General features: G+C 43.1%; 5 protein-coding genes and 6 long non-coding RNA genes across 29 annotated transcripts in view; 7 read left to right on the top strand and 4 right to left on the bottom strand.

Moving 5' to 3' along the window:
- Positions 1 to 200: 200 nt before the first annotated feature.
- Positions 201 to 15,232, top strand: LOC135299610 (furin-like protease 2). Its single transcript, XM_064418915.1, has 9 exons — positions 201 to 338; positions 3,254 to 3,808; positions 5,123 to 5,258; positions 7,184 to 7,272; positions 8,888 to 8,951; positions 9,331 to 9,419; positions 10,967 to 11,079; positions 11,517 to 11,673; positions 13,698 to 15,232. Exons 1-9 carry the CDS (start codon positions 284 to 286, stop codon positions 13,844 to 13,846), a joined length of 1,407 nt encoding a protein of 468 aa, XP_064274985.1. The 5' UTR covers positions 201 to 283; the 3' UTR covers positions 13,847 to 15,232.
- Positions 15,233 to 16,157: 925 nt separating this feature from the next.
- On the bottom strand, positions 16,158 to 116,877 carry NSD2 (nuclear receptor binding SET domain protein 2). 5 transcript variants are annotated; one of them, XM_064418905.1, is made up of 25 exons: positions 116,761 to 116,877; positions 115,817 to 115,951; positions 75,855 to 76,480; positions 60,502 to 60,667; positions 56,769 to 56,935; positions 55,880 to 56,371; positions 51,494 to 51,638; positions 50,395 to 50,472; positions 48,839 to 48,957; positions 46,664 to 46,768; positions 45,390 to 45,471; positions 44,308 to 44,432; positions 31,517 to 31,648; positions 30,373 to 30,496; positions 29,184 to 29,384; positions 28,332 to 28,511; positions 27,080 to 27,236; positions 26,134 to 26,339; positions 25,563 to 25,666; positions 25,079 to 25,348; positions 24,867 to 24,983; positions 22,853 to 22,994; positions 22,116 to 22,222; positions 20,708 to 20,912; positions 16,158 to 19,794 (listed from the first exon to the last, which is right to left on the bottom strand). In XM_064418905.1, exons 3-25 carry the CDS (start codon positions 76,449 to 76,451, stop codon positions 19,529 to 19,531), a joined length of 4,287 nt encoding a protein of 1,428 aa, XP_064274975.1. In that variant the 5' UTR covers positions 76,452 to 76,480; positions 115,817 to 115,951; positions 116,761 to 116,877; the 3' UTR covers positions 16,158 to 19,528. The 5 variants fall into 5 exon arrangements, with proteins under 5 accessions (XP_064274975.1, XP_064274974.1, XP_064274977.1 ...); XM_064418904.1 differs by lacking the exons at positions 115,817 to 115,951; positions 116,761 to 116,877 and adding an exon at positions 90,381 to 90,538; XM_064418907.1 differs by lacking the exons at positions 115,817 to 115,951; positions 116,761 to 116,877 and adding an exon at positions 90,381 to 90,507 and having other exon boundaries at positions 75,855 to 76,477.
- LOC135299611 (uncharacterized) lies at positions 90,818 to 102,613 on the top strand. The gene is made up of 3 exons (XR_010361573.1): positions 90,818 to 91,227; positions 91,344 to 91,422; positions 99,602 to 102,613. It is a non-coding gene; the product is annotated as an uncharacterized LOC135299611 (long non-coding RNA).
- Positions 116,799 to 145,450, top strand: LETM1 (leucine zipper and EF-hand containing transmembrane protein 1). 4 transcript variants are annotated; one of them, XM_064418911.1, is made up of 14 exons: positions 116,799 to 116,998; positions 120,942 to 120,999; positions 124,156 to 124,612; positions 129,126 to 129,269; positions 129,981 to 130,118; positions 133,075 to 133,278; positions 133,727 to 133,846; positions 134,897 to 135,028; positions 135,636 to 135,806; positions 136,408 to 136,563; positions 137,288 to 137,422; positions 137,981 to 138,168; positions 140,063 to 140,201; positions 141,533 to 145,450. In XM_064418911.1, the coding sequence occupies exons 1-14, from the start codon at positions 116,920 to 116,922 to the stop codon at positions 141,680 to 141,682; spliced, it is 2,271 nt and encodes a 756-aa protein (XP_064274981.1). In that variant the 5' UTR covers positions 116,799 to 116,919; the 3' UTR covers positions 141,683 to 145,450. The 4 variants fall into 4 exon arrangements, with proteins under 4 accessions (XP_064274981.1, XP_064274983.1, XP_064274980.1 ...); XM_064418913.1 differs by lacking the exon at positions 116,799 to 116,998 and adding an exon at positions 117,316 to 117,600; XM_064418910.1 differs by lacking the exon at positions 116,799 to 116,998 and adding an exon at positions 117,637 to 117,700.
- A 9,216-nt stretch (positions 145,451 to 154,666) lies between these two features.
- Positions 154,667 to 178,568, bottom strand: LOC135299613 (uncharacterized). The gene is made up of 5 exons (XR_010361574.1): positions 178,377 to 178,568; positions 176,253 to 176,383; positions 165,948 to 170,647; positions 162,959 to 165,789; positions 154,667 to 161,573 (listed from the first exon to the last, which is right to left on the bottom strand). It is a non-coding gene; the product is annotated as an uncharacterized LOC135299613 (long non-coding RNA).
- LOC135299612 (coiled-coil domain-containing protein 42-like) lies at positions 170,928 to 176,427 on the top strand. Of its 4 annotated transcripts, none has more exons than XM_064418916.1 (7): positions 170,931 to 172,063; positions 172,397 to 172,502; positions 172,626 to 172,730; positions 173,248 to 173,445; positions 174,196 to 174,417; positions 174,677 to 174,835; positions 175,242 to 176,427. In XM_064418916.1, the coding sequence occupies exons 1-7, from the start codon at positions 171,987 to 171,989 to the stop codon at positions 175,347 to 175,349; spliced, it is 975 nt and encodes a 324-aa protein (XP_064274986.1). In that variant the 5' UTR covers positions 170,931 to 171,986; the 3' UTR covers positions 175,350 to 176,427. The 4 variants fall into 4 exon arrangements, with proteins under 4 accessions (XP_064274988.1, XP_064274986.1, XP_064274987.1 ...); XM_064418917.1 differs by having other exon boundaries at positions 170,933 to 172,063; positions 175,148 to 176,427; XM_064418919.1 differs by having other exon boundaries at positions 170,935 to 172,063; positions 172,443 to 172,502.
- A 27,967-nt stretch (positions 178,569 to 206,535) lies between the features above and the next one.
- Positions 206,536 to 207,759, bottom strand: LOC135299617 (uncharacterized). Its single transcript, XR_010361584.1, has 2 exons — positions 207,673 to 207,759; positions 206,536 to 207,130 (listed from the first exon to the last, which is right to left on the bottom strand). It is a non-coding gene; the product is annotated as an uncharacterized LOC135299617 (long non-coding RNA).
- A 73-nt stretch (positions 207,760 to 207,832) lies between these two features.
- On the top strand, positions 207,833 to 220,291 carry LOC135299615 (uncharacterized). Of its 8 annotated transcripts, none has more exons than XR_010361580.1 (6): positions 207,833 to 208,078; positions 213,521 to 213,635; positions 215,031 to 215,166; positions 215,869 to 217,567; positions 217,937 to 217,978; positions 219,773 to 220,291. It is a non-coding gene; the product is annotated as an uncharacterized LOC135299615 (long non-coding RNA). The 8 variants fall into 8 exon arrangements; XR_010361579.1 differs by lacking the exon at positions 219,773 to 220,291 and adding an exon at positions 218,245 to 219,695; XR_010361577.1 differs by lacking the exon at positions 217,937 to 217,978.
- An 86-nt stretch (positions 220,292 to 220,377) lies between these two features.
- On the bottom strand, positions 220,378 to 276,093 carry FGFR3 (fibroblast growth factor receptor 3). Of its 2 annotated transcripts, none has more exons than XM_064418921.1 (18): positions 275,958 to 276,093; positions 275,534 to 275,765; positions 254,429 to 254,692; positions 250,043 to 250,096; positions 244,027 to 244,196; positions 239,286 to 239,409; positions 238,675 to 238,865; positions 234,008 to 234,152; positions 231,264 to 231,451; positions 230,256 to 230,401; positions 230,042 to 230,163; positions 228,767 to 228,877; positions 228,422 to 228,612; positions 227,630 to 227,752; positions 225,961 to 226,031; positions 224,409 to 224,546; positions 223,583 to 223,688; positions 220,378 to 223,495 (listed from the first exon to the last, which is right to left on the bottom strand). In XM_064418921.1, the coding sequence occupies exons 2-18, from the start codon at positions 275,712 to 275,714 to the stop codon at positions 223,331 to 223,333; spliced, it is 2,490 nt and encodes an 829-aa protein (XP_064274991.1). In that variant the 5' UTR covers positions 275,715 to 275,765; positions 275,958 to 276,093; the 3' UTR covers positions 220,378 to 223,330. The 2 variants fall into 2 exon arrangements, with proteins under 2 accessions (XP_064274991.1, XP_064274990.1); XM_064418920.1 differs by having other exon boundaries at positions 230,256 to 230,404.
- Positions 239,405 to 242,183, top strand: LOC135299616 (uncharacterized). The gene is made up of 3 exons (XR_010361583.1): positions 239,405 to 239,546; positions 240,847 to 241,083; positions 241,874 to 242,183. It is a non-coding gene; the product is annotated as an uncharacterized LOC135299616 (long non-coding RNA).
- Positions 276,094 to 286,623: 10,530 nt separating the features above from the next.
- Positions 286,624 to 287,405, top strand: part of LOC135299618 (uncharacterized) — a 2,472-nt gene continuing 1,690 nt past the window's right edge. Inside the window, exon 1 of the long non-coding RNA XR_010361585.1 lies at positions 286,624 to 287,405. This exon is cut by the window's right edge and continues 153 nt beyond it. This is a non-coding gene — a long non-coding RNA (uncharacterized LOC135299618).

Genomic DNA, 287,405 nt, shown 5'->3' on the forward strand with positions numbered 1-287,405 from the left:
ACACCTCACACGGATTTCTGCAGCTCTGGGAGGGCAGATCTGCTCCTCTGGGTGCCTGCTGGGTGCTCTGCTCTGAGGAAACTGTATGGTCTCAGACCTGTTGCAGTCTCCGAATATAAAGCGAATATAAACCCCCCTTTGTTGGGGAGAGGTTGACTTGACTGAGCCACATGATGAGTCAGGTGACAAAATTGGGCACCAAAGCGGAGGAGAATGAGCAGCTGGGTGAGGGCATTAGCTGCTGATCTTGCCTCTTGACAGGCTGCGTTACTCCTCAGGGAAAATGAGTGCCTGGCTGTGTCCTCTGCTGTGGAGCTTAACCATGGTGTGCTTAACAGGTAAGGACACAGATTCTCTTCACTGGTTGAAAAGAGGGGGGTGAAGCCATAGTGGGACTGTGAGAGCCCTGGGCCTCACCGTGGGATGAGGCTGTGGGAAGGAGGGAAGTGTTGAAACACAGGCAGTGTTTCAGGGATGCATGAGGTAAATACAAAAATTTGCTTTTACAGGAAGAAAATTAAAAAAAAATAAACAGAGCTGTATTACTCTGCATAGTGAGGATTTGCAGAGGCTTTATCTTAAACCCCAAGGAGCAGGATGCCTGTTGGTAGGCTGGGAAAGATCAGCTCTCTATCCTTCCCTGACTTGCTCAAGGCTCCTGTTTGTACCAGGGCGTCACATGCAAAATAACACATCCTTCAAGTTCCCCTGGAGATACTTCAGGTGATTCACAGTGCTCCTTAAAAAAAAACAACGAAAAAAGGCTCTAGAAACCAAAATTGCTGTTCCGTGACATAAACAGTGTAAGTGCAGAGGAGAAAATGCTTTGTCTGATGAAGCTGAGGTTGTTTGAGTACTGATTTTTCACGGCTGTGACTGACTAGAACTGGTAAAATACATAAACACTTAAGTAGTGCTCAAAAAAATTTTTTTTCAGCCTTCTGACTTCTATTTTTTTTCCTCTAGAAGTTGTTTAAATTATTAAGAAGTACTGGCTACCAAAGGTTATTGATGGCTACTGAAGTGTTGTGAACAACTTTGCTACTTTTGGTAACATGTTGTGGAAAGCTACTTTCCATTTTTAAAATTTCCTCTTAAGGGCACCACCATTTGACATTAAATCCGAGCAACCAATGAAACATATTCAACTAAAAAACCCCAACAAACAGCAAAATTCATCCAGCCCAAGTTGCTGAAACCTCTGCAGTGTCTCTGGCTGGCAGGGCTGTGCTGTTGGGGTCAGGAGGGAGCTGTGGGAGGTCAGACTTTGATCTCAGAGGTCCTTCTGAAAGGTTTTTTCTGGGAATTTGACATTGCCCTTACCTTACTGCAAGTGTTTATGTTAGGATTAGTTTAATGGCTCTCAGGACTGACTCAGTTTGTTGCCAGAGGTGAGGAAAAAGCAAGCAGACTGGCTTCAACCCCTGAGGCAGGGGAGTCAGATGAGGGGAATTGTGCATCTTGGTTCTGGGTGGAGGCTTGGCCACAGCAGCAGTGTCTTGTGTGGGCACTGTGGAGCTGCTCTCCCTGCCTTGGATCAATGCTGGCACCTCTGGCCTTTGAATTAGAGCCAGGGGCAAACCAGTGTGTTACAAAATGATCACTGATAGATTTGGTGTCTCTGTTTTAGGGCCACAGCAAGAAAATGAGATATAGTTCAGTTGGTACTGAAGATTATTGGCACAGTGCTAATAATGCCAAGGTTGTGGGTTTGATCCACCTTGGGCCATTGTCTTTAAGAGCTGGAGTCCATGATCCTCTGGGTCCCTTCCAACTCAGACTGTTCTGTAAATTCTTTAAAACCTGAGCAGCAGCCCAGATGGCTGGGTGCTCATCTGCTGTACTCTGTAGTTACACCAAGATGGATTTTGGCACAAAGCAGGCAGTCAACAACAGGAGGGAGCACTCCCAGCAAACTGTCTTCATGTGACCACGATCTTATAAAGACTCTTTTATCCACTGTCCTGATCCTGGTGCAGAACTTTAACTGGAGCTGCCATCAGCTTGGGCTGCGTGTTGATGTTTGTACCATGGTAGTGCTGAGCTCTGGTGCCCATAGTGCCTGGCCTGGCATGGTGGGTACAAAATTAAGAGAGAAATTAAAGGCTGGGGCTGAATCAGGGCTGGGGGAAAGGCTGCAGGGATGTGGGTCTGACACCTGACAGCTTGTGCTGTCACCCATCTTGTCACCCTGCCCGTGTCCTTCCTCACCTACATCCCACTGTCGGGTGTCAGCTGCACTCTTTGACCTCCTGGAAAACCATAAACCAGTTTCTTAGGCATCCTTGTGTTTTCTGTGCCACTGGGCATGGATTGGCAAGGGGGCTTAGCAGGTGTGTGCTGCTTGAGAGAGCATTTACACCCCACAGTATCAGCTCCAGTTGCTACTGATGCTGTATAAGGTTGGGTGTTTTCAGAAGTTGCAGTAAATATTGAGGAAATCCCTGCCCTGAGTTCCTGAACCCAGCTGGTGGCACAGCTGCTGGGGCAGGAGCTGCCTGTTTTGGTTTTGCTTTTCTTCCTTTGCTTAGTACCACACTGCTAAATTAACAATAACCTGCTGCTTTCCATGCTCAGTTTCATGGGTGTCTCCTCTGTTAGAAACTGGAGGACATCACCCATGCTGTGCCAAGGGATGTCTCTTCCATCAGCAGTTGATGTTTCAGTCCATCATGTATCACAGCAAAACAACCTGAGCTGCAGCAATGCCTCCTTTCTCTACAGATTTCAGCAATCCTCACTCTGATGAGGGATTTCAGAATTAAAGCAAGTCTTGGCCCACAGGTTCCCTTCATGGTTACTGGAAGTACCACCAGAGCAGTTTAAAAGAGCCCTGAGCCCATGTCTTTTCTTGGCTGATGTGTTTAAGGGAGATGGGATAAAGCAGTCAGCTACTTGACAAGCATCTTAAATCAGATTGTCATGAGATCTCAGAGTAAACAGTCTCAAGGAGCTAACAAAACTCGCTGTTTCAGGCAATTCTCACACCCGTAAGTCAGACCTCCCAGACACTGGCATTTACTTATTTGTGGCCTCATGAACCCACTAATTTATTTCCTTGGTAAGTCTCTCGTGCCAGACATGCTCAGATGCTGCCTCAGATCCTTGCTCTGTAGTGGAACACAGCAGAGGGGAGTTTCTGGATATCAAACAAGAACACATGGTTTAAGCAGTTGATAAAGACCTAAATGAGAGGCCAATATTAAAGAGATAACAATAATTCAACTACTAATTATGTTTTTTCTTCTCTTAGGTATTGCTTTAGGCCAGACAGCCAGCACTGAGGTCTCCATCACATCAACCCCAGCACCTCCCAGTGCAACCAGCACTGAGGTCCCAGTTGCATCCACCCCAGCACCTCCCAGTGCATCAACCCCAGTACCTCCCAGTGCAACCAGCACTGAGGTTCCCATTGCATCCACCCCAGCACCTCCCAGTGCAACCCCTGCTACCGCCTCTGCTCCTCCAGCTGCTCCTGCAACACTCTCAGCTGCACTGACACCAACCACTGCAAGCCCTGCTGCACCCACAGCAGCTCCATCTGCTGATCCAAGCACAACAACCCCTGCCCAGACTCTGCCCTCCAGCACGGGGACTGTCCCCACCTCTGGCAGCAGGGCCACCTCTCCAGCATCTTCAGCACTGACAGCCACAGCCAGCAGTGCCCCAGCGTCCCCTCCAGGGGTGACCACATCCCCTGGGCTGCCGTCGTCAGCTCTGCCCCCCAGCACCCCCCAGCCCTCCAACTGCAGCAGAGTGAATGTGACAGCCTGTGCCCCCTGCCCCCCAGGGACTGTCCCCACACAAGGTAAGGTTGCTGCTGTGTTAGAGGAAATGGGATTTGTCAGGGCAGGTGAAGCCAGCACTTGTTCTTGTGTTGGAAGCTTGGACAGGCAGCAGGAGAGGGACTTAATTCATTTCACCCTCCTGAAATCAGAGGCTTGGTCTTCCCTGGCCTTGTGCTGTGTTTTGGTCTTTCTGAGGCTTCCCCAGTGGGGTGACAAAGTAGTCGGATTGTGGCACAAAGTGTAACATGAGTGCAGTTTGATTTATTGGCAGAACATCATTTTGGGCTCCAGGGCCAAATACGAGATCTATTTCCAGCTGTCTTGAATGTTTGAAATAGAATCTCAGTTATAGAGACAGCCTTTTTCCATGGCCTTGAGAAGATCCTTGATCAACCTCTGTTGTGGTCAGCAGTACATAATATAACCTTTCCCAGAAGTTATTTGTTGTAACATGGTTAGGTTCTGATTTCAAACACCACCACCCCACCCCACAAAAAAAAAAAAAAAAAAAAAAAAAAACAAAACAAAAAAAAAACAACAAAAAAACCACCAGCAACAACAACAACAAACCTAAAAAACCAAAAACAAAAAACCTCAAAAAAGAAAATAATTCTTCAAAATACAAGCCACATACTTTTTGCTTATTCCCTGCACTGCAGAGCACTTTTTAAAAGCAGCTCTGATGCTTTAGAGTGAATCTGCAGAGGACAGGGGTTATCTCCCACCTCTGTTTTATGCAGGATCTTCTTTGACAGGGCCTTTTCCTTTTGCCTGTGTTGGTGGTGCAGCTGCAGTAAAACCAGCCAATTCCTCTGTGTGTCTGGGACTGATTTTGTGGAGAAGAGAGGGGTAAAACTTGCCTGCTGGGAATGCCATGGTACCCATCCTCAAAGAAAAGCTGTTGCTGCTTAAGGCAGATCCTTGACTCTGGGGCTTTACTCATCAGTTCTGCTTCCTACAAGCTTAAATTATCAGTAATCTAAATAAGTATATTGGTTTCTTTTTTTGTGTGTCTTTTTTTGTGTGTTGGAGGGAAGACAAGAAAATTTTTCCTGGCCCCTCAAATTAAAGAAGGAAAAAGCAGTCAGCTTCATTACTGGAGATCCACACTGATAGCCTTGACTTCTTAGATCATCTTGTGGCTGTTCTGCAGCTTGCTAACAGTGGGCAGCAGCATAATTAGCATGAATATTGCAGTTTCTACCCTCTATGAGAGCCTGCCAGAGGAACTGCATCCCAAAGCTTCTGCCTTTGTGGCAGTGACCTGTCCTGGCAGACACAGGGGTTTCAGTCCAGTCTTGCAATCCTGATCCTGACTTTCTGTCCCGATTTAGGCACCTTGAGCTGCTCGTGCTGCGCGGGGGGCGCGTGCATCGGCCCCGGTGCCTGCAGCCCCTGCCCTGCAGGCCACTACCAGCCCCAAGGTGGGCAACCATCCTGCCTGCCCTGCCCACAGGGCTCCTACACCAGGTGAGTGACTGAGCCCCTAGCATGGGGGCTGGGTGATAAACCACAAAACACTTCCCAGACAGAAAAATCTCTTCCTTTGAGCTGTAGGAAAAGTGCTGCCAGGGCTGTTTCTCAGAGGCTAAATTCTCCTCATCAGGACAGCTGGTGTGGATCTGCTTGTGCTGAGGGCTGCCCCTCTGTGGGCTTCCCTTTTTTACCCTCATGCCTTTTGTCTGCACGGAGGGAACATGTTTTATGGTGGGAAGACACTTGGCAGTGAGATGTGGGTTCATCTCCACAGCTTTTCTCTAGGATATGTCTGACAAACAGGCTCCATCTCCCTGCTTTGCCCAATTACTTTCTCAATCCCTGTTTTCTTGTCCCTGAGGCATCTCGTTACATTTGAGTTGCTGGCATTTAAAGCAATACCCTCAACTGACAGAGTGTGGAAAAGCTGACAAGACAACCCAGCCAGGAGCCCAGTCTTGCAATTCCAGCAGGCTGCCCAGTCCAGGGATGCTGTACGAGTGTCCTCTGGCTGTGGGGACATGTGCATGTGCCACTCTCTCCACTCCTGTCAGATTTTCTCTTGCTGTATCCATGTCTGCAAGCAGTGAGCTGTGTCCTTTGTGGGGTGACAAGGACAGGAAGGGTGGCAAGAGCCTCCCAGGACTGTGTCCATTGCAGAGCAGCTCCCTGTGGATCAGTCCTGGGCTGTAGGAAGGGTGACCTGACTGTGCAGTTTGTTTGCAGCAGCCCCTGAGTCTGAGGTGCCAGCAGGATCTTCCTCTGTGCTCCCCTCCATGCTCTGCCCTTGCAGTTTGTGCTGTGAGGACCTGCCTTAAAAATGTTCCCCCAAATTGCTTTAAAAATCAGCCAGGAGCTGTCTCCAGGGCTCACAGAGCTGCTGCTCTGGGCATGTGGGAGAGGGTCATGGCCAGAGAGGGTCAGGCAGTAGGTGGTGTGTGCCAGAGCAGGGACCAAAAGTGGGGGATCTGGAGGGGACTTGGGGTGCAGTGTGTGCATGGCCATCTCCTGGTGGCTGCCTGGGCCTCAGGGCTTCCACAGACCATTGAACATTTCTGTGGTGTTTGGAGAATTTGGCCTTCCTGCAGCTTTGAGAGGCTCTGGCTGACCCAGGCCCTGTGTTGGTTTGTTTTCAGCAAAGCATTTACTATGTTTCCAGTTGGTTTGGGGGGTTTTGGATTGTGGTTTTGGTTTTTTTGGTTTGTTGTTTGTTTGTTTGGGGTTTTTTTTTTGTTTGGTTGGGTTTTTCCTGCAAATCTCATGCAGCCCTGCAGTTTCCGAAGGAATTAAAGAGCATGTCCTTGTTTTCCTCCAAAGCATCTCTGAGTCCATTATCAAATTCCTTTGATAAGGAATTGAGGGGGATTTGGCTCTGTTAGTGATGAATGTAAAATCTTCCTCTTTCCTGCCTTTGCCTCATTTCCTCCCCCTCCTCCTGGAGGTCTGACATATTGCCTCCCTTTTTCCACAGTCCCTTGCTATTTAAGGTCAGGGCTCTCACAGGTCACTGCCTGTGGTTTAGGTCCTTTTTTTAGCTCCTTTTGAAATCCCTGATGGATGCTGAACAGCAAACACCTTCCCTATTCCATTTGCAAGAGTGGATTTAAGAGTCTTGACTTAAGCAAAAGGTTTTAAGTCTGACCACAGCATATTCTTAAAGACCTTCAATTCAGATGGTCCCTTTCCGTATTGCCCACAGCCACAGGGCATTTCTAATGTTAATAATACAGAAAACTTTAGGTTTTAGTAGACCTTTAAAATTTAGGTGAGTTCAAGCCAATTTTTTTTTGCCTGAACTCCTTTTTCATAATTTCTCTATTTCTAGAGCAGTCAGTGTCATGTTCTTTTCTCTCTTCTCCAAGTGGATGGAGGCTTGGGTGACCTAAAATTGTGTCCCACTCTGCTCTCTTCCCTCCCAGCTTCCCAAGGAGCACTGTGTGTCTTCCCTGCCCACCAGGACATTTTGCTAATGAGTCTGGGGCTGCAGCCTGCAGAGCCTGTGAGCGAGGTAGGCTTTGGTCTGTGTTCAACCCAAATGCATTTTCATCACATGATGCTTTTTCCCAGGGGCAGATGCAATTACCAGGTAACTTAAAAGCACTGAAGGGTAAACAGGCTAAAAATAGCCCAGCAGATCTCTTCCCTATTCTGTTGTTATTAAAATGAAAAGAGCAGATCTCAGCCATGCTTGTTTTTGCAACAAGTTAATGCTAACTCTGCAATGAAAGTCAGGAAAAAACTTCTATGAAATTCCATTTTAGCACAAGGGGGGAGGGTTGTCAGGAAACAAAATATTTTCTATTTCTGATAGCAAAACTGAGTCTAAACCATCTTTGTTTTCAAAGTCTGACTATTAAGTGTAATACTCTCCTTATTTTCCACACATTAAAACTGGGGTTTTAAAAAGGAGCTGCTTTGCACCTGGCTAATGCCACTCCAGCCTGGTACAATGTGTTTGTAGATGGGCTAACAGCATGTGCAGAACAGAACAGCACTTGCTTGTGCAAAGCCCTAATTAACACATGCAATGCAGCAGCTCCACTGCACCCAAAAGGGGGTCTTGCTTGAACATGCACAACTGTTCCTTTGGAAATCCACCCACCGAGCTGCTGGGCTGTACCTGAACCTTGAGTTTGGGAGGAGCAAAATCTGACTGGTGACAGCAATGGGGTCTGCCCCTCCCTTTACCCAGCAGATTTAAACACTGTGTTAGACAACAGGGGGGTCTGTGGGGTTGGCCCCTAAATCCTGCAAGTGTAAATGTAAAAAGTTCCTTTTTTCCTTGCAGGGAGAGGGGAGGTGTTAGGTTTCATCCTGCTGTGCCACAGCTTCTGCTGCCTGGTGCAAATCCAGGTGTGAGGCAGATCTTAACCCACACCATATCCAGCTCCTCTCTGAACCTTAACTCTGTCCCATGTGGGCAGTGACCACGTTGTGCATCATCAGACACCTCCAAACCCACATGAGTTCCCAAGTGCTGCTCTCTCAGTTTTCCTGTTGTGTGGTGGGACTCACAAGTTGGGTCCTGCTGGCCCCTGGGCACTTTGGGGCACTTCACTCCTTTCTGTGCTTTGGGAAGGGTCTGTACGTGTCCTCCTGCCCATCCTGGTGCAGGAAGGGCACCTTGGCTGGTGGGTCTTGTGTCCTTCCTTCTGCAGGGAAGAAGATGCATCCCAGACTTCCTGGGATGGAGGCAGGCCTGGAAGGGCTGGGGTGACCAGAGAGGTTCCCCCTGGCCAGAGACCTGCTCCATCCAGCTGAATAACTTGGGAGTTGGCACTGGAATCACCTGTTCCAGCTTCATTCCAGTTCAGCCTGTGGTGCTGGGGAGGGTGACAGGTTTCTCTGTCTCCTTGGCGTGGTTTTGAGTGATGTAAGATTCACCAGGGGAATCTGCCAGAGCCCTCCGTGCATCCCTCAACATGGCACAGGGCAGCAGGGAATTTCCATTGCTCTTTCAGAGCTTTTGACAAATACATAACCCCAAAAGCCCTGAAATGCCACCTGAAGCCTGTTGTGGGGAGTTGTTTGGTTGCTTGTAAAATGGACATGAGCACATTCACAACAATGTGGGGCAGAGGTGTGGAGACAGGATCCTGAACCCTTTTTCTTCTCTTTTTCAGGCTATTTTAGCTCCAAGCAAAATGCAGCTTTTTGTCTGCCTTGCCAGCCAGGATCATTTTGCAAGTAAGGAGCCTCTTGGGGTGCAGGAGCTCAGATGGAAAGGGAGGGGAGGTTTCCCTTTAGCCACTGAGCTGGAACCACCAGTGTAGTGCCCAAAGACAAGTCACCTGCCACTTCAGGCGTAGTTTGGGGCTGCAAGCAACCTGGTCAAGTGTCCCTGACCATGGCATGGGTGTTGGGGTGAGATGATCTTTAAGGTCCCTTCCAACCAGACCATTCTGTGGTTCTGTGTGAGAAACTGCACTGGAGACAGACAGTCAGACAGACAGAGAAACAGCAGAGGTTCCTGGAGACTCCAGGTTGTAAGAGCTGGCTTTGGTGGGCTGGGCTGGTCTTGGAAGTGCTCATCCTACAGCGTGTCCTGCCTCCTCTCCCCTGCCAGCACCACCAGCTGCTCGGCCTGTCTGTCCTGCCCCGGGGGACAGGAGGCTCCTCGGGAGGCGTCAGAGGGGTGCGAGTCCTGCCCGCCAGGTGAGAGGGGAGGCTGTGCCCGAGGGCAGGCTGTGCCCGAGGGGAGGCTGTGCCCGAGGGGAGGCTGTGCCCCAGGGGAAGCTGTGCCCGAGGGCAGGCTGTGCCCATGGGGGAGGCTGTGCCTGAGGGCAGGCTGTGCCCGAGGGCAGGCTGTGCCCATGGGGGAGGCTGTGCCCGAGGGGAGGCTGTGCCCGAGGGGAGGCTGTGCCCCAGGGGAAGCTGTGCCCGAGGGCAGGCTGTGCCCATGGGGAGGCTGTGCCCGAGGGCAGGCTGTGCCCATGGGGGAGGCTGTGCCCGAGGGCAGGCTGTGCCTGAGGGGAGGTTGTGCTGAGGAGTGGCTGTGCCAGGCTGGAAGGCTGTGCCCGAGGGGAGGCTGTGCCCGAGGGGAGGCTGTGCCCGAGGGGAGGCTGTGCCCATGGGGAGGCTGTGCCCGAGGGCAGGCTGTGCCTGAGGGGAGGCTGTGCTGAGGAGAGGCTGTGCCAGGCTGGAAGGCTGTGCCGAGGAGAGGCTGTGCCCATGGGGGAGGCTGTGCCCGAGGGGAGGCTGTGCCCGGCTGGGAGCACAGCTCCAGCTCCAGCGGCTCATTGAAGACCCATCTCAGCTGACCTTGCAGGTGCCCTGCAGGCAGAGCTGAGCCCTGGCAGTGAGGGATGGTGCCGGTGGTTTGACCGGTGCTGGTGGAGGCTGTGCCTGTGCCTGTGCCAGGCTGGTTAATGCCTTGGATGTGTGCTGGTCCCTGGCATGCCCGGGAGCCCGAATCCACAGCTGGGTAACAAAACAGCTCCCGCAAAAAGCATCTTTGCCGGTGGTGGTGACTTTGCTGAGGAAAGCCCGGCCGTGCTGTCAGAGATGGATTTTCTGCGGGGGCAGCCTGGGGCAGAGGGACACGGGGAGGGGACGTGAGGGACACGGGGAGGGGATGTGAGGGACACGGCCGTGCTCCCTCCTGTGCTGGCTGAAACACCGCCAGGCTGCCGGCAGGGCTGGGCAGGGCACTCCTGCCATGGCAGGGGCCAGCCTCCGGTCCGGACACAGCCCCAGGGTGTCTCACAGCCAAGCTGCATCTTAAACACGCAGGAAAGTGTTTTACCACTGTGAGATTTGGAACTGCTGTGACCTGTCTCTCCTACAAAGCTTGGGAAACTGAGCGGTGCTTTGAAGTCTGCTCAGCAAGTTTCAAAGAGCTGGAAAAGGTGTTTGAATCCAGAATTGGAGAGGATGAAACACTGCTGACCTCCAGCTCCCATCTTCCCTACATTAAAGCCAGAACTCACTGCTAACCCCCTCTCCTCTACTCCTACTCACACTACTCTGTTTGCCAAGGTCTGACCCCAAATATTCTTTAGTCTCTCTGTCCCTGTTTGTTCTGTTCTGACCACCTGTTTGCCACCCAACCAGGACCAAAGTCCAGGCTCAGCTTTTGTTATGCACATGAGCACTTAATGCTCTTTCTCCCCGTGGCTTTGAAAGCTGATTCATCCATATGCAATTGCAAAGGTCCTGGGGTTTAGTTTCAAATCTTAATATTGTGCTTATTTGCTGTTTAGGTACATTCAAAGGTCCCAGTGACAACAGATGCAAGGCCTGCAGGACAGGAGAGTACCAACTACAGCGGGGCAAGGAGAGCTGTGACCTGTGCCCAGAAAACCACTACTGCCCTGTGAGTGCCCAGCAGCTGGGGACAGCCTGTGCCAGCCAGAGCTGTCCCGACAAGCTAAATACACTTCAATTAACACTTTCTTTTTTCTTGTAACCTGAGCTTCTTTTCTCTTAAACATAGACAGGGCTCTGATGGAAGGAGATGATTAAAATTAAGACTCCAGGAGTGTGGCTTTGTGCCTGGAGCTGCCTGCTCTGTGTGGGCCATGAGGGGATGGTGTGTGCATTAATGAGGGGGTTTGGGGTACAGACTTGCTCTGCAACAACACCTTCTGCTCTTCCCCACACTCTAATACTGCAGGGCAGACGAGGCTGAATTTAATGATAGCATGCTCATTCCTTTAATTATTTTTCCTCCTAATGCTGAAATGTCACCTCCCTTTGCCCTGGTTACCTTCTGCAGTTTGCTGGTGCTGAGTTACTTGTTCTCTTGGGCAGAGCCCAGATGTGAACCCAGTGAAGTGCCCTCCCGATGCCTTCTGCCCCCGGGGCAGCGTGGAGCCCACCTACTGCATGGAGCTCTTCCTGTACAAGGCAGGGGACTCCTGCCGGCTGACCCCTGCCACGGTCATTGTCCTGGCCACCTTCTCAGCAGGTCAGTCTGGGTCCTCTCTGTGCTCTCGTGTTAAACCCAGCATTCTCTGGGTGGTGTGTTCTGTGTTTCTGGAAAGCTGGATTTCTAATGAAAGTCCTTCTGGCTGCTTTCAGTGCCAGTGCCAGTCCTGTCCCTTGCTCTGAAGGAAGGTGGCACAGTGCTGAATGCTTGTTGTTTGTCCCTGGGAAGCAGGGGTCTGTATGGACCCTCAAACAGGGATTCCTTGGCTGCACCAAAGTAGGAAAAAGTACCATTTCCTTTTGGTATGAGACTTGGTTTCCTGAAAGCATTCCTGCCTTAAGTCATGCCACAGCACCCAGCAGAATGGGGAGCTGCTGGCTCATACAGTGCTGGTTGCATTGATGCCGAATGTTCCTTGTATCCAAGAGTCAGGACCTGCTGAGTGTGGGGAGCATCCCTCCAGATGGCACCTGCTGTGAATTAGCTCACTCGGGCAAGCTAATGAGTGGATGAACTTTTCAACTGGGAAGCTGCACCATGAAGAATCATTCCAAAACAATGAATATGCATTTTTAGTCTTAGGAAAGGGAAAAATAGAGTTCTCTCGATTTTAATCAAAGTTGGGGGGAGGTTTAATCAGAGTTATGATGAAAATGAGCAACTATTAGTGCTGTGGATTGCAAGAAGGGCAGATGAGGAAGCTGGGAGGAGGAATCTGTCTTCTGTGCCCAGAGAGATGAAGAGAAATTCCTAAGTGCCACTTACAGTACCAGAGATGAAAATCTTGTGTCAAGAGAGCCAAGTCGTAGAGCTGAGTAAGCCACCAGAGGATAAAGAATATCCAACAAGCCTCATATTCACAGCTTCTGTGTTTCAAGTGTATTTTATGTGCTTCCTGAAGACCCATTCTCCACTTGGCTGTGTTGTTAAAAAGAGAGAGAGATTCAATGCATGTGTTACAAGACACACAGCAAAGCTGCTTCTCCAACAAGAAAGCAGTGTTCTCATCACACTTGGCAGCTGAGGAAGGGACAAGGACAGCAGGGTCTGCAGGAGCTCCAGCAGCACCCTCTGAGTGCTGGAGTGCCTGGGGGGAGCAGATGAGAGTTGTTCTCACAAGCTGTGGCTTGGAGCCATGAGAAAGGTCCTCCACTGACCCCTATCCCCTCATGCCAGGCTGTTGTCCAAAAATCTGCCAAAGCAGATGCCATCTGAAGCGAGCATTAATTTGAAAAAGTAGATTAAACTGAAGTACATGAAAAGACTGCCCAGAGAGGGACAATGGCCCATTAACCAGCATTTGTGATAAACAAGTCCCAGGGTCAGGGAACAGCATTCCTGCCTCTCCCAGAGCTTGCCGCAGAGAGGGGGAAAGGAAACAGCCCACGCAGGAACCCTCGAGTTTTTCACGGCTTGTCTCACAAATCAAGTGTTTACCATGAGGCTGTCTGCTCACACAACTGAAATTTGGGTGTATTTGTCTGGCCATATTGCATCACAGAGGCAGATTTGTGCTCTGCTGTTCAGATTCATTTTCTCTGATGATGCTTCTGCCAGAAAAAAATGAACAGAATGTCACACTACTTGAGATTTGCCAATTACTTCCATGTCTATGCCCAATCCAAAAGTAATTTTTCCTGACAGCCCTGATCTCAGTCTAGACTCAGAGTTAATCTAGCTTAGTTGCTTCTTGTGCTTCAGTGTGAGTGCTGCACACAGCAAACTAATTTCTCAACAAGATCCTTTTGGTGGGGTCTGCAGTGAATAAGATGCCAAGTGGAAAACAGTTCCAGAGAGTAAATGGGAGTGGGAAAGCAAGTTACTGAATTATTTTGTCAAAACTTGTCGTTATTCCTTGCAGAGTTAAGCTGAACTGCTGACGCTGTTATTATTGTTAGTGGAACCTTTTTTTCCCCCTCTTTTTGGAGACAGACAGAACACGTAGGAGGAAAAAAACCCTTATTTTACCAGAAGAGAATACCTGAGCTGAGAAGCTTTGGAGCAAACATCACCTGACACTTTACCTTCCCATCAGTGAATAACTACCATTCTTTTCTTTCCAGGTGGGATCCTTGTTGTCTTTCTAATAATCCTGAGAAGGCGGCAGGAGCACGGCAAGAACGCCCTGAAGTGGCTGCTGCTGCCCCGGGGCTCAGGACCCGCCTCCTACGGGGGCACAGAACACACAGAGCCTGTCTATGCTGGCTGGTAGCCCTGGCCATGGCCTGCAGCCTCTCCTTCCCCTGGGGCAACGCAGATGTGGCTCTGGGCAAGGTGTTTAACCATCAGCAACCTACTTCTGTATAGCTAAAAATCAGTGCTGGGGAATAAAAGTCAGTTTTTGAGTTGTGGCTCCTTGTGCAAACCAGCCCAGCTGCCTGCTCTGCTGCCCTGGGCTGATGGGAAAAGTCTTCCCCTTCCAATTCCTGGCTTCCTTCACAAGTAAATACTTTTCTCCTTTCTTCAGGGGGAAAAAACCTTCCAAACAGCAACCAGCAACCTATCTATTTCTCCATTTTAATAATCAGCTCAACAGAGTGAGGAGTGACTGCTCCAGTTATTGAGATCCCTTTGATACAACACTAATTTCCACCCAAGCACAAACTAACATACCTCCTTTTAATAATATGCAATTTTTTGTTTTTCATTCTCAAAATTTTAGCATAAGCACAAGTCAAAGATCCTAAAGCTCTGCCCTTCCTTTCAGCTGTGGGCAAATGTACAACTAAAGTAATGGTTGATTTCTGGAAAAATGTTCCTTTTATTTCCTGCTGCCAGGTGGTGCTTCAGAGTGGAGGTCCAAAGGAGCAGCATGGTGCAGGCACAGAAGATGCCTTGTCCCTTTCTGCATGCTGAGGAGAGGGGCTGTAGGGGACCCACTGCCCAAATGCCCGGGCAAAGTTCTGTCCCTGATCCTGGACACTGGTTTGTACCTGTTTGCTGTGGCACTCCAAGCCCTGTTCTGTGCACCCAGCCCAGTTTAACCATCTGGTAAAACTAATGTGATTTGTATTTTCCAGAGATTATTCCTGTGTGTGGCTGGTTGACTCTTAACTTGTTGTTTGCTCTGTGTCCCCTATTATATTTTTTCTCTGGGAAATGCTTAGCCAGCATCCCAGGCAGTCAGAAATGCCCAGAAAAAGTTCAACATTACCTGTACTGGAGCCAGTGTCAATTGCTCCATGAAACCAGTCCCTCTGGCCTCTTAACCTTCCCACCTTGTTTTCATTTTCCTTCTACAGTGACATTCCCACACAGATGCTGTGTAAACCCAGCCCAGCCAGCTGTGACCCTATGTGTCACTGCTGTGCTTCACCAGCTCTCAATGGCCAGTAAAAATAATATCTCTGTCAAAAGATCCACGATTTGAAATGGCTCTGCACAGAGGTGGTAGCAGGTGTTACTTCTCACTTAACCTTGCAGCAGCAGAGATGGCTGAAGGAACCCAGCTGTGGGGGGTTAAGTGGTTCCTGCCCTCAGCTGCTCATTCCCCTCTCCCCAGGGAAGGTGTTAAAAGTGTTTAAAAAAGTTTATAAAATCTATCAGTTCTCTGATCTGTCTCAGCTCTATCAGGTGAGTAACTGGCTGCAAGAGTGGTACACCAGCCATTGTGGGCAGACAGGGTGCCAGAGCAGCTGAGGCTGCCTCATCCCTGGCAGTGTTCAAGGCCAGGCTGGATGGGACTTGGAGCAGCCTGGCCTGGGGAAGGTGTCCCTGCCCATGGCAGGGGGTGAGAGAGTCTTTAAGGTCTCTTCCATCCCAAACCATTCTGTGATTTTATTCTGGATCAGCAGCAAGAGGGATGGTTCCTACAGCCCTGACCACTGCCCAGCATGGGCAGAGCTCCATGCAGCCTCTCCCACTGCTGGTTTAGGAGACATGGAGCTTCTCTCTGGCCCAAGGCTGTGCTTTTCCTCAGCAGCAGAGGGACACAATCCTGATGCACAGCACCAGGTGACCTCAGCAGTACTATCAGCCACCAGCATCAAAGCAGATCACTGAAATGCTTTTTTAAAAATTGTAGCTGCTATCACACGTGGGAGACTCCACAGGTGAAGCCAAACCAGACCCAAAAAAACTGTGTGAAAAAGCCAGAGTCAAACTCAGACCTGACCAAGCAGGACCAGCATTTGTGACAGCAAAAGGACCCCGAGGGAGCAGTGCTGGCTGGGCTGGGGAGCCCCAGCTCAGTGTCACAAAAACCTGTAAAATCATGAGCAACAGAGAGCAGCAGTGGAAAAACTGGACTGCAAGAAATGTCAGCAGTTCTGTGATAAGCAAGAGTGTGAAAACAAGCCACAGCACAATCATTATCACCTCTGTGGAAGTGCAAAACCAGTATTTCCAGGGCATCTCTTAGGAAGGCCTGGAGTGTAAGTTTTCCCTGTGAGAGAACAAAGCCCTGTTCCCTCACTGCCAAACCATGCTTGCTCAGTATGTATCAATTCCACTTTTTTCTTAGAAGAAAAAAAAAGGTGCCAAAGTAAGTATATAGAGCTGTTTTACAAAAGAGACTTAGCAACTTCTTAAATAACTAGGAATAAAATTCAACATTTAATAAGACATTGAAGTTTCTCAAGCAGTCAGACATGGAATAACGAGACTCAACAATGTGGAAAAATCCCATTAATACGTCTTTCAAGATATTTTGCTTTTCCAAGTAATTAAAATAAAAAACCTCCTAAAACCTGACCATGAACACAAAGCTATTGAACAAAACAGACATTTACTCTGATTATTTTTCCTAGGCTGTATGAAATTACATCTAACATACTCAACTGAAAATTGTTTCCATGCTTGCTCATGTGATAAAAGAACAACAAATTCTGAAATTGGCTGTCATGTATCAGCTTTTTGCTAGAAAAGGAAAGACATTTTGCTACTTTGATGGGCAAGACACAAAGAACATCATTTAAGGCCACATAATATGCCACAGTTAATGTTGTTTAGATTAATTTATAACAGAAAATCCTTCAAGTTGCTGAATGCTAAAAAGTATTGAGTTGCATCATGAGAAAGCTCAAGTCTTAAGGATTGTTTTACCTTGTATTTGAACAGTGGGAGAAAGAAAACAATGTCATAACTTTTCTTCTGCCTTCTTTTTTTAAACAAAGCTTCAGCCTGTTTCCCCAGGCTGCAGAGCAAGGTACAGAAGCCTTCATTACAATGCACCTAAACCCCACCTGTCCTGGTACAGAAACCAAAATTCTCCCATATCACCACCTGAGTGCCTGAGCTGAGCTCGCAGGGTCCCGTGGCCAGTGAGTACCAAGGGAGAGAGAATCTGATCCACACTCATCCTCAGGATCAGCCTCCAGCCGTGCCCAGCAGGAGGAAGGAATTCCCAGGAACTCCCAAGTGACTCCTGGGCTCAGCGATGCAGAGCTCCAAGGGCCCAGAGCAGCACAGAGCAGGGAGAGGTAGAAGGAAGCAGGAGGTCAAACAGCCCCTGGCTCAGATCTGTTTGTGGGAACAGAGTCTCTCTGTCCCCACAGACAGACACAAGGGGTGGCTGTCCTGCATGCTGCTCTGCTGGATGTGCTTGTGAGCTCCCAGGGGTGCAGCAGAGCCTGGCAGCACAGACTGTGCCTTCTGGAATGGGGGGTCTGCCTCTTAGGACCTGGGGCATCACTGTTCCAGAGTGACAGAGCTGTTACACATGAAGAGGAAAAAGCAACAAAACAACTTAAAAAAATTAACAAATTATGAAAGCAATGGAATGTAAAGGAAAAAATTTATAATAACTTATTTAAAGGTATTATCACAAAGCCTTCCTTACATGGTATAGTATTCAAAGACTGGTCCCAATGACATCAAATTCCTTCATTTTGTTTAAAAGCAATGAGGAAAATATTTCTGCTTTACTACCTGACCTCATTTTCCTTCCCTTGAAACCCAATATTAAAGAAACAACCATAATATCAATTTTTTGGTTTTGATTTTATGCACAGGACTGTTCTTCAGCCCCATGGCGGAGGAAAAGTTTCCCTAAAAATCAATTAAAGAATCTTGAATTTTAACTCGAGTGCAAGGCTTGGCATAGCATTTTAAAAAATGCAAACATGTAACAATTCCCCTGATTTTGAACTCTGCTATTTCTTCAAAATTATTTGAAAACAAAAAAAATTAACCTTCCAACAGTGTTTATAAAAACTGATTCAAAAAACAAAGCATTTTGGTCACAAAACAGAAACCAAAGTGTTCAGCATAGGGCAATGCAACATTTATAACTTCTTTCAATTAATATCTTCTAATAAAACCAAACTTTTTACATGTTGGGAATAAATGGGGGTTTTGGCAATTCCATGGACTAAATCAAATCCTGAAGAAATACACCTTGGGGGAAAAAACCATACACTTCCATGATACAGCAAGGCTTCATTTTCAAAAGGGCTACACAGAGTTCCTGCACTATGAGGGGCAAACTAAGCTAGAACATACACAAATGGCTCAGTGACATGGAGGTGCTCATGGAGGGAGGGTCACAATGGCAAAAACCAAAACGTGCTTGGAACGCTGCCTGAGCACACACCAAGGATGTGCACTGGGAAGAAAACTGGCAGAGATGCTTTTCTTTACTGTTTTTTCCTAGTTCTAGTATTATTTCTGTCAATACTAAGTGTTGTATGGTCACCTCACTGTGAGTTAGTGAGGACCCAGTGCTAATGGGGGCCAGGAATTCAAAACAGCTTTGCTGACACAGCACAGTGGTGACAGGATAGTCAAGAGCAGAGCTCCTAAAAAGGTAACCAAAAAAAAATCAGTCTGTCAAGTAGCCAGTTTTATACAAACTTTATGCAAAGGAACAGAGTAAGGCTAAATTTCACATCAAAATTCTTACATGCTGCTTCAAAAATCTATTTCACTTTTAGTTGTTTTGAATTTACTTTTTGCACTTCCATCAAGTTTCACTTTCTGTTTCATTCATGGGGGTGGTTTTGCTCCTTGCATTATCACAAAGTTGAAATGCTTGGACTCCAAGCATTCCAAAGAAAAGTTTGCTTTTTCATTTTACTTGCCATTGAGGAAAAAAAAAAAACCCAAGTAATTTTTTCCAAGTATTAGCTTTTTAAAGATTTCTTTTTCTTAAAACACAAAAATCCTAATGTATTGGGACTAGATTGCAAGACAATATCCCTTTAAGCCCGGACCTGTACAGCTCTTCAAGATCAAATAACCTCATATGTTGCTGGGATAAAATACAGGAAAAAACAGTATAGAAAAAAATCTCTTACAAAGTCAGATTTCTCCTCTCTGGTACAGGGTGTGCCTTTCCCACCATGCATCACATTTCTTGGTGGAAGAATATTTATGATCATGATTGCTTAAGAATAATTTTTGAAGAGCACAAACCAATTGCTGTGCGTGTGGCTGTAGTGAGGGACACACCTGGGCCATGGCTGGCATTCAAGCACTTGCTCAAAAACACACAAGGCAAGCAAATCTCATTGGGACCACAGACCAAGCCATTTCTTACTCAAAAGGACTTGAGAACTAACAACTTCTTTCAAGGATATACTATTTTAAACATCTGTTGGTTGACAAATACTATCTCAAAAAACTATGTTTACGCCTACCTGGTTTGATTTTAACCTACCTCCAACCTGCAAGTATTTTGGAGGGAACATTTTACATTCGTAACAATTCAAGTGTAACTGTAATGCTGAGTAATAAGTTTGGTTTGTCCTGAAGTTTGCTGAACTATGCAGTTCGTTATCAGTGCAGAAGCAGCAGAAGACTGCTGTGGTTGGCTCAGTGGATTTATAAAAAACAAAACAAAAAAATCCCCCCCCATTGTAACCTTTACAGAATATACGTAAAATTGTGTCCTTCCCTGGTCATATTCACAACTTATCTACAAGATAGTGTTAGCAGTAGAAACTGCAGTCCATGACTATTTGCATTCAGCTCTCATCCATCTGTTCCTCTTTCTCCTGGGCTTGAACTTGTTCAGTTTTTTGCGGGGTTTCTCAGTCTTCTGAGTTTCAACAGAATCCACCCCGAGAACATGTTCAGAGCAGCATAACTGTCCATTCAACGTGGAATTTAGCACTGTCCTGTCTTGGTGCTCCTTGCAGAAAGAGTTTGGGCAGAAGTGGCAGAAAGAAACAGAAGGTTTGCCACAAACATCACAGTGGTGCCAAGGACACTCCCACTTCCCTGCAATCAAAACCAAAGAGCCCATTAGGGGGGAGTATGAGATGAGGCATCATCTCCTCAAGGAGTTTTGTGTTGTAGCAGCTGAACAAAGCACAGCTTTCCTGACAAAGCAAATGACAGCAACTACCGGGGCTGATCTCAACACCCAGAATGCCACATCATACTTCTAGAGCTCAGGTGGCAGCTGCAAGGAGCAGACTTGACACACTCTCATTCAAACACAGCAGTCAGCTCCAGCTAGAAGAAATGACTCAGGCTTCACTCAATAGCATTTTACAGAACTTGCAGGCTGGCAGAGCATCCAAACATCTGGTCAGCTGCTGCCCCCTCTTCCTGCAGTCCCCTGTCTGTAGCCAGTCTTGCTCAGGAATGACTGGTGTGCTTCACTTACAGCTGCTCTTTAGCCCCAGCATACTTTACCAGTCCTTGTTTTACTTGTTTCTGGGATAACAGGCATTGCCTGCTTCCCCTCCTCATATCTCACCTGACATGGCTGACTGGAACCAGGTAACTCCTGTGATATCTGGAACTGCAACCTGATGTCTGCTGCTCTTAAATTCCCTACTTGCCTTCTTTCAGAAGCTGCTGCTGTTCCTCTGGCTTGAACTCAAAGGGCTTCATGTATTTCTTAGATAAAATCAACCTTCCTGTGGCAGGGCCATGGTGCTCCTACCAGGTGATGTGCTCAATTACCTACATCTGTAAAAGAAATGCCTCATTTTGCCAGAGAGGCAGGAGAAGGCCACCATTTTGTCTTCAAATCCAAGAGGAGCTGCTCCCACATGATGCACAAATTAAATTCCTGCCATGCAAACCCAGTGTTTTCAGGATGACACCCCTGAACAGGTTTCAGTGCAATAACTGAGCTACCTGCACAAGTTATTTTTAAAGTTTAAGACATGGGCTGACTCACCAAAAGGACGTTTCACCAAACCAAGGCAGGAGAGATGATAAGCTTTAGTACAAGATTTCCTGTCACACAACACCAGCTGGCCTCCATCACCACAACGGAAACAATCATCTTCAGATTCTTTCTTCCCTTCATTTTTCGTTCTGCGTCTCCGTGTTCTCTTTTTGGTCTTTTTGCCTTTTTCTTCTGAGGCATTAGTGGAAGAATTCTAAAAGAGTAAGATATAAATCTGTAAATGCCAGTTTTGCAAAGGAAAAATGTTACACAACCTTGCCAAGCTGTTGGCAGACTGTGCACACAGCCAAGAACCTGACTTGGGGCAGACCTGCCCAGTGCTACTGATCTGTGCTGACAAAAAACCTACACTGACCCTTGAGAAAAGTCATCCTGAAACCAGATCTTCTCCCTACAGGACCTTCCTATTGAAAAAAACCCTTCATTTTTGTGTCACTGGTAAAAGGTCTTCCAATTTCCAGTCTAACCTACTTGTGGCTAATTTATCCTCATTATGTACTTGTACCACCAATCACTTCAACATCCATTTTTCTCTTCTAGTTGTGAATACTCACGCTGGAATCACTAAAACCTGCCCTCATTTTTCTTTGAGGAACAGGAAGTGTAGTTAATGAGAGAAAGAATATACCAAATCTGATTTCAATTCTGTGCTGCATGCACAGAAGCAGCTTTCAAGTGCTACCTGCACTTTAACTCTCCTTCACCAAATCATATAAAATTTTGGATGATTTTTCAACATCTCTACCATCATCCCCTCCCTCTCACCCCAATAATCACTATCTACTTTCTTTAAAATTAGCCCGTTCTATCTACCAATGCAGACAATTCCATACAACTAAACTGTAACACTGAATTTCTTTATGGGTGTCTGTGTAAATGTTCACAGGCTTATGTGAAACCTCATTTAAGTCCATCTCTTAACAAAAACCAGCTGTGTGGGGTCTGAAGACTCCCAGTCCACTCTCTGAAGTGGCTGGTACTGAGCAGTGTGAAGGACCAGAGGAAAGAGCAGCTTTTCAACATCCACATGTGGTACTTGTGCCTTTCCCCACACTCCTATGCCAGCCCTTCAGGAAGCTCCATCAACTTCTGCTGGATTACTGGTTTCAAACTAACCTGGACAGGAATCATACAGATCATTTCTTGATATACTTTGGTATCTTTTTTTCCACATTCAAAACTCACAGTTTTTATTCTTCAGCTCAACAATTTTTTTTAAATGAACTTAGCAAAATAATCATACTGTAAAGTTTAAATGAGGAAATATGAACTAGAATGTCAGAATAATCTCACTGACCACAGTAAGGCACATTCTTAGTCAGTCTGAAGCTTCTACAACCCTTCCCCTGACAAGACAGTCAAAATCTCTTGACGTATTACTTGATATATTACTTGCCTTTGGTCTGTCCCCAAGAAATCCACTGCAGTTTGGGGCACCACATTTGCAGACTGTTTTTTCATTGCCCAGACAGTCAAGGTTGTAATTAAAAGTCAGCTCCGTCCCTGAGTGCAAACAGGACAAGGTAACAAATTTTAGCAAAATTATTGCAAAGAAATACAGCTGTTGCTATCTTTCTGCTGGTTTGGGACTTGCTTGTTGATGTATTGTCATTGGATGTTCCCTCTCTTTACTGCTTACAAGCACTGACAATAATTAACTAGATGCCCATATATCACAATGTCTTATGCAATTACATTTTACAATAAATTTGACTTCATGAAACTGTGCTTGTGTCTGACCTTCACATATATTATATCCATCCATCTATCCAGCTAGATATAGCTACAGATAGATAGGTATGTGTGTACACAAACCAGAAAACAGATACTTCTAAACAGCCTCCTACATCCACTCCTTAAGCTTATTATGTTCTTGTTGTGCATTTGAGAGCTCCAAACAAAGCTGCTAAGGATACTAGCCCTAGAAGCAAGGAACAAAAAGCAGCCACTTAAAAAACACTAAAAGTCTGAAAGATTTTTAGTGATCACAAAGCACCACAAAGCATCTCCTCTGTGTGCTGAGTCCTCTACAAGAATATTTGCACTGAATCATGAACCACGACTGTCCCAGCAATAAATGCACAACAGGTTTAACTGAGAGAATGCGAGCAAAGGCAGCCTGAGCTGATGTACCTGCAGGAATGTCACACACAGCAAAGAGCCCCACACGAGTGTCTCCATTCACTGTCCACTTCAGGGTTTCACAATTTGGTTGGCAGCTGTGATTCATGAACCGGGAATAGTTTCCTTTGGGGCCAGCATCAATAATACGGTCCTGGAGAACAAACCAGCAACAAATTGAAGGGTTTTTCTCTCCTCCCTCACAAAAAAATACAAAAATCATGCATAACTGATGTCAATAGCTGCATTCAGAACTGACATGGTGTTGCTGCCAGAGCACACAAGCCAACTGCTGGTGCGTGTTGTATTGGAAACTGTAGTGTCCACATGGCCTGGAATGGGACACTCCCAAAGCAATACTCATGCTCTAGCTCACGTTTTCCCAGCACCCATCACAGCCACAGGGCAGGATAATTGTGCTTGTGAGCATTATGGTGGGCATGTTAAGGAACCCCCTTCCCCAGGAAGCTTCAAAACTCAGTCCTTTACCATTTACTTTGCATTCATGGAGCTGTGAGGCATTTGCAAGTACAGTACTTTATGGCATTTACCAAATGCATGAATACTTCCAGAGATTACCAGTTTCTCACCAGATTTCTTTCCCTAAATCATCCTAGTTTAAATGAAAACTAGCTCTTGGTAAGCTAAAAACATCCCTTTCTTACAAACAATTGCTCTTCAATTTCTACCTCCACCAAATATACCAGACATTAACAAAATAAAACAAAGCTTGAAATTGCCAAAACTGTTTTCATTGCAGAGCTGCTTTAGAAGGCTTTGCTTATTTATGAAGTATTATTACAGTTTCCTGCTAGCTCATTTTTATAATGCCATGTGTGACTGTCATGCCTGTGTGCACACTCTTCACTGCACGGGCAGCTCAGCCTCCTAATGGCACTGGCAGTTCAGACAAGACAGACCCACAATGAGCATTTATTAATGACAGTAGGAGTCAAATACATGTTCAGTTCAGATATCTAACACACTGATGTTGTATGTCAATCTAGCAGAGGAGTGAGAAACTTGAAGTGTTCAGAGAAATGTGGCTTCACCATTCTGTGGTGGTAACTCCTGTGCAGAACTCCTCAGTTACAGGACTCATGGAAACAGTAGCTGTGGAAATACAGAGCAAGAGCCTTGGGAAGAAGAATGGTGGTTGGGACTGAAAAAAACGCAGGACTGGCAGCCAGCTCTTGTTTTTCTCCTAACTAGCTGTCTGGGGACTGAAGCAATATAATATAGATAATCTTTAGCTCCTGCTGTCCAGGTTCTTCACTTTCTCCTTCTCCTGAGGAAGGAAATACTCAGAGGTGTGCACAGAGGCACAGGTGCTGAATTATTCTGGTGTGTTAATTAATCTGCTGCAATAATTTGCTATGAATAAATTTGTGGAGGGTTGGCTGGCTACTTACAGAGAGTGCTTTCAGAAAAGAGTTTCTACAAAAGCACAAGCCTGGTTTTGCCATGAACAATGCAAGGGACAGATGGCTACAAAAAAGATTAAATGCCCTTTACAGGACACAGCCTCACAATTCTATTCCACATTCTCTCAAGTGTGAATTTTATTTTCTGTTATTGAAATTTTAGTAAAAGGATTGCTAACAGCAATTCCTTCCACTGTATCACTACTGTTTCCCCAAACTTCATTTTAAGACTGGGCAGGTAAGTACTTTATACTTACAGGTACAGGTAAGTACTGTACTTCATTTACTTCATTTCAAGCAACAAAGTACAACCTATAGACCTTAATATGTAATTTATTACTTAGCACAGAACTAAGATTCATGATGTACATATAGAATGGAGAGAGCAGGCAGAGAAGATGCAACGCTGTGAGTATGTGAAACTGCAGAATGTCAAAGGTAGCAGAGTGCCCTGCCAAGGTGATCAATAGAAGAAGAGATCAAAATGAGGCTGTAAGTAAATAATGTCAAAGGTATCAGAGTACCCTGCCAAGGTGATCAACAGAAGAAGAAATCAAAATAAGTTGTAAGTAAATAAAGGCAAAAACCATCAAATAACCTACCTTATCAATTGTAAGCATATAGAAGTGGGTGATATCATTTTCATGTGCATATTTGATTCTTGCCATACACTCCTCTTCATCAATCAGCTCTCCCACATACTCATTCACAAACTCCCCCTGAAAGACACCAAGTATCACTAGTGAAGTATATCCCAAACCCACCCGCAGCATGGCAGGTCACCGACTCTCTGCTGGGTAAGAACAATTCCCACCTTTTTGATGTCCCTCTTGGCTACCAGCCCCCAGCCTTTGCCATCAGTTTTGATGATCTTTGTCTCGGGGTACTGGCGCTTGGTGAAGCACTGGTTCTGGCAGCGCTCTCCTGCTGGGCACACCTGTGGGTGGCACTCGTACATCAGCATCCGATTGAGGCACTCGGAGTCAAAGCCACACGGGTTCTCATCCGTGGGCTTGCAGTTGCACTTGGGAATCTCAGATATGTCAGCAGTGTATATCTGCACTTTACCACAAGGTTTATTCACCTGAAATATACATTGAAATAGAGCAGATACGACTTTAGAACAGTTTGTTTTATTGCAAGAGTTATACGGTGGTTGCTAATTTGGTTTTGCACCACCCCAACAAAGCAAAATTTCACCATCTCATGACTGTAAAAGCACAGTTACCATCATTACAACCTGACCCTATGTCACTGCTCAGCTCAAACCTTTGAGTACCCATTTCCTCCAACTTTACCTTAATGTGTTTGTATGGTGGGGGTTTACGTTCACTCTCCTGGGTTTCTTTGGCTTCTCGCTGTAGTTTTATTTCTCGAAATCGAGTTTCGGCTTCTTGCAAAGCTGAAAAAGATTGCAGAATCAACAGAAATGCCAGAAAGAGGATTACCTCCCCCCAAACTCACTTGCTCATTCCCATGTGTGTTAAAACAAAGCACTGTCCTAGTCCCATCATTTAATTTTCTTGTAATCAATGCTTCTGAAGTCTTACTGTTCTTAACAGAGGTATTAATTCCACTCTTTCAGTCTCCCAGTCTGAGGGAGTCTCAAAGAGTCTACTCTCTTAGTCCCCTTTTTTTAGCTTTCCAGAAAGTAAAAATTATCAGATAAAATTTCAGTTAGATGCCAGTCTTTTACAAGACATTAAAATAATGTTTTCATGCGAAGACAATAATAGTGACTGTTGCCCAGGGCACCACAAATTTCTTTAATTCAATATTGTAAAACAAAATTTCAAAACCAAGGCTATGTGTGAAGAAAGCAAAGCATGCATATCCCAGGATTATTTTTGTTTACTTTTAGCTGTGTACCATTTTTGAAGACTTTTCCAATTCCTTTGATCCCTTGGTATCTACTCCCTCTGTCTCCCTCCATGTAAGGGAACACCCGTGCTTGGTGCGTCCAATAGTAATCCTTAGAACCAAAGAAAAACACAGGAAATTCTCCGATTTCATGCTTCATTTTCTGGATATTTGGGGGAACGTTTTTCGGATGGCAAACTTCTGCAGGCCACCATCTAGCACAGAAGTACAAATAAAAAAATACAGCATTTTAGTCAAGCTCTTTCTGCAAGAGACAGTTTAACAAAATCACTTGAAACAGCAGTAACTGATTATTATTTCCAAGATCCAAGAGGATTTAAAATCCTTTCGTTCCCTCTCAGTAGAGAGTGAGAGAAGACTAGAAAAGGAAATCCTGACACTCAGATCTGTGGGACTTCACCTGCCTGCAAAGTAAGCACACACATAGGACTCCTTATGTCTCAGTAGCAAAACCATCATCTTTACAAGACCTGCAAATATTGTAATTGTCAAAGATCAAGAGAAGGTTGATAACACCTATCAATGTTTCAAGGATTACCCCCAGTCACCTCTATCTCACTCAAATCTCATCCAAGTGTGAAACACCAACAACCTGAGTAACCGATGTCCCAGCCTGAGAGGGAATAATTTAGCCAATTACCAGTTACACCAATTTATTATTGGCAGAGATCTCTGACACAAACAGGGGTTGAAGGCTCCTACACTGGAGGCAGAAGTCAGAAGACTCAAGGAGTCCTGTATGGGTAATGCCTTGGCCAGGAGCAACAGCAAAGCTGCAAGACTTTGAACCTGCAGCTTGCAAGGAGGTGAGGTCCTTAGTTCAGAGAGAGTCAGAAATCAGTGTGCAGCAAGGCTGGCCTACAGGAGCAACCACTGTATGATCCTTAGTTAAACATGCCAGTACTGTAAAACAACACAAATTCCTTCATCAGACCTGTAATTTCCCAGTTTAACCCAAATAATATCCTGGAAATGGAGCTTCTTGCCCGCCCTGCAGTCATTGCAGTACCAGCTCCCATCTGGCATTTCAATGTTTAAGCAGTCAGGGTGAAATGCTGCTGGGCAGGACTCGCAGCACAGCAAACTTCCACCTGCACAGACACAGAAAAAGGAGAAAAAGTTGGAAAACAGCAAGATCAAAGCTTAAGTTTTGCTTTCCAGACAGCTTAGAAATGATACACATGTGGTAGGTTCAATTAGAAAATAAATGCTTAAAACATGCTGACCCTCAGCAACAAATGCACACATCACTTAGTTGGGTACAGCAGCCAAAAGGTCCTGACTAATCTGAATGCCTGGCAGACTCAGGTTAGTAACACATGCAAAATAACAAGCAAGCTGGTGATAAAAATGCCAGAATAATGCACAAATTATAATTACTTTGCTGTACTTTAATAACTACAATATGTTTAACATAGTTTTAATATATATTAACATTTCTGTGTAAGAAAAATTGTAACCACAACCGAGTTCTCTTATGATTTTGGGGTTTATTTTTCCTCCCTCAGGGGGCAGAAGGAACAAGGCTGTTAGTTTGTTCCATGAATTATCAAATGGAAAGTTGGCTGCATCTTAAAAGCTACTATGCTGCATGTTAATTTGTTAACAAATCAGGTAAAGTTTTACTGCTACAAGTTTAATCAGCACTATACATTTTGTGGTTGTCAATAAGGAACAGATTTATTGTACAAAATAAAACAAAACACCCTTAATTAGTGGCAAACCCAGCAACAACTAATACTGATTCAATTTGCAGTCTGCTGCTAAACTAAAAGCAACTCTTAAAATATTTATGGTGTAATATTACATATTAGCAATAAAGAAACACAAAAGCTTTAGTGCATTGAACACAGGGGAAAGAACAGAAAAATACTCATTAGTAAAGAGTAAAGAATTAACCAAGCTTCTGGTTGTTGCATAAAGTCCAAATAAAAACATTCTTTAATAAATTATTTTGGAAAAAAAGGGGATATTTAAAATCCTGAAGCAGCATAAGCCAACTTCACACTATAGAATAACCTAACAAAGCCTAACTTAACATGCCACATTTCTAACGATGTGCTATGGATAGAGTAGAAAACAACACTTGAGCTGAGGAATAAAACGCTTTTGAGGAATAAACGCTTTTGAGGAATAAAATGCCTTTGGCTTTCCCTTGTGAAGGAGCTCCCTCCCCAGCCGTTCACCTTTGGAGCACACGAAGCACCAGCTGACGTTGACGTGGGCGTGGTGGCTCTTGCCCTTGGTGGCAGTGAAGTGGTTGGTGCACACGATGCTGTTGGAGGCGATGACGGCGCAGCCGGCGGCGATGCAGACGTCCCCGGCGTGGTACGCCACGGGGCAGCGCACGCAGCGCATCATCTTCCCTGCAAGGCACCAACTCCAGGTCACCCCGGGGCACGGCTGGCGTGTGCCACAGCACAGCACTGCTGAGGTGCTCCGGGACAAAACTGACTCGTCATTTTGGCAAAAAAAGAGGTGCTGAGACTCTCACACACAACCCCAGCCGTTGTGTTTGCAACGCCTGCGTATCTACAACAATACTGAATTTATAAAGGTTTTTTTTTTTACATCCAATTTAAAGCTTTAATTATGCACATCAGGGCAGACATGAGTCTTCCTGAGTCATGTAATTTTGTCTGCAAATGTTGCCCAAAGCTAAAAACCTGCACAGAATCAAAATGTCTCCATGTTCATCAAGCCCTGCTGCAGGGTTTGTACATTCTCAGGTCCTGCCCTCACTGCTTTTCCTCTCTCCCCATCACCTATACATTCCAGATTTCATTCTCTCTTGAGAAGGAAACATGGTTAACTATGGTTAACTGAAAACTAGTTAAAAAAAGAGCACAAACAAGATAAATACTAAAGCTGACTAAAACTTACTCTATTACACCTTTTTTAAAATTCTGAATGAATTGATAGTCCAATTTATGCCTAACAAAACTGCAGCTAGCAGCTCTCAAATGGACACATTCTTTACCTTAACACACCACAAATAAAATGAAATAATCAGCCATAAAAACATAAAATGAAACTACCTTTTGAAATTCGTGGATGTGAGGGGTTACTAACATGACAACTGAGGCAGCTGTGGAGAGGACATCGAAATCCTCTGTTCTCGAACACAGTGAGATGGAATTTTTTCACACAAGCTTCGTGGTAGAATTTGCCACAGTGAGACACAACACAGCGTTTCACATCAGCCTTTCTCTCCTTACACACGAAACAGGTGTGCACACCTAGTGGCAAAATGATAAACAGAATGTCATATCCAAACACATGAATTTTAAACACCTCTCTCATGCGTTTATGTTATGCGTGAGGGAATTGCTTTTGTGGTGTGCAGGAGGTTTTTTTCAACAAATCAATTGCATTACTTGATGCAGTAATCTATTCACTTTAGCTCTTTAGTATTAAATACTGATCTGCTCAGATACAAATAAAATAAAGCAAACCCATTTGCAGTTGAAGTGTACACAACAACACCCAAAGCCTCACCAATCTGATTTTCTGTTCTTATTTATAAGCCTCAGTATGCCAAGACAAGTAGGAATTTTTAGCTTTCAAATTTTTTTAAGCCAATGGAATAAGATGATGGTCTTGTCTGTGGTCCTCTGAAATTTGAAGCAGGACCACAAACCAAAGACCTTCTAATCTCTTTTCTTTATTTTGAAGCAGCAGTTCCAACAAGGTTTACTGCATGTACTGAAATGAGCTTATGAGCAAGAACACAAATCTTATGTAAAGTTTTGAGATTAAGAACTTCCAAGCAGTTATTACAGGATTAATAGCAAATTAAATTAATAGCAATAAGGTGGTCTTTTAACAGGAAAAGCAAAAGACTGATACAGACACACAAAGAACTGAAAAAGAACTTAAAACATTTCACTTGCTGCTCTTTTTTCTACAAGTTCTTAAGTTATTGTGACAGACTTTAAACCTCATCTCTAATTTTACTCAGAAAGCAAATAATCTGCAGTCATTAAGGCAATGGAATTCTGATTAAATTAGCCATGTTGCAAGAGAGTTCTCACTGAAAACAGGGCAAACTCTGTAAAACATGGCACACTTAGTGGTACACTACGGACTCCCACCCTGTCACATCCCAAAGGATAAGCAAGGGGTCTCTGAGGATACATACTCTGTCCAGGAGGATGTTCTAGAACAATATATGGGAAAACTATAACTTTCTTTTTTTATATAATTAATAGAAAGGGACAAACTTGCCTGATGTACATTCACTACAAATGAATTTTCCTGCTGGTCTTCCAGAGAGCCCAAGGCAGCTTACATGAAAAGCTCGATAGCAAAGTCCTTCACACAGCAGGAGATCACCTGTTTTTTCACACAGCTTTTACAACACAAAGGCATTGAATGTTAAAGAAAAGTTCATATGTGGAAAAACACTGTTTTCTTTATTCCTTTTCATATACTGCTCCTCAAAATATCTTTTCCCATTGTTGAAATCAAATTTAACAAGTGAAAGATAATTTTACAAGCATCGTCACATGCCCTGGTTTCAAGTTGAAACAGGTAACAGAATCATTAAACCACTAGAAATATCCCTCTCAGACCATGGTTCAGAAAAAAGGAATAGAAAAAAAAGCTGTAAGAAATATTCCCTGAGCACACTGATGCACTGAGTAGGGTTAAAAAGCATCCTTCCTTTCCTTTTCCTTGGCAAAAGGGAATCAGTCCAGTTGGCACAATGATACCTCCATGTCTCAGTGGTTAGCAGTGACACGTGCATAACTAAAAATGAACCCAACAACAGTGCTGGCAGAATTGAAGGATTAACCAACATTTATAGACAAATACAACCTCATTCCCACTGTGTACAAAAATGGAAATGTAACTGCTTGCCCAGTCTCACAGAAACAAATTTGATCTGGATTGTGTTATCATTTCATAGCCCAAGAGCCCTTCTAGGACAGTTTGAGGAAAAGCTTCTGCTTTCAGTGGCTTCCTGCCCACACACCACAGCAGGGCAGTGCTGCCATCTCTGCTGCACACAGAGCACAAACCCCACTGGGCTGGGCTTGCTCCTCTGTGCTAACAGAGAAACCAGCAGCTCTTCTGCATCATCTGCCCAGTCACCTGGCAACACTCATGTGCTTCTTCTGAGCTACAAATTATGCTTATCTTACAGAGCTGGGAACTCAAGCAGAAAGGCTAAGTCATTTACTGGAGGTCAAGAAAAAAAATAATTAGGTATTAAGAATCCATTTACTGCCATGGCAACCTCATCACTAACAGACATCTCAGACACACATGATAAACCTGTTTCTGGCCTCATATTGTCATTTTCATATTTAAAAATACCTTCTCTAAGGAAAAGCTCGGGAAACACAGCCCAGCTAACGTCTCTCACCTGACACACATATTCTTTTTTTGTTCCCACTCCTCTCTCAGATTTTTTGGATGATATAGACACTTCAGTCTGAGTCTCATCAGCACTTTCATAGGGGGACTCTGAGCGCTCATCTCCTTGGCCATCAGAGATCTGAAGATTAAACACAGGTGTTAGAGAAAGCAGGCACAGATGGGCAGTTCAGCACAGCATCAGAACTGGTGGAAGCACACACACTGCAACTCAGACTAGCAGGTTTAGGCACGCTCTTCTGGTTTTGTTTCCCCCACCTTCAAAAAAACCACCTTGATTAAAACCAGAATATGCATTTGTGGAAGTCTCATCAAAAGGATTATACAACAATCCCCCTCACCAGCAAGTTTACAGCAGCCAAAACAGAACACCAAAACTTTGCAATATGGCATTTTATTTATACTCAGTTCTATAATACAGTTAGCAAGAAGTGCCTAGCCATAACACAGGGATATCATCAAATCCCTTGAATAAAGTCTGAGCATGTGATTTATGAGAGAGCAACAGTCAATTTTTAAAAAGAAACTTGGTAAACTCCAAGCTGCATATAAAAGTCTCTGACCCAAATATTCTCCAAGAAGTGTGCACAGCATACAGAAGAGAGGAAGAAAAGAACAAGCAGCTGTCAATATGTTTAAGGAAAATTACAGTCAACAATAAACTCAAAATGCTACAGAAGATAGCCTTGTTATGGATAAACCTCATATAATAGATCTAGATGCAATAAATATGGGGTGTTATTAAAAATAGTTGTAATTTACTTTTAAAAAACCCATTCTAAGTAACATATTTAAAAGAAAATACAGGGTAGTTTTCAGTTCAATAGAATTTAAGGAGGTTAACAGAAAACCAAGTCATTTGTCTCATCTCACATTACACCAGAAGATGCAGAATTTCATGCTGTTGCCCCCAGATGATACTCAGTGAGTTGTGCCTCAGTGAAGTACATTCTCCAGGAGAGGATCACAATTTGGAATTGCAAAAGGAAGCCTTCATTTCTCTCTGAGCTCATTCCAATGGTTATTCACACATACCATCAAAAGTACTGCCTCCTGTCCCTTCTGGGCTGTCTAACTGCAGCTCACAGTTGATGATGCCTTCTCCAGGCACTTCAGCTACATTAAAACTCCCTTGGAAGCAGACATTTTCCTCCTGTGGAAGCATGCTGCAATTAAGCCTGTTTCAATCCTTTTTATTCCACCCTCTAATTTTCTCCCTAGGGGACTTTTCCCAGCATCTAGAGCATTTTAGTGGGGTTTCTCTAAACCTTTTCTGTGCTTTAAAAAGGTTGTTGAAAAATCAAGCATGAGAACTGGAGGCAATAACCCATTACAAGCCTTGTAAGTACCGTGGTCCAAAGCAAGCCAACACGACACCACTCTTCTCCACTTCTGTTGTGCTGTGCAAGAATCTCCCCAAGTCTCTTCAATACAGCACTGAAAGTCACTCTAAATTGCTGTGCTTTCTAAATTGTGTTTAAGAGATCATTTTTGCAAACAGCCATTTGTCAGGACACAGACACCCCACTTTATATGAAGAATTTACTCTCTGTTTTCAGACACAGAATCTCATATTTATCTACAGTAAAACACCTTTTTCTAAAAATGGCCCAGCTACATGCTGGAGACAGCTACATGCAACCTCCTAATCAACCAATCCATGTAATGTGCAGATTTATTAGAGATTATTATGTTGAAATCAGAAAGAAAAAATGTAAGATCAAAGCAGGCCTAGATTTAGTTTTTATAAAATCCCTTTAGAAACACTGGTTTTGAGTGATTAATTCTCACTGCTGCTGCCAGCTAACTTGCATTCCTCCATTTAATATTTACTTTCCTTGATCATGTCTAAAAATATTTTATAAATTGGATCAGGCTGACAGTTTTTGGTTGGTTGGTGGGTTTTCCCCCCCACATTACTTGCAAGAGTATAAATTCATTTCCTCTGTGCAAATTCATACTTTCATTTCACCTATGAAAATTTCTACAACTGGAGTAATTTGGAGATTCTGCCAGACAATTTCATAAGTGGTTAAAAGAAACTGCAGGTAAAATCATTGCTTTGTTCAGGCACCAGGAAATCTCTGTCTCCTGGAAGGAGCTGTGAAATAGTGAACTGCAAAATTCTTGCTGGGAAGGGGCAGATAAAGGAAGGCAGTGTGGGAGCATGGCAAAAACACAAACCCAATTTCCCTTCTGGTTTAAGTAAACTTACACACATGCTCATTTCTCTTTAAACTATTCCCACAGAAACACTAATTAGTGGCACACTGCACTAACATTTTTAGTAGCTCATTACGTTCTTGTTTGAACTAGCCAGAATTAGTCATGGCTAGAAAAGAAAAAAGGAAAAATCAGCTGGAAGGTCTTAGATCCGCATTTCTTTCCCACTTAAAAACAAAACAGAACAAAGCAAAGCAAAACCAGCAGTCTTGCTGTCACCTGACAATGGCTTCCCACCTTTTCCCCACAAAATACCTAAACCCAGAGAAAACCCATTTGTGCAGCACCCCTCGAGTTAACAGAGCCTTCCCAGCAGCAAGAGCCATAGAGCCTGGCCCTGGAGGAAGGTGCTCCTCTTCCCCCAGCTCACTGCTTTTTAAAACAGAGCAGAGAAGCACAACATTCCCAGTGACAGATATATTCGGTTAAGAGAACGAGTCAAAGCAATGTTTCCCAAGATTTTCCTTGGTTTATACACTCTGTTCAACTGAAGGATGCAGACCTCTGTATGGAAAGGGAACCCTATTGGCAGAAGGCAATTAAAAAAAAATAATTTCTGAAAAATCTGCCTAGATAAGGGCGACAAAATCCCAGCCTTTGTGAATCTCAGGCTGACATCAGTTTTCCTACAGAACGGAGATTTTACCGCCTCAGAATGGATGCATCAGCCCTTTATTTAAATTAAATGGTTACTGAGCCAAAAAAAGGAACACTGCTGGCAAGAACAAACCTGACATCACAAATGCAACCACAAAAGCCAAATTCCATCAGCCCATTTCAAGAGAAAACTTGGCAATTTACATCTACCTACAGATTACTGCCAGGTTTCAAGCACACAAATACCAACACATGGAGCACGAACAAAATACCCTCAGTTCATCAACTGAATGGCTGCCAGGCTGAGAGTATCTTTCAAAATCTCCCCTTTACAGCTGTCAGGAGTCTCACACACTTTACAAATCAGATGCTCTATTAAGCACCAGTTTTGTGTTGCACAGACAGGAGCAGATACCTGCTGATGGCTGTCCCAGCTCCTGGCAGTCCCTCCATGCACAGCAGCTCAGGGATCCACCCCTGGGGCCTGGGTGCACCTCTCCACCCCTGCCACCATGAACAAAGGTTTAACCATCCTCTCCAACACAGCTCACACACACTTCACTAGCAGATTGCACAGCTTGGGGCCCTAACGAAGGGGAAGGGTAGCAGATTTCCTGTCCTAAGAAAGGGATGCATTTCTTTAGGATGATTTATTTGGACCCCTATTTGTATCTTGCAGAAGGTGACACACTGTCTACCACATATCTTTGAGGAAAGCTCCCCCTATAAAAAGAACTGGAATTCAACACCTCAGCTCCTCCAGTTATCCCAGAACAGCCAATGGGAATATCAGGGAAGGAAAAGAGCATCCATTCCTTGAGGCTGTGGAGAGGAGGCTGAGCCAACCCTTCATCCAGTGTTTCTCAGAAATGACTTAGAACCCAAGAGAGGAAGAGCATGAGGTGGCTGGGAAAAATGTACTTGTACCCCCAGCAAGCTGTAGCAGCCCTAAGGTTCTGATTCATCTGGGGGACACCGAGTTTTGCAATTAAAATACGTGCAGATTGAAACAGTCACTAAGGAAAGATGATTTACAAGAAGATTGCTAGAAATCAGCTCATGCTGACGTGACACAGCCTCTGCAATGAAACATAACACTTCTGTGGAAGTTTTTAACAGTTCACACACCACAGCCCAAAACACAGCCTTCAATACAAATCTGGACAGGTTCGGGGGCCTTCTTACTTGTTAAATTACAAATATACATCTTTCCCTTGTAATCATACCAAAGCTTGTCTCGTCCTTATTTTTGTAATGTAATCCTCCTAGCAAAGAAAACTGTAAATTATTAACTCTTCTGAAATTCAGGCCAGGGCTCAAAGTAATCAACCTTTAGATTAATGGCAAAACCTGTTAATTGGCAATTTGTAGCTATTTTATTCTGCTTTACATATGGAGTCATTTCTTGTTTCTCATAAAGGCAAAGGACTGTTTCAAAAAGCATAAATTTCGGTGGAAAAAAGCCAAGGCTGTTCACTTCAGAATTTTAGCAAGTGCCAAGTTTCTGCACTGAAATTGTGCCTGACCTCTGCCATCACCTCCTCTTCAGCAGTTACTGCTGCTGTGACATGGAGGACACCCTTCCTCTGCTGAAGAGAGGATCAGTGCAAGCTCCATCAGCCCTCACACACTGCCCATCAGCCAGGCTTCCCTTCCCTTCCCGAGCATCAACATCATTTTGTGAGGACTCGCCTGCAGAGGCTTTCACACTTCACTGCCTGAACACTGAGCAAGAGTGGTATTTCAGAAATCAAATGCAGCTCCTTCTGCTGGAGACTCTGCACCTGCATACTCAAGTGAGAAAAAGGGAGGAAAACAGCCTAAAAACCAATTCAAGCTTTTCATGTGGGGCAGGCCAGAACTGACGTCAGGGGTTGGTGAGGTTCCAAATACCTTTACTACTCTCAGAAATGACCAATTTCCCATCAGGCTCCCCAGGTTTCCTACATGTCTCAGCCATTATTCACTACTTACACATATAAAACTCAAAAGGGAACATGTAGGGACACATTACTGCATTTTTCCAAGTTCCCCATAGCTTTATTATTGAAAGAATACTTAACTACTGAGTCAAACTGGGACAAAGTTTTGGCATCTCTGTAAGTGCTTTGTGTTTAGTATTGTATTTTTACCCTTCAAAAGACAGAAATTGTAGCAATGGGTCATTAAACAATTGGGCTTACTCATCTCGAGATATTTTGAGCATACATTTTATACTACTACTGTATTTTTGGAACAGTTACTCAGGCCCACAACGCTACAGGGATCAGCATATAAAGACTTCAAATCCCCCAAAGTATTTTTAATTTTCTTTTGAACTATATACTAAAATTCCCTGTTCACAATAACCAAAAGAAGTGCTTAAGGGATTCTTTCAGACAATCATCAACCTATTTTTAGAAAGACTATGTAACAATGCTTGTAGAAACCATCTTCAGCATGAATTCAGAACTGAATGAACATGCTCTGCATACTGCAATATTTGATGTACAAAGCCAGATTACATCAGCAAGCACTGCTGAACACTGGGTAACTGTTTAATTGCTAAATATAAGGGTGATATTTACTTTTTCTTCCTGCTTCCTGGACTACTTTTGCCTGTTATGTGCAAAAGGGACCTACACGTGCATACAGATGCAAGGACTGTTGGTGGAATAATGGAGTTTCCTTGGCGTGATTATATTGAGTAAATAAGTGTTTGGTTTTCACAGAGGTTGCCAAGCAGGCTTAGAGGAGGAAATGTGTGCAACTCTACACAGTAGTTACAACAAGAAAACACACTAGAGCATTGAGAGGAATTAAAATGAGTCAGCTATGTGCATTTTCTGAGTTTATATGTTTATATTCTTAATTTTGTCTTTTGTCTGAAGCACTCTAAAATAATTAAAGGGGGACAGGCAGGAAGTCAATTTGACAGAAGACTCTATACACAGATTTTGTGTACAAAATCACTCCTCAGTGTTTTCCTCCTGCAAGACTTCCTCCAGCTGTAACACGAGTCCTGCAGCTGCAGGACTGAGCCCGAGTTAACTGCACAGCTCACTGCACCACCAATTAAAGGTGCAAGGACGAGCACTGACACAGGCAAACATTTCTCACAGCACATCCAAACACTGAACCCAGGTCTACTACAGTTTTTAAACTGTAGATCATTTTTTAGAATGAACCAGGTAGCTGATTCCAGGCTCAGCCACACACCTCGGCAGAAATGCAAGGCAATTCTTCATTCCCTCTGGCTTTTTACAAAGAAGAGTTAAATGCTAGCTGGTATGTACACTCAGCCTGCATATTTCTAGAACCACGTGGGTGAACTTTGCAAATGGCATTGTTCCTTTCATATCTGGGTGGCTGAAATGTCACTTATTAAAATAAAAAAAAAAAGGCAGTGACATATTCTGGCATCCAATCATATTGATACATGATATAAGCTGTGGAAGGATAGACTGGAATTTAAAAATTCAAATCATAGCGTGGTTCAAAGAAGCAGATGAAGTCAAATACTGATGTAGACATTTGCTCCACCCACTTGAATAAATTTTTTTTTTCTCCACATCAAATTGTCTCCTTCCTTTCAGACAGCTCCAAAATCAGACAAAATACCAGAGCCAGCAAAATCACTGCTCTGTAATTTCAAAGAAAAAAAGGTTCAGAAATTCTAGGTCTGAACATAAAGTGTCTGTACTCATGCAGTCTGGAGCCTGGGAATTTAAGAAGTTATTACAATAAGAACAAAAAATTGCAAGCACTCTGCTTGATCAGCTGGTGACCTGGCTATTAAATGTGCATTTTGTTTTAGATTTAGGATTAAGTCTTCATTTTCAACAGCTGATCTAAGAAGTATCCTTGCTGGCTCAGTGTTATCCTAGGAGATGGGGAGGGGGTCATGGTGTGTCTTTTTTTCTTCCCTTGAAGTACTTCCTGGCTAAAGGCTGTCCTAAAGGACCAGCATCAATATTTGCTAAGGCAAAAACTTCTCATGGAGCAGAATCAAACCCCAAATACTATTCACTGTGTGTTGGCAATTGCAGACTGAACATCAGCACTCCTGTGCTCATCAGCTTCCCTGGGACTTCCCCTCTCCTAGATCCAGTTCACACAATGTTTTCCTGCCGTGCTTGAAGGCTCAAAACCAATTTGGAAATTTAGATTGAAGAAATTGTTAACATTTGAGCATCTATGGTGCCTACACTGGAACAGGCTCCAACAGTTGCTACTCCATCAGTCACACACCTCTTTAGACTTTTCCAGCTACCAAAGCACAATTTCTGTTCAAAAAAAATTTCTTCTTCAAAAAAATCACTTGATCAATTCACTCTGTCTAATAAAAGCCTTTCTTGAATTACTCACATATGCTTGTGTAACAGCCTTCTTAGGCATTAAGAATACAAGCTTTGGTCTTAGTCATTCAAGACAATGATGTTCTTCTGTCACATTCTCTTTAAGCAGTAACAAAAACAACTAAAGGGCAAAATTTTGATATCCAAAGAAGGCAACCCCTCCCACTTCCCACTGGTTTACTTGAGCATCACTTGCTTTATAATGCAGGCTGTAGGACATCAAAAGGAAGCACGCCCCACTATGTACACTTATCTTAAAGCTAGGGGTATATAAAATGAAAACAAAGCATGGCAGGAAATGATTTCCTCCTGCTTGCCTGGCAGGCAAGTCTCCTCCAGGGCAGGAGCAGCAGGACCCATGAAAGAAAGGGCCCACAAAGGGTGACCTGCACCTTTTACAGGGATGTCTTAAGCAACATCCTCTCTCAGGTCACCTGCTGTGATACATATCACAAACATATGATATTAACATATCATATACAAAAGATACACAGCATCTTTTCACAGGCAATTAAAGAGGCATGTCTTCATGAGTTCTGAATGCTGTTGCCCACTAAGTTTCACTTTCCTGAACACTCAGGACACTGCTACAATCTCAGACTTCCTGACAAGACTTCAGAGTCGGTGATTTCTACACCACAGACACCCAGGGGAAGTGGGCTGGGCTGGCTGAGAGCTCTCTCTACAAACTTGGAGGATGCATGTTCTGATAAATAAACTCTTCCATCTTTCCAACAGATAAAGCCCAACTGAATATTTTTTTCTTATTAACAAAATCTGAGCATCTAGAGGGTTGGGTTTGTTTTGTTATTTTTTTTACTCTAAGAACAACTTATGTAAGAGTAAGTCAATAAGCAACATACAAACAGGTCAGGCTGTATTCAAAAGACAATCTATCGTGCACCCACACAGAGACAGAAAAACTGACAGAGCCAATTGAGTTACAGTTAACATTTCCTTTATTTCATATAAGAATTCCTGAACTGAATGAAGAGTGATATTTTGGCCCATACTGCTAGACTAGATAAATTCTTTAAGTATGCGGTGCCACAGTGTACACAGTACTATAATAGCAAAAAAAAGACAGCCTGGGACAAGTTTCATTTTTATTATTAGCAGGAGTTAGACGTTTCAGATAAGGATATTATGCATTTCTGAATTTGCCTGGAAAGTTAATTAAAACTATGAGAACATTTTAAAACAGTATAAAATTGCCTACAGATACTCAAGATACTTTGGTAGGGGATGCAGAATAAAAACCTACATCATGTAAACATTCAGTTAACAGATTCTCTGCACTCTGAAGCCTAAGTAACACACAAGAGGAGAATAAGTACACAAGAAACTTAATTTTCTACACAGAATGTGCTGTCAAAGAACAAAAGTGAAGCTTTGAACTTTTTTCCACGTGAAAATAGAACCATTGTAACAAAACTGTATGGTCTGGTGGGTGATGCAGGTCATGTAAAATGTTAGAGGCTTTAGCAGAGGTTTAGCAAGGAACAAGTTCAACTACTTGCAGTGTTCCATAAAAATGTACCCCTGACTGCTTACTGGGGAAAAAAAATCATAGGTATACAGAAACAAACACAGGAACCAACTGTCTGCTAAGTCACAGGATGTAAGGTGGCACTATATATTAAGTTATCCTTAAGCAATGTTTAGAAGAGAGAATTATATTTGCAGGAAGCTTGAATGAAATGCTAGAAGCACAGTGATTTTGTTTAACAACCTGCAAGGTCAACAGCAACTGCTTTTTCCTTAGATCAGTAGTTTGTTTAAAATAACATGAATTCCCTTCTTCCTTCCTGTTCTTAGGATCAAAAAGTCAGTTATTTTCACCTTCAGCAGGAGTTTTTAGTTGCATATTCTAGGACTACTGGACTACAGGGTTGATAAATGGAGCTGATGTACTTTTTGAGTTGCAAGCTGTGCATGTCTCAGGACTGCCTCCTCAAGCAAACACCTTACCTTTCAAGAGCTGGACATGTTTTCTCCTTTGTGTATACATGCTAATGCCCATTAAAAATGCAGATAAATGAAATCTGTCTCAAATCAGTAATGGGGAAAAAAAAAATCCACTGTTTAATATGAAGAAAACGAGCATTAAGGCTTGCATTATTATAATTTGCATTGTTAGGCCTTGGAAACACAAGAATTTGTAGCTATAACCAGGAAGTGAGCTTGTTTTGACACTGGGTGTTACAGAAGGAAGAAAGAATTCCTCTAAAGAAGATGTGATGAAATTAAAATAAAAGCACCTCTTCAAATCTTTCCCAGGCTTCTTTAAGCTGCCATCTGCTGGCCAGCTCAGACTTGAGGGTGTGATGAACGACAGGCTGGCTAACTTAGAGCATTACATGTGCTTTATTTTGTCCTCTCTTAGAAAAAATTACACTTTCTTTGACAAAGTTTGCAAGCAGTACCTACGGTCTGCACAATACTTTGACACTTATCTGCTGTCAACAAATTCATCCAGTTTAATGAAGGCAGACAATAATCACAAAAATTGATAGAAAAGCTAAAGCAGCTATGTTTCATGCAAACACACAAAGTGTGCCAATAATCCAGCAGTAATGGTAATGTAAAATCTTTTTTATTTATTAAAAAAATACTGATTACACTCTTACTGGCACCTACTACATTACTGGGGGGTGGAGGGCCAAGGTAAAAAAACAAATTAAAATACACCATCTGCATCTCTTGTCACAAATATGTGCTTTTGGATGCTTACAACAAGTCTTACAAAGCCAGTAAAAAACTACTCCGAGCTTTTGCAGACTCAAAACTGTTGAGTATCTTTTTTACATCTGGCCCTACCACTTTCTCATTAAGAATTATATTTCAACAAAATCATATTTCACATAAGTGACTTGAGTCAAGTGCCTAGAAGTAAAATTATTTTGTTTCAAAATTAAATGCAGGTATGAAATTCATTTATTCCTGTATAAACACTTCACTGCTTCTGTCCACCCCTCTTAAAACACCTTCAAAGCCCAATTTTTTGAAGGGAGTGAACCTTTAATCTCTAATATGTCATATCTACAAATCTTCCACACTCCCATTCTTATTTCCCTCCCAAAGTAATTTATCAACTGAAAATTTGGCCTTGCCTGATTTTATAGTATTCAAATAAACCCCATTTAAAAAATATCCCCTAATAACAACAAAAAGCATTCAAAATATTTTTCTAAATGTCAAATAAGATGCATCTTTCAAACAAGAAAGAACTGAGCACATCTTTCCGAGAACCTGGTTGTAAAGGACAAACATTTAAGGGGTGTGTAGCTAACAACAGTTTTTGACAAGTAACAGTCACATCCAGGTTCCATTCTGGAACAAACTGTTCACAAAGAGTATGGGAGAAAAAGAAAGGAGAAGAGAAAAAAAAAGACCAGAATCCTCATATATACACCTTGTGGAGATGTATGTGCTTGTAGAATACACAGAATTTTTCCTACACTTGTTAAGAGAGCACCTAAACCAACCCTCAGAAGTATTACAGTGAACACAGAAATGTGAAAGTTAATCATTAAATCTATTTGAAGTTGAGAAGAATTACATCCTACTCAATTAGCTGTGCAAGGCTTTCACCATTACCTGACTGTGTTTATTTTTAAAAACCTTTCCCTTAATACTGGGAAAGTTTCTCTCCAGATGAATGCTCTCAGGACACACACATATTTAGCTGTTTAGACAAGTGCTAAATAAAAACATAAAAGGGGGACAAGTTTTTAAGAGCCACCCACACAAGCCAGAATTTCTGTCTTTCCTTGTTTCGTAGAGCAGGTCAATATTAATTTCTGAAACACGTGCCTGACATTTTTGTTTTATTTAACAGCAAAAATATATCTAATATAGGAAACAAACTGGGCCCAATCCTTAGCTGGTCCAAGTTAGGTCAGTGTAGCTTTAACCAACCCAAGGATTTAGTCCATTAATGTACTTCCCCCAAAATTATTGAACAAGGTGTGTTTTCTGTTATGCTGTTTGGGACTTTTATTTTAACCCTTTGAAAACAATTCACTTTCTAGTTTGTGTATCTGTGTTCTGTGAGCAGTGTATGAAGGTAATTTTCTCAGGTCTTTTACTGTTTAGCAGTAGCTGAGTAAATGAGTGCTAAGTTTTAGAATTTCCATCTCAGGCATATGTAAGATAAAACCATATCCTTTCTTACATATGAACCATTATGTTATACCCCAAAATCCTACAAAAAAGAGTCTTTTGTTAGGAAAGACTTCTGGATAATTCATTTTATAATCATAATCTCGAGAAAGAGAAGAATCTGTCTCCTAAGGGCACAATATTTAGGGATGCATATTTTGAGCCAAATCCCCCCAGATTTTTCCTTAAACTAGTCTGGTTGAATAGAGAGTCCCAAACAGACAATTACACAGCAAGTCCCACCAGCAAAGCCAATCCAGCAGAAGCTGGTAAGCCAAAAGATGGGAGTCTCTCAACTGAGAAAACAAAGTAACTATTACTTTATTTGGCTGCTGCTATGGACATTATTTCCTGTGGGACCTCTCCTTTGCTTGTTTTATTGGGGTACAGGAGGGAGTATTTATTGAGGTTTTTTAGTTAAAATGTTTTTCCAGTTACAGTTAAGATATACAGCCATTAACATGCAATCTTTTTTCCCCTACCCCAAGGTAAACTGTTTACTGAACATTGCCTAGATATTTTAACTGCATTCATTACAGCACCTCATGCATTTGTTAGGGGAGATGAGAATCTCTAGGAGAGCTGGAAGCCCTATTCCCTTGTTAGCAGGCAAGTATTTTCTCTACAGTTTTTGTAACACAGACTGGGTGAAGCTGTTTGTCTATGGATATTTTACTAAATCCTACCAACTACAGATCCAAACCCACCTGCAAAACAGCATGCATACTTCACCCTCATGCTGCCACTCTTTGGCTGACTGGTTTTAACAGTGTAGATGACTTGGGGAATGGTTTAATGGATTGTATGAATACACTTCTGGTACATACATTTCATTTATTGTATGTCAACTGAGAAGAATTACAGTTCCAAATATGCAGAGCTAAGACTATGATTAGTAAGTATCAAAAAGATACATCCTTCACTGCCTCTTTAACTCTACTGGGTTGGAGCTATTTGCATCACAGAGAAATAGCACTAAAACAGCCTGAAAACTAATTTCAGTTAAAAGGGGCTCTGCTCAGGAGACTGTCCAGTTCTAGATCAAACAGAGGATTAGGAAATTTGCTTTGATATAAAAGCTATGGCAACATGACAATATTGAGTTACATAATGTAACTAATGTAGTACACTTACATAAAAATCTGTAGAAGAAAATACAGAACACACTGGCATATTACTTTGCCTCTAATAGAAGGTTACAATTCTAAAACGTTGTTGGTAAATACATTAAAAACCACAATAATATCTTGACGTCCCCAAAAGAGACGTTTGTGTTACAATAAATGATTTGCAATGCACACGGTAACAGGTTTCACAGAGGCCAAAACTGTAACTTGTCTAGAGCACCAACGTTAGAGAATTCGCCTTTGATTTTTGCCTTTTTTTTTTTTTAAACAAGATTCACACCTGATAATTTCTGTAATTAAATGGCTGTGTGCAAACACCACTTTTTTTTTACCTCATTCTCAGTTAAGGAAGCTGAAGGAGATGAACTCTTGCTAAAAGCAAGAGTTGAAGATTCTGCTGCTGAAGCCCGATTTCGCTTCTTCAGAGGTTTACATGCATCAGACAGATTTTTCGTTGCTGTAAAATAATTTTGGTTTACAAAGTGAAGTTTGGAACTTTAAAATGTTATCTCCCTGAAGCCATTTAAAACATTCCTTCAGATACAGGAAGGAACTATTTAGGTACATCTTCTGGGCACCTACACAGGACTGAGCGAACATGAAGCTTCTGAAGCCATGTATTGTGGCTTGATTTTAAAAATAAAGGTTTCTATTAATCCAATATGTGCTAAGCATTGTTTTCCCAATTTTTTATAGTCTCATTTCAATTAAAATCAAAGTATCTTGTGACTTAAGACCTCTTTAAAGCAGAGGTAACAGTTATATGAGAAGGCCTACGTGAGCTCATCACAATCTGAGTACCACTAACACTTTGTTAAGAGAAAATTAATATACAGGAGCCAAGTACCACACATTAGCCATGGCACATCACCACTTCTACACCATGCAGGACTTGCTGGAGCTCGCTTGTCTTCGGCAAATCACTGTAACACCTGCAGAGACATGCTCTGGTAGCAGTTACCTTCACCTTGAGCATCGTTAACAAGTCTGACTTTGGTGTTTTGATCCAAGGCTCTACAGAATTCCCTCTCGTGCTCCACACTGCCTCCCATCAAGCACCATGTGGAAGGACTAAAACCCCAAATTACCTGATGACACTGATTGGGCCAGTGCAGGGGGCAAAGGGGAGCAGCAGGGTTTGCTCCCTGCTCGCCAAGACTTGGGGCACCAGCTTTAACCTGGTGCCATCCCACGGGGAGCTTGTGAACTGCTGCTCCCGGTCAGCAGTGCACAATTCCAGCCCAGGATGGAGCTGCAGGAGGGCAGTGAAGGAACAGGGCTCCCCCCCAGCTGTGGCACAGCCTCACACTGCTCGCTGAGTCAGCAGGATTTAGCCAGCTGCCTCAGACAACCTGGGCATTTTAAAAGTATTTAATTGAAAAAGTTACATTAAAACTTATTCTGACCACATTACCTGACTGGTTCTTTTGTGAAGAGGAGGTTTCTGTGACCTTAGAAGAGTTTGTTTTTGCTGTTTTGTCATTGCTTGTCTCCCTCTGTCACAAAAAAAAATATGAAAAAATAAAAAAACTCCTAATTTATGAGTGGTTGGATACAACTGGCAATTAGTTCTGGATTTATGTTATTAAAAAGAAAGTGTCTTTACAAGTATCTGAATGGTACTGTAGTTAAACTAGCCCCACTTAAGCGAATTTTAAAACTCATTTACAGCACAGGGTACACACCCATAAACAAATAAGAAATATTAAAGAACACAGTACTTCAGCATCCCACTTATCCATCCCAAATTCAGCATATCAAAAGGGGGAATGCTAAACACAAAACTTGTAAATTATGCTTACTACTCTTTGTACAAACTGGTCAAATTAAAACCTTTAAAGGTAAATTGCAGAATTAGTATAGAAATTTGAGAGTAGACCCTGTGCAGAAATCTAAGTCTCAGAGAGGCTTGCTTCCAACTCCACAACTTATAGCAGTGCCATTTTTAAAATTACTATGGTTAAGATTGTTTCAGCATTTCCAGAATAAAACCACTATTTTCAAGGGAGAATGAACAGCACCTAAATTTGCTCCAGATTGAGAATTCATTATTAAAAGTTTAGGCCAAAAACAGGGGAAGATTTTATCAAATCTTTGTCAAAATTAAGACATTGCTCCTTACACATGCCACTATTTTTTTCCATTTCTTATGTTACAAATTCATTCAAATCACTAAAACTGTAGCCTAGAATACTTAACCCTGTCATGCTCACCTGGTTAATCTATTGAATAGAAAGCTTTACACACATTTCCAATGCTTTACATGCTTCTTCACAGTCTGCATCTGACAATCAGTTTTACCAAAGACGTGCAGGTGAACACCTGGAAGGCCAGGGAACTGATTTCCTTTGTAAAAATAAACACAACTGGCTGCAGATGTGCCATGCTGTGCTTTTACTGAGCTCTAAGCTGCCCTAGCACCAATGCCACCAGAGCTCCCAGGATGGGTTTGCAAAGATTACTGTTACACTTCTGGGCAGAAATGAAAGGAAAGAGGTGTCAGGAGGATGTGCCAGACTCTTTAATGTGGTGCCCAGTGACACAACAAGGAATAATGGCCACAAACTAAACCACACAAAGTCCCACCTCAGCACGAGGGAGATTTCTTTACTTTGGGGTGGCAGAGCATTGGAACAGTTGGCCACAGAGGTCGTGGAGTCTCCATCTCTGGAGACATTCCAAACCCACCTGGACACATTCCTGTGTAACCTGCTCTAGATGACCCTGTCTTGGCAGGGGGATTGGACTGGATGATTTCCAGAGGCCCCTTCCAATCCTAAGGATTCTGTGATTCTGTGAAAATGTACAGGATAGTTCATTCTTAAATTTCAAGCACACTTTACAGAACCCCCATTTTGTTAAAGTGCATTTTATATACATCAAAGCAACAACAAACAAATTAGTTTTTCAAAACTTCCATATGGGTACTTATGGCTTGGTTACTTTATGTGAAAACATTCTGATTTTGTAAATAAGAATTAAGGACAAAGGAAGAGTATAACCCACAACTCTAGTGCAAGAAGCAAAATGTCATGAAATCAAAGCTCCTCCTACCCAAAATGACTGCACCTAAAGCCTGCAGGTAAACTGGGAATAGCAGAAAGAAGGTGTATGGTTAGTGTTTGCTTTTTTGAATCATTACATAGATATTTTCACTGTCATTCACTGAATGTTCTATTAAGCAGCAGCATATACAGCTGAGAGTGCCTTTGGATTGTGAAGGCAGGGATAAGACTATGAGAGAATTCCTAAAACAAACTGCAAACCAGATCTGACCTTTCTGTGGAGCACAACCCTGCTATATGCATTTAGTTTCCAAACCACCTAATATTTACACACATCAAACCCCTTGGAAGCAGTTCTGATAAGCTGACCAGAGATAACAACATTTTTAAAATGCACATTATAAAGTCAGTGCTATTCACAGCCATTAATGCCATGAATATTATGGGGATCATTCATCTGATTTAGTTATTCATTTTCCTGCTGGTATATTCACATGTGTGTCACAGCACCCAAGATACCAGAACCTCTCATGCATGAACTATACTGCAACCACCTTTTATCCCACTTCTGAGAATGCAGGCTAATTGTAGGGTGCAAATGCTGGTGGGACAGGAAAGTACCTTTAGAACAGTCAAAACAAGGACTTTATAGGAGGAATTAATTATAATAAGTAAACTTCATTATTCCATGCACCTAGTGTATTATAGTATATTCAAATAAATTAGGCAAGTTTTAAAAAGATTTGAAAAACTGCTCCTAGAAGTCACATGAATATGCAATGACTAACCCATTCCAGCAAGAAGTGCAAAAACCAGTTTTGGCCCTTCTTTCTCCAGAGGTAACAACATTAACAATTATCTCTGTCCCTTGATAATCAGCTCATTAAGCCCATCTGAAAATCTTTTTATATTAAACTCAAAGACAAGAAGTTGTCTTAATATCTACAATATTAACAGAAGTAGCAAAATAACCAGCCCACCAAACAAACTGACACCTACAAATAAGACCTCCACAACTCATTAAAAAAAAATAAATGTACTACCTTTCCTTCTATGAGGTTGTTTCATTTGACTGCTGTACACCACTGAATTTCTGAACTTAGGTCTATGGTACTCACACTTCAGTATGACACTGCAATAAAACACCTGAACACATGTGTGAGCTAGGCCTTCCTCACAAGTAAAACCCATGAAATTCACTGCTCTACATGCATGACTAAATCAACCTGTGCCTGAGCCCCCACAAGGTTTGTGCTGTGTCTGCACACATAGTGACCTATGTAAGGAAAATTCTCATTCTCACAAGCAAGATAACCAGAAAAGGAGCCTGAAATTTGTGTGATAAATATACTTTTACTGCAGAAATATAAATTTATTGCAGTCTCCTAACCCAAGAAAAGGTTCAGCATTCCACTCTAAAGTGTCCTATAGCCTTCCTGTTTGTGGAAGTAGTTCTTCTGTTTTGCTTTACCTGCTTTCCTCTCTTCTGACTTTTGTCTAAAATAACTATTGGCTAAAGATATTTCTTTTATATTCTGATAAAACTAACTCCAAATCAGGAGGAAAGAAAAATAACTACAGAGCATAACAACACAGAGAGGTCATGCCTCCCTCTGCACATTCCTTTGGGAAACAATTTAAGTAGCAAGTGCAACTTGTCCTACCTCCATCCTCAGAACCAAAGGAAAAAATCCCACAGTGGTAAGCTGACATGGATCTCTGAATATTGACAACAGTTTGGTATGATATATAGGCATTTCTTTTTAAATCCTGAAAATGGAAATGCTGACAAACTTAACTACAGCAATGTGACTGGTGCTGCTATAAATCAACCCCAACAAACCAACGACATAATTACCTTCCGATTATTCTGTTTATCCATCCTGAGTCTTTTCCTAGGTGCTTCCTGAACTTCAAAATCTTCTGTAGGCTCCTTTGTCCTCTTTTTTTGGTTTCTTTTATTTCCATGTAAATTACCTTGGGATGGGGGATGGGGGAAACTCACATGAAAAATAATCTAAAACCCACTTTGAAATTATTTGAACTGATCTAGTTATTTAAGGTACTTTTCTTTCAGTCATTATTTTTAAAACATGGTTAAACATTAACACAGTTTGATGACCTCTTAATGCTTAGGGTCTGGTTTCTGGTGCTGAAGACTAACTCTAGAACAAATCTAAATCAACTGCTTCATACTCAAGTTATTTTGCAAAGATAAGTCTACCTATGCAAGCACTAGTTTAAGATCTCAATGTTACTGCCCAACATTTATTTCATATATCAGGCTGCATGTGATTGAGCTGTACAGCTTCTAACTCTCCTGCCACTTTATAACAGTGTCTTTCTACTAAAATTACTTTCTAAGTCTCCTCCTTAAGCCTACTTTAAGTGGTGACATCTATTAAAGGGACTCTGAAAAAGACAAGATATCACCAACTGTAATTAAGAGATTAATTCTCTTTCTGCTATGGCAATTCCAGACTCTAACAAGCTGATTGTATTTTACACGAGACCAAAAGAACCCTTGCCTTTATGAACCAGAATCCTATGAACAGAACCACATTGGCCATTTTAGACCACAAAGTTATTTATGTATTTAGATGGTTGTTCACTGTAAAGTTCAAGCAGCTGCTAAATACAAAAGGTCAGTGAGTAATCTACATAGCCCTGCCACAGGTTCCACTACTGTCTGCACCTCAAAAAGATAGATGAGGGTTTGGGAAGTGGTCTGTTTCATCAAGATAAAATGATAACATAATTAGACTCTCCAGTACTCTCTAGTTTATGAAGCTACAGAGTATTATTAGCATGAAAATTTCAAGCTCCAGGGGCACAAATATGTTAACTGAAAATTGCCCTACAGCTACAAGCATTCTATTCCAGTAGGAACAAATGTCTGTAAATATTAAAAACATAGCAACTTGAAAATATGGAACATTTTCAAATTAATGTTCTTATCTAAACAATCTAGGACATATTCTATGATCCAACTGAATCCACAAAGCAGACTGAAGTGGCTCCAGGAGAACCTGCTACTTACAAAAAGCCAGCAAAAGAAATCCCACAACATTCTTCCAAGTTTAAGATAAGAGGATTTGAGATGGGGAACAAGTGAACTGACATATTTTCATCTGCAGGTAACTATAAATGTACACAATATATGTACTAGAAACACCTGGTACAGGTACAATTTCAATTACATTTCTTGCAATATGACACTGAGGAAGGTGAACAAAATTCAGCACTACAGTGTTAAGATATTTAATTTGGGATCCATTAAAGTTCTAACGTCAAGGAAGACAACATCTGAGATAAAATAAAGAGATTATGATACGTGGGCGATTACATAAAAAAATACACTCAACAGCTACTTATAATGATGAGCTATTTGCACAGAACACAAATTTCAATTACTTCTGGATCTTGATCTCCTTTTAGGTGAGTCTTGAAACACTTTACGTTTGGCCTCTCCAATATTCTTCAATGATGAACCTTGAGAGATACAGAACGTGTTTTTTTTTTAAACTGATATCCAAATATTTAACACTTAAAATTTAAAGTTAAAAACTTTTCAATTTTCCACAAAATGATGTTATTTCACACACACACACAGTTAACAAAACTGACTGCCATTTTTATACAAGTTTTTCCAAGTCTCACAAACTTTCAAACACTCCCTCTCATTCTTGTCATTGCCCAAAGCAGCACCTGTTGGCTTCTAATACTTCCATATAAGTCTTCTTACAGTGCTATAAAGCTATTTAAATTTGAAAAATAATAGCTAGTTAAATTTGATAAAGTTCATGCAAATGGCAAACTATCTTCTTCCTCCTCCTTTCTCAAGTAAGCAACTCCAAACCCCCTCAAATATTTTGGAAAACAATCAAGACTGTTCATCTAAAACAAACACCAGAAAAAAGCAACAAAAATACAAGGAGAAAAAAAAATAAAGTATTTGCAAACTTGCACAAAGTCCTAAAAACTTTGAGTAGCACAATAAAATGCCAAATGGCTGAAGGGTACAGAATAAAGTCTGGAATAGTTCTTCCTGAGATGATGATGATGTGAAGTAATACACTTTAGGCATATATGAAGAAAAGGTGTAGCACTGATTATATTTTTTAAACCGTTTCTAACTGTCCTATAAAAACAACATCTCAAATTTTACTAGCAGTTAACTCTTCATCTTCCCTTCCCACCATCCACTTGTAACAAGCAGTGGATGCAATGGCAGCTGCTTATGGGCAGAAGAAGAATGAGAAATCAGCAATGTCTAAACAGCAGAAGGTTTACACAGAACAACTTTTCAGAACAATGAGCAAGAAATGTAGACTTCATGGGTTGCGTTTATTGGAACCATTGGCATTCCTTTGCTATTGGCACAAACACCAAGAATTAAAACTGGAAAACAGGGAAAGCTGTTTTCCCTACAGGGTCTCAAATATGTGCTTAGTTTAACGCCACTATGTATATCAAATTTAGTTAGAGTACACTAGCACAGTTTTACGTTTACCAGAGTCTTCTTCAGATTTGGGAGAGGTCACTATGGCAAACTTTGTGTTATAGCGAGCTTTCTGTTTTTCACTAAGCATGTTCCACTGCGATTCCAGCAGCTCTTCAATCTCCTCACTCGAAGCATCTGGATGTTCAGCAACCACCTATACATGCAGAAATAGGGTTGAATTAAAAAAAAGTGACCACTGGAAAGAAAGGTGTACACACTTCCATCACTTTGGAAAACTGGATGCAAACAATATCTAATATTCCTGCTGTAGACAGAACTAGAATAAAACCTACTGTATCCAGTTCTGCTTTGAATAGCCACTTCTCTCTCTGTCTTTAAAAAAAAATTGACTAGGTTATTCAGAAGTATTAACACTAATTTTGGAAGTATCTATTTGCCTTTTACCATTCAAAAAATGGAGCAAGTGGAGTAAGTATAAACCTTGTCCTGTGGGCATTCAAAAAAACGTGTATTGTATGCTCAATGAAGTTTAAATATAGATCCACAAATGACAGGCAAGCAATACTGAAATATACCTTTGCCTAGAAAGAAATCCATCAATTCAGATCAAAACACATTAATCATGGAACTCAGTACACCTAACTCAGCAGAGATTTACATAAGTTAGCATCTGCTGCAACATTTTCCTGTATTGATTCATCATTTTTGTATTATGCATATGAACACTAGGAATGCACAAGCTGTGCATCTTTTTTAATGTTATAAGCAGGACACATAATATCCATCAATATGGAGTTTAATAGAGTTTCTGGAGGTATATTCAACAAAAAAAAAAAATCCAGTACTAAAAAGAAAGAAAAAAAATCCTCCCAAACTCCTTCAGTATACCCCTACTTCTGCTTAAGGAAAATCAGATTTGATTAATCATACAAGTCAAAAAACTGTATGCTTGTGCAGAAATGAATCAGTACATTTAAAAACAATCCTTCACATCTCATTACCCAGCATTCTACAGAATCCTACCTAAGTGATGCAACTGATACCCCAAAAACACAGAGCAAATTAAACACTAAGTCAAGAAAGCAAATACAGAAATTTTTCTGGTAAGGTGAAATGATTAGACCTAATTTCTTAGAATTTAGGGTCTAAAAACTACATTTCCTGTTATCAAACAGGATGTAAGTGTGACTGTTGCTTTTCCAGGTGTTAAAATAGTTGCAGCACCTTCCTTTCACTGGTCAGTGTCTAGTATGGAAATCCATGCTTAATTTTTCTCCTAGTAGAGTAGTAAGAATTGTCTTGTAGTAAGAATTTCTATCTGGCATAATCCATCTGCATAAGGCTTGAGGAGTACAACTACCTTCGAAAGCCTCTACTCAATTTTGATTAAAATCCAACAACTGGATTCACATTATTGAAAGGGAGGAACATAAACCCACAAGATACCCCCTTCCACAAACCTCACTTCTTCAGGATATGAAATTAGCATCAATTTTTACTGTTGTCACAAATGTACAGGTCATTGTGCCCAATGAGGGCACAGAGCCATTTAATTCTCCAAGAAATAACTAGATATATTCAGAGAAATGAGATACACATGAACATTACCTCCAGTCTCAACAAAATAAGAATAAGAATAACTTTCAGCTGACTAGCAGTACTGTGGAATGACAAGGAAAAGACACTCAGAATTCTTAAGGGTGAAGGGACCCTTGCAAATAAGACCTCCAAGAAAAATAAATGCTCAGTAGTCTTCTCCAAAGTCTCCATGTTAGTGAAACTATTCCTTAATTTTCCTCACAGCAGACTCAAGGCCCAAATCAATTAATGTAAACAGTGTAGCTCTCTGCCTCCCACCTGAATGATACCTTTATCTCCAGTCAGATGCTTCCTTCCAAGGCTTACTAGCCTTGTATTTTTCACAGGGGAAGCACACAATACAATAGTACAAAATACATCTTTACACCTTTGCTTAACAGCACAAAGTACTTAATACATCACTACAACCACAAAAGCATTCCAAGCTTTCAGCACCTCCCTCAGGGATGTGGGAAGTGTGTCTATTAAATCATTAAAAACATTCTCCAGCAGTTAAATAATAATAAAATCAAACCAAGATACGAATCTCACTACCACACAGCCCAGGCTCCAAGCAAGACACAGCAGAAATGGCTCTACTTTTAAGAGAGCTTGGTATGATTAGAGGACCTCCAGAGGAGTCCTCAGCCACCCCTTCACTTCCATCCCTTCCCAAGATTGAGGACAGAGAGCCTCTTGTAAGTCTGTAAGGTTCCTTTTTTCTCAGTTTCTACATGCAAACACTAAGAAAGCCATACACTAAACTCTCCAATGCCACCAGTACAAGCAGCTCAAAACCAGGTTTGTTTTTTAGCCAGCATTATCCCTCTTGCTAAAACACCAGAACTTCTACAACACAACAAAACAAACTCTGGGTGAAAGTCATGCAGGTTGAACCAGATAAGCCTAACAGAAGGGGACACTCCAAATCCTAGATTAGAATTTCCACCTTCCACCACTGGCATGAACTTGCCATTTTAAAAGCAACATGAAAGCAAAAAGCATAAATATCTAAGTTGGTGTTTCCTCACTTTGCCAGTCAAATTCCAATCAAGACAGGTTCTTCTGATGATCAGTTAGAGGTATCTGCAGCTTTCACAACCTAGTTCTGTTCTACCCACAGAAGTGTTTCTGTACCTGTTAGAGTGGATCACACATTCAGGCAGATTTGAGTTTTTATGACAGATCTTATTAAAAGATATTCTAGGCAGAAATGGTAGGACGCCCTCTTTCTAAAAATACGTAATATTTTTTAACTTACTTCCTTCTGCTTAACTTTGTGCAACATTAGCCACTATCATCAGCGAGAATTTCAAGTTTAAGAAAGTTTTTCAATTTCCTGAAATGACACTGAAGAAAAAGGACTTCCTCAATTTCACATATTCTAATGGTCTTCATATTTTCTATCTATTAATTTGAGAATTACAGCATAACCACAGTAGGGAACAAAGCCTGATAACTGGCACAGAAAATAGAAATACCAGAGACTCAGCACATCTCTTCTCTGCAAGGTGTGTTTGGCTAAGAGTCCATAAAGCCAGCCATCATAATCTCATTTCTTCCAGAGAAACAACTGTACATCCCTCAGTATTGCAAAAGACTTCTTGCTACATACATTGAAGGACAAGGAAATTCCCTCTTGCAATGTCACTTACAGAAAAACTGTGAATAGAACTCATGTGTCTCCAACACGAGACAGATGATTTACCCACACAGCTTTTCATAATTAATATGTCCAAATCTGTATTTAATAGTCTGGCTACAAAACCATTTCCTTTCCAGAGCCAGGAAACTGCAATGCTCTTCTCAACTAACCAAAGACACCAAAAGGTTTATGTAACACTGTGCTCATTTTAATTCTCAATATTAGCTTAAGCTTCAAGGATCTAGTAAGATCCCAAGTTGAACCACAACTAATTGACTTCCATGCGACAATCTGCTTTCCAATATTTCTTTATAAAGTTTGCACCTATTAATTCTTTTCTAATACAAATATGCTATAATGAAGTCAACCATTCAGTAGCTAAAGTATGACAAAGTCAGCACTAACTTCCTGATCCTTCTGTGAACAATATGTAATAGTACAATAAAACATAAGATATCACACTAGCTTCGGATTGTGGAACAGTACTGTAAATGGAGCAAAAGGTTGTGAGGAAGAAAAATTATAAATCCTGATTTTAAAGTAATGAGCTACACCAGCAGTAGTGCTTTTACACTTCTAGGTCTTCCTAAAAAGTGTTGATAATAAGATATTTATTTATTCTACCTTGTATTGGAGTATAAGTGCCTCAAGAGGACCTGGTTTCTGTCCCAGATGATTGCACACACTGACAGTGATTTTTACAAGCTTTGGTAAGCAGATTCTTTTGAAGCTCAGCAAAATGTTCTGGGTAAGTAAATTCAGTTTTGAGGTGTTCAAAGATAAGGGAACACACAGTATCAACTGAGCCATGTCCTCAGAAAGAATGTAAAAGCTATTTACAAGCAGATTGCCATGAAGAGCATAATCTCTGCTATATTCGCCCGAGCATATTATGTATGTATATGTATTACACTGTACATACACTGAAGACAAAATATGGCTATACAAAGTACTACTGGTTTACGTGGGAAGATACAAACACAGCTTTTGCCTGAAATACAAAAGCAGTTATCACTATCTTGTTTATATTGCTCACATTCCCTTCTTTCTCCATTTCTGTCTAGAATAAGATTTGATGCAGGGATACCTTGTGAAACCCAGAATATTATGGATTGTGCAGTAATAACTAATTTTTGTTTACTAAAGTAGTTTCTCCACATACAGAAATGAGAAGAGGCAATCAACAATAATAACAGCTAAAAGAGACTAACCTCATCTCTGTACTTCTGACAAAAGACCAAAAACTGAGATACTGCATCGCCCTTTCTGCTTCGCGGAGTAGATGCTGGAGTTTTCTTTCTATTGAGAGGGGAGCCTATCCCTCTTTTGGATTCTGCCTGTTCAGATGACTTTTGAGGAGTAGTATTCTTGTCCTCCAACTGACTGCTCTCTTGCATATCATCAGCAGCAGACAGTTTTGATGTCCTTCTCCTCCTCTTGCTAGGAATGCCAGACTCCTTCATTGATTTCAGATTTGGAGTGCTTTCTTCATGTGAGTAGGACGACTCATCCATCTCCTCCAAGGGTTCCACGGCAATGCCAACCTCCTTTGCCACTCGAGGATTCAGGTGGGGTCTGTCCCTGACATAGATGAAGGTGTACTTGGCCTTACGCTCCTCCACTGGCATTCCCACTGCTTCACTGGCTTGCTTCACACCCATCTCCCACTGCGGCCGCAGCTTCCCCGACACCGGCTTTAGCATCTGCAACAGGAGACAGCCCCGTGAGCACTCTGCACACTTGGGATTTCAAAATGCTGCCATTAACATCAAACAACCCCACGAGACTAATTGTCATGCAGGTCTGTAATTGAGAGTTCAAATGGAGCTGTGTTTGATACTACTGTACCACAGATGAATCCATGACAAAGCAGAAGAGTACTCATGTTTACTAAGTAACAAACAATAAATCTCCCCATCCTTTGCATCTATAAATGACATTTAAGACTGAAAGCTCCTCTAAAACAAGCCATCTTAAAGCTTTTTATAATACCTATTTGTATCTATTACACCCTTTTAATAATACCTATTTATATCTGTTACATCTCTGTAATGCTAAAATAAAAAGCTTCAAATCTTGCCTGATTTGGTAACCTCTTACCTTTATTTTCTCTGATTTAGTGAGGGCTTGTCTTGCACTTTCTTGGCATAATTGTTCAAACTGGTCTTTTTCTTTGAAGGGCACCAGGCTCTTCTCAAATATCCAGGCTCGCTCTGGGGCATCTCCAAAAAACTGAACGTGATATTGACGAAAACTCTTCTTCTGTCCTGAAAATTTAAAAAAAAAAAAAAAAAGTGTATTTATAGACATACACTCTGGTAAGCCCCTGCAGACTTGAAGTGTGTAAGCTGCTGCAGTTGCCATAACAAAAGCACAGAAAAACTGGATAACTTTTCAAAAACCCACTTGAACCAGCCTGAAAGTCTCTGAGATATAATTTATGAAGTCTGACCCAAAAGCTCAACAGTTTAATTCCCAGCAAGAACATGCTTGGCTAAATTAACGCGAGGTTACAATCACCTGCCAGTTTTCCACGTGTATGAATTTTACATGTAGGTCTGGGTGTTTCTGAAAATGAATTTATCCTTCAATTCTCAATGAACACTGAGGAAGTTCCACAGCTTGGAGAGCTTGTGCACTCAGCCTCCTCTCTGTCTCCTGAAGTTTATTTTTTGATATTCTTAAACAGAGACACATATTTCATCTGGTTTCAACCCTTGCAATGAAAACTTCATATTAATCAAGATTTTTCAGGAATCAAAGAAATCATTAAAGGATTTGGCTGGCAGAAGGGAGAATGGAATGATAAGAGTACAATTTAGTATCTAAATAAGAAACACTTTTTTCTTCTACAACTAAAAATATTCCCTTTTTTCCCCTAGAAAAATAAGAGGAACATTGTCTCACTGTGGTATGATACAGGCATACAACTTTTCCCTTCCAAAGGTCTCAGCTATTCTACAGAGAAGGGGGGAGAAACCACTTTCAAAACTCATCCAAAGGTTCATAGTTAACAATGAATTTCTAAAAGGCAAAGGTAAGAGATCACACTTAAGATGTCCTCTAACACCTTGTTGATTAGAACTTGTAGGTTTGCTAAGTGTTCAAATTGTGGTCTTGTTTAAAAATAGAAAAGGTTTTAACCTGCACTTCTGTGTTTGCAAATTCAATCCTGCTGGATCAAATATGCTGCCTACAGTACCTGTGGTTCCTCCAGTGTCACCACACCAGTGTGTGCAACACACAGACTGGGCAGCAGACAAACTCAGGGAAGGATGGACACCCAGTAGGTACAAATAACATCCACAATTCTGTGCTACTGGGGACTTCAAACCAGGTCTAGATTCCATCAGGAATTCCATTATTCGTACACTGCATGTCTTCAGGCTTAGTCACCAAAGAGATCTAGTGGATTGCTTCACAGTCTATTTTTGGGGTTTCTAGAGCTAGAAAGAACTCTCTTTTCATGATGATTCAGCCAAGGTTATTTTTATAGGGGATTAATCTTGTAAAATATGGCATCTGGAAGGGTAATATGAAATCAACCTAATTAATGGTATGGGCAAAAATTTGAATATATACATGTAATGTTTTATAACAATTACAAACTTACACTATATATAAAACCATCTATGAGAACTACAAGAACTATAACGACTCATCTGAGATCAGACATGAGGATCCAGAGGAAGGGCAGAGGGAAAGTCTTGGCATTGTAACCATCACACATCCAATCAGTAGTCTAACATATTTTCCAGTGTTGTGTAGTCAGGAACAATTCTCTTGCACAGCAATTACTTTGTGCTCATCAAGAAAATGTTTAAGTAGTGACTGCAGAGCTCTTATGACTTAATCTGTCTATTTTACCAGGATGCCCTGGCTGCATACAGAGGTGCCACAGCCTAGATTTCCAACCTCCTGTAAAGATCTGCCATGAGCCCATTTGCCAAGCAGGCAGGCACTGTGCTCCTTTTGCACTGTAATGCTGGGCAGCTGTAATTGCCTAATTAAGGAGATTAAGTAATAGTGCCTACCACTAGAGTCACAGAACCCACTGGTGAATCTTCAGGTATCCTCTGAGAGTTTAATTTTACCAATGCTCCTGGATAAAATAGTGGCACAATCATTAATGGCTGTTACATAGGGAAACTTAATTTTTAGCCCACAGAATCCTGAAGCAAGTAATTGTTGGCAGTTTGGGAGAGTGTTCTGGGAACCCACCACTTCCCTGGTGCTTCTCTGTATCTGAGCATCTGTGGTTGACCACAGCCAGAGACAGCATATTCAGTGAGATGGAGCTTTAGCCAGACCCAGCACAGACTTTCTTACACAAAAATGTACTTCCCACAAGTTGAAAGTTATTCGTTTTTATGAAGCTTAATCAGCTTGAATGATCAAATCAAGTAGCAACATACAGAAATTCAGAGTGCTTACAAACACTTGATCCTAAGCCTAGAAATGAGAAATACAGAGACATAGCTCAGTGTTTCTACTGCTCCCTGATAAAAGACCTTTTCTTTTTGCAAGAAGAGACTTCTGATAGTGCCTAAATAATAGAGAGTAGGTGGAAGGTAAGACTGAAAATACCTACTGATAGAAATACACACATCAGAATGCATTTAGTAGTCAGGATGGCTGCTCAGACTCTGACTAAACTCCTCAAGGAAAAGGCAGGCCCAAACCCACTGCAGAGCAAACATGAGAAATCACCATCATTCCCATTACTTCAAAGAGAGGGAAATGAACATTACAAAGTAGGTGGGCCCTTCCTTCTGTTTGTGCTCCACAGGCTGCATTCAGACATTTGGTACTGGGTTTTCCTGGGTCTGTTTCTATATTTTCTGATAAAGATGCACCACGAAGATTCTGGATAATGAACATAAACCTTGCTCCTTTCAAGGAACAAAGCAATTGTTAGGAACAAATACACAGCTCTACTACTCTCAAAATCCATCTCTTTATGTCAAAATAGATCTAATAATCCAGAGACTAAAAATGAAAGGGACTGCCTGATCCAAACTCTGAAAGACTGCTTACAAGGAAAATTTGTCTGAGAAGTCTATAAAAACCATTCTAAAAATTGTATTATGAATGCTTGAAAAGGTTCTCAAGAAGCCATTTAGTTTACTACCAATTTTGAATCTAGCTATAATTCTAGAGATATTAATTCAATTTGTTCTTAAGAACCTCCTATGAATGAGATCAGACCATTTCTCTGGGCAATCCACTCCAATGCTTCACTGCTTTCAGCCCTTCCAACTCTTTCTTAATGTGTAGTCTAAATATTTATTACTACTAAAGCATCAAAAGTTTCAGGTAACAGAAAAGAGAACAAAGGTGCAAATGAGATTAAGAAATTGTACAGATTCATACCTAAAAATTTCATTAACACTTGGTAGTTTTTGCATTTAAAATCAACCAATATTGTCTGTAGACATCATTACTGACTCCATGAATCAGAGAAAATTTAGCTGCCTGAATTATGGATTGCTTTTAGTAAATCACAGTCATCAGTAATATTTAATTCCCATCAGCTTAAATCAAATTTTTACCCTGTATCAATTTACCAAGCATTTCCACAGAAACAATAAAAAACTCTGTTAGGTTTGGGTTTTTTCCTTTTTTTAAGAAGACTCCACACAGTTTGACAGCTTACAACTTTGGTATCTTTCAGAGAACACTTGAGTGAAAAGACAGCTATATGCTCAAGAATAGCATTTACATGATTTTAACATTCCTGCTGACAACAAGTTGCTGATCAACTGCACAGATGAAGAACAGAATTCTTCCAAAGCAATCATTTTGTACACCTGAAGAAATCTGAACGACATACCTTTTAGTTTAGTGTAGGCATGGAGAACAGGATCAGCAGAAACCATACATGGCCACCATGGGAAACCAGACACTTTTGACCACACTAGATCTCCTATATTATACTTCAACAGATGGACTTTTTCCTCTTTGATGGTACTTTGAGTTTGATCTCTCTTAGAAGAAGCCTTAAAAAGAAAAAAAGAAAAGCCAACCTGATCATCATCTTTTGTTCAGATATGCACCAGTGGTAATAGAAGGAGGAAAATAATAAATAGTTCATAAGAATAAAATGCTGTCATGTTTGCTAGTAAACAATAATTGCATTTAATGTGTAATGAAAACTTTAAACTTTAAGCCATAGTTTTGGTTCTGTAACAGTGAAAAAAATCCACATTCCAGTTACGGTTTTCTTTTTAATTAGAAATATTGGAAGTAAGCTATGGTTTGCCTTGATCTTTTCAAGTAACTTCTGAGAGACCATCAGGAAGGCTTAATTTGATTTCAAATACATTACCTGAGCACTGGATGTAGATGTGGAAAAATCAACCTCCCTCTGTATTGAATATTATTGATCAAGTTAAGTGCTATACACACAAATGTAATATTAGATTCAAAAAAAATCAAAAAACCAAAACCAAACAAAACCCCCAGACTAGAACAGATTGAAATACTGTCTTTATGTCTGAAGAGAAACTACAAAAATAACCAGTTTTAAAACACCAAGTCCTCCATCTTTCAGCTGTTTTTTCACATACGGAGAACTTGTAACATGAACCATTCCCCACATACTTTTGTGAGATTTTTTTCTGTTCCAGTTCTAACAGTAAAAGTTTGTGAGTGCTCCATTGATGCTGTAAAGCTATTTTAGCTATTGGAAAACAATTACACAACTATTTCCACTTCAAGGGATAGGTTTAGCTACAAGGGTGCTTCATGCTCCCCTATGATAGACACATTTTTACTACATCATAACAAAGTTCAGCAACACAGACATCTCTTCACCAACTAAAACCTTTCACAGCGTTAGCTGTATTTTGTCTCTTTGGCTTCATCTGTTCTATTTGATATAAATAGAGTGCACCTTTATCCAGGTAAGCACTAACTCTGTAAAAAAGCACAGAAGGTATCCCATCACAGACCTATCACATATTTTACAAAATCACATATTTTGAATCTCCTTTTTAATTTTCTAGTACTGAATTTATATGCAACATTTATCATTCATCTTTTATAATACCAGCTCATCATGCAGAAGGCAGTTAAAATTACTTAAAAGTGGCAAGAGGAAAGAAAGAAGACAGTTAAGAAAGCAGAAATCTAGAATTTAGAATCAAGTACTTGAAGCATTTATGCTGAATCAGAGTAGGCCACTTTACCTTGTATATATTTTCAAATCCAGAAAATACTCTCATAAATAATTACACATTATATTCCAAACACAAATAACTAAAATCTCTGATGTGCTGCAACTGCATAGAGATTTATTTGCAACTCAGACATAGAGAGGTACATCCAGTCAAAACCCCTAAAACTCAAAGTACTCAGAAATCCATTTCTCAAAGCTTTTAAATCTCTGCTTGGAAAACATACATGAAGCCATGTCCTCTGATTGCTAGGGACAATTACTCATCCAGTGATTCAGCTTTTCTGATGAATTCAGACTTTGTTCATGTGACTCCAGCCAGAGCTACATTCCCATGTCTCACGGTTTTTGGCTCTCTGAGGATTCTCTAAGAGTGGCTGAAAACCCCTCCTGCGAGCTTGCCTCAAGTTCAGCACTCTCAACAGACCTAGAAGGTTCCAAGCAGATGTGAAAAATCAAATGCTCTTTCTAGCAGTTAAACGTGATGTGAAAAGTTATGCTTAAAAGCCAAAAATTAAGAAGTCCATATGTCAGGGGCAGGTCTGGAAAAACATTAATCCTTACACAACAAACCAACTTCAGCATTTCAGCTGAAGAGGTAAGGATGGAATTTTTTTTTTTTCAATGAATCAACTTTTCAGAAATGTGAAAGTTACTCAGGAGTCTGAAACTCATTTTTAATTTATGACTCCCTGTATTCTTCAGAAAGTGCAACTAAGCTACAAAGATTTATGACTCTAGTCTGAGAGGGAGCTGGCTGGAATAATGAAAAGGCTCTAGCAGTGCTTCTAACTGCAGCATAATATAACAGGGGTGGCAGTACAGGGATGAATATCACATTCCAATGTGTCTACAAGTGCTTCACAAAATTTTAGAAATGCCCAGAATTCTTTTAGTATACTGGATCATGATAAAAAACTTGAAAATGAGAGGCTCTGACAAAACCTGCAAGGTTTATCTGTGGTGGGCTTGATGTACTTATGTTTTTTTCTATTGATAAAACATTCATACTTTAAAAGAATGGCAAAATACAGCACAGCATTCGATATCCATGGAGCTCTCATACGAGACTTTTAAGAAGTCTGCAGAAAATATCACCACTTGCTCACTTTCATTTCACTTTCCCACACCATTCTGGTTTAGTTTGATTTTCTGATTCTGGGAATTGCTCTGATGTATTCCATAGGCATCTCAACAGTAAACAATGAGGTGCAGTTCCTGGCATGCACTTTGGACATGCAGCTGTAGAACACCAACAGTTTATTCAATACTCTCTCTCAGAAAGATTTTTGCAAACCAAATGCAGACACATGTATAGATTTTACTTCAGCATTCACGTAGGTCTATTTTAATTATTAATGCGATGGGGGAAAGAAATTATTTCTAAACAAATCTGCCACCCAATCCCCTCAGGGTATCTCTCTTCTCATACACTGAGGACTGAAGCTCCTTTACAAGACACTTGTATTCTCTGCATTTTTAAAGAACAGGAGATCACTGTCATGTTACAAAGTGGTATAGAAGAAAAGTAATTTGGCTTGCAGTTTCTTTTTCCTCCCAAAGGAAACAGAAATTGTTTAGGGAAGTCTGAACTCATAACAATATATGGTCAGAGAACACAGGGGATCTGAGTGCACCCATGAAGATGGAGAGGCAGGACTAGAAGCACCAGAAGTCCTGTGGGCTGGGTGAATGCAGGGAAGAAGAATGCAGGGAACATCTCCTCCTGCCAGCCTGACCAATTCCTCCTGTGATGATACTTAAGCAAACAAATTAAGATGGGAAACTCCTGGTTTAGAACACAACTGTAAAGAAAGTTTGATTTTGTGAGATCTTCCCTATTTCAAAATGCCTTCCCCTCAAATTTTTGCTCCTTTGTGTCTTTTTCATGACTTCTTTATTCTTGAAATTGTTCTCACTTGTAATTAGATCTCTTACCCATTAATGTCAACAGGCTTCCTGTGCTGCAGAGAGCACAGAACACTCCCTGGTTCTGTCACTGCTAAGTCTGGAGTGCCCTGCATATGCCCCATCCCATTACCTTTAACTGCAGTTTTGCCAGAATTAAAACCATTTAATTGCAGAACTTCCTTCACCTCTCCATCCTTTTAATTATAGGCAAGCTCTGCAGCCTGACAAATTCCCAAACTTTAAACCAGTTACACTAAACATCAGAAGAAAACAGCTTGGGATCAGAGTACTTTTCTACTTTAAGGAATTTGAGGATTTTGTTCCCCTTTCCAACAAGAGACTGCAGAGAATTTACAAAGATGGGCAGTGCTGAGGTGGAGGTGATGACTCCTACACAGACTAATCCTGACACTGGCTACACGAACCATTCCACTGGCTTTGCACACTCAGGATGGCAGGCACTGAAATTCCTGACTTTCTGGAGTCATGAAACAACTGCTTGGAAAGGCAGCTAGATGGATTTCAAGTATATTTTGTCCAGGAGGATGTGGAGTCTGAAAATGGAGTAATTCCTTTACAGCAACTGAGTTTTCCCTTGAGAAATTATGACTAGAGGAGAAGCAGCATCCTCAAAAACTCATGTGGGTCAGCAGCTGCAATAGGCTGAGAAGGACTGAAAAATAAAACAAAAATTTAACATGCCTTTCCTCTTTCTTTAACATATGACAGATTTGTTTGTCATTCCCTCAGCACTTTCACAGGCAATGAGTGACAGGCAGATTGACAAGAATTCACAACACTGCTGTCAGCATTCTACCAGCCCAAAGAAATGGCTTGGCCATAGAAAACACTAGTATTTAATTAACTTTGGCTGCATTTGCTCCAAAAAATCCAATCAACTTCCATTTAGTTCTAACCTGCCTGAATATGATGAGACAAAAACACACCATGAATAATAGGTCATTTCAAAGCTTAAAAGTATCTTAAAATGACTAAAATCAAACTCATTTACGGAAAGCATCTTTACTGCATGGAAAGCTTTAGGTTTGTTTGTAGACTCTGCTAGGAAAACACCATGATGAGTGTTTAGTAAACAAGGGAAAAAGGTTTCTCCTTTCACCTAGAAGGGTTATTAGGTGGTGTCAGATTGATATTACTTTATCCCTTTTAAAAGCACTCGGTCGTGTTTTGTGTTTACTTCAGCTATTTTGTGTGTATATGTTCATGTGCACACATATGCAAGGAATTATAACCCTTCAAAATTATTGTAAATTACCTTGAACATCAAAGAACTATATAAACTTGAAAAGCTATAGAAATCATTAAAAAGCTACAGAAATCATAAAAAAGCTATAGAAATCATTAAATAAGCCATAGAAATGATAAAAAATTCCTCTGCTAATTGTCACAAAGGGATTATACAAAGAACAATGTTGAGAACTGGTGAAGTTCTCAACTCTTCACGACATCCTAAGAATTTAATATTGGACAAAAAAGTACAAACCATTAAGACAAGTGAAGACAGTAAATGCTCTTTTCTGTGTAATGTAACTAGGAAGTACATATTGAACAGCTTAAGCTGCAGATATCTGGTATTTCCGTTTTCGTTTTCAATTCAGTTTCACTCTGTAGCAAAGAACTTCCACTTTCACTATAGCAGAAGGCCCTGCTGCAAACACAGACTGCTGGAGGTCCAGCTGCTGGCCAGGATAAAACAAAGCTCCTCACATTACAAAGAAACCAAACCAAAATAATCAAGGGCCCTAAATACAATATACACAATTAAAATGAATTTTTGAATTGAAGTTAGAGCACACAAACTCACGCAAACCTATTTTTTTCCTATGGAAAAAGATAAGATTTGTTATGGAAAAAGCTAAGATTGGTTGCTGACCAAATCCACATAATTTTTCTCTTCCCACTATCTATTTGTGCTGTGCTTTGTCAGCTAAAACTCCTATTGATTCCCATAGACCTGTGTAATGAAAATAAAAGTGAAAATATTTTGTTTTGTCTTCCCTGTCTATCAGCACAGATAGAGAACTAAGGAAATGGTAGTAGAAAAAACTTCATTCCTTTCAGAGATTCAGGAGAGGTGGCTGGTGTGTCTGGAGAAGAAGGGAGCAACAGAACAGAAAATATTATTTTTGTAATATTTTACTGCTTGCATTCTCCAATGACTAAGGACATTATAATCTAAAAACCCAAAAGTAACAGGACAGCAGCCCCTGTTGCTGTCCTTCCTTCCTCAAAAAAACCACCATAACAAATGTTATGTTCTTAATAACAAATATTTATGTTCTTAGAAAAGCTCTTGTTTTGTGAAAAATTCAGGAATTTCATGTGCCAAAAGACAAATCCACATTCAGTCTTCAGCCCAAGGCAGCCAGGGATGCAGGTACTGTCCCCAAGAATGACACCCTGTCATCCCACAGGGAAATGGCTGCTTCTCACTCTGTGAATGGTGACAAAAATCTCATCAACTCAAACCACTTCAAACCCCAAAACTACAACTACAGCTGATCAAAAGCAACGCAAACTCCTCTCTATGTACTATTGCTTCAAATAAAAAATGTTGCAACTTAAGTCTCATTTTATGGGATTCTGCCTATAAAAAGGATACTGCCTATACAGTATCCTCACAACCCCCACTGACTAAGTGGTTTAACATTTTTTTAAAAGACTATAATTCACACATTATAGTGAATCTGTTTATCCCCAAAGGGCCTGAGAGGCCCTATGTTTATTCAAGTATCTCCCACATTCTAGGATGTAGGGGAGTATATTCAGATAGCAAATAACAAGTAACTGAATATATTAAGAATAAAACTAAAGTATTTTTCACTTGTTATATTCTGTTCATTATGAAATGGGAGAATGCTGTGCAATTACATATTTGCAAACCACTGCCTACAGAGAATGTTTCAGGCAGAAGACTTAGAGTAAACCAGAACCTCACAATATTAAGATTAAGGAAAAATGTGGAATTATTACTACAAATGTGGAATTACTACAAAATGGAGAAGGATGAGGAAACAAAGAAAGAAGCAGTGAACAGGCAAAATTTTATGTTCCATCTTCAGTAAAACAGAAGAGGACACTACAACAGAGCATTCAAAAGTCTGCAGCTCCCAAAAGGCCACTGCATCCATATCTGCACAATTAAATCTGCAGCAACCTCATAAAATATACAGTGAGGTAAAGACTACTGAAGGGGAGAGGACATGAAATGTCTACATCAGAACAGAAAAGCAAACAGACTCTATTCTGAATTGGCTTGTTAAGTTTTTGGCTTGTTAAGTTATACCAAACTATAGAGTTAACTAAAATCTTCCAAATTCAATTTTGAGAGCAATTACATTAAATGTATTTCATCAAGTTATCCTTCTTCCATTACTAACCACTTACCTAATTTCTTCTATCTCTAAAAGGGGGTCAAATCTGACAATGTGAAAAATTATGTTTGCAGAAGACAGTGTATTTTTATTTTCCTGCCACAACCCAGATTATTTTTTTCCTCTCAACATACTTAGAGAGTAAAGCTATAAAATAATGTCAAAAAATGCTGAAGAAAATCACTGCAGATCTGAAAACTCTTCTGTGCTGGCTGAGGCTGTTTGAACCACATATTAAGTTTTATCACAATGGGTTTTTTTTCTTCCATTTCCTCCCACAAACTCATCTAAAGCAGTTAGTGAACAGCAGGCTGAGTATCACCATGCAGGACCCTTCTCTCCAGGAGGGAAAGTAAACAAAAGACAATAAAATTCATTGAAGTTTAGACAGGGATTCAGAATGTAAGTTGTGGATTTTAAAACAAAACAGAAGTTCAGATTTGTCTTTCAAATCAAGCAATAAACTCCTGGTTCCATTTCAATTCTTTCCTTTCTGGCTTTGGTTCCCTCATTAACAAGTCTCTAGCAGATAAGAAAATTCCATTTAAAAGGAAATCTGTCTACTCAAATCAATCTTCCTTTACCCAAACACTATATAAGCAAGTATTTCAGACATAAACTTAACGCGATATTTTAGTAACTTGGACACAACTCTCCTTTCAGAGTAAAGAGCTGAAGAGAAACAGACTCAATCACTCATGGATTCAGTAAAACGTGAGATCTGGAGCACTTCCCAACCCTCAGTCTTTCTTAAAAATATGGAGACTAGTTTCTTTCAGCTGTTTTACTGAATTTCTGCTTTTTCATTTAGATGACCTCCTAAATTTTAAGTTACTGGCTTATTAATGAAAGGTTCCCTGTTTCAGAAATTTAAACTAGATAATGTTTGATCATAATGAATACACCCACCTTTTATACTTAATATTAGAAAAAGATTTCTGCCCATACCCTGTGTATCTAACCTTCACCCACCCTCAGGGGTTTAAACTTTTGATGTGGCATCTGGGTAAGACAGCGTGGATACAAGATGCTACAGAAGTCTGTAAAAACATAACTGTAGAGCCACGAGGAATTTTGGCATGAGAAATGATTATTTCTGAACAATTTCCACATGAACTTCACACAGGATAAGAGAATGAAAACTAAATCATCCCAGCATACCTACAGATTTTCAGAATGCCATATCCATATGTAGCTTGTTATCTGCATGTACCATGTTTCACATTCTTCAAGATCAGAATCTGTAACAGGACCTTATCTTTAGCACTCTTCTACACCCTCACAGTTTTCCCAAGACACTTTCTGAACAGGTATCCTCCTCTTGGCAGCTCAAAGACATCCAGGACAGCACGGGTACATGTTCTGAATCCTAATATTGTCAGAAAACTGAAAAACCCAAGTCCAGACAGCACTGCCAAAAGGCCACTAGATTTACAGGACACTTTTCTGGTGAAGGCAGAGACTTATCTCTACCTTTTCTGTTTTAACAAGAACACTTCTGACGGCAGCTGGCTAAGCTTAAACAGAATAATTATTTGCCATAAAAGGGCTCTGTTAGCTCACTAATACTTTGATATAGTCCAATTACTACTTTGCTTTAGAGATCAGACTTTAAAATTAATTCCCATACCTAAAGGCAAGCATGAGAAGTTCCACAGGTTCTGCTGTTACATTCACCTAGCAGGTCCTCCTCTTCTGCAGATAAAATGCCAAATCAGTGGTTAAAAAACTGAGACAGGTGGGGGAAGACAACCAAGAAACTCCTGAACAGACATTACCTTAACTTGGCAATGCTGAAGCTTATTTCTGAAACATTCCGTATTTCCAGCAATAAAAATGTACAGAAAACCTGGGAAACCCCAACCCCATATGAATATTAAAATAGGACAATCTTTGCAGTGCAAAATTATGATGCATATAACCAAAGTGCTGTCAATTCCAGGAGAATAAAATCCCAACTTGTTTCACTTAATCACAAGCATCTACAACATACACTCAAGTTGACATTTATTTACCAAGCAAACAAAACAGCAAAATATAAACAAAATCAAGATTTTCTAGCATTAATTGCTAGGAGGTCCCTTCGTCACACAATCACAGCAGGGCTTGTTTAACAAAGATATAAGCAAGATTCAGTTTGCCCTCTTCCAGTGAGCTTTCAAAATAGTAATTTTTAAAAACAGTCCTTCTGAGAAGGGAATTAATTAATTAATTTCTGATTATTGACTACATACAGTTTTAGCTACTACTGTTTTATGATGCATGGGAGCACAACTCCTGTAGGTACTTCAGGTGTTCACAAAAAGCAAAAATATAAGTTATCCCAGTTGGATCTCTTTATTTATAATAGAAAGATGATGAAAGATGGTAATAGACAAACATAAAATTAGTGTCTGTGGACAAAGACCTCTTTTGGAGAACCTAAAGTTCATTTGCCCTACATGAAATCCACCCTAAAAAAAAGAAACTTGTAAAGGAGGCTGAACCCACTGCTCCAAGACAGATCAAAATATTTTGCTTTTGCTACTTTGCCTGAGGGTTACTACAAAATATCTTTCTTTATTGACAGAAGGGGGCTATAAGGGCCAGAAATTACATCTGGTATAAATCACTAATGTTTCCCAAATATCTGCCTGTAAATCCATCCAAGTAACACAACCCTGAATTGCAGATCTCACTCCTTGCTACATGTGAGACTTAGACATGCATTATTTTGGTTAAGCAGAACACTGAGCAGAGCAACAGAAAGGCTTTGCCATATCTTGGACAAAAAAAAAACCCAACCCAAAACAGTGAAACAAGCAGCAAATTCCTTGTCAAACCAGCCTATAGTGGTCAATACAGGAGGAGGAAAAGGAAAAGCTGAGATTTTAAATCATTTAAATCGTGACATTACCTGTTTAACAACTGACAATAAATCTGGTCAGTTTATAAAACCAGAAACTGCCATTAATCTCTCAACACCATCTGCTGCTGACATGTAAAGGGAAGTCAGTTCTTCCAACGATGGCTTACTCACCACTTTACTTCATCTGTCATGTCCACCATAATGCCCAAAAGACCAAAATAAAATAGGAAAAGCTCTGGAATGCACGAACCAATGATAAATATGAAAAAATGCAAGACATGCTGACATTGTTGGAATTTGACTTAGCTACATCTGGTCAGCTCTTTTCTACAGAAACCTGGCTCAGGGTTCAGAAGCAGTCAGGAATCAATCATATGCTAAATATTATTTACAATGAAAAATAATGAAATTGAGAACAATATAGAAAATCATTAACATGCCACTGTATGCATTCACAAGACATTTATATTCTGAATGTCCTCTACTGTTCTGGTTCCTTATTCTAAAATAACCACAAGACAGCAGAACCCAAAGGGCAGCACAGTGCAGAAACAGGATTAACACAAAGCAGCATTCTGGAATTGCTTCTAAAATATGTGGAACAACACACTAGTACTGGACAAGCTGAAATTAAAAATTCATCAGGTTTGTGAGAAATCTACACAATGACCAGAAGTCCATGATCATAATAATATTTCTATTATTATGGCAGAATCTAGCAAAACAAGTAGGTAGCAAATTGAAAAGGTGAAAGAGCTGCTTTAGTGCCCTGTTACTTCACATACTGGATGCAAAAAGCTCAAAAAGAACCCGAGGTCTCCTTCCATGAATTCAGCCATCTACAGCCTTTAAATATAAAGTCACCAGCTTCAGAAACCTCTGAGTCAGTAACTGCTGGAGGCTGAGTATATCCAAAAGGAGCATCACTCTGTGATTTGTGATTTCTGTACTCTCCATTATGCCTCCTCCACTGAACCCTACCCCGAGCTGAGGTGCTGAATTAAATGGCTCCTTGATCCAACTTGATAGTGCTATTCTTACACAGTATTTTTGTCAACACTTCAAGATATTACTTCATACTCAATTTGGATTCTCCCACCAATGTGTTTACGAAGAGAGAGGACAAAAAATGTATTTAGGGAACACTTATTGGGACAACAGTTTTACGTAAAAAATGCACTTAAATCAGCCAGAAGAAAAGGAAGTCTGGCATGGAAAGCCTGAACAAATACTTAGGTTTTCTGCAATTAATTTTGTAGCCACTCTCGAGAATACTCACAGCTTCTAATCTCCCCTCAAACCAGTATAGTGCTGTATGCTTTTTAAAGAACAAGTGGTTCTTTAAGATACTTTTCCAATGAGGCATTAAGAAAAAACAATTTAAAGTACTGAAGTAACAATTACTGCTGCACATCATGAGCTGCTTAGCACTAGCAAGTTCTCAGGGCTCAGCTAAACTTAATCCTTTACTAATGGCTAATGCAAAACAGTATTTCAGAAACTCTTCCAAAAAGGGAAAGAAGTTATTTCTCTTGTTCCTGAAGGGATCACCCAGAAGAGATTTTTAGGATTAGTCCTTCTCCTTTGGGATCCTGGTGACATCAGCCAGACAGCCTGTGTAATCACTCGCTGAAGACAGGATCTGATACCTCAAGACAGTATTAAAAAGGAAAATATAACTGGGTTAATTTTATCCTACAACTACAGATCCTGACTCTGACTCCTGAGGCAGCTTAGCTGCACATTTTGTGACAAGTACAGTAACTGTAATTTATCAGGAATTCCTAACAACTGATGATAAGAAACAATCAAGTCCTTCCCCTGAAAACATATACTTATTTTAGTTGCTTTTCTTTTTATTTTTGAAATTAAGACAAAATGAGCAATCTTGGGATCTGTCTGTACCATCTGCAATGGGATAATAAACATTCAATGAACTCCATTCTCCAATATTACAAAAGGAACTTGTTGCTTTATGCTGGTCTCTACTGATTAGATGCAAACACCAGAGAAATATCATCACCTCCAGTGGTCCCCAGCTTCCTGTATTTAGTTACACAGACACTATTAGAAGATCATCCTCAGACTGTTTCAGCTCTACCCTTACTGGGTTTTTAAATCTCTGCCAGTATGTAGATATTGGATATAATGGAGCTAGCCAGAAAGTTTTTCTCTGCGAAGGTGAAATGGCAACATAAACATATGACAGGGACTAGTGGAATTTCTCCAGCAATTTGCAATTTCCCCCCATGTAGCTACTGCAAGGTCATTACAGGCCATATCCTGCAGAGAGAGAGTAAAAACCTGCCAAGTTTCTGGTCTAATACTAGAAGAGAACTACAAGAAAAGTGGATAGGAAGCTATGTAGAAGGTATCGTTTTTGGACCATGTACATGTATTACACAGCTGGAAACCTTAAACTAGCAAGTGGAGCAGAGTGTGGACTTCCAGGTTTGTTCTGGACATAGTGCTGCTGCTTTTGTGAGCTACTGCACCCGTGCTGGGAAGCCAGGCCAGGAAGCCCAGCCAAAAGGGCAAAGTGCCACATGTAAGCCCATCCCAGCTTCTGCAGAACGAGCTCAGATGTGCCAGGATCACAGACTGGGCTGCTCCCACGGCCAGGGAGCATAGACCTACCCTGGGACCCCCAGCATGGGAGCTGCAGAGTACACATATGTACTCTCTGTTTCCTGTACAGAAACTCTGCATTGCTCTGGGGATCATGCTTGGATTACTTCATATTAATACATGAAATAAACCTCAGCCGTCCTCCTCCAAACAGCATTGCTTCACTTCTAACACAAGCAATGAGTAAGAAAATCTCATTCCTCACTGGTAGTGAAAACAGTGACTTGAAAAGCAGTTCAGGACAAATCCCAGTCCCAGGGCACCCTGGCACATGAGCAGCTCAGGAGCCCACGAGTCTGGCACTGATTCAAACCTCTAACATGTGATACCCACCACCCATAACACACAACATCCAGGGGTGCACTGCCTGGCTTTAAAGCTGTGAAACCTCATCAGGAGAGGCATGGATTTTAGAAGGGTGAAAAGAGGGAGGGGAGGAAGAGAGAGTCACTAGTTGTCCCACTTCATCTCCTTTTCCCCAGGAAAATGAAAGCATTACAGCTGTTCCTCAGAGGCCTGGAAAAGCTGGTGGTTATCAACAGAAATCTAACTCACATCAGAGCTGGGCAGATCACATTTATTCCCAGCTGAAAACTAACTCGCAGACAATGTTTTAAATAGTCTTCATTTCTGTTAACAAAAAATGCCCAAACAACAAGAACACCCAACAGCAGAGCACTGGAACATTTGTTACATGATATGCCCCTCACCTCAGTGCAATAGTAATCTGCTGTGCCCATCAGACAGAGATATAATTACCCTGCACAAAAGGCAGCATTTGAAACATGGTGATTTTTGCTGAATAAAAAGAGTAAGAGGCTGGACAACAAGAAATTGAGAGAGAAACCAGATGAAAAATAAAACCAGACAAACAGGTTCTGCATTAACTTGTAACCTACAATAAACAGGTATCTGAGCGCAAAATTAATCAGCTTTTACTCTAAGGATATTTACCTAATTTCCACTTTGCAGCCACAATCAGCTACATAAAACCACAGTATGATGCACTAGCATTAAGGCTTTGGATGCTGGCCATGAAGTTTCAGGCTAGAGCCTGAAACCAAAGAGCACCGATACCAAGACATTACAGTTATCACCACAGAAAATACATGTATGTCACAAGCCTGACAACTATACGTGGACAAACGTGAAAAATCTCCTTTACATGTTCCCTCATATTTGTTTTTCCTTATTTTAAACCTGCACAGTTGCAAACCCTACCTGTGACAAGAAGAAAAGCCCCAGTTTTTTTACAATTGAGGACTTATATAATAACATCTTGCAACCTTTAAATGCTTCTTTGCATTTGCTTTTGACCTTTGTACTTTGAAGTGCACTATGCTAGATAAAAAAAAAAAAGCCAGAAGTGTGACCCTCTGTTTCAACCTCTCTGAAAAGAGCAGGGCTGCAATATTGCAAGGGCTGAGATGAAGCAGGTAGTTTGGGTAGTTTTGTAGCTCGGGTTTGGCACAGGAGCAAATAACCCCATCACTCAGCAGCCACTGAGCCCCAACCACTCTGGGAAACAGTGTTCCAGTGCTTTTCTCCTGATCATTTCTGCCCAAAAGACAACGCCAAGAAACCAGACAAACCTTTCTTTTCATTTTAAATGAACTGTGCACCAGGAAAAATTAAAGGCTGCTCTCAATGGACAACCAGTGTAAAACAAACTGCATAGGTGGACATATTAAATATCACCTCCTCTTCCTGAAAAAAAAACAAAATAAAAAACCCACACAAATATGCCTCAGTTGTCAATGCTATTAAACATGCCACCTTTTAGTCCAATTTATCCTTATTAACCATGAGCTGGACAAAGAATTACTCAAAATATTGACTCTGCCCATTCCTTTTACTTCTGAGTAACGATTCAGGAAAGTCTGAACCAGTTAGCATTAAAACATTCTCCTTAACAAAACCAAGGAAAACAAATTCTTGAACAACATTCCTCAAAATATGAGTATTGATAATTTTAGTATAAATTACACATTCAAACCATAAACAAACGATAAATATTTCTGATACCTAGAAACACATTTACACAGTTCTGGGAACTCATTTATTATTTAGTTTTATTGAAAAGAACTGTAAATAAAATCAGCAATACAGCAACTCTGTTTCTTCTCTGTATGTGCGACCTTGGAAGAAGGTAACAATCAACAGGGCTGTGTTAATGGCAGGACTGGATGGTCTTAGAGGTATTTTTCAGCCCACAATTCCCTGATTAACTGCAGCTGACAGAAAACCATAACATACGTTCTGTGTTTAAGGTGTGCAAAACCAGGACCATTTAACAATCCAAAGCATTCATTAACATTCACTATTGTTATACAATACCATTCTGAATTATTCACTGAGAAATTTAATACACATAGAAGTATCCCGGCTATGTAGGGCTTTTCCTCAGAGATAAAGTTATTGCAAACCACATTCCTTTAAATGGAGTCTAGCAATAAAAGCTAAATAAAGGGGGAAAAGGGTTCCCAGCAGCATTCTTATTTACAGCTTGGTAAGGCAAATGAAAAAAAGCTTAAACATTTCTGCCAGTGTTTAAAAGAAGTAAAAAACCAAAGAGCTTGACCACAAAATTAATGACACCAAATACAATATCTAGATATTTTCATTTAAAACAAGTCACTGGGTTACAGCAAGCAAAACCAGCTCTTTTCAGGCAACAAATAGGCATAGGGACTACATTCCAATTGCCAAAACCTGATGGCAAAGAGGCCAGCTGACCACTGAGTACATTTTTCTTTTAATTCAGAACCAGAAATAGAGAAAAAGGGAGGTTTGTTTTTTTTTTCCCCTGAAACACCTGCTTATTAAGAAGCCAGAATACCTCATTCTCCAGGAGTTAAAGACCATCTCTAAATGCAGAGGCCTCCTCAGCTCCCTTGCTCAGGTGCACATCCTGACTAGGTCTCGGCTACACGTCTAGAGGGAGTTTCTGTTTCATACATCACATACTTCCACATGCCCTGATTTGCTCTGGAGACTCACTTTACTGATATGGAAACTGAATTTATGGGGTATTCCTATCCTGGGGAAGAAACAGGTACCAGAACTGGAGTGCATCTGTTCTTTTTTTGAGACAAAGGGAGGCATAGAAAATTACTCCCCCTGTTTGTGAGGCATCTACTAAATGCCTGAAGATGAGCATAGAAACACTGAAATTCCTGTATGATTAACAAACCTCACAAAATCCAGAAAACAAAAAAAAGTACTACCTTCTTTTCAGTGGTGCTTGAAGTCTTTGACACTAATGCTGTTTCAACAAGACCCTGCTCAAGTAAGGAGTCATATTTTATGCTTCTTTTTCTGCTTCTCCTCTCCTTGTTTGCTGGCTTCTGTTCATTTTCCTCTGACTGAGACACATCTGCACCATTGTCCCCGCAAATGGAGGACTCGAAAAGAGGCTTCCCATTCATGTAGGTTTTAGTGATTTTCAGCTTTATTTCTGGAGAGCCATTCTTGATAGGAGTAGTGTTGGGAGGTGTTCCAACTCCCTTTATTTCCTGAGGTTCAAAGCGCAGCTTGGCATCTTGGGCCCCGGACTCGCCATTAAACACCCGAGAGGTCAGGTCTTTCAATTTATCAGCTGGAATAAATGGAAGAGTCTCATGGCCATTATATTTTTGCATGACACCTTCCTGTAGAGTGGCAGAAAGTTGTGCTTTGCCCAAGTAGACAGAACATTCACGATTCACTTCACAATTCTGAGGTTTCCCATTGGTATTTCCAAGGATCTCTGGTACCTGCTTCATTTTGATGCAGTTAATTTTTTGTGTTAACAGTTGAGAACTTCTTTTGATGCTAAAGTCCATTCAGCCCAGGTGTTTCCAGTCTTACACTGCTATATTAAGACAAAAAGACAAAAAATATTTTTAAGAAGAAATGTCAAAAGCTATTAAATATTCAGGAAGACGTCAGCACTAATATAAAACTCAACGTATTTCATTAGAGTTTTACTAAAAAAAGCTTTGTTTACAATCTTCAGAGGCAAAATGCCTCAATATCTGTTAATATGCATTACAAAAAAAATTCCAAGAAAAACAGATCTATGAATCATCAATTCTATTAAATCGAAAGTGGAATGCAAAATCACAGCTTTCATTTTAACCATTTGTTAACCATTTACAGCATGAGTGTTGCCTACAACAACTACACAAAGGTACTGCTATATAAAACAAGTAAGAGGTTAGACCGAAGATAATATCATTATTAACAACATAAACCAGATGAGTTTACCTCCAGGAGGCTGTGCCAGCATGGAAACTCCACAGGCTGTGTTCCTGTAGCACCTACACTATGGACAGCAGCATCACAAACTTCCCTTCCTCACTCTCCAAACCTCAACCAGCCATCAAAACACACCCCCTGCAGAAACACCACAGCTCAGAGAGTCTCCAGACATCTCCCAAAGCATTCTGGCTGTAAGAATGAATAAAGAGTGAGCCTTTTGGGCCAGGAACACCAGCCCACTGGGAAACAGCTAATCCTTCAGGCTGGTGACCATACTGGACAAAATTTAAATTATCACAGCAACTCCTGGAATTTCAGACTTTTCATGGCAACAATATCACCTAACACCCACTTTTCATACAGAAATCTGCAAACATGCAACAAGCTAAAACTGCACTATTTTTAGGCCCTAAACAGGTTCTCCAAGGATTCTAAAAGCTAACCCTGCTTATTTCAACATTATACCACTTTTGCAAATAAATCAATCTGGCAGAATGACTCCTTTGTGCTCCTAAACCAGGCAAGATGATGGTTTCAATTTTTAAAATTCACATGCATAGATTCTTCATATTAGTGGGTCCAGTATATACACGATATAGAAAAATACACCATCATAAATATTATGAAAACTCAGCAAAATAATCATCATATCCATGCTCAAGGTAACCAGTTTCATATATGATTAAGGCCAAGGGCTGTCACATCGAATCAAAATTTCATCAAATCTAGTCTCATGTGCTTCCAAAAAAGTGCAGCAAAAACCATGATGAATAACTACTGAATTGTCAGTTGCTATGGGAGAAATCACTTCTGAATCTCACCTTGTTTATTAATGCACGTGGTTATAATGCTTACAACTGGCATATTCCTCCAACTTGCATTTTTGATAGCTCTACATCAGGAGTAGCAATGCAAACATGTTCATAACTGAGCACTGCTGTAGCCTGCCAAAGCTTCTTAAGGATGTCAAGCCTGAATTCAAAGCAGCTGACAAACATGATACCTTTTCATTTACAAAGATACCGAAAAAAATTGAAAAATCATAACTCCATCACTCCTTAGCAAATGCTCCAATCTCCCTAACATGTTGCTCTAAAATATCTACAAGATAAAAGGCTGTCTTTCCACACAAGCTGTGTAGACTCATTTGAGAGATGAAAACCGTTCTTGCTCCAGGAACAAACAGCAGTCTGAAAATCTGGCATTAAACAAGGCAAGGACAGCAAGTGTACCTGAACTCCAAGTGAATCTGCAAGAGAAAAAAATTCTAATCTTTCTTTAGCCAGATCAAGTCTGAATTACCAATAAAATCTCTGATAAAATGAGCAGAAAGCAGCTGTCTATATTAACTTTTCTTAAGAGGAATTAGAGATGAAAGGAAACTGAAAACTCAACCAGAACAGAATAAATGACTAAACCTAAAGGGAACTGATATCCTTTCACAGCACATTCTCCGAAAATATGGACATGAGGCAAATTCTCCAACCCAATTAATAACACGAAATAAGTGTTTCAAGCTGTGATTCAGCAGATTTAACTGAAATCACATTTCTCTTAAGAAACAACTAGTGACAAATTCTATAAACCTCCGGGCAAAATGCAAACCTGCTGGGAAGCATGTCCCGCAGCTAGAGCGCAAAATCCCTTAGAAAAACCTCCAAAACCAAGAACAAGACAACCAAACCACCGGACTGCTGCTGAACCTGCGCCTCCTTGGCAGGGGTCCTGCCGGAGCCAAGCGGAGGTTGGATTTGGGAAGCTCCGAGCTCGCCCCGGGGCAGAGCGCGGCTCCGCGCGGCCGCAGCGCCCTCCGGTGGGCGCGGCGCGGCCCTTCCCGCCCACGGAAGGTTTCGGGATGGCTCCCTCAGCTGCTGGTCACGGCACCGATGGGCTTCGGCATCGGGCCAGCCGCATCTCCTAACCCGCAGGTTGTTCCGTGCTGCTGAATTATAATTCTCACTCTCACCACATAAGTCTTGGAGCTACAAAGCCGTCCAGCTTGAGGCACGCCTCCAAAGAAGCAGTAAATAATCCAGTGAGGTTGTTACTGGTGCACCCGGTCCCAGGACAATGATGAATTAGAATGGGTATCTTAAGAACGTCAAAACAAAAATTGCCATAGTCACGGAATAACTTAGGCTGGAAGGGATTTCCTCGGATCATCTATTCTGACCCCTAGATCAAACTTCTCAAGGCCTTGTCTGAACAATGACCCACAGATAAACAAGTTAAAATCTGTGGCTTAAAAAAATCAAGTTATTCTCTTTCTAGCTAATAAACCTAACAGCACACACTCCATATCACAAAAACAAAACAAACCAAGCAAAAAAAACCCCAAACCAACCAAAACACCAAAAAAAACAGAAAAAGAAACCAAAACAAAAAGACTCTGAACTTTTAGCAGTTACCTTGATTTCCCCAATCCACCTGAAGATGCACAGATTTCAAGAACTTCAGTGAGTGAAGGTTCAGTTAATGATTCTCACAAACACAGGTCACTAAAAACAGCTGAAAGCACTGAAAAAGGCTCCTCAAATCACTGGAGCCTAGAGACAACAAATCCAGGAGTAATACTGGTAAAAGGAGGAAGTTAATGTACCCACAACAATTGTAAATGAGAAAATGAAGATAAAGGCAGTAATTTGAAACTGTGAGGTATCAGGACCAGGAGATACAGATTATAAAACATGGGAAATAGACCAAGTTTGTACAAAGATTTAATGGAACCAAATGAGGAGAGGCTTAAAGTAAGAGGCAGAATAATGGGCTAAGATAACAGATGTGAGTACCTAACACAAAATATAATCCCATGGGGAGATGAGACATGTAGACAGCAATTTGCAGGTTAGTCACCATCTCTAGGACAACCAGTGGGATGGAAATTAGTGATACACATCTCAGTCCTCCTTGCAAAAAATAAGCTACATTGTGGGGTCTGGGTAAAAGAAAGAAAATCTACACATGGGAATAACAAAGGGTTTCAGGAAAGAAGATAAAAATTTAAGCCAGGTACGTTTTGCACCACCTTTACTACACAAAACTTCACAGTAACACTGTAAGAAGAAAAAGGACCAGGCCTTTGTGAGAGGAGGGGAACGAGCAGGAAAGAAGGGACAAGGAGAAAATAACGACCAACCAAGCAGGGCTGCTGTGAGTTTGGAATTAATGCAGGGAGATCTAGAAGACAAGACATGAAGGAATGAAATGAAATAGACAGATCACAGACAAGATCTGGTTGATTCAAGTTGTAAGAGTAAGGAACTGAAGCAGCTGAGCATACAATTAGATTTGGTATCTAAAATCAAGTGCACTCCTGCTGGACCACAGCATCACACAGAAGCAAAAGCAATCCCTTATCTCTTTCTAGATGATTCTAGAAACTTATTGAAAAGGAAGGTGGGGGGAGGGCAGGGAAAGGAAGGGGACAAAAGCAGCACATGCTAGCAGGAGCTAATGAGCTTAAGCCAGTATCGTGCCATACTGAATGTCTGGTGACCCAACAAGTACCATTTTCACTAACAAAAGGGAAAAAACCATTATAACCAGGAGTCTGCTGAACAAACATGATGTTTTGGCTTGTGAACAAATAGCTTTCAGTATGGAAAAGAAGATCTCTTATCAGATGAGGTCTCTAGAATTTTTAATCAACGACAACTGGATAATCCTTGCGGTGGCTTCGTACACATTTTCATACTAAAAAACCAGGTTCTATATAAGGCAAACTATCTTGCAGACATTTTAAATCATGCATTAATTACTTGAAAGTTCATCATCTGACAGGAGCCATGAGTCAAATGCAGTTAGTGTGCATGTCAGATTCCTCCTTCACTGTCCAAGCCACTATCATTTATGTGATATTTATTGGCCATTTCTTCCACATCTGCTGTAATTTCAGAGATGCTTTTCTGGTGTGTCAGAAAGAATGGAGTACTCCATTCCTTTCAATTCTGCCAAAGGGAGGGAACTGAGTAAGTAACCACCAACGAGCATCTCTATTAAATATCACTTTTATTTTGTCTAAGGGTTTTCTTACTCTGGTGAATTACTTGGGGCAGGCACAGGGCGGTGGGGGAAAGAAGAGGAGGATGACACACCTCAATACAAACTCACACTAAAAGAACTTTATCCACAAAAGCTATTTTTATTACCTACAAATCAGGCTTTCAGCTGGCCCTAAAAAGCTAGTAGATGGCTGCTGCTTTTTTGTGTTAAGAGTGCTTTCTGGTGTTCTCCATTGTCTCATCAATTTTAAGACAAAAGGTTGTTTTCCAGATCAGAATGAGAGAAAATACTTAACGAGATTCAGAAGGTTACAACACTTTTTTTGCTAATACATTTGAAAACCTAAGTATGCTTACTCATATTATCTCGTATAAAACCCTAAAATATCAAATAGGAGTAGATGAGTATTTACTGTTGTGTAGTACAACTGTTCTTCACTGCATTAAAACAATGAAAAATGACTACAGGATCTAAACAGAATTTTATTTTAGAAGAAAACACAACTAAAAATTGCATTGCAAGATTGGCCAAAAGGTGTCACAAACCAGTTCTAGCCAGAAAATTCAAAAGCATCATCTCTCATGAAGAAAACCTTTACTGTAGCAGCTGAGATAGAATTGAAAATAGGAAAATTTTTTTAAAGCATTTGTCCAAAGAAGACGATTTTTAATGTAAAAGCACCTGAAGTAAATACTTCATTAATCTTGCAGTAGATATAACTAGAAAAAGTACATTTTGAAAACTCTGTGAAAAAAGTTAGTGTACTTACAGTTGCACTTACTACCCAATATTACTTGCCACCAAATATTTTTAGGGGAAAAAGAAAGTATCCATCTTTTAAAATTTGTTTTGGATTTGCTTTTTTTCCCCGATGGATAAAATCTCTGAACTTCAATGTCACAGCCTATTTTCATGAACCAAAAGAAGTATTTACTGCCTTCTTATCAAGACAATAGGTAATACCAACGTGTACATTTAACAACTGTAGAATGGAAAGCAATTTCTTCCCTTTAGATGCCACTTGCTACTGCAGAAAGCAAGCTCACAAAATGGATGGACTTGCTTTCTTGTTCTTCCTTGGGAAAAGCTTTTGCAACCAACCCTTTTATGCGGACAAGGCTAGAAGATTCGGCAAGAGGATTCCTCTCCATGAGTTCCTTTTCTTAAAATCCCATAAATACTTTTTTCCACTGCTGCAGAAATTTAATGTTGTCAGCTCCACTCATGCTGCTGGAGGTGGGTAAAGCAATGAGATACATTTGAGTAAAATCAAATTCTTCTAAGGTGTTGTAATTCTGTCTGAAGAGAGACTACACATACCACTGTGGTGGGACCACAGATCAAACAGAAAAGAATGGCTTCTCCTGTGCACATGAGCAGAGAGGAGCACTGGTGCCTAAAGTGGTAGAAACTAGTGAATATACCACCAGTATTTGATAAATACAAAGGCAGCCCCCAAACCTGAGACTTTTCTGTGTCCTGGAGAGCTCCAATGGGAATGGTCCCTCTCTAGCAAAACAAGACTCAACAATTCAGTTCTTCCTCAGTTTAGTTCTTTGCTCACCAATGAAATGATGTCTCTCCTTGTCTTTCAAGCAGGTCAGAGTTGTGCATCTAAATAGCTTGGGAACAAAGAACCAAACACAATCACACACAATCTCAAACAGCACAGCACTTCAGTGCAGAGTTCCTTTTATACTGCTTTTTCACCTGGTCTAACACTACTTTAATTTCCCTTTTTTAATCCCATTGCCTTTTTTTGTCAGCATCCCACCTCTATTCCTTGCACCACACTTTCAGGATCTGAAAGGCTTACATAACATTCACTGCAGCAGATAAACACACTATAATCTGCTTCCTCCTCACTGTGGCCAGTGATCCTGCTCTTATTCCCATATGTAGTTGTGACAGCATTGCAACTGCCTGAAGCTTCACCAAGAGAATCACGAAAATTTCTGACTGCGCAAATTCTGAGGGAATTCAAGGAAGGGAAGTTCAAACCTGGGGTGACACCACTAAATGTTATAGGCAATGAATTAAGATGCAGTGCTAACAAGATGTTATCTGCTACACCTCTACAGAAATCAGGGTTTGCCAGACCTGACCAGACAGCAGCTAACTCTAATCCAGAGCTACAATCATTTTGCCTAGACCCTGACAAGTCTGCTATCTTTGTCTATCACAGCATTAAAACCTGCTCATCCAAGTGGGTGCATTTAAATGCCAGAAGCACACTTGGTGCATTGGAATCATTCTAGGAAGTGGCAGTGACACTGGAGATATGTGAGGCTTTGCCAACACGATGAAGGCCCAGCTGTATGTACACAGAGAGGGCACAAAAATCCTGGAGCAGCACTTGGCCACATCCTCTGTTTTTTACAGAAGCAGCAACACATCGCACTCATAGTGCACCTCTCTGATGTGGACAGGTAATGTGTACAAACAGCTGATTTCTTTCACCCAGTACATTCAGCTTCACATCTCACAGCATTAGGTAAAGATCTGGAGGGTAAAGGTCACAGGTAATTAATCCTGACTCCTGGCACTACAGAATTTACCTTACAGATATGAACCATTCACTTAAAACTGCACATACCCACATCTGAATGGAACTGACTATAATGTGATCCTGGCCATACTGTGCTAATTCTGATCTACTTCACACAGACCATAACCATTTACATGCAACTACATTAATAATTCTATCAACATATTACCTTGAGGCAAAACACACGCACAGAGGGAACTGGCAGATGTATGCCAGGAGCACTCAAGCAAGGCCTGAGACTTCAGACATTAGAAACTCTTCAAACAAATCCAAATACTTCCTATGAAGTGGCCTTTCTGGTTTGGACATAACTTGAAGTATTTCCCTGTGCTGGAGCTTTACCATGCTCCTGCCAAAATGCATTACCATCATTCTCAAGGTTCTTAATTCCTTTTTTATTTCTTTTGCTACATCTACATCAAAAATCTCTCAGAAAGTGATTAGTGTAACTGTTAGAGGTAAAAGGTCTGGAATTTGAGTTTTAAGTTTCTCTAGATATAGTGTACCTTATCCATTCCACTTGTAAGACAGAAAAATAAAACACTTCTCTGTCTAATAAACCAATTCCTTCCTGTCCACTTTCCAAAACTTCTGTGTAGAGAGGTTTGCAGTGGGTATCTCCTGCAATTTTTTTGCTTTCCTTTCAGCACAGTACTAGCTTTGTGCATTACTTCACTGTCTTATCAAATTTAGTTCTTTGGACAAATTGTGTTGTACATACTTCTCATGGGAAAATCTAGTTCTGACTGTAGAAATAAGTAGTGTTAAGCAATTGTAGCTCCTCTCCCTATTTGCAGAGTTTCTGCAGGCTCAGCTATCACTACCATTTTGAGCCAGGCTTTCACCTGATGAATAGATATTCCACATGTACTTTCAGCTACACATTTTATGGCTGGAACTTGGTTTTTGCACTACTGCTGAATTTCAGTCACATTCCACATTTAATCCCAGCATTTGTTTCTAGTTTGTTCAGGAGTGCTACTATAAACCAGCTTCTGAGTCTGCATTTTGCACTCACAGAAAAATCACATTAATTTCATTCTGAAGTGTTTGATTGAAAATTGTTGCCAACCACTCCATATAGGGAAATGATCCATATTCACATCTTTCACCCTACACTGTTCTACAAGGTTCATACTTTGGCTTAAATCCCTCTGCCTTTATTATCAGACTGGAATCTAGTCATTCTTTACTACAGAGATAACTCCCCAGTTTAGATGTTTCAGAGTGCCAGTGCAGTCAGGATCTTTGCTTCAATGAAATCCCACCAAGGCTGGCAAGTTCCACAATTCATTTATCTGATATGTGATCTTGGGAACCTCAGCTCCAGAGACTAACCATGCCACAGCATGAACATTTACACTTCTGCTTATTAGAATAAATAAATATGTGGAATGGCTCCCAAACACCATCACAGAAGGCTGCATTACTACATATTCTTTCTAATGCTTCTTTTATTCTTCAATCAGTAGCTTTTCAAAATATTTCAAATTCCATTTAAATCACATCTCTAATGAGATCTTCCCTAACCTCAGTCTTTTCTCTTAAAGATATTTTTGTCACAGTATATCTCATCTTCTGCTCCTTTGTGTATCTCTTGTTTACTATGGCAGAACTCAGAGAACAGAACTCACTCCTAAATGTTATGATCTTTGACTTTGGCAAAGAAAACATGGAATTCTGATCTTAGCCCTCAAGGCCAAGTACGTTTGAAGATGATTTGTATACCTTGAGTTTGGCTCAGCTGGTTGGAGCATGGTGTTAATAAGCCAATATTGTGGGTTCAGGCCCTGTACAGATCACTCACTCCAGTGCTGGACTCAATGGTCCTTGGGGCTCCCTTCCAACTCAGGACACTCTATGATTCTGTATAAAACACATTTTTAACGTCTATTTTAGCATGGATGTGAGATAATAATATTTCAGTATTTTGTATAAGGCACAAGCCAAGGAGATGTCACAAAGACAGTTCAATGGTGATCTCTGTCAGCCAAAAGAACAAGACATCCTTGTGCTCCTCCAAAGAGACACAGAAAACCAACAGAAGCCTTCACAGACAGCAGAGGAAAAATGGTAAAGCTTCTATGAAAATGAAGTTCAATAGTACATCATGCTGCAGTTTTCCAGTTATTTGCCACCTAGGTATCCTTACCCCAAATAGTTCCAATTTGTGCTGGGGAGCTGAATATCAAAGTTCAAAAGAAGATCAAATTGCTGTCTTTCACAAAGAGGAAACAGGACAAGCTAAAAGGATGGGAACAGAACTAGAAACAGAGCCATCACCTGTTGAGCAATCCTTGCAATTTAAAACATGCTGTAAGTCTCATATATTTTACTAGTTTCACAATAAGTCATATACAGAACCTGCATCAGTGGTGCCCCAGGGCAGTCATTTTGCCCAACATATGAAAACTGTGAAATACATTAAGTTAGTACTTCACTTTTCCATACTCACTAAGTACAATCTGATTGCTGTGAAACATTCAAATACATTTTCAAGCACCTACTTTCCAGGTAGCTCAGCACATCATGGTACCCTAAGAACAACTTCCATGCAATAGTATTATTCCTTAACATTAGCAAGGATAGTACAAATCCTGCTTTTGGTTCAAGAATGATTCACAGGTATTTGTTTATTGCACACAATATGCAGTTTCAAAAATTCAGTTTATGTTATAATCTACTGTATGCTTTGGACAGAAGTTGCTTAATGAATGTACAAGGGAGTCAATAGATTATCTGGTGCTAAAGTTTAGAGCTGCTTGTCAGGAAGGTTGATGCACAGTCCATCATGGAATACTTATCATCACAAGGTATTAATATATATTAGTTTATATTCCTGTTTGCCATGAACTTTGAGTATTTCTGTAGCTTGCTATTCAACCAAAAGGGCACCAGAAAGGACTGTGGTCTACATCTTCCTTCTACAGATTCCAAAAACTTCTCTTCCTGCTGATGCTAGAAAATATAAATTACCTATTAGAGATGTTGCCAAACTTGATAAGAGCGTTAAAAATAACACCTGATGTAACATTTTACTAATTTCTGTCACTGACAGGAAAAAGGCAAATACATTTATACAGCTACCTCCAATGACTTCAGGTCATAGAGAAGCCAATTTGAAGGTGCAATGAAGGCAGAGTATTTAGGTAGTTTCTCTCTTTTCCTTCAAAAATGTTCTCAGAATCAAAACCTTCCAAGTGACCATTAACTGTACAACATATCTGACCGACCCATTTAAACAACTACGTGAATTTACAACCAGCAGGGTGACTACTGGCACATCAACAAGGCTGTCCTTACCCATCCCCTTTCTCCCAAGTTCTCTGCGATTATGCCCCAAAGGAAATGTGGACTCACACATCAAGCTCTGATGAGAAATTATTTTCTAACTTCACTTCACCACCTGAGCACTTATCCTGGTGCCACGCTCCATCTCACCTCTCATTTACATCACCAAGATTCTAGTACATCCTTGGTGAAGACACTTCTCAAAGCTACAGCCTAACTGGAAAGGGATGTTCCCTACAAACATGGGACTTACTGACCCACTTGAGATGGGGCTCTGAGCAACCTGCTCTAGGTGAAAGGTGTCTCTGCCCATGGCAGCGGGGTGGAACTAGATGATCTTTAAGGTTCTTTCCCACCCAAAGCATTCTCTGATTCTATGATCTCCATTCTTCCGTCATCCCAAGGCTGGATTTGATAATTACACCAGATCTATCACATCTACTCAACCATAAGGCCACTTCAATTGTCTTTGCAGATAAGTAGTGAAAGAGCTCAAACACAGTACTAAAACATGCAGCCATCATCTATGGCATTATTATTAGTCCCACCCAAGCAGTTCTTCACTCATGCCTGATTACTGACTGTTAGGGAATCTGTTGTTTTCACCAATACCACTTAATGGATGCTTCTCACTGTGCAGCACACTGCTCTTGAGGAGAGGTTTAATTTTTTTTCCCAGAAAAGGCCTGGCCCTTTACCTTGCTCTATGCAGGAAATACATGCAATTTTCATGCATTAAACCATCTTCTATGCTTAAAACCTAGGAAATGTCATGTGGTTATATAAGCAGGAATGACCAGCAGTGACCAAACTGCTGCAAAATTTCTGTTTGTATCTTCTACTCATCACACACCAGATCCTTGACACAGGAATCCGAGCAGAGCAGGTGAACATTTATGCACATGGAGCCCCAATGCAGTCAATAGGCTTTGATCGACCACAAGGAAACACTCACATTTATCAGGCTGCAGAAACAAGACCTCGCTGGGGAAATGTACTGACACCGGTGGAACAAAAAGCAGGCTCAGTGCAACAGTGAGAGGTGAAAGGGCCACAAACAACAGGACACTGAAAAACAATCTCCTCCTGCCACTGCTTTGCTGCTTTATTAGTGCAGTGTTTTGGACACAAACTCACATATATGCATATATCCATCACCCAAACACTAGAAAGCAACAGTCATTTTTGATTCCAGTCTAAACCCAAGCAGGGTTGGTTTTGCTGTAATATCCAGTCTATGACATGCAGGCAGTAATTTACATGCTATAATCTCACCTGCAAAACTACCACTGGCTTCAGAAAAGGCATGTAGGCCTACAGACAGTGAAACACTTTTTTTATTCTTACCAGCTATTTCTTGGATTCATATTGAACTAAAAAGAAATATATTTTATTTTTATTTTCCATCTTCTAAACTACTTTAAATCTAGACCCTTAAAGTATAATGACCTAGTTCCTTCTGACATTTTCAAATAATATTTGATAAAGTAGTAGGTTTTACTGTACTTTTAATACCTGGATTTTTCCAAGCATGTATGAGGGTGGATAGTCCTATAACCTTCACACCGTCTCCAGTAATATTTAGAGTCTATTCACATGCTGAAAAAAACTGTCAGATTTTCTGATGGTTTCATACTAGACAACAATCCCTGCATGATTTAATATATGGGATATAGACAGTTACTGAAGCAACCAAAAATTGCATACAGTTTAAGTACTGAGCCCTGAATGGCCCTGCAAAACAGTCAAATAATCCACAGTCAAATTCACCACACTGTGAAACTGAGGAGTTTATTAACGTTGATATGCTGCATTTCCCAAGCCAAATTCCCACAGCAAACAAGCAAATAATAGCTTCAGAAATAAGTTTGCAGATATTCTACTAACATACGAACATTTCAGTGAAGAATCAATTTATTCTTGCAGCTGAAGCCACACTTTCCATGTGTAAGGAATGTTAGTAACCTTAAATATATATATATATTTATATGTGTGTCTGCTTAAGACACTAGCAAAGACTCTTAGCAAAATCTATTACAAACTTCACTGCCACCCCAGTGTTTACCTTCCTTGGATGTATGCAAAGGCTAAAAGCCAAACATATCTTCCTTTTTCTTTTTTTTTTTAAAGCAGACCTATTTAGCTTACTCAGTGTGGGGTGCACTAGCTCCTAAATTTAACAATCATTATAAACCAATTTTAATGTAAATGCCAATAAGAAAATACTCATGCACACAAAGTACACGGGCAATGACTGATACCAGCCTCTTGCTTGCCTTATGTCTGTTAGCAAGAAGCCCATTTTCTCTGAAATGTATTTAAATATGGTGTTTACTGGCTCTGTACTTCTACTAGTGTTTACTCCTCCTTACAGCCGACATATTTAAAAAAAAAAAAAACAAAACCAAAAAGCAAGTATAAATACGTTCAAGAAGTATGGCAAATTCCCTTCTCCACCCCCAGAGCGGTAAAGCCACAGCAGATGAGCTGTAACTATGGCCTTGGGAATACAAGTTCCCCAGGCTCTTTTACCACACAAATATCAATTCAAGTTACAAGAGCCCTGTCCTCTTGTACTTAATGAATATCGAGCCAACGAGCCCGCACGCCTTCGCAGGAATGTTTTCTTTCCATTTTCCTAACAAGGCTCTCCTCCCATACCGGTCCAGGATGGACCGCAGAAGGGTGTAAGTGGAAGGATCATCACACCAGTGTTTGGTGGAGGAATAAATCAAACATGGCTTCCCCCTCCATACATTTCCAGAGTTACATTCACTCCTGCTGCCGTACAATCTCAGTCCTACCCGGCGGGAAGGGGCAGGAGCAGCCTCCACCTCCCCACACCCTCACCGCCACGGGGGGGGACATTTGCAGCCTCGTTACCCCTTAATGGGGCTGCTTAAAGCCTGGGGAGGCTTTTTTCCCCCCTTCCCATCGGCCGTGTCCCCCCGCTCCGGTTTTCTTTCAGATTTGCACTGATTGATCCCCCGTTCCCCGGGGAGGGAGGTGGGACGGGTGGGCACCTCTCCTTTACCCCTTTATGCTGCCCCCGACCTCCCGCAGCGCCGAGGAGGAGGCGGCCGGGGGGAAAGGATGAAGCTGCAACAGCCGGGACTCCGGCTCGGCATCGCTCCTTTCCGCTCCTCCGCCACCCAAGAGTCAGGCCCAGCCAGCGGCACAAATCCTGCGGCAGCCTCGGGGGGGGACGAGGGGCAGGCGGGGGGACCCGCGGCCCCGCAGCGGGGGCCAGGTAGCGGGGGGAGGAGGGGGAGCGAACAAAAAAGCCCTCCTCCGGGGAAGGGGGAAAGGGGAGCCGCGGGCTGCCCGGGCAGATGGAGACGGTAAGTTTGAGGGGAGCGGAGCCTCGGGAGGGGGAGTCCCCGGGAGAAGCGCCGGGGCGGGAGCGGGGGGCGCGGATGCCCCGCCACGGAACCCCCCGTCTCCCACGCCGCCTCCGCTGCATTTCTGCCGGGCAGGGCTCGCGGTCCCGGCCCGGGAGAGCGGCTCCCGGTGCCCACGGCGAGGCGCGCGGCCGGGCGGCAGCATCCCCGCGGGCGGGCGAGCCTCGCCGCCGCCGCTCCCGCCTCCCGCCCGGGGCCTGCGGGAACGTGCCCCGGGTGCCTCCTCCCTTCCCGCGGGGGAGAGCGAGCCGCGCTGCCGGCCTACCGACCTGTGCCCTAGCGCATCCTTCTCCCCGGGAAGCCGGGCGAGGCGGCGGCGGTATCTCGGTGCCGGGGAGCGGCGGGAGCCGAGGCGACACAGCGGCGGCGGCGGCGGCTCCGGCGGGTCCTGCGCGGCGGCCCCGCCCCCTCCTCCGGCCAGAACCAGCGCGAAAAATCGGCGGCGCTGATTGGCCGCCGCCGCCGCGCGGCCCCCGGAGCGGCCGTTTCAAATCCCCCCGCGCGGAGCCGCCCGCACGCGCGGCCGCCGGGAGCGGCGGGGCCGGGAGCGGGGCCGGGAGCGGGGCCGGGAGCGGGGCCGGGAGCGGGGCCGCCCGGCTGAGAGCGGGAGGCCGGGCCGGCTGCCCGGGGAGGGAAGGCCACGGGGCGAGGTGGGGCCAGGCCCGCTCGGGGGAGCCCGGCTCGCCGCCCCCAGGTGGGTGAGAGCGCGCCCAGAGCCCGCCCACCCCGGTGGGAAACGCTTTTTTAAAACATCTTTTTGTTGTTGTTATTATTGATCTTCCCTGCGGTACGGGGATGTGGCAGTGAGCCGTCCCCAGGTGCGCAAGAGCGGGTTAAACCCACCAACCCCCCCTCCTGAAAGGGAATATACAGAGGTGGGCGATAAACGTTTAGTTTTAAATATCTTTACATTATTATTTCTCTCCTCCCGGCCGGCTGAAAAGTGCTCTCCTCGCTGCTGGCCTCAGCCACCGTACACGTGCGCTTTCTGCAAATCCTGATTTAAGCCAAATGTTTTGACTTTCCGTACAACTGCACACAATTTGGAGGCTGTCGAATGGTTGTAAGAGCCGAAGTGTGCCTGGCTGCGAATTATCCGGGCTGTCTCTTCTGGAAGTACGGCCTGGGTCACTTTTTTTTTTTAAGCTTGCATCAAAATAAGTACATGTGCTTGTAATTTGCCAATTGAAAACACAGCTTTTTTTTTTCTTCTTCTTATTATTTTTTTTTAGGTTAAATCGTTAAATAGCCGTCATGTTACAATAGGAACAAATATTCTCATGAACCGTTGCACCGGATAATGTACAGCAGGTAATGGGCAGGTTTTTCAAGCTTTCAATGGTTTAATAAAGGATTTATGGAGCTGTGTTTGTGCACAAGGCAGAGAATGGAGTTCCTCGGTGCTATGGATACTGTATTAACCTGGTAGCTAACGACCTATCGCAACTCCTGCCAAAGGTAAACAGATGATAATTGAGGGAGGGAAACACACCAGCATCATACTTCGTGGATAATGGTGAAATTAGGCCATCTGTTGCAGAAAGGCTCAGACTGTTTATTTTTTTTTTTTTTTACGTGATCCTTAATTTACTTTCATATGTTGAAGTTTGTTGATGTTTTTAGGTGAGTGTTTAATGGTGGCTGCATAGCAGTTAGCAGTTGAACAATGCAAATTTAGTGCTAAGTACTTAGTAATGAAAATCTTAATCGTTAGCTGATTAAAACTTTAAGCTGAATGTGGCTGGAGGAGATCAGTCTGCAGTGATAAAGGTACCTCAGCTTGTTTTACAGCCTTTCTGTGAGAAAGAAAATACGCTATCTTTAAGGTGTTAGACAAACAAGATTTAGTTTCTGAATGTCAGTGTTTACAGCACTAAAGAGAAAGATAAAGTGCCATTACATTTTAAAGTAGCTAATTTGGATTAAGAGTCGTGACAGTTTTATCCAGCTTCCTTTCTAAAGTTCAGTTAAATGCAGTCACAGAAAAACTTAAGATCCTTTCTAATGAAAAATAGAGAGACTGGTATCAATACAAATAAATAAGACTATTTGAATCCTGTTGTTTACATAAGGGAATGTAGAGGCTTGCTTTTCTTCATAGTTAAACAATAAATCTAACATGCTGAAAGTACAAAGCATGCCATGTGTTCAGGGGTGTTTTCTGCTCCTCCCCAAAAACCCCCAACTTCAATAAAAAACATTATTATCAATAATTTGCGTGATACAAATGCTTTATCTGCGTTCTCTTAGAAATAAATTTTTGTGCAGGCCTGATGATATGAATTTATCTTTATGTATGACTTAGCAAAGAAACAAATTTTCATTTTGTACCTATCACTCATGCATAATATCCTACAGATAACACAGTTCCTGTGTTTGCCTTCTGTGTCAGTTCTTTAAGGTGTAAGTGGAAGGATTTTGTTATCATGGTCAAGGTGACAAGTCTTCCTTAGTCCTTACAATTCCTGTAGATCTCTGGCCTTGTGTGTGAGATCAAGATTTGCAGTCATGTAATTACCTCCTGATAAACCCACCACGCAGATTTCCAGAAAAACTCATGCTGGGAGCTAACACCTTTAACTGGAATACCATCAGTTTATATTGTAGGTAGACACTGGTGCAAACTTGCACAATGTCTTGACCCTTTAAATAAAAATTTGCTTGCAGGTTTTTTAATTTTGAAAACAACTGGCCATTTCCTTGAGCTCTATTGTGGTAATAAAGATACCTCATTTTTCCACTGTGGTACACAAAGAGCTGGTCCTTTGCAAGGGGGTATAGATATATAACACTTCTGAAAACTGAGTTCAAAAAAGCTTTAACTTCTCAAGGTGTAAATGCATATGCAGTGCAGAATAAGGTTGTGCTGACAAATCACAGGCACGCTGCATTACACTTGAGAAATAGCTTTGAAGGAGTTGAAGGAAATGTCCTCTAATCAGTTTCTAGTAGTCACAATTTTCCAGGCTGAACCTTTTGGAGATTTTGTTCTTTCATTATATTTCCTTGTGATTTTAAATTAGCCAATATCTTGTAGCAGTTTTGGTTTCAATGGCCTATTCAAGAAATACCAAAGATGCACAACTAGAGCAAATAAAAGTATTCATATATTAGTGACTCCTGTTTCATTTGGTCTAAAATTTTTATTGCTTTTATTGCTTACTTTCAACTTTTATTATATATTGTGTTAAACAGTATCACAATTCATATCACAATTAATATCCTCTTTCAACTCAAAGACATTTAAATAAATGTAGTGGTAGCATGCTGTCCTAGGAATATTTAAGTATTTTGAAGATTATCAATTAGTTACTAGGCCGAAAGATCATTTGCAATTCAAGTACTTTTTCCAGATCACTTATTCAGCAGTAACTGAACTGAGTGCCCCTGGCTTTAGGCATGTGCTGGAATTCTGAAGGTGAAGGAAGTTTTGTTTTGTTGCTGCAGCAGGGACAGTGAGTGCCAGACAAGCCAAGGCCTTGCTGCAGTTGCACTGTGTGACACAGAGGTCAGAACTGGCAGCGAGTGGCGTTACTCAGTGCAGCAGTGCAGAGCTCCCTTCTTGGAGAGCTGGGTCAGTGCTGTTGACAGGGGATGGGGCACATTTTGGGGTACTTGTTGCCCTTAGAAGCGATGGGGACCAGCAGTCCCTGTGCTGAAGCTTTGCCATTGCCCTGGCAAAGGCAAATAGCAAAGACAGTGCAGCTCATGAGCACCTTTAATCTCACAGATCTCCGTGGCAGGAGCCATCTATGTTTCTCTCCTATATGGATGCTATGGACTGCTTTCGAAATTCCTTTCTTATACCTATTTTTATTTTTGTTTTAGGATGTTATATAGCAATCTGTCTAATATGTATTTTCCTGCATGCAGATTATCTTGATGGCAATGTTAACTCAAAGTAGGGTAAAAGCGAAGTTACATGAGTGTCATCCATGTGTTAATCAGATATTCCCAAATTAGCAGAGCAGCACAGCATGTTTGCAGTGTTTATTGTACTAAGATGTTGAATGAGTACTGTAATAGGCCATATAGAACCTACAGATGTAGTTTTTTTCTTGTTTCACAGACTTTTCAACGTATTAGGGGTGAACACTGAAGACATTAACAGTTCAAACCATGAATACACTGGTAAAGTTAATGCTGCCCATTGTTCTGTTTTGATGTAGCACTGATGCAGCGACACCTGCTCAGTGTTATCCCAACTATCACCATGACACTTTCATGCTGGCAACTGGCAGCCCATCACCTTTGGCCAGCAGTCCATGTTTTTCTTTGGATTAACAGAGAGTTAATTGTTGTTTTCAACCTGTCTGAATCTAGCTATGTTAAATATAGCTAGACATGGACACTGATCTTCAGCATGTCAGTCTGTATCATCACAACTGTGAAGAAAAATCTTTATCAGCATGTATGTGTTTATGTCTTTGACCATGCAGCACATTGCATGCTGTTTAATATGGACAAGCTGCTGATCTAGAATTAAGAAACAATGAAATGTGAAATTTAAAATCAGTGTTTCATAGTATTTTATATCAATTGTAGCACATTCATTGTGTAATGATAGTAGTAAACGTATTCTAGAGAACTTGGACATATATTTGCTAATTAATTTGAATGAAAATTCATTGAAAATGGTTACTTGAAAAATTTGATACGTATTAGAATCACTTTCAAATTATCTTGAAAATGAGAAGGTACAAGCTTTTCAGACTTTGTGTAACCCCATATAAAAATGGAGTAATGGTATTTTTTAATAGCAAATTGATTCCTTGGGAAAAAGAAAATAATCTACTTTGAGAATTTGAAACAGAATTACACTCTGTCCAAATGAGGGACATCTTAAGTGCAGCTACAGTTTATGGCTTAAACACTGATCAGAGTAAAATATGATTACCTGATGAAAAAACACAGTTAAATGTAAATCTTCATACTACAAGTTACATCAGCCTGTTTACCAGGTATGTTTTCAGATAGGAAAAGAATGGAGTAAATGTCACTTTTGTTGCAAATACTTATTTGTGTTGAGCAGAAGAAGGGAAGTGTAATTGAGGGAGCAAAAGAAAGAGGAAAGTTGAACACATGAGGGAGTGAGATACATCTTCAGGGCAAGACAGAGGCCACGAGAAAGGAAAATTGAGGAGCATGTCCCTGCTGTTTTCCAGTGTTGGGATGATAAAAACCAGCTGTATACCAGTTCTCAGCAGCTAACGTGCTTCAGCTTAGTATAAGTAACTTCAGTGAATCAATAAATTTATCTATAGAAGTTATATGTCTCTAATTATCTTCCCCATCAGCATGACTTAATTTAAACATTGCTGACATTCAGAATAAAATAAATCTAATCTATGTAGAAACACACAGCTTGAGGATTCAAAACATATTAACTCTGCTATCTATTGATAGCATAGTATTACTGTTTTTAAATATAAACTTAATCTCACTTAGAAGTATAAATTTCAAAATACATTTATAATCAGAATTAATGTTTAACACAACAGAGCAAAAATATAGTTGTTTGCAATATGTTTGGCATGTGTTTTTAGATCTTACAGAGTTAAGCTTTAGTCTTAACAATCTAAGTCTTAGCTTTCGAGGACCTGTAACGTAGATTTGAATGTTAAATTCTTCTGCATTTCAAATTTCTGATTTCTCTTTACTCTTCATGTAATTATTGGTCAATAATCACAATGTGGTAAGTTATATAGCAATGGAAACCTTGAAGAGTAGGGTTTTTTTTCATTTTGGCAGAGAAGGATGTATTGATATTTCCACTCTCTCCTGGGGCCAAAAAATAAAGTTTGTTAAAGGTTGAATAGGCCAGATAGATAATGCTACTACTGTTTTCAGCAGATGCTAATGCCGTGTTTTATTTTTCATATGTATTAATCTTTGCTGCCTCACTACAGAGTGGTGAGGGTAACTATGTCAGTCCTAAAGGGTAATTTCATTCTTTTTTAAGGCATGTCATTATTCTGTTAACAGTAATTGCTCTTTTTTGAATGATTAATTTGATCACATGAACTGTTTCTAATTACATTGGTGACTGGCAATTTCCTGTACTGAGAAACTGTAGTTGTGATCATATCCTATTTACTCTGTGTATATGCCTTGAGGAAAATGCTCACTGGCAGGCATTTTCAGAAATTGCCACTAATTTCAAGAACTGTTTGGAGACTTTATATAAGATGCTTAGCACTTGTTTTACATTGGTGTTGAGCATGTGCAAAAGTATGTGACAAACGAGGGCTGAAACAACTGGATGTGAGGGCAGGATGAGCAGGTTTGCAGATGCAGGGCTATCTGCTCACCTGTGCTGTCACTGCTGTGAAAACTGAAAGGAGTGGGATGTGGTTTTGCACATTTTACAATGTTCTTACACTCAAGCTGGATGTGCTCATGCTGTAAGCTCTGTTTGTGCTTCAGTTACTGTTAATGAGCCAGAGCGTGCAGTGCCAGGCAGTGCAGCACTGAGGCTCCGGCTCAGGGAGCCCCTGGCAGGGAGCAGGGGCTGCTGGGCTGGGCTGGGCTGCCTGCAGGAGTCACACTGTGTGCAGTGACACAGCTCAGCCCTGTCTGCAGGAGTCAGTCACACTGTGTGCAGTGACACAGCTCAGCCCTGTCTGCAGGAGTCACACTGTGTGCAGTGACACAGCTCAGCCCTGTCTGCAGGAGTCAGTCACACTGTGTGCAGTGACACAGCTCAGCCCTGTCTGCAGGAGTCACACTGTGTGCAGTGACACAGCTCAGCCCTCTCTGCAGGAGTCAGTCACACTGTGTGCAGTGACACAGCTCAGCCCTGTCTGCAGGAGTCAGTCACACTGTGTGCAGTGACACTGCTCAGCCCTCTCTGCAGGAGTCACACTGTGTGCAGTGACACAGCTCAGCCCTGTCTGCAGGAGTCAGTCACACTGTGTGCAGTGACACTGCTCAGCCCTGTCTGCAGGAGTCAGTCACACTGTGTGCAGTGACACAGCTCAGCCCTGTCTGCAGGAGTCAGTCACACTGTGTGCAGTGACACAGCTCAGCCCTGTCTGCAGGAGTCAGTCACACTGTGTGCAGTGACACAGCTCAGCCCTGCCTGCAGGAGTCAGTCACACTGTGTGCAGTGACACAGCTCAGCCCTGCCTGCAGGAGTCAGTCACACTGTGTGCAGTGACACAGCTCAGCCCTGTCTGCAGGAGTCAGTCACACTGTGTGCAGTGACACAGCTCAGCCCTGTCTGCAGGAGTCAGTCACACTGTGTGCAGTGACACAGCTCAGCCCTGTCTGCAGGAGTCAGTCACACTGTGTGCAGTGACACAGCTCAGCCCTGTCTGCAGGAGTCAGTCACACTGTGTGCAGTGACACAGCTCAGCCCTGCCTGCAGGAGTCAGTCACACTGTGTGCAGTGACACAGCTCAGCCCTGTCTGCAGGAGTCAGTCACACTGTGTGCAGTGACTGCAGCTCTGCCCTGCCTGCAGGAGTCAGTCACACTGTGTGCAGTGACACAGCTCAGCCCTGTCTGCAGGAGTCAGTCACACTGTGTGCAGTGACTGCAGCTCTGCCCTGCCTGCAGGAGTCAGTCACACTGTGTGCAGTGACACAGCTCAGCCCTGTCTGCAGGAGTCAGTCACACTGTGTGCAGTGACACAGCTCAGCCCTGCCTGCAGGAGTCAGTCACACTGTGTGCAGTGACACAGCTCAGCCCTGTCTGCAGGAGTCAGTCACACTGTGTGCAGTGACTGCAGCTCTGCCCTGCCTGCAGGAGTCAGTCACACTGTGTGCAGTGACACAGCTCAGCCCTGTCTGCAGGAGTCAGTCACACTGTGTGCAGTGACACAGCTCTGCCCTGTCTGCAGGAGTCAGTCACACTGTGTGCAGTGACACAGCTCAGCCCTGTCTGCAGGAGTCACACTGTGTGCAGTGACACAGCTCAGCCCTGTCTGCAGGAGTCAGTCACACTGTGTGCAGTGACACAGCTCTGCCCTGTCTGCAGGAGTCAGTCACACTGTGTGCAGTGACACAGCTCAGCCCTCTCTGCAGGAGTCAGTCACACTGTGTGCAGTGACTGCAGCTCAGCTCTGCACCCAACACTGGCCCCAGTGCCAAATCTGCATCCAGTTTACAAATAGCAGAAAAACATCAGGTTGTCTCAGCTGCATTTACAGCAGCTGAATTAAACTGTGATTCAAGTGAAGAATGTACCCAGCAGAGAAGAAAGGTGCTGGGCGTGGCCAGGGTGTAGGTTCAGCCTGCATGAAGATTCACCCACTCTCTGTTGTCTCACGCTGAAGCTGGGCATGGTTGTAGTACCACTGTGCTAAGAATAGCATCATTCCCATGGACACAAACCACTGGGACTTGAACACTCCCCTTTTGCAATTGCTACAGCAACTGGGCATGTAGTGCTTGCTGAAGGGCTGGTGTTACATGCATCTTTTGGTCTGAGCTGGTTCTTCAGTGCTGTTTGCACTGGTTCCACAGGATGTGATAGGCACTTAAATGGCATTCAGAATCAAAGTATCTGTGATTCAAAGCCCCAACTTCTGTCTCACCCCAAAAGGACCCCTAGAAGAGATATTTTTGCCTCTTAGTAAAAGTACACCGCTGATAACGTTGCCAAGAGCTGCAGTACCAGGATCCTGAAACTGAGCATTCTCTCTGGTAATCTGACATTCAAAGGAACACATTCAAGGCCTTCAAAGTGCAACCAAGTGCTGTGCCACAACACACCATCTTAAATGTACATTCTACATGTGTTCCTTACTTCACCTATGCTTGTAAAACTGCTGCATTTGACTTGTATTGGAATGACTCTGGCAAATAGCTGTACTTATCAATTAGTAGTCTGCAGCCCCAGTAATTTATGCTCTAACACAGCTGCAATGCCCAGTGCCTGTGAGGACTCTGGTCCAGTGCACTGCAGACCTGCAGGAACAAAGAGCTGCAAGCCTTTTTTATGTGCTCCCTGATGTGCCTGTAACCTGTCCTGAAGGATTTTTACAGGCAGGCAGCCTGTAGGCCTGATATGGATATGTCCCTCACAGTAAATTGAAGAACTTCATCAGATGTTCACTGGCTCAGAGTGGGACCTGTGATCCCTGCCCACTACACACAGGCTGTCTCTCCAGCTGCATATTGCCCTTCCTGATTGCCTTTGCCACCTCTAAGGCTGGGCCAAATATCTGTTTGTGAATCTGCTCAGGCACTCCTGCAGTTCTCAGCCAGGTGTGCAAAGGTAAACTGTCACAGACATATTTTATGAAAAATCCTTTTGCCAGAATCTTTTCTCCTGAGAAGCTGGGAAGCTTCAGCTTCTCCGTGTTTTGCTGCTTTGGAATGTGATTTGGAGAATTGTTTACCCAGCATGTGAAATTGTTTTTACTTGATGACCAATGACAGCCACCTGTGTCAAGGCTGTGAGCAGTCACAAGATTTTATTATCATTCCTTTCTATTCTTTTCTAGCTTTCTGATGGATCTTTTTTCTCTATTCTTTTTACCACAGTAAACCAGCTCCCTTCATGAGTGGATCATGAGTCCTGCTTTGAGCCAGAGCTTCTGTTGCTCAGCTACAATCCATTGTCTGCCTTCATCTGCCTGGTACCATCCTAATACATGATGAGGCATGTGCTCAGAATTTGCCACTTTGCTGACTGTATGAACAGAAACAGAAATCTGAAGGATGCTTTGGAGATGCTTTTTACAATGTAATATAAACACAGTGAGTGGGCCTCTTCAGAAGTCTGTGGATGTGCCCACACTTGGACAGTTGCTGGGCCTAGCTGATTCAGGGAAGAACATAAAGAAGTCATTGATTCAATGGGAAACATTTACCCAAGAGTTGTGTTCAAACAGCTTAGGTCTCAGAATGGAATTCCACATTGATAATTTTCAATATTAATTTAAAAACTTACTTTGGCATCTGAGAATTACTTTCTAGGTTGGTTTAAATAACCAGTTATCATATTTGTTAATTTTCTTTCTATGGCATTGTAGGCAAATTAATTGTATGTTAAGTCTGGAATAATTTTGAAGATTTAATTTATGACCCAACTATACTTGCCCTTTAAAAAGTCCAAAGGGCAGAGACTTACAAGCCTTACATGTTCATATGGAACCAGCAGAGAAGGCCTCAGCATGTGGGTGTCCTGTAAGCAATACTGAAATATAAATGTTAAATTATAATATCTTCTGAAGGTAAGAGCTGTGGTTTTTGCAAACCTTTTGCACACTTATGTGTGAATGCCAGGCAGACAAGCACTCTGGAGTTTGAAAGATGACCCCTTTTGAACTATAAGCATCCCATCTCAGTATGATTCCTGGGGAGAAAATCTTGTTGCAAGGCTCTGGATTTATGCAGGCCCTGTGGAGTTCACTGGTGGGTTTATTTGGCAGGTGGGCCTTATTAACCTGCCAGCAAGGGACTGCTTGACCTGCTCAGGTCTGTGGAGCTTGTAAATAAAGATTCTGTCAGGGAAGAGAGATTCTCTTGTGCTTCAGACTATTTATATCTCTGCTAACTGTGGCTGTTAAAGCTTATAAAGAAACAGAAGGTCTGGGATGTGAGACAGAAAACCCTGAGGGAGTTTTACGTGTTGTGTTTGGATTGCTGTGTTAATATCCTAAAATAAACACAGCATGCCAGAAAATGGGGAATATTTTTATTGTAATTATTATTAACTCAAAGACATAAATTATTAGTTATTGAATGGAGCATGGCTGAGCTTGGCTGTAGGGGACAATAAAATAACCTCTTAATTTAACACTAGCAGCTATTGGCAATCAATGGGAACCAGACATTTAATCAGCTTCATTTCCCTCTTTTTTGCTATCTATTTTTTTCTCTTTTTTTTTGCAGTTTTCAAGTTAAATAATTACTAGTATTTACATTTTTTACAGCTCAGGTTAGTAATTAATACAATAAAGTTTACAATAAATTGTAATCATAATAAAACTATGATAGACTATCCATTAATTGAATAATTTTAATTGGACAGAAATATTATATTGAAAGGTGTATTGTATTACAGATTGAAAAAAAAACCCTTTAATAAGTCTTCTTGTCTGTCTAGTGCAGGTCTGATTACAGGGTCCTCTCTAACTCTGCAATATGTAATTTTTAATAGGTGTATCTTATTCAGTGAAAGGACTATGCTATTTTATTTCTATTCCTTATAATGTAAGAAAATATTTTTCTTTTACTCAGAAGCTACCAGTTTGGACTAGCTGAACAATCTTTTTGGGAAAGGTTTCCTTCTGTTTCAGCAGACCTACTCAGACACCCAAGTGCTACTGCAGATCAAATGACAGCGAGTTCAGCGTCCGCCAGAGCTGAGCTTTTGAGTCTGTATTCCTTGTTCATTCATTCAAAAGGCAATTTTGGAATATTTCTGTCCTGAATGGACTCAACAAATGTTTTTTGACCTCAGTCAGGTTGGACTGATCTGGTACTTAGGCATTTTGTTTTAAAATATTCTATATTAACAGCCACCAGTTTATAGAGAATCTGTTGAATTTACAATTGCAATCATAGTGTCTGCAAAAGTATTTCACTCTAGAGCTGCTGCAGTGGCCCAGGAGAGCTTGCTGGTGAGGAAGGACAAGTAGGGTATTACTGCTGCTGCACACTCAGTGGAGAATGGCTTCCAAATTTTTCCAGTCACCAAAACTTTACAAGTGGAAGCTGCTTGGGAGAAACATGAAGACAGGCCCTTTGTTCTTTTCTTCCACCTCCTTTCCAGTGGGCATCTACTTGGTGAGCTGGATGCCCTGGCTCCCAGCCCTGCTGTGCACCTGTTCCAGGGGGATTAGGCACTGGTGACAGCCCATACCCAGAATTTCCTCCACAGATGGCATTACCCTTCAACAAGTGAGTCACAACCATTTGACTTGGAGCTTTTTATAGTTGTTGTTGAGGGTAATGATAATCATCCTAATAAAGTAGTTCTTAACCTCTCATACTGAATAGTTTGCCATTGGTTGAAGAAGATACCAAGCTGCCCTTCACTCCCATCCCTATCAGCTTTACCAGCACTGGCAAAACACTGTTAAGCTTTTACAATCATCTGTCATTACAGTGGGAAGTGAGTGTTGTCTGGTGGATGAGATACCAGGCTGAGGGCAGAATTGACTCCGCTAATTAATTCACCAGTGGGAAATCTAAGACTGTATTACTTCCTCTGCTATTTTGATTTTCCTAATGATAAATACATTCATTTGAGAATTCAATAAACAGCTCATGCTGAAAATCAAGTATGCCAGGATTGGTTTGCAGAACTGGGCTTTATGTTAAGTTTTCTAGTCCAAAGAATCAAATATTATCTGTATTGTATTCCTACATGTTAACGTGCTAATTGATTACAGAAATAATATTAATTTTTTTTTCTCTTTTGTCTGCCACTTACAAGGATTTATGTCATTCTAGTAGAACAGAGTTTTTGATATAAATACTTTATTGTCTTACTTTGAAAATTGTCCATATATAGTTTAGGGAATAAAGGTCCTAAATATTATTCCACCCAAGCCTCTCTTTTTTCTTTTTATTATTTTCTCTTCTCTTTTTTTATCTCCTCATTTTCCCTTCTTTTTTTTCCTCCTTTTTTTTCCTCCCTTTCTGCAAGCACATAAAAAGAATCAGGCACTTCCTGATATCCCTAAGCACAAATTTAGTTCCTGGTATAGCAACTCTAACGTATTCAGGAAGGAAGGAATAATCTTTCTGAGGCTGTAGTGCTTTTACAGTGGCTGCAGTAGCTGTCGCTCAGATTGTAGCTCCATACTGGAGGAATTGTGTAATGTTTGATCTTTGGCAGTAATAAGGAACAGGCCCATTCATAGGTGAGAATAATATGCATTGTGCAGTACAGTGAAGCAGACAATGTTCCTGCACAGAGGAGACTACCATCTGGTAGAATAAAACCATGCATACTAGCCACAAAATTCACTGAATAATAATTTTTTTTTCTAAAATAAATCCCTCCTTTCCTGTCTAGGACAAAGTAAGACTGATTAGGTACCACTTGTAAAAGGTGAATTTTATGAAAGAAGAGGATGTAAGTGCTCTAGAGGAGAAGGATTTGCAGGAGAAGCATGATAAGATAAAGATTTGTGTAAAATAGGACTGGGAAATGGCTAAGTGGGAACTGTGAGCTGAGTGTGTGGGAGGAAAGGAGGCAAGCATTCATTTCACCAAACATTAAGAACAGAAAAAAGGCACGGGTGGAGGGCAGATTTCTTTTTGTTAGTCTACTTTTAATTGACCTGTTGATTTTAGATCCTGCAGGGCATTAAGATTGTGTTCAGTGGGCTTTTAATGTACATTTATCAACCAGCTTGTTGTGAATTGTTTCTATCTGCTCTTTTTTCTAACTACTCTACCTCACTAAAAAAATCCAAGTGACAACCAGCCTGATTCATCTTTCAATTTAAGAAGATTCTACTTGATTTAGATCCAGCTGCTTTGCTTTAAAGATACCAGCTGTTCATTTTAAGCAGCACACTGAAGGGCTGCTCCAGCTTTCACCTGTGAGCAGTCAGGTCCAACATGCCCTCACACCCTTACAAGCCTTCTCCTTGCTCCCATGGCAGCAGATGTGAGGACAGAACAGCACGGAGTGGGTTACACTGTCGGTGTGGGAGGGAAACAGCTGCCTGGTAAAGCAGCTTTTTGTGGAGTATATCAAGTTCTGGCCCTGTTTTGCCATAAATTAGCTGGTTTAATAAACATTCCCTGCAGCCTTTAGTAAACAGACTGTTTCATGCTTGAACTTAGTAACATGCTCTTATCTTTGCTATAAAATGTATATAATCAGGAGAGATTTCCGAGTGACAGAGTGGATTTGTGAAAACATCCGCATAATGTTTTTCCACTTGCTTTCAGCTCCGTTCATGGATTTGCTGGCAGAGACAATGTTTGGAGTAAAGTCACATGATCAATCTGCATTTTCTTGCAGTCTTCCTGGGCTTTTCAACCATTCTTTTCCATGCCAGGTATTCTGTTATCTATAGATCCAGGCTCCTTCTTTTAAGGGTAATAAATCAAAATTATACAGTGTTTAGGATTTCAGTCAGAGAGATTATGTCAGAATTAGAACATTCCTGAGTGAAGGTCATATAAATCAATCCTTCAGTTATTCCATTTTCAGTTTCATTGTAATGAACAGTCCCTTGCTTGCAGTGAGAAGGCTTATGGTGCTGGAATACTGATAAGATGCTACTGCATTGTGAGTACATTTTCAACTACTGGATGAAATCTGCAATGCGATATATGACATACATGCAAGGGTCTCAGCTGAAAAGCCTTGAAATTGTCAAATTATAGCATTCTAGGGATGAGACTGGTTTGCAAAATCACTGAATCCTCTTTATAGCAGAAAAAAATTTAATGTGCAAAGTAATAACAGAGGACTTGTAGTAGAAATGTAAAAGCAAACCATACCACTCTTTCAAGCTATCATGTTAAACAGGTTAATGGTATATTCTTCTGCATGCTTAACACAGGGGTGTGATTTTTACCTGGGTAGTAATGCACAACAACTAACATCACTTTTCCTACTAAAAATACTTGACAAATGATGTTGCTTGTAATAACATAATGTCGCTAAGTAGCCATTTTAATTGCTTGCAAAATTGTAATACTGAGAAGAAACTTGGCATTGGGATCAGACTGATGGGATTTGGTGTATGCTGCCAATTATTCAGGTTATTGTCGAAATTCCTTGATCAAACATACACCCTATATGTACTTCCTAATGTATATATTGAACAGGACAGTATAAAGCAAATGCTACTCTTTGAACACACTCCCACTCACTTTACCCTGGGGAAATTGCTAAAACATGCATATCTCTATTTATTTACTATACACAGCCCTCCACTGACATGCCAATATTCCAGGGCCTGTATGTTCCAGTCTGTTTGCTCCCTTCCCTTTGAGCAGCTCTGCACTCCCACCAGCTTCCCCCTGGGTTAGACATATTTGGTTAGCACTCAGCCCTGATTTCCATGTGGCTTCCTCCAGTTCCTGTGCACCCCTGCCCTGTGCAGAAGTGCAGCTGGAGGCCACAGGGAGGATGAGGAGGAGGAGCTCTCCAGGGTTCTGCTCAACCTGAGGTGCAAGGATCTGGGGAGAAGTTCCTCAAACCTGGCCTTCAATCCAGCAGCTTGAGTAAGCTTGTAGTAACCCCCAATAGTATCACATTGGTAAAGGCTCTACCTTGTAAGGTTAAAAATGGACAAGGGAATTTTGACAACTCCTTGTTTACCTGCCTGCATTGTGATGTTCTGGGTAGTGCCGAGTGTGGAGATTGCAGTCCTCCTCCACTTGGTGTTTCTGAAGGGATGGCAGACCAAGGGAAGTGGGAAGGATGGCTGTGGAGGAGGTGACAGACTTCCAGGAGCAATGATGAAACTGTGAACTCACCAGAAGGGGGCCTGCAGCTGATGGATTCAATTTCTGAGGATCCATTCAGGATCATCTATCATGCTGGGAATTGCAGGTAGCCCTGAAGCAATGTGAAACATAGCTTTTAAACAAAAATTTAACAGGAATTCTTAAGGAGGTGCCTTCAACGTTATCTTTCTGGTTTTCCTGGAAATCTAACAGCATCACCTTTTTATTGGCAGCTTCAGCAGGGACATTTTAAAGAGTTGGCTTCTCTGTGCTACCTGATGGATTAACCTGGACTTGGGCTACACAGGGAAAATATCTGCACAGTTTTTAGCTTGCACCGAGCCTGCTGTTCCTGATTGTAGGAACTGAGGGAGGACAAGCTTAGGACAAAGCACAAGGACCACAAAGGCCAGTGATAACCATGTGAAAAACAGAGGAGCCAGAAGGAATAGGGAAGAGATAAAAGGGCACAATAAGAAATGCACTGGGATATTATGCAGCTCTTCAGGAAACAATCATAGGTTGTTAGGGAGGAACATTAGGGAGGAACAAATCTTTCCATAATACCAGACTTGATCAAAACCAGCCTGAATGTGAGTGTGGCTACCTGAGCATGGCTTGTGGGTGCCTCTGCAGAGCAGAGGCTCGAAGGCAGGTTTGCCACCAGCACACGAGCTGGGACACAGCGATGCACAGGTAACCTTGGTGACAGAGGCAGGACTGAAACAGCAATTCACAGCTCCCAGCTCTGTGCTCAGACCCCCAGACTCTGCTCTGCGTGTGTTTATCAGCAGCAATGAAATACAAGTCACTGCTGCAGGCAGCAATGCTCTATGCTCACCCTATTCCTCATACTCCTTCCTTAAACACTCATTTCTGACTATGACCAGAGATTGGATAAAGGGACTCACAGGCCTTTGGTTTGGCCCTGTGTAGTCATTCTAGTTTCCATGATGCCAAATGAAGCCTTCATCCAACCTAAATAAAGAACAGGATGTGGCACTGTTAGTTTCTTTGTTTACAGTGTCTTAATAAATTCTAGAACAAATGTACTCAATTTGGATGCAAAATAACATTCTCTTACTGTTTGAAAGCTGATAGTCATTGAATTCTTTTTGTCAGTGCAAGGAAAGCTGTGGAGACAAAACCTGTAAATTTCTTCTGCAGTACCTCTTCCCTGCCTCCACATCCTGCCTCAGCACTGTCTGCAATTCTTACCTTCAGCAGGTTTATGAAATGTCTCAGCTGAATAAAATTATATTGTAACTGATATAGGAGCAGGATTGGAATTCATTTCATCTTTATTACAGTGAAATGAAATTAGTTATATTGACAACTCAGTTATGAAGGGAGCAAAAGCTACAATATTTTTTATACCCATGTTAGTAAAATAACTTGATAATCCTGATATGCTGTGTAGAACAATTATTTTTGTATGATGCTGTTTCACAAAATAATGTCAATATATGGATTGCATAGGTGTTGCTGGGCACAGAATTTGCTCACAAGAAATAATATGTGATCTTGCTTTGCTTCAGTAAAATTCCAGTTTATTTTCATTTTATTCATTCGCTTTGTGATACCTAAGTTTGCCATAATAAAGGCTCTTGGGGTTCTAATTAGTGATTTTTTTCACCGTTTACCACAGTGAATTGAGAAAAGGTCAGTGCCTCCAGGAACCTGGAAAATACTTGGATTGAGCACATTGTCTTTCCTGTTGGTTTATTTAGATAATTCAAAGTTTTAAACAGAAAGGTAACATATAATGATTGAATGACTTCTACCACTGGAGGAATATATTATCAAAGCCTGTCCTAAAAATTTCTTTCAACCAGATCTGTCATTTTTCATTTGGACAATATTGACTTGTTCATCTTTTTGTTTGAAATGTGCTTTACCACACACACACACACACACACAAGAAACCCCACAGCAGTCAGAGAAAGGAGATACCTTTGAGAATCATCCCTAATATATTTCCATTAATCTAAATGCAGTAACAGCCATAGTATCCAGCCTATATGCTCTGCAAGGAGAGAAATACAGTTCCATACACAAAAGGCATGGTCTGGTTAAATCAATTTCTATAGCATCTTGTCTCCACATATTTCAGAGCACTATCCTTCTCAATTAACGTCAGCTCTGCTCTGGGAATACTCTTTGGTAGTTAACTGTTGCTGTTAGAGAGCTAACTTCAGATTGAACACAGCTGGCTTATGTATTTTGCTGTTAATAGTTGTGGTAATGGAACAACAAATTCAAGGAGAGCAAACTACTAAGCAGAATGCAGAAGATTTTCAACCCAAATAAATCAACTTTAAGGATAAGAAAACCCAAATGTAAATTTCTTTTGACTTTCTCCTGATTTAAAAAAAAATTATAAACTTAAGGTAGGTCTTATGGTTTTTCCCAGATTTCTAAGCCTTTGGCATATTGGGGGTTGCATACATGCCTATGTGCAAACACCACTAATCTCTAGAATATTTCATTTTAAATTCATTCTTTGGCGGTTCTTTACTTTCATTTCCATTTCCATCAAAGTCAAACAGAAACCTCTCAAACAGCCCAACTCCTCACAGAGCACAAGAATGGAGAAGGAGCAGATACAAAGTTCAGGGAGGGTATGAAGAAAACACGTAATGCACGTGTGAGATCACAGATGAAAGAAGAAGAAAGCCAGATGAAGAAAGGAGATGAAGGAAGGCAAGTGCAAGGCAGATTTTTAACACATCTCAGCCTTGCTGTGGCTTTTATGGGTAGTTAATTACCCACTAGAGGGAGATCGACTGTAACTTGTTGCCAGGTGGATTATGGCAGAAGGTGGACTTGGTAAAGTGCAAAGGGGAAACCCTGTGGTAAGAAAGCAAGAGAAGCTAGAAGCTCCTTTCCTTGGTGGAGTTTCGTTCTGTGTAAGTTACCAAGCGGCCTGAGATCTCTTCCCTTTCTGACCTGGCTTTCATTATATTTCTACACAAAAATCCCCGCCTTTATTAAGCTGTTTGTTCTGTTGGTGAGAGGAACACGTGGAGTTTAAGGGTGGCAGAAACAGTGCAGTCCTTGTTAGGACTACACTGCCATAGGCCCCCAGCATGGGGTGAGCCATGCACAACTCAGTCAAGAGCCTGAGACCCCCTGACAGTGACCCTTTGGTCCACCTCAAACACCTCCATGGTTCCAGGTTAGGACTTGCATCTCACAGCTTTTATTAGCTGCCCATGGGTAATCATTTATGGTCTCTTACTCTCACCTCGATTTCTGCAGAACAGAGGAAGCTTTTAACATTCAAAGCAGGCTTAGGCATGTCCTTTCCTCAAGGGAAACCGAGAAAGGAAGTAGTAATGGATGCTTAGAATTGGAAACAGATTATAGGAAAAGTAGCTCCTACCCATTTGTGTCATTCATGCTTCTGAGAATCGGTAATTTAGGGATTTCCTAATTTCCAAAGAGGACACTGCAGCTAGACAAGCATGTGTCAGGGACTTCATTAAGCCTAGCTCCCCTGAGTGTATCTATTTCCTTGTTGAGCCTATTAATTTATATTTTGAGACCATCCTGTGGCAATGAGTTTATATGAAAATATATTGCCTTCTGTTTTTTTTTAAACCCTGCTGCCAGATAAACTGGTTTAATTAATATGGCATTATGAGCAGCAATAATAAACATTTTTTATTAACTTTCCTCCTACTTTCATTATTTTCCAGACCTCTATATGTCCCCTTCCTGTTGCAGGACAGAATTCCACCCCACTCTGGCTCCACTGATACTAGGATTTTTGAGTAATATGAAAGCTTTTCAGAGTTAAGCTATTAGCAGTGAAAATGGTCTTAACCCTAACCTTGCCTTTCTGCATAAGAACTGTTGGATACAGAAGAACATAATGTGAATTTGGAAAATATGCATAATTATTTCCACACAGGAAGCTTGCAGTTGATAGTTTGGTGTCACAGACAGAAATGACTTGTCTAACATGCCATGAACTAAGTAAGAGCAAAACACTTATCTAATGCCTGTGAACCCTCAGGGTCAAATATAGTCTCTGCTACCATGTGCAATGCCAGAAAAGTTTGCTGACAAACACCAGCCATCAAAAACACTTCTTCCTCACAAACTCCATGTCATAGTTTCTGAAGTGGCCTATGGTTACATCCTGCCTACCTTCAAATTCCCTCAAAAATACTACAGGGGGTTCTGGGTACTACTGGTTCAATAACCCTGGTTTAATTATTAAAAGCATGGCATGACTTCATTTATCAGTGGCCTGATATGATCCTTAAACAAATCAGGTTAAGTAAATGTAAAGCAATGAATTTGCAAAATCCAAATATAAGCAACACATTCCCATTGCTTATCCAAAGCAATCCACAGAAAAGCAATAGGGTATACAGGACATTTGCAGACCTAGCAGAGCAGCTGGCTGTGCTCTGTAAGAAAACTAGGCACAGGTGCTGGGATTGTGCCCAGGGCCCTGATTCCCAGCTGGCATGCTGAGATGTCTGTTCCCTGGGAGGAGAGGCCTCGCAGAGGGGAGAAGGTTGTTCCCTTGGCACAACAGGGAAGCTCTGCTGGCTAAGCCAGATTTTTGTTGATATCAGTTGGGCATATTCCTTTTTCAGCTGTTGGATTAGTGTTTAGAAAAGAAAATGATTGTTGTGTGTCATATAGGAATGAAGTGAAGCTTGCCACCCTGACTGATGAGCAGGCTGCATGGCTCACTTTTACCTGCTGCACAGCTTAGTCCCAAGGAGCTCCCCTCACCCTATCCAGCTGATGAACTCCTAGATATTTGCAGACCCCCACAAAACCTTCAGTTTGTACACAAAATTCCCTCTTGAAATTGCTTTGAGAGGAGAGCTCCTGCTCTGGGGGACTTTACTTTCTCTGGATACTGATCAAATCCAGTGGCAAAGCTCTTTTACATCAACTTGGTATTTTCTTACACACACGACTTGCTAGCCACGCTTTGTACACACATGCAACAGGATTAAAGCATATAATGTGTTACTGAGAAAATACCTAATTGCTTGAAGGTAACAGGATGTTTGGGGGTGAATGCCTCCCAAGTCTGTCTCTAGGGGATACTATAATAATAATAAAGTGAATAGAGGCCTAAGACAGGCAGGAGAGAGGTTGCTGATTACATGGGAAAGCCCAGACAAAGCGTCTTCTGTTTCTGGTGCCTGAAATTCAGCCACACAAAAAAAGGCAGGATACTGGCAAAGCACCACTGAGATGTACTTGTGCTGATGGATCTTTGTTGTTTTTCTATAGCTTCACATCACATTTTAACAGGTATTTCCCCTCAAGATTATCATGTAGCTACAAATCAAGTGTTGTCAACAGAGCTGCCACTTCACTTGACTTGGAGGTTACTATTCTTTCTGTTTCACAAAAACAAAGATTAAAATGTTAACTTTTATGATGCCATCTGGCAAGAAACAGGATTTGATGTTCAAGTACATAACTGCTGTGTGAATGTCTCTGATAGCAAAGGGACATGGCATGCATTTGCATGTGTAGAATTGGGGCCCAACAGCTTAGGTCCTGCTGAGGTCAAGGCACAGAGATCCAGACAAACACTGATTTGGGAAATTTACAGTATAGAGGATGGTTGTAGAAAGGGAAAGTGCACTGACCATTCCAAAGGAACCAACTCCTTTTTTAAATCTCTTAATCTGCTTTTCATTATCTCTGTGGGGAGGCCTCTTGAGAAAAGCAGCTCTTTGACTTGAATGAAGGAGGGGCTGTGGGCTTGCATGCTGGAATGGGGAGGTCATTGTACGGCAGCTTGGAAGATAGGAGTGTCAGTCGGGTCAAGGAGAACAGGATGAAAAAGTGTGAGATCTGTGTTACAGGCTTGGTCTGGATTATGAAAGGTAGAAGGTTTAAAGCTGAAAGGTAAATAAGAGAGAGTGAATTCAAAGGTGGGAAAGACACATTCCGGTAGGGTTATTCAGGCTGACTGTAAGGGAAAGTATGAGCCAGGCCTGATAAGATCATCAGCAAAACCAGCAAGAAAGAGCTAATGACAGCAGAGGCCTGAGGGGGCTAAATTCTACACAGGAATTTTAAGCATCAGGCAAATGAACATATCCATCTTCAGTATTTTTCATTTGCTCTTTTAACAGAAATGCTTAGCTCTGCTCACCTCCTCTGAGGCAGAGAAAGCACCAATATGCCTGGGGGATGATGGGACAATGTTGCATTTTGCCTGCATCAAGTCATGTACAGCTGTGTGCATGTGCTGGCTGTAACCTGCTCCCTTCCAAACCAGCACTTACCATAAAGACCCTCAGCCTCACAAAATTCCTAAAGAAAGTTACATTGCTGCCATTAAAATGGCCCTAGGAAGTAGCACCTTTTTCTCCTTTTTAGAATACAAAGGTAAAAATTCTCCTAAAATGGTGTTTCTTTAATGGACACAAACTGAAAGGTATCTGTTTTGCAGGGACCTCCAGTCTTTCCAGTACTCCTATAACACTGCTTGATTTCACCAGGAATTTAGTGATATACAAGAAGTGCAGGAACGGGTCTACAAAATCTGGGATGGGGTGGAGGACAGCCTCCCCAGTCACTTGCATTTCTTCTCTTGCTTCTTGATGGGTGCATAAAAGCAGTGGTGGCAGATTTAGGGCTTTTATTGACAATAACACAACATTTGGTGTTTTCTTAAAGACCTAACTCTGAGAGGCAGATAATGACATAAGATTGTTGGCTTTCTGTGTTCCTGATTACAGACAGGAACTTGCAAACTCTACAGCCTAAAAAATCCTGGAGACCAAGAATAACTCTAAATGCATAGTTTTAAAGCCTGTCATTCATAAAATCAAACTGATTCATTTGGAGGCACAACAGGTTACTTAAATACAGCACTGATGATTTTGCAGTAAAACCTCTTTCTCATATCAGCTGGAGCCAACAGGTGTGTTTGTAACACTAGAGACTCCTTTTTTCCCCTCCCTCTGTATTTCTCAAAGACTAAATCAATTTGCTTTTGATAGCTACATTCACCTTTTTTTTTTTTTGTTGGGCACATAGCCTGAACACTCCCTGCCTCCCTCTGCTTGATCCTGCCTTGGCCAGAACCTTGTGGCTTTCTCCCCATGTGTTCCTCCACTGCCCCAATCTCACTTTGTGCAGCTTGTCCCGTTTCACATAAGCTCCATCTGCTGGGAAAAGGGAGAACCTCGGTGGTTTTCATTCTGAACTGCAAATGCTTTTCCCTCAATTTGGAAAGATTTTCAAAATTACCTGTTTCTGCTCCCCCAGCTGTGCTCTTGCCCACCTGCATGCCAAATTTAACTAATGACAACCTAATATGTTATTTATACGGCATTTTGTGTTGCTAATTTGTGTCAAGCCTAAGCAATCCTTTAAAATACCACTTTTTGACTTGAATTTGAGCAGGTAGTTAATTATCCTTGGATGGGGAAAGACTGCAGCACGTTATTGCCATCCAGGCACTCTCTATGTGGCTTTTCAGGGCAGTGTTTGAAGAGGCACCCAGGGTAGCCTGTTTCTGTGCTAATGTGTAGCCAGTGCTGCTTGTTTTTGGCACATTTACAGACAGGAATGAACTTGTGACCTGGATGTACATACAGCAAATCTGTAATCCAGCCACCACTTGAACTTTTACCTTTGGGTGTAACATTGACAGAGCAACAGGCTTCAGTATCCCATGAATCTCCTAAAAATCCCTGATAATGAATGGAAGTATTTTCTTTAAAAAACTACTAATAATATGTTGGCTTTCTCCCTGGAGTAGAAACTTAATGCAACTTGCTACACAGTAATGTCTTTTTTCCCCCCCTTTCTTCACATTTACGCTGAACACTGGTGAATAAAGATGAGGTTAATCCCTTATTGTTAAACCTATTCAAGAAGACAACCTGGGGGTTGCCATGGAAACAGATTCTACAGCCTAAAAGCAAAATTCTGCTCTGAAGGACTGTCTCTGGACCTGTAGTGATACGCAGCTTATTGAGTCACACTGTGTACACAAACACGATGTTGCAGCAGTGAAATGGCAAAGGTGCCTCCCAGCTCATCAGATGTTAATTACGCCCCCGCCTCCTCCCACTCACAGCCCAGAGCATCGAGCGCTGCACCCCCTCCCCCCTGGATCCCATCTCCCGGCCCTTCCTGCCAGCTCCGCTTGTCCTCAGGGCGCACTGGGGAACAGCCCTGGGGAACAGCCCGTGCCCGTGGCTCCGGCAGGACTGTCACAGATTTGGCACTGTCACACAGCCCCTGTCACAAGCTACAGGGCACCTCGAGTCGGGGGAGCTGCTATCCATCCTCAAAAACATCTACAGGATCTAGGAGAGCTTCCTGGGCCGTCTCTTCAGGGAAGGGGTGACAAACTTACAGTTCTCTTCCTTGGTCATATAAACATTTGCCCCTCAATTTCTAAACTTTCTCAGTAAGAATTATAAAAATTCATCTGCTCCTTTGTCATGTCTGTGCAGGCAATGCAGAGCCCTAGGGTTGTTCTGTGCTTTTATAGGTCTTGTGCATCATACCTCTTTCAGACAAGGGAAACAGTCCTGCCTTTGTGATATCACTGGGCTCTGCTCATACAGCAAAAAAATACATATTTCTGTACTCACACAGCCTATAAAAATCATCAAAATTTCATTTTATTTGGAGGTTGTTTTGAATTGGCTTAGACAATGCCTACCTTGCTTTTGCTCCTATTTAATATCCTATTTAATAACATGAAATACGAATCTTAGTTTTGTTCAAATATTACATTTATTTGAATGATTCTCAGAAACCCTATTACATCCGTCTAGAAAGATGGCTTTGTATTTCTTCCTTTTAGTCTCTCTCATCCTATTCCTGCTGGAAAACTGATTTTTCAGCAAGATGGCTGACAACTTTTCCAGACAACATGGTTGCTTTAAGAACCAGGTCTAAAATGGCTGTGTAGCAGTTGATTTTTTTTTTTTAACAAAATCCCCAAACCCTAGTAACTATGTGGTATCATGTTTTATTCTGGGGCTAAGTGTTTTCTCTGTGAGCTCATGGCTGTTGCTCTGGCTGGAGTAGAAGATGTTTTTCTTTAAAACAAAACCTGACTCCTGTGGAAGGCCTGTGTGCCACCTACAGTCACTCAGTGTTGTCCTGTGGGAGCAATTTGTATAAATACTTGAAAAATTTTAATTCTTAGTCTTTCCTTAAGCATTACTTCACAATGCTTGGTAAATGAACACAATCAATTACTATTTTTAAACTGTATATATCTATTTAGGAAATTTTCACAGAGTGTATAATCAATCCTTTTCATATACAGTAGCAAACCCTGTAACTTCCAGGTATAAACAAATCTGGAACAAAAGACTGTACAAAAACATAACGAATTCAGCTCTGAAAAGGCCCATGCATCTACATTGTCTGCCACCCTGAATACTAATGAATTTAATGAAACTATTGAAAGGCTGGTTACTTGTCTGCATAAATGTATTGAGACCTCTGTAATCATCTGTTTGCTGTCTGAAACCTCTTGTCAATAGTTTAATGACTTCAGAGCATATTATTCTTCTTGTATAGGCTTCATATAATGTTTCTACATAATTAAGCAGCTTTGTTAGAGGAACTGCCATTAGTTGCCCCATTTCATTTGGTTTTGTTATCAGCCAACCAGAAAGAATAAAAGAATAACAAGAGAAAGATACAAACGCAGTCTAGTGAGACATGTGTAGATTTGGAAGATGTTGTTTGGTTGGTTTTTTTTACGCCATTAACATAAAGCACTATTGTCAAGTTGCACATTTTAAACAATTTTAACCATTTAAATGCAGTACATATTTAAATACTTGTGAAAAAACACAGCTGGCTAAATATCTTGCAGTGCATTTGGGAGTCTAACATTTTAAAAGCAGCTCTAATAAGTATATAAGTAGTAATAACAATTTGTTAATTATCACTGAACATAAACAACACTAGCATTTCTATAGCCATAGTGAGAAAAGTGTTGTGATTTTTTTTAATATTCAGATAATTGCATAGTCTATCTTCACGAATACTTTTGAATTTAAAATATAAGTAATATAAATTTCATCTACTTTTTTTTGTACTTCGAAGAAACCCTGAGCATCTTCTTTATATATATAAAAGAGCCCTATAAAATTACCAACTAATTTCCTGCATTTGCCTAGTCCTGAGCATGAACAGATTAACTGCAAACTCGCTTTTTATTGCTATGAGACACTCTTTTCAGTCATGTTTTGGGTCAAACCTGAACGCTTATGTATAAGGTTAGGTAACGTGTATTTTCTTTGGGGTTGAGGCAGGTGTAGAGGTGACCAAGTGCCTGGTGTTGTGAGTTACCTGTGAGGCAGGAGAGGTCTGATGCCACAGCTCCCTCGTCCCCCTGGAGCCCTGTCCTTGGGGCAGCCATCTTGTTGGCAGGGCTGGCAGCCATCTTGTCCACAGGCAGTCCCAGCAGTTTTCCCCCCATTTTTTCTGGAACAAGGAAGGCACGAACACCCAAACCTCACGTACACAAGTTTGTTAAATGTCACTGTTCTCGGATTAAATTATAATTTTTGCAGTTTGAGTCTTGTTATTCACTACAAATGCCAATTTGGTTAAAAATAAAGTACCACATAATACCACATTAACTGAGTACTGAAATATTTGATAAGAGATCCTACTGCTGGCAAGGACTCGAGTAGCACATGGAAAATATCATACTGCTTGTAGTCCAACTATTAACCAGAACTAGTGTGGAACATTTGACAAACGACCGATTTATGTGCTATTTCCTATCAAAACCACCACAGCTCCACCAGAAAGCCATTTTTTCTGTCACACCCCGAGATCCACAAGCAACACACGTGTGTGTGCAGCAGAACGCCCGCCGCCAACCCCGGCGTGCGGGACCACGGCCGCACCCACCGCAGGATCACGGGCCGTCAGGGCTGGAAGGGACCTCTGGGCATCACCCGATGCAACCCCAGCCAAAGAGGAAAGCACCGTGCGCTGCCGGAGCGCTGTACTTTGTGCCGGGGTTATGTGTGGCCACGGCGCTCCGGGCCGCTCCGTGAGGCACCGGCGCCCGCCCTTCACAGCGGGCGCGGCCTGTGGCCTTCCCGGCGTGACGGGGACCGTGGGCTGCGGGCGAGCCACGCTCGGGGAAAGAAACCCGGGCACTGGGACAGCCCCCGGTACCCATCGCAGTTGTTGCCGGTCCCCCCAGGCGGCTGTGGGGAAGCACCGCAGCCGCGCCCGCCCCTCGGTGACGCCATCCCCGCCGCCACCGCCGCTCTCACCGTGCGCTCCGGACTACGGCTCCCGACGTGCCCGGCGCCGCGGGGCGGTGCCGGGGAAACGCGGCTCCCGGGCGCTGCTGGGCGTGTGGGGATCGCCGCGGCCCGGGCGGTGGGACAGGAGCGGGGCCGGAGCCGCCCGCCCGCCCGCCGAGCGCCGCTATGGCGTCCATGCTGCTGCAGAGCTGCGGGCGGCGCGCCTGCCGCCTGCCCCGAGCGCTGCGCCGCCCGCCACGGCCCGGTGAGACTCCCCGCGGGCCGGCCCCGGTCCGCCGGGCCTGGCCGGGAGGGAGCGGGGAGGGAGAGCGGCCGGAGGCGTCTGGGGGCTCCGGGCGTGGGCGGAGAGGCGCTGCGGGAGGGAAGGGCCGCGGCCGAGTCCCCGCCGCTGTGTCCGCCGGGGCTGGCGCTGCTCCCGGCCCGGCCCACGCTCGGCGGCTGCTGCGGCCTCTTGGCATGTGCTTCCGCGGCAGCGTGGTTGCAGGGGATGATTTACCCTGAGGGCAGTGGGACACGCGTGTCTCCTAAAAGCCGGCTGGTCGGGGAAGGGAAAAGCGCGTGTTTTTTGTTAAAGTGCAGGAACGCGTTACTACGTCTCGGTTCTGCCTGCCTTGCTCTCGGCGGGGCTTGGGTGTGAAGTGGGGTTGTCACTAGTCATGTGCTTCTTTTTATGAAAGCACAAGGAGATGTTTTCTTAGTCTGTGTTAGGGACGAAAGTGGCTTTGAAAGCTTAGGAAAACAAAAAGGAAGTGCGTTATGTGATACTGATTAATAATGAAGATAATTTGGCAGTTTAAATATCTCTGGTTGGTGAAGCTTTGTGGCGTGAAACTGATAACTTGTGAGGTACGAAAGGCCTGTGGCTGCTCTTTACATCCTGAGCTGGAATGGCAGGGCATGAGCTGGGAATTGCCTGTCTCTGATACAGAGCCTGAGCTGGAATGGGGTGAGCAGGGAGTTGCCTGTCTCTGATACAGAGCCTGAGCTGGAATGGGGTGAGCAGGGAGTTGCCTGTCTCTGACACAGGGCCTGAGCTGGAATGGGGTGAGCAAGGACTTGCCTGTCACTGACACAGAGCCCCAGCTTGTCATGGGAGTGCTGTCACTGAGAGCAGGGCAGCTGCACGCTCACATCCAGGCAGACCTGATGAGCTGCAGGGATGCTTGTTCATTGCTAAGAACAGCTGTCCTCTTGGTTACCAATAGTCACTCAAGTGTGGTATCTTCCTCTGGCTGATGGGTTTTTTGAGCTACTATTGTAGAGTCATTTATTTAGGTTAAGCCTGGACAGTGTCCTGAACAAAAAGCTGGGGTACCCTAACTACTCAGTTTATTTAAAATGGGGAAAAGGCACATCCATGTACCTTCAAATTAGATGGGAGCTTTGATTGTTCTTGTGGCATAGCATAAAAAGTGCTGCTAATGATCGCTGCAATTTTGGTTGTTATAAACCTTAGACAACCTAAGCTGAAATGCTGTGATAGAATCAGATAATTGATGTGCTGTGGTGCACTCTGGTTATGATACAATACTTTTATTTGGGGTGTTAATCTGTTGTTAATCTATTATTAACACATTCTTGTATGCTGTATTTTTTTTCTGTATTGTTTTGCTTTACTTAGCTCATCTTCTTTGCTTTACGTGTAAGTAGTCTAAGATTAAGTTAAAGCTAAGTGCTTCTAAGAATCCTAAACGTTATTCCTGTGAAGATCAGACTGTTAAGTACTGCAAGCTTACACTTCTCTAGGGACTTACTTCATGATAGCATTTTATTTTTAAAAATTCTAAACATAGTAACAGTATTGCTATTCTACATTAAAAACTTTAGGTTTGATGCTTCATTAAATTGAAGTATAAAGTTTCTGTGACTACTTTTCCATGAGGAACATGTTAACATACAGCTTTTCTGGCACTACTGCCCTTCTTTCTTACTGAGCCAGTTCTTAAATGAGCAGTGTTAAGTATGGTTAAGCAACATTCATGTCGTTCAGATGCTTTTGGATGTCTGTATTATCCCAGAAGCAAGGATTATGGACTTTGCCCCTTTTTTAAGGAAGTATATCTTTTTATTTCAGGGCTGGTTTACTCCTAGGTACATAGTTATAAGAGAAACTGCAAAACCTAAATAGCTCTAGTCAGAACTGGCAGAGTTGGAATTAACATTTTCTGTTAGCCTGTTCACACTCTGAACGTGCTGTACAACAAGAAGCTTAGCATGTTTTCTTATGGTAACCTCGGAATTTTGTTCTTTGACCCCTTCCTTAACATTTAATGAACCTGGTTGGAATGAAGGTAAGTGAAGTGAAAGTGTCTTGCTGCTATGGAGTTTTATCTGAGAAACTCCAGGCCAGTTTTGAGTCCCAGATCATCCCTCCTAGTTCTAGGGGCACTGTCCATAGCAGGCAATGTCCTCTCCTGGCAGGACCCTTGCTTTAGGCACCTAGGGCTTTGTGGGCCTCCTGGCACTCGGTGGAGACAGATTACTGTGCTGTGACTTATCCCTCCAGACACTGAGTACTTCTCTGCTTTGCTCAGCTGCTCCTTGAGGTCAGGGATGTCCTTCTGGGCTGGCCTCTCGGGTTAAGTAATTTAGCCACTGTTCTCTCTGTAAATGTTGGAGAGTATCACAATGTCTTCTCAGGGCTTGCATTTTGAGCCAGAAATAGACAGTTTTTCCCTGGCTCTACTTGCCATGGCAGTGAGTGTTAGACTTTGATACAACTTGATGTGGGTAAATCCTTTGACTTGATAATGCCACAGCTTCTATTGTAATTTCTTCAGAGCCCACTTAGCATGGGACATCCTTTGATTACCAAGTTTTCCTCAGATAAGTTCACTTATCTTCTATACCTTCCGATTGTTCTGTCTGATTTTGGCAACATCTCTTTCCCCTGATAATTAGGGTATTTTGTTGGGGAGGGCTTTTGGCCATCAGCATTGGGAGCTGTGTTTTCTCAGACACAGTTGTCTACTTTAGATTCTGTCATAGGCCGTATCTTGGCTTTGGTGGTGGGAAAGGGGACCATGGACCTCTCAAATGACCTTTGTATCCTGCTGTCTCTTGGGATTGACCAGAAGTGGTAGGCTCCAGATGGGAGAAGCAAACCACAGTGTGCCTTCTCTATCCAGCCTTTCAATTTTATTTTGGTTACAGTGAATTCTGAAAAGATTGGCGAAAAAGTCAACACATTTGAAGTCTTGCTTGTATGATTTTTTCTTATGATCTGTCCAAAAGTCTTTTTGCTCTTGGCTGTAGCTACCTATTGAGTTAGTGTAGCAAGGTGTTAATACAAGATTTATTTTTTTAAAGTTGCTTTAGGAAGGTTAATTCCTTTCTGGTGGGATCAGGGATTTCAGTGATTGTAGATTAGTAGCATTTTATGTTGTTGATGCTTCTTCTGTGGTTCTAAGACTTTCAGACATGGCCCTTTACTGAAGCATGTGACTTGGATAATTTATGATTTGTTGATCTTCTCAGTTTATTTCCAGAATGGATGCTGTCTGTGTTCCTGGATAGAGGTGCTCCTATGCAGGTGTCAGCCCTTCTTTTGGACTTTATTAGGACTGATTCTGAGGTTGTCTGTCAATAAAAAGAATGTTGAGGGATACAGTGTTTTCTGGAAAGTTAACTTTTCACATGCTTTGGGTCAGGCTCTGACCCCTCCCTTCAGGACAATTTGTATCCTTTGCAGAGAGGTCATGGGGTAGAGCTATTTTTACCAGGCGCTAATCAAAGTGGGCAGCAATGAATTGAAATGGTGTTGTGGTTCCACCTCTCTAGTGAAGTCTCTTAAGGTTCCTGCTTGTGTTTTATTTGTTTTGCTTAAAACAAAATGCAATTTTAATCCTAAACACTTGGCAGGGGCTCCATTTGGATCATCTGATACTATGTTGTCATAGAGCTGTTAAAAAATTACATTTGCTTTCAGTGAATTTCCTCTGCAATATAGTTTCTTGCCTGAGGGACTTGGAAACCTGTCTTCAGACAGTTGAACAGGAGCAAACCAACCTCACACATCCACAGAGTTCAACTCTACATGTTAAACAACATCTTTTTTTGTGCTTTCAAAAGCAGTCATTTCTATGTAAAGATCAATCTTTTCACTCATGTATTTGTGTGCAGTTCACTACATGGATAAATGTCTTCCTGAATTTCAGAATTGGTGCTAATTATTGGTATTTTTCTAGGTAACTTGGGAGATCGGGCATGTCTTAGCTGCACATCCCTGAGGCTGGCAAACAAAATGTGAGTCAATATGAATGTCTATGTTTAAACCTACATTCTATGACAGTATACTAACTGATAGTTCAGAAAAACAAAGTGCTGAAATGTTAACTCCAGTTTGTGTTAATGACAGATTAAAGGAAGTCTGAGTATTACCTGCTTCACCTGATTGGTTGTGTGTGGGAGAAAGAAAGTGAAATCTTCCCCTTTTTTTCCCACTTCCTCCCTTTTTGTTTCACTTCTGATGTGAAAGCAGTAGAATATTAAAGTCTGTTGGGTGATTCCAGGTGTCATAATGGGATCTGATGAGCTCCTCTCATACTTTCTCCATGGAGTTCCATAGAGTAAACATTCAGTTGCAGCCAGCTGAAAATCACAGTTGACAAATAAGAGTGTAGAGCATCTGAGTGGGATCTCTGTTAAACCAAAGAAAGGAGTTTATTGTATGTTGCAGCCTTGGGTGATAGTGTCCTCTTCTGAAAACAAATCCAGCTGTTGTGTGCCCTTATGGAACTGAAGGAGTTGAATGTTGGCAGAATCCATTCTCTGTTCCTGACTTGGCTCACAAGGCATACTTGTAGATAAGAATTTCCTAATGCCTTTCCTTGGAATGTTAAAATATGGGTTCTGTAGTTCATTTATAAACTAACTGCTCAGGATACAGGGACTATTCTGATTTCCTGAATTTTTATTTTAAGCTAAGGATGTGTCTCTAGACACAACCCTCTAATACAAAACAAACCAATTATTTTTTAGACATGTTAGTTCCATATCACTTGCTGTAGAATTAATGATGATTAATTTTTTAAAAATACATAAAACCTTTTAAATATCTATTTTTAGTATGTTAGTGTATATGACCTCTCTCGAGAAGCTGGAAAATTATGGTTTTAAACCTGTTAGGCTGGCCAACCATTCCTATGAAGACAGACTGAGAAAGTTGGGGTTCTTCAGTGTGGAGAAGAGAAGGCTCCAGAGAAGCCTTCCAGTACCTAAAGGGGTTACAAGGGAGCTGGAGAGGACTTTTGTCAATGGAATGGAGTGACAAGATGAGGGGGAATAGCTTGAAAATGAGAGAAAGTAGGTTTATATTCATATAAGGAAGAAATTCTTTGCTCTGTGCTAGTGAGGCACTGAAACAGGTTGCCCAGAGAATTTGTGGATGCTCCATCCCTGGAAGTGTTCAAGACCAGGCTGGATGAGGCTCTGAGCAGCCTGGTCTAGTGGAAGGTGTCCCTGCCTGTGGCAGGGGGCTTGGAGCTGTGTGGTCATTTGGTCCCTTCCAACCCAAAACTGATGATTCTGTGATGAAATGAGCAGCAGAATATTGGGACAAAAAATCTTTTTCTATTGAGAAGATTTGGGGTGGGGTTTTTTGTTTGTTTTGGTTTAGTTTTTTTTTTTTTTTTTTGTTTTGTTTTTGTTTTTGTTTTTTTTTCCCCTAACCAAAGCTGCTATTAATATACTGTTGTCACTTAAAATATAACAAACTAATGCCCACACCCCACATGACCCAGATCTGAATGCAGAGGACTCTAGTGATAAGTCCTGAGGACAGGTGGGACAGGAATTGTGTGTCTGACATCCTTCTTATAAAAGTGTGTTCAGAGAGGCACATTTCTTGCAATATTTTTATTCCCTGCAGACTCAGAAGCAGTTCTGCTCTCAGAGCTTTCTTCCTCTCTGCATGCAGAAGAGTGTCAATGTATGTAGGTGGAACTTGGCTTGTAGGCCTGGAGCTCAGCTTTTGGTAAATGCCTTATAGTCAGGGTGGATTGATTTATGCAGGTGTTTTGATCTGGTTTTGAATATGTAGCTTATTTTCCTAAAGTAATTAAGCTGTAATTCTTATTAGTTAATATCTGTGCAAATGTGAAGTTTTCTAGGTAGCCAAGAGACTGTTTTGTGTAAATGTATATGTTCCAGCAGTTGTCTGACCACTGAATGTTCAGATGCTGAAACTTCAGTTTAAACTAGAGAATAGTGTGTCTTTAAAAAGTAAAAATTTAGTTGTTTTTTTTTTTTTTTGTACAAAGCTCTATTTGAATAACATTGGGTAGACAGAAGTAAATTAAAGTAAATTAAAACTCATTTGAGTGTGTAAAAATTAAGTTTAAAAAGTGTTTCTGTCTGAAAATTGAGTGAGTAAGGCTAGCACTTTTAAGTGTATGATAAACATTTTTTTCCTTAAAATGTTACTAAGACCTGTAAAGCCACTTGCACCTATTTTCTGTTCCTTGACTGAAGACAAAAACACATTCTGATTTTGCTTTGGTGGTACACTAGCTCCAGGAAGAAAACACCTCAGTCAGTTCTCTCTATAGATGTCTTACTGCTGGTATTTCAGTTTGAGGGACACTAATGGAACACATTTATATGAAATATTTTATCTACTATTTCATTTTTGTCCCATCTTTTATTAAAAGCATATACAATCCTACTTGCATATAATGAGTGGTTCTTCTGTGTATATAAGGAATATCAGTGGTGTTTGAGCAGTGCTCCACTGCTAACTTCAGTTTGCATTTAATTAAAGAAAAAATAGTTTTGCATTTAATTAAAGAAAAGAACAAAGTTCTGTACAAGTAGAAGAGTGTTGGTTCTCTCTGTCCCAGCTCAGTACCGTGATAGAAGTTTTTGCAAAAGGTTCTGCTGAGTAAGGAAAACTGGATGCATGGAGATAGTAAGAGAGGAACTCTGATGAGATTGGATTCCTCTGGTACTAATTCTCTGACTCAGCACCTATCCCAAGTATACATCTTACTTTTTTTTTTGGCTCGAGTGCTTTGCACAAACAGGAGAAGTAATAGACAGGACTTCACATTACTTATAAATTTACATATTACTTTTCAAGTCTAGCTGTCTAAATGGAAAGCACACGTGGGGGCTGCTCTTTATTTAATTGGAGTAAAATAAACTACCTTTTCAAAGTCGTATAATGGAAAATTCCCTGCAGGTTAAATTTTTTTTTTTGTCATGAAGTAAAGCCAAATGTTCTTTTCATGTATAGACATTGGTTTTAATAATAAAAAATCATTTTTTCCCTTAAATATGCAGTAGATATTTCTTAAATTTTGTGGTTTTTAAATACAAATATATATATATACGTGTGCAAATATATATCTAGAAATAGCTGATGATCTGTTGCTAATTCTTGAATGCTTTTTTCTTTTGAAGGACTGTACACTTTAAATATTGCACTAGTGTCCCTCCTGTTTACGCCTACTCCAAAAAAGCTCACTATTGTTGTTGGACTAAAGGATCTGAGCAAATACACTTCACTCTCACGAGCTCTTCTGGCTCATGGACGCCACTAGCAACCGTGGGTGTTTTAGGTCCCCAGTATCTTCCAGTTAGGTGGTGGCATTCTTCACGTCCCCTTCAAGATGACTCCATAGTCGAAAAGTCACTCAAGTCCTTAAAGGACAAAAACAAGAAGCTGGAAGAAGGAGGTCCTGTATATAGTCCAACAGAAGTGGAAGTTGTAAAAAAATCTCTTGGGCAGAGGATTGTGGATGAACTGAAGCACTATTACCACGGGTTTCGATTGCTGTGGATTGACACCAAAATAGCAGCGAGGATGCTCTGGAGGATCCTGCACGGGAACACTTTGTCTCGTCGGGAGCGGAGACAGGTACTGGGCAAAGACCACTTTCCTCTGGGTGTCCTCAGGGATTGCTCTGTTTGTTAGAACTGAGTTACTTCTTTTTGTTGTCTTCTGTTCCTAGAATTAAAATTCCTCGGTGTGTTTCCTTCCTCTTCACTATGTGGACACTAAAATTTTTGGGTATCACCCCAAAACTTTTTTCCGATGTTCCCCATTATTGAAGATAAATTTATTATTTTCTTGTTGGAAGAGCAGAGGATTCTTCTGTTTTGTCACATGGGCAGCAAGTGGGGTTTGTTCTCAAGTTTCCAGCCATGTGCCATATACAGTAATTTTCTCTGCTTTTTCACTCCAACAGTGGGAAACACTGCTAGTAAAATTGTATCTGTGCCAGTTCAGTTCCCGTTTGTTGCTTAATGGGGTTCTTTTGAATGGGATAAAAGCTGCAGGCTGAAATGCATGATTGATGATGTATTATCTCAGTTAGAAATATATCTGAAATAATTTTAGCCTAGATATATTTCCTTTATTTATGGCATTTTGCTTATATTTATGAAACTAAAAATGCAACTGATAATTTTAAAGAAAAGGGGAATGGAATCTGGAGTGAAAAATGTGAGTGCTTTCAAATTTGGATAATATTTCAATAGTAATTTCAGGTTTTGGATGAAATAGGCATATTTAATTAGAATGAAAAGTTATATGGGTATTTAAAAACATTGGATGTGAGTTCATATATGAAAAGACTGCAAAATATTAAGCTGGTATCATTAATTTTGTTGGGTATTTTTAAGAATACATTGATATTCAACTTCAGTTCATTGGCAAAATATCAAACATGCTGATTTGACAGTTCTCATTTTACTGTTTTTAAGGACAAGCTGTTTAAGCAGTTTATAGAGATGAAAAATTCAACTCTGTCTTCGTGCCTTTATTAAAACAAAAGCATTTCAGCTGTTGCTGGAAAGATATTTAGAAGAAAAGCTGGGAGCAGAAGGTGTGTGTGCTCTGGGGCAGGAGTGCACAGTGCTGCCTGTGGGCAGTGTGGCTCTCTGCAGTTTGGACACCTGCACACACAATGTGCTGAGTTCACATCTCTGCCCTCAAAACTTCCAGTAAATGATCAAAAATACAAGTATCTGCTCATTGTTTTTATAATTTCCTGATAAAAGTTGGTCACATTTGAACAATTTGGTGTGTAATTAGAACCCATCACCTATCACGTCTTAAATGCAGTATGAAAATTCTTCCTAAATTTACAAAGTTAGCCAAGTAGCAAAAATTGTTACAGGCACGTGTAGCAGTTTCTGTCTCTGGGTGGGTGTGGTTTCCTGGCAGACTCCTCTGCTCCATGGTCTCAGCATCTTCAGGCTCCTTTAGTTCTGCCGGGTTCCTTGGCTGCTACAAGAGAATGCTTGGCAGCTGATCCAGCAATAAATAAAGCAGTCTCTGCTGACGTGAGAGGGGATTATGGAGTACCAGAAAGAGTAACTGAGGATAGGGGAAGGTGAGGACTGCAGGACTTGTTGAAGTAGCAGTTCTGGCTTGTGCTGGTTTATTGAGAGCTTTGGGGAATTTGAAAAGCCAAGCGAGACAAATTAATTCATGGTTTAAAACAGAATGGGAAATTCTCCAGGGGGAAGATTGGAGCCATTGATTTTCCTGCCTCTTTCATGTTTACTGAGCCATACTTCTGAGAAATTATATGAACAGCAGTAATTTTCCATCAATTGGTGGATTTATTAATTTGATTACCTTTTGATTTGTTATCTAGTGATGATAGAGCTGTCTTGCTCATGTTTAAGTATTGATCTGGCATATGGCCTTCCTAGATTTGTTTTTTTTGTGCAAATGTTCATTTCCAGTATTAATTCTCTTTTTAAATGAAATGGCCATTTGTTTGCAGATATAAATTGGTGTTTACATTGGTGGAGCCTGTCTCTTATCTAATGATGTATGTATGTGTTTATATGCATGCAAATCCAGTGTAGGAGATGTAGAGAAAATAATTTTAATAACTACAGTAATATTAGTTTCTTAATCTAGGTTTTGTGTTTTCTGTATTTGGAGGAAGAGGACATTGTGTCTCTGGAGTTGAGGGCTTGTTAGGCTCAGAACCCGGGGTCACTGAAAAGCAAACCAGGCTGCAGCTGAAAAAAACCCTTTTGGAGTTTTTTTAAATCTTATTTCAAGTTTGTTTCAACACAACTAATTTTTTTTTTATCAGTTCAACCGTAAATTGTAGTATACTGACTGATTTAACAAAGTGTTAACATTTTGGTGCTGGATTACCTCCTGAACTTTAAAAAATATAAAATAAAAATTGATGTATATACTGCTTTAAAAGTATTAAGCTGCACATGAGCTGACAGTCCCCGAGAAATCTTATCTTCGTGCAGACTGACAAATGAGTTATTTCTGCCTGCCCTTTCCTTCCTCTTTGGAGGCAATAATGGAAAGATATCCTAGTAATCTGACCACATGAACAAGCAATTGCAGCATGGCTAATGCAAAGGGACCTCTTGCTTATGTGAACTAAAACTTAATTCCAAAATTCTGCTGCTACAACTGCTGGCAGGGTTTGGATTCAGCAGGGTCACATATCAACACTTAGGAGAGAATGCAGGAAGAGGTAAAACATGGTACTGACTTTAAAAAAAGCAAAAACCAAACTGCTCTAATGCTGGCTCCTGCAGCAGGGTGGTTCAGGATGTGGCAGTGAGGTGGCAAACACAATGGAGTTTGTGGCAAGTCCACCAGCTTTACAAACTCTTCCCTGCAGAGGAGGGAAGAGTGGAACACCCAGCTGTAGCAGCAGATACAGGGTAGCCACAAGGTTCTGGTGCTGTGCTGCCAAATCCTGTGTGTGTAATGGTACACCATTGTACTGGGTTCCTGCATAAAGCTGTTTTCCTTGAGTTAGCCCAGGTGCAGTTCCATGATTTGTGAAAGCTGATCCAGGACAGTGCTGCTGTGAAAAGCTTGGTGTTTAAATCAAGTTTTCCCACCCCAACCTTACTTGGTTTGTACTGATCCTTTTTTCCCTGTCTGGATATGTATTTATGGATGAGTTTTAGCACCTTCATGGCTCCTTTTACCTCGTTTCAGGTTAGCATTAAGTTGGCTTAATCCTGTGGTAAAACTGCTTCCCTGGATGTGGATGTTGTAGAAATACTTACATGCACTGTCTGAGAATATAGACTAGGGAAAAATAGGAACTCTGTACTCTATAGACATTTTGGAGGTTTTTTTTAGGGAAAATGTACTTTTATTCTGAGTTTTAAAATTTTCCTCCAAACTTTCTTACTTTTTTTGTTTTTTAACTCCATGGTAGTCATTTGCCTTCTATTGTTGGAATGAATGGAAAAATCCTTGAGCCTCAAAACAATGGACCAAAGCATCCCTTCTGGGAAACTCAATTTTTTTTATGTACAAAGAAAAATGCCAGACTTTGAATCTGTAGAGCATGTGCTTTCCACATACTCTTAAGTGCTTCTGATTTTAGTGCTGGTTTTATGGTAAGAAAATTCTGAATGAAGTTTTACAGGTTTTGTATTCTAGCAAATCCTGAGGACATGGGATCTGTGCTGGTTGTTGCTGCTGTTCCCCTTGATTGCCATGAACTGTGGAGAGAGGCTGGAGTGGGCAGCATGGTTTACTTTTGTATTTTCATTTACGCTGCCAGTTTTTGCCACTTAAAGTTGTGTTTGTCAAATCTTGATGTGGAACAACAGTGGAATAACAGAATGTACCTCTGATTTAGGAGCTGATGGGATTCCCAACAACCAGTGTTTTCCTTTCTAAAAGGAGGTAGAGTCAAGCAAGATCTTCTCTCCCCAATATAAACTGAGTTATGAAGCTTTCAACAATTACTGAAAGATTTAATAATAGACTGTACAGCCTAATATATATATTTGTGAGTGTACAGAAATCACAAAGACAGTATTTATTTCATGCAGTTCAAGATTCAGTAATGAATGCTGCCTGCTTCAGAGGATTACTGCTCTGGAAATGCAGTGGTTTAAAAAAAAAAAATCTACCAAGCTGGGCTCATTACCCTGGATTTAAATGTACATTACAATTGTTATAAGGGAGAAGGGGGAGGGATCTTTCATTTTATTCTTGATTACTTATTCCATAGTAGCTCATGCATGTAAGAAGTGGTGGAGCACAAATAAAGATGCATAAAAGAAGTTAAGCAGCTTTAATGACAACAAATGACCACCTCCTGTTTTCAGGTGCTTTTAAGAGGTTTAAATGAGATACTTGTTCAATAATCCTATTGAGACACAGTGAGGCTTTTGAAATACTTTCTATAGTGTTGAAAACTGGTGAAACTTTAGCACTCTCTAGTATGTAGCAACTTGACAAAAAACACTAAAAACTGACTTTGTCACATCCTTTTATTGTGTAATTTTAAAATTTCTTCATAGCAAATATATATATATGTGAGCCTAAGTGACAATTAGATGATCAAATCAAGTATTTTTAAAATAACTATTTAAATATTAGCTTATTGATATATTTTTTTCCCTTCCAGTTTCTTCGAATATGTGCTGATCTTTTTCGCCTGGTCCCTTTCTTGGTTTTTCTTGTTGTCCCATTTATGGAATTTTTACTTCCAGTAGCTCTTAAGTTGTTCCCTAATATGCTTCCCTCTACATTTGAGACAAAGTCTAAAAAGGTAAGCAGTTCTGAATTTATAATCCAATGATATTTTTTTAAAAATTAGAAATTTCTTGGTAAAAAAATTAAAACATGTTTAATAATGTTAGATTTTTTTTTTCCACTACTGGGGTAATGCTTTTTAATCTTTCTTATTTTGAAGGTCTTGCTTTTGAACATATAGTAACAAAAACAAATAATAATTTTGAACCAGTGCTGTCCTGGTTTTAATATGTGCAGGTGCCAAGCTATCAGGGTTGAAAGCCTCTCTTGTCTTTTCTGCTATCCTCATTTCCATTTTCTATGACTCCTACAAAAGGGAAATAAAGCTATTTTATTTTTTTTGGTTGTATTAAAATAGACATTGTAACATTTGTAGTCTTAAACCTTGATTCAAGGTTTTTCCTATGTATACTTAATATTTAAAATAGCTTCTCATGCTTTTTTAAATTTAAACTTTATTTCTACTAGTCATATTTTCTCTGAATTGTTAGAGCTTTGTAAAAACCACCAAAAGAGCCCCACAAGTTTTTGCTTTCAGGGCACACAGTGAGCTCTTCAGCTTGTTCAGTGTGATTTGGGGATCTTTGGGAAGAGTGAATGCCCCTTTGGAATGTGTATTATAGCAGAAGTCCAGAATTACTCCACATAACTTGTCAGGGGGCAGAAGTGATGTTTAGTCCATGTGTTTCTGGCAGGAACTTTTAAAAACAAATATTTTTTTTAACAGGAGGAAAGATTGAAGAAAGAATTGAGAGTAAAGCTTGAATTGGCTAAATTCCTTCAAGACACCATTGAGGAGATGGCCTTAAAAAATAAAGCAGCCAAGGGAAATGTTACAAAAGATTTTTCAACATTCTTTCAAAAGGTAAAAAATTTGGAAAATATGTTTTCTCTTCCTACATATAAAAAACTTCAGGTTTTTTTTGTCTGTGGTAATCATCACATCACTTTATTTTTTTGGACTTGAAAAAACAGAATGTAGTAGTTTTCTTAGGATAAATTTCTTTTTTGTAAGTGTGATGAAGTTTTCCTGTTATTAACTTTGGTGTTCTAGCTGGTGCTTTTGCTCTCTAATTCTAGAAGCACAATATTTCTGCTCATTTCTTTCTTGTTCACTTATTTGTTAATAAGTTAACTCTAACATGAAACATGGTGTACCCAGTGGTTACTCATGTGGGTTTTGACCTCTTTTTTTTTAACAAGGGGTATGAAAACTGGGAGAGGACTTTTTTCCTAATGAAGTGATTGAAACTTAATGGGGGAAAAAGTAAATTTTTTTTGGTCAAATTTAATTCTGCTTGTAAAAATAATTTTTAAGTGCATGGTTGCTATACTGACTAGAGTGTGGTATAATCTGAGGTTTAGTTAGAATGTGGTTGCTGTGCAAAATTTTTCTATTTAGTTGCTGACAGAGAGATTTAAGTCTCAGACATCTGCCTCCTACATTAATGGCCTTTAGGTTTCCCAGCATTTCTTTTACCAAACTGTAGGTGAGAACAAGGTACTCCCTGGAGAGATGAAAAATGCATTCTTAAGTCTTCTCAGCACAGTCCTTATCTCTGATTTTTCTTAATTGTGGGGCTGTTGAATAAGAGGTGGAGCCAACAGCATCTCCAAGTGCTTTGTTGAGAGGAAGGCAGTGGGCCCCTCCTTTGGAGAGAGTGTGCATTTGCACAGAAAAAGGCACATAAGCCCAGGGGTTTCAGACATGAACTTTACAACCCCTGCCAAATAGCTTAAGATTTTCCTGCACGTCAGGGCTAAGAATAAAATGTGGGGTGATAAGATGATGTTGATAGTGTCACACAGATCACCTCACATAATCATAGTGGCAAATTTTGCCAGTCATTAACTTCTTGCAAAGTCCCTACTACGTCGAAGCCTCTCTGCAGTCGTCTGTTTCTGTTCTTTTGAATCTGCACAACATTGTAAGTGGTTAGTTATAGCAGTTAGTGGCTGAGGCACTGCCCCTGCAGGCTCTGGGAACTTGCCCACTCATGCCTCATGTTCAGAACATTTAATTTTCTTCTGGAAGAACTGCTACTGAGAATTTACATTTGGCCGTTAATTTTCATGGAAATAAATGATGTTTCACTCCACATTTGCTGGAGGAAGTCCCAAGTTCCTCTGATGACTAAAAAAGAAGTTTCAAGCCCTGCATTTCATCTGTGTGGGTGTACTTTTTACAGCTTTATATTTCTCATTTGTGCCACAGAGACAAACTTCATTGATCTCATTTCACTGTACCGGATAAGAAATGTCAGAGCAAGAAGCAGCTTCAATGTTTTTCACCTTTTTGCTATTCTTTCACAGTGGCTTCTGTGGTGAAGTATTTGATCCTGCAAGAACCATTGATTGCAGGCTTAATATGTCTGCTGTATAATTCCAGAATTTGTCTCTGTTGCTTTGTAGCTAGTGATGTACTAGAAAGCTCCAGTTTGTACTTTCAAGAAATACATGCTTGTCTCTGTCAAAATTCATCTTTAAACAAGGGAGAAAATACTTCCTGTGTTTTTGAAGTGCCATTTTTGGCTCCTGTGGCAAAGGCACTGGTGAAGTGGAACAACAAGGCCTTTGACCTTTCTTTCTTCAAGATGGTTTCTCTGCTACAAAAGTATTCTGGAGGTTAATGGGCTCAAGGCCATCTCATCTCCTAATTTGTACCTTTTTCTGTACTCACTAGCTGTTCACTAAAATATTTGAGTTTGCAGGTAAAATAGGTAGGCATGATAAATCAGGCAGTACAGCTAATGTTAGGTTTTCAAACTGTACTTGATGTAACCTAGTTTTATATTTTCTTTACAGGAGTTATAAAAAAGTAGAAGTATTGGGAAAAGTTTTTTTTATATCCATGATTAGACTGAAATGTTAAGACTGGGAGTATGTAATTGTAAGTTTTGTAGATTTTTGATGTAGTGATGACACTAATAAGCTTTTGATGGCATACTTGAAATAGAAAAATCAACATCTATACAGGTGATAATGCTTTACTGTGACATGATGGGACTAGGGAATTTTTCTCCTATTTCTTTGAACTGTTATTTCAGCTTCCAATAATTGAATTTAATGACTGAGAAGTCATTGGTAGCACATCACTGAAGAGCTTAACTTTGCATTTGTACAAGCAGTTACATAGAACCTGCCATCACAAAGGATGCAGAATCCTTTCCCAAACAGTACTTTATGCTTTGAATAACTTCAAGTACAAAAATATTTGCACTGAGGTGCTGCAGAACATCTAGGAAGTGAAAGCCAGAGCATTGTAACAAATGAAGAGAATTAGGTAGTTAAGTGTCTAAATCTATGTTTCATGGGGACACCAGTGTTCCAAAATTTTTGCTATTGGGTGAACTTCTTAGTTTATTTTTCCATCTTTATCTGATGTGTTTCTGTGTTTAGTAAATATGGTAGCAGAACAAATATCTGCCAGTGTGACTCCTGTAGCAACTATTTATTAACTCAAAGGTGTGTATACTTATTTATTTATTTATTTATTTATTGAGGTATCTCATGGCAGTGCAATTCAGCTAGATCTGCTCCTTAGTGTACAGGTGCTTCCAGTTTTTGTTTTGTTAATTTTATCCTAAGTATGCAGTGATGTTGGAAACTGTCAGAACTATCAATTCTTTTCCCTAAGTAAGTAAGCAAGTAAGTTGTTTGTTTTTTTACAAACTTCTTTCATTCCTTCCTTATGTGCTATTTCTTACGCCAAAACTGTTGCAAAGTGCTTAACAAACGAGGAGAATGTTTTTATTCAAAATAATGCCCTACTATAACATTTCCTTTGAAAAGCTTTGTGTGTGTTTGTTTTTTTCTCCCAGATCAGGGAAACTGGTGAAAGACCCAGTAATGAGGAGATCCTAAGGTTCTCTAAACTGTTTGAAGATGAGTTGACACTGGACAATCTGACCAGGCCTCAGCTGGTGGCACTTTGTAAATTGTTGGAACTTCAGTCAATTGGGACAAATAACTTTCTCCGCTTCCAGCTGACAATGAGGTTGAGGAGCATAAAAGCAGATGACAAGGTGAGTCATTCTGAGTAGGCACTGGGTAATAATTTTGACACATAACAGTAATGAGTGTGTGTGGATATATGTATGTTTGTTTTTCTAGGCATTTTCCTTTTTTGTTTTGTCTTGTTTGAGAACTTTGAACAAAAAGGCTTGAAGAGCTTAAAATCAGGAGCATCCTTATTTGTTAAGAAAAAAATGATCTTTTTTTAACCTACCATTAATTGAAATGAAAATAATTATATTCCAAATTAAAACATTCCTGTGAAACTATAATTTTAAGGGAGCTGGTTGAAGTGTCAGCTTAGGGGTTGGCTGTCCATGCTGGAGCTGGGGGAGCAGCTGAGGCTGTTTTGTGTTAGCACAGCAGCCTCTAGTGGCTGTTGTAACACGTGGCTGTGCAGTGCTGATGGTGCCTCTGTTTTGAGCTCTAACACGGTCACATTTCCTTTGCATTGTGCAGATGATTGCTGAAGAGGGAGTTGATACCCTGACTGTTAAAGAACTGCAGGCAGCTTGTCGTGCCCGAGGCATGAGAGCTCTTGGTGTGACAGAGGAGCGTCTCAAGGAGCAGCTTAAACAGGTATGGTTTTGCACAGACCTAATTCCAGTTGTTAGCTCTGATGCTCTGTTTTTTTGTTCTGATTCTGAGAAGTCATTTTGATTCTGTTCTCATTAAAGGCTTGGTTAAAAGAGTCTTCTTAATAAGCTTTTGTCACCTGTACTTTGTAAGTATATAGTAGCTGTGGGTTACTGCCTTTTGACCATGATGTTTTGATGATGCAGATAGATACTTTAAATTTAACATATCTGAAATATGTTTGTAATTTTGAAAGTTTGTAATGTCAGTTATTATCTTGCTCAAAGGGAGTTTCCACCTAGTAGATCAGTTGTCTCTTGGTGTTGCCTGGTTTAGAGGAAGGTCTGTTGGAACATGTCTAGAGGAGGCCACTAAGTTGATTACAGCAGCCTGGAGCATCTCTGTCATGAAGGTGGGCTGAGGGAGTTAGGGTTGTTCAGCCTGGAGAAGAGAAAGCTCCAGGGACACCTTTATAGCACCTCCAGTACCTAAAGGGGGCTTTCAGGAAAGCTGGAGAGGGACTTTGCACAAGGATGTGCAGTGATAGGACAAGGGGGAATGGCCTTGAGCTGAAGGAGGGCAGGTTTAGATTAGATATTAGGAATTCTTTTCTGTGAGGGTGGTGAGACACTGGCTCAGGTTTCCAGAGATGTGCTCCCCATCCCTGGAGGTGTTGAAGGCCAGGTTGAATGGAGCTCTGAGGAAGAGTTTAGTGGAAGGTGTCCCTGCCCGTGGCAGGGAGTTGGAACTAGATGGATGATCTTTAACCCAATCCAAAATGGTTCTGTGATTTTAAGGTGCATGTGAAACAAACCACTTGTTCAAATATTCATTCAGTGTTTCTTGATACACTTCTTCAAACAAAATGCATCTTACTATTTTTCATTGCAATGGCTGTAATTCTTAGCTGGTTATAGTCTGTAGTTCCTGTGTTAGGATATTGACTGATAAGTAGTGGTAAAAAAAAAAAAAATTAGTTTTGCTTGATTTTGTTTGTAAAGAAGAATAAAACATCCTGAAATTAAAGACTTGTTTTTTGTATTGCACTTACAGTGGTTAGATCTGCACCTGAACCAGGAAATTCCTACTTCGTTGCTTATTTTATCCAGAGCCATGTATCTTCCAGATACCCTTTCTCCAGCTGATCAGCTCAAAACAACCCTTCAGACACTACCAGACAGTGCTGTAAGTATTGATGGACGTAGTGTGTAACTAACTTTCAGTGTCATGACTGAAAATCCATCCAGACAAGCAGATGTTCTTCTCAGTTCCTTGCTTTTCCTTGAAAAACAAAATCATAGCTGGGTTTATTTGTGTGACCTTCAAAGGCAGAAGTTGTGTTGTATGTGGAGAGATATGAGGATAAAGCAAACACAGGGCAATATTGGATTACATGACAGCAGACAGTAATAGCATAAGAAGATTTAGATTACACTTTTCACAAAAACAAGAAATGCTTCAGGCCATAGAAAGGTATTAATACTTTAAAATACATAATGCTATGCAAATAAATTATCAGAATAGATTGTTGGTAGTCTTGAGAGAAAGAGACTGAAGAACATGTATAATTTCAGGGTGAAAAATTCACATTTCCACCAAAACAGAAAACTTTCTCGAGACAAGGAGTCATCTTTGTCTGAAAAATGCAAAAATAGGGTAACATTTGGGGGCTTTGACTATATTCATTAGCATGCCTGTACTACCTATCTCAATCAGGATGTCTAAACCTACATTATGCAGCCATACCTGTATGTATATACACACTTCTGCTAGCTACTTTTGTTATTTTTAGGCCAAAGAGGCTCAAGTGAAAGTGGCAGAAGTAGAAGGTGAGAAAATAGATAACAAAGTACGACTGGAAGCAACACTTCAGGAAGAAGAAGCCATCAGAAAAGAAAATGAAGAAAAGAAAATGTCTGAAGCTGCAGAGAAGGCCAAAGAAATCCTTGAAGTTGCAGCCATGGTAAGTTCTGCTCACAACTACTGAGGAGTAAATGTCAAGTGATGTGAGCACTGGCATGTTATGAGTTACTGCCTCTGCTCTGGGTATTGTCTGCAAGAAACTGGACTTTAAATCCACATGTGGAAGATGTGAGAGAATATTTTAACTGACTGCAACACAAAAGTTTACTATAAAATGTTGGCTCAGTCTTACTTATCTTTGATTTCTCTTCCTTCTTAATTAAAGCAATAAGAAAAGACTTCTTTTTCTGTAGTAAAGGTAGTGGTTTTGTTTGAGGTTTTTTTTTTAAGTTTTCTGCACCCCACATTTTAAATGTTCTTATCTTTGGCTCTTTCTGTTTTTCACCAACCTGATAATGTTGCTGTATAATATTTGACGATAAAAGCTACTGGCCTGCTTCATTAGTGAATTAAGCCTCAGGAGCTCACAGAAGTAGTTCTTTAAATACAAGTAAATATGTTAATGTGAAACCACTCAATGTCTTGCAGTTTTTTAACCTCTTCTCATAAAAATGAGCACTTCTACTTTGACAACTATTTCTATTTTGACAAGTAATTCTTTCCTGAAACTAACACAGCTAATATTTTGGGTTTAAATTTAGAAAGCGACGGAACCAGCAGCAGATCTTGAAGCAACTGCTCTGCAAGCTAAAAAAAGCCAGGTGGTGATGGATACTGAACCAGAACTGGCACGGGCAGGTGCAGCAGTGCACTCAGAGGCACTGATAGATACAGCACCAGTGCTGGAAGGCATTAAGGTAATCTGGATAACCACACGTTTTCATACTTTTGAATGTAAAGATTCAGAGCATTGATGTGAGGACTGTGATAAATTGCTGGTCTGCCCTTCACTTCTAACCCTCTCACCACATTCTGTCAGTTAAAAACTGAAAATTCACCAATGCAGAAGCTGAAATCAGAACAAAACATCTCCTTTATCTCTCTAGATTATTGAAATTAATATGCCTGTTTGGGGGGGCAGTTGCACTTTCTGTAGATGGAATGGGCCTGTGCATATTTTATCAGCTTTTCAAGAGACAGGTGTACTTACTATGGATGTTCATCCTCATTCTCACAAAGGTTATTGAAGAGAACTTTTCTACAGGTCAATTTTCCAAATTTAACTCTTTTTTTGGTGTAATTTATCTCTTCCCATACATGGTGAATTATTTCTCAGTTGTTTTAATTGCTTAGCCCAAGAATGAAGTTAAACATTCTTAAATGAGATTATCAGGTATAGAATTTCAGAAACTCACATAGTCAATCATATTAGCTGAAGGTGCACTTCAAGAAACAGTACCATAGCAAATTAACTGCCTTACCATTTAAAATCTTTGTATTAACCTCAAAATCACTGTGTGATAGTAGTGATTCCAAACATGTAAAAAAAATCCTATATTTTCTCTTTTCTGCTAGAAGACTAAAAATCTTGCAGGAAGATCACAAATGTGCCTTTCACTAATTTGTCTGTTTCTGTTACAGGGTGAGGAAATTACCAAGGAGGAGATTGATGTGCTGAGTGATGCTTGCACCAAGCTACAGGAACAGAAAAAATCACTAACAAAGGAAAAGGAGGAGCTTGAGGAATTGAAGGATGATATCCAGGAGTATAACGAGGTGAAGAATGGGGAATTGAAGTTCTTTTTCTGTTTGTGTTTAGTTATACCAGAAGTGATCCACAAATTAAAGATTCTCTTTCTTGGTTTTCTGTTAGTCTGAAGTTGGAAGCTGAGTGAATGAACTTTGTGTGTGACAATGCAGAACCTCATTTGTGTAACATGTTCAAAGCCTAATTGTTATCACTAGAGTAGTTCCCAGCAGATGAGATTCCTGCTCCTGCTCTTGTTCCCAGGGGGCTGGGGTAGCAGGAGCTGACTGCTGCATGCTGCAGTTCTTTCTTAGCAATGTAGATGTCAGTATTACAGAAATTACCAAGATAAGTAAAATGAACCTTATCCAGTCTTATGAAAGGTGTGGAAAATAACATTTAAGAGGTGCATGAGAAAGGCAGCAGTGTTAAAATTTGTTGTTCTAATTCTATTTGGCTTTGTATGTCTCTACACTTGTATTTCATCTACAAATGGCTCCTGTCTTGAAGTGCTGGTTGAAGTCAGTATTGTCTGTTGTGAATTCACATCAGCAAAAGCTATTCTCTCTCTTGACCATTTCTTCTAGGACTTGCAAGAGATAAAGGAGCTTTCTAAAACTGGTGAGGAAGAGGCAGTGGAAGAGTCAAAGGCAAGCAAGAGACTGACGAAGAGAGTGAACCGAATGATTGGTCAGATAGACAAAATTATTGTGGAATTAGAAACAAGTCAAAAGACAGCAGATGCAAAGCTGGATGGTGAGGATACTCCTGCTGGGTAAGTGACCTGGGAGCACTGGATGTGTCTCTGGCTGTTCACCTTCACTCTTGTTTTTGTCTGATATGTGGTTAAAAAATAATTGGTGAATAACTTGTTTGGAATATTGAGATAATTGATTTAAAAAATAATTAACAAAATTGTGCTGCAGATTTTCTCTCTGCTAAGGCTAAATATGGTTGAACTGATGAAGGAAAAAAGGAGGTATAATTCCCCAGATCCTGAGGGTGTTCTGAAAGTCTAAGCATTGATTAGAATCTTACCATATTGCCCATGCCTCTGGCACTAACAGGATTACAGGTGAAATCATCCCCTTAGTAATTTTTGCCCTGTGCCATTGACTGAAAAGGTGCACAACAGTGTGAGTATATCCATATTTGTTGTTATTTGGTATCAAAGATGTTAGTGAGGAAAAAAAATTGCAAGGATCTATGGTGTCTTGAGACAAGTGAGAAAATGTGTCCAGTGAAAGTGAGGAGATAATTTTACATGCTTCCTTTCCAAGAGATTTACTTCATTTCAATTTTTAATACACAGATTTTCAATGAAAGATCTTTCCTGTTTCATTACAAAATTAATTATCAACACTTATCCAGGTCTTAATATTATTGGAGGGTCTTTCAGGCAATCCTATGTTAAATGGTCATAGACTGCTTGTTGCACATGCTGAAATACCTGGACACTGTGACACAAACACTCATGGTTTGTGATCATAAATGCTGTATTAGTCTGGTTTATGCTTACACCATTTTGTGTGATTAATTAAGAGAGTATGGCAGCTCCCAAAGAGCGTGACTAAACAGAAATATGGATTCTGCTTTTCTTGCTTCTGAGCTTTATGTTTTCCAGTCCCCAGGGCAAACGGTCATTTGTTGCAGATTTTGTGTAATAAGGCAGGCATATGAATGGTGCTACAGAGAAGTTGTTGATCAAAACCATCTGAATTTGTAAACTAACAATACAATGCAGAATCTGCTGGTACTGAATGTAGTTATACTTTGTAATGGATGGTTTTCTGGATAATTTTGTAGGTGATTGTGGATGATTGAAAATTACTAGTTTAAATATTGCTTAGTTGTCAAAGGCTTGTCTTTTAACCTTCAGGATGGTGCAGTCATTATCAAGCTATGTCCAGGGCATTTAGCAGCAGCATGAGAAATGCTTCTTGCATAAAAGTTGGTCTGTGCCCAGAAGAGCTGGGGCTACACTGATAAAGCCCTTCTGTTTAGTATTTATTGGCTTCACTGTCTCCTGCATTTCAGCTGGATCTGTGCTGGAAGATGTTTCTTCAAACTTGCAAAATACAGAAGCAAGGAAGGGCTTTAGGTTGCAGCAAACAACTTGAACATCATGAGATCAGTGAGCAGAGAGTAACATCTGAAACCTGCTGGTCCTTCCTTCCCCAGAGTCTGGTCCTTGACAGGAGCAAGTGAAGCTGATTTAACAGAACAGCTCAATTGCTCAAGTGATTAGTTCTCAGCTTTTGTTTTCCTGTGACTCATTGATTTTCTGTCAGCCCCCCTCTGTATGTAAAAGGATGCCAGAAACATGGCACTATATCTTTGGTAAATGGGGAGTGAAGGGACAAAGGGCATTAGATACACAGTCTGGGAAGCACAGAAAACTGTAATTCAAATGCTTCTGGGTACTTATATTTGTTCAGTTAAACATGTGGAAACTGAAAACATGAGATTCTATGGCAAGATGAAAATCTGCTTTCTGATCAGTAACTCCTTTTTGGTTTTTTACATTCTTTTGCATGTTCAGGATTGTAAATAATTGATTAGTGATTTTACAAGCATCCTGCAGTGTAGTAGCTTCCAGTACTGCCTTTTGTCAACCTTATTCCTTTGGAGTGACTGCTTGTCATGTAGAGTTTGTGCTTTCTCTTCAGGAAGAATCTCATCAGCATTGCAGAGCTAATTAATGCAATGAAACAAATTCAGAAGATTCCAGAGGAGAAGCTAACAAGGATTGCAGAGGCACTAGATGAAAACAAGGATGGCCAAGTTGATATAGATAATGTTGTTAAGGTAAGTTTGTGGACTTCTTAAAGAAAATAAGGCTAACCATCCTTCAAACATTGCACCTGTTTGGGCATAAATTCATAGTGCAGTCTTTTGCAAGGGTCTTTACTTGATGCCAGTGAGGTTTTTGGTATGTATTGTAAATAAATCTTATATAACAGCATCTTGAGAATCTATATGGCTGGTTTTTTTGGTGGGGGGAGGGAAATCCATGTTCATTACCACATTACCTTTGAAGCAGTAGGTTTTTCTGTATGTCTCTGTCAAGTTCTGTAAAATATGGTAATTACTTACGAACAGGAGGGAGTAGAACTATCACTGTTAGGGAAAGTCTTGATGTAACATCCATAGATATATTTCATATCAATACAAAATAGTAGCTTTGCTTGCCTATTTGTATACTTCAGATGTTTCATTGAGATCTGTATTTCCTGTGCTTGAAAGACAACAAGTTGTGTTTGTTACCTGATTTGTCCTGTTCTCTCATTTTGCTGAACATTCTCAGGTTTTCTCTCCCTTTTCATCTTCATTTTCGTGCTTCTTTTTCACTTGGTAAATTTAGATTTGTCCTGAAACTTACTTCCCTCAAGTCATTCTGCTACTGGATACAGAAATAGCATTTAAACTATGGCCAGCTAGAAAATACAGTATCAGCCTTTTGAAACACATTTTTCCTCTCTACTGCTCCAGTGGTGATTATCTTCCCTGTTGCTCTAAACAGCTGTTGCACATTTAGCAACACAGATAAAATGTACTTGTAAATTCTGCATATGTTGCACAATAAGTCTAGGAACTTGAGGAGAGATGCCAAGAATACATTTGTACAAAAAGCTATTTAAAGCAATTTGGAATAATTTACTAGATTATTTTCTTAATTTCCTTTCTGAAAGTCCCACCCCTCTACTTCTAAGTTTTTATAAATTTGTGCCTATCTGGTACAGTAGGTGTTCTTAAATAAAATTAAAATAAAATTAAGTCTATAAATTACTGTCTTAAATACTTTTTCAACAGGTACTGAATCTCAACTTTCCATTGAAACAGATAAAATAAATGGGTCTGTTTTACTAATGCTTTAAAATGTCTTTGTGTGCTACACACACAAAGGTCAAAAGTTCTAAGTCTTTTAGTTTACATTTGAGCTTTTTTTTTTCGTACTCTGGATGTGTTTGAGGTACAGGTTGTGGTTTGAATTTGTCTTCCATGTAAGAAAGAAAATGCTGTTTTTCTTGAACACAAGAACTGAATACTTTAGTTGTCTTAACAAAATTTATTGTAGGAAAATGCCTCCATCATGTAAAACCTAAATGTGCTCTCAATTTCATTTTATGTTCATGTAGGTTGTAGAATTGATTGACAAAGAAGATATTGATATTGGCACCAGCCAGGTTGCTGAGATTATGTCACTGCTTCAAAAAGAAGAAAAACTGGAAGAAAAAGAGAAAGCAAAGGAAAAGCATGATAAGGAAGCTGCAGAAGCAAAGAATTAAGCTTCAGAATCTGAAGCTAATCGCAGTTGTAACCAAAATCTTGTATATCTTTCTGTGTCTAATGGCTACATATTACTTGAGCTTTGTGATTATGGGAAGTGTTTTGAGCTGATTCTGGTAATAAATCGTAGATAAGTTTTCTGACATATGGAATGAAATTTCCGTTCATCAAAGAAGTGATTTAGTGTCATTCCATACTGATGAAAACAGAATAGGCTTCTTAGCAGTGCTCCTGCCCACAAAAACATGTATTTGCACTCATTGTTGTGGTACAGTGATCCATTAAACTCAGAAGTTTGCTGTATAAATTCAGTGTATCTATCATGGAGAAATGTTTCCCATTTATTTTCTTCCATCATTACATGGGGCCCAACCTTGCTCTGCTTCTACCTTTTAGCTTTTTCAAAATTTAATACAAACTTTCTCTTCCATCACAATATTACACATTTTCTAATCTGCTGGTTAAGATTCCGTGGCTTCAGTAGTAGTTCTGTAGATTTAGGGGTTTTTAAGCTAAATATCACTAAGCTGTTGCCTCACTGACAGAGAATGTGGCATTCTGATCACTTTTATGAATTCATGGTTATTATTATTTTCTGTTGAAGGGAAAAATCGGATTTATTTTTCCCTAGAATGGAAACTTGGCATGAAGTTTGCTACTTATGGGTGCCTTAAATTTCATAGGACTAGAGAGTAGAGTTTGTTGCTTCTACTCAAAACTCCATGAATTATTAAAGCATTGGAATCACAGGAGCCTTTAAAATAGTTTCAGAACACAATCTGTCACATGGTAAAGCGAGTTAAAGTGTTTGTCTGAATAGCAGGATGAAAATAATCAAAAGGGGGGAAATGTCAGTTGTGATCTTTTTGCATATATTTTAGAAAATGTAGCTATCTTGTGTGTTTGTTTCTCATCTGATAATTATTTACACCATAACTAGTTCTCTTACCTCTCAATTTTCATCTCAGGTATAAAGTCATTAACCAAGTATAGTCAGAGTACATAAATATGTTCATCTCATGGCTTTGCTTTCTGTGCAGTCAACAAGTCATTTCTGGTATTGCCAGTGCTTTGATTACATTATTGGTTTATAGTCACTCTCTTTAAATGTGTGACTACATACTGGCAGTAGGTCACGGTTTTCTCGTTAATATTTCTTCTTAGCAGTAAATTTTAAAGTTTTAAACTAAAATACTAACTCTGGGATGTTCCATAATTCACGGTAGCCTAAATTTTACACTTTTCTTAAAATCTATTATGAAATACATGTAGTGAGGCTTGAACCAGCAGGGTTGTGGTTTGGGGTTTTATTCTGTTTTTATTTTGCACCCAGTATTATAAAATGTACAACCATTCTTGATTTTGTGTACATTATAGAGAGCACATCTGACAATGGCACTGTACATGATGATATTGAGGTGGGCAGTTAGTACTTAATGCTTTTAGTCATAGTAGCATATTTTTGTAGAAAATACCAACTCCCAAGCATATTTCAGCATAATTCCATGTGCAGTATTTATCTAGATTGGCTAAATTATTTGTACAAACTTATTTGAAGTTAGTGGAACAAAAGAAGTTTTGACAGTCTCATGGCTTGCATGATATGGACCATTGTATTTAGTTGTTTCCAAAGCAATATGTACAGTGAGATGTACAGTTCTAGAAAAAGTCAGTGTCTAGTTCAACTCTTGAGTTCATATTCTGTACAGTTTGCAAAGAAAGCTGCTTACAGCAAGATCCTCCTGAGAATTACTGTAATTGTATCTGAAGTGTGAAATTGCTGTGGTGAAGCTGAAATTTCAAATCAGTACAATCTTTATGGTTCATGTATCCCAAAACAAGGGGGCTGTTCTCTTCCTCATAAATCAAGATTACCTTGGAGATTTCAGCAAGGAAGTCACTTTGTAGATTTTTGAAGATCTGACTTCACTGTGTGCTTTTTTTTTTTTAGGCCAGCGCTTGTTTTAGATGAAAATTCAAGAATAAAACTGGTTTCATAAAAATATGATCTAGAAACTAATTTTCCATTTTATAATTTACAGCTAGAATTTATGGACTTTGAAGTACGCTCAATTTTTACAGTGGCATATTTTCAATTTTAAAACAATGTATAAGAATATTACTTGACATTCCTGAAACGTGGTAAAGATTCTCTCTAAAATTGCCTGCTACCTTTCATGGAATATCAAAAACCTAAGAATTGTATTCACTTGAATGCATGCAGATTTAAACCAGGGAAGTAGCAGAAAAGGCTGTTTTCAAATATTTATTGATTAAAGTTTTACAGAGCTTTAACTGTCCTGAAAGTAAATTGACTGATTGCAGTATTTGGGAGTTTAAAACACTTTGCTGCTGTTCTGTGTTTACTGTTCACTTAATTTTCTGTGGATTAAATAAGAAGGGAGCCAAAAATAGCAGTTGTTTTTTTTTTTTAATTATATGAAGAATATTCTGATTAAAGTAATTGGAATACATTTGGATTTGCATGAAATTTGGCATATTGTGAAATCTTTACAGATTACATAAAATTGTTTTAAATGCCAGTCAGAAATGGCAGCTTTCTGCTGTGCCCTAAAGTGATGACAGGACGTGCACACCAACCACAGAAAGGACTTTCAGGGGCAATGCCTTCCTTCTGTTGAAAGCAGGCAAACCCATTACAGCTGGACTTGAACAACACATGTTCTGCAAGCTTTAAAAGATTAGGGAAGCCCTTGGTGATCCACTTTTACCCAACTTTGAACCTCCCAAGCAGCTCTGTACTGGTGATGCAGGCAACTGCAGCAGAGTGGAGTAACTCCAGCTAATGTGCTTGGTTGCCTTTGGTGTTGACCAAACAAACCAGAAGCTGCAGTACATTCAGAGAAGGATGAGTGTACAAATGTACATTAACTGGTCAGAACTTATTCCTGAGTGAATATTTAATCAGGAGATGTAAATATTTCTTTAAATAATTTAAAGGATATGCGAGATTTCGATGACTTTGTGACTTACACAGGCAAAGCCTCTGAGCTCAGACTTAGGTGATTGGTAAGACCATTGATGGGGTTGTTGCAGATTCAAATAATATTCAGGGGGAAAATGTAAAACATGCAAAAAGCTTTTTTAAAAATCCATTTAGGAACAGGGAAGAGAAGTAGAGTAGGATGTGATTTCTTTCCCCCCATTCAAAACAAGCGTGTTATAGGAGCTGTTTTATGGAAAAACTTGTTTCTTTTTCATCTTAGCCCAAAAGATGATTTTCACAGAGATTTTCATCACTGACTACATACTGTGAGAGTCAGTCTGCCTGCAGATTAAGTGCCAGAAAGCTGTTCAGTCAGAGTTTGTCAGCAGGACTGCATGCAGGTAGAGAATATCTCTTGCCAGGATAGTACCTTATACTTATGTAGGCTTTGTGCAGGGGGAAAAAGTTACATCTTTTATACAACTCCAAAATACTTGTAACTTTATATCTACATGCCTTGCTAATAATTTTAACTTTAGCTACTTCAGCATGTATTTAAATACTTTCAAATTGTTAATATCAAATAATTGGGTACACTTAATTAAAAGAATAATCCCATATTCTGTTCTTTGTATGTATTCCAAATTTTGCTTTTCAGTTGATGAATTTCAGCCTGTGTTATAAATTTAAGTTGAAAATCATTTGTCTGTGCTCTGAGCATACTGTCCTGTGTTTGCCATAACTCAGTATAAAATTTTTATGTTAATTGGAGCTTGTGTCCTTTGTTTAGTTACAATAAAAGTATCATTTTGAAACCTAATCTCTCCATTATTTTTCTGTTGATTTTGATTGTTTACTGTTAATTTATTGCTCTTCAGATGAGATGCCAGGCACAGGGCTGGATGCTGATGAGCTGTGTCTATGAAAGTAATCTTCTGTCTGCTTTAAACCAGGATTTGGGAACATGCAAATGCTGAATCTGCTCTCTAGTGTCAAGTGTTTCAACAGGTGGCTGAAGACAACCCTCTGCCTTGACATGCTTTTAAAATAATAATAAATAAGCAAGGTTGTGTTGCAAATTTTTCCTTCTTCTGCTTAAAGCCAAGTATCAAATAAAAAGCTTTAAAAGTGGCAGAACTTGTTCCTTTTAAGCTTTTGCTTTAAGAATTTCCTTTAATGACCCTTTAATTGGGGTGAATAGGTGTGGTGTGCAGCAGTGGTCAAACTGACAAGCAGAGGAATTGGGGTTTGAGTTTGTGAATTAAATGTGGTCATTGACAATTGTCCTTGATCATATTTACTGACTCCCAAGAAAGAGATTGACTTCTGATCCACTGTTCTCTTTGTTGAGATATAATGCTTATTACACTCTTTAATGAATCTTTATGACGTGTTTATAACAACAGTGTGTAACTGTTAAAATCTAAGGGAAAAATGGGGACAGCTTGTAGATTGAGATAAGGCAGTTTACTAAGGCAACAGCAAAAGTTTGTGCTTGTACAAGCAAAGAGGAAAAAATAAGATTTATTCTCTACTCCCCATGTTCAAGTTCAGCCACTTTCAGGGACGCAGGGCTTCAACAGGTGAGGAGGGCAAACACTGTAAATAACAAATGTCCTTCCTCCCTCCTCCTTTCCTTGGCTTTGTATCTGAGCTGACACTATAGGGTTAGAATATACCTTCGGTAAATTAAATTGTGTCCCCTCTCAGGATCTTGCCCACTCCCAGCCCATTGATGGGAGGCAGCACTGATGCTGTGCCAGCCCTGCCCAGCAGCAGCCAAATCATGGCTGGGTTATCAACACCTTTGCAGCTCCCAGGGCAAAGCACAGCACTGTGAGAGCTGCTGGGGGGAAATGATCTCCAGCTCAGCCAGACTCAATTATATTACAGACGTGGATTTGTGCATTGTCTGCAAATATGCACAGGGGGAATGGCAACTGCCTGCTCTAATAGCAGATAAATGAACACATTGCTGTGACTTCACTGGATGGAATCCTCTTTTGCATCAGGCTGGTGTTGCAGGCAGGCAGAAAACTGGTTGGGAAAACCTCACCATTCATGACATTGTGGTCTAAAAAGGATTAATAGGGAAGTTTTATTGCAAACTGTTTTGGTGAAATGTCATTTGGAGGGTGAACACATCTGCATAGTGGTGCTGAGAGATTGATGGCCTTGTGGTTGTTTCATCGACCTGAGGCTTGAGAAATCTGTGTTCACTTAATGCCCAGTCTATCAATAATACATCACTTGGCTCTTGTGCCACTGTAACATAAAACCTCCTTGACAGTGACTGGGCAGACACCAAGTTCTCCAGAGCAGAGTCTCTGCAAGGACCTAGTACAGCATTTTGTAGCAATAAGGCTTTTAAATACCAAATGCAGACAGTGACAGATCATACCAGGGAGTTTCTCTGGCTAAGGAGTCTCACTTTTCTCACTGCTTTTACATTTGGTATTTTCTTGAATTATTTCTCAATGCTGATGTGAGCAGGAGGATGTTTGTAGTATGTTTCTAATTCCCCATACTCTGTGTTCACTTCCACTTTTGTGTATTATTATGATATAAATCTTTCTCAGTAGTGAAATATCCTTCACAGGTCAAAATTCTTTGGGGGCTCATTAGCATGTACAATTTTACCCTTGCCAAACCTTCTGTGGTTTGCAAACATCAGTTTCTCTCATCTAACTGGCGTAAAGGATTTCTGCTATGCTAGAGATGGATCTAATGCAGATTTGCTGCTTTCCGTCTAGTATTTCTCTCTATGTATATTGGCAGAGCAGCCCCTTCATGAGCAGCCTGATTTATGTCTCAGGGAGTGCTGCAGCCAGCAATTTGAGATGTCAGCTCTCCCGTGCACGTTGGATTCTCCATGCCTCCTTTTGTCTTAGCTCCAGCCCAAAGCCATCCAAGCTTTTTCACAGTGTTTTCTAAATGCATTTTCAGGTCCTTGATTAAGCAAGATTTTCAGGCTCTGTTGTAAGGAGAACTTCAGCAAGGAGATAAAGGGCAACTGGGAGATGAGCAACAAAAAAATAATTACAAAAAAAAAAAAGAGAGAAGTCTTTATAGTCTTAATAAAGATGGGAAGTAACAACCTGTTGTGCAGAAAACCTGGGGATCTTAGCAGACTACTCTAGACTTGTAAAAGTGTTTTCTTCCACAGATGTAATCCCAAAGCAGTGAGAAAAGCAGCAGGTTTTTCTCCTCCATCCTTCCCATCCCCCAACCTTTCCCTTTTCTCTATCCTTTAATATGCAGGACCAGTTAGAAAAGATACACAGAGTCCCTGTTGCACGTCACTTCCTCAGAACCTGGCTTTGCCCTGGTGGAAGTGGAGTTAAAATATTAATGTTTCCAATGAACTGGGTGGTGTTCAGTGCTTGGTCTGCGCAACCTCCAGTAATCAGCAGCCTTCACCAAGCTCTGCTCTCACCTTCCTCAGCCAGAACTGCCCCAGCTCCTCTGTGGGCTCTGCTCCTAAGAGCAGGATGCTTTTATCCTTCCCTTCCAATCCTGCATGCTCTAATCATCAGGAGATGTACAGGCCACAACACTTCAGTGGAAAATATGTTCCTAGGATGAGTCTTCAAGATCAAGAGTGACACTGAGAGGAAGCCATGCACATGACTATTTTTAGACCTACCTTCTGCAGCCATCAAATTCTGTGATTAAACTAACACTGCTGTCCCTAAGTGTGATTTAATTTGAATTTTACCTAAGCCACTTGGGACCCTCTTCCCAGAAAATCCTTTGTACTCTGAAAATGAGACCCCTTTGGCTACCTAGGCTTTGGACTTTCAAATTCAAGAATTGACTGGTGTCAACCCAAAAGCCCTTTTCAAGTAATGACACTAACAGAAAACCCCTTATTTATACCTTATCCCTGCCTTTTGATACATAATTTGTAGCTTTGTGCTCAAGAGAAACCTGACATGGAAAATAGCTCACCTAGCCAGACTCAAGGAAGATTTGTAACAGTGAATGGAATAGGCAGGGAGAGTTGATAGCAGCATTTTCATTGTCTGTGTAATTTTCCTTGGAGTGAGTGGGAGGCTACAATATTATTTTGTTTTAATTTTCTGGATATAAACACACCCTCAGTCAAGAGATGCATAGTATAAATATAGGATAAATATAGGATATAGAGAAATAGAAAATTATTGATGTATTTATATGTGTACCATCCGGTGTGATACCCTCCCTGACGCTGTTGCTGGTACCTGGACGCTTGAGAAAGCGAGGGAAAGGCTTGGGAACCTCATTTCAGCTTCGAATACGGGATGCCACGGTGGCGGGTGACACGACCCCTGCGTTTTTCAGGAGAACAGAGGGAGAATAAATTCGCGTGTCCCTGCCCCGGGAGCAGCGTCCCGCCGGGATCCCGGTCCCGGACATGCATCCCGCCGGGATCCCGGTCCCGGCCCCGGGAGCAGCGTCCCGCCGGGATCCCGGTGCGCACCGGCACCGCCGCGCCGCTGGGGGGCGCCCGCCGCCCGCCGGGAGCGCCCGAACGGATCCCGAACGGATTCTGTTTGATCCCGAACGGATCCCGAATGGATCCCGTCTGATCCCACCCGGGTCCCTGCCCTCATCCCGTCTGATTCCGTCCGGATTCCGTTTGATCCCGAACGGATCCTGTCCGGATTCCATTTGATCCCGAACGGATCCCGTCTGATCCCGCCCGGATCTCGCCTATCTGATCCAGCCTGCATCCCTGCCCTGATCATGCCTGATCCCGCCCACATTCCGTCCGGATCCCATCTGATCCACTACCCGGACCCCTGCCCTGATCTCATCTGACCCCACCCGGATCCTGCCCGTCTGATCCACCCTGGATCACACCAGCATTCTGCCCGGATCCCTCCCGGATCCCTGCCCTGATCCGGCCCAAATCCCATCAGTGGAATCCTGCCCGGATCTCGCCCGGATCCCACATCTCCTTTGTCCCCAGGAGCCTGTCCGACGCTCACGGGCTCTGCTTCACACACTCTCGGGATGGTTTGGTTGGAAGGGACCTTGAGGCTGGACCTCATCCCAACACCCCCGCATGAGCAGGATCACCTCACCACATCAGGTTGCCCTGTCCAGCCTGGCCCTGAACTCTTCCAGGGATGGGGCATCCTGGATAACCCGTTCCAGTGCCTCACCACGCTCCTGGTATCACAGAATCAGAGTCATTCATGTAGGAAAAGACTTACAGGGTCATCAAGTCCAACCTTTAGCCAGTCATCACCTTCTCAACGAGAACATAGCACTAAGTGCTAAAAACCTACTGTATGTCTAATAGAAATCTACTCTCTTTTAATTGAACATGATTACACCTTCTCTCATCACTGCAGGCCCTGCTGAAAATTCTGTCCCAGTCTTTCTTATAAGCTTCATTTGGGTACTGCTCCAAGGTCTCCCTGAAGCCTTCTCCTTTCCAGGCTGAACACCCCCAGCTCTCTAGTCTGTCTCCACAGCAGAGGTGCTCCAGCCCTCGGAGCATCTCTGTGGACCCACTCCCACAGATCCCTGTCTTTTCTGTGGCAAGGACCCCGGAGCTGGACACAGCGCTGGGGCTGGTGGCTCACGAGAGAGGAGCAGAGGGGCAGAACCAGCTCCCTTGCTCTGCTGGCTGCATCCATTTTGATGCAGCCCAGCACATGATTTGCTCTCTGGGCTGTAAATACCGGGTCTTGTTTCTCAAATCTTTCATTCCTCCCCCTGAGGGCTCTGTTTTCTCAAGGGGAGGTGTGGCTGTTTCTGCCTCAGTGCTTGGGTGCCCCCACACTCCCTCTTCCCATGTTCATCTCTCTGTCAACAAGCTAACCTTTTCTTGTGAACCAGAATAAATCTTTGCTATCTGGTCAAATGACCTGGTATAATCCGACACTGGACTTCCCAGAATGAATCCCTCTTTAAAACACAGCCTCAGGTCTAATTTCTCCAATCTCAGTTTAAAATCTGACGGTGAAAAGGAACCCACCACAAACCATTGGTGAGCTCTTGTGCTCATGTATTGCTGTTGCTATCACTCTGTGGTTTGTGGAGGTTTTCTTGCGGAGGGGAAAAAGTATTTAAAAATAGAAAAATAAATTAACTCCCCACCCTTGGAAAATCAAATAACAAAAAGCCAAACAGTCTCTAGTGAATTTGTCTAACACTGGTTTCTTATTCAATATTTCTATATTGGCTTCAGCTGGCTGGTGGAAAAGCCCCTGACAATGTTTTCTTTGTGGGGCTGCTATGGGCTGCATTACCAGAGCTGCTCAGCTCTTCCAAAACTTTCCTGATTCTGTCATCAGTGACCTGTGTCCTGCCCTCCCCAGAGCCCTTCCCTCTGTGCTGGTGGTGTGTAGCATTTGCTTACTAACTCTTCAGTCCTGAGAGCAAGGGGCTCAGTTGTACCTGGTGGGGTTTGGTCTGCCCTGACTGCAGAACAGTCGATGTGACTCCATGCCAAGAGGTGGCATCTAAACCCCCAGGAAGATATCCCATTTGTGATGGATTAAAGTGTTCATCTGGATTTGCATCTCCCCACAGAACCCAGCACCTTCCCATTGCTGGAAAAGCAGCTGTGCTGCTGAGCACTCCTCTGCAAAGGCAGATTCAACTCTTTTCTTAATAAATTAAATACTCAGTGCTATAAACACTTTGTTACCATAAACTGAACATCCACACTCTTTGCTTTGAGGCACTTTTAGGATCAAATGATAGGTCAGGTTAGAGTAGGTTACACAGATGTGATTCAGGGGCTTGGATGTGATGCTTCAAGTGACTTGGGTATGTTATAGAAAACCAAAGCTTGGTGAAGAGGTGTGAATCAGAGAATCAGAATAATTCAGGGTGGAAGAGATCCCTGGGGTCACCTAACTTTCTGCTCAGAGCAGGATCAAATTTTGATCATGTTTCTCCTGCCTTGTTCAGTCATGTTTTGCTTGTCTCTGGGGATGACAATGACACAGATTCCTGGACCTTGTGTCTGACCACCTTCAGGGTGATAATTTTTCCTCAAATCTGGTGGCTGTGTTCTGTGTTGCACCTTATGTCTGCTGCCTCTTGTCCTATTTCTGTGCAACCCAAGGAAGAGTTTGGCTCCATCTTCTCTACAACTTCTCATTGTAGATTGCAGCAGGATCCCACTGAAGTCTTCCCTTCCCTTCTCCAGGCTGTCCCCTTGAATCCTTCCCCTCTCCAGGCTGTCCCCCTGAATCCTTCCCCTCTCCAGGCTGGCAGACCCATGTGGCTCAGCCTCTCTCCTTGTGCTCTGTGCTCCAGCCATCCTGGTGGCCTCTGCTGGATCCACCCTGGTGTGTTCTCATCTTCTCCTGCTGAGGAGCCCAGGACTGGACCTGACACTCCAGGTGTGCCTTTCCACTGCTGAGCAGAGGGAAAGGAGCTGCTGGCCTTCCTTGCTGCCAGGGCTCACTGCCAGCTCATGGCCATCTCCACCAGGGTCCTTTCTGCAGAGATTCTGCCTGGCTGCTCAATGACCACCATGTGCTGGTGCATGGGGTTATTCCTCCCATCTGATGGGCTTTGCCTTCACCTGTCTGGCACTTCATGATGTTCTCATTAGCCAGTTCTCCAGCCTGTTGGGCTCCTCCACACCCAGCTCCCCCTCCCCTCCCACACAAGGACCCCTCTGATCACAGTGCTGAACACTCCACTGGACAGGAAGGGTTGAGAGGAAACAAGGAGGTCACACAGTTAATGCACAATGTGGAATAACTGAGACTTACTTGCCAAATGCAAGAGGTTATTTGGGGTAAACCTGGTTTAATGACAGGCATGACAATTTACAAAATTATTATTAAGTGAATAAACTACCATGTGGTGTTACAGAAGGCCTGAAAAAAAATTAATAAACTGTTGGTTCAAATGTGAAAGTGCTAAACTCATCAACTATGATGTGCTCTAAAAATAGAGACTTGAGCCTCTGCATCAAAAAATAATGCTTCCCTTAGGAAGACTTAACCAGGTCCAAGCAAAAAGCTTTCTGGCTGAAGTCCAAAATCTTTTTTTTGGAAGTTCTGTATTAACTTTCTTTTTATTACTTTTTGGTGGGAAATTTCTTCCCCCCCCCCACCCCTTTCTGTTAAGCAATAGTGTGTGTTCAGTTGCTATGATGATAACAGCAATGACATTCCTATCACCATGAAATGTTTTAAGTTTAAAAGTTTATGTGATTTTTGTACATACTGATCTTACAAGTTAAAAATGACCTGTTCCCTATTTATGCTACATGGAATGAAACTTTAAAAAAGAGTTGTTCTTCAATTAATTCTCCACTTTTGTTTTCTGTCCTACTTGTTTTCTAGATGTGTACTATAACAAGATTTTTCAGTTCATTTTACAGAGCTGATAGCTTCAGTTTAGAAAATGCTGTGCAGAAGAGCTGGAACTTGCCAGACCATTGTCCAAAGTCAATGGGTTCCAGGGTTTTTGTCTGATCTGCAGATATTCACACTGTTTGCCTCAGGTTTACCTGCCCTACAGAAGAGATTTAAATGCTGCCTCAATAGTTCAGAGCAGCAGTTTGCTAAAAAGGGCTCACAGCCATAGGGATTGTTGGGTTGTTTGCTTCCCAGTGATACCTAGAGGTTATAAAAAAATTACTAAACCCAAGAACTAGGTCCAGTACAAGCCTGGATCCTAGTGAGGATTTCTTTGGGATGAGAATCACAAAGCAATTGGGTGGCTGCAGATCACAGTGAGAGCAGTGGGTTAAAAAGTATTTTCAGACTGTAATGAAACAGAATATAAAACATAATGATATAAACAAAAAATACAGTGATATCTTCCATATTGAGTTCCACACTCCCTGGCTCCCAGCCCCGGAAGAATCAGTTTATGAAATGATTTTGCCTATAGCTGCTGTCGAGCTACCAAGTCTTCACATCATGCTGTAACCTCCTGGCTATCAGCATGAGCTGAAAAGTGCTTAGCTGGAAGTTAACTATTGAAATAACCCCCCGGGCAGTGGTAGAGTCTCCCTGCCTTGCTGTCTTCCACCTGAGGTCCAGGTGTCATTCCTTGCATGGGGTGCAATCTCCGTGGGGAGGAAAAGCTACTGCTCAGGAGATAACCACAAACCTGCCATCAGCAAGATGTGAGCAAGAAGGTCTGATCCAGTACACAAATTCCTAGAGGAGGCAGCAGCTGGTGAGGCTGCAGCGTGATGGGGAAACATCTGGAGGCTGTGGGAGATTCTAATCCAAGTGGGACAGCGTGATGCCATTTGTCTGCCCCAGAAGAGCCTCTGGGGCCATATCCTGGGAAAGCTGGGTATGAGATAGGGGGGGTGGCTACAGTGGGTGTTGATGAGGTCTGAAGCACAGGGTGTTGAAGGCAGGTTTGGGCATTGCTCCTCATCCCTAGTCCCAGTGAACTGGAGCGGGTCTGGGTTGAAGAGGATCACAAGTGGTTGGTTGCTGTGAGGAAGAGTGAACAGCACGGAATGGCTTTAATCTGGAAAATACGGGACTGGAGGCAGGGAACACCCACATTTGGAAATGTTTGCTGCACAGAGCCCGGTGCTCCATTCTCCTCAACAACTGCTGGGATGAGACAAGAGCAATCATCTTAATTTTCAGTGAAATTACCAGAGCAGTGGGGTTTCCACAGACTCTCACTAGCACAACTTGAGGCATTGCTGTTTCTGGTGCCGGCTGGAGGTTGCTGGGCCTGTAGCTCACAGCTGTGACAGCTGCTGCAACTCAGCAGTTGATGTGTTAATTTAAACCAACACCACTCATGCTTTAAGTTATTGCGCCAGACTACACTAGAGAAGAATTTGGGATGAGGCCAGGGGACCTCTCTCATCCAGTGCCCTGCACAAAGCAGGTTCCAGCAAGACCAGGTTGCTCAAGGCTTCATGCAGTTGAATTCAAGGACTCAGCTGCAGGATGAAGATGCCACGAGCCCTCTGGACAACCCGGTTAACCAGCTTTATAGAGACTTTAAAAAAATGTATATTTAATTTGACTTCACACATTGCAACTTGTGTCCATTTTCTCTCTCCTCTCAGGGGATGGTCGATACTGTCAGCTGTTAGTTATTACATCCCCCAATTAATAGCTTGTTTCCTGGTAACCAGCTACTGGACTCTGGTTCCATTTCATGCTGCAGAGCTGGAGGACATGTACCATTCCTGCTTTGGCAAGGTTTGAGCATCCAAACAGGACTTCTGCACCAGCTGAGCTGCAGAGATGCATCAAAGCTCTCTCTCACAGCATGGCACAGCTGGCTGGAGCCCTGGGAACAGCCACCTTTTCACTGGGCAGCAGATCCATCCCTGCCTGTAGCTGATGTGGCTCGAAGCACTCTGGGATCCTTGGGGATGAAAAGCTCTGTAAGGACTGGAGTTGTTTATTATGATGATTACTGAAATAAAACTTTAAAATGCCTTAATGTAAGGAGCTTGTTGGAAGGTTTACAGTTTGGGGTGTTTTATGAGGGGAGAATTTATTTCCAAGAATTACATTAGTGTAAGTCCCCCTTAGGATGATGCAAAAGGAGAGTTCCAGAGTATTACAAAATCAGCATGGCTATAGCTTTTTAAGCTTTTAAGACCCCTTAGTATCAAGGGGAAAGGGGAAAGGAGAGTAAGGCAGCCAGAGCAGGAATCTGTTTCTATTGGGAAACTATTAGAAAGATGCAATGTGATGGCTGGGACCCAGACAGAATTTAAATGTCATCCCTTTCCTATAAATAATTAATAACTATCATTATGTTATTCATGCAGAGAGCAGAGGAAAATAATCTCTCTTGATTGAACTGGGATGCTGGGATGCAACATTTTGGGCTGGAATTCAGAGGTCCCAAGTTCAGGGGTCCTGGGTGGTGTGTCCCAGCTGCTGGGTGATCTCCACTCCCACTGGAGCATCTCGGGAGCAAAGGGATGAGGGTCCTGTGCCAGAACACATCAGGGGCTGCAGCCTGTCACTTTGAGGGTTGTTCCAGATGCTCTGCAACCCTCACCAGGAAAAAGGGACATTTACTGTGAATAACTTTTTCATCTCTGGAGCCTGAATTTTACCATCTATATCCACAGTCACAGGGGTTGTAAAGTCACTGCTGTGAAGCTTTGCCCTATTATAGTCTCCCTGGTGGTAGAAAATATCACAGTTTTTTTCTACTAAACACTGAAATTGGAGACATGCCCCTTGTTTGGCATTTATGATGTGAACAGACAAGGCACGAGCAAGGATTTGAGTTCAAAATACAGAGGCTAAAGCAACTTGGTGAGTCAAAAGACATGCAAAGGGGTGAATGACATATCCCACATCCCTGTCAAGTGTCCCATCTTTTAAGAGGAACTGTGCTGCTCACCTCCTGCCTCAGTGCCTTTGCATTGCATATACATGCAGTACATTTCTATGGGAACTGCCTTATTTACACAGCCTGCCCTCTCTGTGTCTGAGCTAGAGAAGAGAACTGATGGAAAGAAAATGAAGTGGTTACTAATTAGCAAATGGTTCATTAACAGAAGACATCTGCTTCATATTAGGCAGGAAGAGATGAAGGCTGAGTCTCACATTCCCAGTGACTGGCTGGTTATGGAGCTGGAATTAACTCAAAATCAGGCCCTTTTTAGAGTAGCTTTTTTTCCACCAGGGGCCATCCACCCTACTCTGCATCCCAGCTCTGCCTCATCCAAATTTCCTACCTTGGTATCAAAGGGAATGGGTGGGAGGCTTTTGGATTGGCAAGGAGAAACTGGAATTACTCCTACAGTGAGTTCAAACAGGCTTAAGCTCAGTCTTTGAATTAATAATGGGAGCAATCTCCTGTAAGGTGACCAAAACTCCTCCAGGACACACAGCTCAGTCCAGGGAGGTGATGGAGCTGAGAATTCATTTATTAACAACTTATTGGAAGAACACCAGTGGCTGATTGGCCAAACCATTTTAAATGCCATTTGAACAATCTACTTCCTTGGCCACCTGGGTGCTTTGGGAATTGCCCGTCACTGCATTGTGTGAATATTTCAAATCAGGATCAGGAAAAGTCTCTAGCTCCTCCAGTGCAGCAGTGGTTTTCTCCTAAAAGACAGGGAGGAGGAGGATGAGTGACTTCACATGGGATACTGTAAAACTGAAATACCACGAAGTCCAAAGGTGAGATTGTTGTACATGGCCTGGAAAACAGCAGGCAGGACACACCTGGGAATTTCTTGTAGTTTTATTTTCTGCTGGAGAACTTGGAAACTGTGTGTGATGAACACATACAAATCATATAAGAACATGTAAAAAAACCCCTTCCTTTCCCTTGAAGGAAAGGGAACTGGCCTAAACCAAATCCTCTCCTATTAAGGCAGCAAAATTCCCTAGATTTTAGAAGCAGTTGAATGGATCAGCGGATTTTGACACCAACAAGAAGGGCAGACTGCTGATTGCATCAGCTACAAAACTCCTTTTCTTTGCTCCCACATGGATTTTCTGCCTATGGATCAAAACTATTTGAATTTTGGGTCTTGTCTACCAAGCAAAATTGCTTAGAATATTCTATTTTGTGCGAGCTGCTCTGGGGCTGCTTCTCCTCTGAACCCTACTGAGGGAGTGTACTCCAGAGCAATTATTTCACTCTGGAAGAGAGCAGTAATTATTCCACCCTAAAATGAAGACAGGCAGCTGGGTAGCTGCAGTGGTATTAACACTGCTGCCTGCTGGGTTCTTCCCCTTTGTTACACCTATGAACTCTTCTATCCTAGCATAGGTATGCAACCCTCCTCTTCCCTTCCCATGGAAAGCTGACTTGTTTTACCATCATTTCTTAATTCCTTTGACCTCTGCTCAATTGGATGCAACCTCCTTTTGTTTTAACTGCATCTGGGTCTTTCTGTCAGTGCTCCTGGAGTCCCCTTTTCTTTTGCTGGATGTCTGATGAGGGTGAAGTGCAGCAGGCAGCTCTCAGCCCCTTGGTGCTGGAGGGAGAGCATTGCTGCCTGTCACTGCCCCTTGTTTACAGTCCTCAGGCAGCTTCTGGTCAGCATGACAGTGTTTTCCTGCCCGAGCCAACTTGAATTAATTTGGAGCATAAGATTTCAGGAGACAGTATCGAGTCCTTCAGTGAAATCCAAATAGACTGCAGCTGCTCTGTGCTCTATTAACCCCATCATTTTGTAATTCTGTCCAAAAGAACCAGGGGGAAGGGCACAGAAAGCTGGAGTCGGGAAGGATTTTGATTCCACAAAATCAAAACGCAAGCTGGAGGGAGTGTAAGAAATATTTTCCTGGAGCAGGGCAGCAGGTCAGTGAGATGGATTTCTTTACCTCTGCATGCTCTTTTAGCATAATTAATGGTTGGTGTATTCTCCAGTGTGAAAGTTTGTGTCCCTCACGGGCAGTTTTCTGAAGCATCTTGTGATTTTGGCTCTAAGGTTCTTAGCTCATACCAGCTTCCAGGAGGACTTCTGTGACTTAGAGATGGGTTCTTCAAAGTAGTTACAAGAAAAAATAATGATAATTTAAAGCACCTTCTCTTGCCATACCTCATTAACAAATCTTCTCAAGGCCTAATACTGACAACATCATTGGATGCTGCTTAGGACTTTAAAAGCTATTGATCTCAATAGTGCTGTGGCACACAAACCAAAGTGAGAATCTTGCCCAAAATACTCAATGTTTGGTTTTGTTGGTTTTTTGTTGGTGTTTTTTTGGTTTGGTGTTTTTTTGTTTGTTTTTGTTTTTGTTTTATATTTTACATAATGTTAGCCCCCTGTTGGCCTCTAAATGGATCCTGGCCCTGTTGTCCTCCAGGTGTTGAATGGTTTTTCTTCACTCAGTCATTGCCATGTTTCTTCTTCCCCTGTTTTATGTAGCTTCCATCCTTGCAATGATCATTGGCATTTGCTATTCACCACATGTAAGTGTGTCCTGGTCTTCAAGTGCTTGACAAGAAACCAAACCAGAAACAAACATCTTGGTGGTACAAAAACTATCCAGTTATTGCCTTGGTGGGATGAGGGGAGAGGAGCTGAGCAAGCCCATTTGTGCATGTTCACTTTTTCCAGCAAAGAAGAGATTTCTCTTCCCTAACTACCAAGCTGCCTGGCAGTTGCCCCTTCCTGCTAAAACATCCCAGCCTTGTGCTTGTGTCCTCCCTGCTGGAGAAACCTGCAGCCCAGTGTGGGTGTTTCCATCGTGGCTTGGCAGCAAGGAGGACAAGAGTAAAGCCAGAGCCTGCTCCAGATCCTGCAGGAAAGAGATGCTTCTGCTGAGTGGGGCTGGGATGTGGTTACACTCTGTGGCATCACCAAAAGGCTACTGTGCTGACCTTGGGATTTTCTCCACAGAGTTCATATTGCAGTATGGACAGAAAGAGATTAAAGATGAAACCTTGGGAGATTGTTTCTGAGAAGCAGCTTCATTCATTTCACTTTCCTTCCAAACACATCATCTCACCAAAATGTCACAAGGGAGCACTGAGGCATCTTTACCACCCACTGCTATGAGATACCCTCGGCAACCAAATCTCTCTGCTTTTCCTTCTCTCTTCCTCTAAACAAAAGAAAATAAAACAACAGCAACAAAAAAAAATCAAATCAAACCAAACCAAAAAAACCTACCAACCAATTAAAAAAAAAAAAAAGAAAAAAATAAGCATCAAAAAAGCAGATTTTCTCTTTATTTCCCCCACACACTATTGTTTTAAGTTGGAAGAGCCCTTCTCTATGTTACTTCCCAAGCAAGTAGTTTCTCTTTGGACATTTCCTTATTAATATCTGTAATGCATCTGAATGCAGACTTCTTTTTCTCTTCAAAAAGTACAGCAGAAGCTCAAAAATAAGTTGTTTGGGTTTTTTTTTGTTTTTTTGTTTTTTTTTTTTTTTTTGTATAAATGTTTCTGATATATGTGAAAGGTAAAGGATGAAGTAAATTCCTGTGTCAGAAGAGGAAGATCTGGGATGCCTTTGAACTGTCTCTAGCCTCTCTTGCTTAGACAAGACCCTGCACAAGGACAGGGTGTCTTGCTCCCTCAGAGGTATTGGGAACTCAAAGTTATTTCTCTGTGTCTCATTTTTCCTGTCCTCAAAGCACAGCCCAACTCCAGATGTTCTACTGATGCCAACCAAAGCAGCTCCTCCTTAGCTGGTGTTTGCCACAAACCCATCTGCTTGTATTGCTGATAGCTCTTGTCCTTCCCCATGTCACCTCTCTCCTGGTGATTTATTTGTCCCTTCATGCTGTCACATCTTGATTTATTCCATTGCTGCTGATGGCAGGGTCCTGCCTGGATTCTCTGCTCCTGGTGCTCTCTACTCTGTGGCAAAGGTAATTACCAGTAGCAGAGAGCAAGAGGTTAATTCCAGGCTCCTTTCCTCTGCCTGCACCAGGCATAAATTCTCAGTAGAATCAACTGTGCAAGCAGCTGCCACTCAGCAAAGAAATAAATAATTCCATTTTTAAGAAAGCAAAATTTTCATGTAGTGCATAACTGGAGAGGTGATATTTAAGTGTATTTTTGTGGGTTTGGAATGAAACCTTCTTTGTAGAGGTTTAAATACTGATTATCTCAGTCCATTTTCATTCAAAACCCAGCATGGTCTGAAGGGAGCAAATATTTCTAAAAGCATCCAAATGATAAATTATTTTCAGACTGATGGAGAAACATTAAATATGTTTTCCTTTTTCATTACAATTGTTTTAATTAGTATTGTGTTTCTAGTAAGAAGAATTAATATTTCCTGCTTTGGCACTCTGTTTCATTAAGCAAATTGCTTGCTAGTAAATCAGACTTAGTTGGCTCCTTGTCTGATTTAAAGATTTTACCCATAGCCCATTAAACAGGCTGCTGGTGATACCATCAGCAGAGGGCAAAATCTGTGTGATGGACGGAGGTTTCTCTTTATTCCCATTGTAGTTTCATTCCATCTGCAGCTGGCTGAGCACACAGGCTCCCAAGTACCACATTAAATGCTTTTTGAATGCTTCCAGGGACAGTGACTCCAGCACTCCCTGGACAGCCTGTTCCAATGTTTGACAAGTCTTTCCGTGAAGACATTTTTTCCTAATCTCTGATCTAAATCTCCCCTGGCACAACCTGAGGCCATTTTCTCTCATCATGTCTCTTGTTACCTGAGGGAAGAGACCAACACCCATCTCACTACAGCCCCCTCTCAGGTCTGTCTTACCTGGAATTCACCACTTGCAGTAGCTCATCAATTAGTGAGATTTTTGCATAACTTGGTGCAGCTGATTATTTTTGAGACCTCATGAAGGGAACCAGAACAAAGACTGCAGAGTCCACGGCTTATATCTGATGGTCCAACTCCAGGGTTAGGGGGAAAGAGTGACCCCACAGGTCTGATTCCTGCTGTGAAGCTGAAGAACAGCCCAGAGCAATAGCCACAGGTCTCAGGAAGGGTTCACCAGAGCTGCAGCTCTCTGCAGCAGAGAGAGTGGAGCTCTACCCAGCTGAAATGTCTCATCCATCCAGCAATCCCCAGTGGGTTCACCTGGAGAAAGCTCTGCTCCAAACCCCAGAGCCCCAGGGGTGCAGTCAGGGCTGATTCTGCAAAGCAGCCTTTACAGGCAACTGCTCTAAAGCATCTGCAAGCATAGATCAAAAGCATTTGGGAGGTTACTTGGGCATTAGGCACCCGGCCAGGCACAGTGTGGGCTGGCACTGCCAGGTTCTTGTAAGCACAGGAGTTGTGACAGTGATGTGGGAAGTTTAATGTGGAAGTTTTTGGTGGCAGAGCTGGGTAGTGGGTGAGGAGGAGCTGCTGGGGATGCAGAGGGCAGCAAGGGACAGTGACTGGCTGAAGAGGTTTTGCAAAAGGTTCTGCTGTGAGAAACACATATTTCATGAGTGGTTTCTTCAGTGGTCTTGGTATGAAAAGCTCTAGGTCGTTGGTGGGATTTCCTCCTGTGCAATCCCTCCTGCCATGACTGTCTTCTGTTTGGGCTGTAGTTAGCAGTGAGCTGCCTCAGGCTGGGGTATCACCAGAGCTGCAGAGGGATCAGAAGGGATCTGAACAAAGTGTGTGGGATATGTGCCCTCAGGAGAGGACAAAAAGCTGTTTCTTGAGCCACAGGAAGCCCTGTCCCAGGCAGGTCATCTCAGAGATAACACGAAGATCTTTACCTCCCAATTTTAGCATGGATGGGTTGTCTCAGTTGAACACACATGCCATTAATAAAGCCTTAAATTCATGTTTGTGCTTATTTGCCCTTTGGGCTTCAAGGAAAAAAACAGAAAAACAGTGAGATGTACAGATAAAAGTTTTAGCATCTTTGGCCGAATCTTCAAGTTTGGGACTGGTGTAGGAGGTGGCAGGAGGGGCTCAGGTCAGGAAAGCAGGAAAGCAAAGCCTGGTGGAGGAAAGGCACTTCTTCAGAAAGGAGCTGGGGTCTGAAGACATACTAGATAAAGGACCAACATGAGAATCCCTAAAAGTGATTTCTCTAAAAACTTTTATTCTGTGCATGTCTGCCCAGGCATCTCATCTTGATCCTGAACAATTTTTCTGATTTTAAAATCTGCAACAAATCACAAGCAACTGCACATGAGCTTCTCTTGAAACACTCATGTAGCTGCATGTCTGATTATAATTACACTCCTGTGAAAATTTTTGGTGGACCCAAGGACTTAATCCCACAAGCCTCACTGATCACATCGCTGTACGTGAGAATTTATGCATGTGGGATTAAATGCTGCCTTCAGCAATGAAGCAATTAATTGTTATAAGCAGAAAACTTGCATGGGTGGGGGAAGAAGGAACAGGCTAAAACACACTGCCAGTGAAAGGAGATCTTTCACTGCTGTGGGTACAAATCCCTGTCACTAGGGCTCATTGCTGGACACTGCTGGCCCAGGCTCTGTGCTTACCAGGGAAGTGATGATTTACTCTGCTTCACCCAGAGAGGGAAAGAAAACCTGATTTTAATTCCAGCTGCGTAAAGAGTGTGTGGGTGTGCCAGAAGTGCTTTCCCTGGAGAGGTCCTACAATTCTCTGGTTTGCAAATTTCCTGATAGTCAGAGAGCTGCTGAGGCTGGGCATGGCTGCAGGCAAGGGAGCAAACCACTGCCTGAGCCAGGGGGTGACCACCCACCTGGGAGTGCCCTGAGCCAGACCAGCTGGGCACACGGTGTGAGTTAGTGAAGAAAGGGAAGGGGAAGGGAGGTTTGATTGAGTTGAGGACTGAACAAAGAAAATATAAGTTTGTTCAGACACTGAGCTCTGAGTACTGCTGCATGGGAGGTCTTTCTGCTGAGGCTGCATTGGAAGACCAGGGTGGTATGTGAGTGCTCAGGGAAGGGATTGCACAGCCCAAAGAAGTGGCCCAGTTCCCTCCTGTGACCTCCACCAGCTCAGCTGCAGAATTCAACACACCTTCTTATCTGGGACTATGTTCAAAGTCTTGCTTCTGTGGAAAGGATCTTCTTGTGGAAAAGAGAACTTATTTTCTTGGTTCTTCTCCTGAAAACCTTCACGACTTCACCCAGTCCCCACGTACACAACCAAATAAAGATGAGTTTTCACAGAAGAAGACACTTTCTCCTGTTACTCTGGTGTAAATGTGGGGCTCAGAAATAAACCACACTGAAGGCACCTGGTTATTGAGGAGAGCACCTGCTGATGGTGAATCTCATCCCTGGTGTAAATCAGAAAAAACCTGAGTTCACCTGTTGGTGGCATTATCCTCTCTTGCAAATTATCACTGTCCTATTGAAGATCTAGATTTAACTCTTTATCTCTTCTCTCTTTCCTCCTCAACAGGAGCAAAGTGAAGGAGTAAACTGAAAACAGTGAAGGACTAAACTAGGATTTCTAAGTGGCAAGAAAGGCAGTTTGGAGCTGACACAGTCCTTTCTGCTGAACAGAAGGCATCCTTTACCTTCGGTGGGTTTCAGAGAATTGGCATTGCAAATTGTTGGAGCAGCATTACACAGCTGCAGTCATGATGGTCTGAGGTCACTAACCAAGTAAAGTTAGATTTTCCTTGCTCACTTCATCTGAATATTTGGGGTAGGGGGAAACAATGAACTCCTGCACACCTGGGCTTTTCTTCCCATCTGTATATAGCTGTGTCTTCAGAAATGGTCTGTAGCCCCCCTAGAAATGGCAGGAGCAACCCTACTTCCTGGGACATGAGCCTGGGAATCTCTGGTACCTTTTTTCTGAGCTATTTGTTAGAGAGTTTGTCTCATCTGTGTTCAGTTTCTCTGCCACAGCTGTCTTGGAGCTGAAGTGGGAAGTTCACCTGCAAGGGCAGCAGGAGGCAGCTGCTGTCCTGTGGTCTAGTGTGACTGCTGACCTGCGTGGGCTGTCTCCCTGGAAAAGTTTGATGCCCACATTTGAATAAGTAGATCCCAGACATTCAGGGTGTTCTGCCAGAAGCCCCAATGGTTTGGCAGATTTTCCAAGCTCATGCCCCTTCTTGCTTTCATTGATGTCCGTCTTAATTATTTAATATATACCGTTCCTTGCTGCATGAAAGAGTGTTCTGAATGTGGGAGAAGGAGACTTTGTTGTCTCTTATTACTCATGTAATTAGGCAGTACTGGTAACTTTATGTAAAGGAATATGAAAATATTTGGATTGCTTTTGGCCAAATGCCTCGCAAACTTCAGAATCCCCTGAATTTAGATGAATTTCATGTTTTTCTGGGGTTGCTGTAATCTCTTGAGGAGTTTAGCTAGTTAGGTACAGCAGGTCCCTTCAGGGCTTTCTGCCCCTTTGTTGTCATATATCAATCAGCCTCTTAAATAATTAATTAAGCCATTGCCATTAATAATGGCTGGGAAACATTCTCATAGTTAAAACACGACCAGCCCACAAGCTTTACCAGTCAGCAGTGAAAATGCTTGTCACCAGCTCTGCGAACAGTGGAGCGTGTAAGTCTTCAACAGGAACGGCTCTATAGGACTGAGGAAACAAGTGGAAGGCTTGCTGTTTTATTAGCTCAACAAACTACATTTCACTCCTGTCTCTGTTTCCCTTCCTGCAATATATGCCCCGTTCCCAAAACGCTCCTGTAAACAATGGGGAGGGAAGCCTTTTGTGTGGCTTTCGCTAAGATTGCAAGTTGTGTGGGCAATGCAAGTCGACAGAATTTCAATGAGATTTGCAAGCCTGTGTACTTGTGCAAAGGGAAGTATTTCATAATGCCTACTCTCTCTTAATTGACTTATTTTTTTGCAGGCTGTAATTTATATGAAGGCAAAAAAGGGAAAGTGCTTTGGCAAAACAGTCAAGTCTGTCTTTGAAGAAACCAAAGAAATTTTGGATGGATTTATTAATTCTGTAATTAAAAGTTTGATGCAAACATGACATACTGCAGAAATTGTAAATTGCTCTGCTTAGTGCTCCAAAGGTCTCATCTCTTTATGTTAGGCAAAGTTCTGCCATGAATTGTATATTAAGCAGTGTTTTGTGGACCACTTCAATTATTTTTAGGTTGGCTTTTTGGTTTTTTATTTTAATTGTGAATCTTTGTACCATCTGGCTCTACATGTTACTGAAGAAGTTAAAGTTCCTGTTGCCTGTCCTGTATCCTCATTGATTATTGATCTCTTCACAAACATCACTTAATTATAACAGTGAAGAGAGGTTTAGGCACCTCTTTACAGCATCCAAATTGATGTTCATAGTGAGCAGTTGAAACTGATACCTACTTTACATTATACAAAGAGTATGCTGGGCAACATGTGTGTGAAATAGTCTGAACTTAAGCAAAGTAGGGCAACAGTAAGTTTATTCTGGCTGCTCCAGCACACTGTGAATGCAGCTTTCCATCCCACTGGCTGCAGAAAGACACAACCACGTTCTCCCTGCACTGGATTCTACTGTGCTGTAATTGCTTATGAAAATCAATGTTGTGCTACCACTGTAGCAGCAGAACCAAGTCAGAGGAGGGGTCTAGAGACACTAGAGGGTCTCTAGAAGACCCTTAAGGCTGAGGTGGTCCTTGGCAGTGGGGAATTTAGATATGTTGGAGTAGGTGGCCATGGTCAGAGCAGGCATGTGGATTTCAGAGGGCTGAGAGTGAGCTGAGATTCCCAGCATGGTGGTGGTGACTCATGGAAAATCCCTTGGGAAGGGGAACCAGTCTGTTGCCAGCAAAGTGGCTGTCCTGGATCTTGAGAGGCTTTGTTCTAAATTCATCTCCATCGACGTTCCTGATCTGCTGGCAGTGGAGGGGCAGCTCCATGGGACCTGTTCTGGGAGGAAGGGCTGTGTTTATTTGCATCCTTTTGAAACAGGCAACAAGCATTTCTAGTTCCCCAGTGGAGAACAGAGCCATGGAGCTTGAAATGTGGGATCTTTGGGGAGTTTCCTACAGAGGAACCCAGACACCAAGCCTGGTGTGGGAACTCACTTTTCTTGGGAAGGTTCTCAGGAGTGATGGGAAAATGGGCTCTGGGAATCTGGACATTGAGAGTGTTCCCTGTCCTGTGTTGCAGAACAGCTCATGGTGCTTCATCCTCTCTCTGAAATCCCAGGCATGAAGGACCATTAGCCAAAATATTTGTGGCATAAGTGGGTCCCCTTCTCCTGTTGTACACAGAAGGAGGACTCAGAGAAGCTGCAGTGGGCAGAGAGGTGAGGGCCCAGGAAACCTCACCATCAAAAACAGAGGTACCACTGGTGCCCTTAGCATCAGCAGGGCCTTTTGTTTTGGTCTTGGCAAATGTCAGTGGTGTCATTCTCCTGGATGGGAGGGTGGGAAGGGGAGCTCTACAAAGTGGGATAGGGGGTTGGGGTCCTTGATCTCAGGACCAGAACCTCTGTGCCCTTGTTCTTACCCACGCTGTTGCAGTCACTGCTCCAGAGCACTGGGCAGAAATACCGCTTCCAGTCTTGTAATGTGCTGCCCAAGCAAATGTAAAATATTTAATCTGGCATTGCCAAAGGGGTGCTTTATGACTTCTGCCAAATTACATTATATAAACATAATTAAAGGGTTAGCTTTGTTTGAATCTGTCATTCTAAGCAATAAAGATGTCAGATAATTTATTGTTGCATTTTGATACTCACCCTATTAAGCTAATAACAGTTTTTGTGTGTGCATGTATGTATATGAGAGCAGTGTTCATGGAGTTTGTCTTTTTGAAAGGTGACTGAGTCTGAGGATGTTGCTGATGGAGTCCAGGAGCATTCTCTGCTACTAAACTACCTTCCAGAGTTTGCTTTTGAGCCTGGATGCCTGCAGCTCCCAAAACTGCTTGGGAAGGCTGAGAGGAACAGAAATCTGTCCCTGTGCATCAGTGGCAGCAAGAATCTGGTGAGGGGAGCAGGGAGATGCTGGCACCACTGTTGGGCAGAGCTGGGATTGTGCTGGGTGAGCTGTATGCTTTAGAGGTGGGACGTGAGCCCTGCAGCCAACAAATGTCAAGCTGTGATAGGCAACGATTCAACAACTTGAAACACAAAAAACATGATATTTCACATTAAAAAAAAATTAATAAGTTCTTCCTCCTGCACTGTGGACCCTTCATGCCACTGAGTATTCAGCATTTTAGCCAAATCCTGTCCTTGTTTTAGGAACAGAGGTGCAGCTACCTGGCTTATTGAAGATGGGGGAGGATTTGGGCACATGCCTGTGCTGTGGGTACCAGACAGGAGCAGCCCTGGCACAGTATAGGATGGAACAGAGCAGTGGCCAGAGCCCAGGACTTGTCCTTCCTTATCTGGGAGGGAGCTGGGATGGTTTTGGCTCATGGTGGCAGGAGCTCTGTACAACGGGGCTGATGTGCTGGGTATACACTCAGCTTCTGGAGCAAAACAACACTCTCCCTCCCCCTCTATTTTAAGACCTGTGTTACAACCACTAAATTGATAGAAAAACAAGCCCAAATCCTGTCGAGTACTAAGACAAATATTTTTACGGTTATTTTAAGATTTATAAAAATATTAAACTAGAGAGTAAAATACACTTTATTAAACTGTCCTATTTACAGTCACATACATGGACTTTCTGTTGGGATACAGAAAGTAAAGATGCCTCTAATACTTGCATTATCAGATTCTGAGAGAGTTTATAGATCAGTAGGTGTAATTATTCTCTTGAAATCTGCTGCTAAGATAGGCTTTCCTTAAAGTCAGCTTTCCTTGTGGCTGCTGCTGAGTGCACACACGGAGCTGTAACGTGCTGTTTGTGCACCTCTCCAGAACAGCAGGTTCACAGGGAGCTGCGTTTGTCAGTCATTCATCACTCCTATAAAGTGTCCTATTTAATACTGAGACATTGCTGCTGGATGCCTGAAGAGTCCAGGCATACTAGGGGATTAAAAAAATAGTTCAATTAAAGACCAGGGCAAAAATAGTTTCATGGGTTTTCTGTTTCAAATTAAACTCTTAAAAGCCTCTTTCCCAAATTTCTTCCATTCTAGTTTTGGATCCAGTCCTAAATACTGGGTCTGAAACCCCAAATTACACCACAGTTTGTGCCCACGTCAGTGAAGGGCTGGATCCAAATAGCAGAAATAACCACACTGAAATCCAGGGAAGCTTTGGGTCCCCTGCCCAGGTTCAGCAGAGCCCCTTTGCCTTGTGGATCCTCTCTGCCATGCCAGACCCCCATCTGCCCATCCACCCACATCTAATCCACACAGGGCCAGCCTGGGTAAATATAATCTATGGTATAAATATAAAAGGATCTGTGTTAGCTGTGAGGACTGGTAGGGGTTAAGTCTTTTATGAGTTCAATTAGGAAATTAAGCTTGGTGGGAGACCTGCAATGCTTTCCAGTCGTTCTCCAAGTATCACAACAAACCTCCTCATTTTAGGCATGGTATCTAGGGGGGTATCTGGCTTTCTAATCTGGGGTTTGGTTTGGGCTCATCTCTACCCAAAATATTATTTTAACCACTCTTTGTATTTCATTTCCATACTTTTTCTTTGGTATGCTTTGAGAAAAGATTCTGCCAAAGACAGAAATGCTTTGAGCCTGAAAAACATTTTTTTGCTGTGTATATGGAAGGCGGTGTTTTGCTTGGCTTAGCTTGTGAAATACATGGCACAACCTGCATGAAATATTTGAGGCTGAGGAGACATGAGCAATTCTTGAAGAAATTAAAAAAAAAAAAAAAAAAAAAAGTGAATTTTCATTCAAGGGTCTCATTTGTTTAGAGCCACACCCAGACAGGAGGTGTGGGGCAGAGCAAGGAAGAAGAGTTGATTTATGAACCTGTAAAATTAAAATTATTATAAAGTAAAAAAAAAACAAACAACAAAACAATCCTCCCAAAAAGCTCAGACTCATGGCAAGGTTCTACATATGTAAGAAGAAATTAAATCATTAGTGTTTGATAAAAATTCATGAGACTAGAAGTAGCAGGGGTTGAGAGGAAAGTCCTGCCTCATATGCCCAGACTGTGGGGAAAGGGCTGCCAAGTGCCCCTCTCCTCACTGGGGTGGGCTTTTCCTGCCAAGGGTGGCAGAGTATGGGGTGGAAGACTAATGGGGTGTTATCAGAATTGTAGGATAATTTAGGGGACCTGCTGGAAGGGATCTCGGGAGTTTTTCATTCTGACTTCCAGCTCCAAGCAGGGTCAACAGCAAGTCCCAAACTCCATGGGCTCTTCTCTGCCCTAGAAGTATCCATGTGCCTCCCAAAAAAGGTGTGGAGAAGAGATGGCAGAAACAACTGAATCTGGCTCAATCTGCTCTTTAGCAGGACTCAAACTAAGGAAGGCCCTGGTTTGCCCCATTTCAGACTGGTTTTCCTTGGAGGTCCCAGCATGAGGATGGGCTGGTGTGCACAGCAGAGTTGTGGCCCCTCAGCCTGTCCCCATGCCTGTTCCTCCATGGCGTGGTGCCCCAGGCTGTTTGACCATGTGTATGGAATGTGTGAGCTTGATTTCCTTTCATTGTCTCTGCCAGTGCTGAGATTTTGGCTACAGAAAGGGGCTGTGATGGCAAGAGCTACTGCAGGTGATGTGTTGTCATCCTGCCTGCCAGCCATGAGTTGGGTCAGGAGAGGGTAACTGGTCATTGTTTGTGGGCAAATATTCCCAGGGGCCTGTGATAGCACACCAGGGCAAACCAAGGCAGAACTCCTACCTCCTGGATTTCCAAATCCCAGCCACAGCCCCATGAAGGTGAAAGATGTGGGCAGAGGAAAGCCGAGGAGGAGATGGTGTTACTGCAACACACAGCAGCTGTAGGATATTAGCTGGCTCCTCCACACTGCTCCTGCTGCAGCTGGTGGGCATTTTGCACTCTTGTTTGCTTGTTGGTCATTGCTTAATGCCTTGCTTGGCAGTTTTCCTGACGTGCCTCCACCTGCAGTGAGCAGCTTCTCCTGCAGCCCCTGGCAGAGCAGACTGTGTCCCAGTTGGGGAAGTTTCTCAGTGAGATGCTGGAGGGCGTGGGAAAGAGAACTAGGACTTGGGGGACCAGCTGGTCCTTGGAACAACCTGCTCTCTCCATTCAGGTACCTTTTCACATGTCAGGAGAGCTTTTATTTATCCAGAGCAGACAAAATTGTTAGGAAGATAATAAAATAGGCTGAGGTTCTGTGGGCATCTTGTGGGATGCTGCTTGTTTGCTTTTAACATGGAGTAAGTTTTTTCTTAAATTGGAAAATGTCCTTTGAGGGTACCCTGGGGTGCTGCACAGGGCAGTTTCTTTAGCTCAGGGGTAAGTGTGTGGATCCAATAGCTGTGGGACAGATGTGATCAGCAAACTGACAAGCTGATGTTTAGGGAATTTGCAAAGCCAGTGGTGGCATGGGACATCCTATTCCAGTGGCCCCCATGTCCACAGCCCAGGCTCCACACCAGCAGCTCAGTCATGTTCTGTGTCTCTTCAATACCTTTTAATTTTGCTGGTTGCTTGCAAGGGTAAGATAGAAAAAAGTGGTGTTTTGGAGGCAGAAGAGAAGGTTTATAGACTTCTAAATTAAAAAAAAAATCTGACACTGGTCAAAGTTTCTTGACACCACCATTCCTACCAGTCATCCATACTGAGGCTGGAGCTACAGTTGTCTTCACAGCATGCTGGTGTGTGGTCTTTAGCCTGTAGTATTTCTGAAGACTCCCAAGACTGAATTTTCCTCTTCTGGACTCCACAACCCTAGTGCAAAAAATGGTTAGAAACTGCACTTCTAGTAGAGAGTGTTGGAGTCCAGATGATGTCCACAGTTGTTCTTATATCTTCTCTCCTCAAACATATCTTTTCCTGTCACTGGAGCAAATCTTGGTGGAGGCAGAGATGTTGCCCTGGGAGTGAGAGTAAAACCACCAAGAGGAGGTTGCAGGACAGGCTGATGGAGTCTGTTTGTGCTGGTTCCTCCCAGGTTCCTCCCAGGTTCCTCCCAGCTGAAGCAAGTCCTCTAATCTGACTATCAGCCCTTCAAGTATTCAGCCCAATCTCTGTAGCTCATCTCCAGGTTGAGCTTTTATCATAACTAACAGGAGAAAAAATTCCTTTGAATGGAAGAGACATTCTCCTTGTTAGACTCTGAAAGTGAAGCACGTGCACATGGCCCTGGTGCTTTTGCTGCTGGAGTCATTAAATCAGTTTAATTTGGCTGTTTCCATGTGCCTGGTTCATGGCAGGCAGCACCAACACACCGAAGCTTGGGCGCCCTCCTGCAGGAAGGCCGGGGCTTCAGGAAGGGGAAGAAGGCAAGTAGGAAACTGAAAACCAGCCTCAGGGAGTGACAGTTTGCCACTGGTTGATTAGGAGGATTGAAATAACCCATTAGGGAGCAGGCAGGAGAAATTTGTTGGTCTCATGAAGCGAGCAGCTGCTGCTTTTAGATCCATGCACAGGAGCTGCCAGGCCCAACAGAGGATGGGCCCAGGAGATGTTTTTGCTTAGGAGGGGGAAAATGCTGTGCAGCTGATCTCAGTGAGCTGAGCTGTGAGGGAAGGGCTCTACACCATGGCAGTACAGGGGTCAAACATCCCCAAGGATGTGCCTGTAAATGGTGTTTCCATCTGGTGTTGGGGAGAGAAGGAACAAGCCCTGTGCCCTGAGGGCTGGGACAGTGGGATGTGGCTGTCAGGGGCACTGAAACACCCAGCAGAGGTAAAATTATTGCAGAGGAAGAACAAGAAGGAATGTGAGAAAGGGAATTAAATAACTCCTGGTCCTGGACAGAGTGGTCAGTCCCCCTGACTCTGAGTGAACATTCTGTTGCCCAGCAACTATTAAGTTGCCAAGTAAACATTCACAGAGGTTGGAGTAGCCACAGGGCCTCTCTGCAGGGCTGGAGTAGCCACGGGGCTGCAGAGGCCGTAGGTCAAGGAAGGTGTCAGGAAAGCAGAGGCAAGAGGCTCCCAGGCTCATCCCCTGCCTGGTGCCTCCCCACTGAGCCCTCAGGGTGAGGGGCAGCCCTGAGCTGAGCTGGGAAAGGAGCAGTGCTAGCAGGACCTGGGCTCTCTGTTTCCTGCTGGTGGCTGGAGCAATGGAGACCTGGAGAAAACAAGAGATGTCAGCCCATTTCCTCAGGATGTGCAAGGTGGAGCTCCCTTCCTTCCTCAGGTGAGGGGGTTCTTCCACCAGCCTGCATGCTTTTCTCCAGCCTTCTCCATCCCTCTGTCCCTCACCATGGGAAGCTCCCATCCTTATGTCCATCACTTCTGCCTCCTCTTGCACCCCCTTCCCCAGCTCTGTTCCTCCCTAACACCCCTTTGCTCTGCCAGGGGGATGCCTGTGGGGAGGGTGGGAATGCCATGCTGCAGAGGGGATCTGAGATGATGCTGGGGGCTCTGCCCCATCACCCTACCCAGGACACAGTCCTAAATCCAGGGCAATCCAACACCCTGCCAAGGAACTTGATTCAGTGTGTAGCCTCAAGGAAAACTCCTGTGGCAGGGAACTCAGAGAGAGAGAGGAAGACTCCCAATCTTCATTTATTCAGCTCTTGAAGAAGAAGAAAGAAGCCCGAGAGATGGAAAAGGCCATGGTAGAGAAGGAAGAGGTGAGAAAGATGGGTGAGTGCTGGCACATTGGGATGGCTTGTGGTTTTTTGGAGGCTTTTTGGGAGGCGGGTGACAAATTTTGGGCACAGGCAGACATGTTGCCCTCGCTCTGGTGCTGCCAGGCCTTCAGGGAGAAGATGAAAGCCATCGCTGACCGATGGAGGGACCTGCACGCCAAGAGGGCCCAGCTGAAAGCCCGTGTGGAGAGGTCTGGAAGGACTGTGCAGGTACACCTGATGACCTGGAGCTGCACCACCAGCTCCTTCCCTCCCTTGGGGAAGAGGCTCTTGGGCCTGCACTCCTGTTCAAGCCTCCTGTTGAGAATAGAGCTGTGAGGAACAGGACTGGCAGGGCAAGGTTTTGTACCACAGATATGGGAAGCCCTGATAGGTCTTGGGTGGAAAAGAACTTGTCCTGTACCAGTGAGATCTCCTGCAGGCCCAAAATGTCCCCCAGGAAAGGTGTTGGCCTTGTCCCCACTGCTGACACCCAGATGTCTCCAGGGTGTAGATCCAAGCAGGTCTGAAATTCAGACTGCCATCCCAGGTACTGGTCTCCAGGACCAAAGGGTCAATGCAAGAAGGATGGCCCTGTGAAACAGGGAGAGGAAATGTTCCCAGGGTGGTCCAGTGTTGGTCTCTCCTCTCTGAAGATATGTCTACCACTGTTGGTAAGTAATCCAGCTCCATCTTACCTTGCCTTCCCTTCCCTCTCTCTGTATGTGCTGCCGGGGAAAACCACCAGAAAAATGAAGAGTTACGGATCCAGGCTCTGAAGATAAACAATATACGGAGAGAGGAGAAGATTAAAAAGGATTGTGAGCTTTTGAGAGCCAAGATGGAACTGGAAACCCTCAGAAAAAAACACCGGAAACTCTACAAAAAAGTGCAGAAGTACTCCATCTTCAAGAAATACCTCGAGGATGTGGTGGAGGTCTCACAGGTGAGTTTGGGGACAAGCGAGACAGATTACAGCCTTGGGGAGTGCCTTAGATAAATGCTAAAACTAGAAAAGATGGGGCAAGTCCAGGACACTGGACACTTGCTCAAATGCAGAGACCTCAGATGGGATGGAAAAACCAACCTGCAATCAAGGTGAGCCACAGGGAGCAGAGTTACAGTAGGAGAATCAGAACAGCAAGTGGAAGATTGAGAAAAGCAAAGAAAAACCGTCAGAAGGAGAGAAAGCTCAGGGCTGAGGGGGGGGGAATAGGGACACCTTTGTGACACTGTTTCAGGTCAGATGAATTGTTTGGGAGAAATGAAAATCTGCCCAGAAAGTGTCCCCAGGCAGTTGCCAAAAAGCTGTCCTCTGTCTTGAGAATGTCAGGACATCACTCATACTCCAACCACCCCAGCTGTGGCCTCCCAAGTCCTGGGGATGTGGCTCTGGATGCTGCAGTTGCTCTTTGTGGTTTATCAGAGCACTGCTCACCTGGGGAGAAGGTGCAGTACATCCCCTTGCTGTGGGGATGGCACAGTGGGAATGTGGCAATGCTCAGGAACTAGTTGGGGCAATAGTCTCATGGAGAAGGACAGAATCCCAGAACAGTTAGGGCTGGGGAAGGTGGGAAGATCTTTCAGGAGGGAGAGGCATCGGCCCAGGTAAGGGCAGGGTGCCAAATGACATGAGAGCTGCAAGCTGCTGAGGGAAGGGCAGAGAGTCACTAACATCAGGATCCCTGTGCTGCAGTTTGAGGACATCTCAGAAGTCACTGCAGAGTACAAGTTGCTGGTGAGGACACGGAAGGACCTTCTGCAGTCACAACAGGGGCACAAGCAACTGACTGAGCAGGACAACATGTTCCTGGAGCAGTACAAAGCACAGAAAGGAGCTGAGATGCTTCAGTACAAAAATGAGCTGGTGCAGCTCAAACTACGTTTTTATCAGGCTCAAAGTGACATCCCCCTCTGGGTAAGGAATTCTGGGGTGGGCAGGGGAAGATCTCCAAGCCTGGCTCTGTCTAGGCTGGCTGAGGGCTCATCTTTCAGCAATGGGGTCACAGCAGAGTCCAGGAACAGTCTCTGGGACTGGAAGAGATTCCTAATTTCATCCCCCTCCATGATGTTGGAGAAGGAAGAATGGCAGACCAGTCTGGAGTATGGAATTTAGGGTCTCCAAGCCTCTTCTGGTGCTGAAGCATGACCCATGCTGCATGTGCCCTCTCCTCCAGGAGGCTCATTGGGCTGACATCCAGGACAGGACTTCCAAGAAAACCAGGAAGCTGTGGACTATCAAGCTGGCCATCCACAACCTTTTCCAGTCCACCAACACACGGCTGCAGGCAGAGTGGAATGTGTTGGAGTGTAACAGCTGCAGACAGCTGAACATGGTAAAGCCAAGCCAGAAGGAGGAGCAGTAATGAGTCTCCACTGCCCCAAGGGAGGGGACAGCCCACAGACACCTTCCTTTTCACTGGGGCTCTCTCAGGCATGGGGCAGGGCACACCAGGCAAACCTGACTCTTCTGAGGAGGTAGGGCAGGAGTGGGAGCCAGGCAGGCTGAGGCAGGGGATGCAGATCAAGCCATGGCCAGCACTGGGTTTACTCACCCCTGCCCTGAACTCAGGCTCACCCACAAAAGTCCATTCTGGTGGTACAGATCCAGCAAGGCAAATGCCTTTTTCTGCTGCTCTGTTTGACAGGTGACATTTGCCATCTGAAAGGGCCAACAGGCCCCCCTGTGACTCCTGTTGCCATCCCTGCCCTGAGCTCTGCCATCTCTCTTTTCCACCCTAGATACAGGAGTTTATTCAACACCTTAAAGACATCCAGTTCTATGCAGGAGATGCAGAAGCACTAGAGGGTTGCTGGACCTCTGAAGACAAAAGGGACGTGGCAGCATGACCTGTCCTGCCAGTGAAGGTTCAGTGGGTTGAGAAGGGAAAAGAGGACAAGAGAACCCTACAGATACCCTAGACTAAAATAAATAATAAAGGTGTTTCGTCATTTCCTGGGAAGATTGGACACATCAGAGCAGCTCCATGCCACAGCTTCACCCCAGACAGCACTGGGGGCCTTCCTTAGAATTCTGACACAGTGTTCCTGCAAGGCTGGCAAGACTGTGAGAGCAGGCTGGGACAGGAGTATGGTTTCAAACAGGGATCAGTACTAATGTTCACATTTGGACATCCCACTCAACCTAAGCTCTTAGATATTTGAGAGACACGTCACAACGAGGTGGGGAGACTGTGCTTCAGAAGAGCTTCAGAGAGTTCCCACCACCACACCCAGCGCTTCCATGGATGTGGATTTCTCTGCACAGCCATGTGTTATGGACTAAAGCTCACCTTCCCCCTAAGATCTTAGGGAAAGTGTGAAGAATGGATATAGGTGACAGATGAACCAGCCAAAGCTGAGCATTTAGCTGCCCATCATGTGTGCCACCAAGATGAATGTAAAACAAGAGGACTAACAGTGGCTCTGGGGACACACTGTGGTGGTCAGTCAGGCTCCACAGTCTTTTGGGGAGATCCTTTTTATGCACCAAGGCCACAGTGACATAAGCTTACAGATTTTGAGGCAAGAGGCCATTGATCACATGCTCTTGCTCCCTGCTCTTCTGTCCTGAGCTGGGGGAAGAAGAGGAAATAAAACTCTCTGAGACTGGGGAAGGGTTGCACCGTGCAATGCAGAAATGCTGTGTGTGATGCTCAGCTGTCCCCAGACTTTGAGTGGGATTTGGGAGGAGCAGGGCTGGAAATGGAGCATCAGGGAATGAGCTTTGAGGGCATGTCCCAAAACACCCACCGCTCATTCAGAGAGATGTTTCCATCTTCCTCATCCTCACTGTGGTGACTTGTTCAGAGGGATGTTTCTACTTTCCCCATCCTCACCGTGGAGCAGTGTCCTTGCAATTGCTGGCTTTTTTAGGTCATGGTCTAGAGATAATTTGGAAGAATTAAAAATTGGTGTTAAAAAAGCAGTTCAAGTTCTTCAGCGTAGTGAGCATGTGAATGAGCGTGAATCCCAAACTGGCTCTTTTTAGCCAGGCAGGTTCTGCCATCCACTTGGTTTGATCTTCCAAAAAAACAGGGTGTGAACTTTGATATTTCCACATTGTATGGCAAGAAATAACGTGTCTCTAACAGTTTTAATCCTGGGTATTACCTCTCCTCCAAACTTCAGAGATTTACTGATATACACACCCTGCCTTCCCGCATGCGGGTGGGTAATTAGGAAGAAAAAATCCTCTTTGTGTGTTGGTACATGTCCTTCTAAGCAATCCCAATTTCCATAGGGATCACGTGGGGCTGAAATGCAGCTGTTGCTGGTATCCTGTGTGTTTTGCAGTGCATTGTGCTCATAAATAAAAAGTGGGACAAATTTCAGTACCTAATCTTTTACACAAGAGAACTAAATGAGGTCTTCAGAGCCCTGTGCCAACACAGAAATTAAAAACATGCTTGAATATTCTTACAGGAAATTTCAAAATTATATAAATTGACTATATTGGATTGAATGGTCATGTAGATTATTACCTTTGATTTTTAAAAAATTTATTTTCATTATAAAGGTTAAAATCAACAAATTAAAGCCTTTAATTAACATCCTCTTAGTTGGGAATATAACTATTTTGGAAAAGTTTTCATTTTATAGTCATGCTTTTAAAATGAGGATACAGAAATGTAGAAATTATATCTCAAACAATAATGTTTCTTTCACTATGCTTACATGAGCCTGGTCCAGTTGCCTTCATCTCCCCACATCACACTGCCATGAGTTAGGAAATAAAGATGAAATCCAAGGTTGTTATAGAGAATCTTTTTTCTTTGTTTGTTTTGGTTTCGTGGTTTGGGACTTTTTTCCATTTTTTTCTCTCTTTTTTTTTTTTTTAAATGAATTAATGAATGCCTCTTTTCAAATTAAAAACCTGAAGGAAAGAAAAGCTCTACATTTTCTTTCAGGTGAATACCAACTGTTAACTGAGACAAGCCAGTGCAAGGCCTTTGTTTCTTCTTTAAATTCTTGTATAACTGAGTTTTTTCAACATTAATTGGCCTACTAAGAGGGCTGGACACAGGCTGGAACTGAAATCTGAGTGCATAACAGGAATCCATACAGTGGTTAAGGAGTATCAGGGAAAATTTGTTCTTGGAGTTATATTGAAACAATTCCAATGTATCTTCACTGGAATTAATGAGTTTATTTTGGATTCATTCTCTTGTAAGTAGGAAGTTGGCAGCAGCAGGGATAAGAAAGTGGCTTTCTCTGAAATAGGACAGAGAAAGAAAGGAATGCAATCTAGGAAATGACACAGCACTGGTCTCTTAAGGAAAACCTCTTTCTATAACTTTTTTGCCTTACTGTATATTTTGCAGAAGAAAAAATAGTAAAAATTAAATGGAATGATAGATGTGTGTGAGGGAGACAGGATGACTCCTGTTTAGAATTTGGTTTAAAATCTGAGAATATTCATGTGATTATTCCTCAGGAAGGCAGATCTTTCTCATGGGGGCAGGCAGCCCCTGGGATCCACTCTCCGTCCTCGTGCTGTGTGGCACTGGGTTGTGTACAAATTAAAGACCAACAGATCGTGCTGTTCCCAGGCTGGCTTGGGGTCATTCTTGCATCAGGAGCTCAAACCCTGGTGTGCAGCAAATCCTCCACTGTTATGGGGAATTGCAGCCAGTCAAGTGCAGCCCAGTAATCCCAGGATTACTGTGGTTATGTGATGTTTATCTCATGTTACATCCTGGGCTTCAGGGCAGGATGGTCCCAGTGCCCTGCTACTCCTGTACCTGTCCCAAAGGTCTGGGATTCCTGGGGGCCATCCTGCATTTGGGGTGAAACATCTCTTTTTGTACCCCCCCAACACCCGCAGATATTGGATTAAATGTGGAACACTGGGCTTGTCCTCTGCCAGGATCTCACCTTCCACAGTTCCTACGAAATGCTGTTTTTAAGTCCACAAATATAATGTGCAGTCCAATTTGATTCTTCCCCTCTACTTCACTCGGCTGAATTCCCGCCTGGATCTCAGGTGGGATCCAGCTCTGGTATCCCCCAACATGAGCAGGACGTGGAGCTGCTGGAGCAAGTTCTAAAAGAGGTCACAAAGATGCTCCAAGGGCTGGAACACCTCTGCTATGGAGACAGGCTGAGACAGTTAGGGTTGTTCAGCCTGGAGAAGGTTCTGGGGAGATGTTACAGCATCTTCCAGTACCTAAAGGGTCTCCAGGAGAGCTGGAGAGGGGCTTTTGACAAGGCCGTGGCATGATAGGACAAAGGAGAATGACTTTAAACTGACAGAGAGCAGGTTTAGATTAGATTTTAGAAGAAATTCTTTATTGTGAGGGTAGTGAGGCACTGGAATGGATTGCCTGGAGAAACTGTGGCTGTACCATCCCTGAAAGTGTTCAAGGCCAGGCTGGATGGAGCCTTGAGCAACCTGGTCTGGTGGAAGGTGTCCCTGCCCATATCTGGGGATTGGAATTAGATGATCTTTAAGGTCCCTTCTAACCCGAACTATTCTATGATTGTGTGAAATTCAGTCCACTGTGGGCACAGCACATGCTCAATGGTGATGGGAATTGCAGTGTTCTTGGGCTTGGCTGTGAAGTATTTGCAAGATCAGAGTGTAGTAGAGAAGTATTTGCAAGATCGGAGTGTAGTAGAGAGTACAGTGCTGTAATTTTTGTTCAAGTGGCTTTAAAGGAAAAAAGGAAGCACCCAATCACATATTAGCTCTGAATTACTCAGGCACTTGAACTAGATGTTGTTGAAGGTCTCTTCCAACTGAAATAGTCTATATTGTTCAAAACATCTAGGGTTTGATATTTTGTTGTTGAGACACACAGAGATACATATGTGATTACAGCAGTGTGAAAAAAATAGGTCAATTTTAAGTGTCCATTCCTTGCTTTTAAGATGTGTGTAGTTCCAAAGGCTGCTATTATTGTGGCATTATCACAGCTGAAGGTCATTTGGTGGTCCTGGCTAGGTAGTTGAAATGAGGATAAATAAAACAACCAAACCCTTCATCTGGCATTGAGTACTGGGTGAAAAATCTTTATCTGAAAGTCTCTGATGGCTAGCTGAGAGACATGCCTTGGATCAGCAATAGCTGGCTGTCAATTTGGCACCACAGCTACTCGGGCAACCAGCAGCAAGAGTTATTGGTTGATGAGCCAGTTTGCACCAAGAGCTCCTTGTGAAGGGCAGAAGAAAGGCTATGCTTCAGCTTAGGGGAAGGGGGAGCAGCTGGAAGGAATACTCAGAACAGAGACTGCATGAGGTGTTGGCTGGAGTGATGCTGAGTGCATGTGGGCTGGATTTTGTGAATGTGGCTTTGCAAACAGATGGGGCCAGGCACCTGCTGAGAAGCTGCACATAGGGGGTAACTCTCTTGTGTTCAAAAGGTAGGGGAAAAGGTGGGGGAAACAAGTTAAATTGCTTGCAAAAAATCAACCCAGTGTTTATGTAACAGCCAAGGTTTATTTTAAAGCCAGAGAGGGATGCTTGTATAGCAGAGAGTTGATGATGAGATAGAGTTAAATCTAAATATGTGTAAAGTCCTGGAGAGGAAAGGATAGTCTTTCAAAGTGAGCGTGTACAGCTGCTCACACTTGTTCACTAACCCTTCCAAAATGTGTCCTGTGGGAATTCCCACACAACACCAAGTAAATTGCAGATTTAGGAGGAAGCCACACTGCTGAATAACAGATGTTGAAGTCACCACTCACTCTCTGCCCCCTTGGCTGGTGAGGCACTGCAGTCTTGCTCCACACCTGCCCTTCTCTCCCCACTCCCAGGCCTCTCACTCGTGCCTTGCTTGATGCGGACACTTTGATTCATTTTTCATGAATACAAATGTGTGCACATAAAGTGCACGGTGAGGAAAGGAAGAGATTAGAAACACCTGGTGGGAGCTTCTGGGGGAGAAATGCCTTCAAGACGGTGAACCCAGAGGATTTTTGCCTCTGCTGGGTGTCAGGTGATGGGCAAAGGGCTGAGGTGGATTTGGGGCTGTGCATCACTGTTACACCCTGCACCTGGAGCAAATCTAGAGGTGTGAAGTGCTCCTGATGCTGCCAGTGAAGGTGGGACAGGAGGCCTCTGGTGGACAAGGAGAGAGGAGCCCAGAAGATGTGCATGGGAAAATTCCTTCAGGGAAGGGTGATGTAGATAAGCCTTTGGGAGTGCACCAGTGGGGTTGTGATAAGCCAGAATTTGCTTTTCTCCATGAACGTGGTACCTTGGGTAGATTCAACCAGTTCCCTTTTTCCCTCACTGCACTTTGGGTTTCAGTGGTTGTGGTGACCTCTGAGGTATTAGAAAGTCTCTTTTTTCCCAGCCCTGCAACCAAAGAAGTTGAGATTTGTCTGTTCTGTTTTTTAAGGTTGTTTATTTTTTTTATCTATTACATTCTTTCTCTGACCTGCTGAGATTTGTCCTGCAGGTCTGGTTGTGGTACGGTGCTTGCCTTTGGGGTGATGTTAACTTTTTATACTAAGAACTACGTGTACTTTACTTACAATAATTTTCTAATACCTATCACCTGTGTTAGACAGTTTGTCTCTACTCTAAACCAGTCAAGAAATGTCACCATCACAGCAGAAGATGGAGGGCAAGAAGACAGAGAAGAAGGACAGGATACGCCCAGATTCCTCCATCTTGCCTCTTGAACCCCCATTCTAAAACCCCAAAATTCTACTTTTTCACCCTGTGACAAATTAACTATCATCCTACTCAAACTCTTGCGGCTTGTAAATCTTCACACAAAGTTGGTAATTTTTTCTATGGACTAAAATCAAAGGCACAGGTGTTTTTGTCTCCATGCCAAAGTCCCTGAGCTCCTTGCCAGGGTCTCAAATCACCCAGGGCAGCCAGAGGAATGTCCTGGGTCCCGACATTTGCAGTTTATGTCACAAGATCTGCTTGTTAAAATGTTATTATAAAGTATATAGCTGATCCATAACATGTTGTATGCCTCTGACTGTTGCAGTTTTCCCCTCTGTATGCAGCTCCTCATACCATGCCTCGATGTGCCTACACATCTACTCAAGGCTCATGGATTCAGGGAAAGACAACTTTTATGCAGCATCAGTCTGGTGGCTCTTGCTCTTCTAAACCGTGTTACAGGAAGGCACAGGATTTCAAAATTGAAACAAAATTCACAGCATCACTTTTGCATGATATCTAAACATGAGGGACCAAAGGAAACTCTTGTCTTGGGGAAAGACTGATAAGATACCAGAGTCTGGCATTCTGCTAGCCTAAGGGAATAGTAGCTGTAAATTAACATAACAAAGTTGTATAATGGTTTTCATTCTAACTTGGGTAGCAATTTGTTACAATTTTCAGCTTTTGGGATGAATTTTTCTGGGCTTGTTTTCAAACTGGGGAAAAAAACCCACACAAATGTGTGTAAACTTGTTTAAGCTAAATATTATTAAATAATATCTGTATCAAATGAGAGATAGGAAACATTTCTCCCATTATTACTTCCTATGATTCCTTCAATGAATGTTGATAGAGCAGACACAGCTGGTTTTACACACTGAAGTGTGGGCCACTTCATATCCACAGCCTCAGCATGAGCTATTGCTGTTCTTTTTGGCCTCCTGAGTTTTTGAAGGTTTTATATTATTATTTTGTTTTCAGGTCTGCAAAGCTAGCAAGTTCCATGAGCCAAAACTCTGATTTGAGAATTGCATCAATTGTTCAGGGTTTTCCAAATTGTTGTAATTTATATTAGAAAGACTAACATCAGGAAATTCTCATCCAATTTCCCTGTGCCTGTACTCCTCCTCCTTTGGATGCATCTCAGACAGGAACTGATCTGTGGTGCCTCAGAGAAGTAGGCAGCCCTGGTAAAGCTCATTTCTGTCAGTACAACCCAAAAGTTTGCTTTGTGACTATCAGTAATGTATCAGTAAAGAAGAAGAGACACAGAACTGAATTTGATTGCTGGGGTTGGAGATGATCTTTAAAGGCCCCTTCCAAACCAAACTATTTCTTTGACCTATTCTGTGGCTGGTGAATTTGGTTCACATGGTGTAAAAAGTTGTATAATAGCCTGTGTCCCTGGGTGCATCAGAACTGGCATTAACTCACCTCCTGCTCTGGGGCTCAGCAAGGCACTGGTGTGTGTGTGCATTAAAATAAAATTAATGTCATTCTGCTGAAATAAAAGAGATTTTTGTCTGCAGCAGGTATATTTTCTAATATATCAAATCCAGTCAGAATTAATTTCATGGGCTTATTATATTCTTAGTGTCCTAGTTTTAAACCAAATAAAAGATGCTCAAATGGCAATGGTAAAAACAGAGAGAGCAGCCTTGAAAATCAGCCCCTTGTTGCTTACACTGAATTTATACACAGATCTTGACATTTGAGCTGGTGGAATTTTCCAGTGATACGTAAAATTAGACCTTCATATTTGTTTTTATTTTCTATCTGCTATTCATTTTGTTTGCCTTGGTTAAGTTTCTAATTTTCCTTTTATACAGTCCCTGCACACTGGTTTAACTTACTTGGTGGGAGCATTCTTGCTTGGTTTGTAGGAAGATGCTTTGCTAAGGGGCTCCTGCTTGGATCCCAGATTGCAAATAGTTACAACTGGAAACTTGGGATGTATTTTCCTTCTTGAAGTCAGGTCCACCAGCAAATATCACGGTCTAATTATCATAATAGAGAGAGCCAGGGTAGTAGCATAACTGCTCTATTTAATGGGTAAAAATGCAGGGTTGTAAACTGTATTCTGTCCTCTGTCAGTGACAGTTTCAGGCACCTCAGGTAACCTCCCTGTGCCCACTGGAGTGACAGTGATTTGCCTCTCTGTGCTGTCACATACCTCAATTAGTTCAGCTTTGCAAATCTTAGAATCCTCAGACAACACAAGGAGTTCCTTCAGCACAGATCATGCTCCTTAACCACTATTTTGATCCTCAGAGCTTCTTTTGCTGTTGCCAAAGGTACTTTTTTCATAAGCAGAATTTTTTTCAGCTCAAAATGTTTTGCTGTTTTCTGAAGAAATGGATTATTAACCCAACTGCTATTAGCAAAGCCACTGACACTACAGGTACAACTCTGCTCCTGGGCTTAGAAAACCTGTTGGCTGAAGAAAATGAGCTTTGAGGCATAAAATGCTTGCTTTGGTTCTAGTTATCTCACGTTCAAAGTTCAGCATTATTTCAGGAGTTAATTTGATTGATCTTTATAGAGTAGGTAAAATTTATCCCGATGCCAATTCATTTTTACCCTGTGGTGACTGGATATCCAGGATATTCCCAAGGGCTTGCATAATCCAATGTCTTTCCATTTAATCTGAGTGTTTTCTGGCTTGTGGTGTGCTCAGAAACTTGTCCTCTTTCCACTCTGAAAGTTGCTGTTTGTGGAGTTTAAGTTTTTATATAGGTTGTGCTGTCCATTCCTAAAAATAGCACATAAAGGTGTTTAATGGAAAACTAATATGCCATTCTTGGAGGTTACAACTACCCTCATACCTCAGAGGACACAAACTGCTTTCATGACCCATTAAAAGCAAAAAAGCATTTTCCCCATTAAAGCAGGCAACTCACTGCTCAAGGCAAATTCAGTGGGAATGGAGGATTTGTCCCTGCAAACCTGTCCTGGAGAGAGGTGAGCTGCAATTTCATTCTTAGACCAGGTAATCCACCTCTCTGCTTCAGCAAGTGCCCACTGCCAGGGAAGCTGGGCTGCGTGTGGCAGCAGAGCCCTTGCCTGGGCTGGACACAGCACCCAATCCCAGCTGCAAGACCAGTGTTTTCTGCAGATCACAGGTTTTAATTAATGAGTTGGCAGACTCTGGGCAGGGAGTGGGCACAGTCTGTGGAAATGAGCTCCTGGCAGTGCTAACAGGTCTGCACCTTCTCAGTGTGCCACCGGGGATTTGCTTTTCACAGCTTTCCCCTACCCGCCATGGAAGTTATTTGGGGCAAATAAAGAGCTGGAAGCAAGAATGGGAGCTAGGGGATGTGGTCAACTGATGGAGAGATGCAAGATTTGTTGTGAAACACATCAAAAGTCACTTCCTTGCAGCAGAAGTACTGAAAGTGCCTGGAATGAGTATTCCCAAGGGATCTGTCCCAGAGAGTCCCAGTTCCCAGGTTCTGTTTCAGCCACTCACCCCAGCTGGCAGCCTGGGCACGGCATGGAGATGTGGCAGCAAAGCTGAAGGGCAGCAGGAAGCAGATACTTCTCCAGTCAGCTGTTTGTAGAAGAATGGTGTCATATTTAGGTGCATTAGAATGCTAAGGAGGTCACCTTGCCATGACAGGGGAGTGACAGTCACATCCATGTGGTATCAGGCTATTCTTGCCCAGCACAAAGAAAATTTTAGTATTTGCTTCGTGCTAGGGCATTGGTCTTTTAAACCTGAAACCTGTATTGAACCTGCTGAAGGGACAGATCTCAATCCTTAGGCTTTAAATCATTACTTTAGTAGGAGATGTCCATAAATAGAGTGCTAAGATTGGTTAGCAAAGAACATTAGGCCTGTGGAAGAGAGAAACACCTGGGACATCTCTCCATAGGATGGCCTTTCAAGCCACTAAAATACAATTTATTGTCCAAAAAGCCCCTGTATGGCTGGAAGTTCCCAGGGGAGCTGAGAGTGAGATGCCAACATATGTCGGTCCTTCACCATGTCACCCCAGAGAGGAAAAGTGTGGCCCAGACTGCACTACAGCATAAAAAAACCCCATTAAGATGGTTGGGGAATGAATGAACCAGTCAGCCAGGTCTCTATACATGTAAAGGGGTGCAGCAATTATTGAAAAAGTGACTAAAGCCACAGGAATGAATAAGCTGAATATGATGACGTAAGAAGCTCTGATTAATGCAGGTCATGCAAAGTGTTTTCAGTGACTGCTTTAACCAGGAAAGAATTGCAGGTGAGGAAAGGCTTTGCTCCATGTTTTCACCAGTTGAGAAAACAAACAGAGGTGAGGGAAGAGAATGAGGTGGAGACTAAAGGCAGAAAATGTGAGTGGGATGAGTAGAGTGGCCTCATATAGCCCACAACTCAAGGTGCTGACCAAATTCCTTGGAGAGAGGCTGAGGGACTAAGGAGGATGAAGAAAGAGAACATCATGATCATGAGAGAGCTTTTGCTTTTCATTTTGGTTCAGGCAAAGAGAGGTGAGGAAAAACTCAATAAAATGAAATGGTGGGGAATTCAAAACCCATGGAATTCAAAACCCATGCTGTTTTCATGCAGCATGCGCCTGGTGGATCACAAATACATCCCCCTGCCCTCAGCCTGGCCCAACAAGTGTGGGATAAAGCAAATCAGGAGCTGTGCTGAGCACACTGTTTGCTCATATTTTGTATTCGTTAATCCACCCATTCATTCATGAGCTGCCTTAAGGTGTTGCTAGAGTTAAATCCTGAAAAGGGTACACAAACAAACTCAGCATGCAGAACCCTTCCTCGAAGGGCTGTGCAGCAAGCAAGCCCCAGGGAAAGCAGAGAGGAATGCAGCAATCAGAGCATAACTCACTCTGTTAGTAATTTTTTTGACTCTATCTCATGGAGAGTTTATTTTGGCAATTATAGAGCATTAAAAACCCTCCAAGTATTCCAGTTGTGAGCATTGCTTATCTTTCCTGATCTGGAGAGGACTGCCTGGATGGGATAGGGCAGGGTGGTTGGCAATGGACAGAGTCCATTTATGGAAGGAAAAGACTTTCCTGACAAAACCATGGTAAAACTTCCTAGCTTGACATCAGACAGAAAACTGCCAACAGGTATTTTCTTGTGGAATTAATACTGCAGGAAGATTTGTGTAGAGCTTGGCAGTGGATGTAGAGCCACATTCAGTTCCAGAAAGGACAGAATTGTTTCTGCAGTCAGAGCATGTCAGAGATATCACTTCAAGACACTTTAGGGAGACAAGGCACAGATGTGGTTTTCTGAGAGGCAGCAAGGAAAGGCTCTTGTGGGTTGGGTGATAGTTGACAACAAATACCTACTCACCTACCTATGACGTGGGAAAACCTGCAGAACCTGCAGCTCCCACCATACTTACGTGCTCATGGGGGACAAACATCAAACTCAGAAAGAAACACAACATAAAAATAATCCACTTCTTGCCACTCTTTATTGCTGTGCAAAGAACGGGCACCTTACAGAGGTCTTTTGATGAACTAATCCAAACCAACAGTCACTTACAGCATGTTCTTGCAAAAGCTTGTGGGAGTGCTATAGAAACAACATTACCTGGTTTTCTCTTTTCATGTCCCTGTATGTGGCAAAGGAGTTGAGAGTGTGTCTGGACACAGATACACAGGAACAAGGATGATGTAGCAGGAGGAATCTCACATCCCTGTAGATATCCCCAGTGCATCTGTCCCTTGAGCAGGCAGGGCAGGACAGGCCAGACCATCCTTTAGCATGGGGAACAAACAATGAGCAAAGCCCAGATTGTTTCTTCATCTGGGTTTGTACCTCTATACGGCAGCTACAAGACCTGAATGTCTGCAAACTTGTGTCCTACTGCTCGCAAAAGCAGAGTAACTTATATTTTCTAGTCATCCTAGTGGCAGGTGCTGTTGAGGTCCTTGAGGCTGATTTACCTTGATGGAGGGATAAAAGGAGGTGGATTGGATAGCACACTGTGGACAGGCTGCCTGTGCTGTGAGTGGTTACACACTGGAATGTTTGCTCCCCAAAACTTGTCTTGAACCTGTGAGCTGGAGTCTGTGCAATTTAGACTGAGCTTGGGCTTCTGTGGGCTTCAGCCTGCACAGGATACCCAGCTGAAAGATAGATGTAAGACGTGACTGAAGGTACAGGGAAACTAATGAAATACAGATACACTGATACTTAGTGTCCCCAGAAGACACCCATGGGGTTGGTTCCTCAAAGGAAAAGCTGATTTAAGCAAGTGTCTCTTCATTACCTTGCATCTTCTATTCTGTGTCCCAGGCCAAAAGCTGAAATTCATCAAACTTACTGGTGTCATGTTTTGAAAAGACAGGTGTCTGCTAAGGAAGGCAGGAGGCAGGAGCCTCCCCTGAACTGGAAACTATAAACACCCTCCCTCCAAACTGTTATAAAATTGAAATTAAGGGGGACTCTCAGGCAAAGATATGGGAGCAGGAATAACAGTTCTTTATTAGGGAAGAAAATAAAAAATAAAATAAACAATGCAGTAAAACAAAACAACACTGTCAGAGTCAGAACACGACACCCTGTGGGTCAGGGTGCTGGTAGCAGTCCAATTGGAATTGTGGCTGCAGCCCTCCTGGAGTGTCAGGTGTTGGAGCAGTGATCCTGTACAAGGGTGCAGTCTTCCTCTGAAGATCCAGTGAAAGAGGCAGCTGCTTCTCTGGGAATCCAGGGGAAATGCTGTTCTGGTATCCCAAAATCTCAGATTATATCCAGTTAGGAATGTTTGCCTCCTCCCTCTGGGCAGGGCTTCTCACAATGTGGGATGATGGAATTTTATCAGTCATGCAGTGACACTCGATGGCCCATTAACAGCAGATGTCTTCCCAGAGGGAGGACTGATTGGTGGAAGAGATAAAAAAATGCCCAATTAACAGAAGATAACTGCCACACCTCTAACAGATGGCAAATAGAATACATATTGCCTTGCAATAGGATAACTGGATAGCCCAGTAAGAGGCATTACTTTACCTTAAGCTTTTGTCAGAGTGTGGAGCAGTTCTGGTCATCTTGTTAGTTGAAATGTCTCGAGTTCTCTTGCTCACCTTCCCCTCCAGTCCTTCAAATGCCCAGTTTGTAAGGAACATCAACTCCAAATGAGAATCAATACTCTCTGCAGGCCAAATCCTTTCAGGCAAACCTGAAAAACTGTTTAGTTACAGTCCTCTCTGTAACTGGAGTATTTTCCTCTACAGATGATCAGAAAATTTGTCTGCTTAGAGAAGATTTTGGCTCAGCCCATAAGTAATTTTAATTCTCATGACTGCGGACTAAACTTTTGTTTTGGCAGCTGCAGTGTCCAGCCCTGTTAATTTATTTTTGTGAGCCCTGAAGAGCTTGGATTAAGCTCCAAGAAGTGGACCATAACAAATGTGAGAGAAGAGCAAATCTCATTTTCCCTGTCTTTCTGAGCCTGCGGGCTGCGTCAGGGTTTGCTGGTGCAGAAACACCTCCTGCCCCTACACAGATGCTCAAGCAATTAACCTTTCCTACATCCTGTCCACACAGTATATGAGGATGGAGGGAGATCTCCAACAGGATCAGTTCTACAGGATCAGTTCTGCAGGCTTCTTACTGATTTTGGAGGGGCTTGGTAGGCTGAATAGTACAGGCACACAGCAGAGAAATAGGCTATAAGAAGAAAGAAAAACAGGAGAGTTTTGGTGGGCTTGTTCTGTTTATCATTCCATGAAGCATCTGTTTCATTTCAACAGTAGTAACAGGCTGGATGTTGCTTTGATCCACAGTTGCTGCTCCTATTTGTGTTACTGTGAGGGCTGAAGGTTGATGGTGATGTCTCTCCTGATGGCTGTGCATGTTGCTGCTCTCTGGCACTGCCACCAGCAGCAGAACATTCCAGTTTGAATCTCGTGCTTATAAAACAGCTCTGAAAGCTGCTGTGCCCTGGGAATGACAGTGCTTGGATTTTTGGGGCTGCCTTGAATAAAGGACTGCAAATGCTGCTGTTGAGAAGAAAGTCACAGTGCTACTTGGCATGTTTTTTGGTTCTAGGCTTTTTTTTTTTCCCAGCAGCCTCTCCTTCTAATTTCTCACCTTGATGACAGTGTTGTTTGTGTAGGAATGATAATTTTGCCTTTTCTTGGCAATATTATCAAAATACCAATGTCATTAGCAAAACCTTTGGTTGAGAGTCACAAGGAGTACTGACATTACTCCAGCAGTGTGTTGGACAGTGAATGGTTAAATCTATTTAATTTGCTTGTATGTTTTCTGTCAGAATAACTGCAAGCTTGTACTGCACAGACTACTTCAATTGCACACACAAGCTGTAAGAATGCCTCTGATAAGCCTTATCTTGGACAGTGTTTTTGCAAAGAAAGCCACTTCAAATGAATTATTGCAAGCTTCCTCCTTCCCTGAGTAAATTACTTCATTCATTGTAAATTATGTCCCTGCAATTTTGAATTATTTGTGTTCCTCTGGAAAGGTTTTTCCTCTGTACACATCGTATATTTCCTATTATTCCGTGTCCAGAGGATTCCTTCCTGCTGACTGGGTTCACTCTGAGCAAATCCCTGGCTTGTGCTGAAAACTAATCATAGTAAATGTTGAGATTGTTACAGCTGTGTTTCATGTGTGTATTTGTCATGTGTATGTTTATCCAAAACTTGGCTGAACATTAAAACAGATGAAATGGGAATGGTTTGTCTTCCTGTGACTGCATCCATTCCATGGATATTTCCATGCCATGTAGATTTGACTCTGGTTCTGTTTTATTGAAGTAAGTATTGATGAATGTGCTTTTTTTAGAAGAATTTGACAAAATAATATATCATTGCATACACCCCCACATGAAATAAAACTTGTGTTGTAAACAACACCTGTGATTACCAGAAACAAAAACATTTTACAAATATAATTAATTTGTTGCTATTTAATGCTGTTATAATAATATATGTTTCTATTCCTGATTTTTTGCTGACTATTGAGAACACCACAATAATTTGGCTTTGTACAGTACAAGGAAACAGTGAAACGGAAAACTGCAATTTCTGAAAGCTGTCATGAAAATACTTCCAGTGGTGGGTGGCCAAATAAAAAGATATTTAGTAAACTTGAAAACAGGCATACAGGGACATGCCTGTATGGATGGATGCAAACAGATGTGAAATCTCTTGCTCTGCAAGCCAACTGGGCACAAGCCAGCTTCATCAAGAAGCCATGAAGCCATGTTCATGCAGTGCTGGGCTTAAATATTCCACCCTGCCTGTTAGGAGCCTGTTTCAGCTCCCTTCAATAGCCAGAGAGCTCATGCAAGCTCGCTGTGATGCCAAAGCCAGCTCAGTCAAGCTGGGTTGGAAGGCAGACAGAGGAGCCCGTGTGTGTCTGCTCCCATCTGTGCAGACATGCCCTCAACCAGGCTGGGTGAAATTTGGAGTCTTAATTAAAAACTATGCTAATTAATTCAATAGGCCAAAATTTTGCCTGCTGTTGGCGTGGATCTGTATTGGACAAGAAGGATGTTTTTCCACTTCCCAAGCAGACAAAATATTGGAGCTTGTATCTTTGAAGTTGGAGATGACAAAAATTACTTGGATTGTTTCTCCTTGAAAATGCGTTTGTGTTTCCATCTCAGGTTGGGTGCTCACATGGTTCCCATCCCCACAGTCCCTGGACACCTTGTGTTCTTTGATGTACAACTTTAACAACCCCTGTGAGAAGGGAACGTGCTGGTTTTTCCCATTGGGCAGATGGGGAACAGAATCCCAGAGACAAAAGGGAGATTTCCCCAAGGCTACACCATGCCTCATGCACTGGCAACCCGGACCAGCTCCTCAAAGGAGTCATGAAGTGTCTCAACTCTCCTTCAGAACTTCCCTTTGAGCCTTTTTCATGCAGAAAATGCGGTGCCTTTGCTTTTCTAAACTCTAAACAGGTCATGCATTGACCTGGCATCGTGAGGTCAGCACGGGCAGGTCCCACTGCTCCATGGCCACTGGTGAACATGAATGGCCCATACAGTGTCTTTGCCCTGGCCTGTGACCATTCCACAGCTTCAGTGGGAGCAAATGCCTTGGCACAGGTTTGGTCTGCATTGACTCATTCTTGCCAAGAGGGTGTCCTGGCACCACCTGGGGAGCACACAAGCACAGAGCTCTTCCCAAAACTCATCCTCTTGGCATGAGGAGAACATTCATTCACCCAGCCTCTCCTGTGTGCCCAGGCCTCGGGGACAACCCCTTCTCCTGTTTTATTTGGATTTTTAGGCATCATATCTCTTCACTTGCAAAATGCTCCCATGGACTTCCCAGGGAAATGAGGACGCTGCTTGACCTCATGCTGGGGTGGGACAGGATGTGAGGAGGAACACAGGACAGAGGGAAAACATCTGAATTATGAGCCCCTTTGGGGGAGAGTGACTTCATACTGACGATCTACAAGCAGCAAAACAGGCCAAATTACTGCAATAAACTATTAATTGAGAGGAAATTGCCATATTGTTACTAAAATATTGCTGTACTATTTTTCCACCATTGCTCTCTGGGAAGCTGAGCTATCAGGCCATGCATCCTAGACAGGATTATGTCTTTATTCAGGTAAAGCCTTTGGACTGGCACAGCTTTTGTGGCAGTATGCAGTAGGAAGAGCTGGGATGGGATGTGGAATAGGAGGGACTCAGACATCTGAGGACTGTGCAGTTGGCAAACAGGGCACAGGCACTCATCTCAGGCAGCACGAACTCTCAGGGTCTCCTGCTTTGCAGGTGCAAGGGGCAGATGTGTTTGCAGGGCACTTCTTAATTCCCAAGGTAGGCAGATGTGCTTTGAAGCAGCTGAGGTTTCTGAGCTGTTCTCATGGCTCCTCCACTTGCCTAAGGACAGGGAACGGGGCTGGGCTTCAAACGATGAGTTGAATCCTGCCTTCTTTGAAGTCCCTGGCAGAAATTCCCAGCCCCAGCTCTGAGGTCTGTGTGGCTGAAGGGGCTACAACAGAGCAAAATGCCTTGTCTGGCCAGTTTAACTGGAGAGCTTGGGACTGCTTGGTCTGGGGGGAAAAGATGGGGCACACCAGCTGGGCTGGTCAGGCTGGGCTGCAACAAGCTTCATGGATCCATGCACAGAGGACTCCTTGAAGCACCCTGCTAGAATTTAATACAACACATCCTTATGTTCTTTCTCTCCTGAGAACCCACACTTTGCTGCTGTGACCAGCACTTGAGTCCTGGCATGTATGGAAATAGTTTAACAGGCTTCAGGCAGGGTTTGAAGTGTTGAAAATCAGAAAAATGAAGAGTCTCATAGAAACAGAGCCAGTTGGATCTGGAAGCCATGGAAGAGAGAGGAAAAAATTATCAGCTTCTTGGCACAGGGATGTTTGTGTGTGTTTGTTTGGATGTGCTTCTGATAGATGCCTTGAGCTTCTGTACAGGGTGCCTGGCACAGCTGGGGTGGAGAGATGCAACAGGCAGAGGAATACGTGTGACAAGACTGCTGCTGGTTGGTCTTGACGTTTTGGATAGGTAAAGTGGCCCTGCATCCTCCACCTACTTCTGTAAGCTCGTCCTGTGCTTAGTTTGCAATGTTCTGCAAAGATCTATATAGTAACATATGGTAACAGACCAGTGGGCTGCAGCCAGGCAAGAGAAGGGACTGTGGAGCATCACTGTGGGTATATTACACTGGCCCAAATACGTGAAAATGATTGCAAAAATTGACTTTACTGTGTGGTCACAGGTGACACCTATCAAAGCACTCCAGGTGTTGTGCTTGCCCCCTGCCCTTTAATAGGAAAGACACCAAGAAGGTCCAGAATCTGCTTTCATTTCCCAGGGCTGCACTGGCACAAGCTGCCACGGGTCCTGCTGCCCAGCATTTCCTCCAGCAGCAGCTGTGTGCAGTGCTGCTCCCAAGGAGAATCTGTGCTTCATCATCTGCATGGATGGTCCCAGCTGGCTTGAAAGGCAACACCATGGCTCCACGATGTGTCCAATTGTTTTTAATATGTTTCTCATTATGCAAAATTTCAGGCATATGTCTAATGCCATCTTACATTTAGACCCATACAGTAGATGTTTGCAGGACTGCAAAATCTGTGAGACTGTGGATTTTGCCCTCTGCCTGTTTGACTGCTGTTGTTGTTCCTCTCTGTAATCTATTTCTCCTCCTGCCAAGACAGATTTGCTGCTATCGAAGTCCTGCAGCTGACATATTTCTAATCATCCCTTCATTGCAGTCTATCTTCTGTAAACAATTAGTGAACCCCTTCTGGGATTTGGAGTCATTGTTCTGACTTCCTAATTATTTATCTTTTTTTTGGCTCTTTTATTTCTTGGCAAGAAAGATTTAGTGGCCAGGAGACATTAATACACTTGCTCTCCAAGTTCCTGTGCTTTGGTTAATCACTCCAGCTGAAACCTGTTGATACTGGATGATTTCTGGAACTTTAATATGTGACTCTTTACAGCACATTTAACAAAGAAGCAATAAATGAGCTGGGTGGCAGGCATATTTCTGTGATGGAAATTGCTTTTCCCTTTGGGATGGGATCCAAAGGCCACTGAAGTGAGTGAGATTCTTTCCAGCAACTCAGTGGGTTTGCTCTGATTTCTGATGAAGGGACTGTCACCCAGTCACTGATGGCTGAGATGCCTCCTTGCACCCTTGGTCACATCTTGGTCCCTGGCAAGAACTGCTGGTGAAAAGCCTGAGTTACTGATCCTGGATCTCTTGGGGATGTAGGGGAACCCAAGTGATGTGAGCTGTGCTCAGTAAATTTGCTTTAAAAATTTCTCCCCCAAGGAACCTCACTATTTACATTGTTGTTCTAGACTCAGTCAAACAAAGCAAAATTATTTTAAATGTATTTTTCCTCACAGTGCAGCTGTGATTATCAGTTATTACATGCACAAAATCATAGCACAGCCATCAGAGCACAGCTAGGTTTGCTGCACGAGATTACCTAAGGAATCTCCAAATCACCTTTGGTTGATCTCAGGTACATCAGCCATAACAAACTGACTCAGACTGGCCTGGTTTTGACTGTTCATGCTGGCCTTCTCCTTTTATCTCCTCAGGTTGTGCCATCCTTGTACCTACATGCTGAAAGCTTTCTTTGTTAAAGTGGTGAAAACTAATTACTCATCAGACTTGGAAAGGTTCTGCTGTCCTGTCCTGTCCTGGCAGGTTGCCCCTCCCAGCTAGTCCAGAACACCATCTTCTGAACTCTGAGGAAAAGGGATTCCTCCCACCATTTTCCAGACATTTCAATGTCAGCATTATATAATTCATATATTGTTCAAACCATGTTAACATTGCTCTTTTTCTTGATTACTCCTTATTAAAGTGCTATGTCAGCATATTAGTTTGTTTTCTTTCCCATTAGCTTCCAAGAGCTTGGCTCAATCCTTTACATACATTAACGCTCTCCTCTGACCAGTTATGGGTCAGTGTGTGAATAATCTTTATGCAGGAAAACCAAACATTCACACACTGCACTGGGAATTGTACAGGGTCGTATTAATGAATTTCGTGAGGGGAAGGGTAGAGGAAACACTGAGATTTGGTGCCCAGATTGTTCACTTCCAACACAAACCATTTGATTAATCTTTTTCTCACCACCAGAGAATGTTCCTTGCACTCTGGTGGCCAGGAATCCCTCTTCCTTCAGTAAGAAGAGACACACCCCTCTGGAGGGAAATTTGCACCTTCAGTGGCTGCATTTGCCTTCTGGAGAAGCCCATCTCCGGCCACTGACCACAGGGGAAGCTCAATGGAGCCCTTATCACACTCACCACCTCAGAGAAGCCTCTACCATTGCCTTTGGAAGTTACTTCTGCAAGGACTAGAGGTGTCTGTTATGTCTGGCAGCTCAAAGATTGGACTCAGTCTGTGATGCACAAGAAGAGTTAATAATTTCTGTCCACTGAAGAGCTGGAGAAAGCAGTAATGCTGTGCTTTCCTCACTCCTCCCCATTCCCAGACTTATAAAGTATCCATGTGGAACATGGGAGACTCCCATGAGTGATTTTCCTCTGCTTGATGGGACTTGAACTCGTTTTTCCCAAAGAAATGTCCAAACAAAGCTCTCAAAGCCTCTCCCATATTGAAACTTTTAAAGAAGTTCCCATTTGTATAAAATAATTAAACTGCCAGTGGAACAGTCCAGGTCTCTCCCCTTCCCAGCTGAAAGCCCTAATAACAGGGTGTAGTGATTCAGGAAACCTGCCCACACAATCTGTGGCTTTTGTTTGAAGGTCTGAGATCTCAGAGGCTCCCTGTGCCAAGAACCCTTTCCTGGCTGGGTTACCAACCCCCACCAGGCTCTGTCCATCAGACAGGGTCTGTTAAGCACAGTGGTCCTCACTTCCAACAAAAGCATCATGGACAGCAGCTTGGGACCTCCAGAGAAGTGCTTTGCTCGAGGTCACCCTGCCTGTGGGCACACCAGAGAGTTCTCCTTAGTGGATGGCACCTCTTTAAAGGAAAACTTGAAAAAAGGTGCTGGTCTGCAGGGAAAGCTTTTCCCCAGATCAGGCTCAGAGGAAACTGCTTGGCTGCACAGTTTCATGAGGACAAAAGGATCCCACCAGGAGGGTGAACTTCGTGTGCTCCAGCTCAGTTTTGATTTTCAAGCTTGCATCCAGCGAGGTCATGACTATTCCATCTCTGTGCCACAGGTTTGCTGCTGAGGACAGCTTGGTGGGCCATGAAGACTTAAGCCCATTCTGTAGCAAGCATAATATTTCACTCTTAATTTTATTTTCCTATTAGAAGTGATATAAATAAACAGTAAAGATTTTTTTATGCAGTCAGTAAGAAGCCCTGTATTCCATCAGCATTTGAATGAGGATTCATTTATGTTCTAGTTATATTTTAACACATTTTTCTAAGCATTAAAAAAAATCCATTCACTTTGCAGTAAAATATTTTATTTTCTGGTTGGGGGTTTCTATTTTAAACACACACATTGTGTGTGAGTTTATATATTTTTATATACATATGTATATGCATATACATAAAATATATGTGTCTGTGTGTATGTATTTTATATAATATAGGTCTGTGTGTGTCTATATTATATTTGGCCTCTATCCACTCTGGCCTGACTGCCCTGAGCTTAGAAACTAAACAGTTGCAGGCTTGGCTGGTGCTGGGCTGAGGGACCACCTGGGAACCTAGGTGCTGCAGGGACTGCAGGGCCGAGGAGTCGTGGTTAAACACGTGGTGAATTTTAGACCACAAAAATTGCATGAGTGGAAAGACTTCATTTGGCACCATTTTTGCTGTTGAGCTGATGGATGGGAGATTTAAAAAAAAAGAAATATATATATTAAAAAAAAAATCCCTCCTCCTCACACGTGGGTGTGGTGGCTTAGATGTCTGAACAGCAGAGCCTCCCTACCCTCCGGAGCTTACACTCTGAGGCCTTGAACCTGAAAAAATAAAAACAAATATGCTTAACAGTATGCATGTGAGAACTTGAATAACTGTTCACAGGTCTGGAGCCCGGGGGGAGCTCTGAGAACTGTGTAGGGATCCAGAGCAATGCTGGTCCTGAGCATCCGGGGCGGCTCCGGTGAGGAGCTCTGTCCCCTACATTTTGCCTTTCTGGCTTGAGTGTGGTGAGGATGCAGCTGGTGCTCAGACTGGGCGGGGAAAGATGAGGCCTTGGAGCTCCTTTTCATTTAAGGACTGCAGCTGTTTTTCACTTTTTTATGTTTATTTTATATATTTACATATGAGTGTGCCTGAAGACCAGTGTGTATGTGTTTCCTGCCATCTTGTCCCTTTGAGGCACCAGGGGAGGAGCATCCAGGAGGGGTGAGAACATGATCCCAGGCGGTTCGGCAGAAATTCGAGGGGAGCATTGTGCTTTGGTTTTTATCATTCCTGGAACTGCTTTTCTGTTCCCTACAGGTAGGAGTGTGCCTGCACTCAAAGGAGCCCAGGGGACACCAGCCCATGGCTGTGGTACAGCCTTGTCCTGACCAGCCTTTAGGATGCTGCTCATCCCTCTGGGGTCACCTCTGGGGTCAGTGGGGTGTGTTTGGGGATGCTTTCCTCAGCGGGGACACATCTGCTGTGCCTTGGTGAAACCTTCCACACAACCTGCTGCCAATGCTCTGACAAGGATGATTTCCTAGCAGATAGCTCACAGATAGTTATTTATAGCTCTATACATCGCAGGGGCCGGCCCTGGTGCTGTCTGGCGGGTTTCACCCCCAGCGCATCGCCCACAAAGGCCCCCGGACAAAAGCAGAGATATGAATAAGGGCCAAGGATCATTACCTTGGGCAACAAAAGCTGTCCTGGAGAACAAAAATAGCACAGAAAGAGCCCACAAAAGGCAGAAAATCCTTCCTTCCTGCCAGCTCCTCTGCGGGCCTTGCCTCCAGCGCAGGGGAGTGCAAGGGCAGGCGATGGCCTGGGCCGCGGAGCCCCAACAAAGAGCGCTCGGCCCAGCCCCGGCCCCGGCCTGCCTCCGCCGTGCCCTGCCCTGAATGCCGCCCCATTGTGAGGGGACACAATGGCGGAGAACCCCACGGTGACACCGAGCGAGTCACAATGCCAACATCTGTGGGACAGTTCCTTTGCCGGGCCATGGAGAAGAGGCAATAAATTCCTGACAGGCTGACTCGGGCGAGCAGTCACCCATGGCAGGGCCGGGGCATGCGGGGACCGAGCGGCCTATTTAGCGCTGCCGCGTGTGTCCCCAGCTCGCTGCCCGCGCCTGGAAACGGGGGTCAAATGCTGCAGCCCCCCTGGGACAAGGAGCTGCCCAAAGTCAACAGAGAATTAGGGACAGGCAGCAGCCACCGAGCCATTTAACTCATCTTCTTGCGGCAGTCTGCTCTTTGTTCGGCTTAATGTGAATTGACCTAGCGATTGTTGGACTGTCTAATTCTTCAAGCTGGAGCCTGGATGCCTGTTTTTTGGTTTCTTGTGGATTTTATTGTGTTTTTGTTTTTTTGTTTTAATGAAATGACTTTCTCCAGCTGCCTCATCTCCTCTAAAGGGGTGAAGCAGCCTGCAGGGGTGATAGGAAGTATTGGCAGCTGTAAGTTTGAGGAATGTGGGTTGAAATAAAATTCAATCGAGTTAGGTCTGGCCAATGCAGATATCTGACCTCCCCTGTGCTTGCTCATTAGGGTATGAAGCAACAGGAAAAGGATATTTTCTATTTTAAAAAACTGTTAGATGTGACCTTAAAATTGTTTCTCTTCTTAATAGAGCCTTTTTCTCTATCTAATACAGGTTGTGTGGTATCACCCAGTGACTCCTGTGGCCAGGCCATTCCACCTGGCTGAGATACATTAAGTCTTCAATAAGAATGTAGAATTTCAACTTTGGGCTGAGGTAGTATTTTCTCTTCCTGCCAGATGTCCAGCTATTCATTATCAAAGATGAGTTGCCTACTAAAAATAAGTCCTGGCATTTACATTTCCCAGTTTCCTGAAGATCTTGTAAAGAACACAGAAGCACTGATTAACTATCCTGCTGCTAATTAATTATCAGACTTTTAAGAGGCCATGGATATCCATACAGCAGCTCGGATATGTATTTTTAAATATTCTTTCTTCTACATTATACATCATCCTCTTGGGACTACTCCCCATCTGACTTGGGAAGCATTACAACTTTCAGCTCTTGTTTTTTGCAAAGACCAACCTTGCTTTTAATGGTTGAACCTGTATAAACTTGTGGGAGAGCTAAAGCAAGTTTCCCTTCTGAATTTGAACGTCAGTATTTAGTGATGTGCAAAATTGTCTTTGGCAAAGTTCCTCTCCAGTCAACACACTATCTCAAGTTAATTATTATAATTTGACCTAAAACTATTACATGTTCTGGAGACTCTCTCAGACTGAAGGGAAACCCTTTGAGTTCTTAATCCCTTAGCATGCCATCAAAAACCAACTAAAAGCTGATGAATTGATCTGTCTTTTGATCTTTTCTCTCTGAGACTATAATAAAACTGCTGATCCATGATACCCTCAATTTGTCAGCAAAAACACTGCATATTTATTTATTTGTTATTATATGGATCTTTAATTCAGCTTGGTCTCCCTAAATCTCATATGTCCTAGGAAAGATGCAAAAAGAATTGCAGAGGATCCAAAAATAAAAATCCCTTCTAAAAAGTCATTCATTGATGGAGTTACAGTCAGTAGGACCAGGAGGGCCAATTAGATCATCCAGTCTCAGCCCCTATAAAACACAGAACTTCATCAGTTTACTTTTATATTAAGCTCAATACTTTGTGTTTCACTGAATTGTATCTTTCAGAGAAGTATGCAATTTTAATGTTAACATGGAAAGAGAGAGATAATCCCTCTGGGTAAAAGGCTGAGCATGCACAGAAAGTGAGGATGAAAGAAGAAATAACCCCTCCATTCTCTTCTATTAATATGACAATTTATTTAATATATATTTTGTCTTCTTTCATCCAGTGTCCATAAAACCTTTTGAAATGTGACTTCTTTAATATCCTTTAACAAATTATTTCATTATTAAGGAAACTGTGAAAACAGCAGCAGACATTCAGACTAAATGAGTTATATTTAATTCTGTTTCCTTTAAATGGCCATACTGGTTGTTATTACTCTGGTTTTATTGCATGAGTACTTATATTTGCCAGTCAGGAACAGTGGTCCCCTGTACCATAGAGGAATTAGGGAATTCTTGTCCCCCACAGGAATTGCAGTCCCTCTGCACAGCAAAGGATAAAGATGATCCTTGCTTTAAACAACTCATGCTGCATTATTTTTCTCGTTCAGCCCCTGTAAGTTTCCTTTGCCTTGTCAGCAATGAGACCCTCAATCTGCCTGCTTTCTTTCCACCACGTGGACACTGGAAAGGACTGAGCCACACAAAGGCCACAGCATCTGAAGGTCTGGTTCAGTTTTACTCTGGGAGGTACAATTGCTCAGTTACACCCTGTGAGGCTCATCCTGTGTCTGGGATGGCCTGGTGTGATAACAGGGTTTGCCCCTCCTCAGGTCCCAGAGTGGTGGGCAAGCTCCTTTGCCTTGACACAGAGCCACAGAGAGGACACCTGGCTTTGTCTTACCCTCTCCACATATTTAATTCTGTCCTTACATGGCTCAGAAGAACTGCCTGTCCAAGGGGAGGGAGCTCTTGTTATCTGCTTGAGTCACTGGACTTGTGGAGGACCAATGTGACCTCCTGTGTGGGATTGGTGTTTGGGCTGAGTAACTTAACCTCCCACCATGGATTGTGGTGTGAAGCTCACCCTTTGTATGGTGCATTTAAGCTAAAATCTTGAAAACAGGGGCTCTCTTCTGCTGCGAATATATTCAGTGTGTTTGAGGCTGCCTGGACACACTGAACTAATGCAGGAGGTCAGGGTGTCTCAGCATGCTGGGGAGAGAGGTGGTGTGGGTCTTTTGTCATCATGAATGCATTGATAGGTTGGTACATGTGCTCAGACCGAGATCTCCCTTATCTGTAGGGTCCTGCAGGTTGGCTTGGACCCATGGCTGAGCTGGCACTGCTGTGTTCTTTCATCTGGGCTCAAAGATGGCATGATCCTCCTGTACCATCCCTCCAAAACTCCTGAGAACTTTTCCTATGTGGAGAAAAAGTAATTTTGGCTCAGGGATGACCACAGACTTTTTTTTTCCTCTCCTTCACATTGACACCAATGGCCTGCCCAGAGTTCTCAGGGGAGAGATCCCATTGCCGGCTGTAGGCTGTGGACAGAGGAAAACCAGCACATCCAGCCTGGCCCTGCTCTGCTGGTCCCTATGGCCACCCTGCTGTGCCTCTACAGTGACACTGCTGCCATTGCAGCTGCTTGAACTGGCTCTCCACAGCCCCAGGAAGAAGGGTTTTCTTTGGAAGTAGCTTCATTTGCTTCTGAAAACAACTTTTTACTCCCTGCATTGCCTTTACAAAATATTTCAGGGGATTTTGGTGTCTGTCTGAGTCACCCCATTAAAGCCACCATAGTAAAGAGTTGAGGTTATCCTGCATTTCCTAAAGGGCTGGTTTTTAAAACTATTTTGATTTTCCTTTTCTTCAGAGCTCAGTGCTGCAGTCAGGAGGCTGCAGGCAGCTCTTCCTTTCCTGCTCTTGCTTTGATGGTCACTTGCAACTTCTTGGCTGCAAAAGGGTCTTGACTCCTGTACTGGAGTTTCTCCTTTAGGCTTTTCCTCAGGATAGTAGTTGAGGCAGGCTAATGGAAGCAATGTCTTTGAGTTCCCTCACCCTGAGGAAGCAGCCAAATCCCAGTTTTTTTATTTCTTGGCATGTTGCCGTGGCTGCCATGGTGTTGAGAGCTTCCCTTGAGACGTGTTTTTGGTGAAGGTGCCAGTGGCTGCTGTGCATCATGTTAGCACACCACATTAAATTGGCCCTGACATTTCATGCTGTTAGAATTCCCTGCTCAAGGAACTTGTGTATCCCAAATGGATTTGTGCAGGAAATTGTTTTTTCCTGTTTTATCCAAGGAGGAGGTAGCTCTGGGCATGCACAGCAACAGAACTTTGATCACCCTCTTAAATATGATGAAAATGTAATTGATTTCAGCAGTTTTTTTTTTCATCAAATAGGAAATTAAAAACAAGTTGTTCCTTCAGAGTCACCCTGTTGTTAATCCAATATTGTGGCAACACAATTACAGCTGCCCCAGTGTGGGGTCGGCACAGTGGGATCCGGATACTCGTGGCACTGGGGATGGAGAGGAGGGTTAGGAAACCTGGCAGTGCTGTGCAGCAAAGCAGGGAAGGCTGCAATGCTTTTGCTTGGGAAACTGTGAGATAATGTGCAGACCTGGAGGGACAAGCTGAACTGAAAGCTGCCATGACAGGAATCAGTGTTGTGCTAATAATCAGCGGACCATCAGGACTAATACTCTCATAGTTCTGCTCAGTCTGTACTCGAGTTAAATATTTCTTCCTGTGGATTGGGATATAGCTCTAGAAATATGTCCTGGATACTGGGGCCATTGACTTTAGCCATTTATTACTTGTAACTTCATTCAGACTTCAAGAATGTGTTTAACAAACCCCTGCTTGATGTGTTGCACTGGATTTTTTGTGAAGGGAGTGGAACCATGGAAACAGAACAGAAACCAGAGCAGCCCAACTCACGTTGTCTTTGCTGCTGTTAGATGTCTCTGTACCTTGGGTTTATATCCATCTTTTTGTGACAAAGAGAGAGATAGCTCAAAATATACAAAATCTGGTTGCAAGCAGCAGGTTGAGAGCTGGCTTGGGTGTTTGGGCAAGTCTGCACAGAGAGAATGTGGATCCAAGGTAGGAGACCTCTTTTCTTGGAACACTGTCATGAAAATAAATATATTTGAGTTCCTCGGGGATCAGATTAACTGATCCCTTGTTCCATATTAAGTAGAATTTGTACATTTCCCCTGCCTTTTTATTGTGTCTCTTCGGGGCTGTGTCAGCAGCTGCTTGGGTAAGTTCCAAGTGAGTGGGGCTGTGCACTGAGAAAATCCAGCCAAGCTAACCCTGTGCTTGAAGTTCTGCTATGGATATTGATGGAGGACATGAAGATGCCTGGGCTGGCTTTTGCTGTGGTTGTGTACGATGCAAAATGCCAGCTTGGATGCCAAAACAGCTATAGCAGCAGGATCTGGCAGAGACCAGTTTGAGCTCCTGATGGGTGATCCCTTTCCCCTCTGTCTCTGGCTCCTGTAGTGGTCCCCCTGCTGCAGAGCCCAGTGGGAGACATAGTAGCATCAGCCTCAGGGGTTCTAATGCAGAGAGATCTCCATGTGTTCTGCCTCAAACAGGATCCTCAGAATTTGCCTGGGGAAGGTGTAAAAATCTTGGCAGTTGTGAACTCCTAAATCCCTTGGTTTTAAAAATCTTCTATTAGAGGATAGCTGCTTTCCCTCTCCTACTCAAAGTACTGCAGCACTCAGCTGCCTCCAGAGATATTTCACCTCCCTCTCCTTGTTAGTTCAGCCATTCTTCTCCTCCAGGGCTTGTCCAGACTTGGCACAAAGGTGCTAACACGCTTGTACTGACACATTTCCAAATGAAAGATGACATATTTTCAACTGAGCAGCTTTATCTTTTCCTGCTAACACCTGCTAAAAAGCAGCTCCTTCTGTCCACACTGGGATTTGAAAACCTGCTTGTTCAAATATTTTAGCTGACACATTTCAGAAATGCTCTTTTTGCTGCCATCAGACTAGGCAGTGCACTGTGGGCTGTGTTCTGTCCCCACCTGGGAGTGAGGCTCACAGCAAAGCCTGGCTGATTTGAATAGTGCAGAATCAAGTTCAGAAAGAGTGAAGAGCCCTGTTTGCTTTCACTTAGCATCCGGGCTGGCGTGGGAGAGGAAAGCCTCGCGAGCAAGGCCCTTAGCTGCAAACACCAATCTCCTGCAATTTAACACCTCTTTCAGCTGAGCTTCCAAATGAAAACAATTTGACCTCTACCTTCCTTTTCTACTCCTTTCAGATGGTGTTTTCAGCTTTGACTCATTTCTTCTTGCCCATCTAAGAGTATCTAAACTTAATCAGAAAGATGATTATTTCTTTATTTTCAAAGAAACTGGCATCAGGTATCTCTGGCAAAGTGCACTGCCTCCCAAGCCAATAGGAGTGAGCTCCTTCCTCTTGCTTTGTGAGTCAGGTCAGGTCAGGATTACCTGAGGTCTCATCCCAAAAACCCTCCAACCTCATCCACACATGGAACTACTCCTGTAAGTAAAGGAAGAGCTGTGGGAGTGATGACTGCAGGGCCAGGCTCAGGAATTCCAGGCCTTTGGGGTAGAGAATCATGGTTCACTATTTTCTTCACTATTCACACAGGAGCCAACCAGCAGAATGGCTCTGCTAACAAAATATATGAGTTAAGGCTCAGTAATGATGTTCTGTCTGGGCTGAATATCCCTGACTGAGCTCACTGTCAGCACCTCAGGGGATCATGTTTTATGTAGCAGGTCCCTTCTTGGGAATAAGGAACTGCCCAATGTGGAGGAGATTGGCAGAGTCCTGCCATTAGTTTAGGAAATGAACAACAAGGCCTTCCGCTGCTCCTCACAATGTGTAAGGAATGTAAAATATCCTGGATTCTGGGTCCAAAAATTTAGGCAGGGCTATGTCAAGATATATTTCAGGGAAAAATCTGGTAGAACCATGTGCAGTCTCTCAGATTTAGCAAAAACCACCTCTTGCCTTGCCCCCATCCATACCATGCCCAAAACCACATCTGCCCAGGCCTTGCTTTGCCAGCCTGGAGCTCCACAGCACCTTCTTTGGTGGGAGCTCTGCTGAAGATGGAAGCCTGTGCTGGGAGGGGAGCACAGCCAATGGGAAGTCACAGAGCCACAGAACCTTGGAATGGCTTGGGCTGGAAGGGACTTAAAGCTTTTCTTGTTCTAACCCACCTGCATAGGCAGGGACACTTTCTTCAGACCTGGCTGCTCAGAGCCCCATCCAATCTGACCTTGAACTCTTCCAGGAATGGGGGTTTCCCAGGTCTCAGGGGTGGTGATGGATAGATGGGTGGTGGGGCCAGGTGGGGTTAGTTGTTTCTTATCACTGCCAAGAGACAAGAAACCTGGTGAACATTCCTTCCCAAAGGCCATGCTTTGTATCCATGTGTTTGGTGGTGGAATAAAAAACATTCACTGTGTATAATCCAGAAAAAAAGGCTTTGCTTCCGGATATATTTCCTTGAAGATATTAGTGTCCAATAGCATTAACAGGGAAAAGAGTGAGGGAAAAAAATCCTCTCTAATTACAATTGCAGTGAGGATTGACTGGCATTGGCTGGGTTCATTGGTTTTCTAACATTGTCCCCTACAGCTACTGATGTAAGCAGATAACTCTGTTTGTTTCAGCTTTTATAGCTTCAAAGACAGTTTTCATTTTGCATAGGAGGAGGATTGAACTGTTTTAGAGTGGTGTCCTAAAATGGAATTTTTAAATATTACTGGGTTTGGGTCAAGAAGTTCATTAAAAAGAAATCTACACCATATCATTACATTCCTCTAAGATATTAATTCCTCCAGCTTCCAGGGAATGCAAATCCCCCAAATACATTGTCAAACCCAAATGTCTTCACAGGATGGCTGTACTATGATGTGGTGACACATTTTGAGAAACTGAAGATTTTCAGGGTGTTTCCCTTGCTGCCTTGAAGTCCTCTGTACACAACATTTGAAATCTCACATCACAAATCTCTATTTCTAACAAATTAATCCATGGCTCCGCAATTCCAGTAAAAATCCTTGGGTACATCCCCTCACTAATATCCTCATTAAGAACCAGAGCTTCGTCTTCTAAATATATATGTAAGGTTGTAAGTCTACTTTAGCCATTAAAAGCAGATCTATTCACAGAACAGATGCATTTTCCAAACAGATTAATCTTAGGGGGACAATTGTGCTCAAGTCAATGGAGCTAAGCCAGTTTGCCCCCATAGGCCCCTGTTTTAAAATGAAGTGATGAAAATGGGTGACACAAATGATAATTGCCCGATGATTTTCCTTGCCCTGAGCTCACTGGTGGTTCTGTGTGTTTTGTGATCAAAGAGAGGCGTGGATGGGAGTGCTCTGCTGCTCCTCACGTATGTTCCTCTCGCGGTTCCTGTGCTGGTCGGTTTGCTGTGGATGCACCTTTGACTATTCACACGTCATTTCAGAGCTGGATGTAACTACCAGTTTTTATTTGATGTGAGAAGGAGCAGCAATCACGGTGCTTGGAAGCAAAAGGCACTGTTTGTTTTGTGATGCTCACAGGGATTCCTGTTTTGCAGCTATGATGTGCATATTTCATTGCCGTGTAGACAGCTCCTGTCAATTATCATGAATTATGGCTCCAGAAGAGTTCATTCACCATAAACCTGCACTACATTAACTCCTGAGTTCCAACTCCTGCCAGTGGCAAACTCATTGCAATGCAGATAGAAATAATTTAGAAACTTATGACTGGAAAGACTTTTCTCTTATGGGACTGCTGTTTCTAATGCTGGGGGAGGATTTCTGATGTCTCTTGGGGTCACTTTGCATATCAGATTCAGGCTGCAAGCTCCTCCTGAAGCGTGTGACTTCTTGCCTCCTATTCTGTTCCCAGCTAGAGGGGGAAAATCCCTGCCCCTGGCATGGCAATAGTGGCACAGGCTGGTAAACCTACCCTATCCATGTGTATGGAGAACAGCTGAAGGAAGAGGAGAGCTCCTCCCAGCAGAGCCCAGGATCCCCTCACAGGAGAGCCCAAGAGTCCATCCAAGGACAATCCAAGAGCTCATTTAGGACAAATCCCCAGCTTTCTCTTCTTCTTCCCCCACCTCTGCCCCAGGCTGTGTGGTTTCCTGGCCCTTCCTGAGCTCTGGGGCTTGCCAGAGCCCAGCAGGCTCTTTGAGAGGTAGATTAGTCTCCTGCTAGTCAAGTGCATTGAATAAGATCATGGAATAGTCTGTGTGTGACTAGGAGGTGGGAGATGGGATAAGGGGTTTTGTGAAGCCCCAGGGTTCCAAAGATCATGAGTTAAATTGGCTTTGTCTTCTGACATTGAAGGCTGGGAGCTCTGGTCTCTTGAGAACTCTAAAGACCTCTTGGTAACGTTTGATACCTGTCAGGGGGAAAAAGATTTTGCAGGTGTAAACAAGAGTAAATCTTAGAGAGCAAAGGGACATGATTGCCTGCAGGGGCTGTATCCATGCAGTAACTCAGCTTGTGTCTTTTAATAGCAAGGAATGCAGGGTTTGCTTATGTTTACAAGCAGGAAGAGTGGAGAGAACTCTTTCTTTTTTGGGTCCACAGACTGGATGCCACCTGTAGGTATTTAGGCAGTGTGCTCAGGCACTCAGCTGTGGAGGACACATGGATTTCAGGTGGGGGTTCTGAAGTGGAGCTCAGCTGAGCTGCCATCTCCACTCTGCTGCAGGTCCTTTTAGAGTCTTTGGTCCTTTACTAAATCTTGCCTGTGTTTCAATTGCCACCTTTGAAACTAAGGCAAGGGAAAACACTGATCCAGGCATATCTTTGCAGTGCACAGATCTTCTGCTTAGGGGATCCATGAAAGCACCTGGGCTGGAAGGTAAAGCAAAAGTTGAAATGCTGGTTAGAAATTTCTCCTGACTGTGAGGAAAAGGTAACTTCTGCTACATGGCTTTTCTGGATGTTGGCCCAAGTTCTTTGCAACATCATCTCTCTGGCTTTTCTCAATCCAGGACATATCTTTCTGAATCTGATCTTTTTGCTCCTATGTTTGCTTTTCTTGTAGAGTTTTCCTAGGCAGCTGAGTAAGACTCAGTCAGCCAGAGGAGCCACACCAGCTGCTCCATACCACTATGTCAGTGCAGAGCAAACCAGAAAAACTGGCTAAGCTGCTAAGGGAGAGAGCTTCCATGGGCTGGGGAATCCTCTGGTGGGGCAGAGTCAGTGCAGAACAATTCCCTCTGCCAGCACGTGGACTGGATTACAGATGGGTAAAGAGCCAGTAATGCCTTTATCCCAATGTGTGACAGGTGAACTCGTGTAGGTGGAGCTCAGGTGATGACAGGAACCTTCAGAGACCTTGGATGGTGGCCTGTGTGTTGAGTGAGTTGGCCTTGCCATAGTCTGTAGCTCACCAAGTGAAGCCCAGATGGATTTGATGCTCACAGGTCGGTCCTCCAATGCTGCTCTGATGCTGCTGTGCTGACTGACCTCTGCTGAAGAATAATTTCCTTGCTGCAATAAAGCACTCTTGTAACTTGTACATCTCCCAGGTGGGTTACAGAGTGGGTGTGTGTAATTTGCACCTCACAGGTGCTCTTCACTAGGTGTGTGGAGGGAATAAGGAGCAGCTTGAGGAAACATCTTACAGACACAGCAAGGTTTGTTAGCTCCTTCTGACCAAGCAACTATTCCTGAGTGTGTTGCTCCTTCTGATCAAGCAACTGGTCCTGAATCACTGCATCATTTGCACCTCATCTATTGCCTGCTTGCACAGGTAGAGTGCCTGTAACCCCTGGAGAGGGAGCCTGTGCTTCTCAAGTGAGTAACATGAGACAGCATTTGCCACTGAAACCTTTACAGCATCAGCTTTGGGGAAGCAGTTCGATGGGCACCGGGGTGCACACAGCTACCCCCAGGTCTGGGAAGTGCACAGGGAGGAGAGTCATGGCTGTGGCACATGCACAGGCACAGCCTGCTCTGGTGTCCAATAAGCCCTTTGTAGGGAGTGTGCATTGCTAATTTATCTGGTAAACAGACTCTAGAAACTCCCAAGATGGACTGGACATCCCAGCAATGCCTAATTCTGTGGAATTTTCCTGGGACTGTGCAGAACTCCTGTTGCTGCTGGTGCCCTTGCATAGAATTGCCCTGGCTGAGAGAAGTTCCTACTGAGGTGGGTGTTGACCCAGCCCACACATTTAAAACCTCAAAAAGGTTTTCATTTACTCAGTGGCCACCAAAACTGGTTCCTTTGCTATGGCTTGTCTGTTGTGGGAGACTGCCTTGTGTTGGAAAGGATATTGTCTGACATGCCTTTGCTAGCACCATGTTAAATGCTGCTTTGCCCAGCTGTCCTTGCTGCTGCCAAAGGCAAAGTAAGGTTGAATATTGTGGTGGTGTTGATCTAATCATGCTAACGAATATATTTGCTAAGATGAACTTTTCCAAGATGAACTTTTCCACTGTAGACATAATCTGTGTTTCCAGACAAGTTAAAGAGTACATAAATGATTCATCTCTAGCTGGTGTCTGTGCTCATTGTGGTTGTAACTACCAGCTGCTTTTACAGAGATGTTTCTTAGAGAGGAGAGCATTGGCCCATTTACCTCAACAGACTTGCTGGTGGGAAAGGAGGGGGAACTTGGAGAAAAACTTACTGCTCCCTCAATTTCTTTTCCAGCTTCAGGGCAGGTGAGATACAAGGCACTATGAAGATGGTGAAAGTCACTGTAGGCACAAAGTAAGGAGCTGAGAAGTGTGTTCTTGACTTTTCATTGCTGGTTTTTGCTGGCCTGACCCTGTGCAGTGCATACACTTCTAAGGAATTTGGTAAATCTTCTATCTTGAACCGGGAAAGTGGATTTTGAAAATTGTTTCACCTAACTCTGAGGCCAAGACATGCACAAGGGCTGCTAATTTATCTGGAATTTGGGAGCAGTTATCACTTGGTCAGCCCAGTTCATGGCTGAAATATTAGCATTCCCCAGGATGGAGAAGTTGTGGCTGCCCCATCCCTGAAAGTGTTCAAGGTCAGATTGGATGGGGCTGTGAGCAGCCCAACCTTATGAATGGCAACCCTGGCTGTGGCAAAGGGGTTTGGAACTAGGTGGTCCTTAAGGTCTCTTCCAACCCAAACTATTCTGGGATTCTGTGATTGCCACTCTGGTACTAGGGATGCCAGAGAGGTCCCTAGTGTAACTGCCCTTTTAATCTTACCGAGATATTAAGAATGATAGAGACAAAGCTTGAACTGGATTCAAACAACTCAGAAACAGTTGTTCACTCTTAACTTTCTCCTGCAAGCCAGAGTCAGCACATCTCTTCCTGTGGGAGCCACTTTGAGAGTCACAGAGGAGGTGTGGCTGATGAGAGGGCTCTGAGAGTGATTGCAGGGCTTCCCTGCACACAGAGCTGTTCAGGGCAGTCCTTGTGATCACAAAGGGCCTTTCATGGCATGGTCTGGAATCTGAGGGAGCAATGCACTCACTCAGCTGCAGGCAGTCACCTGGAGCATTTTAGGAGCTGAAGATGATGAAACTGTGAGCGAGGCAGTCCAGCAAGATCTGAGGTACAGCCATCGCTTATGCCTGGATGCACTAATTGGTAGGAGACTGAAGGCAAATTTGAATAAAAACACACTGCACAATTATGAGAGATTAAATCAAGCTGGATTTACCAAAGCTGTAGGAGTGAAGGGAAGAAGCACATGGCTGCAGTTTGAGTAGGTATTGCAGAAACTCCCTGACCCTGAGCATCCCACCAGAGGTAACTCTGAGTAACCAGCTGAAGGGGGCTCAAGAAATGATCCCTGAGCTTTGCTCTTGGACCAGGTGGTCCTCTGCAAAGGACTAAGTAAAAGGGTTTGTAGGGATTTAAGTAGAGGGGTGTGGAGGTCAGAGCTGAGTCCTGCAGAGCTTGTGTTCATTTCCTTTCTTTGGTCCTGTCTACAGCCTGAGTTTTGATGTCAGCCTGTGCCACAGCAGCCATTTAGAGGTCAGGGGTTGGGTGCCAAGTGCTTAAACAAAATAGTGCTTAAATAAAATAGTGCTTAAATAAACTAGTGAGACTAAACCAAGAAACCCAGAAAGGCTTTTTGTCCATGTCTGCTCAGAGACTCTTGTTTGCAGCCCCATGAGAAGAGCACACAATCTCCAATCTCAAAATGAATCTCTGAAGAACAACCACCAAATCATAGAATCATTTAGGTTGAAAAAGACATTTAAGGTCATCAAGTCCAACCATTAATGCAGCCCTGCCTAGGCCACAACCAAACCATGTCCCTAAGGGCCACATCTGCACATCTTTTAAATGCCTCCAGGTTTTTAAATACCTCCAGGAATGGTGGCTGCACCACCTGTTCCTGTGCAAGAGCACAGGGCCATTTAAGAGAAGTTTAAGCAACAAAAGACATAGAGTATTAAAATATTACTCTATTTCATGGCTGAAGATTAAGTGTGAAGCACAGAAGTGACTGAAACAGCACCTCTCACAGAGGTTTTGGTGGCCAGTCACCACCACAAATCTAGAAAACTCTTCTACTTACAGCAACATCTTTGTCAGAGAGAAGGAAAGAGCAAGAAGAGCAGTCAGAACTGAACCATTATCTAGTTTTGCAAGACTTACAAATATGTTAATGTTTCAAGATTGTCTTAAAAAATACTTTTATCTTAAATGTGAGTGAAGAGCAGAGCTGGTAACTGTTATCTTTGATTCCTTTCTTTGAGACCTTAGGTACTGGGATTGTGATACTACATGGTGTTTAGGTGAAGAAAAGCTGTCAACATCTCTTGGAAAGTACTCTCCAAATTAGACAATGAAAATTTAAAAAAAAATTTGTCCAACTAGTGGCTTAGACTGAAAAGTAAACAGAATTAAAAGTCCTGCTTCTTTGGGCTGGAATTGTGAATGTGTGGGTCTATCAGTATAGAAAACTGCTATAAACCCCTATCCTGCATTTGTCTGGCACAGCAGTGTCTGCTGCCGTGCCCATCGAACCAGGACTCCTCGTCTTCCATGGAAATTCAGTCTTTGGTGTCAGGGATGGAGTTTGGTGTCACCCCCAGGGAGTTAGGGAGAGGTGTCTTAGCTGGCCAGACGGCCCATTTCACAAAAGCCAAGGTGGAAGCCCAGCTAGAAACCCATCCCCTGGGCTCTCCCTGAGCATGGGTTCACATGGGGAAATGCAGTTCCCAGGTGCTCTACATCCACACGGTCACTCAGGCCAGCACTGACCTGGGTTAATTACAATAAATGCTCTTTGAGGCATATTGTGGAGAGGGAATTGCAGGTATTTCACCTTAACTGACTGAATTGAGCTCCTTTCCTTTTGCAAGCTGCTTTCCAAAGTACAGCAGTGTTGGTTTGCTCCTCTTCATTCTGCAGTGAGAACAATTTATGTGGAACGTGCTTTCCCTCCTGTTAAATACTTTTTTTCTTAGCATGTCAAGCGTGTACATTGCTGCTGGCAAAAAGCAACCAGACTTGTAGAAAGAAAAATTTCTGAAGAATGTGTGGGGTGTTTGGGTGGAGCACAAATGAGCAGATGTTCCCACAGAACAACAGGGTTTTATGGTGAGTGAGCAGAGGTAAAGCCCTGGCTCCAGGGCAGCTGGATGTGTTAGATGTGCTCCAGTGTAAGAGCCACAGATGCAGCAGGACTGCAGGAAAAATCACTGCTGGGATGTGACTGAACCCTTGAAATGTTGTGTCTGGTGTTCCCTGCTGAGGGAGGTTATTGGGATGGTTGGATGTGGGATTACTGGGATAATCTGTGTCCAGCTCACAGTCACCCTCAATTGACAGTGTTTGGCTTTCTGAAGCAAACTAATGTGAAGTTCAATGTCAGGCAGAAGAATGCCTGTAAGAAGTTCCAAACCTGAGCATTTGAAGGTGGGCCATCTAACTCCATGTTATTTGGAAATAGTAAAATGCCACTTCTTTGTCTTGTAATTACTTTATTTTTGTGACTGAGAGGTCAAAAATTATGAAATATGTCTTTCACCTCACCCAAGCAAGGTCAAGAAGCCCAGAATCTAATCCTCCATTCCATCCAGCGTGGTCCCTGTGCCCCAGTTCCATGGGTACTGCTGCAATGTGGTCAGATAGTGAACAAAGCTATTGCTTTAATTTGCAACTTATTGAATCTCTCAGCTCTTCTGAAAATATGTGCTTTAGCTTCAGTGTCTGTAAACTGTGGTAATTAGGTGTAGAAACTCATCTTTCAAGTTTGACATCTTTGGCACCATCCTAAAAGATTACTCAGAGAAAGGAAAACCCCCTCCAGTGCCCCCACTTGTCACTGGACCCTGCCTACATCTGTGTTCCTGGGAGATGTGTTGCCAACTCACCCCATTCCTTGAGCCCTACTAAATACTCTATTAAATTTGCCAAAGTCCTTCTTTTTCAGCACCTGTAAGATGTGAAAATAGAGAACTTAATAATTAACCTAAATGTTTCTCTGATTCTCTGGTAATAATTTATTTTCTGCTGAAATTCCCACTCTCTGCACATTAGATGCCCCACCCAAAATCTGCAGCATTGGTGCCTGGATTTCAAGGTACCTAAGATGAATGTTGTGAGCTGTGCTTCTGGAGTGTTACTGAGAGCTTGGTGATATCTAATTTCCTCTGTCTTATTTGTGTCTTGCTCATGCATGCATTCTGCACAGAAATCTGGCAAATGTTTAGCTGGACTAAATTGAGATGTTTCACCTCATCTGATATTTAATGTGAACCATTCACACCTTTGAGGCTGGAATGAAGCATCAGGTTTCAGTCACTGTAATTAGCAGTTGCTTGAAATGATAGTTAAATTCATTTTCTGAGCCAAACGTATCACTCAGATACTGAGGAAAGAAAAATAAACACAGATCAGATCAGAATTAGATTTGATCATTTGGAATTGGAACTATATGCAAAATAGGCTGGAAACTTTGAAGGGCAAAGGGATGTGGAAGCTCATCCCTTTGTAGCCACAGATTCTCAGTTCTCAGGGGATAAGACAGCTGTGTTATAAGCCATGAGATGACTTTGCTGGCCCTGCCTGTCCTGTGCAGCTGAATCCTGAGGGATGATGTGGACTTTGTAGGGGAGTAACTGCAGGAACATTTTCAGGTGCTTTTAGAAAGGAGCTGTTGCCTTGATATGAGTTGTGAGGAACTGTGAGAAGCATCCCAGACCAGAATCACAAAACAGCCAATTCCTGAGTGAAGAATGAGGTCTCAAATTAAAGTGTTGCCGTTTTTGTTTTGTTTTTTTTCAGGATAAATACAGGTTGATTTGTCACTGAGCAACCCCAGCTATAGCATATTTCACAGGTCTTGGCTATTGCATGGAGTCACAGTGAGATGCAAAACCTCCCTGGAGCTGTTTGAAAGGCATGTGGCACTTGGGAACATGGTCTGGTGGTGGGCACAGGGATACTGGGCTGACTGGCGGACCCAATGATCTTAAAGCTCTTTTCCATTCTCAGTGACTCTGTGATGACCAGCACTTCAATCCCAGGAGGCAGCATTGCCCCTGAGCATTCACCCCTAACTCTGCATTGCTTGACTTCTTCATTGCTCAACTTTAGTGTTGCATAAACAACTGTTTTTCTGCCCTGTTCTACGTGCTCACACACGCACAGAGGCCTTGCTTCTCCAGTCCCTCCCACACAAGCAAACCTCTCTTGGCTTTGCTGGAAATTTTGCCTAACACCTGAAAGGCTGGTGTTTTACAGGGTTCCTTGAGGCTGACTGTAATAATGAGGATGTGTCTCCCTTTGGAGAGCTGCCCACTCTCCTTGGGCTCCTACAGTTTGTACATTCTTCTCTGTTCATAAAATCCATGAGACTCACTGATCTGGGCAAGGCAAAGATGAGTTGTACCCCTGACGTGAGGATTGTGATGCATTCAGAAAAATTAACTAGCTGTTGATCGGCCAACCAAAAGTATTTTGGATTCTGCAACCTCAGAGCAACCCCTTTGCCAGTAATTTTTTGCCCTTTTTCTACCTTGTAAAAATTCCTTAAATTCTACTTTTGAGTACAAGACTTGGAAAAGTCATGCCAACAGCACTCTGTAATGTTGTAATGAATACAGCTCTTACCTTTCTGTTTTCTGAATATCCAGTAACAGCCTCGCTTTTGCAAACTCAATGCCTGAAAATGTCATTAAAATCATTCTCCAAGAGTGAAAACTGATAGTGGGGTTTTGCATGAAATGAACTTGGTATCTGAAGGCTCTCACTGGCTCAAGTGTCTTAAATTCTGTTTATTTTTTTAAAGAGAAAAAGAAATAATCATCACAAGTAAATAATAATTTGGAAAAAAAACCCCAGAGTGTGCATGTATCTCCTATGCTCTGAGACCCTTTTCATGCAAAAATCTCATCACAATTAATTAACAGTTAGGGGGCACAGATGGAGGTGGAAGGAAGTGCATCCAGAATGTTTCAGCCCATCTGAGACTTTCTCCAGCTTGAGGCAGAATTAGTCTTAGTGGTAAACATCAATAAAACTAGTAAGTAATACTAAAAACATCCATTTTCCCAGAATTTTTACCTAACAACAGAACTGTTCCTGGGCTGAAATTGTATCTACAAAGCATATAGTGATATCTATATTATCTGTATATTAATTATAATGTATTTGTTAATAGCAGGAAAAAAAACACTTGAAGGGAAAAGGAGAGGGATGCCCACCTGGCAGAGCTCCAGGTATACCTTCCTGCCCTCTGCACAGACATTGATCTGAGCAGAAACACCAATTTTCTGCTATTATTATCCTGCAGGAGATCCAGCTCCACTCATCCATCATGAACCTCTTTGCTCAGCCTGTACCAGGAGAGATGGGAGCTCCTTTGCCTTCCTCCCCTGCAGCCTGGAGCCAGCAGGATCTTGGTGTTGGTTCAGCATCAGCCTCACAAGGTGTGTTGCATTTATCTGCTTTTTTTGTTTTCTTTATTATTATTTTTTTTTCTGATAGTCACTGTGCTATCCAGGTGCCAGGTATGGTGGTTTCAGACCTTGGTAGTTGATTTGCCAGATGAAGTCCCTGGTCATCAGAGCTATATTGCATTTCTTCTCCTCTCTCTTGAGCTATTTGAAAGATGATAAAACTTGCAAAAGCATTGCCTAATATTCATGTGCTTTTGTCATATGAATATTTCCTTGGCTAGGGCTTGTGAAGGGCTTTTTGGCAGATGATTTTTATTATTTGGGTGTTTATACACCCCAGGCTGAGGCAATAAGGGTTGTTCTGAGTGGAATGGCTTTTTTGAAGAGGGAGGCTCTGCATGGTCTCATCAAGATGGTGCAGGTGTTCTCCCAGAGTTTGACCATAAATGCCTTTGGGAGGTACTTGCAGAGGTTTTGCATGTGTAAGCCATAAACCTCCAGCAGGAGCATTCCATAGGAATGTATATGCTGACAAGGGCATTTCCACAAAAGCATTTTACAATGCCAGATCAAAAAAGCCTAAAATTTACCTCCTGCATCCCTTGTGTAGGCCAGAGTTGGCTGTATGGTTTCTGTCCAAGAAAGAATATAATCAGGTATTTGCATTATGTGTATAATAAGAGCTCTGAAATGACTTTCAGACTACCAGGACTTTGACATTCTCACATGCAGGCTGTAAATGAGTGACCCTTTCTGACAGCAGCCCATTCCCAGTGTGTGAACTCACCAGTCACTGGAAAGGTATTTTCTTAGGAAACCATCTGACAGCTTGGAACTTTCCCTCCTTTAATGAAGATGACTCAGCTTCCCTTGTGCCCATCTCTGCTCTTCTCCCTTGGTTTCCATATTGCCTTTACCAGCTGAACATCTCAGTGCCTTTATGCTGACATGCCCAGCACTGCCTCTCAGCAGTTCCTGAGGGTTTAAGGTCCATGGTCCTGGAGTTATCACCTGCTGGGATCCCCTTGGCTGGGCCAGGTGTGTGGTGGAGGCCAGACTGCTGCTGAGGCAAGAAACTGCCATCAAATGGGAAAAGACATCCCTGGAAGATGATAGGCAAAACCCTAGCACTGGACATCCTCTGAAGCCACTGAATCAATTAGACACATCCAAGAGCTGATGCTGTCCCTCTGCTCAGCCCTCATGGAGGTGCATGAAGGCATGAATGAAATTCATGAGTGAAAATATGGTGAGCATCATCCATCCATGTAATGTCAGCATTTAAGCACAAGTTCTTCCCACGTGTCAGGTGTGTGTCTGTCACTCCAGGACAGGGAGGTGGTGGCTCTGGAACCCTGTAATGTGCAATGAGCATCTGTCAATGCTCTTTTAGTTTGCTCCTCCAGAATGGCCTCAGGCCCCATCACCTCTGGGCCTGCCATTGCCTGTGGGACAGACATGGATGTGGGACAGACAGACAGACACTGCTGGGAGGCACAGGAGCATAGCAACAAATCGCTGTCTCCTGCAATATGAAGAGGTTGCCTGTCAGCACTACTAAAGCAGATTTAATAGCAGGGTCTGCTTGAAAACTTCTGCAAAGTCAAGCTCATTTCTTGTTTGGGAGAAAATTGGCTTTTTCTGCCTCCTCTGTATTATTGGTGTGAAAGTGGGAAAATTGGCTGAAAACAATAAATGTCTTTTCTGCCTCGTTGAGCAGACTAGACAAGTGTCTGATGGAAGGTCAGCAGAAAGAGTAATTTCTTGACTAAGTTATTTTCTCTGCTGGGGGAAAAGATAACTTTGCTGCCCAGGAAAAACAAGGAATGATTTCTCTTGTGCTGGGTTTGGGCAGATTCTGCAGGATCTCAGCTACCACACAGAGTAACATGCCGGCTCCTGGGAAAGTGGCAAGCTGCTGGCTGGATCCTGGTTGTCCAGGCAGCTGTTCTGGCTGTGCAGGAACACGTCAGGAGTGCATAACAGCACTTCTTCAAGGGGCTCAGTGCTGAGTCTGTGCAGGCTGTGAGCCCTAAGTTATTCTCCAAAGCTCCTTGAGGCAGCTTCATTGAAACTTGTAAGATTTAATTTGGGTTTTTTCCCCAGTTCTACCAGTCTGGCAGAGCCCTCAGGGGATGTGCTATGTTTTATACTGCCTTTCTCAGCCTTGATTTTCTGCTGCCCATAGTTCTGATCCTCTCCTATTAAGAGGTTTTGCTGGTATGAGTCAAAAGTTTCACCACTCCTGCTTGTAACCTGCTCTTTAATACAGTCTGTAACATCTGGAAGTCTCTCATTACACCAACATCCATGTTGCCTTTGGCTCGGGGTTGGCTGAACCCAGACCCAGTGCCTACCTGGCATGTGAGGCAGTGGTAACACTCCCATCCCATCTCAGTGAGATGCAGAGGGTGCCTAGGCAGCCCCAGAGGTGAGTGTACATGATATTTGTATATATATATATATATACAAATATATATATATTGTACAGCAACAAGGGCTAGGCAGGGTGTGTTATCACTGGAGAGGACGTGCTGATTATCCATCTTGTTCTGCCCAGTATCAGTTTGTGCTGCCTGATTTTCTCGCCAAATGTGGAGGGAGTGCACCCTGGTGTGCGGGAGGTGGGGAGGTACCTTATGGTCTCCTGGTGCCACATTTCCTCTTGCTTTTACTGTTTAAATTTTGTGCCCAATGACTATATGAATGTAGCACTGGGCTGGAAGATGCACTTGGCTTTGTCCCTTATTTCTGCTCTCTTCTCTCTGCTGGGGTCCTTCCTTCTTGATGGAAATGCCAGTTTTTCCTGTACTGGTAAGGAACCCGGAGCAAACCATGGATGGTGAGTGTGATGCCTTAAGCAAAATCATTCCTGTGCCAATCCCCCTTGCACATTAGGTGAGATCTTTTTTCTGCTTGCACGCTTCCCCATCCCCTGCTCCTGCCAGACACCACTACCCAAGGTAAAAAAAAAAACTAAATAAGTCTGGGACAGGGCTGGTCTTTGATGGGCACCATAACCCAGAGCTGTATGTGGCCAGAAATGTCCCCATGAGGCTCTGGTTGCAACACTGCACACTACAACAATGATTTCTTTCTTGGTTTTAGATAATAATCTTGTTGGGGCAGGGCACAACGCTTTTTCAGCTTGACATGTTACCGACACCTGAGATGCTGTTTGTGAAAAACAACAGGATGGTTATGAAACAGGGAAACTAAATGAAAGCTAACATGCCTGAGAAAGGGAAGGAAAAAGAGAGTATAAACAAGAGTGACAAATCCTTTCCCTGTCTCTGGTGAGCCCATGGTCCTGGGCCACAAAACCCATGAAAGTTCTTCAGCTCCTGCCATCTCCTCTGGATGTTCCTCCGTGCCCTCCTGTCGTTAGTAGCTCTGCTGTGTTGAGCAGAGCCATCATTCACCTTTTATTCTCCTTTTTAATATCAGCACAACATGTCTGCATATTCCCTTTTCTGGAGATTATATAGCCCATGGGAGGGATAAGCTTGCTCAGAAGATTCACTAGCAGGAAACACCTCTGAGAGTCTGAAATGGCACCAACCACCAGGAAACTTTGCTGTTCTGGTTCCAGCTGCCTTCTCCTACTGACACTTGCACAGCTTCAGACTTTTCTTCCTTTTGCCAGATCCTCCCTGTCTCACCATGGAGCCATGACCAATGGAAATAAATCACAATTTTAGGAATTTATTTGAATGTTGCTATGAAACAGGTCACGGCGGCCAGTGAGAGGCTCTATTTGTGCAGTCACCCACAGAGGAAAGAAGACGTTAGTTTTACTTTGAAAAATAACACTTTCATGTGTAAAGGGCATTTTGGTTTGGGTGGAAGGCTGCAGCCACTGAAGGGGAGATGAGCTTCAGTGGGATGTTCACTCAGTCACACAGCCTAACCAAGTAAATTTGCAAATTTTCATTGTGGTTGTTTTGGTGCCTTGTTCAACGGCACATCACACGCTGCAGCCAAATGTTCATCCAGGGCTTAGGACTGGATGCATTGTAGGGCAATTAAAAGTAAAATATTACCCTCTGCTCCCTGGGCCACAAGCAAACACGGCTGTGGGTGAAGGCCAGCAGAGGAAGAATGACATCATGAAACCCAAGAGGGAAAGCAAACACCAAGCCAGCACCATGTGCAGGTCAGCCACTGCACCAGGACACACTTTCCTCTTTGTGACTTTGACTTCTGTGCTCTGTTTGCCCAGCAGACTTTTATTGGGAAAGCTCTCAAGCACAGGTGTGCTACACACCACAGCTCAAGGCAGCAGGATCTGGCCCTCTCCCGCTTTTCCAGTCCTGGTGGTGGCAAATGGAGCACAACATCCTCACCACCCTGCCCTGATGAAGCAAGTTCCTCCTGAGCCAGCAAAAGGAAATTTAGCCACGCTCTGCCTGCAGCCCTGCATGGCCAGGGCTTGTCCTCTGGCCCAAGCTGCTCCTGCTGGGGCAGGGCTCAGGGCTGGCCACCAAAGTGTGTCCTTAAATCATGGAAGCAACTCATTTCAGGCAGCAGGACTCCTCTCGCAACACAGTGGTGCTAAAAGAACAGCATCTTTTCTTACCATGGCAAGGAAATTACCTGAACCCCATGTAATTTTTAATATTTTTTTTAAACCTAGGATGGAACAGTGCTGGTGCCAGTCCCAGTGCCACAGATATAACCTCCCTGGATGCATGCCATTCCATGCCCAGCTGCTTAAAGCACAAAGGTTTGCTGCTGTGGGCAGGCTGTACACAGGTAAGGAAACCTCCATGCCTAGATCCTGGTGTCTGGGATGCATTTCAGCAGGGTCACTTGTAGGAATCAGTATTCCATGAAGGTGCTGGTAGGATTGGCCCAAAGTCTCCCAGGCTGCAACATCCCCTGCATTGTCTGCTACCAGCAAAACCAGCTTTTACTGAGTTCCCTTGTTCAGCCCCCCCAAAGTAAAGCCAGGGCTGACATCTCTGTGCACACACTGGCTGGTGTGGCTACAAATACACCACTAACAAATACAGAATGCCCTTCAACCAAAATGGCTATAATTTATTATGACTGCAAAACCTGAACTGGCCAGGGCTCGCCAAGCAGCACTATAAAAATTAAACCTTCCTGGCACTACAAGTCCCAGTGTCTGGAACACTTGGCTTTGCAAAGGACCCTCACAACTGGGAATAAACCCCAAAATTTATCAACTTGTTTATTTTTTTTTTCTGTTTTTTTGGTAGAAGTAAGTTTCCCATGTTAACAAAAGCAGAATAGTTTTATTTAGTGTTCATCTCACACCTTCGACAGCTGCAGCTGTCAGGCACAGAAGTACAGTATTAAAATAAACTGAACAGAGTTGCTCATTGCAAAAAATCACACTATGCAAACCTGTGGATTGTAACATCAACAGTATAAAATGTAACAAAATTGGAACTTTTAATTTTTTTTAAGCTTTTAAAGATAATAGTCCAGGCTATAAAACTATATAAGCATTGAATAAGAAATGTTAAAGTCAACAAGTCTACAACAGATACATCTTGTAAAAACTCAATAAATTATATATATATTTATAATATCTAGTAACATTTAAAACCATGCACAGTTTTGTACATTTTCTTTTTTCAGTACAGGAAAACTCTTTGCTTCGAGTACTTGGAATGTACACAATTAGCAGACATTTGTAAGAAAATACCAAAAAATTCTTTTTTTTTTATTCCAACAAAACAAAAATCTATAGAAATCTACCTTCTCAAACTTCCACTGAAGTAACCTCAAACTATAAATTATTTATTTTAGGATAAGGATTCTGTGGCTCTAAGAAGAAAAAAAAATCTTTAAATGAGATGTTGTCATCCTGTTATTCTGCAACATTGATATGCAATATGCACCAGAGAAAAATGAAAAGAAAGAATTCAGGATGTAATTTGTTTTGCCTCTTCTGGTAGTACATAAAGAAGTCATCTGGACAAAAAAAAAAACCCCACCCACAAAAAATCCTCAGCCCAAACATCCCCCACTGTCAGCTTGATCCACGCTAACATTCTTTAGGTCACTCCTGTGCTTTTACACAGCTATGTGGCATTGAGGAACAAAACAGCACAGCATTCTAAACACCAAAAATCAGGCATCACTGGCACTTTCCAATGTGTTAGATGCAAAAGAAATATGCAGCTGTAGCAGCTCTCCTGCAAACAGTGTCACTATTTTGCTCACATGGCATTTCTGAAGCCCAAAATACAACAGTACTGGCAAAGGGGAGAGAAAAAACCTACCCTGCACCATCCAAAGTCAACATTTCACTTTGCTGCATACTTGTTATTAAATCGACCACAAAGAATACCTTCATTTGAAAATAGAAAAATAAACACCCACACCCCCTTAATGCACAGTGGTTAAACTGATGGAAGAATTCTTGGCCCTGTTTTTCTGAAATATGTAAAAATCATCTCTCTGCTGCTATTTGTTTGGTTTTAACCACTGGTGATGTATTGAAAAATAAACTTACCTTTGCTCACTGCAATCCAGGATAAACTAATATTTTTTTAATGAATACATATATATATTTATAACATTAAATGTAATTTGTTAAAGGACTGTACATCTATACATTCTTTCAGTATTTCCCATAAACACAAAGGAAAAACTTGATTAATATATTTTTTCTCCATTTTTAATAAGTTAAAAAACACCCTTAAGTTTGGTGAAATTTAAAGTTTACAGTAACGCTATGCTATTTAAACCAATGAACAGATATGTTAATGTCTATAAATAACTTTACAAATATACATGTTAAGGTACAATTTTTAAAACAAAACTGTGAAGATACAAAACAAACAATCAAAAACATCTTTTCTTTTGCCCAGATCAGTATATCCTAGATTGCAATGCTCGTATTTTGAGACTCTCTCTCTCAGTACTGCTCTATGTTGCATTAGTATTATACATTCTTTTCTTTTTAATATATTTATTTATATATATACACGATATATTTATAGATATATACACAGATTCTCTGGAATAAACCTTTTTGATATAAGTTAAAGGCTCTTGCCTACAGGTACCCGTAACTTCTTTCTCCAAGTCACTGCATGTAGATGGAGCCAAACCTCTGGCGTCGAGGGGTGGGTGGAGGAGCTGCTCCCCCCCCTCACCCTTGGCAAGCAAGAACAGGCAAACCCCAAAAATGAGATTTATTCCTTTTTTTCCCCCCAGCTGGCCGTTCTCAAAGGTCAGGGTGTGACTTGAGATGCCGTGTGGGCTCCAGGAGCCAGGGCACCCTCTGCTCTCAGGAGGGTGATGCTCTGCTCCCCAGGGACCCCACGGGGTCTCTGCCCATGCCTGGGGTCTGCTCCTGCCTTGGCACGGACCCGTCGCCCCCAGCAAGGGCCAAGGCTGACACTTCAGATGACTTGACCATCTCTTTTTACTATTTTTTACTTTCACTTCTCCATGACAATTTGCATTTTACTTAGCTTTGTTTTCTCTTCTTCCAAAAAGGATTCCTTCTATGTAGCTGGGTAGTACGATCATGAAGCTATAAAAACGACGACAACAAAAATATAGATATTTTTATAAATATATGAATCCCTGCAGGCAACGTGGCTTTTCAGCTCCACCAAAAAGGTTCATGTACAGATTGCATAAGCGAAGAATTTCCACATTCTTAACGTTTTTTTCTTTTTTTGTGTGTGTTTCTTTTTTTTTTTTTAAAGGAAGATTTCTTTTTCTCTTTTCTTCGTATTGCAGGCACAGAACGGTTACTGTGGCACTCAGAACACAAGCGTGGAGGCTGGGAGGTCAGCACCCCCCAGGTTCAACATTCTGCGTAGTAAAGAAAAAATCCCTAACAAAATGGAAAGTAAAAAAAAAAACCAAAACAAACAAAAAAAATCATCTAGGATAGATCATCTTGGCAAGAGATTAGTTCCTTCAGGCCAAACAGTGCTTCTTGACTTTTCATACAGCAATAGGGGGGAAAAAATTAAAAAAAAAAAAGTATAAAAAAAAAGGTACATTTTTTTTCTTTGCTTTTTTTTTTTTTTTTTAACCCTGAACAGCTTGTCAACAACACAAATCTCCAGGCACCATCACACAGTTCCACTGGAAGATCCTTCAGTACGGTTTCACGCTCGGCGCCCCGCGCTCGCGCCTCCACGGGCACACTGCCCACCCGTCCGTCTGTCTGTCTGTCCGTGCGCCCTGGGGGTCCTCACGTCCGGATGACGCCGTTGCAGGGCGGGTGCTTGGGCAGGCAGGGCTCGTCGGGCAGCAGGTCATGTGCAAAGACCGAGTCGTCCCCTGAGGAGCAGGTGCTGTGGGTGTCCTGGCCGGCCGGCGAGTACTGCTCGAAGGGCACCGAGAGGTCCAGGTACTCCTGCCAGGGTGACAGAGCCATCAGTGCTGGGTGTCCCCCGTGCCAGGGACCAGGTGACCCCCTCCCAGCCCAGCCCACCACACTCACGTCGGTGGATGTCACAGTGAGGACCCTGTCCAGGTCTTCCACCAGCTGCTTGAAGGTGGGTCGCTGCGAGGGGACGGCATGCCAGCACTCCCGCATGATCATGTACCTGCGCATGGGGACATGGGACAGTCACATGTTGGTCAGGCCAAGTGACACCTGCCCACCCATCTCCAAATCGCCAAGCGTTAAGCAGAGCCGTCATTCACCCTTTATTCTCCTTTTTAATACACAACACGTCTCCATACTCCCTTTTCTGGAGATTACATAGCCTGAGCAGCCTGGAGCAAACCATGGATGGTGAGTGTGATGCAGACTTTGGCCTTAAGCAAAATCATTCCTGTGCCAATCCCACTTGCACATTAGGTGAGATATCTTTCTTCTGCTTGCACACTTCCCCATCCCCTGCTCCTGCCAGACACCACCACCCAAGGAAACCCACCCAGCTGCCCACCCATCTCCAAATCGCTGAAAGAACAGCTGTGGCCAATGCAACTTCAGCCAAGGCCAGCCAGGGGGGAGAGCAGGGTTTTGTGGAGCCATGGTCCTCATTACCGATCATCTGACACATGACCATGCCCTCAGAGCAGGAGGAGGAGCTGTCCTGATGGTGACACACCAGAGCTACACCCCCAGGTGCCACATGCCCAGCAAGGGGAGGTGCTGCAGGTCACTCAGCAGCCTTGGGCTCAGGAAAGCCTACTTGGAGATGGCCACACAATTTCCCAGTGGTGGTGTCCCAACAGCCCCGACCCCAGAGCCCAGCAGGGTGTATTTGGCCTCAGAAGGAACAGGGAGTGCAGCCAGGTCAGCCCCCACCAACACTCACAAATCATGGGTGCAGTTTGCAGGTTTGTCCATCCGATGGCCTTCCTTCAAGAGCTTGAAGAGTTCCTCAACGGGAATTCCTGGGTATGGAGACCCTCCCAAAGTGAAGATCTCCCATAGTAGCACTCCAAAAGACCAGCTGGAAACCAAAGAAAGATCTTTAAAATTCAATGAGGTTTTTTTTCCAAGCCCCCCCATATCCCATCCCCCTTGCTCGGCTTTATTTCTGTGCAGCCATGCATAGCTAACAAAGTCATCAATAGCATGACTAATTGCCTAGGCCATTTTTACTAGTTACTTGGAGATCTCTGCTGATCCAACTCAATAGCAAAGAAATCCCAGGCACCAAGTCTGAAATTGAAATGAGCATTTAATCAGATAGGTGACAGCCCATCTATCACCGCCAGCTCTTTGTTAGGTCTTCCACCAGCTCCACTGAATGGAACAAATCAAATTATTCATGCACGGCTTCACTGAATTGCAGGCTTGGAACCACAGGCCACTAATTGTGCAAGCTGATACCAAAACTTGCTTGTTACAACACCCATTTCACTGGCCAAGCTGGGAGAAAAATACCCCAACAAAAATCAGCAGAGCACTAATGTTACACACTTCAGTCCTGCAGCTGTGCTCTGGTTAAAAGTCCTTTTTTTTCAAAAATATCTTTTGCCTTTTTCATTTTCTTTCTAAAAACAGGGATTATCTGTCTCTGTTTCACTTTCATGCACACTCACTCTCCCATTCTGTAGCTTTGATTTATCTGTCATGCCCTCTGCAGCATTACCTAAGCAAGGAAACTATGATTTAAGATTAATAAAAGCCAAAATATCTGAAAAATACAGAAACAGAAAGGATTTGTTTGTCCAACTGAGAGCAGTGAGCTCTGGGGAGAAGGCAGGCTAGCTATAAAAATGCCATTATTGACCAAATATTACAATAAAAAGCTAGTGTATATGTGGAGCTGTTTCAGCCCTTGCAAAATTCAGATGTCTTACTGATTTACATGTAATGAGTGCTCTGCTGTTTGGTTACTGTGCAGAGGCACTAAAACAGATGAGACAGGATTAGAAAACATAAAATAAATGAAATGGCAAAATTAATCTGAGACTATATTTGTTGAACATTCTTTGATCAAGTCTAACAAGAGACAGAATATTTCAAGCTCGTTCCACATCCTTGACTGAAGTGCAGCAGTCTGGGGCAAAGTGTGGAGGACGCTGAGGGTAATTATTTTTCATGTGAGGTTTTTTTGGCACAATATTTTTCAACTGCTGGATGAATCACCTCATCTATAAAGTGGATGAAATACCTGCCTGCTTTCCAGTAATTTTTCAGCAGCTCCCTAGAGACCCTCAGATGAAAGCAACCAGATAACAGGAAAATAAAAACACGTGCGTGAAAATGCAGCTTGGCATCAATTCCTGTACTTTTGCATCCCCAGGCACTCCAGCAGGGAACAAGCCCTGTTCATGCTTAGCAGTACTTTTGTCTGTGAGATACTATAGGTGTTGATTTCCCTGTTGTATTTTTTTTTTAAGTGTGGGTTTGCTTACACATCGCTCTGGTGAGTATAGACCCGGTCAAACAGGGCTTCTGGAGCCATCCATTTCACAGGCAGCCGACCCTGTAATTAGGAAGACAATGGGAACATCCCATCAGCATATTCCCCCAGCCACAACGGCACCATCTGAATCTTCTTTTCTAATCCAGTTTGAAACATTTTCATTAACAACCACATCTGCCTTCCCGGTCACCGGGCAAAGCAGCAGTGGCCACATATAAACAGATTAGAGCATTTGATCCCTGGATCTTCACTGACAATCTCTGCAGTAAATGCTCTCTGTAGAGGACTGTATTTCACTGCCAAGGCAGGTTTAACATATCAGTGCATCTAAATCTTTGCATGGGAACAGCAACCAAGGCTCACAGATGCAGTGAACTCTGTGGCAGAGCATGGGACAACACTTTCCATCTCTTTTGTCTGGAAAGTACAGCTGACTCCAAGTCCAAACCCAGTTTAGGCTCAGCTTGAAGGGAAACTTCCAAAGAGTGAAGGCAAGGGCTAGGTCCTCTAAGAAATCCTGATCCTGCTGGAGGCTAAAGGAGGAGGTCTGATCCCATACTACATCAGAGTCATAAACACAGACTATCACATGACAAATACAGGATGAGAAAGGCCAGATTAATCATAATTCTCTGGGGCTTTGTTTGGCCCCTGGAGGGAGACAGAAAGCATTGTTTTGTGTTTGAACCATAATTTGGATATGGGGGAACTTTGTCCTCTCCTCACCCACTGTCTCACTGTGGGAGACAACTAGAGATGAGACACAGGCAGGCTATACAAACGGGATTATGCTCTCAGTTGTTCCACACAGCTCAAACAGGGGAAAATCCATCTGATCTGTGATTAAAATTCCCAAGAATTGTTATTAATTTATGATTAGGAAATCCTGGCAATTAAGGAAGATTTCTGATATGCTATTGAAGTGGATCAGTATGGACATGGTGAACTTCAAAGGACTGCTTGGACTTTTAAACCCCTTGCAATCCCAGGACCCACAGGTTCTGCAGTGCCCTCAATCTTCCACTGCCATCTCCTCACTCTGTCCTAGTTAGGGTTTTCCCTCAGGGCTCAACATCTGCTGCAGGCTCTGAACCAAGACACAGGGCTTATTCTCTCAGTCCTTCTTTTGTAAATTCATTTCTACAGAAAATATAAACAACTCCAGGCCTCAGCTCTTATCTGGGATCATCTTCTCACTCTTGGCAGTATAGCCAAGAAGCTCAGATGTAAAAAAGAGAGAAATACACGAAAGACAGGTAGATCCAGGTATACAAGAAGTGACATTCCTCTGTCAAGGGCTCTTGAGACACAAGTCAGCTCCTTGGGACCTTTATGAACAGTACTGGAGCAGACTGAAAAGGGTTCCATTCCTTTTTGGGAGAAACCTCAGATTTCCTTAGTCTATAGCATCCTAGCCAGACCTGAGACCTCACAACCAGCTGCCAGCAGGACCAGGATCTGTCAGGAAAATAACAGATGGTGGATAGACTCCTGGGACCAGCCTATCTACAGTCCCTCAGCAGGTGAAGTCCCTGTCAGATCTGTTCCTCCTAAGCCCCTCTAGGAAGGGAGATGTGGGACAAGGGCCTCTTGCTGCAGGGATGACTGAGCTCCCTGCCAGAAGGAGAACTGTGTGTGCTTGGCAGCTCAGTACTTACATTGGTGGTTTTCTTGTAATAGTCAATGTTGTGAACGTCTCTAGCGAGGCCAAAATCAGCTATTTTCATCACATTATCTTCAGTGACTAACACGTTCCTGGCTGCCAAGTCGCGATGAATGCACTGTGAAAGGTGAGCAAGCCAATAAATGAGGGCTCGTTAGCTGCTCGCGCCTGGAACCCACAGCACCCCGTGGTTTATGAGCTGCTGTTTCATTGACTCCCAGGCTCGTAAAGCTGTGGGCACTGCTCAGCTCCTGGCTCTGTGTGTCACCACCCCACCGTGCCTGCTCAGTGGGAACCACCTCTTAGCAACACCTAATTGGTGGCCTCGGAGCCGGCACGGCCACGCACGCCTTTCCTCTCTGGATGGGGTGTAGGGATGAGAAAGCCACCTCCTCTCCCCTGGGATGTGCAGCTGCTTTTCTGGGCTGCTTCCCCCAGGAAGAGGAGTGCAGGGTAATGTTTGAGGGGGAAAGGATCTCCAAATTAAGGTATCCCAAATACAGACACTCACAAAATGGTCTGGGTCGCTGGTGCTTTTATAGGAGTTTTGTGGGTGCTAATGGTCCTGCAAGTGACAGCTGTACAGCTGTGTGGTTCAGGAATGCAGCCAGCATATGGATGAAGCCTCCACCTTCAAAACCCCAAGATACTTCATCCAGCAAAATCTGGCCTCTAAAGGGAGAAGCTGCAATGTTTTGCCTGGGGTTGTCCCACACTCTGAGCATTCCCTGCCTTTGAACACGTGGCTTTGACCAAGGGTTCTACCAAATGAGGTTTCTCAACTCACTTTCTGAGATGCCAAGTACTCCATGCCCCGTGCCACCTGGTAGGCGCAGGAAACCAGGTCCTTAAACGTCAGCTGCTCCTCGGGCAGCTTGCAGGTGTCAAAGGAATAGTCCATGCCAGGTGGGCGACGTGCCCTGAGGTATTCCCGCAAGTTCCCCTTTGACGCGTATTCCACCAACACGTAGAGTGGTCCTGCAAGGAAGAGCACATCAGCTTCCAGCAGAGGAAGAGCTCACCACCCAAATCTCCTCTTGGGCCAGTTTGGGCAGACAGTAATTACAAAGAAGGCGTGGCCAAATCTGAGCCTCCCGCGACCCTGTTAGTCCCGGGCTGCTCTGCCACGTACCGTCCTGTGTGCAGGCACCAAGGAGGTTAATGATGTTTTTGTGCTTCCCAATCATTTTCATCATTTCCATCTCAGAGACCAGGTCAGAAAGGTCTTTGTCTGTGGCATCATCTGGAGAAAGCAGAGGAGGAATGCAAAAAAATGTCAGGAAGCAAGTAAGTTTTTAGTTACAACTGTGCAGCCATGTGGGGCTTTGATGGGGAAACAATACTCAGAATATGGCAGTAATTGGCTTTATTCTACTTTGGGAAGAAGAATCAAAATAAAAACAAAACCTCCTACCACAGCAACAAAAAAAGACAAAAGAACAAATAAGTGAAGGTAAATGTTCATATGGAAATCAATAAAGCCTTTTGTCTTCTGTTTCATCCTCAAAAGTAGTACAGAAAAAAAATCACATTTTTGGTACCTGCTTTTCTGATAGTTTCTGTCCCTCATCTCTAAGGGACAGAAGTTAATGATGGTGGAAGGTTAGGACTGGGACGGAATGTATTTTTTGGATGAAAAGTTGCAATTTCTCTACAAAAACAGAAAAACATATCTACTAAAGTAGAAAAATTGGCAAAACCTCCCCAAAGGAATGTTTTGGTTTGGAAAGATGGAAATGCTCCTACTCGCAAAACCAGCTTCAGAAGAGACTGAAGGAAATGTAAATTAACCAAACCTGTTTCTGATAAGAAATATTACTTTTTTTTCCCAATGTCCCTCCATGTAACCTCAAGCCCAGGCTGCTCCCTGCCCTGCTTGCTCCAGGTGAACTCCTCAGCTGCCTGTGGTGGGGGCAGGATGGGAAATGGAGACTTATCCAGAGGCACCATTTCTGTCTCCCTCTAACTTCTGAGGTGTCTGGGACCAAGTTTCCTCAATGAAAAAGTTCCTCAAGAAGAATAGTTTTCCAGCTAAAATTCTGCAAACTCCATTTGAGGCTACTGCACAAGTTTTTGGTAGAACAGGCAGTGCTGGTTAGGGGAGGAGTAAGGAGTGGGCTGATTCATGGAGCTGGCCAGAAGTGAGGGGGATTCCCCTTCTTGTCAGGGATGCTATTACCCTTGGCAGAGAACTGGGTTAATTCCCAGCCCCTCTTCCTGATGGGATTTGCACTTTTGCCTGCTCTCCAGGGACAGCCCTCACCCCCAGGCTATGTGGGTAAAGGGGAAAAAAGGCTGTTCCTGCTTTCTTCTGTTGTATCTAGTTTGTATAAAAGACTTAAAAGAGAGGCAGAGAGAGGAAATCCCAGCACAACATGCTGTTCTGTCCTCTGTGCACTCCCCATACCTTTTAACATCTTGACAGCAACTGTGATGGCCTTGTTTGGCTTGTCCTTATCAATCCCAATTGCTTCTGCCATCACCACTTGGCCAAAACACCCCTCGCCAAGCGGCTTCCCCAGGGTCAGGCTGCAGGGAGGAACAAACAGGAATGTTAGGGGGTCCTGGCGTGGGGACACTCCCAGCAGGCACAGAGATCCCAACCCGTGGCTCTGACTGACCGAGACCGCGTCAATTCCCACTTGGGATCTGGAGGTAGTTCCAGCTCGGAGACGTTGGCCAGCATTGGCCCGTCGCTGGAGGAGAGGCGCGTGATCCGGACCAGGGGCGTGTTGGAATTCATGGAAGAGTTGGACTCCAGCGACACCTGCTTGGGTAGAGCAAATGAAGTGTTATTGCCAACTGTATCTGCAGGGCAGGCCGGGCCTGAGGTGGATCACTGAGGAGGTTTGAGCTCTCTGGGCCCACGGACAGATTTCTGGGAGTTTCTAACTGGGAAATGCCCCCACCCTTGCTGAAATCCACTAGTGGTCAAGTGTTTAGCAGATGGAAAGGTCAGCCAGTGCCCTCCAGCATCAGGAGGTGTAATCCATCCAGTTCTGCTGCATCTCCACAGCCCATACAGGCTATGAAGTGACTTCCCCCATCCTGGAATGTCACTGCCCACCGTGAGCTTGCAGCCAAATCTTGAAATCTGTACCCCTCACTGTGGGGTTTCACATGTTGTCTTTTGGTCCTGCTCCTCTGCAATTTTATGCAGCAGAACATCTCTAACTTCACAGAGGACCTTTGCTACCATCACAGGAACAGCTCAGGGCTCACCAGTGACATCTGTGAAAGCAGGAATGAACATAATGCTCTTTCTCCCCAAATCCCTGCTCCTCCAGGGAGCCTGTACTGGACTTCCCCTGCCAGATGTGCTTTTTGTAGCACAGCTGCACTGCCAAAACCTCCTGGGCAAGGCCAACAGCAGTGGGGGCTGCTCACAAACTAGAGGCAGCTGCCACCTTTGCCAAAGCTCCATGGGCATAGAAATAAATAAAATACTATTTATTTTACACTTCTAGGCTGCAGCCAAATTATGTCCCTCTTGGACAATGTTTTTCTGGTGGAACTTCTCACCTAGAGAGAGAATTTCCAAGAGACGGAGGAGGGAGAAAAAAAAATTAAAAAAAAAAAAGAGGGATACCATAGAGGGGAATAGGAATCTTGTATCTACTTTCTGTTACCTGTCTCTTGAGTGGGAATTTGGAGACTTTCTGAACAGTGGGGGTGTTCATGGCTTTTTTGTTTGGCATTTTCATCCTCCAGACAATCACCAAGACCAGCACCAGGAGAAGGAGGAAAAAGCCAGTGCCATAACTGAGAATGCCAGTGTACACTGAGCCCGAATCATCCATCTCCATGAGCTCCTCGGCTGCAGGGTGACAAGAGATGGCAGTCAGGACAGGCTGGGCAGCTGCCCACACACAACCACACAGCACAGAGAATCTGGGCAGGACTAGTTCAGCTACGTCACTGTCAGTGACTTCAGTGAGGGGACTCTCCCAGGCCAGTGGTTTTCCACCTGCAGCTGTAGCTAAAACATTACTTTGCCCTTTTTGGGGTAATTTTACTTTGAATTTTTAAGAGTCCCCAGCCCACAGATTGAAAACCACTGCTCTAGGCTGAAGGCATCTTCACACGTCTGTGCTGTCCCTCTGACCAAGATCTTGCTCTCTGCACAAATCCACACAAAGTGGCTGGATGCCTTGGATGTGCAGGACTGGGGTTTGCTGCACTTTGTTGTTTCAGATTCTCCAACAAACATTTCCACCAGACCTGTGCCTGCCCTGAGGGACCAAGGGGCTTGAACAGCACCCAGCAGTAAGACATCACACAGGGAGAAAGTGAGAAAGTCTCAAGAGAAAAATCTCCTTAATTATTTAATGCAAACTTTGTTCTGCTGGGAAGAGGCTGGAAGGTCTGTCCCAGAGAGGGGGGACAGCCAGGAGGGTGATGGCATGAGCCCATCAGCAGTGGCTACCTGCTGGCAAGACTTCACAGAGACCAGCAAAGGTCAGCTGTGGTTTCCCCCTTGTTCCTTTCAGGACAGGCATGTTGACCAGAGGAAGGAGCCATGGTGGGACTGATTTTCTGTCCCCCAAAGGTGTGCTGGCATCAGAGGGACAGTCAGCAGTGGGAAGCTTTATGATGAAGTCATGCTGGTGTGGGTAGCTCAGTAATGGGTCGTGTCCATTGCTGAGCAGCCCTTCAGCAAGCAGCAGGAGCCTTTCCCTGGCAGCAGCAGGCTCTGTTTCAAGTATTTGGTGGCAGAGCTCAGGAGGACATGGAGAAAGGGCTGTTGGTGACATTGGGGGCTGCTCCAGGCTGTGTGCCTGATCCTGCCAATGGCCATCTCCTCCCACAAGACAGGAGTACCACATCTGCTGGGATCAGGCACTGTGGTTGGTACTGCCTTGCCTCTGCTCCCTGTCCCTCCTCCTGCAGCATGGACAGGGCATTGCAAGCTGAAGTTCCCCAGGTGGGCTTTATCCTGCACCCCTCTCTGTGGGGGCCTGCTGCTGCACAGACAGTGTCCTTCACTGCATCTGACTTCAAAATAAAGTTCTACTTTCCGATTTTTGGTCAGTTTTCTCCTGCTTATATAAGAGGTGTCAATTCATAAACTGTAAAAGCAGAGTGTGAGTCAGATGAGACAATATCATGATATTCTGAAAATAACAGAGACATTAGTCTTCTAACCAAAGGAAATGTCTTCTCATCCAGTGGATGTCAGAAACAGAAACAGGATCAGATCAGCTATTACAGAGCTGGCAAATAAACAGGAAAGATCAGCAGATCCCACTGGCAGCAGGGTTGGGCATGGAGGAGACCTTCTTAAGCCCCAGTAAAAGTGATCACATCCAAATCACCCGCACAGGATAAAGTCAAGATTAGAAATGCCAAAGTTCCCGGTTCCTGAACACATCCTGAGATGGATGTGCTGTGAGATGGACCCAAATGTGGTCTATGAATCAAGGTGGGCTCTTTAGGATTTTGGGTGCCTTTTCAGCACAGGGGTATTGAAAATACTCGAGGTTTGGTTCTGCACTGTCTGCAAGGCATAGCACATATGAGATTCAATATGAATACTGCTGGTGCTTCCCTGGACCATGCTCAAGCCTGCCCTGCAGCCAGAGGCAGATTCAGCAGGTGAAGGGGCAGCACAGCCTCATTCCCCCTTTTGCAGAACAGCTCTCTCTGTTGCACATTCTGTGCTGGCTTCATTGTCAATAAGAGCTTTGCACATGAAAGGGCCACAAAATTGAGGTCACTCTGGCCTCGGGTTTCAAGCCCACTGCAGCTTTCATCGATCCCAGCTGGAGCAGGCAGCATGCAATGCCCCTGGGAGCCAGGACTCCTGTGCTCTGCCTACAGATGACTCTCCTTGACCTTCTGTTTGAGATCACTATCTTGGCCTGCTCATCCGTGAAGTGGAAATAATGCTACAGGCAGGGAAGGGTGTACTCACACCAGACACTTATGCATCTAATTTTAGGTTAAGATATGAGGTCAGACAGAAAGGATCCTTCCTAAGATGATCCACAGTTCATGTCCAATTTAGGTGCCCTGGATCATCTGATGGGGAGGTTTTCTTCTCCCACTGTCAGTGTAAGAAGACAAAGCTCCTTATTTTGGCATTTAACAGCCCTAACAAAGAGGCTGTGAATACCTCCCCGTTATTAGACAAAAAAAAGATTCTGTGTATTTTACTGTGTCATTACTGCAATCATTTCAATTTTGAGATGCAATCCAAAAAGAGTCAGCTGCAAGTATGCAACAGGGGTCTGCAGCAAATCCCAGAGAAGAGGTCTCCCTGGCAAACACCCCTGCTCCAAGCAAGGGGCAGCCTCCGGGAACTTGGCATTTCCAAAGCAAAACATCGAGGCATCCTGGAGAGGGAAGGAGAGGCCAGCACAGAAGGAAATACCTGGTAGCACCGTCAGCCAAGCAGAGTGATGTGAGAACCCAATAGAATTCCCTGCGAGACAAGTATATTCCCCAGCATCCTCAAAAGTAACATTTCGCAAGTACAGAATCTCTAGCTCCTTATCCGTTGTGTTAACACCTGCCGTCTAGGGGGAAAAAAACACACACATATAGAAAGAGGGAAAACAGAGAATAAGCCACATTCCCAGCAAGTGTGAGGACACCACAGGCAAATTTCAAAAGCAAATTAAGGTTTGTTTGTTTTTTTTATTTTCCAATGGCCCATCTTCCGCATTTATTTATTCATTCCCCTCTGCAACCTGTAGTCAAAAGCAAAGAAAAAAAAAAAAGTTCCCTTCACCAGGTTCTTACTCTGTCCCACTAAAGAAGCATGCAAGCAAAAGCATCCAAATGAAAAATTGCCCCCACAATATGACTGACTTTGGGTTAGTGAGGTGAGTACAAGGGAGGGGAAAGAGAGATGGGAAATGAGGACAGACAGAAAGGAAGGGGAAAGGACAGGAGATGTAGTGGGGAAAGATTCAAGTGCTGATCAGAGGAATACACAAACATTATGGTTCATGAGTTCATTGAAAATATAGAATTCTTTAGAATTTTTAGAATTCTATTGAATTTTTTAGAATTTCTTCAGTGGGCATCTCAAAGCCATATATTGATTACACAGACCTCAACACTGCAGTAGAAATCTGGCTGATAACCAGAGGGTGCTTGTAAGGAACTCTCCTGCAGTGGCACCAAATAATACAGCAGTCAAACTCCAGGCTGGAGTCAAACCCCAGAGCCCAGGAGACTGGTTCTCCTCTCTAGTTAACATGTTTGCTTGCATGAGCCAACACTGATATTTATTTCTCCATTACCTCTCCAAGGGACAGAACTGATTAATTCAGTTTTGTAGGTGAAAAACTCAAAACAGTTTGGTTTTCCAGAGCTTGGAACGTCACAGGTCATTAACATGCAATTCTGTTATCAGCACTTAATTGTAAGGAAAGGAAAGGAATAAAAGTATGAAGGGTTGATAGCAAAATTTGACAGTCATTTTATTGTGGGAATTTTTCCATGGCAATTGCTGTATAGGCGTTACAGTCTTGTAAAAAAAAATTAGCAAGAAAATAAGATAAAGCCATTCAGCGTCAGTTGACAGGGTATAATACAAAATGAATAGTAATTTTAATCACTAGATTCTTAAAAATGTTATAGCTCATTCTTGCAGTTGCCAGGGCCTTGGGACAGAGTCTGTGGTTTACCTGGTTTTGGTTTGCGAATGTGGAGCCAAAATGGCTTTTCGGCTATGCCTACGAAATTGTTGGCTCTACACAGATATTCTCCTTCATCTTGTTCTGTCACATTGAACAGATTTAGGTTAGCATCGGCTTCAGCGTTTTTACTGATCCAAGACTGCAGGAATAGACAGAAACCTGAACTTCAGTAAACCAAACAATAGCTCCATCGCACCTACATCAGCTAGGATTGACTGCACGGCTCTGGTGACATCCCCGGCTCACCCTGCGGTGAGACACCTAACCCAGCACCTGGCTGGTGAAAAGAAGGTGCCTTTGGCCCCCAAACCACGTGCAGGTGAGCTCCCTTCCCTTCACACATGCGATTTCTTTTTAAAAACACACCGGTTTGCCCCTTCTCCATCTGACAGCACTCAAAGGCTCGATGGTTTCTTACTAACTCCGCAGACAGGAGCACCAGAGAAAGGGCTTAAGCAGAGATTTGTGTTTGCAACCCGGCTCAGCAAATACTGTTTCAATTATCAGATTCCAAAATAGAATTTGGAAACAAAATATAAGCAGTGGCGGTCTGAAACTCGCTGCTGACTTTGCCTTTCAGAAATTAGCTGTAATTTTTTCCACTGCTTATAGCAGCCTCTTCTTTACTAAACAAAGTGGTGTATATAAATCAAACAAACTTCAGACTTTTAAGCAATGGGTTTATTTCTCTTCTTCTATGCTGCCACAACAGCACATCAGCTTTTTCCCTAAACACTAAACAGTTGTTTTTATTTTGGCTGAAAATGCATAACTGTTTTAAGTGGCCTCAGAAGAAGCTTCAGTTCTGGAAATGAAAATAAAGCAAATGTCTTCTCTGTTTTGGTCTTACACTCTCCAGCCCAGTCTTGCTGCCTTTCATTTCCAAGCCTGATCCTGCCAATATGACTTGCAGCTCATTAAAATCACCGGGGCAGCCAGCTCTGATAGGTTATTGGGAACTGAACCCAGAGGAGGCACCAGAGAGGAGCCCCAGTGTCCATGTCTGGTGACAAACACCACCAGTTCTGACCTGAGCTCATCTCCAAGGCTTACGTGCAAGTCTGTCTGCCCTAGTGGGGAAACGTGCCTGCCTGCTGTTGCTGCCTTGTTTATAATTAAACCAGGCATGTTTCAATGCAGAATGTACTATTTAGCTTTTGACAAAGCTTGGGCACAGTGTTGCCAGCCCCCCTCTGTAACTGGAATGCATTTAGTGCTCTTCTGCAAAGAAAAAGGGGTTTTCTTTGATCACAAATTAGCTCAGGCTTTCAGAAACTGATGCAGGTGATGGCTTGGTTTTGTCAGGCTGTTTAAAAAATGGTTTGAAAGTACAGCATTCAACTTATCCATCTGGACTTGGGTGGGGTTTGACACCCCCTCACCCTCCCCTTTAGATGTAGGGGGGAGAATTTCACATGCTGGGCACCTCCCTGTCTCCCTTGCTGCGATGGACACTGGGATATTCCCCACACTTAAACTGCCCCACAGCAGCTCCTACACTCCACAAAATCTCCTGAAAGCAGGAGGGAAGGGCAGGCTGATAAAAAAGCCTTATCTCCCTGCAGGCAGCCCAGAGAGAGCAGTTCTGTGGGCAGGGGGGCTGTCAACAGCACCCTGCTCCTGCCAGGATGCTGGGGCAAGGCAGCAGCACTGCATGGCATCAGGGAAACAAGTCCATAATGCCAACAGACCGGCCCTGAGACGACAGCAAGATCATTTCATCACATCTTTACATACAAAAAACAAGCACACCACGTTTAAAAAGGAAAACAAAAAAAAAATCCCTGCAAAGCTGGGCCTGACACAGCTCTGTGGAGGCCCAGTACTGGCGCACAAAAGATGCATCCCAAAATGGAAATGCTCCGTGCCCCAGCGCTGATGCCGGCATTAATACAATTCAAAGCATTCCTGATTAACCAGAAGTAGTAAATAGACGTGTGCTGGTCCTATTCAGCAAAAAAACATAAAACCAAACAAAACTTGTGCTTTCAAACGCCTGCCTGTGCTCCCCTTCGAGGAATGCGGAGCCTTTGCCGTCCACAGAAGAGAAGGTATTTGGCAATTCTAATTACCTACCCACCCCGGTGCTGCTCCAACTTAATTTTAAAACACTATTTATAAGGACTATTTATATGTTCTTTGCCACAGCAAAATGGGGGCTTGTGCTTGTGACACAAGGCACTGTTCACAGCTGCTCTGCAAACTTCCAAAAGGTAGCACTTTATCCCACAGGGACCACACACGGAGCCCAGGGACTATATGAGATGGCATGTGACACAACCAGCTATTCAGAGCTTGGTGCTGGGCTGTGAAACCAGGGGGAAATTCAAATATGCATAATTCAAACACATTTGGAGAGGTGGAGAGAAATAAAAAGTTTTCTGAACTCGCGAGAAGCACATGTTGCCAGTCCTGAAGAACTGTCTCCAACCATTTCTTCCAACCAATCTGTTATTTCAATCTGTGTAATTATTTCCAGGGTCTCTGGCTTTTATTATAATGTATCTGGCTGCGTTACAGTTTTGTAGATACTGTCTGATAAGTGGTGGTTGTTTTTTTTTAAACTTCATACAAAGAGAAGAAGGGTGTGTGCAGCAGCAGGATGTGCACAGGGAACGTCCACACACAGGACAGCCTCAGCTTGAAGCTGCAGAGACAAAATCTGCTTTCAGCACTAACTGCAGAGCCAGAAAAACTCTTTGGCTCTATATATTTTAATAAACACCACCACATGATGCCTTTAACTATTTTTTCTAAGCATTTTAGAAGTCCAATGTGCTCCTCTCTCCCTATTCCCTACTTTTATATTTACATTGGTTGAGGGGAACCAAATCCCCTGGCTTTGTTATGGCTGTAATCTTAAAGTTGCCTTTCAAGAAAGCATTTTAACCAAGTAGGATCTTACTATGTACTTTTTGCTCAATTTAAAAAAAAAGGCTTTTCTGAGCATTGGTAACAGCAATGTTCACAAATTTAGTGGCTGGAACAAGATTATGTTGGCTCTCAGGTGCTGGTAGTTCAGTGTTATTTGGTATGTGCATGCTGCAATGTGCTTACTTGGAAGAATGTGTTTTAGTTGGGAGACTTTTAGTTTAATAAACCCTGAGAATACCTCCATTGAAGCTGTAAAAAAAAGGGTATTTTTACAATTTTAGGTCAAATGCAATCTGACAGCTCTTTCACTATGCTGCATTTCTCACGATTGCCTCAGCTCTTACAACTTTGCTTATCTGTGCCACCACAGTAGTAATGTTATCTCTGGCAAACAGAAGAGTTTGGAATATCGATTTCAGGACATTTTTGCTGTATCTTCTCCAAAAAGAAGAGTAATCCTCTGGGCAGGCTCACAGAAGGACTGCCCTGAGGGCGAGAAGGAGGAGCGTGTACCAACCTTCAGCACTGTGACATACGGGGTTCCATCGGGTCCATACTTGCTGCCATTGACTTCCACGTGTTTCAGCCACTGGATGTGAGGCTGGGCATCGCTGTAGACCTTGCAGTGAAATTCCACATTGCTCCCTACCACCACAGTCTGGTTGGCAGGGAGCCCTGCTTGCAGGATTGGTCGGTGGGGTGACCTTTCTGAAAAACAGAAAAGAGGAGAAATCCTAATTTGCTTGTCTTATTTTTCCCCCAGCAAGTATTCTCCTCTGAAACATTAATCTTCTGGCTTTTCAGGGGAAAGGATACAAATTAGGTTTGTCCCCTTCAGGTTCCTGATCACTGCTCTACCCAGGGCTTCTCAAGCCAGACAGGGAAGGACCACCTGGAAAGGGAGGGGACATTTCAGCCCTCCCATTCCTCCTCTGGGCCCTCTGCAGACCCACCAAGTGATTTTCTGATCACAGATGTGAGCCCGAATTGTTGGCCAAAAAGAAGCTTGTTGGTTTTAGAAGACACATGATCCAATACTTTGGGAAAGAAACCAAGCTCTTGCTTCCCACATCCAATCATGCAGCTATTCCAGAGATCAGGATTTGAGGGGAAGCAGTGGGATCTCACCTAGCACATCCAGCTGGTAGGTGTGCCTAATGTTGCCATATTTGTTCTCCACGACACAGGTGTAATTCCCTCGGTCCGACGGCACAACGCTCTCCATCACCAGGCTCCACTGCTGGTGTCGCAGCTGGGAAAAGAAACCAAAACATCAACGTTGTGGCCAAGCAACATCACCAGACCTTTCAAACCAATGGAAACTCGCTGAGCTGCCACACACTTGGACCCCAGAGGAAGCCTGAACATCACAAGCACCCGTTTACAAGGGTAATTAAAGGAAAAGGAAAAAGTTTTTCATGGAAAGTCATGAAGTTCTGGAATGGTCTGCCCAGGGAGGTGGTGGAGTCACCATCCCTGGATGTGTTTAAGAAAAGACTGGATGTGGCACTTGATGCCATAGCTCAGTTGAGGTGTTAGGGCATGGGTTGGACTCGATCTTTAAAGTCTCTTCCAACCTAGTCATTCTGTGAATTCTGTTAAGTCTTAATGAGAAAAGGCATTAAGACCAATGCAAAAATGATGCAACACAATGGAACACACTGAGATTTCAATGGGGACTTCTATGTTTCCACAATAATCACAATAACAAAGCCAGCTGACAACTGAATGTGGCACCCATCACTAGAATAATGACTTCAGCAGGCATCACATAGGACCTATATTTTATGTATTTTATCTATTTTAATATTCTGATCTGTATTTTAAAATGTGTGTGCTATGGAGACAACAGGTTATGGCATTTGTCTGAACAGAAACAGGTTTCTCCAGCTGAGTTAGTCCCCTAAATTTCCTCTAAAATACAGGAGCAAACTTGTCCAGCCTCAAATCTGGTCCCTAAGATGCTTGGCCAGCCCTTCTATTTTGGCACTGAGTTTTATACAAGTTGGGTTTTCTGGATGTGGCTCATGTCCAGAGCTGATGGTGGTTCAGTAGCAGGAGGGAAAGCACAACCCATGCCTCCACGCTGACCTGCTGCCCTGTGATCTCAGCTAGAACATTTGCTTCTAATGATTATAAAGGAAATAATGGATATGGAAAGCAAATCCTGAATTAATACAGAAAGCAACCAACAGTAACAAAGATGACTTCAGGGTGCATAGCATATGAAAGCTCTCCAAATCTCTGGATATTAATTTGATGCCTTCTGCTGCCCAAAGCAGAACATTTAACTTTATTAAACATTTTGAAGGTGACCCCAAGGACACAGAAATAGGAGATTTACAATAATGCTGCACTATAGAATGTCAGGGGCTGATGGAAAAAACAAGGGTGTAATTGCTCCTGGAGATTTCTTGCTGCAGCAGGTGAACTCAAATATGAAGTCATTTAACCTCTTTTGCTACACATAAATTGTATCCACATGCTTTCCTTAAGAGGGCCAAGTTGCAATCAAAGCCAGAACTTTGCAAAGAGCAGGTTTAAAACCATAGGACTAGACAGCTCAGTTGCAAGATAAGCAAGCAAATGTCATTTTAACAATTTGTAGACCTCTGCAGCCCTGAAAACAGCACTGCTGAGCACCCCATTTTTCAGAGAATGCTGAATATGGCATTTCTTTTCATTTCAGATTAGGGGTAACAGGAGGCTGTGACCAAACATTTGGTACAGACATCTCAGCTGTGGCAGATGTCTGGTCAGCTCTGACTGCACCTCCTTGCTGCATCTCTGTAACCGTGTGGCAATTACAGAGTAAGAGAAGCTCTGAGAACAGAGCCTGGACCCCGAGCCCACAGCTGAACACAGAAGACCGTCACGGAAGTCTCAATGCAAATTTGTGGCTGCTCAGTGGCTCATTTCCATACTGGTTTGTCTCATAGTTGTGTCTAAAGGCTTCTTTAAATCCGCTTTTCAGCATTGCAAAACGTTTGTGTCTGGAACCCCAAGAGCAACTCCAAGGAAATGGGGCTCCAGACACATGGATGACTCCCTAGTCTGACTTATATTCTAAAACCAGGTCCAAATTAGGCGTTTTACAAAGGATGCACTTTCAAAGACACTTTTATGACTCTTTCAAAAACTTCTCTTCATCAGGTTTGTGATGGGAACTTTGTACTCTGAATAGAGAAGAACCTGGGGGCACAGACTCATGGGGCAGAACTTGTTTGGAAACTCAGGAAGACATTTTTAGTTTTGAAAACCTTTGGCAAAAGAGTAATTCTCATGTTAGGATAGTCACTGCACTTGATAAAACACTAGAAACATGAAGTGACTTAGTGCAGGCATTAATCAAGTGGGTGAGATACTGGAAATCCCTCTGGTTTATTTGGTGTTGTCATTCTTGGCTCCGTGTGAAACAAACATTTACAGACACACTTGGAACCTCGTGTTTGCCAGACTGGTATGCAAGTCAGTGCAATGGTCTGGGGAAGGGATAATCCTCCATCTCCCCTCCCCCTCAATCTTCCCTTCTAGGGTCATTTAACACACACAGGCTTACGATATTAGAGATTCCAACACGGATTTAACCATTAATGCTCTCTGGGAAATTTCATATGATAAGTCATATGAATTTCTTTACCAGTTAAGGATGAACTGTAATAAAACCAGGTTAGCCTGCCTATCATGTTTTCAACACTCACCCTTCTCTCTTGCAGGCTTTACACTGGCCAGTCACACGGGTCTAAATGCCATGTGCAAGGGGCAGATATGGAAGAGTGGTCAGCTTTCATTTGCTGACAACAGGCTTCTCACAATCAATATTAAAAGTCTTTCACACACTGAAAACAAATGAGAACATTCCCAGCTCAAGGATTTCTGGGTTAAGACCAGATCTCGAGATGAAGCAAGCCAACCAAACTCTGCCAAATCTGGATCTTGCCCATTCTTTTCAAGCTGCCTAATCCTGTTATGAAGTTAAGTTGTAACAGGGAATTTAAATCTCAAATACATGAGATACCGAGCAGGTTTTCAATCCCCTTTTCTGGTTCAAATCTCAGTTGATATCTATCATTATATTTATACTGGATGAGATTTACACTAGATTACTTGTATCTAACTGTGGCTCATGACCAAAAGCAAGCAAATAAAGGAAGGAAAATTACAGAGAATGATGTCTTTATATCAAGAATGGGACAAAGAACTACACCTAGACAGAGAGCTTAAACCAATCTTCCTGTAATTGTCCTGACATTGCCTTCAATAGCTCTTTTAAAAATTGACTTAAACATTGACTTGTTGCTGGAAGGTGCCCCCAGAGAAACAAAGCACAGTCATGCCAAAGACTCACTACTGTGTTTCAGAGGATGAAACGTGTCAATTTAAATTCAAAGATAGATTAAAACTACTGGAAAGTGGGTAGGGGAATTGCTTTCAGCTTCAGATATTTTTTTCTGCAGGCACAATTTAGTGCAGCTGATGTGACACAGTTTAGTAAAAAGCTGTTGGAACGGCGCACGCAAGCCTGCAAACACTTCAGGATGATCCTTACAGCCTGCAGTTAGTAAAAGCTGCTTGTGCTTTGTGAATGTCATCTGCTGAAGAGCAGTTTACCCCCAGGAGTCACCTCCCCACTTCTTTACCCCCCATGTCTTTTCAGAAGATCCAAACCTGAGCGTGTTCTCAGCCTCGTCCAGACTGGAGCAGGGACAGGACTGAGGAAGGAGCTTTAAAGGCTCCACTGAAGCCACCACAAAAGGCTCTTTCAGGAACAGGTCTGAGCTAACAGGAAAGAAACAGCCCAAAACTGCGGGGAGGGGGGACTTTTTCTGAATCCTTCTCTGGTTTCTGGAGCACGGCACGCTTTGCATGCCCAGTCCCCTTTCAGAACACTACGGATGTGGCAGGCATCAGCACACAGCTATTCCGAGTTCTGATGAAGGTGCCTTTCTACAAGGCACCTTTTCTCCTTAGCAGCAGAGCCCAGGGATATGTCAGGGCTGGCAGAGAGCAGGCAAAAGTCGCTGCTCAAGAGTCCTTCCTGCTATGATGATTTTGCTATAATCAGCTGCAGCAGTTTAATTGTCCCCAAATAAAACCAGAAAAAAAAAGTCTGACTGTGACCTCAAGGGGACAAAGTAATAACAACAGCAGCAAAATGTGAGAAAAGCTGATTTTTCTTTTAAAATCCTGCCACAATTCATCATATAAAGTAGCACAGAGACTTCTGGTTAATTAAATAATTTGACTGCAGTGGAGTTTTGTGTCCCTGAGGTCTATCTGTAGACATGAGCCAGAGCATTTTCCAGAACACTTCATGGTAGAAAGGAAGCAGGAAGAAGAAAGCAGCCAAGGAGCAGATGCTATTACTCTGGCTACAAGGGAATCCAACACTTGACCAAGGGTCAGTGATTTATACCACAAGAATGTTAATGACTACCAGCATGATGATCCAGCTCTTTGGTGAGGTCTTTCCTATACCTTCAAAGGACACTGAATAGGTTTTCTTTGAGAGCTAGGAGCAGCTATGGCTTGGTCCAACACATCTCAATGCACTGGGCTCATCTCCAGAAATTAGGACAGAAGTTTCTGCTCCTGCTTTTTCATCCCTGTTCATAATGCAACCACAAACCCAGCCCCATTTTTACCTACTCCCTGAATGACCACTATAGACAAACTCAGAGGGAATTAGCCTTTGATCCCAAAGGACAGCAGTTCTTTTGGTGCCAAGAAATTCCTAAGACTCCAAGAACCACCTCCATTCCTACACACTCAGGACAGTGCTCTTAAACTACCCATGTTAACCACTGCGCAGTACAATTTTCTAGTTGGTAGAAACAACAAAAAACTGAGATCCAAACCAAGACCTTACCTTAATGCCCCCAATCCTGTGCTCCCCTTTGAACTCCTTGCCATTTTTCAGCCAGTAGATGGAAGGAGTTGGGTTTCCACCCGCCGGACATCGGAAGCGAACGGTGTTGGCGGCGGGAACTGCCAGCAGCTTCTTCTCCATCTTATCTGGCCGGGTCCAGAAGGGGACACCTGAGAAAGGAAAAACCAAGCTGAACAGGCCCCTTTCTGCAGCAGAGGATATCAGCTGGTGAGCAGATGCATTTGAGGAGTCTTTGGCATGTGCAGATTGACAGTTAAATTGCTACCTGCTGCCGTTAAGATAAATGACACAGAAATGCTTTCCAGCTAAATGACTCTCATTGACATAGAGAGGGTGTTTGCATTTCAGTTTTGTGATGAAAGGTTCATGACCAGGTTCTTGTCTTGGTAATGCCAGTATAAATCTAAAGTGGCTCCTTTCAAATCAACAAGGAGAGTTATCCCAGATCAGGATGAGAATCTGGCCTCAGTGTGTAAAAAGATACAGATGTACCTTTGGGACATTTGTAGCCAAGAAGCATAAACAGCAGAAAGATGTTAGAACTGTAAAAGGATGTTGATGGGCCAGCAAGGGAGCAGAGAAAACGTAGGAGCTGAGTGCACTGGAAAATGTTCCTCCTCAGTGAGTACAAATGTAGTGTATCCTCCTTAAGGGAAGGAAAGAAAAAAAAGCGCCAGTGCCAAACTGGTTTATCGTGTTTATGTTCTTTAAGTACAAGTGATTTTAGTTTTAAAGATTCATGTTACCTTTGAACAGGGATAAATTTTAAAACACCAGTGTTAGCATGAGATACTTTTTATAATCTGCCTCAAGTACAGCTACGTTCCTTGGCTGTGTTACAAACATTACATATTAACTCCAAATTAAGGCAGCAGCAGCGGCAAACTCATTATACTGGGAAGAAAGAAAAAGTTTTTTAAAAAAAGTCTCCCAAGCTTTCATTTCTGCTTAAGGCAACACTGCAGAGCTGCACATGCTGTGTTTCCCCTGCCACACAAGAGCCACATCCAGCCCCCCATATGTGTGCTGCACACCAAGGGCAAAGGGAGGTGGAGGCAGGCAGTGTCTGGGCTGCAAAAGAACAAGAAGAGGGCAAGGAGTGTAAATGGCATCTCCTCCAGGTGGGTAGGGAAATCTCACAGACATGGAGCACCTGTGGCAGAGGTGTGTGTGCTTCTGGCCAAGACAAACTGAAGGCACTGGTCCTCCAAGAACTGCCTTGGAGAACACGATGGCCACCAAAGCTGTTGGGACAGCCTTGCTGCTGGCCTCTCCTGCACTGGTGACAATGCTCAGAAATGCCAGCCAGCATCACAGCCCCATCTCAGTGCTCCTCTGAAGCTCCTGTAAACCCCCTTCTGCTTAATGACAAGTGTGTACAAAGTTGTCCCTCTTGCTGCATCCCTTTGAGATGCGTGGGAGCTGCTCCCTTTCTCTGGCACTCCTTATCCCTGAAGCATTTGGCTGCATGATACCCATCCCATTACAACTCCAGTAAGTCAGAGACTGACCCCACCTTGGTGTTAGTCCCCAGTGTCCCCCATGCAGGCTCCCTGCTGCATTCCAGCCCCAAGGATATTGCAGGAAAGGTCATACAGCTCAGCCAAGGCAATCCATGCACCCATTGCTTTTTAGCACCTGCCAACACTTTCCCCACGTGTCCTCCACCTTGCAAAGTCCATGAGGAACTGGATGCCAGGAGCTCCATCCAGAATGCGCCTCCACGTGCTAGGAAAACCCCGCTGGGCACACCTCATGTCCCCTCTCCTCCCCACCTCTGCAGTGGGATGGCTGGACACAGGTGCCTCAGTAACACCATCTCAGGGCAGGGAAATCCAGTACTGAGGGTTTGCATCTGCCCTCAGCCTGCCTTGCACAACAGTGTGATGCCTATCAGAGCCAGCCCCACGTATCAGCGGGATCTGTGCTCACACATCCCGCGTACGCCTCCTTTTTCAATTAATGAAACTGCTTAAGGCCCTGTTCTTGCCAGGATCCAGCAGGAGCATGGCTGGCACAAACAACAGCAAAAGGAGGAATCCCCACAATTCCCATGGCTCTGGAAAATCCCAGCTACAAACTCTGCTGTGAACACACAGCCCATCCAGGAGGCCTGTAGTACTACATGATAAAGTGAGCTAAAATGGGGCATCATGCAGCCATCTACTGTTCCAGATGGCAGAACTGCACAAAAATGGGAAATATTCCACAAAACATTAGAAGGGAGGGTGCAACAGCTAAAGGAACAGGTCTTGATGGTAAAAGGATGATGCTGTTATAGCATGAGGGAAGGGCAGAAACCAAGCAAAGACTGGTCAAATCCCCAGGCAGCAACAGGGGAGTGAATGCAGAGCACACTTGGGATGGTGTTGGGAAGCTGGAGAGGAGACGACCCATGCTGGTCCTTGGTTTCTGAAGCCTGGACCATTTTCTGGCCAAATGCCTCCTTTTGGCAATGCACCTTTATTTTCTGGGGATGTTACAAGAGGTTAACAGGGCTACAGGGGAGAGGTATGGCAAAGGCCAGGCACGGATGGACAAGTCCCCTTTTGCCACTGCCACAGAGGGCACCAAATAACCTGTCCTGTTGTTTGATTAACATATCTGCCCACAAGAAATCCCGTCTTATGGTGTTGGTGACAATCATCTAGGCACAGAGGTGTAATTACATCACATGTCACCTGGTCAGGACCATGCTCCTCCTTTTGCTTTTTGGGGCTCTTCCCTTTTACCTAACATCTGCATGTGCTGCAGAGTGACATTTTATCACATTTTTTCATTCAAAAGATGAGTTTGAATCTCACAGGAGATCCATCAACCCATTGGCTACAAATGTAGTCACTGAAGCCAAGGGGGATTTTGCTATCAGACATCAGAGAGGAGCAAGATGGAGCCCAGGAAAGTTTCCAGCTGGGGATATTCTCCATATGGAGCAAAGGCAGGATTCACTCCTGCCTGCTGCAATTAGACACGACTTCTTCCCTGAGTGCTTTCCCTCGTTTCGGTGCTCTTCTGTAAGATTCAGGGCTTGCCAGGGCTGGGCACCCCTGGATTACTGTGCCAAGACTCAAACAGGGCATCGCTCTCAAGTCAAACTGGAACTGGAAGAAAGCGTTTACACATTGAAAACAGTGCCTTTGTTCTCACTTGCAGGAGCAGGGAACAAAACATCCCTGCTTTTGCTTTGCTCTGAGTCCCTTCATTACCACTTTTTAAGGGCCTGAAAATGTTTCTAACTCTTCTTTTCAAGCAAAGCTTGCAAAGCTCCAGAGAGTTTTGAGAGCGGGAAAAGAAGAAGGATGAAAGACAGGAAAATTTTCTAGACCAGCTCTCTGTAAATTAATTACCAGCAATGGTTTTGCATGTGCAGGTGTGAAAAAAAAAATAAAAAAGGAACCCCCAAACATTATCACCAGCCCTTTCCCATCATCAAACACTAAGCCTGACGGTCCGTTTTGTTCGTCAAAGACACCGGCCACCCATCCAACTGGAATGACCAATTAAAAAAAACCTGAGAGCAATACTTGGAATAATTAATACAGCCAAGCACTCATTTAGCAATTAGGAGCTGCCACCAAATTCTGTGGCAGACAGAATCACCCCCTAATTGTGTAATTTCCCCAGCTGACGCCTCCGAGGACAGAGCCAGATTTAATTGGAGATTATGGGGGCTCTTTGAAGGTGCTGGGGCTGCGCAGCGGGGGCTCCAAACAAACAGATACAAGAGGGGTAGGGAGCACTGGGGCAGAAGCACAGTGTGTGAAAAGGGAGTTTTGTTTTTGTTTCGGGGCCAGGAAAAACAGCTGTAGAGAACAGAGGTATTAGAAAGCCTCTTTCTACAAAGGCAGATCACGGTTTGTGACAAGGCTGCTACAAACGAGCTGATCTGAAGCTGCAGAAGTTTTCTCCTTATTCTTTTCTGCTGCCCACCCCTCAAGGATGCTCTGTTTCTGTGCTGCCTTTCAGAGAGGAAGCTGAGAGAGCAGGGCACTCCACATGGAATTTGGTATTTCCAACCCTTAAAATTAACAAGACTGGCTTCAAACTCATGATGCTATTGGAATCAGCTTTCCAAACTCTCCACTATGTGAGGATGAGAAACTCTGCTGCGTAACACAAGCCAGGAAAGTAGCTTATCATCACAAGGGGCCAGGACAAAAGGATTTTATTCAGTGATATGCAGTGTGGCAACACTCAGTGAGCCAGTCCAGGATGGATTGCCTCCCCCTAATAATATCAGTTATACTGACCAGATACCTCTAAGGTCACTTCCAACCCTAACCATCCTATGAGTCTGTGGTGTTTTTATTTTGCATTACAGCATTTATTGCCTTTTCTCCTCCAACTATTGACCACAGCTGTGTGTGATGCCTGAGCAGGGGCTCATACACCCCATTAGTAGGGCACATTTTTGCCACAGGAGATAGAGGGCTTGGGTCTTTGGGCTGTTCACAGAACATGGCACAGCTACACGTGTGTGCCTGCTTGGTATGGTCCTTCAGCCCCCTGTGTCCTGCCAGTGGTGGTACCAGGGTAAACAACACAGCTCCCCAGACTCAGGAGATCTCTGAGGGTTAAGTGGAGGATCTGGCACCAAAGAAAGCAACACAAAGCACACCCATGTCACAAAATGAGTTTCACTGCACTGACACATTAAGCTAATCAACCATTTTTAAAGCAGAAGAGAATTCAACTTTTTATAACGAGACCTTTAAGCAAAGCCAGACATTACCTTCAGGTCTAAAACCAGAGACAGCCTCAAAGTCAAGAAGACCCAGAAAACAGGCTATAAATACACGTGGTGAAATGCGTGTTTTCCTTTTCAGTGAAGAAAAAAGTCTTTCTGTACCATAAGCCAGCTGATGTTTTGTGATACCTGTTGCTAAGAGATTGAGTTCTCTATAAACCACATTAAAAAACTTACAGAACAATCAGGTGTGCTCACCAGAAGCTGCTCTGCAGCAAGGAAAATATCCTGACCAAACCAAACCTTCCCTAAGTCTGTACCATTCTTCAGCAGGTACCACTAACCCTGAGTACCTCTGCAAAGGTGCCTGTCACCTGGCAGGATTTGGCCCCTAATTAGAAGCTATCAGAAAACCACTAATTGCTGCTGATGGGTCTCCTGGCACTGTAACTCACCATTACTGTCCACACAGCAGTATTAACTCACTGCAGTGGCAGACCTGTTTGAAAGAGTCCTGCATGTGCAGTGTTACAGGCAGGAGAGATTTTCCAGTCATGCTGAACTTCTGCCAATGTACATAGCTGATTGGGAGTTCAAATGCAGAGACATCTATTTATTAAAAATACATACACATGGGCAGCTCACCCTGCAGAAGTGTAAAGAGCAGAATAAAACCCAGCACTAACACCTCTGAAGCCTGTAATGATCCTGATTAATGCTACTGCACTTAAAGAAAGCAGCAATGGGACTGAAAGAGACTCATTGTGAAAGCACCAAGCACTGTCCTGGGACTCTCCTCCTCACAGGAGTGAAAGAAAAAGGCAGTAAAGCCAGAGAGGCTGCTCTCACTTATGGCATCAGCAAATTTGGCCCTTGGCTAGTGTATGTTTTGTACTCGGACCCCTGTCAGGACACTGGTAAGGACCAGAATCAGAATAGTTCAAAGTAAAGCAGTCAAGGTTTGAAATGTTATAAAACTCATGTAACATCAGTGCAATAAAACAAATATAAGTAAGTGGGCTTGTCTGGATTTACATGCAAGCAGAATTTGTAACTACTCATCTATTCAGGTTCTCAGCATCAAGTCTTCAAAATACAGTGCTGCTGCTGTAGGATTCCACAGCAGCAATACCACCCTGGCAGCTGTTCCCAAATTTTCAGATAAATTTCATCGTGGCTCCATCCTAAGGTCACTGATTTCAACACAAAGCCTCTGTGTGACTACGTGAACACCCAGATGAGCTGCACTGCTTTGGAGCCACAGCTTCTGCAAAGAAAAGGCCTCTGTGTCCCAGAAAAATGAATTACCTGTATCTTCTGACTCATCATCGTCATCCTCATCATCACCTGACGAAGGGGAGTCTGGAAAGAGACAAGAAAGAAGTGAAGCAGAAAGAGGATGGCACGTGGGGACACCGTGCTGGATGAGGCTGCTGGTGTCACACAAGGGACATCCAAGTGACAGCTCACCCCTCCCTGCAGCTCCAGCAGCCCACCCCTCTGATGCTGCTGGGCCAGGCACAACTGGGCAGGAGCTGTCTCAACTGGGAGAAAGGTGTCAAGAGTTTGCCAGTGCTCTGAAAACATGGTCCAATGTCAAATACTTCTCCCTGTGTGAAATGCTGTCTTTCTCATAAATACAAAAGGAATTCTAAACCAGAAAATTTATTTTTGCAGAACAAGCTCTCCGACTGGTTTGTTTTTTTTCTTTCCTCTAGCATTCACTCTGACGACTTTTTATTTTACCATGTCTCAAAACAACAGGTCAGCATTTCTAATTAATTTTCCCTGCATTTTTCTTTTAACTCAATATCCCCCTGCCACACCTCCCTTCATGAACTCCTTGTTCAAACACCAAGACCAAAACTTTTGAACTTCTCCCAATCAAACCTCTCTCAATCAACGTTTTGATAGGTATTCCATGAACCAGTTTCCTTTAGTTATATTCCTCCCACAGAGGCACCTCAAGGCTGTAACTCAATACAGGTAAACAGGTGGGAATTTTCCATCTGTACCTCTCCAAAACATTCTGAACTGTTTCTTTTAATGTGGTCTGACATTTCACCTTCTCCAAGCTGTCCACAATGAAGGCTCAGTCCCTCTTCCCCCCATCAAGTGACTACTGCAAATGTAAATGCCATTATCAAATAGCAGCTTAATGTTTGATTTAGTTTACACAGTTTAGTTTAGTACACTTCAGCATCTGGAAGATTTAGCATCACTGATGTTACATAACCTCCAGGAACTTTTCTTTTAAATAAAGGCAAAATGCTAACAATCCAGCAGCCTTTATGTTCTGAGACAGTGTAAGAGATCTTGGCCTTAAACACTAGAAAACAGGAAACAGTTTGAGTGTTCAACATGTGGCCAGAAGTGCAAAGAGCTGCTTTAGATCAAGCCAGGCAGAACATTCTCCACTGAAAGATGCACTTGAGTTTTCTATTGTCTTCTGACCAGCACAGTGGAGGTAAAAATGGAGAAAAAAAGGTGGGGAGAAAGAAAAAGGAAGGAAAAAGAAGTAAAGGTAACAACAAATAGTTGTTCCCTGCAGAATCTGGAAGGGCCTTCCAGGCATTTTCACCATCCACAGAAGCAGCACAGGAAACACCTCCCTGCCTTGGACTGCAGGGGCTCATCGTGCTTTGCACCTTCTCCCTGGCAAAGCCTCCAGGACGACTCCAAGCACGTACCTAACTGCAAACCCACAGCTGAGGTCCTGCTGGCAGCAGAACTAGGGAAATGCCACGGGGCTTGCTCCAAGTGCAGTGGATGTTTAGGTGTTCTGGCTGATCCAGCAGGTTTACTCAAGTCCTGGCGAAGGCAGAAACTGAGCCAAATCCCCACCAGCACTGACAGAGAAATCAGCACCTTCTCAGCTCTGCTCTCAGATTTGGTTACCCGTATATTAACCATGATTATGGTTTACTTCTGCTTTCCAATTAATCAATCATGACCAAAGGAGTAGAATCAATTTTTTAACTAATTCAAAATCATTTTCACAAGGTTGAGGTAGGTCTTTGACTTTCCTTGTTTTTAAGATGAGAAGTGCAGATTAGATTTTGAGACCAAGTATCCCATATTCACAGCTACTGTCCTATTCAAGTTACTAAAACATCACCTTTTTCAAAAGATTACTAAAAAATATAAGCTATTTGTTTATCATTTACTAAAACAGTAATCTTTAGCAGAAGTTGTTAAGCATTGGCAAGAACTGCTCAAAGGGGCTTTAATTATGAATAAAAAGGGACTTAATTTGTTCAGTCACCTGTTTTGTAATGCTTGGCCTTGGGTATTTTGAAAGCTCTGCTGGTACCAGCCTACAGTCCATGCTCATCACAGGGGTGCTGCTCAGCCACTAAATCCAAAGGCTGTTCTGTGCATGAAATGGTTGCAGAAATGGAGTTTCTGCCAACAGGGCTGGATATCAGTTTGGGCATGCAGCCTCTACACGATCCTTTACAAGTGCTCAGGTTTTAAGGGGACAGTATGTTTCTTTTTGTAAACTAACAAAACACTCAAGCCCTTGTCTGTCAAGGGAGGAATTTTAAAGATATCATATCTGCCTGGTTCTCAGCCCTAGAATGTCAGCTCCAGCACCTACTTGCTCTGCTTCCAGCAGCAAACATCCCCCTGTGCACAGTCAGAGTCACTGCAGCACAGTCAGTTTGTTGCAAATCTCATGGCTCTGTGTAGGAAAATCCTCATATGCCCCTAGGACATGGAAGCATTCTCAAAATGGAACTTGTATGTGGATCAGCTATTCCAGCATACCTAGCCTAGTTTTGCTCACTTAAGAACAGAGATCAGAGCAATTCCAGTCTGTTAGTAGAGCTTTAAACCAGTTTAATGCAGAGAACAACTCCAGCCCCAAACATCAGATATCCACATGAACACCTGACCAGGTACCTGAGCTAATTGCTGGCGTTACCTTTAAGAATTGGGGACACAAACCACAAATCTCCAATCACAATCTCATCTCTGCAGTGCCACGCTGAGCAATCAATACTAATTATGAAGAAATATCTGAATATATGAGAGGCGCCGCTATTGCCACATAAAGCAGGGCTTCAAAGTTTAAAACAAGTGCTGCTGACAGCTAGAAAGGAGGCTCCCACATTACCAGCACTTTGGTGGTAATGACAGTGGGCTAATAGAATCAAAGACTCATAATGTTGTCAGAAAGCAGGTTCAGGTTACTCGCTAGTTCTTAAGCTGTTATTAGCTATTATTAGTGAAGAGGAAAAACACAGGGGCTTAAACTTTTTAAAAGCAGAGGATTATCAGTCCTTCCACTATTAAAAACAATTTCTCACTTTACAAACTTTTGGGGCTGGCAGCTGTTTCATTTGAGCATGTAACCAGCTGCCCTCTCCTGCCTCCCTGCTGCCCCTTGAACTCAAAAGCATTTTCGTGTCACTTAGGAGAAAAGAGAGAGTAACATTTCTAACAACCTGCAGTTTGCTGGATAGTTCCAATAATCATACCTAGTTAAAGAAAGCCTTTCAAGGGCCAAATACTTCTTTAACCATTTAATTGATATGACCTTGAAGCATTCACAGCAATCTCCAGTAATGCTCAATAAAAAGCAGATGTGGCTGAAGGCTTGGTGAAACGAGCTTTTATTCTCATGATGGTTTTCTCTCACACATAATTCTACTGCACAAGAAAGCGCTCTATGGAGTGGATGTGATTCCCAATTACAAACATCTCTGTGTTTGGTTTTCAGAGAGAGACTCTTACTTTTTGAGGGAACTCAACTTTTGGAGGAAGAACCTGCTATTCAAGGATTCTTGAAAAAGCTCTGTAGTTTAAGGGCAAATGAAAGTTTTCAAAACCTGAGATCCCCAAGGGGCTAATTCTCCTGAAAACTGAGGCTTTTAACTTGTGATCAGGAGAGTTTTTATCTGCTCATCGTGATCCACCTACCAATGCACCAATCTGAAATAATGAAAATGACCTTTTGTGTTGGTGGTTGGCTATCTGGAAACAACAGATTTTTCTGGCACTCTGTGTTTAGTGATCCAGGCTTGGACAGCTTGTAGCTGTTCTGTTCTATCGTCCTCACCACTAAAAATATGGCCAAGCAATGACAGCATGTGCTTTGCTAACACAGCACTTGTTTGCAACGTATGAATCCCAATAAGTAACTTTGACAAAGCACATATTTTGGATATACACAGTTTACAGATAAACTACCTCTAAAACAAGCTAGCAATTTGTGATAACTGTGATGGAGGGCAGAGATTTACCAGCTACAGCAGAGAAACAGTCTTCACGATCTTCCAGCTCTTATGTGCAATTTTGGCACTGGTTTGTCACATAACATGGAAAACATCATTTAACCCACATGAGCCACAGCTCACTCACTCACACAAAACTTCAAAAGCCACATGTAGCATTGCATCTGTTTGAGTTTTAAGGGGGATTTGATGTTTAATCTGACCAGCATCATTTCTAAGTCTCTCTCACTATTAACATCAAGTTTCAACATTTGGTATGGGCATGCAAACATTCTTCAATTGGCTTGTTTTGACAGTCTAGTCACTGTCAGGAGTTAGCAGGGAGGTACAGACCTTCCAAGGACACACAAACACCCCAAACCCCCAGTTGTGCTGAACACGTGAAAAGGCAAAAATTTAAAAATAAGAAAAAAATAATAGAAAACCACTGAAACAGCTGTATTTCTGCACGCACCTGTAACTCTGACTGTAAAGTTTCCCAGGACCTCGTTGGAATGCCTTGGCTTGCAACTGTACAGCCCTGAGTCATCATATGACACATTGATTATCTTCAACAGTTTTTGTCCAATATGAGTTCTGTTGGTAGGTGCAATTCCAATACCATCTTTAAACCAGAAAACAGAGACAGAAGAGCCTTGGGTGTTACAGGAAAGTTCAATGGTATCTCCATTTCCAAACACCAACTCTTCCAGAAAGGCGGTCTCGCTCCTCAAGTATTCTGCAAAGGGAGAAAGAAATGGAGATGAATAAATAAGAGCAGTTGTCAGAGATAGAAGACTGTTTAAAAAAAAAGAAACACATCTTGTATTTGCTCTCCTGATGCTTCCATGTGCCCAGGTCTTCCCCTTGCCTGCCACAGGCAGGCAGCTGTGCAAAGACAGTCAGGTCTGACCTACAAGGATGGCTTTGACCCTGCAGCAACCAAAACACATCCACCCCACCAGGTGCATCCCAACAAACAGCACAGACCTCCAGAAGGGTCACTGCAACACCCAGTGCTGCAGGTGAGGGGGTGATCTGGCAGAAATAAGTGTGTGCTGGCAAGCTCACAGCTCAGTCCCTGAACCTCCTTTTGTTTATTGCTGTGAGTCTGTCCACAAACCCTACAAGACCCAGCAAGGACAGAAACTGGGGATAAACCAAATTTCTTATGGGACTCTGAGTGACCCAAAGGCAACATCTGTGGGCTGAAGAAAACAGGTGGAAGGCTGGACAGAAGATAAAGGCTGGAATAGCTAAAATAAATGAAACCATCACTAGCTTCCTGCTGAAGTTATTCTGTGTGTAACAAAGTGCAGAATTCATAGATAATGAGTTCACTGTGAAACCAGTGCAAGTAGAGCAGCTTCAAATGCCTGAGGATGTAGCATTGGCTCCAGGCTGCTCTTCTGCCTTGAGGTGAATGAACTAGAGCAGGCTATAAGAGAAAAACATTGCTTTTCTCTTCTTGTCATGTGTGTTTTTATCCTTGTATAAATATTTTATATTTAATTTAAAATATAAAAATGTTGTAGGCAATAGCCTTGCAGGGTAGCAAGAAAGGATTCTGGAGCCTGAAAAGGTGGTATTTCATGGGAGGTATTGTCTCACAGGAGGCAAAGCCCACACTCATTGGGATTACAGAGAACCTTTCCTCATACCATGGCAGCAATTCCAACTGAAATATTTGATGGTTTGGCCAGAATGTTGTGGTGTTCATGCAGTCAAAGGTTTAGAGTATTGGGTTTTTTTCCCTTTTAATAAAGTTTTTCCCTGAAAGCATATACTTTTAGTAAATCAAAAAAGAAGACTGAGCTCCATGCATAATCTCCTTGCTATCAGACTCATTGCTACATTTGAGTGTTTACCTACAGTCTCTTCCCAACTGGGATATATCTCTGGGGAAAATATGGAAAAAGAAATATTCTGGTTTAAATGTTCAAGTTTTTTCTTCCTTCTAGACTATGAGGATTTTTTCACTGATACCAACCTTGGCTTCAAATTAAAAAGCCCTGTGGACAGTTTTGCACTTACAAGTCTAAGTATTGGTCTAACTTTGATGGAACCTCTTGCTAATTTCATCTACTGGAAAACAAACCCCACACAACTGTACAACCCCTCCACACAAAACACAGTTCTACCAAAGCCGTTTGCCAGATGATCAAGCCTTGTGTATTTTGGCTTTTGTACTATAAACCCACTGAACAGGAACAAGCCCAGACTAAGTACAGGCCAAACTGTACTGGTTAGCTGTCTAAAAGGAAATAACTCTTTTTCAAAAACCATAATGAACCTGGGTTAATGACAAAGCAACAAAGAATTTTTACAAAATGTACACAGAGAATGCTGGAATGAAGAGGAAAGTAAGACTCAGCAGATGGACTGGGGTCTCGAGCTTCTTCTGTGGAATGAAGCAGCATCTCTTGTTTCTGACAACTTGATTTTGGCATCTCTAGCCTCAATCTCCCCAGTCAGTCTGCAGCAGATGTTGTAATGCAAAGTTTGGTTCTAGTGACTTCATTTGTACTGACTGGGAGTAATCTCGGGGTAGATGTACCAGTGAATTAAAAGGAGAACACTACTAATGGTCTCAATCTCACTTCTGTTAACTGTTTTTCAAACTCCTGTTTATATACTTATGGCTTAAAAAATAAACAGGACCCAAACTAGAGATCTCCACAAAGCATTTAAATGGGCACTCAAATGCTTTTAAGCACTTTGCCAACCGTGACCTTGGAGAACCAATTTTTACTCTCATTCCTTATATAGCTTTCAAGTACAAAGATAAATCTGAAAGCAGAGACAGTCTCGTTTCCATGCTTAGAACAGCAGGAGTTCAAAGCAGGGAACCAAAGCTCACATCTCTCACAGGGTGGCTGGAGTCCAGCATCTCCCCCCTGCCCTTCAGCTCCATGTGCCTGGTGTTCCCAACACCTTTTCAACCAGAGACCCATGACATGAAGGAGACGTGAAGTTGCCCTTCTCTGAAGCCAATCCCCCAGCTATAAAAAAATGGGAGGGGACACAGGCAGGACAGCTGAACCCAAATGACCAAAGGCACACTCCAGAGCATATGACATCATGCTCAGCAATAAAGCTGGGGAAGAAGGAGAAGGGGGATTGTTTGGAGTGGTGGCATTTGTCTTTCTCAGTCACCCTATGAGGGAGCCCAGCTTGGGCTGAACACCTGCCCTGGGGAAGTGGAGAATTAATTCCTTGTTCTGCTTTGCCTCTGTGTACAGCCCTTGCTTCTCTTAATACACTGTCTTTATCACCACCTTTATGGGTGTTTTTTTCATTTTTACTCTTCCAATTCTCCTCCACCCTCAGAGTTGGGGTGAGCAAGCTGCAGTGTGGGGCTGAGTTCCCAGACAGGATGAAACCATGACACACAAGTATAAATTACCAGGGAGTTACCCCATGTAGGGCTTACAGGAGCCCACTCTGACACCTGCCAGCAGAGCAGGGATTAACACATTTGCAGCTTTAGCGGGCTCTTCGAGAGAAAGAGGCAGTCTGGGTTGTGGGCTCCCAAGGCATGACTAAAACTCAACAAATTATTTGTTCAGCCAAAGCAGTAATGACTTGAGAACCACCAAGAGCAATCCGATCTCCATCTGATGGAGATCAGCACTTGCAGCATCATCACTGCTCTTAGCAAACAGAGAAAGAGACCATTTTTAAGCTGTTCAGAGGAGCAAAAAGGCAGCAACTGGCTGGAAACACCTTCCACCATGAGGAGCAGTTGGCCCAGCAACGCTGAAATGCTTTTGTATGTATTCACTTATAAGGATAAGATACTTCATCTCTGTAGCTGCTTGGCTCATCCCAGCAATATTTCACTTTCTGTGTGGTTCACAGCTCCAAGTACTTAAGTGTGTCAGTATTTCCATCAGCTGTCTGCTCCTCTCAGACATCAATACTTCGTTTCTGGCTGAGCCTGGAAATGTTTTATTTTGGTTTTAACGCATGCAGCTCCCAAGTTTTTTATTATTCAGGCATGAAAGGATGAGGAGAGGAGGTGGAGGGTGGTGGGCTATTCCTGGGCTGCTTATGGTCCCCAAAAAATCCAAGATAACCTCGAGCCTGCCTGATGCCCTCCTGGGTTTCAGGGAGTATTTCCACACGCTGCTGAGAACTGCTCCTGGGCAGCAAAGACTCACAGTGAGGGGTGAGGGAGCCCCATGGTCCCATGTCACCTCACAGGTGCTGGGTTCTGGCTCCAGAAAATTTCCTTCTCCTCACCTTTGATTACTTCCCTGGAATAACTTCCCACAACCCTACTTTTTCCAACACCAAAGTGTTCAGGAGTCTCCTGAGGAACTGCTCTGGTGGGGTACATGCATCGCCCATCACCATCATCCTTTTCCCTCAGTGGGCATCCTGCAGCAGGGAACATCCACCACAAACTCAAACTACACTGGGACTCCCCCCCACACAGCACTTGAGGCACACAACCTTCAGTACCACCAGCAAGAGATTCCTCACCCCACCCTGAACCCTGGCAGCCCTGAGAGGCTTTCCAGGATTGCTCCACAGCCCAGTGTTGGAATGGGCTAAGGCTCAGCTCTAAGCAGATCATATTTTTCCCTTTTCAAGCTGGACAAGCTGAATTTGGCATGTTAACAAGCACAGAGACAGCAGCGCTCCACGCATTTCTCTCGTCAGGTTAATCTGAAATAGTTTCTTGTTCTATGTATTTTATTGCACCAAATCCACCGTGACAGGATACATTACAGGATCACAGAGCAACAGCCATGCCAGAGCTTTCTCCTGTTGAGTTTGTTATCCCATTCCCAAGGGGATCACGGGCCCAGCCAGCAAGCTGGTGAATAATTGCTGGAGGTGTATGAAAACCTCCAGCATCAGGGGGATGAACACAGCCATGGTGGCAAAGAGCATGTACACTATCTCCAGACTCAGACCAGCACTGTGTCCTGTATATCTAGCCCTGGATTATTCTAAATAAGTGTCCAACCTGTGTTAACAGAGTATGACTCACCCAGTGAATAATATTCAGGTGTTTTTCACAATACCTGTGTGGCTGTTCTTGGGATGGAGTCACTTCCCTACCTCACCTTGGGACTTCTGCACTGGGAAAAGCAAACTTCCCAAAAGGGAAACAAAACACTTTCCTTGCCAAATATTGTTCATTTAAGATCTGTCTAAATCTAAAAAGTAGCCAGGAAAAGTGACAAGTGGCTTCAGCGTCACCTCCCCATGGGAACCATGCCATGCACAAACCCACATCCCCATTCCCTCTGTCTCCTCCCAGAGAAGCAGAGAGACCCTGGGGGAATACTGAAAACCTCCAAAGCAGTCCTGGGCCCTGCAGCACTGCAGACCCTGCAGAGCTGGGCATGATAAGATCGTGGGATCACCTGTTTCCCCAGGAACCTGCCTTCTCAGGGCAGGTGAGATCAAGGGAGCAGAGCTGTCCATGCAAACCCCCAGTGCTCTGCAGGGAGCTGATGGGGTATTTTATATATCAATAGAGATAGATAGATAGATAGATGATAGATAGATAGATAGATAGATAGATAGATAGATAGATAGATAGATAGATAGATAGATATTTACACATAGATATTTACACATAGATATTTACACATATATACACACACACATATATATACATATATAAACACACACATATACATATATATATGTATGTATATGTATGTATGTATGTATTTGGCAGTGCTTTATGCAAGGCACAACTTTTCCTTCCTTTCTGCACAGCCATGATGGTGCCAGAGGTGCAACACCCTTTTCTGGCTATGGCCCTGTCACCCCAAAAGGCACCTCACCAGCCTGGCACAGCAAATACATCAAATACATGCAAGGCATTATATAAAGTATTTTTGCAGATATTTTCTATTCTTTTTTATTTATAAAATAAAAAGTATTATATAAAACCTTCTGTTTTTTCTCTTTCCCAGCTCCTCTCCCCTTGTGGGGTCAAGACCCCTCTTGCACCACATTTCCCCATGTCAGGCTGCAGCCACCGTGGGAAGAAGGGGCTTGCTCTGGCAATCACAGCAGCACAGGATGCTTTGCTGAAGCAGTATCACCCTCCAAAGCGGTGTTTTGCTGGGTTGTCACCCCTGCTCAGTGGGGCTCACACCCAGAAATAAAATACTGCAATAATAAAATATCTGTATCTGTAAAAGTCTAAACTGCAATACAAAAATATGTCTTTAGATAATCATATCTGAAAAGGGTTTGCCTCCATTATTTCACAGATTCATAGAGCCACAGAATGGTTTGTTTTGGAAGGGATCTTAAACATTATCTCATTCCAACACCCCTGTCTTGGGCAAGGACACCTTCCCCTAGACCAGATCACTCAAACGTACCACTTCATCTTTCCTATACTGCAAGTGTTTGCTTGAGAGGAGGCAGTTCTCCTGGAAAAGCTTAAAACAGCTATAATAATAATAGTAATAATAAAAATGCAAAGACTGTTTATACTGTATTTGCACTGCAGTGGCCTATGCAATTGTTACCAGACATTTCTTTCAAAAACATTAACAAGTAACTGCACTGTGTTAAAACCCCGTGGGGATTTTCTTAGATCTGTTTTAGGAGAAGAGCAAACCTTTTTCCTAGAGAATTAGCAAAACAATAACCAGGTTTAGTTCTGTCTTATGCAGCTTTCTTTATAAACAAGAGATTATGGAAAGGAATTAAAAAAATCTCTACTGTTTAGCTTGGCTATCCCCGACTTTGGAAGAGCTTCCAAAATGGAAAAAGCAGATGTTGCAAATCTGCCTTATCTAGGGAGCAACTGTTGACTCTGTTGTGCAAATCCTAATTTACATCTGCATGAAAGGTTTCAGAGATTAAATGGCATTCAAGGAGGAATATTAGCTTTTCTCCCTCCCTCCAGCTCTCCTTTGAATGGATTTACTACTGGCAATTAGCTTTCTGTTCCATCGGCCAAGTAGAAAACAGGATTCATCAGGACTCTACAGTATCCTCCTTTTAATGGACTGTTTTCGTAGATCACCCAATTCAGTCACAGAGAGTTTAAAGAAATAAATTGCCACAAAGCTAAAACAGTTACAAAAACACTTTGGCCAGGAGGGTTTCCCTCTGACACTTGGAAGTCCTAAGGAGGACACAAAAAAAACCCACCAGAGAACAAATCAAAGGGGTCTCCTGGCTACACCTAAAAAGATGGGAATGTAAACCCCTCCAAGAGGCACAAAGGTTTGTTTGCTGTTGAGAGCCCAGAACTGGTCCCAAGCCTTCAGCTGGAGATTGCTGGCTTAAAAGAACAAGCAGTGATGGGGAGTTTTCCTTAAAATCTGGCCAGATTGTACAACCAAACACTTGGTTCCCCATGGAAAACAGGGAACCAAACACCCCTCATACATATCTAGTTAGCTAAGAGCTCTTTTTGACCTTAGCATGGAACTTTTTTTAGAGAAATAAAAGAACTGATATGAAATGTCTCCACCAATGGTCCCCAAAGACAGGGAGCAGCAGATGGAAGGCAGCACGGGCAGGCTGAGGTCCCCAGGCTGTGAGAGCTCCTGCTCAAGGATGCCCATGCAGATGGCTCCTGCTCTCCCAGGTGACAAAATCTCTGTGCTTTCCTGGAGGAGGGCAGCAAGGAGCTGCACCAATTCTCACAGTGGGGGTGACACCAGCCCCAGCCTGGCACGATGAGCACACCCTTGCAGCTGCTGGCCCACAGGTCACCTCAGCAACCCTGGGGCCAAACGTGGCCAGCCCACATTGCTCACTGCTCCAGGCAGTGATGGGAACCCACTGGGCTGATCCCTGGGGCAGCACAGACACTGTGCTGTCATCCTTTTGGTGTCCTGCCTCTTGCTGCCTCTGAAGAGCAGTGGCCAACTTGGCCTCAGCTTTTGCTCAGCACAGCAGGGGCATCCCAGCTTGATGCTGACAGACAGATCCCACCACAAAGCAGCTGATGTTTTACATTTCTGCTCTACATGCCTGAGGAAGTCCAAAAAACCCTCATCACTACAGCAAGCAAGCAACTACCACAAGCCCTTTCAAAGCCAGTGGCAGCAGCTATGTAAACTGAGGCACAGGATGAGGCTTCCCAGCATCCCAACAGATGGGGGCAAAGCCTGCCCCAAACTCCACTGGAGCAGAACTTGGTCCTGCCAGACTGGAGGCCCTGATCAAACCTGGGCTCTTCAGCATCAGTGCACCACAGCATCCCTCCTAACCCAGGGTACCTGGAGGGGTTTTGCAGGTGGCACACCCCAAGCAATGAGCAGGGTTTGCTACAAGGACACAGCTTACACAAATTACTGCTCCACAAAGCATAGGGAAAGGAGAGCAGCTGTATCTTTGGAAATAGTTTTAAACTTTTGTGTAATGCTGCTGAATGATTCTTCTGGTTATTTTTTTCCCGGGCTCTTTCTCTATACCCTCCTTCCTAAAAATCCTTCAAATATTCATTACTGCTGGAGCTTTGACCTCCAGGGTGGGCTTTCAGCTACTTGGTCAGTTCCATCAAATTTCACCACTTCTCAAGTGCTCTTACAGATGAATTTTTAAGAAACACGTGAGTTCCCCATGCTCAAAAGTTTAGGCTTACCTCAGAGGAACTTTTTAAGGGATGCAAGTGCTCCTGCTCCCTTTCCAAGTCCCAAGCCAGTTTTGCTCTGGAAGCTACTTGTGATGCTTTCTGAAGTGGGCTTTAAGATCACATGGCATCAGAAAAAATTTGCCATAAAGCCCCAACCTTTCCCCTTCGGTTCACAGCTATGCAGCTCCCAAATCCCAGTTCCTCTGTATTTCCCCTGCACTTTTAATGTGCACTCCTCTAATCTTCATTTAATGCAGGCAGCTGGCTGCAAATACCCCCAAACAATGACTTTAATCCTAAGTATCCTGAAGCCCCCCTTTCCTTCCCGCACCAAAACTGAAGGAAAAAAAAAGAAAAAGAACAGCCTCAAGACAGCAAGATGGAGAAATCCAAGCTATCCACTGGGCCAAAGGATCAGAAAGACACAATGAGCTAAATTTTGCCGGGTTTGCTAATTAAAAACGGAAGCTACCCCACTTTGGAGCCAAGGCAGGGATGTGGGGGGAATTCTCATGCTATTCAAAAAATCGGCTTCCAACTGGGACCATATTCACTCCACATTAATTGTCATTCCAACTACGAGTGTCCTAGTTTCAAAATGAAAACTACTCTCCGGTGTAGCTAGTGAAAACTAACACCAGTTTTGAGGCATTAAACAAAATTTATTGATTGAATTTTCCCACCCACTAAAACTTTAATAAGCATTAAACCTGAAACTCCTGGCCCCGTTTCCTCCCTCTACCCTCTCTCTCCATAAAAAGGGTCAGGCTCCTCTATATGGAGATTAGGACTTAATGTTTGGTATTTGTTTATAAGCCTATCAATTGCCTTTATTTCAGGGGGGAGAAAAGGACATCTTAAAAAAAAAACCCTCTTGTACAGGGATTAAGAGAGGGCAAAGGTTTAGGGTAGTTTGGGTGGGTTTTTTTCCAACTGATTGTGGATTTTAGATATATGAAGGATCATGTTCACATGAATGAAAATAAGAAAATATTTCCCTTTTTGCAAGTTTCCCTTGAGTAACGTAAAATGCTATTTTCAAAGATCCCTATTTCTCAGTAATAAGATTCAGAACTTCAAGTCTTCTCTGCTGGCCGTTTTCAGCTGTGTAAAAGGGAAAAATAATAATAATTTGGGGGCCACTCTGTCTGCATACTTAGTAAAGAAAACAAAGGTCAAACATTTGAAATGCAAAGGTCGGTGATTAAGCCCAGAAATCCATATCTATGCATCAAAATGAATAGCCAGATTTTGAGAGTGCTTAAACGATTTAATTGCAGAGCCTGACCTGGCTCAGCATCTTTCAAAACCAAGCTTGTTATTTCAGAGTCTCAAGCGAGATTTAGGTGCCAGGTACCCCAGTTGGAGAAATTTAACAGTAATCTCCTTTCAGGAAGTCTGATCCACTTTAACCTCGCAAATGACACACAAAGATTTTGTTATTTAGAAAACACCTCTAACTAAAGCTGCAACACTTTGTCCTTGTGCTAAACTCAAGTTATCCTTCAGCATAATAAGAAAGAGTTGTGAGAGATGGCAAAGAAAAATAATGTCAAAAATTCTTTTATTTCTCCTCTTTAAAGAAGGCTGCTAAAGGGATTAGACAGCTTTGAGTTCACTGCTCTGTTAAATCAACCTTACAATATTTTTTCAGCTTGTTTGACTTGCTGTTTCTGTATACATTTGTGTTTTCACCTTTCTGCATTCAAATCCCACACTTAGCATTTGTTCAGCGCTTCTCACAGGAAACTTAGTCAGCTCTTTATTTGTATTAAGTCTACAGGGTTATAGAAAACAGACTTGGAAAACAACCCCTAAATTAGCAGGACTTACCAGCTCCCATGCATAGGCACATTCACACAGGGCATGGCACACCATCCAACCTGAATGCAGAGGTTTATCATTTCCAGCAGCAGCACCAGGGCATCAGGTTCACCAGGAGGGACCTTTTAATGGTCTCCTGTAACCCTATCTATTACAGCAGGGCTTGGACTCCACTTTACAAATTAAGAGAGAGTTCAAGGAAGTCATGCGTGTCTTGGTTCCCACTGCCTTCAAGCAGTTTTAGGGCTCCCAAATAATCATCTACAACCTGCACTGCATTAGGATCCAGAACTTCTAGAGGCAGGGTAGATACCCCTATGCAGAGATATTTTAGCATTGCTGTAAGGACATGCAGACTCTCTTCAGAGGGCTATTTCCACATTCCTGCAAGAGGAGGTGGCTGGTCCTACCTGCATGAACCAGGGACCTTCCACAGGCACTTTGGGATATATTCCTCATCCTTCTGACTCTCATTTCCCCAGCTTTTCCTTTCCTTTCCCCACCAGAAACACTTATAAATTCTTCTCTGTGCAAATGAGCCTCTAAGAATTATATAGATGCTGCTGTGATGCCAAAGATGGTCAGTGCAGCAGGCAAGGCAAGGAGGGGGAAAACAGCCACTTCTCTCTGTCAGGTAGAAGACAGAGATGATAAAAACTGAGTCCAGCAGCCACTAAAGGGCTGGATTGGTCTGGAAGTCAGGCACCAAAGCTCCTGCCATGCTCCCTTGGGTGGGATGAACCACCACCATGCACTACTCATGAAAACACGAAGTTGGACAGCCTCCCTTGATGCATAACCCATAAATGAAATAAGAGCTGCACACAGCATTCTGCCCCCTCCACTCCCTTTCCACAGGTGGGTGGCTAATCCAGGGTTATCTTTTCTTCCTGCCTGCCCTGAGACATCCTATGTCACCCCTCCAGCTGCTCTGTCTCATGCCCAAAACAGCTGGGCTCAAACACTGGGTTAAGTTATTCCTGCAAAGACTGCACCTCTTGTCTGCACTTCATTTGCTATGCACTAGGAGGAGGGGACAGAGAGGGAGAAAACCTCTACTTCAAACATTTACATGTGTTTTGAAAGCACCTGAGGAGGTTTCAGGCCCTTTTTTTGCCAGGACTAACACATTCCACAAGACAATCTTGCTTGGAGCAGGGAGATGCCTCCCCACAGGAAGGATTTGCATTGAGTGGGGCACCAGACCCAGGCTCAGGCAGTGACCCACCACTGAGACCACAGGGGTGGGTACAAACCTGCCCCTTTTTGTCCCTGACTGAGGGGGACAGGGCAAAGGAGAACCCTGCAGTAACCACTATGACCTCTATGCTTCCCTCCCCTTCACTAAGGCTTTTGCAATGCAGAAGCCCACTGCCTCTTAAAAATCAAGATGCCAGCATGACTGCACTTAAAAATGAGGCAGAAATCTCATTCCTTCACTAAATAATTCACAGGTTGGAGCCCCAGCACAACTCCATTAACACCTTCCAGGAGTTATTTTCCTTTTCTGACTAGGCAGATTGCAAAGCATTTCTGTAGTGGGAGGCTTCGTGTTTGGGTTTCCTTTGCCTCCTAACTCAAATAATGGCAATACTAACTGAACCACTGGGCAAAAGAAAATTGAGTGGGACCCTTTTGTCAAAACTCTGATGGTTCCTATTTCCTCCTCCAGCTCTCCTGCCCTAACTGCAACAAGGGCAGGAGAAGGTGCTGCTGTCAAGATGCCCCTCTCTGAGATACTTTCTTTTAAACTGAGGTATCTGTAACACCATTCTCTGTATTTAAACTCCACAGTACCTACTGTATTTATATCATATCCCAGGATGGCAGCTGGAATGCAGGACAGTGGTTTTTACCCAGCATCTTCAAGGCTAATGCTAGTATCCCCCATTAGCCACTCACACCCCAAGCTGGGTGAACCAGGGGCCTGGAAAGCCTGAAACATATTTTTTATGCTTGATTACAGATTTCAAGTGCCTGACACCAGGCCCCCACTCATTATATTTTGACACTGATGACTTTGGGCTGAGCTGGAGCAAACGCTTTGCGCTCACTCATCTCTCACTACATCCAGCAGAGTTCAACTCCAGAGAAGGTGGGTGATGGATTTGTAGCAACTTTGGGCAGGGATGCAGAGAGTACACCATCTGCTGCTCCTGACTTTCCCCCCACTCCCCAGCCCACCCCTTCCTTTCTGTAATTAATCAATTCACAAATCTGGAGGCAAAGTTTTCGTGCAGCCTCCTCTGGTGACCACCCCTGCGAGGCAAAGGCTGAGGACACGGCGGGGCAGCTGCAAAGCCCAAATGCTGCCTGTGGAGCTGGGAGCAGCATTTGGGGCACTCAGTGGGAGCACTGGGTTCCCAGCCCTGCAGCTCATCCCACCCAGGGGCTTCCCAGAGCCCAACCCACCAACACTGTAAGAAAGAGTATTTCGGAACTTTCTTTGGAAAAAAAAATTATGCTTTCACAGAAAGCTGTGAATTCATGCATAATACGCTCACAGTAAAATGAAAAGTATTTTTAATTTTTCTTCCCCAGCTGCATTCAGCTCTTCTCTTACAGAATACTGGAGGTTGGAACAAGGTGATATTTAAGGTCCTGTCCAATCCAAACCAATCCACAATCCTATGGATACCAGCTAATTTATGTACCTCCATTTACCAGATCCCCTCAGTTCTGCATGAATCCCCAGCCTATTAACATAACTATTTAAACTGGACATGTTTTCTTAAAACATTCTTCTTTCATAAACTGCCAAGTGACAGTTGTTTACTGTCAACAAGCCTGGGTACTCCAAGACAGGGAGAAATATGCCCTTGCAAAAGGCAGACATATCGGCTACCAAAGGAAGATTAAAATCTGGTGTTTCTCTCCCTCCTCAGAAATGCTTTATTCGTACAGATATTCATGATACTGATCAGGAGAGACGATACTATGCCTAATTCCAATCATTCTTTTAATTAAAGAAAGGCTCATTGAGGATTTATCTTCACTTGAACGTGCTAATTGCCAGGGCACACTCAGAACTCCTTAACCTTCTCACTGCAATTGGTTTCTCCTCTTCACTTCTAGCTGTGAGCCTCCCATCTCCCAAGGCACATCTTGGCTCATCTTGCACAGATCCTGCTACTGCCTAGAAACAAAATGCTTTCCTGGGGGACTCTATAGAGAGAAGTTAAAAAAATTTTAAACAGAAATGAAATCACCAGTTCGTTCAGGCCCTACAGTCTCCACACAAGCTGCTGAAGTATTTTGCTGGGAGGGAATTGCTTGTACTTGAGTCTCGCCCATGAAAGCGGGGTTATTAAAAAAAAAAAAAAAAAATCCTGTGGGAAAACTTTTTCTTGTGCTCTGTCTGCCCAGGAAGTGCCAGGAAAGCTCCTCCACAGGCTCCTGTGAGGTGCAGGGTCCCAGGGATCAGCTCACCCACAGATCCCACAGGGAATTATTAACACTTTCCAGTGCACTGTGCTGCTCATGGTGCTGGGGCTGATGCTGGCAACACTGATAAAACAGCAGCAAGGATGGGGCAGGAGGGGACAGTGGCCAGCACAGCAGCTCAGCCCCACAGAGGGCTCACACAGAGGCACAGGGAGCTGGGTGATGGCTGTCACCGCTGCCTCTGGTGCTTGAGCTTGGGCTGTGATGCTGCCACAGGCTCCCATCGCAGCTGGAGTTACAGAAAGAAGATGGGAAGTGAAAGTCAGCTGGCCAGAGAGGAATGGGAGGTCACTGAAAGCCAGTTCCAGGGACCTCCACCCCCAAACTGCGAGCCCTTTTACTTGCCAGAGCTTCCTCTGCTTGTTAAAATGTTTGGGTCATTAGAAAACTTCCCAAACAATCCCTGCTTGTGCTAAATATCTGCTCCCACCAGGATCTGTGAAGAGCTTCAGCCTGCTCTCTTGGAAATCAATGGGGGCTTTTTTGCCTAGCATTCAATAGGCGCAAGATCAGGACCTCATTATTATTTTTACAGGACTACAAGAAGCAGAGAATGGCAAAACCCCTAAAGAAAGCAATGACCCTCCAAACTGGGAGCCAAATTTGCTGTGAAGGATCTTTACAGGCTCTGTCAAGCATCAAAATAAAATTAAAAATCTAATTCTTGGGATCTTTTCAGTTTTCTGACAGGGAAAGCGGAAGGTTGAGAAAGGCTGGCCTCATCACTTGGATCCAGAGACATCTCCCGTAGCTCCTTTTTACTCCAAAGAAAAGCCTCCACAGAGGTGTATTTTACCTTCCCCAGGGGGAGTGAGCAAGAGGGGATGAGCTGCCAGTTCAGGGTGATGCCAGTTACCCTGCGGTGCCCTGAGGAACAGAAACAGCTCCAGGGCTTCATATGACCTCCTCTGGCAGACACCACAATGAAACCCCCAGTAAATCCCCTCTGCAGAGGCACCACCAGCAACACAGGGGACCAGACGGCTCCTGGGACATGGTGCTGCTCTAAGGACCATGCCTGCACCCCATTTTCACAGAGCCAGGTCCCACCTGCCTCTTGTGAGAGGAGCATCAGAGATGCTCTCATCCCCAGCACCCTCCTTGGAGCTCTCTGACAGTGAAGTCCTCCCCTTCTTGCCTGTTACTTTACACCACTCCTCCCTTCTGGCATCAGTGAGAACCCACCCATGCACCACATCACCACCACAAGGTCTGGGCCCCAAAAGCAATACCCAGCTATTTTGCTGTCTACCCTACACTCAGCTTGAGCCAGGTCAACTCCAAAATGCTTAAAATCCATTACTTCTGGATACTGGAAAGAAAGCAATGTCCAATCCTTATGACCCAGCACTGTGTCCAATCCTTATAACCCAGCACTGGTCTCCAAAGCTTGACTGATTTAACTACATCAGCTGAAATAATTTAGTGAGATTCCTTGTGAACAGCACAAGGTAGCTCAGTGAAAGGCACAATTATAAAAGACTTTACTTTCCAGAGCAAAAGTTTTTAATGAAGATAAACTCACAAACACTTTCATCATTTGTGAAAAAGCAACAGTTGGGAAGCTACCTCTGGAGGTTTTTGGCATGCCACAGTGAGCTGTCAGTGCCTGTTACTGTCTTTCCCTAAAAGCCTCACACTCAAGGAACTCAACTGATGGCCTGGCTCCTTGGGTGACAAGGAAATGAGGAAAAAAATTCCAAGCCAGCATGCTGCCATGTGTCAGTGTGCCATTTGCAGGTAGTTGAGCAGGTCAGAGTGCAGCCCTGGCTGTGCTGGTGCCAACAGCAGTGCCGGGTCCCAGTGCTGTGACGTTCCCAGGGAAGAGCCTTGGGCACGCACAGCAGCCTGTGGAGCAGAGCCTGCTCCCAGACAGCAACCCTGGGCTGCCGCCTCTCCTCACCCGAAAACTTGGAACCCTTCTCTCTTGAGTTATTAATTCTCTTAACCCCTCACAACCTGCAGAAATGGCACAGCCCCAAAATCTCACAGATGCTCAACATGTAAGCGCATGGCAATTGTTTTGCATACAGTTCTGCGTGATAAAGAGATCTACTTCCAAGTTTCAATATAACCTTTTTATTTAAACAACTCGTTATCTTGCCCTGCTCTCTGGATTTGAGAAAGCAAGGCCAGCACACTAGACCTACCCTCCCTCCTCCTCTGCAATAAATACCACCCCTTTTTTAGGTTAATAAATCTGAAACGGAAGTAGTTACTGAAGAAATGTTTTCTTATTTGACTGTGCTGCTGTTCTTCAAGAATAGCTTTGCTACATTGAGTAACCTGAGTGTCACTGCACAAAAAAAATAAAATTGGTTTATCTACCTCCTGGCTAGTTCCTATCCACCTGAATGCAAAAGCCCTGATAGCCTATCAGAATAATAGGGCAGGTTTACATCTGATTACCTTTCACATTTTAACTACCAAGTTTGCTAAAGGTTTTACTCAGCCCATATCTCACAGTTCTTGTTTGCTTTTGATACTGCAGAAACTTCCTGGTCATTCAAGCCAAGGAGCAGATACTTTAGGGTAAGTACATCAGGAATACAGCATTCACTGCAGGAATAAAAGCCCTTCTTCACACATACAGAGCTTTAAATCACAGATATGGCACTTGGCAACCTGAGCTCTGAGCATATGAGAAAGGAGACACTGGGGAGTCAGCTCTACCTCAGAGAAAAGGGGGATTTTTTAACAAGACCACCAGATAAACAGCCGAAAGAGGGGAAACCCCTAAACTGATAAGCTATGTAGGAGCCAAGGAAAAAAATTCAGGGTGTAACAAGGTATTTTAAGATGCTTTCAGCTTTGTATGCATCTTCAGACATGGTTTCAGCCCACCATTTGCAGAGAGGTGCTTTCAGATTTACTCCTCCTACAGTCTGCTGCCTTATACCACGAGTGGTTGTGCTGAACCAGAGTCCCATTTGCTGAAAAAAATCCAGTATAAGGTGAGCTTTTAGCAGGCACCATCCTCTCTGGCATACAGTCTGGTACATGTACAATCAAGTTTATCACTAATCGCTGTTAAAAGAGATGAAATGGCAAACACTGAAACAGCTACATCAAACCACTCTGTTCAATGGCTTGGAGTCAGCAGGCAATTTCAAGGCTGGCATGTTTTTTAAGCGTCATAAAAACAGGAAGAAACAGATATGCAGAGTCACAAAAACTTCCAAGACACATGAAAATTACGAGCCTGTGAGGGACAAGACAGAAATCTATTCAAACAGGGAAACATAAGAAAAATAGCCAGATTTATTGTTTATCTGTGTATCAGGTTCAGTTGAGCTGGGAAAAATTGCAGAGGGAATTTCAACTCTATTTTCAGTATAAATATGCGTATTTGTTATAAGCCTGATGGGTCTACCTTATATACAGTAAAAATTGCCAAAAGCTAAACTATGACAACACAGCCACTTCTCCATGAAATCTTAATGGCTCCTGCTCAGGCTCCTGCACTGAATCCTGCACACTTCAATGACCAGCCAGAAAAAGCCACCAGCAGGCCATGCCCTAACCTTAGCTAAAATTAAGGTTCAGCAAATGCCTTCAGCTACAGCTCTGCACGCCAACAAGAGATCACTGTCAGAAACACCTTGATCCAAGGCTTTTATAAACTGAAAATTGTATTAACTGCCCAGAAACCAGGCTGATTCCCTATCCTTTGGGATCTCTAAGTGAATAGCAGATGTACACAGGACAGCTTTAAGCATTCAGGTGGATATCAAAGTCCACTGTTATTTTAAAAGGGAAAATTTTGTTTCCCAGCTGTGTAAGGCTGGGGTAGAGAACCCTTCTCCAGCTTTATAAAAAATTTCAGCTTTGTGCAACCAGCAGACTGGGTCCCATTGTATGGAAATGGTCTGGATACAGCAGGAATGCCACAATCATGAGCTCTTCGGGGTTCACCTAACTTCAAAATCCATGTTCAATCAGGCTTCAGGACAGGTTCACCTTCCCAAACAGCACTGAGAATTTTTTTGGAGGAAGTTGTAAAAGTTAACATGCCAGTCAGAGCGGCTTACTTTAATTGCATAATTTAATTAGCAGATCAACACTTTGCTACACAATTTTCAGATCAAGTTTCATCACGTTTCCTACTCAGTTGCTAATAAAGTCTTTATTAAAAGAAAAAATCCTCAGATTTAATTGGAGTGACCCTTGTCAGTATGTGTAGAAGACATCATGTTATACAGCTACTGTTGAATATACTGAGTCCATCTCTGCACTGGAACAGAGTTCAGTTTCTATCTCACTATTTGCAAGGTAAGAAATAGATTTTTTTAAAATAAGTGATGTTTTATCATTTGTTTGTATCCTCTTATTTTATTTATTTGCATGTAGCAAAATAGGCCAGTGTCAATATTAAAGACTTAACTAGCTCTTTAGCTGCTGCTGTTCATGAGAACAAATGGATCAAGTTTTAATCTCAAAACTATCACTCACAGCTGCCCACTGAATCTAAAACATTTCTGGTGCAGGGCACAAAGTAAGCAGCACCATCAATACATGACAGACTCTCTGCAGAGGGTTTGAGCGCATAAACCCCAAGGCCAGCTCCAGGAACAGCCAGTGCCATTTGGCACTCGCTTCAATACCCCTATAATTTCAGGATGAACTTTGAAACACTCAGATACACAAAGCAGAGTGACACAGATCGGCGTACCCTACACCTTGGACCCCTCGCTGAGTTCAGGCTGGAAGGCTACAAGAGCCCAGTTGCCATCAGCTGCATGAAAAACACTGCAGCCAGCACATCACCGCTTCTTTCCACACAAAAAAGTGACAGGAACTGGTACATGCGCTCCCATTAAACTAAAACAAAACCCCCAAATGGTCCTTGTTCTGTCCTTCTGGAAGAAACCTGTCTGTGTAGTATTAATTCTGGGTGACAATTCCCCTCCTTGCACAAGGAAACTTCGGTTCCTGCTCCTGACAGACTGGGAGAGCTCTCCCCTCCCCTTCCCGCACAAACCTGATCAAACATTAGCAGCTCTCTATACAACTCTTTCAATGCACTCAGACAGCCTCAGCAGCTAACTAGCGCAACACAAATCCTAAAGAGCCCAGAAATTGCCTTTTTCACATGTACCATGTGCAGACACGCACACAAGCCAGTTACAGGAGACAGGATGGTTATCAGAATTTCTTAAAAATTAAATTCTGCTGTTTCAGTTGGGCTGCTCTCTAAGAAAACAGCCAGCATTACTTGACATTCACAAATCGTACGAAGTAATATCTTTATCTGAATACTAATGCAAATTGGACGGGCTTTTTTATATTGATGTCTATTCTGTGGCTGCTGAATAGAGTGACCGCATGCTCAAGGCTGCAAAGGAGTTCACTGACCTCCCTAATCATCTCTGTCATAGCCCCTGAATGACATACACATTCAATCCTGCCTCGCCTCTCTTAGTTTCATTCATAAAAAAAAAAAAAAAAAAAGGAGGGAGGGGGGAAATTTGACATTGTTCTTCCTACAGCAGCCCCGAGAACGGGAGAGAAGAGAAACTCAGCCCAGATGAGGCCCCTGGTGTTTTTAGTTTAGCTTCTATTCAGCAACAGCCCCGCCATCTGCCTCCTTCCTGCCAACAGCCGAACACCTCCCTGCGGAGATGTTAAAACCTGCACCCCCTCCACCTCTGCTAATAGCCAGTATTCATATTAGCAAACATACACATACCTCGAGAATGCCTCCCTTCAATGTGTGTTTTATGTAGCTGAGTATAGGCACAAAGCAGTAGCTGTTATAGCCTTCACAGCCCCGTGTGGAGAATTAGATCACTGGGGAAAAATCCTTCCAAGCCCCTTTATGGAAAATAAGGCCTTAGACTGTAAATGCAAAGCCCAGCGAACAACAACCCTCAGTAATGAGCCAATACCCCATGGCCCATTTGACTAGGAGAAAGAATTTGCTTTTTACCATTCAATTCAAAAAGACTGAAAAAGTAAAATGTGTTTTTACTTGGCTCTGAAGGTTTATATTCTTTACAGTTTCTTTTGCACAACCTTTTCCCCCCCAGGTCGGACAGGCAGCGGGTCGTAGAGCTGGGGAAGCAGTGCTGGCTTCACGCGGAAGATGGTGGGATGGCCACTGCCACTGGAAAGCTGTCTCTCCCCTCACAGTCCCCATCCACAGGAGCTTTCAACAGCTCACAGTGATGGGGAAGCTCCTGAAGACATTGCTAGGGGTTGGGGTTGACGGGAACCCTCCTGGTTCAGGGAGGAATCCCATTCCAGGGAGCAGAGCGGGAGTTGACAGTGGCACCTCTGCTTCAGAGAAAGCTGACCGAGAGATAAGAGAACCCATCCTGAGGATTTCCACTGGAGACCGTGGAAATCCCAACCCATCGCTCACTTCACAGACAGCACTGGAAGGATGTTTCCCTCCGTGTGACCTCCGAGTATGCCACTTGCTAGGACTCCCAACAGCGTCCCAAAGCTTTAACTTGCAAAAGCATCTTAGAGCACGGCAGGGGTTTAGCACCACTTCAACACACCATCGACCCCAGCTATGGGCTGAAGGTGAGGGTGGAAGCCCAGGGACCACTGAGGCGGACACCGAGGCTGCTCCTCTCCCCCATGGGATCGACTGTGCCTGAAGTGACAGCACCAGCACGGCCCTCAGGCTAAGCCAGGGAGAGCTGGGGACACGTCGCTTCTGTCACTCGCACCCTGCGGCCAGCACGGGCTGCTCGCCGCCTTCCGCACGCCGACCTCATCTGCTCTGACCAAGTCCCCGCGATGCTGCCCCATAAATCAATTCTTTTGGCTGTGAAAAATGAGCCAAACGAGTTACACTAAGAATCTGGTGTTTTATTAGGACTTTCTTGAAAACAAACCCAACCCCCTGTGTGATTTATAGCTTTAACCAAAAGGGGTATGAAAGTAATGCCCCCCACCCCCCAGCTTCCACGAAGTCCATTTATTCCCCTGTCACTTTTTTGGCAAACAGGTTTCAAACCCTTTCCTGAACAATGGAAACTTTCTGCCGGGTACATGCAAACCGGAGGACAGGGGGCTGCGAGGGGGCTCCCTTCCATTAAAGAGCTTTGAAAAATAAACAGGGACTCAGGTAGCAGCTGAGCCGGATCAGAGAGACACGATGTTTCAAACCCGCCGTACATTACTTGGAAAGAAGAAGGGAAAAAGCAAAATCCAGCTTTTGCCCGACGCGCTAACTTTTTCTCACTTGCAACTGCGGTGCTGCCACTCCAGGGGAGATGGTCACCGGCTGCCCCGAAACGCAGATCCCTCCTCAGCACAGCCGCACATTCAGCTGCAACCCGGTGCCTAGCGGAGCTGTGCCAACACCCCTTCTGCTCCCAAGATGAGGATATAAATGACCTTTCCTTACTTTTCCCACCCGGACACACACAGAGCATTATCGATGAGTGCTGAAGATGCGCCGCTAAACACGCACGCAAGCATCTTCCCACTGCTACCCACGGCATGTCCCATGCACTGCCCTGCTGCGAGAGGGCTCCTGGCAGACAGGGATCCTCTCAAAAGCACTCTGTCCCTCCTGAGCGCCTCTGGGACTACCCCGAGGTGGAACCGCCGCGGCCCCGCGTTCGTAACTCCCGCTCCACAGCCGCCTCCGGCGCTCTCCATGCATCCATCCACCCGCCCCACTCCGCTCGCTCAGCGACGGGGACTCCGCGCCGAACCCCGCCGGGCCGGAGCCGTCCCCGCAGAGCACGTGTGTGTGCGCGGCCGCGCAGCCCTTACCTGCCGGCTGCCCGCCGCTCCTCGCCGCCGCCGCCTTGCCGCCGCCTTGCCGCCGCGCCGCCGGCATCCCGCCGACGGCCGCCGCCAGGCACAGGCACCAGACGGAGCCCCAGGCCGCCCGCATGCCTCCGGAGCGGCGCCGGGGCAGCGCGGCCGCCGCCGCACCGCCCGCCTCAGACATCCCCCGGCCGCCGCATGCTGCCGCCGCTCACCGCTCCGCTCCGCCGCCGCGCTGCCGGGAGAGGGAGAGAGGCGCTCAGCGCGGGGAGGAGGAGGAGGAGAAAACCCCCCGCCGCCCCTAGTGCCCACACGGAGGAGGAACAGGAAAAATAATAGTAAAAAGGCGGAAAAAAAGTGGTGGGAGCAGTAAAAAAGTGCAGGGGGCCGGGCGAAGCCGTGCGCCGAGCGGCGGCGGGGCGCCTACCTGCGCAAGCCCCGCGGCCGGCCGCGCACCGCGCATCGAGGGAGGGAGCGAGCGCCCGCAGGAGCCGCCGCTGCCGCCCGCCCGCCGCCGCGGCGCTCCTGCGTCTGCTCGGCGCGCAGCGGGCGCGGAGCGGGGCGGCCGCGATGTCCCCGCCCGCCGGGCCGGACCGCCCGCCCCGCCCCGCCCCGCCCCGCCGCCGCCGCCGCCGCCGCGGGGGGCCGCGCCCGCCCCGCGCCGCTCCGCGCCCGGCCCCGGGGCTGCGCGGGGGGGCGGCCGCCGGGCCCTCGGGGCGGAGCGGCACCCGCTTCCCACAGACGGGAGAGTGAAGTTGGCGCGGTGCTGCCACGGTGGATCCGTCACCCGCGCGTCCCCTTCTCGTGCGCCTGGAAGAGAGGCGGCGGGAAGGGGGATCCGTGGGGTGGGGACAGCTCTGTGCGTGCAGTGCGGTCAGCCCGCGGCTTGCCCATGCACCCATTCCCCCTGCATGGCTGCCACTCGGTACCCCGAAGTGAAGCCACCCGCTTGGGGCAGCCTGACTTCACTGCCCCACTGCCATAATCGCTGTGTATGGGAATAATGACAGACTCCGCTCTGCGTGTTCTCCTCTGCCAGCTGGAGTAGCTGTTTTAATAAAGTCTACTCAATGGATCTAGTCACATTTACAGTTACAATTGCAATGATCTAGTCACTACCATCACAGTTACGGTTCGGGGCATTGTGGTCCTCTCAGAGACCCCCGACACGGCCGAGCTGCTGAAGTGACATGCCTCAGTCACTGCTGACAGCGAGCTGAGCTGCCTCATACAGAGAAGTCACAGCTCCGCTTTAATCCCACTTGACACAGCCGCTCATTCGCTGGAAATAGACGCAGATATTATCAGAGCTGAAAATGCCCCCCCAGAAGGGGCCCAAAAAACCCAACCTGCGTACGAGTCAAGGGAGTTGTTGTGGATCAGAGGGAAGGCGGGCAGTGCCGAGGTCTGGCTCGCAGCGAGGGCGAGCAGCGGGGATCGCTCCCGGCCGCCGTGCAGGGCTCGGCGCTCGCAGTTGTCGCTGCAGCCGGGATCTCTCTTGACACCTTTATCAGGCACAGAGACTCTGACATCTCAATACTGTGGCATTGTGTGGGGAAGCATTGAGACGGGGCTGCGGCGAGGAAATCCTACATGTCAGCGGAGACCCTCGCCGGTGACACCGTCGGTTTTAAATGAAAACAATGGGGGGAAAAGCAGACATATAAATAAAATGCGCTTATTTCACCCTCACAGAGAAGGTTTGGCAGCACGTCAAGCTGTACGATGTTTGCTCTCATAACTGCTGTGCTGGAGGTGCCAGAAAATCACTAAAAATTAAAACAGCAGCAGCATAATTCTAATACTGCACAAGGAGTTGTTGGCGTCATTACTTTGAAGACAGAATTGCAAAAGCAGAGCCAAATTCTGCTCTCAAGTAAAGCCACCAGGGTAAGATTGTTGTTGTAGCATTATTGTTCCTACTGCTACTAAGTGTTAGTATTGCTACTATTAGTACCCCAATTTTCCAAGAGATCAGCAAAGGAGGACCAAGAGCTTTCCTAAGTTGGCAGAAAATAAAAATATCCGTGAGAATTCAGTGTGGTTTTTCACACTGTGACTGAGTTTTAAAAGTGCCACAGTGATTGTTCCTTTCTGTCAGGTGAGGGTAAACACGCTCATGCTGCTCCTGGAGTAACAGGATGGAAACAGCAGATCTGAACCCAGAGAGTTTTAAGGTTGCTGGGAGATGTAAAGGTCTGCACTGTGGATCAAGTTAGCTCAGCCCTTTAATGGTTTTGAACTGGTTTTCATTTGGAAAAAAAACCAAGAGCTTATAACATTTGGAAGCCCTTTACAACAGGAAATCAAATGGGTATTGAGATAGTCCTGTACGAAGGACTTCAAGGTTTGCAGTTTTCCCTACAGCGGGATATTTTTAGATTTCCCATTTATTAACCATGCAGAACACTCATGTAGTGTTGGGGAGCACAGACCCGATTAAGTACAGATTTTTTTGATGCTGCTTTGTCACAGTGGTGGCCACTGTAAGAGAGCCCAGGATGTAGTGCTGTGCAGCAAAAACTGCAGCTCTGGACTGTGTCTCAGCCACTTTCTTACTATTAAAAAAAAAAAAAAAATCCATGTACATAGGCTAGTAAAGCCTGCACAACACAGTTACATTTATTTCAGCACTGTGATGCCATAAGCCATATATTAGCCCCAAAGTTTTTCTTCCCCCTCAGGCTCGGAGCATGCACCCCCCTCCATGCAGAGATACTTTCTCTGCCAACGTGTTTGTTCTCCTTTTACCCTTTATAAGAATTCCCTTCCCAGAACTTTGTATTTGTTTATCCCCTTAATATCCAAAGCTGTCCGTGATGAAAATCAACCCCCTTTCAGCAGCTCAGGGATGGTGAGTGGTTGCCCTTTTTTGAGTGAGTGGCTCCAAGGCTGTCACTGTCACACACCTCCATCTGCCCAGACCCCACTGGGGGCTCAGCCACTGAGACTGCCTGCCCTGGGACAGTTTTTGGAGAGCCTTTCAAGCCCTGGGGGCATTTGCATGGCTAAACCCCCTCCCTCCCTTCGTGCCTCTTCAAAGCCCTACCTTAGAGAAAGGCTGTTAATCTCCCTCTGTGAAAGTGCAACCTGTTGATAGTCTCAAATTAAGTCACATGAAGGATGCTGTCAAAAAAACTGGATCAAAATTGGTTCCAGGTGTAAATGCTTCAAGCAGTTCCTTCTGCCTCTCTGTCCAGGAGATGGGGACAGGACAGGCTGTCAGATGCTTGTCCCAAAGCCCTTGGGACTGAGCCTCTGGAGAGGCAGGAAGGGAGAGAGGCTTTATTCATGCCAATGTCAGACTTGGTGACATTGCTGTCAGAGCCTGTGATCACTCCCCTTCCCCTGCAGTCCCCCTCATGCACTGTGCAAAGCTCTCCCCTGCACATCTGAGCTGTCACCATGCAGCATGGCAGCCAGAAGGCTCAGGCACCAGTGCTGGCCTCAACAAGGACCTTGCAAAAATTACACTGGGGTGTGGTGTCCCCATACATCCGATACTCACAGGAGCTGCTTCCTCAGCCAGCAGAAAGCAATTCCTGAATCAATACTGAGTTGGAGCAGAGCACTGAAGTAGGTGAAACTTTAATTCAAATCTTAATATGCTGGCAAGTTTGATCAGAGTCTCAGTCACATGAGCTGCTGAATCATATCAGGTTAGGTACACACAATAAATATTCCCAAATATTTCTTATCAAAACTGGGTCTTGTTCGCTGACTTGTGAGCCAGACTGAGTGTTGTGGCCTCACAATGCTGTAACCGGCTGTTCCTTCAGCCCAGCCGAATGCTACGAGCTCACATGAAACTGAATTGAATTATTGGTTCAGAGATCAGTATCAGTGTGCATGAGTAGAATCCCAAGCTGTTCACCCTTAGCCTTCAAGGGTTAAATAGCATCAGTGGATGCCAGCACTGGGGTACATTTTCCAGAGCTCATGTCACTACCCATTTATATCAATAAGGTGCATTGGAACGGCTAAACCGCTTTTTATTAGCTAGCCAGCCCTTACAACTGCAGTTCCAGGCTGGTTTATTGAATTTCAAGCTCAAAAGTCATTGTTGGTAAGATTAAGGATCCAAATGATTGTCAGGGTAAACACTGTGAGCAGTCAAGCACCTTGTGAAGGATCTCTCTGTGTGTCTGCACCCTCTGTCAGCTTGCAACAAAATCTTATCCTGCTGTATTTGTTTCCCACTGAACAGCATGGAACAGACAAGGAATAGAGGGCTCTGCAAGGAGTGAGTTGTTTAATTTGAGGTGAAATAAGAAGAAGCAAGTGAACTGGAGAGGCATGCTGGATCTCTTCTGCAAGAGCTGCATATGGGGATGTGCTGGCAGAGGTAAAATAATTTATCAGCCTGGAAAGCAAAGCAGGCAATTGGAGAAAGCAGGGAGAAAAAAATATGAAAAAAATAAAAAGAAGAAAAAAAAAAGAGAGAGAAAAAACTGGAGCAAGCCTGTGGAGGGTGTGAGAAGCAAGGCTTTAAAATCAGACCTTGAAATAATGCTGACTCAGCACAGCAGCTGTGTGTGTGCAGCCAGGGCACTGCACCAGGGTCACAAGTGGCTCTCAGAGGTGTCACTGACCACCTGCACAGGCTGGGTGTTTCCTGTCCTTGGAGTAAACCAAGGCAGCGTGCTGGAGCCTGGAGGGGACGAGACAGAGATCACTGCTGCCTGCCAGACCTCTTCATGCCATGGCCACTTAGGATATTGCAGGCAAATGTGTGTTCAGCGCCTCACTTTGAGGGGCATCTGAAATGAATCCGTAGCCTGTTTAATCCCTTACCAGCCTGTGAAGGCCTGTAAGGAGAAATCACACGCTGCCAAGATGAGCTTCTGGGACTCCAACAGTTGCCCTTGAAGTCTTCCCTCCTGGATGTGGCCAGAGACCACCAAAAGCAGCTGTCTGCTGCTGCCCATCCACCCTGACTGCTCACCTGCAGCAGGGGTTGCAGAAACTTCCTTTTTCTGCAGCCCTTCAGAGCTCACTCACATTGGACTCTTCCCCAGGTGCTGGCCCCACTGTACTGCCTGGTGGCTCTCCTTTCTCCAGGGGTTTTCCCCTGTTCTGCCCCAGTCCAATGTAGGGAAAGGGCTGAGTAGTGAGTGGCATGGGAGCTTTCAGAACAAGCAGCCACATCCTAAAATAAATACAAGTTCAGGTTTTCCATCTATAAGGGACAGCAGAATTGTGGTCAATATTAGTCATTATTGCTATGACTTTTAGGCAAGCTCTTTCTCACTGGAAGATTGACTTACTTGGGGGGAAGCTTGAATAAGGGGACAACTCAGTCATGCTCACTTCTGCTTTAATACAGACTGTATGCTCCCTCAAGCCAGTGCAGACACAGTCTGACATCAGCCCAGCCACATCTAGAGCCTGATTTGTATGGCTGTCTTCTTGCAATTCCCATGGTAGCTTTATTTTTCCAAAGGGCATGGTGCAAGCTCTGCTCTGGGTGTATTCTGCTGCAGAGGTAGGGTGGGTGGATCAAACATGTATCAGCATATTAAATACACAGGATGAATTACAGAATTGGGTGACTCCACAGCATTTACTGGCCTTTGAAATAAGAAGTAACAGAAATATGTATTCCAGATTCAGTGTGCATGTCCAGCAGCTCTGCAGGGGAAAAGCAATTGAGGGTCTTTACAAACAGAGATAATCCTGTAGGGAATAGTTAAGTGTTATTATCCCTGTGGAACGCTTAGTCATTCCAAAGCCCAGGAAGGCGAAATGCCTTCCCAAATATCAGCTCCTGGTCTGCAGCTTGGCTTGTGGGACCATGTCCAACTTTGTCACAATAAAGTGATAACTACCTCAGGGATCTTGTGCTTTTGCAGGAATGTGATTCCCCGCACGCAGTGTGCTGGATGTCCAGATCAAACACAATGAAGAATGCAACCTGTGGTCAGGGAGGTTTGCCCTCCATCAGCCTTGAAAGGTCTCTGCATAGTAATTGTGGCATAAATAATTTCATTTATCATTAAGGGAAAAACATTTGTGGTGTGGAAAGCAGGAGTTGCATAAGAAATTGGATAGGAGGCAGGTAGGCTTGACTTCAAGACGTTTCACTGAGCCAATGCCTTTAATCAACAAGGGAAATGTTTGAATGTTAATAGAACTAACAATGAAACCAGAGTCGTGTTTTGACAAGTATTTCCAAACATTCCAGGAACACTGCGATGCTCTAGCCGCCTCCTTCCTAGGGAGGGAATTGATTGCTTGAGTTGCAGTGCAGCCTGCAATGTTCAAACAGCCTTTCCAGAGGAGCTGGGATGCTGCCATGGGCAGGGGCAGGTGGTGGTCCCAGTGGTACTGGGAGAGATGGGCAAATTAATGTTTTTAATAAATGAGAGCACTTTCTTCCTATAGTGGACAAATATATCTTAGAAAAGAAGTGAACTCAATGCTGGGAGCTTTTCTTGTGATAGAAATTCTCTTCCTTATTATCCTCTTATATGAAAAAATTGCTCATGATACATTTTTCCAGAACATGGTGATGTCTCTGTCCTCTATTGCACTTTGCCCCAATTATATTGGATATACTTTTAACACATTGGTTCTATCTCTTCTGAAAGGAAGCCCTGACTCATTTAAAACATGACCAGAAAATTGCTGGGGGACAAGTGTACCACCCCTGCAAGGCCTGCATGGATTTGCCATGCTTTTCACAGCTAATTTTCTTCAGGTCAGTGGATCAGATGAATCATTAATAAGCATTTGGAAACCCTGGGTGCCAGGTACTGCTGATCTTGAGCACCTTGTAAAAGATTCACCGACAGGTCAAAGTTTTTTATTTGTGGAGGAGACCCAAGGCTTACCCCCAGATTTGCCATTAACTATGTGACTCTAGAAACTCCCCAACCTCTCTGAGCATCTCCTCTCTCTGTGACACCGTGGTGCCCATGTAGGCTGAAAAACTCCCATGATTTCAAGTGAAGTTAGCAAACGCCTGAATTAGGAACATGAGGGATCTCAGCTATGGTTGATTAGAACAATATGCCTCCAAAACCTGACTTTTTGAACTTATATTTCTTCTAATAGTGCTCTCTAATGTCTGTCTCTGCTGATAGTGGAGGGACCTGGGATGCTCAGTTGATGAGGGGGGGTTGTTTTTCACCCCTTTTCATCAGCCTCCAGTGTTGCTTTCTGATGATGGAGGGGCCTGAAGGCTTCCCTGTGGAGAGACAGGATCCACTGACTCCATGGACACTGGCTGGAAGTGCCACAAGTGGGTCCAAGGCAGGGGTCCCATGGTCCCTTAAGGCTTCATTTCATACAGCACCATTTCTCATTTGTGCATCACCATTAAAACCAAAGATCACAATTTCATTGCAAACCCCACTCAAACATGTTTTCAGTACCAGGGAAAGGTAAATAGGTCATTCTGAAAGCATTTTTACAGCATAATTCCAGTCTTATTTAAAAAAAAAATCCCAAACAGCCAGAGTAGCCAGTGGTTTTTAGGCAGTGGTTTTCAATCTTTTTCATTTGCAGGCATTCACATTTTTTACCAGCAGAGCTTCAGCCCCTCATATAGTTAAATTGAAGCCTACTGACAATATGCTTATTTTTCTTGTGAAGTTTTGTGGACCATTGAGAAGTCAGTGCACCCCAAGGATCTACAAACTGAAGTGAAACTGATTGAAAACTGCTATCTACTTATTCTTCTGTAACTAAATAGGATGGGCAATAGATATTGCCATATATTTATGTGAACTGTCTGCTACAGTCTCTACAGTGTTTGGAATATGTGGGCTTTCTAGGCAGGGGGGACAGACATTTTCTCCAAGGCTGAAGGCAAATATTATTTAGATATTTTCAATTATTTTGTGATGTCCCTATGTGGAGTATAACAACAGCTGTAACTGGGATCAATTATTAATGGACAAAATCAAGTTACTCCTCTCAATCACCAATTTCTGAACTTGTTGCAATGAGGGGAGAAAAGACTTTAAATGAATCAGCATAATAGCAGTAATTGCCAAAAGGCTTAATGTTGTTTACCCAGAAATTATTTCTTAATTGCTTATGGTGGGCTTGTGGGTGACAGCAGCAAACAGTGCAGATCCTAGGAATTTCTGTAGCCCAGTGCTGGAGAAAAATCCTCATTTTCTGTGAGGAAAAAGCACAAAGCTGGGCACTTTGGAAGTAATGACAAGGAGGTGGCTGCAGTATCCACTCTGGCTCACAAAAGCCATTTGATTGTGACAGCAAATTTGTGTCCTTTCCCAAATTTTAGGCATAGTATTAATCATTTGCCATGGTAAGACAAAAGCGTTGTATATTGCCAGGAATATATTTGCTCCTCTTTCAATTGAGAACACAAGTAGGAACTTGGTTTAAAAGGGCATATTTTCTCTGTGGCTGTTGATGCCTCAAACCATAGAAATATAAAAATATTTGTAATAGTTTGTATCTTACTACAGAGTGGAAGGGGGATAATCACTGTCAGGCTGATTTCTCTGCAGACAGCTGTGCAGCTCATAACAAGGGATATCTGCACATGTAAAAAGGATACCGAAATCAAATTATCTGAACTTTGAAAATATATTCCTCTCTGCAGCTGACAGTGCTAAAGTTAACCCAGGAGCCAGAGAGAACTCTGTCTGCAAAGAAAATTAAAACCACTATTTGCTTCCAGCCATATGACTGGCTTATGGGGTAACAAGAAAGACAAGGACACTAGAGTAAAGTTATCTTTTTTTTTTCTTGAAGGCTGTGTGAAAAATTTTCAGTCACTTCTCTGCCAAAATAGTTTTGTAAATACTGGAGACGCTTGATTTTATCCACCCTGAACTCATCAAAATGTTGAAGCATGTTCTCACAGGTAGCCACAGTTAATCTGTGCAATCTTGAAATGGCTTCCAGCTTTTAGAAGTTTACATTAAGTAAAGATTATCCAATTATAGTTTTCCTTAAAGATAATAAAGATAAAGTTGATGGAGAGACATGGTAGATGACTGAAGTATGCTGCTTTTATTTCATACATTTTTTTGCAGTGTGCTGTGAGATGATTCAAAATTAAAGAACTGATTTTGACTATGCAGGAGTGTATGACATAACACAGTAATGAAACACGAACACAACAGAAGATTACTATCATGGTCATCACTGCTGGTATCTCAAACACATTATGGCACAATGGATATCACCCAGAGTTATACATTAGCTTTCAAAATGCCTCACTTCATGTTTTTGTTTCAGCCAATAAATTACTCGAGGCCTGACTCAGCCACTTGAAAAATAAATGTTGACTTTTCAGGAAATTGCAAGCATTACTGGAAGGTCTGAAGTCTGATAAACAGCTGGTTATGGATGGTTTTGTAGGAGGAATATTGTGTTCAGAGAAATTAAAAGAGCATTCGGGAGTTTGGTGGCAGGAAATGGACTCATATGCTAACTCTGAGTTCTCTTGCTCTCTCACTATGTGTGAAATATACTGTATTTTCTTCTACCTCACTTCAGCTTTCAAAAACATTTCTTTCATAAGCAGGCTTGGACATATTTGAGATACCAGGTGAATATTGGTCCAGAGGAGACCAAACCTTAAGTTAATACCCATTAATATCCATTTCAATTGTATCAGTAAGGTATTTCATGGAATGATTTGAAAAATAAATATTAGTGTAATGTGTCAAACTGGTAATAAAAACAATTTAAAACAAGGTATTGTGGCTTATCAGAATTAACCTCCCAGCTGAAAGCCAAAGAAAAACCTACCTGCAAGTGGAAACACAGGATGTACCTTAGGGAAAAGGTGTTTCTCCTGAGGATGCTTGCTCCCAGGAGGCCACACCTTGAGTCCTGCGTCCAGCTCTGGGTCCCTCACGACAAGAGGGGTGAACTGAGCACAACACTGAGGTGCTGAATGTGTCCAGAGAAGGACAATGGAGCTGGGGAAGGGTCTGGAGCACAGATTTTATGAGGAGCAGCTGAGGAAGCTGGGGGTGTTTAGCCTTTAGAAAAGGATGCTGAAATGCCAACCATATAGTCAGGCCTGAGAGTGAACAAGGAAAATTCTCCAAATCAAAGAGTCTCTTGCAGCACTTTTAATGTCACATGTGTTTGGGTTTTTTTGAGGTGGATGATGCTGGAAAACTAGAGATCTGTGAATTTAATTGGTGTCAGCTAAATTTTCAGGGTGAAATTCATTTTGCCAAGAGACTGTGATGCTTGGGGAAAAAAAAAGAGAAATATTTAGACTTTAGCTTCTTCCTTGTCAAAAATACTGGAGGGAGGAAGACTGAAAAATGTTATTTTTCCTTTGCTTATTATATGCAGTAACCACTTGTCCTTATACTGGCTTCTTTTATTCTGTTGCACTCAGTCTTTTTCTCTGCCTTCATTTGAAATGCTTCAGCCTCACTGGTGTGTTTGCAATGACCCATGTGAAAGGGAATAAAAATGCTGTGCCATTTTCACACCTGCAGACTAATCTTTATTTATACAAAGCTTCTGTGTTTTGGGACTTGTCTGTGCCCTGACACCACAGGTCACCACTGGAAAATTCAAGTTAGAAGTTATTTGTGGGGAAAAAATGGTAGAGGGCATTGCCTGTCCCATGGCAGTGAGGAGCTCAAGGGTGTCTTGAGGACTGTTCTGAGAGAGGATCTGGGTAAGGAGTTGTGGGGGATTCATCCTGAGTTCTGCAGACCCAGAAGAGGCAGGAGAGATCATGCCTTGCTTAAGTCAAATGTGTCACTTTTGCTCTAGTACACCTGGTGGTACTTGTTTTGGTACTTGCTCTTTTCTGCGTTTCCCTCCTTGGTCTGTATCGTAATTTTTACTCCCCAAGGATGTTAAACCTTAAAGAGAAGGCATGAAGACTGCAGCTCTGTGCAGAGGCAATGAAAGGTAACCCTTCTCCTCCTCGAAGCTCTGAGTATGGCCTTTTCACTGGGGCAGAAAATGCAAGAGCTGAGCTTCAGGGAATTTGGGCCAGAATTGGTGCAAAGTCAGTTTTCACATCTCACCTCTCTATATTCACAGTGAGTCTAGAAATTGCCTACAGCAACTCTATTTTTAATTCCAGATGAAAGACTGCAGACGGAGGAGCTGAGCTGAGGGTGAGTTTCTCAGAAATGAGAGAAGGTGCAAGAAAATGGAGAAGCATGGAGTGAAGGTCTCTGCTTATATATTCTTCACAGGGATCATTTCCATTGCCCAGTGCAATGCTACACCTTGGCAGTGCAGCATGCCAAGGGAATACCAGAGTTTAGCAGAAATGTGAGGATTGTGTCCAGAGTAAATGAAAATGTGAGGAGAAAACAGGGCAGGCCAAAACCTCTATGGTGCACAACTCCATCATGGGTGTGTGAATCTTCAGGGCCTTGCAAAAGAGCCAGCAAGTCCCTCTGCAATATCAGGTGTTCTTTGCCCAAAGACCTACCTCAGAAAGTGGAGTTGTTTTCTGACTCTCTGCTCTGACCTCCTTGGGATGCTGTGAATCTTCTAAACAGGAGAGGGTTTGGTCATGTTTGTTTGCAGTTATTTTTCTCTGAGGCCCTTCCTCAGGATTTTGTTAGCATTGCAAATTCCCATTTCACAATCTGCATTCTTCCAGCAGGCAGACAAAGGCATTTGAAACCAGCTGCATTTATCACTAATGCTCGATCTGGATGAGAGAGGGCTGGATGGATCCTCAGGCACAGGGGTTTCGCCATCCTCCATCCACCCTGGGGGAGCCGCGCTGATTTACCACAGCTGAGGATCTGCTTGAGGGAATTTAATCTGGGGAGGGTTTGGTGATGATCTGATCAAAGGCAGCCTCTGCCGAGGCTGAATTCAAAAGGCTGAAGGATGGGAAGGCTGTGCTCTTGGGACATGCTCCACTCTTCTCAGGAGATGGCGGGAGGCGAGT

This window comes from Passer domesticus, chromosome 4 (genome assembly GCF_036417665.1).
Source record: "Passer domesticus isolate bPasDom1 chromosome 4, bPasDom1.hap1, whole genome shotgun sequence".
NCBI classification, from domain to species: domain Eukaryota; kingdom Metazoa; phylum Chordata; class Aves; order Passeriformes; family Passeridae; genus Passer; species Passer domesticus.

Excerpts from the sequence above, each read along its gene's own strand:
- FGFR3 (XM_064418920.1), bottom strand. The coding sequence starts at position 275,714 with ATGTCTGAGGCGGGCGGTGCGGCGGCGGCCGCGCTGCCCCGGCGCCGC. Across the intron at positions 224,547-225,960 it reads TATACTCACCAGAGCGATGT|CTGGTCTTTTGGAGTGCTAC; the intron begins GTAAGCAAACCC and ends TTTGGTTTCCAG. Across the intron at positions 223,496-223,582 it reads TCACTGTGACATCCACCGAC|GAGTACCTGGACCTCTCGGT; the intron begins GTGAGTGTGGTG and ends TCACCCTGGCAG.
- LETM1 (XM_064418911.1), top strand. The coding sequence starts at position 116,920 with ATGGCGTCCATGCTGCTGCAGAGCTGCGGGCGGCGCGCCTGCCGCCTG. Across the intron at positions 130,119-133,074 it reads TTTCAACATTCTTTCAAAAG|ATCAGGGAAACTGGTGAAAG; the intron begins GTAAAAAATTTG and ends TTTTTCTCCCAG. Across the intron at positions 138,169-140,062 it reads GGTGAGGATACTCCTGCTGG|GAAGAATCTCATCAGCATTG; the intron begins GTAAGTGACCTG and ends CTTTCTCTTCAG.
- NSD2 (XM_064418905.1), bottom strand. The coding sequence starts at position 76,451 with ATGGACTTTAGCATCAAAAGAAGTTCTCAACTGTTAACACAAAAAATT. Across the intron at positions 60,668-75,854 it reads CAAGCACCACTGAAAAGAAG|GCTTCTTCTAAGAGAGATCA; the intron begins GTAGTACTTTTT and ends TTTCTTTTTAAG. Across the intron at positions 30,497-31,516 it reads AAAAAGAATATGTGTGTCAG|CTGTGTGAAAAAACAGGTGA; the intron begins GTGAGAGACGTT and ends GTGTTGTAAAAG.
- LOC135299612 (XM_064418916.1), top strand. The coding sequence starts at position 171,987 with ATGGAGACCTGGAGAAAACAAGAGATGTCAGCCCATTTCCTCAGGATG. Across the intron at positions 174,418-174,676 it reads AAAGTGACATCCCCCTCTGG|GAGGCTCATTGGGCTGACAT; the intron begins GTAAGGAATTCT and ends CCTCTCCTCCAG. Across the intron at positions 174,836-175,241 it reads GCTGCAGACAGCTGAACATG|ATACAGGAGTTTATTCAACA; the intron begins GTAAAGCCAAGC and ends TTTCCACCCTAG.
- LOC135299610 (XM_064418915.1), top strand. The coding sequence starts at position 284 with ATGAGTGCCTGGCTGTGTCCTCTGCTGTGGAGCTTAACCATGGTGTGC. Across the intron at positions 3,809-5,122 it reads AGGGACTGTCCCCACACAAG|GCACCTTGAGCTGCTCGTGC; the intron begins GTAAGGTTGCTG and ends GTCCCGATTTAG. Across the intron at positions 11,674-13,697 it reads CCTGGCCACCTTCTCAGCAG|GTGGGATCCTTGTTGTCTTT; the intron begins GTCAGTCTGGGT and ends TTTTCTTTCCAG.